Source organism: Sciurus vulgaris, assembly GCF_902686455.1.
Source record: "Sciurus vulgaris genome assembly, chromosome: 13".
In the NCBI taxonomy this organism is placed as follows: domain Eukaryota; kingdom Metazoa; phylum Chordata; class Mammalia; order Rodentia; family Sciuridae; genus Sciurus; species Sciurus vulgaris.
Genome location: NC_136474.1, coordinates 34135259 through 34422951, shown reverse-complemented (window position 1 = coordinate 34422951; position 287693 = coordinate 34135259). Strand labels below are relative to the sequence as shown.

Here is a 287693-nt window from a genome sequence, read left to right as displayed (position 1 = left end):
CTTCGTTGTCTGAGGTTCTGTCTTCCAAGTGGTCTAGTCTTTTGGTGATGCTTTCCATTGAGTTTTTTATTTGGTTTATTGTTTCCCTCATTTCAAGGATTTCCATTGGTTTTTCTTTTGAGAATCTCTATCTCTTTGTTGAAATGATCTTTTGCTTCCTGTAGGTGCTCTTTCAGCTTATTGGTATTATCATCCATTGCCTGCATTTGCTCTCTTATCTCATCCTTTGCTTTGTGAATCATCTTAATCATATATAATCTGAAGTCCTTTTCTGACATTTCTTCTAATATACTGTCATTGGATTCTATTAATATAGAATCTAGATTTGCTTGGATCATTTTCTTCCCTTGTTTTTTCATGTTGTTCATGTATCCTCCCCTCTGGCATTGCACATCTGGGGTATTGCAGATTTCCCCCTATAGGCTTATAGTGGCCCTACAGGTTTCCCGAACCTTTTCTGTAAGGGGACATCAATATTAGATTGCCCAATTCAGACACTATGCAATCCTAAACCAAATAGCCCCTATGAGGACAATAACAATATTGTCATAATCAACAGAAGGAGTTCAAATATTATCTTCAGTAAAACAAACAGATTTACAATAAGGTCTGCAGTTTCTAATGGAGGACAAAGAGGATGCAGAAGGATGTAGAATGTAGCTGTTAATGGGATAAGAAAAGAATATAGAGAAGTTCTAGAAAATCGAAAGGGTGAGAGTGTAATCAAAAGAAATTGAATGTTAGCATGCAAAAAAAGGGAGAAAGAGACTCTAAGGGAACAGGTAAACAAAAGGAAAAGAGAGCAAGAAAAGTAAAGAAATAAAAACTTAAAATTTTTCAATAAGGAGAAAAAGAAAATCTACAGTATAACAGTCATATAGTAATGAAACCTCCCAGAGTTCAGTAGCATGATGCATGAGAGTTACCTGACAATGAGCTTCAAGTCTCCAGCAGGCATCTCAGGATGGGATTTGTCCCACCTAAGGATTGGAGCTACAGATTCCAGGATTATCCAAGATGGCGGCTCTGGCTTCAAAACCTGTTGGCAAATGGGGAGCTGCAGCTCATGGTGTGGCCATGGTCAGCAGGAGGTCCTGGGCGGGATGCGGTTGCTCAGGCAGGGATCCTGGATGTCAGGTGTGTTTGGTGTGGTTGTGGGATCCTGGAGACCGGTTGCAATCAGTCAGTCTGGGGTCCCGGTGGTAGGGCGCAGTCAGTTGGTCTGGGCGTCCTGGCGGCAGGAAGCAGTCAGTTGATGTGAGGGCTCAGAGGCAGGGAGTGATCGGTCGGGCTGAGGGATCCTGGAGACGGGACTCAGTCAGTCCAGCCAGGGATCCTACGGGGCCTGGCTGTTGTCTCAAAATGGTGGGAGCCACGTGTCATCAAACCTGCAGGTACTGTAACAGTGAACTTCCAGCAACAGCAGGCAACTGGTGCTCCACTGGTGGTCGGCGATCAGTTTGCTGACTCTTTTTGGGTGATCGGGAGGTGAATGTCGTGTGTTGGGTGATGGACAGGTATAAGGCAGGCAATGGACAGGTGAGAGGCAGGAAAATGGTGGATGATAGGCACCTGACAGTGAGCAATCAAGAAACCGATATCCTCTGCTTGAAACTGGAATTACGGAGCAACAAGGAATGCAGCCTCCCTCTAGTCTGCCATCTAGGATCTGTCCTAATTTCTTTCTTTAGTGTTCTGTAATTCTCATTGTAGAGGTCTTTCGCCTCTTTTGTTAGATTGATTCCCAAGTTTTTTTGTTTTTGTTTTTGTGTTTTTTTTGAGACTATTGTGAACGGGGTAGTTTTCCTAACTCCTCTTTCTGAAGATTCATCACTTATGTATAAAAATGCATTAGATTTATGAGCATTGATCATGTAACCTACTACTTTACTGAATTCACTTATGAGTTCTAAAAGTTTTTTGGTGGAATTTCCAGGTTCCTCTAAATATATAATCATGTCATCAGCGAATAGGGATAGTTTGAATTATTCTTTTCCTATACATATCCATTTAATTTCTTTGGTTTGTCTAATTGCTCTGGCTAGAGTTTCAAGGACACTTTAGAATAGAAGTGGTGAAAGAGGGCATCCCTGCCTTGTTCCAGTTTTTAGGGGGAATGCTTTCAGTTTTTTTACCATATAGAATGATACTGGCCATGGGCTTAGCATAGATGGCCTTCACAATGTTAAGGAATGTTCCCACTATCCCTATTTTTTCTAGTGTCTTGAGCATGAAGTGATGCTGTATTTCATCAGATGCTTTTTCTGCATCTATCAAAATAAGCATGTGATTTTTTATTTTAAGTCTGTTGATATGGTGAATTACATTTCTTGATTTCTGGATGTTGAACCAACCTTACATCGCTGGGATAAAACCCACTTGATCGTGGTGCACTATCTTTTTAATATATTTTTGTATGCAATTTGCTAAAATTTTGTTGAGAATTTTTGCGTCAATGTTGATTAAGGATATTGGGATGAAATTTTCTTTCCTCGATGTGTCTCTGTCTGGTTTAGGTATCAGGGTGATATTGGCTTCATAGAATGAGTTTGGGAGGGTTCCCTCCTCTTGTATTTCATGGAATACTTTGAGGAGTATTGGAATGAGCTCTTTTTTAAAGGTTTTGTAGAACTCGGTTGACAACACATCTGGTCCTGGCCTTTTTTTTTTTTTTAATGTAAAAAAATGGGATACATGTTGTTTCTCTGTTTGTACATGGAGTAAAGTCATACTATTTGTGTAATCATAAATTTACATAGGGTAATGTTGTTTGATTCATTCTGTTATTTTTTCCCTTTCCCCCACCCCTCCCACCCCTCTTTTCCCTCTATACAGTCCTTCCTTCCTCCATTCTTGCCCCTCTCCCTTACCCTAACTCTAATCCTACCCCTAACCCTTCCCAACCCCCTTTATGTGTCATCATCTGCTTATCAGAGAGATCAATCGGCCTTTGGATTTTTGAGATTGGCTTATCTCACTTAGCATGATATTCTCCAATTTCATCCATTTGCCTGCAAATGCCATAATTTTATATTCTTTATGGCTGAGTAAAATTCCATTGTATATATATATACCACAGTTTCTTTATCCATTCATCAATTGAAGGACATCTAGGTTGCTTCCACAATCTGGCTATGGTGAATTGAGCAGCTATGAACATTGATGTCGCTGTATCTCTGTAGTATGCTGATTTTAAGTTCTTTGGGTATAGGCCAAGGAGTGGGATAGCTGGGTAAAATGGTGGTTCCATTCCAAGTTTTCTAAGGAATCTCCACACTGCATTCCAGAGTGGCTGCACTAATTTGCAGCCCCACCAGCAATGTATGAGTGTACCTTTTTCCCCACATCCTCGCCAACACCTGTTGTTGCTTGTGTTCTTGATAACCACCATTCTAATTGGGGTGAGATGGAATCTTAGGGTGGTTTTGGTTTGCATTTCTTTTATTACTAGAGATGTGGAACATTTTTTCATATGTTTGTTGATTGCTTGTACATCTTTTTCTGTGAAGTGTCTGTTCATTTCCTTAGCTCATTTGTCGATTGGGTTATTTGTATTCTTGGTGTAGAGTTTTTTGAGTCCTTTATAGATTCTGGAGATTAGTGCTCTATGTGGAGTATGATTGGCAAACATTTTCTCCCTCTCTGTAGGCTCTTTCTTCACATTTCTGAGAGTTCCCTTTGCTGGGAGAAAGCTTTTTAGTTTGAATCTATCCCAGTTATTGATTCTTGCTTTTATTTCTTGTGCTATAGGAGTCCTGATGAGGAAGTCTGGTCTAAGCCAACATGTTGTAGATCTGGACCTACTTTTTCTTCTATAATCTGCAGGGTCTCTAGTCTGATTCCAAGGTCCTTAATCCATTTTGAGTTTAGTTTCATGCACAGTGAGAGGTATGGGTATAGTTTCATTGTGTTGCATATGGATTTCCAATTTTCACAGCATCATTTGTTGAAGAAGCTATCTTTTCTCCATTGCATATTTGTGGCATTTTTGTCTAGTATGAGAAAATTGTATTTATTTCAGTTTTTGTCTGTGTCCTCTATTCTGTACCATTGATCTACCTGTCTATTTTGGTACCAATATCATGCCATATTTGTTCTATTGCTTTGTAGTATAGTCGAAGTTCTGGTATTGCGATACCCCCAGCTTCATTTTTCCTGCGAAGGATTGCTTTAGCTGTTCTGGGTTTCTTATTCTTCCAGATGAATTTCATAATCGCTTGCTCTATTTCTGTAAGGTACATCATTGGGATTTTATTTGGAATTGCATTAAATCTGTATAGCACTTTTGGTAGTATGGCCATTTTGACAATATTAATTCTACCTACCCAAGAACATGGGAGAACTTTCCATCTTCTAAGGTTTTCTTTAATTTCTTTCTTTAGTTCTTGAGTTCTGTAGTTCTCATTGTAGAGGTCTTTCACCTCTTTTGTTAGATTGATTACCAATTATTTTATTTCTTACGAAGCTATTGTGAATAGGGTAGTTTTCCTAACTTCTCTTTCTGAAGATTCATCACTTATGTATAAAAATGCATTAGATTTATGAGCATTGATCTTATATCCTGCTACTTGACCGAATTCACTTATGAGTTCTAAAAGTTTTCTTGTGGAATTTCCTGGTTCCTCTAAGTATATAATCATGTCATCAGCAAATAGGGATAGTTGGAGTTCTTCTTTTCCTATTCGTATCCCTTTAATTTCTTTGGTCTCTCTAATTTTCTGGCTAGAGTTTCAAGGACGCTTTTGAATAGAAGTGGTGAAAGAGGGCATCCCTGCTTTTTTCCAGTTTTTAGGGGGAATGCTTTTTGATTCTTGACTTTAAGTCTATTCATATGGTGAATTACATTTATTGATTTCCGGATGTTGATCCAACCTTACATCCCTGGGATGAAACACACTTGATCATGGTGCACTATCTTTTAATATGTTTTTGTATGTGATTTGCAAAAATTTTGTTGAGAATTTTTGCATCGATGTTCATTAAGGATATTGGTCTGAAATTTTCTTTCCTCAATGTGTCTCTGTCTGGTTTAGGTATCAGGGTGATATTGGCTTCATAGAATAAGTTTGGGAGGATTTCCTCCTCTTCTGTTTCATGAGATACTTTGAGGAGTATTGGAATGAGCTCTTCTTTAAAGGTTTTGTAGGACTCGGCTGAGAACCCATCTGGTACCGGACTTTTCTTTGTTGGTAGGCTTTTGATGACCTCTTCTATTTCATTGCTTGAAATTGCTTGAAATTATTTAAGTTGTGTATGTCCTCCTGGTTCAGTTTAGGTAATTCATATGTCTCTAGAAACTTGTTGATGTCTCGAGATTTTCTGTTTTGTTGGAGTATAGATTTTCAAAATAGCTTCTAATTATGTTTTGTATTTCACTCTTGTCTGCAGTGATAGTTCCTTGTTCATTCCGAATTTTAGTAATTGGAGTTCTCTCTCTTTCTCTTTGTTAGTGTGGCTAAGCATTTATCAATTTTGCTTATTTTTTCAAAGAACCAACTCTATTTTGTTAATTTTTCCGATTGTTTCTTTTGTTTCAATTTCGTTGATTTCGGCTCTGATTTTAACGATTTTCTGTCCTCTACTACTTTTGGTGTTGGTCTGTTCTTCTTTTTCTAGGGCTTTGAGATGTAGTGTTAAGTCATTTATTTGTTGATTTCTACTTCTTTTGTTGAATGCGCCCCATGAAATAAATCTTCCTCTAAGTACTGCTTTCATAGTGTCCCAGAGATTTTGATATAATGTTTCTTTGTTCTCGTTTATTTCTAAGAATTTTTTAATTCCCCTCCTGATGTCTTCTGTTATCCATTCATCATATAATAGTGTATTATTTAATCTCCAGGTATTGCAGAAGTTTCTGTTTTTTATTCTGTCATTTATTTCTAATTTCAATCCATTATGATCTGATAGAATACAAGGTAGTATCTCTGTCTTCTTGTATTTGATAACAGTATCTTTGTGGCAGAAAATATGGTCTATTTTAGAGAAGGAACCATGTGGTGCTGAGAAGAAAGTATATTTGTTCATTGTTGGATGGTATATTCTATATATGTCCATTAAGTCTAAATTGTTGATTGTGTTATTGAGATCTATGGTTTCTTTATTCAATTTTTTTTTCTGGAAGATCTATCCAATGGTGAGAGAGGTGTGTTAAAATCACCTAGTATTATTGTGTTGTGGTCTATTTGATTTCTGGAATTGAAAAGGATTTGTTTGATGTACATGGATGAGCCAATGTTCGGGGCATAGATATTTATGATTGTTATGTCTTGCTGATTTATGCTTCCCTTAAGCAGTACGAAATGTCCTTCTTTATTGCTTCTGACTAACTTTGGCTTGAAGTCCACACTATCTGAAATGAGGATGGATACTCCAGCTTTTTTGCTGTGTCTGTGTGCATGGTATGTTTTTTTTTTTTTTTCCATCCTTTCATCTTTAGTCTATGGGCATCTCTTTCTATGAGATGAGTCTCTTGCAGACAGCATATTGTTTGGATTTTTCTTTTTGATGCAATCTGCCAGTCTATGTCTTGTGATTGATGAGTTCAGGCCATTAATATTCAGGGTTATTATTGTGATATGATTTGTATTCCTAGTCATTTGACTCTTTTTTTTTTTTCTTCATGATTTGATTTCTCATTTTTTGGCTATTCCTTTAGGCTAGTTCCTCCCATTGCTGATTTGCATCACTGTTTTTCATCTCTTCCTCATGGAATATTTTGCTGAGAATGTTCTGTAATGCCGGCTTTCTTTTTGTAAATTCTTTTAGCTTTTGTTTATCATGGAAGGATTTTATTTCATTGTCAAATCTGAAAGTACATTTTGCTGGGTGTAAGATTCTTGGTTGGCATCTGTTTTCTTTCAGGGCTTGGAAAATGTTGTTCTAGGCTCTTCTAGCTTTTAGGGTCTGGATTAAAAAATCTGGTGATATTCTTATTGGTTTCCCCCAAATGTAATTTGATTCTTTTCTCTTGCAGCCTTTAAAATTCTGTCTTTATTTTGTATGTTAGGTATTTTCATAATAATGTGCCTTGGTGTGGGTCTGTTGTAATTTTGTATATTTGGAGTCCTATATGCCTCTTGTACCTGGTTTTCCCTTTCATTCTTCCGATTTGGGAAATTTTCTGATATTATTTCATTGAATAGATTGTTCATTCCTTTGGTTTGTTTCTCTAAGCCTTCCTCAATCCCAATAATTCTTAAATTTGGCCTTTTCACAATATCCTATAATTCTTGTAGATTCTGTTCATGATTTCTTACCATCTTTTCTGTTTGATCAACTTTGTTTTCAAGATTAAATATTTTGTCTTCAGTGTCTGAGGTTCTGTCTTCCAGATGTTCTATCCTATTGGTTATGCTTTCTATGGAATTTTTAACTTCGTGTATTGTTTCCTTCATTTTAAGGATTTCTGGTTTTTTTTTTTTTTCAGTATCTCTAACTCTTTATTGAAATGATCTTTTGCTTCCCGTATTTGCTCTTTTAACTGTCGATTGGTGCCTGCATTTGCTCTTTCATCTCTTCCTTCAATGCCTGCATTTGCTCTTTCATCTCCTCATTTGCTTCCCTGATTGTTTTGATTATGTACATTCTGAACTCCGTTTCTGACCTTTCTTCTGCTGTGCTATATTGGGTTTTATTGATATAGTATCTAGGTTTGTTTGGGATTTCTTCCCTTGTTTTCTCATATTGGTCATATATCAGTGGGACTCTGAGATATTGCAGATTTCCTCTATTGGCTTATAGTGTCCCTGTAGATTTCCAGTATATCACCTCCAAGCCTTAAGGCTTGGAGGAACTTGATAATGCAGTGCATGTGAAGAAATCTGCCCCTAGCCCGCTACTGGGTCCAGGGCTGTGGGCTGGTTTTGTGTGGAAATCCTCTCACTAGGTGGTCCTGCTCCTAGAAGCTGGCTATAGACAGGGCCGGCCCCCACCTGAGTGAGTTAGGCTGCTCAGGGAAAGCCTCTCCCAGTCCTGCCTTGGTCCCAGAAGCTACCTGTTGGCCAGGCTCACCACTGGGTCCAGCACTTGCGGTTGGCACTGTGCGGAAAGGCTCTCACTGGTCGGGCCTTCTCCAAAGAGCTGGCTGTGGATTGCGCCTGCTGCCAGAGGGAGCAGGGCTGCTTGGGGAAGTCTCTGGATGCCCTGCCTTGGTCCCAGAAGCCGCCTGTGGGCCGGGGCTCGCCACTGGATCCCGGGCTTGGGGTTTTCTGTGCAGGAAAAGCTCTCACTGGGTGGGCCTTGCTCCTAGAATCTGGCTATAGACAGGGCCTGCCCCCACCTGAGGGAGCAGGCTGCTCGGGGAAAGCTTCTCCCTGTCCTGCCTTGGTCCCAGAAGCCGCCTGCAGGCCGGGGCCTGCTGATGAGTTCAGGGCTTGGTGTTGGCTCTGTGTGGAAAAGCTCTCACTGGGCGGGCCTGCTCTTAGAATCTGACTGTGGATCTTGCCTGCCATGGGAGAAAGCAGGGCTGCTTGGGGAAGACTCTCGCTGCCCTGCCCTGGTCCGAGAAGCTGCCCCCTGTCCAGGCCTCCCACCTGGGCCGAGCTTCACCTGGTGGGAGAGACTCACCCTGTGGCTCTATGTTGGTCCAAGTCTCTCATAACCTCCCCTTCTTGAATCCTGAGTTCTGGAGCGACAGGAGATGCAGTCACCCTCTAGTCTGCCATCTTGGATCTTCCTGGAGATGTTTATTAGGCATCCAAATGGAAATCTCTGAGATTGGCAGATGTGGAGCTTGATGATCAGAGGAGAGGTTTGGGCTGGTGATTTAAATTTAGAGGTAACTTGTTTGATAGTGACCCTGAAAGCCACAGAAGTGAGTTCCCCAGAAAAGAGAGTACAGAGACACTGAGCCATAGGGAAGTCTCCAATGTAAGGCTGGCAAGAGCAGTCCAGAAAAGCAGGAAGAAAACCAAGAGTAACACTCTTCATCCCTTACCTGGTATAGATGATGCTGTCCTCAGCACCACACCTAAAATATAAAATCACTCAAAACATTTAGGTTTTTCTATGAGGGGCCAAACTAATGTGGCTCAGGTTGTGCAATTCTCTATACTCAAGTTATCCAATTTCTAAAGGCCAGTTCCTTAGCTCCCTGCAAATTAATCACTTTTTGAAGACCAGGTCTCCATGGCAGGGGATAAGAAGAAGACAACAGAGTGAATTCATCTAGAGGCAAAGTGATGGGACAGCTGCATGAACTCGCCTCCTCTCACCTTCACCACAGGCATTAGGATGTGGTCCAATCATCTGAGTGAAGATCAGGCTCTGGGGTTCTGCAATTTCACTGTGATGAACCCTTCTGAATATTCTCCTTTGGCACTGCACATGTGTATTTAGGCTGTTGATTGCCACAATGTGATATTTGACATTTAATCCTAGGAAAAGAGGGTGCACTTGTTTGGCTCCAATGCCAAATGCTTGTGTACAATATTTGACAGTGGCTCCAATGGAAAGTAAACAGGGAAGAGCAGGATTTGATGAGATTCCACAGACAGTAAAATAGTAGTCGGCCTGCAGGGCAGGCAGGCAGAATCAGAAAGCATGTACACATATGTGGAAGCATCCCAGGCCTTGCATGATCATCCACACAACAGCATAACTTCCACAGAGACTCTCCACACCTGGGAGAGCTGAAAAGATCTCAGGGCCAGGCAAGGCAGGAGGATTGCAAGTTTGAGGCCAACCTGGGCACTTTCGTGAGACCCTGTCCCAAAAAATGATGGGAGAGAGCTGGGGATGTCCCTGAGTTCAATCCCAAGTACTGCATCCACAACAAAAAAGAGACCTTAGGGACCTAAAAGGGCAGCTGAGGATGGGGAAGCCAGGAGAGCCATGGATTTTCCCAGGGATGTGGTGATAATAAACAAAACATGGGGAGGTTTTGGTCAACACAGCAGCAGCAGCCAGAACCCCAGTGTTAATGTATTCATTCAACACACATTCACTGAGCACTAACTGTGAGTCTTACATAAGGCTCATCACTAAAAAAAAAAAAAAAAGAGGAGCAAGACCAAGAAGAAAGAGTTGTGAGAATGTTGTGCTATGCCAACTAAGAGACTGCCTGGCTTCAACTCCATTTAAAAATCTAAATCAGAGTCAGTCTGGTACTTAGCGTTTTTTTTCCCCTTATGAAATGAGAATATCACATTGCAATCAGTGCTTTGGACTGAGGTGGATAATAGTTAATAGGAAGAATTCTTTCCACCAATGACCAGATTCAGGAGTTGCTGACTCCTCCAAGCTCTTCCAAAACATCAGCAGGCAGAAATATTCCAGAACTTGACCTTGATGGCAGTAGTAAGCACCTCCATCATCTCCACAAGCCAGATAGATGAATCCAATATGCATGCACAGATCACACTGTAAAGTGCAAACCTGGGTGCAAAATAATCTGACAAGGCATGTTCAGAAATCCTGAGATCTGTGCAACAGTTGACTACACCTCCACAAGCCTCCCTTTTTATCTATGGAAGCCCTGCTCTTTGCATCTCCAATGAACAGTATGTAAGCCTACCCTTGTGCACTGTCTCCCCTGTGCTAAAGCACAAGCCCCAATAAAGCTTTGTTGAGATATTGCTTGCTTTCTCCTCAATTTTATTTAAATTGAGCACAAGAGCCCTTGGGTAGCTGATACCACTAAGAGCTGGGAGTTGGTAACACTAAGAATTGGTAACATCAAAATGTGCTATACTTTGCCTTTTCATAATTTCTACCCTGCACTGAGAAAAGACTCTTAGCTGATTGATAACAATGTTGTAGCTCACACCAGAAATCTGACCATTCATGGATAATATAGCCTTGTGCCCGGCATAAAACAGGTGCTCAGATGTTTTAATAAGCTAATGTCTCTTAAAGAGACACAGGAATCTTGCCCAAGTTTGGAAAATAATTTAAGTCCATAAAAAAATCTTGGTGGCATAGCTGATATAAAGAAAATTATAGCATTTTACTTTGAGTTTAGGAAAAAGAAAATCTCTTCCAGGTAGCATCTAGCCCTATCTTTCCACAGAAAATTTTTACTAGTATGTCCCATATTCTAGTTATTATTACAGCATAACAAATTACCCCAAAATTCAGTGGTCCATAACTATAATAATCATTTCATTCTCTCATGTGTTTTATAGGTCTGAAATTCAGGAAGGACGAGGCAGGTGCTTTTCATCTTGAAGTCTCTCATTCAGGTTCTGGCAGGCAGTCTGCAGCTGGAAGAGAGAAATTGAGGGTCATTTATAACAGCTGGGATAAGCTGGGCCTTACTCTTGCTTCATCTAGTCAGATCAGTATGGTAGCTTTCTGGTGGTTGGACTTCTGGTTCAGGATTCCTGAGTATTCTGGAAGAACAAAATTGGAAGTGTATCACTTTTAACAACCTAACTTTGGAAGTCACATAGTGTCACTTTTGCTATTACCCAAGTCCACTCAGATAGAAGGAGCATGATTATTATAGCATTGTGGCCAACTCTGGAAAATAAAATCTACCATATACAAAACTCAGAAGATTGGATTCTTTTTTGTTTGTTTGTTTGTGTTGTCTTTAACTCTGCTAAGAAGTAACTTAGAATTTGACATTGGTGTTGTCTGCTCTGAATCTGCCAGATAGGATGACTAAATTAAATCAGTGTGTCCCAGAACTGATGTGGCTATTGCCTGAAAAAAAGTTAGGCAAAAGAGGACTTGATCAGGCCTCTTCCTCTGTGGTTTTAATTTTACTTCCCTGTGACTAGTAATGGTGAGCATCTTTTTATGTGCTTATTTGCCATGTGTAATAGCCTCTTTAGTCAAATATCTGTTTTATAAATTGGGTTTCTGTTTTATTGAGTTATAAGAATTTATGCATTCTGAAATCTAGTATTTTATCAGTATATACTTTACCAATATTTTTTCAGGGGGTGCCTTACATTTTCATTTTCTTAACTTTTGTCTTTGAAAAACAAAAGTTTAAATCTAAGACTTAATTTATCATTTTTTTCTTTTATGGCTAATGCTTTTCCTATCTTAATCAAGGAATCTCTGTTTTCTTCTGAAAATTTAATACATTCAACACAATTTGTGTTTTCACTTATTTTAAGATAGTCTGTATATCACGAAAATAAAGATTCATGGTTTTGCATATGGATGTTAACTTGTTTTAGCATCATTTATTGAGAAAACCATCCTTCTCCCCATTGAACTTCCTTAACACCTGTGTCAAAAAGCAAATACTTAGGGACTGGAGCCTGGCTCAGTGACAGAGCCCTTGCCTAGCATGTGTGAGGCATTGGGTTCAATCCTTAGTACCACATAACAAATAAAGGCATTCTGTTCATCTACAAATACAAAAAAAAAAAAAACCCTAAAAAATTTTTAGAAAGAAACAATTGCCTCTACGTATGCTGGTTCATTTCTGCAACATCTATTCAGTTCCACTCATACATGTCTATATTAATTTCTCTACCATACTCTCTGGATCAATACAGCTTTATAGTAAATCTTGAAATTAGTGTAAGGGCTCCACCTTTATTCTCTTTCTTCAAAAATTTCAGGCTCTTGTGATTATTTGCAATTCCAAAAATTTAGAATTATCTTTCAAATTCTACAAAAATGCCTATTTGGATAGCAATTGGAATTGGGTATAGACAACTTTCAATATTGATTGGAATTGTATAAGCAACTTGGAAAAAATTGACGTCTTAACAATATTGAGTCTTTCCTTCCATAAGTACATTGAATATTTTAATTTTAATTTTTGATTTCCAATAGCTCATTACTATTATATAGAAATAAAATTTATTTTTGTACTAAATTTAGTTATTAGTTCTGGTACTTTTTGTGAGAGGGAGAGGGTAGATTTCTTTAGATTTTCTATATAAAGCTCATGCTATTGTTGAATAGAGATTTTTTCTTCTAACTTTTACTCTTGTATACCTTGTTTTCCCTATATTGGTTTGAAACAATGATCAGGACCTCTTCTCCAGTGTTAAATAGAACTTGTGAAAGCAGACATTCTCCTCTTGCTTCTAATCTTAGGAAGAAAGCACTCAAGTGTTTCACCATTAGGTGTATTATCTATGGTTTATTCAAAGATACCTTTATCAAGTTGAGGAAATTCTTTTGTATTTATTTTGCTAAATAATTTTATGGTGATTGATGCTCAAATTCTTTTCAGTGCTTTCTTGCACCTTGTGAGATGTTTTGCTGTTTGGCTTTTTTAGTCTCTTAATATGGTGAATTACATTGATTTTCAGTTGTTAAACCAACCTTTCATTCTCAGGATAAAACTAAATTTGTTGTAATATATTTTCATTCTGATGTGTTGCTGGATTTGGTTTGGGTTTTATTATGGTTTGAATGTTAGGTGTCTTCCAAAAGCTCATGTATGACACAAAGCAAAAAGGTTTGGAGGAGAAATGATTGGGTTACAGCCTTAACCTAATCAGAGAATGGATCCCTGATGGGATTAACTGAGTGGTGACTGAAGTGGTAGAGTGTGACTGGAGGAGGTGGGAATTGGGATGTGGCTTGGGGGTATATATTTGTATCTAGCTAGTGGTGTCTCTCTCTCTCTCTCTGCTTTCTAATCACAAAGATGTGAGCTGCTTGCCTCTGCCACACTCTCCTGCCATGATGTTCAGCCTCACCTTGAGCCTCGAGAAATGGAACCGACCTTCTATGGACCAAGATCTCTGAAACCATGAACCCTCAAATAAAACTCTTTTCCTCTACCGTTGTGCTAGTCAGGTCCTTTAGCCACAGCATCAAAAAAAAACTGACTAAAACGGGTTCGTTAATTACTACTACTACTATTACAGGTGTGTGCCACCATGCCTGGAAGTTCTCCTAATTTTTTGTTAAGGACTTTTGTAACTATAATGAGGACTGTTAGTGCAGACTTTTTTGTAATTTCTTTTTCTCTGTGGTATAGGATTGCTGTCTTCACAACATGAGCTAGAAAGCATTCTATTTTCTTCTTTTTTTCTGAAATTTTTGTTTCCTGCTTTGTGCAGAATTGTTTTATTTCCTCCTTAAATATTTGATAGAATTCACCAGTGAAGCTATCTTGACCTAGAGGTTTCCTTTTGGGAAAGATTTTAAATGTAATCTTAATTTCTTTAATAGATGTAGGACTGTTCAAGCTATTTATATCTTCTTGATATTTGCTTGATCATGTCTTTCAGATAGTTTCTCCATTTTATTCAAACTATAGCATTTTTTAAATAAAATATTCATAATATTTCCTTATTAGGTTTTCATTATAGGATCTGAAGTGATATTCATTTTTATTTATGATATTGGTAATTTCTATCTTCTATTTTTTCATTCCTCATAACTGGCTAGAGATTTTTTAAATTTTATATATCTTATTGAGAGAAGCAGGTTCTGGCTCATTAATTTTTTTCTATTGTTCTTAAGTTTTCTAATTCAACGATTTAATATCTTTCCTTCCTTCCTTCTGCTTTCTTTGTGTTTAATTTGCTTGTTTTTCTAGATTCCTAATGTAAAATCTTAGATAATTGGTTTGAGTACTTACTAACCTAAGTATTACTGATGTAACTTCTTCTTAAAGAAATATCTGAAGTCTTTTAGAGGTTTCAGTCCATGGTCGCTAGACCCATTATTTTAGGCTTATGATGAGGCAGAAAATCGTGGCAGGGTGTCTGTGGTTGTTATGGTTTAGGGGTGAGACATCCCCCAAAAGCTCATATGTAAAACAATGCAAAAAGATTTAGAAGTGAAATGTTTGGGTTATGAGAGCCTTAACCTGATCAGTGCATGAATCCCCTGATAGGGCTTAACTGAGTGATGACTGTAGGTAGTTAGGGTATGACTGGAGAAAGTGGGTCATTGTTTATATTTTGTTGGGTAAGAAGAGCTCTCTCTCTCTCTCTTTCTCTCTCTCTCTCTCTCTCTCTCTACTTCCTGGTATGATTTCTTGAGTCACTTTCCTCTGCCACATTCTTCTGCTATGATGTTCTGCTTCACTTGAGCAAGAGAGTCAGTCATTTATGGACTGAGACCTCTGGAACCATGAGCCCCAAAATAAACTTTTCCTCTTCTGATTGTTCTTGTCAGGTCTTTTGGTCACAGCACTAAGAAAACTGACTAAAATAGTGGTGGAGCTGAGCTGCTTGCCTCATGGCAGTCAAGAAGCAAAGAGAGAAGGAACAATCAGGGGTCCCAATATCCTCTTCAAGTGTACATCCTCAATCATCTAATTTCCTTCCACTGAACCCCACCACCCAAAGGTTCCACCACCTATGAATAATGCCACAGACTAGTGACCAAGTACTTGACACATGGGACTTTGGGGGACATTTCAGATTTAAACTGCAGTAGCAGATCTTTCATTTATGTATTTACTTATTTATTTATTTATTTATTTTTATATTTATTTTTATTTCCAATTTTTAAAAAATTTTGATTCATGGTACACAAATAGGGTACGTCTATTATTTCTCTGGTTGTACACAAAGTAGAGTTGCACCATTTGTAATCATACATGTACATAGGGTAATGATGTTACCCTATGTAATGATGTCATTCTATTATTTTACCTTCCCCCCACCCTTTCCCCACCCCTCATTTTCCTCTCCACAATCCATCCTTTCTCCATTCTTGCCTCCTTGCCCCCATTATATATCATCATCCACTTATCAGAGAAAACATTCAGCCTTTGGTTTTTTGGGATTGGCTTATCTCACTTAGCATAATAGTCCAACTCCATCCATTTACCTGAAAATGCCATAATTTTATTCTTCTTTATGGTTGAATAATATTCCATTGGGTATATATACCACAGTTCATTCATCTATTGAAGGGTATCTAGGTTGGTTCCCCAACCTAGCTATTGTGAATTGAACTGCTATAAACATTGATGTAGCTGTGTCCCTGTAGTATGCTGATTTTAAGTCCTTTGGGTATAGGCCAAGGAATGGGATAGCTGGGTCAATGGTGGTTCCATTCCAAGTTTTCTAAGGAATCTCCATACTGCTTTCCAGAGTGGCTGCACTAATCTGCAACCTCACCAGCAATGTATGAGTGTGCCTTTTTCCCCACTTCCTCACCAACACCTATTGTTCCTTGTGTTCTCGATAATAGACATTCTAGTTGAGGTGAGATGAAATCTTAGGGTAGTTTTTATTTGCATTTCTTTTATTACTAGAGTTGTTGAACATTTTTTCATGAATCTTTTGATTGCTTATAGGTCTTCTGTGAACTGTCTGCACAGTTCCTTAGTCCATTTATTGACTGGATATTTTATATTCTTGGTGTAAAGTTTTTGGGTTCTTTATAGATTCTGAAGATTAGTGCTCTATCTGAAGTGTGTGTGGCAAAGATTTTCTCCCACTCTATAGGCTCTCTCTTCACATTGTTGATTGTTTCCTCAACATTTGTTGATTGTTGTTTAGTTTGAATCTATCCCAATTATTGATTCCCGCTTCTATTTCTTGTACTTCGGGAGTCATGTTAAGGAAGTCTGGTCCTAAGCTGACACGATGAAGATTTGAACCTACTTTTTCTTCTATGTGATGCAGGGTCTCTGGTCTAATTTCTAGGTCCTTGATCCATTTTGAGTTGAGTTTTGTGCAGGGTGAGAGATAGGGGTTTAGTTTCATTCTGCTGCACATGGATTTCCAGTTTTGCCAACACCATTTGTTGAAGAAGATATCTTTTCTCCATTGTATGTTTTTGGCTCCTTTGTCTAGTATGAGATAACCATATTTATTTGGGCTTGTCTCTGTTTCCTCTATTCTGTACCATTGGTCTACATGTCTATTTTGGTGCCAATACCATGCTGTTTTTGTTACCATTGCTGTGTAGTATAGTTGAAGGTGTGATATTATGATACCTCTTGCTTTGCTCTTCCTGCTAAGAATTGCTTTAGCTATTCTAGGTCTCTTATTCTTCCAAATGAATTTCATGATTTCTTGCTCTATCTCTATGAGGTATGTCACTGGAATTTTAATTGGAATTGCATTGAATTCGTATAGCACTTTTGGTAGTATGACCATTTTGGCAATGTTAATTCTACCTACCCAAGAACATGGGAGATCTTTCCATCTTCTAAGGTTTTCTTTAATTTCTTTCTTCAGTATTCTGTAGTTCTCATTGTAGAGTTCTCTCACCTCTTTTGTTAGATTAATTCCCAAGTATTTTATTTCATTTATTTATTTATTTTTTGAGGTTAGGATGAATGGAATAGTTTTCCAAATTTCTCTTTCCGAGGATTCGTCACTTATGAATAAAAATGTATTAGATTTATGAGCATTGATTTTATATCCTGCTACTTTACTAAATTCATTTATGAGCTCTAGAAGTTTTCTGGTGGCATTTTTCAGCTCCTCTAAATGTAGAATCATGTCATTGGCAAATAGAGATAGTTTGAGTTCTTCTTTTCCTATTGTATCCCTTTAATTTCTTTGGTCTATCTTGCTGATGTTTCAAGGACAATGTTGAAGAGAAGTGGTGAAAGAGGGCATCCCTGCCTTGTTTCGGTTTTCAGTTAGAATGCTTTCAGTTTTTCTCCCTTTAGAATGATGTTGTCCGGCCCTGAGGAAGAGGCGGAGGAGGAGGCGGCTCGGGGAGAACGAGCAGCAAGCCGGAGCGCAGAGCGCGAAGCGCCGGTGAGGAAGCCCAGCCGTTCACCGCCGCCTCCCCTCCGCGAGCAGGAGCCCCGACCGGCGGGCACGCCGCCCCGCCCCTCCCTCGTCGTCAGGCCCCAGGGGAGGGCGAGCGAGCGAGCGCCGGGAGGAGGCGGCCAGACCGAGCGGGCGCCCGCGCGTGGCGTGAGCGGAAGCCGCCTGCCCGCCCCCTTCGCCTTCCCTTCTCTCCCCCTCCCCGCTCCACCCCCCGACCGCGGAGCAGCACCATGTCCGCGCCGGCGGCCAAAGTCAGTAAAAAGGAGCTCAACTCCAACCACGACGGGGCCCACGAGACCTCAGAAAAAGAACAACAAGAAGCAATTGAACATATTGATGAAGTACAAAATGAAATAGACAGACTTAATGAACAAGCCAGTGAGGAGATATTGAAAGTAGAACAGAAATATAACAAACTCCGCCAACCATTTTTTCAGAAGAGGTCAGAATTGATCGCCAAAATCCCAAATTTTGGGGTAACAACATTTGTCAACCCATCCACAAGTGTCTGCACTGCTTGGGGAGGAAGACGAAGAGGCGCTGCATTATTTGACCAGAGTTGAAGTGACAGAATTTGAAGATATCAAATCAGGTTACAGAATAGATTTTTATTTTGATGAAAATCCTTACTTCGAAAATAAAGTTCTCTCCAAAGAATTTCATCTGAATGAGAGTGGTGATCCATCTTCAAAGTCCACTGAAATCAAATGGAAATCTGGAAAGGATTTGACGAAACGTTCAAGTCAAACGCAGAATAAAGCCAGCAGGAAGAGACAGCGTGAAGAACCAGAGAGCTTCTTTACCTGGTTTACTGACCATTCTGATGCAGGTGCAGATGAATTAGGAGAGGTCATCAAAGACGATATTTGGCCAAATCCATTGCAGTACTACTTGGTTCCTGATATGGATGATGAAGAAGGGGAAGGAGAAGAAGATGATGATGATGATGAAGAAGGATTGGAAGATATTGATGAAGAAGGGGTTGAGGATGAAGGTGAAGAGGATGAAGGTGATGATGAAGGGGAGGAAGGAGAGGAGGATGAAGGAGAAGATGACTAATTGAACACTGATGGATTCCAACCTTTTTTTTTCTTTGTTGTTGTTTTCTTTTTTTTTTTTTTCTTTGTTGTTGTTCTCTTTTTCTTTCCTTTTTTTTTTTTTTTTTTTTTTTTTTTTTTTTTCTTTTAATTCAGTCCCTGGGAGCAAGTTGCAGTCTTTTTTTTTTTTTTTTTTTTCCCCTTCCTTTCTTTCCCCCCTCCCCCCCTTGTGCTCAGTCACCCTGTTCTTGAGGTCTCTTTTCTCAAACCTTGGTTCTCAACTTATTTGGGGGAAGTACCTTGAGCAGAGTATAATGGGAAAAGAATCTACACCCTTCTGTTCTGAATTCATTTTTATCCCTTCCTGTCTCAAAACAAACTGTATGGAATCAACACCACCGTGCTCTGTGGGAAAAAAGAAAAACCTTCTGCTCCCTTCACTCTGCTGGAAGCTGGAGGGTGCTAGGCCCCTGTGTAGTAGTGCATAGAATTCTAGCTTTTTTCCTCCTTTCTCTGTATATTGGGCTCAGAGATTACACTGTGTCTCTATGTGAATATGGACAGTTAGCAATTACCAACATGTATCTGTCTACTTTTTCTTGTTTAAAAAAAGAAAAAAAAACTTTAAAAAATGGGGTTATAGAAGGTCAGCAAAGGGTGGGTTTGAGATGTTTGGGTGGGTTAAGTGGGCATTTTGACAACATGGCTTCTCCTTTGGCATGTTTAATTGTGATGTTTAACGGACATCCTTGCAGTTTAAGATGACACTTTTAAAATAAAATTCTCTCCTAATGATGACTTGAGCCCTGCCACTCGATGGGAGAATCAGCAGAACCTGTAGGATCTTATTTGGAATTGACTTTCTCTATTGTAATTTTGTTTGTTTATTTTTAAATTTTCTTTTTTGTTTTCACTGGAAAGGAAAGATGATGCTCAGTTTTAAACGTTAAAAGTGTACAAGTTGCTTTGTTACAATAAAACTAAATGTGTACACAAAGGAAAAAAAAAAAAGAATGATGTTGTCCATGGGCTTATCATAAATAGCCTTTACATGTTGAGGTGTATTCCTACTATTCCTCTTTGTTCTAGTGTTTTGAGCATGAAAGGGTGCTGTAATTTATCAAGTGCTTTTTCTGCATCTATTGAAATAATCATATGATTTTTAACTTTAAGTCTGTTGATGTGGTGAATTACATTTATTGATATCCAGATGTCGAACTAACCTTGCATCCCTGGGATGAAACCCACTTGATTATGGTGCCCTATCTTTTCAATACGTTTTTGTATGTGATTTACTAAAATTTTGTTAAGAATTTTTACATCTGTGTTCATTAGGAATGTTGGTCTGAAATTTTCTTTCCTCAGTGTGTCTTTGCCTGGTTTTGGTATCGGTGTGATATTAGCTTCATAGAATGAGTTTGGAAGGGTTCCCTTCTTTTTTCTATTTTATGGAATACTTTGAGCATTATTGGAATGAGTTCTTTGAAGTTCTTGTAGAACTCAGCTGAGAATCCATCTGGTCCTGAACTTTTCTTGGTTGATATACTTTTGATTACTTCTTTTTCATTGCTTGAAATTGATCTATTTAAGTTGTGTATGCCCTCCTGATTCAGTGGGTGGATCATATGTCTCTAGAAACCTGTAGATGTCTTCAAGATTTTCTATTTTGTTGGAGTGTAGATTTTCAAAATAGTTTATAATTATGTTTTGTATTTCAATAGTGTCTGTTGTGATAAGTCCTTTTTTCATCATGAATTTTAGAAATTTGAGTTTTCTCTCTCTTTCTCTTCATTAGTGTGACTAAGGGTTTATTAATATTGTTTACTTTTTTAAAGAACCAACTTTTGTTTTGACAATTTTTTGAATTATTTCCTTTGTTTAAATTTCATTGATTTCAGGTTTGATTTTAATTTTTTCCTGTCCTCTTCTATTTTTGGTGGTGATCTGTTCTTCTTTTTCTAGGGCTTTGAGCTGTAATGTTATGTTGTTTATTTGTTGACTTTTTCCTCTTTTATCGAATATGCTCCATGCAATGAACTTTCCTCTTAGTACTGCTTCCATAGTGTCCCAGAGATTTTGGTATGTTGTATTGTTGTTCTCATTTACCTCTAAGAATTTTTTTATTTCCCCCCATGTCTTCTGTTATCCATGGATCATTCAATAGCATATTATTTAGTCTCTAGGTGTTGGAGTAGTTTCTGTTTCTTATTTTATCATTGATTTCTAATTTCATTCCATTTTGATCTGATAGAATACAAGGTAGTCTCTCTATTTTTTGTATTTGCTAAGAGTAGCTTTGTGGCACAGCATATGGTCTATTTTAGAGAAGGATTCCTGTGCTGCTGAGAAGAAAGCATATTCACTCATTGATAGATGGAATATTCTATATATGTCTGCTAAGTCTAAATTATTGATTGTGTTATTGAGTTCTATGGTTTCTTTGTTCAATTTTTATTTGGAAGATCTGTCCAATGGTGAGAGAGGTATGTTAAAGTCACCTAGTATTGTTGTGTTGTGGTCTATTTGGTTCCATAATTGAGAAGGATTTGTTTGACATACATGGATGAGTCACTATTTGGGGCATAAATATTTAGGATTGTTATGTCTTGCTGATTTATGGTTCCCTTTAGCAGTATGAAATGTCCTTCTTTATCCCTTCTGACTAACTTTGGCTTGAAGTTCACTTTATCTGATATGAGGATGGAAACCCCTGTTTTTTTTACTGAATCCATGTGTGTGGTATGTTTTTTGCCATCCTTTCACCTTTAGTCTGTGGGTATATTTTTCTATGAGATGAGTCTCTTGAAGGCAGCAAATTGTTGGGTCTTTCTTTTTAATCCAATCTGCCAATCTATGTTTTTGATTGATGAGTTTAGTTCATTAACATTCAGGGTTATTATTGAGATATGACTTGTATTCCTGGTCATTTTGGCTTATTTTTGTTTTTTTAAGTTCACTTATTTTCTCCTTAATAGGCTATTCCTTTAGGGTATTTCCTCCCTCTGCTGACCTACATTGTTGTTTTTCATTTCTTCCTCATTAATATTTTATTGAGAATATTCTGTGGTGCAGGCTTTCTATTTGTAAATTCTTTTAACTTTTGTTTATCATGGAAGGATTTTATTTCATTGTCAAATACAAAGGTAAGTTTTGCTGGGTATAAGATTCTTGGTTGGCATCCATTTTCTTTCAGAACTTGAAATATGTTTTCCAGGCCCTTCTAGCTTTTAGAGTCAGCTGAAAAATCTGCTGATATTTTTATTGGTTTCCCCCTGTATATAATCTGATGCTTGTCTCTCACAGTCTTTAAAATTCTATCTTTATTTTGAATGTTAGGTGTTTTTATTATAATGTGCCTTGGTGTGGATCTGTTGTAATTTTGTACATTTGGTTCCTTTGGTTTGTATCTCTGTGCCTTCCTCAATCCCAGTAATTCTTAAGTTTGGTCTTTTCATGATATCCCATATTTCTTGTAGGTTTCATTCATGATTTGTTACCATCTTCTCTGTTTGTTCAACTTTATTTTCAAGATTAAATATTTTGGCGGGCCCTGTGGGCGGTAGAGGCCACTGTATTGGCGTCGTCCTCTCCCCCCTTCCCGGGGGTCGAGATGTCGGGGCTTAGCCACTTAGAGATGGAGGGCTGTCATCATCTGCTCGGCCTGCTGGACAACGACGAGATCATGGCCCTATGCGACACCGTCACCAACCGTCTAGTGCAACCTGAGGACTGCCAAGATGCCATTCGTGCAATATTAGTGTATAGTCAAAGTGTAGACGAGCTTCTTAAGCATAAAAAAGTCCAGCGAGAAGTTATATTTAAGTACTTGGCAACACAGGGGATGGTTATACCTCCAGCAACTGAAAAACACAATCTTATTCAACATGCAAAAGATTACTGGGAAAAGCAATCACAATGGAAACTGAAGGAAACAACAGAGCAGGTTTCAAACACAGAGGACATCCGACTCTTTCAGCAGCAGGCAAAAGAAGATAAAAAAGCTGAAAAAGTTGATTTTCGTCGCCTAGGAGAAGAATTCTGCCATTGGTTCTTTGAACTTCTTAATTCTCAGAATCATTTTCTGGGACCACCTCAAGATGAATGGGGGCCACAGCACTTTTGGCATGATGTCAAGCTTAGGTTTTATTACAATACATCAGAACAAAATGTGATAGACTACCATGGAGCGGAAATTGTAAGCCTTCATTTACTGTCACTAGTAAAAGAAGAATTTCTTTTTCTCAGCCCTAACCTAGACTCCCATGGCCTAAAATGTGCTTCTTCTCCACATGAGTTAGTTATGGTTGGTGTTGCAGGCACTGTTCATCGAGGGAACACTTGTTTGGGCATTTTTGAACAAATTTTTGGACTTATCCGCTGCCCTTTTGTCTCAAATACTTGGAAAATCAAATTTATCAATCTGAGAATTGTTGGAGAAAGTTCCCTTGCTCCTGGAGCATCACTGAAACCAGCTGTTAAATTTGAACAGAGTGACCTAGAGGCCTTTTATAATGTAATCACTTTGTGTGGTGACAACGAAGTAAAACTTAATGTAAGGCAGACATTGGATAGTGGGACTGGAGACCAAGCCTTATGTAGTGGAAATGAGGCATTGTTGGAAAAAAAGAGAATGGAGTTTACCTAGCCATCTAAAGCATTGATCTCTGTTATGTCAGCTTACAAAGTCTTCTACATGGAAACTGTTCCAAATACTACATCAGTAATTTCTAAGTGATTTCAGATGTAAGAATTGACATATTTTAGTTGAAATACTTTCTGGACTGCAGACTGACACATTATGTGAATACTCGCCTATTTCTACCTGAGTTTCATCAAATGTTCTGAGAGCTTACTGCAGTTTATCAAATAAACCCCACTTTAGATGTTGTATATAACTGTGTGCCTTAGAAACCAGGTAATATCGTCTTTTTTCACTTAGTTTTCTACTGATATCTGTACTTTCCATATGGCAAAGGATTAGTAGTGTTCAAACTTCCCTCTTTAAGTTTTTCATTTATTTTGATCTAGGTATGGATATTGGATATTTTCCAGATGCATCTCCAGTATAGTATTACTTTAAAAAATCTTAGATATTTTAAAACAGACCTTATTCTTACCAAGGCTTCAACCAATAGTGTTATAGAGTATTTATTATAACACCACATAAAGGAAATTAATGTTGAAAATTTTAAGGTGTGCCTAGTTCCTAACTTAAAAATGAATTACTGTGTTTCCTCTTGATCTTGGTAGAGGTGACTCCTCCCCACAAAAAAATAAATAAATAAAAAATAAAAAAACAAACTTAGAATATGGGGCACACGTATGTGTGTGTGTGTATATATATATATATATATAGATGCATACGTGTACTCCCACTATAATTTAAACTTAGTTTTTCACCTCTAATTTGTTACTAGGTTTGAATTACAAAATTGAGTTGCCAGATTTATTACGTAGTTGCTTTGAAGTTTAAATTCCTTATCACCCAACAACTATTTGCTGATACTGGGTTTAGTTAGGAATTTTGATTTATAAAAGTACCATTTAGGAAAATACTATGGGAAAATGTGATGATGTTTTGTATGTGTTAAGTTTTTAACATTTAACTCCACTCATGATTGTCTAGGAAGACGTATGAATATTGGAAGCAGGAGGAAAACACTTTTTTTAAAAAAAATGGTATGCTTCTTATGAGGAGTACAAATTGGTATGTCCTAAAATAAGAACTTAATAAAGGAGGGAAATCCCTTTTGTCTGTGTAAGAATAGTATATTGTTTAGATTTACTTTACAGTTGTCTTGCTCTTAGATAAAATTATAGACACTGAACCGAAATAAAACAAATTTTACTACCGCTAGTTATGCTATAGGTATAATATAATTAGTAATAATAAAAAACAGCCATTTGAAAAGTACTTATCTCATACTTTTATAAGATAGATAGTTAGGTCACAAGTCCATCTTTACCTGTCCTATAACTCTGCTTGGGTTTGAAAACTGAGTTTTTTGTCTTATTTCCTAGGTTTCAATACCATTATAAAATATAGATAAATATTCTAAGTAAAGGATTAAATTTAAAACAGAAAAAAAAAGATTAAATATTTTGTCTTCATTGTCTGAGGTTCTGTCTTCCAAGTGACCTTGCCTGTTGTTTAGGCTTTCTCTTGAGTTTTTATTTTGGCTTATTGTTTCCTTCATTTTAAGAATTTCTGTTTGTTTGATTTCAGAATCTCTATCTCTTTATTGAACTGATCTGTTGCTTCCTACATTTGCTCTTTTAACTGTTGATTGGTGCAATCATTTATTGCCTGCATTTGCTCTCTCATCTCATCATTTTCTTCTCAGATCTTTTTAATTATGTACATTCTGAACTCCCTTTCTGACATTTATTTTGCCATGTTGTCATTGGATTCTATTGTTGTAGCATCTAGGTTTGTTTCAGATGCTTTCTTCCCTTGCTTTCTCATGTTGTTCATGTATCTTCCCCTCTAGCAGTGCGAATCCAAGATATTGCTGTTTCCCCCCTACAGATTTATAGAGTCCCTGCAGGTTTCCAATACCTCACCTTGAAGTGAGAGATCAATACTAGCAGCAAATCATACAAACAATATGCATCCTTAACTCAAATAGTTCCTGTTAAGATATTAACCATATTGTCTCAATAAACAGGGATTATGAGTTCAATTATTATCTACAGCTTAACCAATAGGTTTATAATAAGGACCACAATTTCTAATATTGGACAAAGAAGATAGGGAGAGGGGTGTAGGATATGACTTTAATAAGTTTAAAAGTGAGTCTATAGAGGTACTATGTTATAGGAGTAGTGAAAGTGGAATTAAAAGAAATGGTTGTAAACATAAGAAAAGAAAGAAAGAGTCTCCAAGGAAACAGATAGATAAGAGGAAAATAGGGAGGGTGAGAAAAATATTAATAAAAGAAAAGAAAAGTAAGAATAATAGGTATACTAGGAATAATTGTAATAATACTACTAACAAAAAATTCTACAATAAAATTATATTGTTCAAACAATCTCCAAGTCATCAGTAGCCTGATATCTGGGAGGAACTTGATAATGTGGCAACCCAAGAAGGGTGTTGCCCCACAAGGGATGGTGGCCTCCAAGTCAGGAATAATCCATGCTAATGGGCAGAGGTGTCTCTACGTGTTATACATGGTCAGCCACAGTGTTGGCACTAGACTGCACACGGTTTAGGCACTAGAGACAGCAGGCGCTGGCTGGTCCAGACCTTCTAGGTGTGGGAGATGTGCATGGGTGGTGCTGGGCCTGGTGACTGGGCCAGGTCTCCCTATTTATTTATTTTGAGGTGGGGTCTTACTTAGTTGCTGAGGCTGAACTCAAACTCCTCACCAGCCTCACAAGAAGCTGGAACTACAAGCTTACAATACCACATCTTGCTAGATTCTGTCAATTTTTGCTTCATATATTTCAAACCTTTATTATTAGAGGTATAAATGTTTAGTATTGTTATATCCTCTTGATGGATTGACCCATTTGTCGATAGGGAGTTCTTCTAATATGCTTTGCATATTAGTTTCTGATATTAATAAAGTTACTCCATTTTTCATTTGATCAATATTGGATTATTATCTTTATCCATTCTTTTACTTTTGAAATTATAGAATTTTTTTTAAAAGCACTTTTGGACTTATGGCAAAATTGAGTGGAAAGTACTCAAAGTTCCTATATATTCCCCTACAGACAGCCAGAGCCTTCTCCACCATCAACATCCCTCATCAAAGTAGTACATTTGTTAGTCAATGAGACAACATGACACATGATTATCACCCAAACTCCATAGTTCATATTAGGGTTCATTCTTTTCCATAATGTTATGCAGTTAGAATTATAAAGAATGTAGCCTTTCAGATAACTTCTTTCACTTGGTAAGATGCATATAAGTTTCCTCCATGTTTTTCATGACTTGATTGCTTAAGTAGAGAAAGGGAAGCAAGAGGGAGGGAGGAGTACTAGGAAGTACTGGGGAATAAAATCTACCAAATTATGCTATGTTCATGAACAAATACAGCACAATGAATCCCACATGTATGTACATATGAATATATATAACTATAACGCACTAATAAAATAACAACAATGATAGAACAGAGATCAGTAATGCAATGATAGGAGATCAGAGAAAGCAAATCAGGGTAAGAATGAAGGGAGGGAAAGGAAAGATACTGGGGAATGAGATTGATCAAATTACCTTATGTGGATGTATGATTGTAGCATAATGAATGCATTAGGTATAATTTTAATGCACCAATAAAACATAGTTTTCTTTTAAGCATCAGATAGGGCTTGCTTTTTTATCCACCCTAACAATCTTTGACTTTAAATATAAATTGACGTTTAATGTGGTCATCTAGAGGGTTGATCTTAAATCAATAATATTGCTATTTCTTCTCTTCTTTTTTATTTTTTGTTGCCTGTGTGTGTGTATGTGTGTGTGTGTGTGTGTTTATTAATGCATTATATAATACATAACATTGTGGTTCATTTTGACATAATCATATATGAAGCATGGAATATAATTTGTTCAAATTTAGTCCCTAGTACTTCCTCTTACCCTCTTCTCCTCCCAGCCCTGTTTCCCTTTCTTCTATTCTACTGGTCGTCCTTCAATTTATTTATAGTCTTTTAAAGTTAGTTTTTTATAGATATGTAAAATAAAATTCACTGTGGCATAGTCATACCTGTACACAGGATAGTTTGGTCAATTTCATTCAACAGTTCCTCCCATTTCTTTTTCCTCCTCTTTCCCCTTAATCCCCTTCCTCTACTCTACCAAATCTCTCTTTTATTTTCATGGATTCCCCCTTTTCCTGCCTTATTTTGCTCTAGCTTCCACATATGAAAGAAAACATTTGACTTTCTAAGTCTGACTTATTTCATTTATCATGATGTTCTCCAGTTCCATCCATTTATAATTTCATTCTTCTTAATGGCTGAGTAAAACTCCACTGTGTATATATATATATATATATATATATATACCACATTTTCTTTATCCATTCATCTGTTGATGTGTATCTGGGCTGGTTCCACAACTTGGTTATTGTGAATTGCACTGCTATAAACATTGATGTGGCTGTATCACTATAGTATGCTGATTTTAGTTCTTTTGGATAAATACTGAGGAATGGGATAGCTGGGTCATATGGTTGTTCTATTTTGTGTATTTTGAGGAATCTCTTACTGCTTTCCACATGTAGAAGAATGAAACTAGCTCTATATCTCTCACCCTGCATGAAAGTCAACTCAAAATAAATTAATTAAAAATCTAGGAATTAGGCCAGTAAAACTGCAACTGCTAGAAAAAAAATGCAGTCTCATCACTCCAACATGTTGGCATAGGCACCGACTTCCTTAGCATGACTCATACAGCTCAAGAAATAAAACCACGTAACAATAAGTGGGACTGCATCAATTAAGAACTTATGCTCAGCAAAGAAAATGAAAAAGAGTGTGAAGACCTACAGAATGGGAGAAAAAATTTTGCCATCTACTCCTCTAACAGGGAATATTAATCCAGAATATATAAAGAACTCAAAATCTTAACATAAAAACCCTAACTAATAAGCAGACAAAAGAACTAAGCAGACACTTCTCAAAAGAGGAAATACAAATAAATGGCCAGCAAATATATAAAAAATAAATGTTCAACATCTCTAGCAATCAGGGAAGTGCAAATCAAAACTACTACAGTAAGACTAGTAATTATCAAGAACGTGAATTATAACAAATGCTGGCAAGAATGTGGAGTAAAAGGAACACTCATACATTATTGGTGGAACTACAAATCAGTACAATAACTTTGGAAAGCAGAATGGAGATTCCTTTTGATGAAGTGTTTGTTTATTTGTTTCTACTGGGGATTGAAACCAGGGGTACTCTATCACTGAGCTACATCCCAGCCTTTTTATTTTGAGGCAGTCTTGCTAAGTTGTCCAAGCTAGCCTCAAAATTGTGATCTTCCTGCCTCAGCCTGCTGAGTAGCTGGGATACAGGTGTGCACCCCATGCCCATCTTGAAAAAGTATTTTTATGGCTTTATTAATATTCATTGTTGTCTTCTTATCTATGTCTTTTCAGTGGCTGCTTTAGTGTTAACAGTATACACTTTATAACTTATCACAATCCACCTCAATTTATCATGCACTTCCTGCACTTCATAATGACTTACAACAGTGTACTTTCTTTCCCCTCTCCTAGACATTGTACCATGTTTGTTATACATTTTACTTACACATTATAATACCTACAAAATCTTTGCAATCATTTTGAAAGTTTCTTGTTCCTTTATATAGATCCAAATTACTGTCTTTCGGCTTTTGTAAAATATATTTATTTTGTTGTCTTTTCTGAAAGATATTCTAGGTTAATAGGTTTTTGTCCATTGGTCGTTTTTTCATCAAATGCTTCCTTCTTTTGTTCTTCCCTTTCCTCTTCTTCTGGGACTCCAGCTGTATTTATAAGGCTACCTGATGTTACTTAGAGATGATACTATTTTTTAGTCATTTTTCCTTTCTGTTTCCTTTTGGACAAATTTTTTTTTTCTTTCTTCCTCCCAACTCTTTTTTTCCCCATGCATGCAATTGAACCCTAGCTTGTGCTAAAGCATTCACTCTATGCAATGAGCTACAGCCCTGACTCTTGATAATTTCTTATTGCTATATTTTAAAATTCACTGCTTTTTTCTCTTCTGAAAATGTCTATTTTGTTCATCTCATCCATTGTTTGTTTCTTTTTTTTTTTTTTTTTTGATACTGGAGATTGAACTCAGGGGTGCTCAACCACTGAATCACATCCCCAGTTCTATTTTTGTATTTTATTTAGAGACAGGGTCTCACTGAGTTGCTTAGTTCTTTGCTGTTGCTGAAGCTGGCTTTAAACTCATGTTCCTCCTGCCTCATTCTCCAAAGCTGCTGGTATTACTGGCATGCTCCACTTCATCCAGCTTCATCCATTGCATTTTTTTAAAGATATTGCATTTTTTAAAATTTCTCTAGAAGTTTAATTTGGAATTTTAAAAATTTATCTCACATTCTTTCCTTATGTTTTCCCCTATTTTATGTACATACGCAAAATATTTACAATAACCCTATTAACAGACTTGTTTGCTAGTTCCATCCCATTTTTATTTCTAGTTCTAATTTTGTTAATTAATTTTCTTCTGGTCATGGGTCATAATTTTCTATTTCTTTCCATGCCTGTGCTAGGAATCAAACCCAGGGCCTAACATGCCAGGCAAATTCTCTATCACTGAACTGCACCTCCAAACCCCTGTTCATTTTTTACTGGATGCTGACTTCGTGAATTTTCCATTTTTAGTTGTTGGGTTTTGTTATTTCTTTAAGATCTGTGAATTTGCTTCTATTATATAATTAAATTAGTTGGAATAAGCTTGAAGTTACTTTTGAGACTTTTGGGGTAGATTCAGAGTTTATTTAGCCCAACCAATGAAACATCCTTCTAAGTACTCCATTTGGTGCCCTGTATATGAGGAATCCTTTGTTCTTGACTGATGAGAACATAAACTGGATTGTTATTTCTTCATCATGAGAAGGAGTGGAGGTTTGTGAGCACCACTAGTAGCATGTAAAAAGAATGTCCTAAGTCAAAAGTAGCTCTCCTAAAAGGGAATTATGGTATAAAGTGATGGTTCTTGAACAGAGCTAATAAGATAAGGGCTGTGGGCTACAATGCAAACATACTCTCAAAGTAAGAGTATAAAACCAGCAAAGATGAATAGAAAGAAACATTCCATTTTTTAAAGAACATTCTTAAATAGTTGGTCATCCTTTCACTGTCTACAGAAGAGTACAAAATATAAAATAAAAACACATCTGTATGTGTACCTTTATAAATATCTGCCTTTTTTTTCTGTACTGGTCCTCATGCATATTAGGTAAGTCAATATCAATGAATTATAACCCCAGTCCTCTGATAACTTTAAAAAAATCTTTTTAACTTTATTTGCATTTAATAGGAGAAAAAAGAATTTAACATTAGGCTAAAGGAATTGCCAAGACTTAAAAATAACAGATGTTTGTGTCTAAAATTATACTCTAAATTTAAAATGGAAATAAGAAAATCTTTAAGAAGATGAAATTACATATTTTAAAGTGAATTTTTTTTTTAATGTTTAAGGTTTCCAGTTGGTAAAGATTACTCAGCTGTCTCATAAAAAAGTCAGAAAATACCATTAACATGGCAATAAACTGCTCTTGTAAAGTGAAATAGGGTTATGGATGTAGTTCAGTGACACAGTGTGTGCTTAGCATGCTCAAGGCCCTGGCTTCTAGCCCCAGCACCTAAGGGGCAGGGGTGTGGGAGGAATGAACGGGGAGGTGGGACATGAAGAAAGAAAGGGAGGGAGGGAGGGAAGGAAGAAGGAAGGAAAAAATAATACTAGCCTAATTTTACAATATTTCTTACGAGAAAGGGAAATTGTCTTTAGGCAAAATATTTCTTAGAAATGTCAGCTCTCTTAGGGGAAAATAAAGCAAATAAGCAAATAAAATAAAATTATTTTTAAGTAGTACCGTTAGAACCTAAAAAATAAAATGTATGCATGAATTCAAAATTTCATGTTTATTCTCAACTAAATTACTTACATGACCATTAGAGGTTAGATTTTGTTTCAGAAATCGTTGCTTTTTATATCCCACCAACTGCTTGAATTGCACCAGTATTTTCTTGTTTACAACCTTCTTTTTGGTAGAACTTTAAATTTCCCAACTTTGTTCTAATTGCCTTTTAAAAACTCTTGTTGATCAGAAAAGCTGTGTCTATTCCAACCACTGGCTTTACCGGTTCCTATTTGTACAGAGTGTGTTACTTAGCTTTCTATCCCTGTAAAAAATACCTGGGAAAATCAACTTTAAAGAAAGAATGGTTTATTTTGATTGATGGTTTCAGAAGGTCCAATCCATAGTCACTTGGTCTGGTTGTTTTGGGCCTGTGGTGGCACAGTATATCATGCCAGGAGCCAGGAAGCAAAGAGAGCCAGGAAGGGACTGGGTCCTACTATTTCATTCAACACCACATCCTCAATGACTTAACATCCTTGCTCTAGGTCCCATTTTTCAAAGTTTCCACTCCTAACACTTCTGTCAGCTGAGGACCAAGCCTTTAACACGTGGGCCTTCAATGGAATTCAAGATTCATATACACATGCAGTATATATGAAGTGTATATGATAAATCCCTATTTTCCTTTGGATGATTCTAGTCATAGAATCCTTCCCCTTTCTCTGTCTCTCTTCCTTCTTTCTTCTTCTTCTGTACTGGGGATTAAGTCCAGGGCCTTGAGAATGATAGGCAATGCTCTATCACAGAACCTGATCCTCAACTTTTTCTATATTGATCCAGGATCTCAAGAGGTTGCCAAAGCTGGTCTCAAACTTCATGTCCTTCTGCCTCAGTCCCTGGGATTATAGGCATGTGCCTCAGTGCCAAAATACACCCCCTCACTCCTCAACTACATTGTTATTTTTCCTCAGGAAGAGTACTGTGGGTTTGCTTATTACCCACAGAGACAAAAAAAAAAAAAATTTTCTGGGAAAAGAATTTCTGTTTAAGATTGTGATAAGCAGAATTTGAAGCTGACCTCAATGACCCTCACCATTGTGTGATCTCATTCTCTGGAGGGTGACAGGACCTGTGAAGATATGTCATTTCTGTCATTATGGCAAAGTGGGAGGAGCTTCTTCTGTGATGGACAGGATAGGGTGGAATTAGGGAAGCCATTCTCTTAGGGGGAAAATTTCAGGAGAGAGAGAACTACTCCCAGGCAGTGCCACATACTTCCTGGCAATTCCTAGAAGCCACACCTCTGTGTCCCATGGCTCAACCTAGTTTGATTCTGCTAAATAAGGATGGCTTCCCGCATCTCCCCCTTTTTAATATTTTAAAATGCAAATGATCGGCAGTTAAGTTGAGGCTCCATATCTTGGTTCTGAGAGCAACTCCTAGGTCCTGGCTCTTGGTTCGCAGGGTATAGTAACCTATTATCACAATACAAGAAGAATTAGTAGCAAGCATATTATTCCAATATCATTTAATTTAGGAACTATTTGATCAACCAGAAATGCAGAGTCCATGAAATAAATTTTACCTTTTGAATGTCCTCGATGTGGTGATATGATTTTACAAAATCCAGGCTATTATTACTGCTATATTAAATGTCCATTAGATGATAATTGGTAAGTATGAAATTTAGTTGTAACAGCATACATTCTTACAGTCATTATGACATTTAAGCCTTTGTTTAAATTAGAGAGCAAAAGGATCATTACTGATATTTGCAATAGTAGCGGTTAAAGCATTTAAGGTAATCTCAATCATTCTATTAATACTTAATTTTCAGGAGCCATAGCATCTTAAAAGAAGGAATCATGCCCCTAGATATAATGAATGTGGGAATAAATAGAAACCTAAAACAATACATTGAAATATATAGGAACCAAACTATCATCAAAGAAATAACTGTTAGAATATAAGTGTAAATTATTCATCTTTCTAGTGTAATATCAATCAGCTTGTTGGATTCTACTTTGGTCTTTATTACATGGTTACCAGTAGTGCAAAGTAATATCCAAATAATAGGGAATAGTCCAAATTACATGGAGTTTCAAAAATCAGAATGATTGTATATCTAATCTTATTTTATATACTGAAAATAGTTTTAAACAACTCAATTATTTGCCTAGTTCCTTAGATCTTTCATAGCATTAAAGATTTAGGTTAAACATCGTTGCTTATAAATTCTTTTTTTTTTTTTTTTTTTTTTTTGCAGTGCTGAGGATTGAACCCAGGGGCACTCTCTAACTGAACTATATCCCCAGGTCTTGTAAATTCTTTTTGAGAAGTAAAAGTGAAACATTTAGTGGCAATGTTGCCACCTTAGGCCTTTCTGACTTTGAATCTTCTAGAGGAAAATATGTTGATATAACTGTCTTTCATCAATTTTTGAATGTCAATCCAAAAACATATCCACTTTTAGAGATAATGTGTTGCATTGGCAAGACATTTGCCTGTTTTATCCATTTAGGGAAAGTGTCAGGTTCTATCACCAAACAATTAAGGCAGTAAGATATCAGTGGACATTTCATAGAAATGACTGGCTTTATATGAGAAAGTCCCATTCTAATAACTGAATGTACAATCCTAAATTCCAAAGGCCAGTATAATTGGCTGGCTTAGGTATTCCTTTTGCTGTCTTTTCCTTAAAGGTTACTTCTAGACAGCCAGAGTCTACCATGGGAACAGCAGATAGGTAAGTTTCCACTGCAGGCAGTATAGTCAAAGCCAGCCACATGGATAGGTGTAATGTGAATATCTGTAAAACCTCTCTTCATATGAATATTATCAGTAAATATTGGGATTCTCTAGTCCATATCATTGGATATATTAAAGGTGGATCTGGGAAATGGGCCCAATGGGTTTCCCATATAGTTTACTTACCTGAGCGCTCAAAGAGCTAGCATATAAATTTTACAATTAGATCTTAACTCTAAGATCTCCTTATTGTAAGATCTGATGCATTCTATTGCTCCTTGTGTCACTCAGCAGTGGTGAGTGACACTTAACTCTAAGATCTTAACTCTAAGATCTCCTTATTGTAAGATCTGATGCATTCTATTGCTCCTTGTGTCACTCAGCAGTGGTGAAACTCCTACTATCATAATTTTTAGACAATATTTTTTGAAATTAAGTGGGTTTATATAGGGATCTGTTTCCCCCTTTTTATTTATTTATTTTTTTAATGTATAAAAAAGATGGCTCTAACCTGGAGCATTATTAACCTTAAGTTGTAGACAATGGCCTAGCATTGTGCAAATATTTAAAGCATAAGAAGTGACTTAATAAATATTTATATTTGAGCAGCAAGATTAATAAAAGTTACCTATTATTAAAGTCAATGTTGTTAAGTTGAAAAGGGCATTACAATAAAAGGCCAAGTTTCCACCAAATATAGGATTTGATTTTTCTCTAATAGTGGGCTGAGTTGCAAAAATGCAGTCAGTACAGACACAAAAATTAGCCTCAGGACCTGTTTGTTTTATAGGTAATAGCCTTAATATTCTAAATTAACTTAAGCTATTATATTAGAATTGGTAGGATCTGTCAGGATAGTGATTCCATAAATTATTTTAAAAGTCTTAGAACTTATGTCATTGATCTAGCAATTATATTTTAAGGGATCTATGGAAAGATAATCTTTTTGTATAAATATATAATTGTATGAATATCTTAAATAACCTTATTTTTAAAGTGTAAAAATAATCCAAATGTGCAACATAGGGTTTTGGATAAATAAACTATATGACAAAAATTTGGCATTAAAAATAATGTAAAGGAATACTAATTATGTTCAATCTAAAATGGTATAAGCTTTAAAATTAGCAATATAATTGTGTATGTACAAAATATGTATATCCCTGAGCTTATGTATAGAAAGCAGTTTAGAAGATTATTTAGTAAATGTTAACAATAGCTGTCAGAACCTCAAAAAAATTTTTATGTGTATTTACTTTTTCCTAAGTGAGTCTCTTGACAAAAGGGAAGTTACCTTAATCTTGAAACCATCTTTAGCCTCTTTATCTGAATATTATTTTATAAAATTTCCATATATAATTCTTTGGATTAATATAAATTAAGTAGCATAATCTAATATCATGTCTGAAACATGAAAGAGACAAGCCAACAGCTTCCATTCCCCCTTGGAGGAAGGTGTAAAAATACGTCTATCTCCCATATTGTTAGACTTTAAATAAGCCAGTATTTCCTGAAAGTCCTCTAAAAATATAGTTAAGTTTACTTCTTAGTGTAGAGAGTAACATAAAAAGTGTATAACATATTTAACTTAAAAATATTAAATAACATAATAATTTATTAATTAATTTGTTATTATTATATAAGTTTGAAGTTTGGGGTGCATCAGCTTAATAACATGTCCCTGTACATATAATATTTTAAAGACTTCTTTATCTGGAAAACAAGAATATAAGTAGCAGAGTAAGTCAGTACTAATTGCCATGGTTAATTAAAATGTAGTCATTGATTTTTTTCTTTTATTAAAATGTTTATTTTTACAGACTGCATTTTGATTCATTGTACACAAATGTACAACTTTTCATTTCTATAGTTGTTCACAATGTAGATTCACACCATTCATGTAATCATACATATACATAGGGTAATGCTGTCTCATTCTACCATTTTTCCTTCCCACACTCCCTCCCAACCCATTTTCCTCTACACCATCCAAAGTTCCTCCATTCTTCTCTTGACCCCTCTGCCACTCCCCACCCCATTATGTATCATCATCCACTTATCAGAGAAAATATTTGGCCTTTAGTTTTTTGGGCTTGGCCTGTTTCACTTAGCATGATATTCTCCAACTCCATCCATTTACCTGCAAATGCCATCATTTTATTCTTCTTTATGGCGGAGTAATATTCCATTGTGTATATATACCAGTTTCTTTATCCATTCATCAATCGAAGGACATCTAGGTTGGTTCCACAATCTAGCTATTGTGAATTAAGCAGCTATGGACATTAATGTGACTTCATCACTGTAGTATGCTGATTTTAAGTCCTTTGGGTATAAACTGAGGAGTGGGATAGCTGGGTCAAGTGATGGGTCCATTCCATGTTTTTTGAGGAATCTCTATACTGCTTTCCAGAGTGACTGCACCAATTGCAACTCCACTATCAATGTATGAGTGTGCCTTTTTCCTCACCTCCACGCCAACACTTATTATTGCTCATGTTCTTGAGAATAGTCATTCTAATTAGAGTTAGATGAAATCTTAGGGTGGTTTTAATTTGCATTTCTATGATTACTAGAGATGATGAGCACTTTTTCATATATCTGTTGATCACCATATATCATCTTCTGTGAAGTGTCTACCCAGTTCCTTAGCCCATTTATTGATTGGGTTCTTTGTATTTTTGGTGTAAAGTTTTAAGTCCTTTATAAATTTTGGAGACTAGTGCTCTGTCTGAAGTGTGTGGAAGATTTTCTCCCACTCTGTAGACTCTTTTTTCCATTATTGTTTCCTTTTCTGAGAAAAAGTTTTTTAGTTTGAATCTATCCCATTTATTGATTCTTGCTTTTATTTCTTGCGCTATGGGGGTCTTGTTGAGGAAGTCTTGTCCTAAACCAACGTGATGGAGATTCGGGTCTCAGGTCTAATTCCTAGATACTTGATTCACTTTGAGTTGAGTTTTGCGCAGGGTGAGAAGTAGGGGTTTAATTTTTTACTGCATATAGATTTCCAGTTTTGCCAGCACCATTTGTTGAAGAGGCTATCTTTTCATCATTGCATATTTTTGGCACCTTTGTCTAGTATGAGGTTACTGTACTTATGTAGATATGTCTCTGTGTCTTCTATCCTGTACCATTGGTCAACCTATTTTGGTGTTAATACCATGCCATTTTTGTTACTATTGCTCTATAATACAGTTTAAGCTCTGATATTGTGATACCTTCCACATCACTCTTCCTGCCCCAGATTGCTTTGGCTATTCTGGGTTTTTTGTTCTTTCAGATGAATTTCATGATTGCTTTCTCTATTTATATGAGAAATGTCATTGAGATTTTAATTGAAATTGTGTTAATTCTGTATAGTGTCTTTGGAAGTATGGTCATTCAATAATATTAATTCTGCCTACCCAAGAACACGGGAGATCTTTCCATTTTCTAAGTTCTTCTTCAATTTCTTTCTTTAATGTTCTGTAGTTTTCATTGTAGAGATCTTTCACCTCTTTGGTTATATTGATTTCCTTTTTTTTTTGAGGTTATTGTGATGGAGTTGTTTTCCTCATTTCCCTTTCAGATGTTTCATGGCTTATGAATAAAAATGCTTTAGATTTACGTGTGTTGATTTTATATCCTGCTATTTTGCTGAATTCATTTATTAGGTCTGGAAGTTTTCTGGTGGAGTTTTTTGGATCCTCTAAATATAGACTGATGTCATCAGCAAACAGTGACAGCTTGAGTTCTTCTTTTCCTATTCATATCCCTTTAATTTCTTTGGTCTAATTGCTCTGGCTAGTATTTCAAGGACGATGTTGAATAGAAGTGGTGAAAGAGGGCATCCTGTCTTTTTCCATTTTTTAAAGGGAATATTTTCAGTTTTTCTCCATTAAGAATGATGTTGGCTGTGGGCTTAGCATAAATAGCTTTTACAATGTTAAGGTATGTTCTTACTGTCCCTATTTCTTCTAGTGTTTTGAGCATTATTATTTTTTATCTCAAGTTTTGTAAAGTTATTCTACCAACATATACAATTCTTTCCTTACTGGTTTGAAATGCTACATGTTTGAATTGTTAAATCAAATTTGGCTTTTAAAGAGAGATTTGAAATTTGGAATGCAAGGTGGTATTTTAAAATAAGTTATTGTTAAACCAAATTGTATAAACCATAATGTCTTTGAAATTAGCCATTTTTTTTAAATAATGGAAATTCAACAGGCACAAGAAATTGTTTTATTATAATGGGAAATAATTAGTGTTTTAAGTATTTTCTTTTTCTTCTGTCCTTTAGTTAGAAGGTTCAATATTACTTGTAAATGGCTTTTATGATAGAAACTTAGAATTTAAAATAAAAAAAAAACTTTTAATAACCTTAACTGATTGTGTTAATTACACATAGCCAATTTAATTATTGTAAGAAAAATGTGGCTGAGCTTGGGTCCCAAGGCAGCTCAGACCCTTAAATCCAGGGGAACAGGTGCTCTGGATGCCCAGAGTTGTGGTCCAACAACAACACCCAGAAAGCCACTCCGGACACGGGAACTCACCCAAGAGATTTTATTATGTGGACGACTAGAGCATCCACTCAGGGCTGGAAGGAAGGAAAAGAAGAGAGATGGCATGGAAGCTTCTCCCAGATATTGGAATCTAATGGGCTGGCAGGAACCAATAGTGGAGGAGAATACTTGCAAGCTGACTGATGAACCAATGGCTAGCTAGGATGTTCACAGACTGACAAGCTAGGATATAACTTGGGAGGTGGGGAAATGTGGTGTAAAGGGTCAGGGAGCAGCTTTATATTAATTATATATATATATATAGTCAATTACATATATATATATATATATAGCCAATTATACAGAGCCAATTTAATTACATGTAAATCCTTTAAAATTATTTTGCACAAATTTTGTTTTAATTTATTTAACATGTTATAGTCTTCTATTTTATCAGGTGACAAAAAAAATTTTTTAGACACTTATATATTCCACCTGATAATTTAAGTGCTAGTATCTTGGTTCCCAATGAGACCATAAAGAATAAATGAATTGTAGACCATCTTTATATTAATCAAATTACAAATATGCTTAATGTTTAAATATATTTTAGTTAAAAGTATCTGATATTTTCATATTTAGTAGATGATGTTCCAATAGATGATCTTTTAGCATCCCATCCTTGTAAATCAATTATCTCCTGTAATAAAAACTTAGATAATTAATTTTATTCACCTCAAATTAAATTTATTCTTGATTGCAAAAGTCAAGATATAAAACAATGATATTAATAATTCCTTTTGTTTAAAAAAACATTAGAAACAAGGAACATAGATCTTAAATATTATAGAATTATCAATTTAATTATTTATTTGATCACCTGGAGAATGTGAATTAATTAAGAAGCCTGTTTACCTGGAAAAGTGTGAGTTAATAAGTATAAAGAAGTTTTTGATTTTTAGTTGTTTACCCAATATACATTAAATATCATTAATTCACATGAATTAAAATTATATGGATCCATTTTCATTTTAATTTTAAAGTGTGAGTATACTCATTAAACTTTAAGTAACTTTTGCAATCGTGTAAATATAGTCATTGTGTGCACATATTTATAGATCAGTCAAAAAAAGGAAATTTTTATAATTTATTGTAAGTGAAGCTCCACAGCAAGGAAAAAATGTACATTAAACATTGATTCAATTTGTCTAAGAATTCAAGACATAAAAAGAAAACCTTCAGAATAATTTGGGTTGCCAACTTTTGTCCTGGTGATTGTTATTCACCTTTAAAATCATCCCTAAAAAGCAAAAGATTAATCCACCAAAAAGCACAATTAGAACATTTTTTAGCAACTTCAAAAAATTTTTTTCTTTTCCTTTTTCTTATTTATTTTTTCTTGGGTCTGAATGGTTTCCTAGCGGGCCTGCAGGTTTCTCCACTTACATTTCAATGTAAACCTTCCTGGAGACCTGTAGGAAACTAAAAGAGAGATCAGTGGTTCCAGCAAAAAGATGCTGAGGGCATTTTAACCATTTCTTATTTTTAGGGCAGGTTTCTATGTCAAAATTATGAAACCTTACTTTCTATTACTTTTGAGAATAAAGCTACTATGCTAAGCTCCTTACAGTGATATGTCATTGGCTATTGACCTTTTTTTGTCCATGGCTGTCTATCTAGTAGTTCTGGGTGAATATTTTTAGGGTTATTTTTCTCTCAGTGACAAACATGTTAAATCTTGTTCCTTAGGTAAGCTGAAAACAGGGACTTGAAGTAAGTCCCCCCCACCCGTTTGTTGTTGTTGTTGTTGTTGTTGTTGTTTTGTGGCTTTGGTTGGTGTACAGTTTTTTAAGGAGGTTATAAAGAGGCTTAGCTAATTCCCTATACCCAGAAATCCAAAACCTGCAGTATCCAGTTATCCGTAGGAAGCCTCTGTAATGGCCTTGATATTCCTCCTGTGTGGTAGCACATAAAGGATGTCATCTACATGTTGGAGAACAATTACAAATGTTTTATCTCTGAATTTTGTTAAGTTCTTAGCTACAGTTTGTTCAAACAGGTGAGGGCTATCTCCAAATCCTTTAGGCAACACTGTCCAGGTTAGTTGTTACAAAGTCTGAAAAACTTTCCTCTGACCCCTGCCAAATTTGGCTGGGGTTTAGTTTTTTCTCTCCTTGGGCAGGTAATTCTCTCTATGCTCTTTGTGCACATGCACTTATTTGAGCATAAGTTTGTAAACTGTAAGTCAATTGCTGTCCCAAATCAGCAAATTGTCCTGAGTCGGTCAGCATATCCAAGATAGTCTGAACTCCATCCAATTTAATTTCCACCTGATCTGGACAATGCTCTATCCAATTGGATTTCCATGTTAAATATTCGCCTTCAGAAAGGCAGGAGCCACCTAGTAGGAGCCAATCCTTAGGTGGCAGAGCCTCATTACATATCGATTGTAAGAGACTCAGTATGAATGGCGTGTTTGCTCCAGGATAGGGTGGAATTAGGGAAGCCATTCTCTTAGGGGGAAAACTCCAAGAGATAGGGAACCACTCCCACACACGCCATATACTTCCCAGCAGTTCCTAGAAGCCAGGCCTCTGTGTCCCGTGGCTCAACCTAGTCTGATTCTGCTAAATAAGGATAACTTCCCACAATTTGATGCCTGAGCAGCAATAGAAAACTAATACAAAAAGGCCTTCTCTCAGAATTTGAAGACCTTATACTAGAGGCAGTACAGTCTGATTATGGTCACATGCTATGGACCCAGACTGCCTGGCTTTCAATTCAGTTCTGCCACTTAGCTGTGTGATGTCAACTCCTCAGCCAGTTATTTAACCCTCTGAGCTTCAGTTTCATCAAATGTGAAATGAGGGCAACAATTATAGTATTTAAGAAAGTGGGTGAGAAAATGCATATGGCTAAGCATGTCTCCTTGCCCTCGCAGATACCCATTCTGTGAGGACCTTGGAAGCACAAGGTTAGGGCAGGAACCCCTCCTGGTTGAGGTTAAGCCCCGCTTGCTCCACACAGACCTGGGTTACACTTCTCACAATGTGATTAACAGAACTAGGAAGTGTTGGCCCAGAGGCAGTAGCATCATCAGTGACTGGACTGGGCTTTTGGTACAAGTTTTCTAACAAAGAGGTCCAGAAATAACTTCAAAAAGCGTGTCCTCAATTTAAAGTATTAAAGCAGACTGTCAGATCTACACCTTAGGAAGTCATGTGTGTCTTTGTGTGTGTATGTGTGTGTACTTCCTTACAAGAGAAGTACCAGCCATTAAGACATTAGTGTAGGCTAAATTTAGGTTTTTGTTTTCATTTAACCCAAACCAACCATATATACTTAGTTCCTTTCCCTTCTATTATACAGTAATTCTTTGTGCAAGTTTGAAAACTATTTTTAGCTCACCTTTGTTTTATACAAGTGCTAATCTAGGTCAGTAGTTCTCAAAAGTGTGACCCACAGACTTTCTCAGGTCTAGGATCCTGAGGTAGTTTTTGAGGTCAGAACATGAAGGCAATATTTGCCTTTGTGGCTGTGTTGTCATTTACACTATGGTAAACTGCTGCTGCCTTAGCAGAAACGGAGGCAGTTGTACTCAACTGTATCATTGCCTTCTCCTTTCCCAAACTCTGTTAAAAAAACAAACAAAAAAGAAGGCCAACTTCATGAAAAAATATCTTTGAAAAAGCAATAAAAATCACTGATTTTATTAAATATCACACCTTGGGTTTCTTTTTAATATTCTGTGTAACAAATCAAAGAGAAAACATAAAATATTTTTGTTGCATAGTGATTGGAGAAGAGTCTTTGAGTGGCTGCTGAACTGGACTGCCTTTTCTATGGAATACCAATTTTACTTGCCACACTTGTGGACAAACTGGTTATTCATACTTGGCTTCTGTGGAAGACATTCTAAGATAAATGAAATGAGTCTATCACTTTAAGGAAATTCACTGACAGTGTTTATTATCATTAATAAGCTTGTACTTTCAAGTGAAAATTAGAATTTTGGAAAACTGATATATTATAGAAAACAAAGTTGACCAAACAGACAAGATGGTAAGAAATCATGAACAGAATCTACAAGAATTATGGGATATCATGAAAAGGCCAAATTTAAGAATTATTGGGATTGAGGAAGGCTTAGAGAAACAAACCAAAGGAATGAACAATCTATTCAATGAAATAATATCAGAAAATTTCCCAAATCTGAAGAATGAAATGGAAAACCAAGTACAAGAGGCATATAGGACACCAAATACACGAAATTACAATAGACCCACACCAAGGCACGTTATTATGAAAATACCTAACATACAAAATAAAGACAGAATTTTAAAGGCTGCAAGAGAAAAGAATCGAATTACATTTGGGGGGAAACCAATAAGAATATCAGCAGATTTTTCAATCCAGACCCTAAAAGCTAGAAGGGCCTGGAACAACATTTTCCAAGCCCTGAAAGAAAATGGATGCCAACCGAGAATCTTATACCCAACAAAACTTACTTTCAGATTTGACAACAAAATAAAATCCTTCCATGATAAACAAAAGCTAAAAGAATTTACAAATAGAAAGCCAGCATTACAGAACATTCTCAGCAAAATATTCCATGAGGAAGAGATGAAAAACAGTGATGCAAATCAGCAATGGGAGGAACTAGACTAAAGGAATAGCCAAAAAAGGAGAAACCAAATCATGTCAAAAAACTAAATGAGTCAAATGACTGGGAATACAAATCATATCACAATAATAACCCTGAATGTTAATGGCCTGAACACATCAATCAAAAGACATAGACTGGCAGATTGCATCAAAAGGAAAAATCCAAACAATATACTGCCTGCAAGAGACTCATCTCATAGAAAGAGATACCCATAGTCTAAAGGTGAAAGGATGGAAAAAAAAAACATACCATGCACACGGAAACAGCAAAAAAGCTGGAGTATCCATCCTCATTTCAGATAATGTGGACTTCAAGCCAAAACGAGTCAGAAGGGATAAAGAAGGACATTACATACTGCTTAAGGGAAGCATAAATCAGCAAGACATAATAATCATAAATATCTATGCCCTGAACATTGGCTCATCCTTTTACATCAAACAAATCCTTCTCAAGTCCAGAAATCAAATAGACTAGAACACAATAATACTAGGTGATTTTAACACACTTCTCTCACCATTGGATAGATCTTCCAGACAAAAATTGAATAAAGAAACCATAGATCTCAATAACACAATCAACAATTTAAAGACTTAACTGACTTATATAGAATATACCATCCAACAAAGAACGAATACACTTTCTTCTCAGCACATGGATCCTTCTCTAAAACAGACCATATTATATGCCACAAAGCTACGGTTAGCAAATACAAGAAGATAGAGATACTACCTTGTATTCTATCAGATCATAATGGATTGAAATTAGAAATAAATGACAGAATAAAAAACAAACTTCTGCAATACCTGGAGATTAAATAATACACTATTATATGATGAATGGATAATAGAAGACATCAGGAGGGAAATTAAAAAATTCTTAGAAATAAACAAGAACAAAGACACGTCATATCAAAATCTCTGGGACACTATGAAAGCAGTACTTAGAGGAAGATTTATTTCATGGAGCGCATTCAACAAAAGAAGTAAAAATCAACAAATAAACGACTTAACACTACAGCTCAAAGCCCTAGAAAAAGAAGAGCAGACCAACACAAAAGTAGTAGAAAACAGGAAATAGTTAAAATCAGAGCTGAAATCAACGAAATTGAAACAAAAGAAACAATCGGAAAAATTAACAAAATGAAAGAGTTGGTTCTTTGAAAAAATAAACAAAATTGATAAACACTTAGCCACACTGAGAGAGAGAACTCAAATTACTAAAATTTGGAGTGAACAAGGAAATATCACTACAGACACGATTGAAATACAAAACATAATTAGAAGCTATTTTGAAAATCTATACTCCAACAAAACAGAAAACCTCGAAGACATCAACAAGTTTCTAGAGACATATGAATTACCTAAACTGAACCAGGAGGTCATACACAACTTAAATAATTTCAAGCAATGAAATAGAAGAGGTCATCAAAAGCCTACCAACAAAGAAAAGTCCGGGACCAGATGGGTTCTCAGCCGAGTTCTACAAAACCTTTAAAGAAGAGCTCATTCCGATACTCTTCAAAGTATTTCATGAAATAGAAGAGGAGGGAACCCTCCCAAACTCATTCTATGAAGCCAATATCACCCTGATACCTAAACCAGACAGACACACATCGAGGAAAGAAAATTTCAGACCAATATCCTTAATGAACATCGATGCAAAAATTCTCAACAAAATTTTAGCAAATCACATACAAAAATATATTAAAAAGATAGTGCACCACGATCAAGTGGGTTTTATCCCAGGGATGCAAGGTTGGTTCAACATCCGGAAATCAATAAATGTTATTCACCATATCAACAGACTTAAAATAAAAAATCACATGATTATTTTGATAGATGCAGCAAAAGCATTTGATGAAATGCAGCATCACTTCATGCTCAAAACACTAGAAAAAATAGGGATAGTGGGACATTCCTTAACATTTTGAAGGCCATCAATGCTAATCCCATGGCCAATATCATTCTAAATGGTGAAAAACTGAAAGCATTCCCCCTAAAAACTGGAACAAGGCAGGGATGTACTCTTTCACCACTTCTATTCAACAGAATCCTTGAAACTCTAGCCAGAGCAATTAGACAAACCAAAGAAATTAAAGGGATATGAATAGGAAAAGAAGAACTCAAACTATCCCTGTTCGCTGATGACATTATATATTTAGAGGAACTGGGAAATTCCACCACAAAACTTTTAGAACACATAAGTGAATTCAGTAAAGTAGTAGGTTACAAGATCAATGCTCATAAATCCAATGCATTTTTATACATAATTGATGAATCTTCAGAAAGAGAAGTAAGGAAAACTACCCCATTCACAATAGCCTCAAAAAAAAAAAAAAAAAAAAAAAACTTGGGAATCAATCTCACAAAAGAGGTGAAAGACCTCTACAATGAGAACTACAGAACACTAAAGAAAGAAAGAAAATCTTAGAAGATGGAATGATCTCCAATGTTCTTGGATAGGCAGAATTAATATTATCAAAATGGCCACACTACCGAAAAGTGCTATATTCAATGCAATTCCAATTAAAATCCCAATGATGTACCTTACAGAAATAGAGCAAGCAATTATGAAATTCATCTGGAAGAATAAGAAACCCAGAATAGCTAAAGCAATCCTTAGCAGAAAGAGTGAAGCAGGGGGTATCACAATACCAGATCTTCAACTCTACTACAAAGCAATAGTAACAAAAACGGCATGGTATTGGTACCAAAATAGGTAGATCAATGGTACAGAATAGATGACATGGACGCGAACCCAAATAAATATAATTTTCTCATATTAGACAAAGGGCCGAAAATATGCAATGGAGAAAAGAGAGGCTCTTCAACAAATAGTGCTGGAAAAACTGGAAATCTATATGCAGCAGAATGAAATTAAACCCCTATGTCTCACCCTGCACAAAAATCAACTCAAAATGGATCAAGGACCTCGGAATCAGACCAGAGACCCTTCATGTTACAGACGAAAAAGTAGGTCCAAATGTTCAACATGTCAGCTGAGGATCAGACTTCCTTAACAGGACTCCCACAGCACAAGATATAAAAGCAAGAATCAATAACTGGGATAGATTCAAACTAAAAAGCTTTCTCTCAGCAAAGGAAACTATCAGTAATGTGAAGAGAGAACCTACAGAGTGGGAGAAAATCTTTGCCACTTATACTTCAGAAGGCACTAATTTCCAGAATATATGAAAACTCAAGAAACTCTACATCAAGAGTACAAATAATCCAATAACAGGCCAAGGAAATGAACAGACACTTCACAGAAGATCTACAAGCAATCAACAGATATATGGAAAAATGTTCAACATCTGTAGTAATAAGAGAAATGCAAATCAAAACTACACTAAGATTCCATCTCACCCCAATTAGAATGGCAATTATCAAGAACACAAGCAACAATAGGTGTTGGCGAGGATGTGGGGAAAGAGGTACACTCATACATTGCTGGTGGGGCTGCAAATTAGTGCAGCCACTCTGGAAAGCAGTGTGGAGATTCCTTAGAAAACTTGGAATGGACCCACCATTTGACCCAGCTATCCCACTCCTTGGCCTATACCCAAAGGACTTAAAATCAGCGTACTACAGAGATACCGCCACATCAGTGTTCATAGCTGCTCAATTCACAATAGCCAGATTGTGGAACCAACTTAGATGCCCTTCAATTGATGAATGGATAAAGAAACTGTGGTATATATATATATACAATGGAATATTACTCAGCCATAAAGAATAATAAAATTATGGCATTTGCAGGCAAATGGATGAAATTGGAGAATATCATGCTAAGTGAGGTAAGCCAATGTCAAAAAATCAAAGGACGAATGATCTCGCTGATAAGCGGATGATGACACATAATGGGGGGGGTGGGAGGAGTTAGTGTTAGGGTTAGGTTAGGGAGGGTGGGAAGAATGGAGGAAGGAAAGACCGTATAGAGGGAAAAGAGGGGTGGGAGGGGTGGGGGAGAGGGAAAAAAATAACAGAATGAATCAAACAACATTACCCTATGTAAATTTATGATTACACAAATGGTATGCCTTCAATCCATGCACAGAGAAACAACATGTATCCTATTTGTTTACAATAAAAAAATGTAAAATAATGCATTTATAATTTTTGTCATATATGTGTACATATATATCTTTCAGGACTGCAGAAGGAATCCAAGGCTTCGCAAGTACTAACATTCTATGACTGAGCTACACACTCTGCCCTTTTCATTTTCGAGACAGGGCCTCCCTAAATTGCACAAGCTGGACTCAAAACTTGTGATCCTCCTGCTTCAGCCTCCCAAATAGCTGGGATTACAGGTGTGCACCACTCCAACCCATGGAAATATATGAAATGGGTTTACTGATAATTTAAAACTTTAGTGGTTTTTAAAATGTCTTAATTTCTGCTATAAACAGATGTCTTGCATCAATACTCTCACTCTTAAGAGTTTGGTGGAGAGGGAAATCGTACAACCAGAGTTTGAAAACTGATGACCTTTGGTAAAATTTGGGTAAATCCTCGAGTGACATAGTCCCTGGCATGCTACATGCACTAGATGGTGCTGACCAAATTCATGAAAGGCTATGTGTGAAACAGTAGGAGGAACTGATGCCATGAGATAGTTCAATTTGCCTTCTAAAAGTTCACCTATGACACTAAGCTTTTTCATGACCATCCACACACACTTCCAAACAAACACTATTAGGAATCAATACATAAAGAATAGTTCTACAACCTAGAAAGTGTCAAGAAATAACATGTTAATTCAGGTGGTTTTTGTTGTTTTTTTTTTTTAAACTTCTCATAGACAAACACTAATGACTTTAAAATGAATGGAGATGGACTAAAGGTATATGGCATCATGGTATTAATTAAAGGGAAAACATTATTGGTAGAGCAGTTAAGATAGTCACTAAACATTCCAAAAAAACCGTATCAGTGTGTTATTTTAAAGTGAGGAAACCACTCAGTGGAAAGGCAAACCACAACACACTGGATAAATACATCTATGACTGCATGTGACAAAAGCTTTTAAGCAAAATAAAGAAGATTCCTATATCTCAATAAAAGGACAACCTAATATAAAATGAGGAAAATACTTGAGAACCTTTGACAAAATTAAGATGTATAAAACCTTTGATAAGCATATGAAAATATTTGCTTGATTACCATGAATCATCAGAGGATGGAAATTAAAACCATAAGGTATCACTACATGGCCATGTATAGCTAAGTTGATGACTGATGATTTTTTTTTTTTTTTCAATGCTGATCAAATCCAGGACCTTGTCATCCTAGGCAAGTGTCTACCACTGAGCTACATCCCCAGCCCAACTATACCAAATACTGATGAAGATTCAGAACAAGTGGACCTCTCATGGGTTGCTGGTAGGGGCAGAAATGATACAATACTTTTGAGAACTGTCATTTCTTAATAAGCACAAATCTACTCTAAGACCTAATAACTATGCCTGATACATATACAAAATTTAAAAATTGTCCACAACAAAGGTTTGCTTATAGGTTTATTCACAATAGTCCCAAACTGTAAACAATCCAAATACTATCAAACAGGAGAATAAGCAAATTTGTACAATATACTATTAATAAATTACTAATTACTGATATATACAACATGGATGAATTAAAAAAATCTTGTTGAGAAAGAAGGCAGACACAGAAGTATATGTCAGATTCCATTTCTGTAAGATTCAAACTAGGTCCAACTAACACATGGTGATGGGAATCATTCCAGTGGTTGCCTGTGGGCTAGGGAGTATTGATTGAGGCATGAGGAAACTTTTTGGAGTAATGGAAATGCTTTATATCATCTTGATTTGGGTCAGGGTGACATGAAGATTTGTCAAGCATTTAACAAACTGCTTACCTAAGATCTGGGTATTACTGAATATAAATTATAACTATTAAAGAGGAAGAAATTACAAATGTTCTGTTTAAGTGATCTATTACAGTGGTACTTTTCAACCTGTAAACATATGCTAGATATGTCTCATATATATTAACAGCAGCATTAAAAAGTGAGGAAAAAATAGCTACCTAAGACGTTTTTATCTAGTTCTAGTTGGATATTTGGATATAGCATCCAGACTTTAAAAAAAATACATTTGAAAACTCATTAACAAATAAATGTGCTTTACATATTTCTTAGATTGCTGAGTAATAAAACTGATTCCCCATGTGAGTAAAATCTGTTTATCATCAGGTGAAAGAAAATTCTCTAATAGCAATATGGCACATGTACAAAACAATTATATTATCTGTAGATACTATACTTAATCACCAGAATAAGGCAATCTTTCTAGTTACACTTGCTGTAGTAAAGGCTAATATATTATTTTTGTTCAGTCATTCAGATTAATGCAATTGTTTACATTTTATTTGCCTGTTTCTTTCATGAATCCTGGTTTTCCATGACTGGAAACATTCTGGGTGACATTTCATAGGGTTTTAAAACTCTATTTTAGGTACAAGGAAGATTTCTAAGAAGCCATTAAAAATCAATGAAATACAATTTTTAATCACTAAACTTGACACAGTTTTTCCAAAGGTAAGTATCTCTTTTCCTTAAATGTTTGAAAATTATTTTTTAAAGAGGTAAAAATGTTTTTAAACATAAAAAGATAATGACTATGTCAGAATTTTTAATCAATTTCCTCTATATAAAAATTAAGGTTTTTAAGTGTCAGAATACGAGAGAGAATAAAACATATAGCTTTCTGGAAAATAAAATACTAAGTTTCTCTGTACTCAGTTTCTAGAATATAATCCTTAAGTCCCGTTAAAATGAGCTTCCTGGGGTTCTTTGCTTGAGATTTTTGCAGTTATGAGATTTGCACCATATCTACTAAAAAAATCATTTGTTAGACTTCTCATTATTGAACAGATTTTAACTTGAAAGGCTAGTTCTTCAGAGGCTGTTTTCCCAAGATGATTTTTTTCTCCCCTTAGTGCTCAGGATTGAATCCAGGGCCCTGTGCATGCAGGGTAATCACTGCCACTGAGCTACCGGCCTCCCAGGATGAATATTTCTTTTTTTTTTTTGCGGTATTGGGGATCAAACTCAGGGCCTTGTGATTGCGAGGCAAGTACTCTACCAGCTGAGCTCTCTCCCCAGCCCCAGGATGAATATTTCTGCAATCTTACCAGCAGCACAAGTAAACATTGGTGACTGGCTTACAGTTATATGGGACTAAAAAATTAAGTAAAAACATTTAGCACACATTCCACTTTTTCTATAAAAATATAACTCTTTATTAAATAACATGCACAAATATCAACTAGTCATTTATTAAACAGATATGATTTAGAACAAGATTTAAAAGAAATACAAATCCTTAGGTACAATTTAGTATCTTGTTCATGATATTTGAATAGTTTAAAAAGAATCACTGATTAAATTAACCATTATTTATTTTTCTTTCAGAATCCAGAACCTTTTTAGGTATATACCCTATTCCAAGTATTTTTCTAGTACTTCAGAGCTTCAGAATATCTTTAATATCAAGAGCCCTTAACTACTTACTTGATTATAAATTTCCAATGAGAAGGCAGTAATGTTTTTTCTTTTATGCTATCCTGATGAGCTTTTAGTCACCTTACAGAGAAAATCTGTAGTAGAATCATGGCAGAGGCTCCAGCTTTTTGAGGTACCATTGAAAGGGGGAGTACTGTGGTTAAGATTAAAAAGCTGGGATGACTGAAACTTGCCAGATTCCTGATTGCTTGCTTTTTTCTTCTACAGCTTGTTCTGTTTGGCCAGTGAAATTTCCCCCCATCCTTTCTCTATCTGGGCCATCAGAACAAAATGCTCTATAAATTTATTCCTTTTATTTTCTGTAACTTCAATGCTTACTAATCTGGGTTCATATTTTGACTTGCCACATGATCCCATCAAATTTTCTTTTGAGGTGAAGATATAAACAAAGTTTGCAGTAAGTTTTTCCTATTAAAAAGTATTGCTTTTATAAATTAGGTTTTAATGTTCCCAGCCTTAATAAACTTAACTTCAACAAAACCAGTGCTTCAAAATCTACCCTGCCTTTCTGGCCTGATTTATTCAATAAAAAAGGCCAAAATCGCTCACCTAAATTTCTAAAGAAAACAAACTATATCCAACCTTTATAATAAAGTCCTTGCACTGTGTATTTTTTTTTACACGTGCTGCTTTATTGCGCATGCTAAGTACAGTAAGAATGAAAATATAAACTGATGTAAAAATTCAAAAATCCCTAAGCTTAATATGTACCTTTGCACTCAAAAACTTTACATTCTCTCCCAATAGCTATCATTTCCAACTTGCAAGTTGAATTTAAACCACCTTCATTCCTCTTATTTTCTTTTTACTTTATCAGAAAAGATCCAGCATTATTTTATAAATCAAGAAAATACTGTGGAAAGTTTCATAAATTTCATCTCAGATACTTATGAATTTTACATTAATTTTCCTTTCAAAAATGTTTTCGAAGTTCAGCAGTAGGTTTTAGATCTGAAATAGTCCTGAATATTTAATCTACACGTTATAGGAGAAACTGGATTTTTCTAAGTATATTGCTAATTATTTTATTATAAAACAGCATACCAAATCTAATTTCAATTATAAAATTTTGCAAATTATGTTTTGTATCTTGATACACAAGAAAAAAATACATATTCATCTTTCATAAACATTTCAGAGACCAATTGGAATATTCCTAAGAAGCTTTTACTTATTTTGACTAGCAATATCTCTTTTTTAAGTACTCAGTTTTTATTTTAAAAGTGCAAAGGTTATTAAGCTTAAAACATTAAATTTAAGCAATGTAAAAAAGTTTTACAATGATTTAACATGACCAATAAAATTTATTAAACATATTTACATATATTCACAGATTCTTTCATAGTTGAGTATTAAAATAGACATTTACAATTTCAGAATTTTCATTCAAAGGCATATTTGTTGTTGTCCAGCAGGAAATAGGCTCTACTGTGAGATGAAAAAAGAGCTGAGTTTCTTCATTTGACTAATTCTAAATAATGTGTCCAACACTGTAAGTCACAGGTTCTACCACAAGAGACGAGTATGAAACGCCTCACACTGTTCCAGGCATCAATTATGGACAGAGTTAAATTATAGGAAGCATGCAATACAATTAAGTCACAATTTTTACAGTTATGGTGATGAAAACAAGCTAACTCAAACACATGCATGCCTTATTTAAAGATTTACTACTTGAACACACTCCTAGTACACTCCATACAAACTACAACTTTGGTCCAATAAAGCATTAGACAAAACAGTTTTACAGTTATTTCTTTGTACATGTTTTGACTACCAATCCCTTTGTATACATTCTGACCATTAATTACAAGATGTACATCTGCACAATATGTATAAAATAAGTTATTAAAAAGGAAGACAATATTAAAACTTTCAAAAAGAAAACTATACAATTAATTTACAGATATAATAAACTGAAGAAATTTTGTGCCAAGTATTCTTCCACATTAGAAACTATTTGGTAGGAATGGAACCTTTTAGTTTACTGATAAATTTTTAATAAAACCTGAAAGAGATTTAAACACTAGTGGTTATCTTGTTACTTAAGAGTGCTAACAACTTCCAGCGCTGTTAGCAGATTCTCAACTTTTTAAATAACTACTACAGTCTGCCAACGTGCTCTATCCAATAGTTACCTTTCTTCAATATAAATAATAGTTTTCTGTTAGAAACTGTGTTTGGACCTAGGATCCAAAATATTTCTCATTTTTATAAAATGACAGTGTTTACTACATAACCAACTTTAATCCAATTTTACTAACAACTGTAAAGGCATAGTTCAGTATTTTGTCAAAAGGCAGTATTCCACAGTATAATGCTTGAGCATTATCAGTTTAGAAAAACACCATCAAGATGTTATAACTGCTATATAGGAGTCAATTCAAAGTCGTCATTAACATCAACAAGGGGAACATAAAACTCCTGAATTTCATAAATGCTGATAGATTTATAGGTGGCAGGATCAAGTTCCTGGAGTTTGAGCTGCCATTCTAATCTCTGGACAGCATTTAAAGCTGCAGCTTCATGTTGTTGCCTCATTAAAAGACAGGTCTATTTAAAAGAGAAGAGTTAATCAATTATTATGTTAAACATGCTCAATTCAAAAAAGTTAATCTCACCCACAGTTTCTGTAGATACTTAAATACACATATTAGGAGTCCTAAAAAAGAAAAACCACTGAAATTAGAAGTCTACTTTTGTTCTACCCTATTCAAATCAACTCACTATTTTGGGGTCTGCACCTCCATCCTCTTATATTTTGATTGAAAAACGTTGCTTCAAATTATGAGATTTCCAAAAAAATTACCAAAGGGATTATTAAATCTACAGAGAATTGACTGAAAATCTCAAATCAAATAATTTTCTTTACAGATCTATATTCCTTCTTTAATGCTTTCCTTTTCTTCACATGTTGGAGCTATAAACCAGACTGGTCCACTGGGTAATAAGCATAAAAACAAACATCAGAAGTTGCTTGTTTGATGGTAGTTTGGTCTTTTATATTAGTCCTTAAAATGGACTTGTGGTCTTTATTTCCCTTTAGCTTTCCAATTGTGGTCCATCATGAAAACTCATTAACTATTATTTCTGTTCCTAATTATCTCTCCCTAATAGAGCAGCAGCTTCTGACTCAGAAAGAACTTTTAAATTACTTCAAACCACACATACCTTTAATTTGTCAAATTTATCATCCACATCCTGTAACCAAGACATGAACTGTCTTGCATTAAAGCGATCTCTCACAGAAGTCTTACTGTCATCAGACTGAAAGAAAACATTAAACATAAATAATACTGTAATAAGCCACAAAATCTGTGTCATTAATAGACCTTTTTTAATGGCACATATTCCTTTTCCAGTAATGATAGAAATATATTTTGAAAAAGATAAAATATAAATTGAATACTGTTAAAAGTTTAATAAAGCTTTTATTTCCCTATCAAGTACAGACTAGTTATTAGAAGTCTCAGGTTGCTGTTTTTGGTTTTTTTGTGTGTATGTGTGTGTGTGTATTGGGGATTGAACTCAGGGGCACTTGGTCACTGAGCTATATCCCCTTGAATTGCTTAGCACCTCACTTTTGCTGAGGCTGGCTTTGAACTCGAGAGCCTCCTGCCTCAGCCTCCTAAGCCACCACACCCAGCTACAGTTTTTACTAAATAAAATCCTACTGCTATATGAGTCAAATGTTTCTTAAGAAGACATGTCATATGTAACCCTTCCCACCTGTAACATTGTTATTGAAGTGTAATTAATTTCAGATTTAATTTTAATGTTAAAGTTTACCATATATAGGGAGGAAAGTGTATTCAGGTGTGATACAATTGCCACTGAGACTACCTTTTCTTCCAGGACTACTATCTGTTTTATATTTTAAAATGTAATCCTTATGTTTTTTTCTCTTCTGACAAATGAACTTCTGTTTTATGAGACACAGAAGGAAAAACTGGTATGCTGGTTCTGAATTTATGCAATTTATATGTGGCAGTAACCTTATTGAAAATACAGCTCCAGTTTTTCACAATTAACGTATTCCACCAAAATCCAAGATCAAAACAGCCTACCCCAGGTCTTAGATCTGTCACAACCTACAGATTCACCTGCCTGTATTGTGTTTCACGTCCAACAGCTTTCCAAGATACCTGAGGTCAGAATTAAATATATAAACACTTTGAAAACATGACGATCAATAAGGGCACTATCCTAAGCACATATGTGTACACATAACAGAAAACAGATGAACAGCTGCTTTGGAAGTTCTTTGGTATTGGGAGTTTTATTTTTCCACTGACATTTAATGAATGTTTAATTCAACTGTCTTCTACAGAAATAGATTTTAAAAGTAACCAACTTGTAGTTTTTGAGAGCACACTAAATGTATCAAAGAGCACTTTACCTGAGAGTCCAATGGTACATTATATACTTCTGCATCCAGTAAGACAGTACAAGCACTAAATGGCAGTGTCTGATTTGCCAATGTTCTTGCAGCTCTATAATGAACACGTAAAACTTCCTGTTCATTGGATACAATAAGTTTCTCCTAGGTGAATTAAAAAAAAAAAAAAAAAGAAAAAACTTCAACAAGATGTTTCTGAAATGAGACAATATCACTTGAGATGCTAAATAACTGTAATCTCAGAATATCTTTTCCTTCACAGTAGGCTTAAGAAATTAAAAAATTCCTAAAAATATAAATACATTTTCTTTCCAAAACTGGCAGTTTCTCTTTTTAAAGTACAAGGTGGTTTTTAGTATATTTACCAATATGTCCAACCATTACAATTCAATTCCAGAACATTTTTATCATTCCAGAAAGAAATTCCAACTCATTAGCAGGTACTCCCCCTGCTTGCCCTATCTTCTGGCAACCTGCAATTTACCTTTTATGTTTGTGGACATACCAGTTCTGAACATTTAATATAAATGAAGTCATATAATATGTGGCCTTTTGTGATTGCCTCATTTCACTTAGCATAATTTTTTCAAGGTTCATTCACATTGTAGTATGTAGCAATATTTCATTTCTTTCTATGAAAATTGTTATTCCACTGTATGGATATACCAGTTTATTTACCCATCATCAGTTGATCATTTGGGGTTGAGGGTGCAAAATATGCCACACAAAGTCTGCCACTTTAACATGGGAATCACTCTGAGCTTAAGTCACTTGAAAAACAGCGGGTACAATAGCATTCTCTGACTGTCCCCTTCCTAAAAGCAGGACATAAAACTCCACATGAAAGATGTCCTCTCTATACTATGAGGGGAAAAAAAAAAAAAAAAACAGTTTTAACATCAGAGATGGAGAGTCAAGGCCAAGTGAATTCTACAAACACACCTTATTAAAGTAACTTATATATTCCTTTAGGTTTCTTGGGTTTCTTTTCCACAACTGCCTTTGTACACGTTAAAAGTTTTTTTTTTTTTTTTTTTTTTTTTTTAAAAAAACTCTTTCTCACTTGCTCCTCCACCAAGATAGAGTCAACATCTGCTGCCAAAGTTAGCACTTCCCTGCCCCTGAAGTTCACATAGGGAATCTGATAAAGGAATCTAGAAAAATTATGTAAGTAGTCCCTCCCATTCTGCTGGATAGAAAACAAGATTTGGTGAATACTAGTCAGACAGTATTTTCTAAAACTACTACTTTTTTAAAAAAAAATTAATTTATTTTTATTGTAAACAAATGGGATACATGTTGTTTCTGTTTGTACATAGAGTAATAGCATACTATTTAGGTAATCATACATTCACATAGGGTAATGAGGTTTGATTCATTGTTATTTTTTCCTTCCCCCCACCCCTCCAACCCCTCTTTTCCCTCTATAACGTTCCTCCTTCCTCCATTCTTGCCCCCCTTCCACCCCCCATTATGTGTCATCATCCGCTTATCATTGAGATCATTCGTCCTTTGGTTATTTGAGATTGGCTTATCTCACTTAGCATGATATTCTCCAATTTCATCCATTTGCCTGCAAATGCCATAATTTTATTATTCTTTATGGCTGAGTAATATTCCATTGTATATATATATATACCACAGTTTCTTTATCCATTCATCAATTGAAGGGCATCTAAGTTGGTTCCACAATCTGGCTATTGTGAATTGAGCAGCTATGAACACTGATGTGGCGGTATCTCTGTAGTACGCTGATTTTAAGTCCTTTGGGTATAGGCCAAGGAGTGGGATAGCTGGGTCAAATGGTGGGTCCATTCCAAGTTTTCTAAGGAATCTCCACACTGCTTTCCAGAGTGGCTGCACTAATTTGCAGCCCCACCAGCAATGTATGAGTGTACCTCTTTCCCCACATCCTCGCCAACACCTATTGTTGCTTGTGTTCTTGATAATTGCCATTCTAATTGGGGTGAGATGGAATCTTAGTGTAGTTTTGATTTGCATTTCTCTTATTACTACAGATGTTGAACATTTTTCCATATATCTGTTGATTGCTTGTAGATCTTCTGTGAAGTGTCTGTTCATTTCCTTGGCCTGTTATTGGATTATATGTACTCTTGATGTAGAGTTTCTTGAGTTTTCATATATTCTGGAAATTAGTGCTATATCTAAGTATGAGTGGCAAAGATATTCTCCCACTCTGTAGGCTCTCTCTTTGCATTGCTGAGAGTTTCCTTTGCTGAGAGAAAGCTATTTAGTTTGAACCTATCCCAGTTATTGATTCTTGCTTTTATTTCTTGTGCTATGGGAGTCCTGTTAAGGAAGTCTGATCCAAAGCCAACAAGTTGAAGATTTGTTTTAACTTAAGTTTTAATTTAAGTTTTAATATTTCAAGTCTTCACTTCCTTATCAGGGCTATGTTATATAAAACTTACATGAAAGTTTTTCTCCTGTTAATCTGCCTTATGTCAAATTTAATTCTCAGGCCCAGACAGAGGCTCTAAGAGGGCAGAGGTAATGTTTTGCCTCCTCTACAGGCTGTTATTCTTTGGAGCTATTCTAAAAAAATGTTATTAAAAATATTAAAGCTCAAATTTCTGTTTGGACATATTTTCATTCCTCTTGGGTAAATAACTTGGAGTGAAACTGTTGGGTCACAGGGTCTGTTTAACTGGTGACCAACTAACAAACTCTTTTCCACAGTAGCCTGTATCATTTTATACTCCTACCAGTAATGTATGAAGGTTCCAATTTCTTTACAATCTTCTCAATTCTTGTAATCTTTTTAATTATTGCCCTTCAAATAGATGTGAAGTGGTATCCCTTTGAGGTAACAGCTTCTCTTTTATAATAAACATTTTCATATAAAATACTGTTTGCTGGTGCAAACTGATTCTAAACCTCTGACCAGCACAGTAAAATCCTGCTTTAAGGAAATGAGGTCCAAAGTTTCCAATTATGTAACAGACGGACTCCTAAAGCTAACAAAATGAAATAAGCAATCTTTAGCATTTAGCAGACAGAATTCCAGGGGTCCAGCTGAAGATCTCATCCCATCCTGGAACTGTCTACAGACAAGTGCCACCTGGAGGTAACTATTTGGGGCTTAAATATGAATGGGAATATATCTGGAATCTGTGGCTGGTGAAAACATCAAGGACAGAAGTAGTGACTCCAGCTACTCTACAGGTATATGACATTCATCACTTGTGGGCCTTGTTTGGGAGGGTGGGCTATGAGAATACACTGGATATATCTTGTCTTCTCACTACATGTTCTCTACTCTGCCCTCAAATGACAAGGACTTTAGTTTTCCTTCATTTGAGAATGCAGGTGAAGACTAAAGAACATTGGTCCAATTAACTTGTTATGTGACAAACGATATGAAAAGAGGTTAAATCTAAAGTTTATGATTAAGATTAATTTAAGTACAATTTTAAAGTGGAACTTGAAATGATAAATACTCAAAAATTTGATCTAATAGTTAAACAGCTTAAAGTACCTTCCCTAAGAAATTGGTTAGCATCCTATAGAAGTTAAGAGCAATAATCAAAATTCCTCAAAAGCAAACACTGTGTGAGAAACATTTTTCCTTTCTTCACTTTTAAGTTTTTATTGGTTTTGGTACTGGGATCAAAGTGTATTTTGTAAAGTTAAATCCTTCTCCTCTTCAAATAATTAAGATATATGCTGCTTAGTTTCTAGTTCAAATATTCCATTTTAGATCAGTGTTTCTAATTTTGTGTCTTTGAACGCCTAGAGCAGGGTGTGCCGAAGTACTGCTTCTTATTTTTGGTGGTGCCTGGGGCAGTTCTGAGCAAATGGGCCAGGGGCTTGCTGGCGCAAGCCTTGTTCATTCACTTAGCATGGCATTCAAATTGTATTATTTTCTGCAGGAAAAACAAGCCTATAATAAGAGTTCTTAACTTGAGGTTCTCACACTCCAAGAAGTCTATTTTTAAGAGAGCAGGATGGAGGAGGTGATCTATAAAACTGGACAGGACTGTGCCATTCTGAGGAGCATGATGAAATTTTGCACCATTATATTCTGTCCCATCCAGGATGTAAAGTCATCCTTTGCCCAGAACATACATACTACCAATGCTCCCTTCTTATTAGTCATTTAGTAGCCCCCTCAGCTACTAAGTAGTTACTAGTAGTTATCAGATTGATTGATATCAGTGTTTTTGTTCAAAAGTATCCTTATTTTACTTAGTAATGCCCCCAAGGTCCAAAGAGTAGTGATGCTGGCAATCTGGATATGCCAGGGATGCCAGAAAGTGCTTCCTTCAAGTGAAAGGTAAAAAATTAGGACTTAATGAGAAACGGAAAACACACACACACACACACACACACACACACACACACAAATCAAACAAACAAAAATCCTGCATACTAAGGTTGCTGAGTTCTAAGGTAATAACAAATTTCCAACCTATGGAATTTTGAAGAAAGAAAAAGAAATTCTCTTTGTTAAGTTTTGCTATTGCTCAGTGTGTGTATAGTGCAGGATTTTGAGAGACCACAATCACATAATTTTCATTATAACCCATTGTTATAATTGTTTTTATTAATTAGTCAATCTCTACCTATTTATAAATTAAACTTTATCATGGATGACTATATAGAAAAAAACGATGTACACACACACACACACACACACACACACACACACACATGCTTGGTACTTTCTGCAGTCTCAGACCAAGGATCTTGGAATATATCCTTGACAGATAAGCGGGGACTACTGTATGTGTCTGCTCTTCTGGTAAAAACATTTGTGCAACACAGTTGGCCCAGTATCAAGTTATTCTATAGCTAGTAGTTATTCAGCCACCAAATGGTAAACCTGTTTGTTCTCATGCTGGTCAGATATTTAAGATGCTTTCTATTATTCTACAATTTTCAATTATTGGTCAATACATAGAAGATGACAATCTTGTTATTTGTTAAAGTTCTGCAAAGTGCACAATTCAAATGAGAATCCTAAACTGTTAGTAAGATGGCATAGTGTTCTGTAACCTGAAGAGGAGTTTAGATAAATGCTATCAGGTGGTTTCAAACATGCCTGATGGATGAAATAGCTATTGACACTCTGTACAACCTAACTGCTTATTGCTGTCAGTGGGTCATGCACAGTGCTTCTTTATTTCTTGCTTTTTCTCTGTGATTCTATGGATTTCACTTCATTCACTTAAAAACATTATTCCAAGGGGTTCCAAATTTTCCAGATAGTTTCAGGAGTCCACTGTACAAAACTTCTGTCCTGGGGAACCAATTATGTACAAAGTAGAGTATGTATTTCTATGAAGGAGGAGAACAGCTTATATATTTAGTCACTTGACTGTCCTACAAAATTAAGAAGGTGTAATATTTTTATAAATCCAAGTGAAATGACTTCCATGATTTCTACAAATCAGTATTTTTTTCCTATCATTTTATGTCAAGATTAACCACTGAAAACCAGATACTAAGGCAGAACTATAAGGCCAAATAAGCACAGCCTCTGTAGCTTAGTCCTAAAGTAGCCAGTATATTAAGCAAGGATTCAAAAACTTGGAAATTTGAATATCCTTCTAGGAATCTATTGCTATTGTTCTACAAATGCAACAATAAGTAATTACTAGAGACTTGTTTTTTTTTGGTACTGAGAGTTGAACTCAGGGGTACTTGGCCACTGAGCAACATCCCCAAACCCTATTCTGTATTTTATTTAGAGACATGATCTCACTGAGTTGCTTACTTAGTGCCTCATTTTTGCTGAGTCTGGCTTTGAACTCGTGATCCTTCTGCCTCAGCCTCCCAAGTCACTGAGTGTGTGCCACCACACCCAGCTAGAGACGTCTATGTATCGAAATATACTTAACAAAAAGAAAAGAAAAAAAAAAAAAAAAAGAAAAAGAAAATATACTTAACAAGAATTGTAGCATGGAGTAGCTATACTAAAAGAGGCATAAAATTCTTCTCTTTATTGGATAAGCACAAGATAACAAAGTCAAACTATTTCCCAAAATGGCTCCAAATAAGGAAAATCCACTAATGGAAAAACTATAGGCCATTTTGTCACTAAAATAAATTTTGCATAAATGTATTTAAATATATCTTACCCTTTCAATACTGTGTTGCAAACGTAGTTTCATTCTTACAACTTCCTGTTGCCGAAAAAGCTCTTTAAGTGGATCTGACAGAGAGGGTGGTGGTGTAATCTAATTAAAAAATTGAAAATTAGTTATTTACAACAAGGTTTCATTTCTTTTAAAATTAAACTTCTGGTATATAACTTTAAATTATGATGTTCTGTGAATTAAATAACAGTACCAATTATACAACTGGTTTTTACTTTTCAGGCAATTCCAACTGTTTGAAATACAACAGAGCATGCAATATGTACAGGTGTTTTGATTCTGAGGCCACAGAATATTTCCAAGAGTAAATCAGAGTGACAAAAAAAGTTATTTACTGTAGAGAACAGACATAATAAGCTTCTTTGTGGACATGATAAAAATCAAACACTAAAATACCTGAGCATTACATTTAGTGAACTATCTCATATAAAAGTAGATGAAATGGCCTAATGAATTTGCGGTTTTCAAATTTCATTACTATGTGTTGTATCACAAATTTGTCTATCCATACTCTAAAGTTTATTGGTTAATTTCTATTTTGATATTAAGAGTGTACTAATAGATGCTGGAGGTCAAGGAAACTGACTTAACATATGCATGCACTCTACTGATAATGTAAAGAGACATCCAAATATGGATGTGATCCCTAAGTATTCTCCTCTACCCCTTGGGGAGTATTTGTACTTTCCTTGTTTATACTTGCTGTCAGCATATTAGGGGAAAGTAAGAAATCTCAGGATGTTTGACAGCTTAACTGTCAACTCCACATGAAAGTGGAAGAATTCCTAAAGTGGTATAAGAATCATATAACAGTAAGTATGAAAATCTCTTAGCAAAGAATTGGACCTGGATTCACTAAGACTTTATAATTAGCAGATAAGAATTATGGGAAACCAATATGTATTAGATAAAATCACAATGATTGAATCATTTCAATCAGAATGGAAAATTCTATATGACAACTCACTGGAGCTGATAATTTTTCAGTTCTCTAATTGCAGTAATACATTTGATTTCTGTTCTGTGAACTGCTTTAAACAAGAACTATAGAGAGTCTGGTGTTCTTATTTTAGTTTTACAAAATCTAGCTATTTCGAGGAACACAGAGGAAGAATATCTAGTCATCTGAGATTGGGGTACCAGAGAAAACTTCTTTGAAGGGGTAATGTCGGAGATGCAAAACAGGAGAAATGAATTCCTGGGGAAAAAAGAGAAAGGGAGGGAGAGAGTCACTGGAAAAGAGGGGAGCATAATCCAAGGTATGAAACAAGAAACAATACAATATTTACAGGAAACTACCAGAAGTTTTGAATTTCTTTTGGAATATCTTTTTTCTTCCAGTACTGGAAACTAAACCGATGAGCACTCTACCATTGAGCTTCATCCCCGTGATCCTTTTTAAAAATTTGAGACAGGGTCCAGCTAAGTTGCTGAGATTGAACTCTATAAACTTGCCATTCTCCTGTCTCTGCCTTCTGAGCCACCTGCCTGGCATGGAACATCAAATTTGAGGAAAGGAATGGTGAGATATGTGGGTGAACAGATCGGCAGAGGCAAAGTAATGAGCTGTAAATCAGCTTTTCCATAGAACATGTGTCCATACAATCTCCAGGAAATGATTTCCAGAACAAGTAAGTTTGAGAAATGCAGCATATTTGTATACATGTATTTACCTGAGAGTTGCACAACTAACACACACAATTAAGGTTCTGGGAAGTCCTGCATCAAAGCAACCTATTTATGTGTAGATAAATGCTATTTACCAAACTTCTGGACCATAAAAATCCCTCCACCAAACACATACAAGGTATTTAATTAAAATGCTAGAGAATTATCCATAAAGTTTGGATGTAATAGGGAACCACTGAAAGGTCTTATGGTTTACTGCTGTCTCTGGAGAACAGACAGATATTTGGGGGACAAGACTAGGTAAGGAATTAAGTATATCAATGTTTTGTTGGTGTGAGATGCAAGATGGAGCAGAGAGGCAGAGTTCAAAAATACTAGTGACTAACATGGATAAAAGTCAAAATTACTAGTGACTAAGAGAGATAAAAGGAAGGAACTAGCTTAAGTCTCTAGTTCTCAAATTAAAACCTACACACTTTGAGAACTAGAGGGTGGCAATAATGAAAAAGACCACAGAGGGAGGGGAGAAAGAATTTTTTTGGTAAATTCAGGTCAATGCTGACATATTGAGTTTGTGAAGTACAAAGGACATATGCAGAAGCCAAGGACAGAGGGGTTTGGGCAGAATATGTAAATTTGGCAAATAACATATATCACATACAAAAAGAGAGAAAATCAAAGGAATATATGCCTTTCTGAGGAAACTTTTCCTTTGAGATCTTCCTCATCTTTAGGTAAATCATGCTTGGAGATTTTTTTTTTTTTCTTTTTTTTCTTTTTGCAGGGTGGGGGATGAGCACTGAACCTAGGAATGCTTTACTACTGAGTTACATCCCTGATCCTTTTTATTTTTATTTATTTATTTATTTTTTTTGTGGTGCTGGGGATGGAACCCAGGGAGGGCTTTGGGCTTGCAAGGCAAGCACTCTACCGACTGAGCTATCTACCCAGCCTTCCTTTTTATTTTTTGAGATACAGCCTAAGTTGTTGAATCTGGCCTCGAACTTGAGATCCTCTTGCCTCAGCCTCCCAAGTAGCTGGGATTATAGGCGTGTACCACCACAGCAGGCTCTTGGAAATTTTCTTTCAATATTTGAGTCCAAGAAGCCCTGAGAATACTCTCTTGATAGATTCTAAGGGCACACACTTTCCTGTATCACTGAAATTTGGGAACCCCCTGAGGTTGTCTGTGAAGTATGTTGTTAATAGTAACCACAATAGATACCAAATTGTGATATTTTCTCTCCCTGCTCATTTGATTTGGGAAACTTGACCTGCAGTTTTATGTTTTGCTCCTTGATTTCTTCTGGAAAAATGACAACACTGTTGTTAAAATGTGAGGATAAGAATTTAATGGAAGAATAAATATATAAACTGACTTTGGGACCTTTATAAACCATGGTTATAAAATCATACTAATAGGTTTTATTATCACAGCATATAAATGTGAATCAAAGTTATTTTGTTAAGACAATTCATTGGCTAGGAGAAAATAAGTGGGTAATACCATATTGGAAAGTACAAAATATAATGTAGCACCAAAGTGATTGCTATATTTCTGATGTTTATTAGTTTTCAATTTAAACTATGAACAAACAAGTTTCAGAGTTCAGTAAATTCGAAAGCACAACTTTCTATGAGCAAAAGATTGGCATCCACACATCAGTTCTAGTAAAGATAAGCTTATATTCATTTGAAGTGGGATATAGCAATGGTAGCTTCTTAAATCATTTTTTCAAAATTTTAACAGGTTTCAGGATTATAGTATTTCAAAACCTGCTTTAGGATGGGGCAGACATTTTTCTTGTTTTACAGATGTGATTGCTAAAGATCACAGAAGGGAAAGGAATCATCCAAGAATGCGTAGCTGGTGTGTAGCAAAATCTAGACTTTAACTCATTTATGCTAACTGGAAATTTCTTCTTTCTACTACATTGTGCTATGTTTCTCTAGTTAGTAATTCTTGCTATGGAAAAAAAAATCCACTATGATCATAAGTATTTCTCAGCTCTGCTTACAAACTCTTTTGAAGCAATACTTGATACAACTAAATTCTGATATAATCAGATACTTCTCAGAATTGCTTCACTGGAATCAAATTTTTATTATGTCACCTTTGCAGGAGTAAGATGATAGTACACACAATAACTTCTCTCTCTCTCTCTGGCAATTACACAGCCTGTGCAAAGAAGACAACCTAACATGGTTTATTTGAAACTGTTTTTTACTAAGATAAGATATTCAAAACTGTAATTTAAACATGCCTATAATATATAATATTACAGCCTATTATATTATGTAAATAATAAATAACCCATGATACTGTATATTAATTTCAGTTAAAATATCTTAGCCATTAAGGAAAAATCAAATTAGAAATCAAAGAAACAAAAAGGTTACTAGCTTAATATACTTTGAATCATTAACAAATGGTTTTACTGCAAGTCTATGAATGACAAATTTGCCATTCACTACTATTCGACCACTACTGCTACCTAATTTTCTTTTAGGATTTCAGAGGCACTACTGGCATTGGTATATTCTGTGGAAGTGGGGCTATAAAATCATCTTATAACTTCTTGATCTTTTCTGAACTGAGCTTTGAAGGATAGAACATCTGTAAAGGCATGATGCAAAATAGCATGTGATAGTAGACTTCAAGTACAGTCAGCATGTACAGCACAGGTAGTAACTAGAATGAAGTTTAGGAAGAACACTGTGTGTAAAAATAAGAAATTGGGACTTTAGCCTATAGAAAACTGGTAGGCCCTCAAGATGTTTAGTCTTGTAATTACATAATCAGATGTGTTTTACAATGAACCCAGACCATAACAAGGCTCAATTGAGAGATTATTAGTTGAGAACTAGGGAAATAAGCCAGCAATTTAGGATGCTTTGCTCTTCACAGTGAGCATGTAACTAGTATATAGTTACGAATTATTTGTGAATGTAATATGGATATTTGAATATGCAATATTTGAGTGAACAGTCCAAGAAGTAAATGAAATCTCTGAATGGCAGGGTTAATAAAGAAGGAAGCTGGGTGGAGTGGCACACACCTGTCATTTCAACTACTGGGGAGGCTGAGGCAGGAAGAGTCCAAGTTCAAAGCCAATCTGGGCAACTTAGTGAGATTCTGTCTCAAAATAAAAAGGGCTAGATTTGTAGCTCAGAGGAAGCTCTGGGGATGCAGCATTCCTGGGCTCAATTCCTCTGTACCATGCCCTCCAACACACATACCAAAAAAATATAAAAAAGGAGGTGAAGTGAATCAACTTAACATGATTTAGTGACTGATTTAATTGGGAGAGCAAAGAGGAAGACCAAACCTTCAATGTTTCCCCTGTCTGGGAAATTGGAGAGCAGATAACAATAACTAAGTCTTTAATTACTATCAACTATGAATGTTGTGTATTCAAATATTTATCATATTATATATGCAAATAATTTTGATATAAGATAAATGGGTTTGATGTTGGACATAACAATTCTAAGAATCTTGAGGGACAATTATATACTCAGAAGGATATTCAGGGCTAAATTTGGGAGTCATTCTATAAAAGATGAATAGTGTCCTATCCCTTAATCGGATTATAATACAGAGGCAGAGATGTAAATAGTAAATTATATTATTATAGGGAAGATATAAGGAAGACACAAACAATTCTGCTTTTACAGAAGCAGAAGTGACATCATGGCTAGAACCAAGGCATGGAAAAGTATCAAGACCTAGTGAGAAGAACATTTTAGGCAGAGGAATAGATAACAGTTCTATCTGCTAGGGCATCAAAAGTACTGAACCAGAGACTCTTGTGGAAGAATGAGTCTGCTTAAGGTACTGGAAGTAGTAATGAGAAAATGAAGCTAAATAGGCAGACTGGGGTCAGATTGTGAAATCCAGGGACTAGGCCATGACTAAGAATTGGATTTTAAGCTACAGGCCATGCAAAGCCATTAAACAAGAAAATGTTTTTTCATTTTTACTGATGAAATAAATAATTTCTTTTGGTACATGTTAGAGCTTGAGGTCTTAAAGCAAGAATGAAGTACTCATTACTTTGATCTTGGGAGTGCTGGTAGATAAGAACTCACGCTGGAGTCCCTTTCAAAGAATTACCCTTCAGTTTCCTGAGTACTGGCTGCCTAAGGGCATGCTCCTTCCCTGAAGGCAGGCCAACTTATAAGACAGGCCATTCCACTCCCAAGGGTTCCATTGAGATCACTATTGCAAATGAATTTCAGTTCAACTTTTTTGCTCAGTTCTGCTTCCCTCACACACTTATTGCTGATAGCATACACTAATAAACCTCTTGTAACATTTCAGAGTCTGCTTCCAAGGAACTCAACCTAAGACACTCTTTGAAAAACAGTTCTCTGAAAACACCTGTTTGATTCTGAAGGTCAAAAGAGAAGATATGTCTAGGTAAGAACTTTCTGAGGACTATCTCCTCGAAGAGTCCTGAAACCAGAGAAATAGATAATTTCCATATCTAAAGAGTACATAGAGCAAAACGTTGACTGAAGAATGGATAGACAGAGAACTCATGTCTAAAAGGTGGATAGAAAAAAGAAGTCATTAAGAGAGACAGAAAAGATGAGTCAGTGAGGCAGACAAACTGTAAGAGAGCATCATTATGAAGACCGAGAAGGGGAGAATTTTATGAAGAACTAAATGGTTACAATGTCAAATTTGACAGAGAAAGAAAAATGAAAAGAGACCAATAAATCTGACCATAATAAGTTCACTGTTCTTCTCTGCCAGTGCACAATAGCAAAGGAATTAACAGGAGACAGGAAAAACATCATACACAGATTATACTCCAAGAGTATGGCAATGAAGGAAAGAGACAGTGAGTGGTAAGCCCCATGAGCTATAATAATCAAAGAACTTTTTTTCACTTTCATCCTGGGGAGACCCAAATATATTCTGTGTGGGTAAATAAAAGACAACAGAAAGGCCTAGTTTTACATACCAGTGAAGACAGTGTTTTAATAGAACATGGTTCCACATAGGACTGGAAAGAATGAAATCAAAAGAACATGGAGAGGTATTAGACTTCAATAAAATAAAAACACCTCCTCCAAAACAAAAGCAAAGCAAGTAAGGAAAAGAAAATATGGTAGACTTGAGCTATCCAGGAAGAAAGCTACTAGTTGTAAGTGGCTATTGGACACTTTCTGAAATGTGGTTAGTCTGAATTAAAATACACTGTAAACACATCAGATTTCAAAGATTCAGTTTAAAAAAGTAAAATATCTCATTAATAATATCTACACTGATTATATGCTGAAATGGTTCTTTGGATGTACTGAGTTACATAAAATATTACAATTACTTTTAACTGTTTCTACTTTTTAAGATGTTGACTAGGAAATTAAAAATCACATGGCTTGCATTACGCTTACAATGGACAGTGTTGTAGATGTATATCAAGGTCCACTTTTACTTACTGTGGGAATACAAATCTTGCTTAAGGGGTTTCCATCCAGGAGGTATGATCCATTAAATGTTACATATTCATCATAATACTGAGGTGCTTGAGGAATAACACTACACAATAATTTGCGCTTTTCTTCAATTTTTTTCCTTATGTGCAAGTATTCAAAATATGGATTTGCTCTCTCTGAACTGTATGGCTGAATCTCATCTAGTTTCAGAGAATCTACAATGGCTGCCAGAGATTGCTGTGTTTTCTCTTTTGCTTGTAGTAAAGAAGGACTCACTTGTACAGGCTGAGGTACACGGGACACTTTCCTTTTCCGTGGATGGTGAATCTGAGGATCATCATCTTCAGTTAATCTTATTCTTCCCCTAGGAGATGAAGATTCACTGTCTTTTTCTGGTAATAGTGCACAGCTAGAAAGAAGCTGTTTGCTTTGATTTGCCACTGTATTTGTTTTGTTTCTAGTCATTCTTTGAGGGATTTGGTTTTCAGTTTTATCATCTTCAGCATTTTCTTCTAATTCTACTTTAACTAACTGACCATATTTATGCATTTCTGGCTGAGCTGACTGCTGCGAGTGGTTTTCCAGACTTGATAAAGTGCTGTGTTGAGATTCATCATCTTCAATGGAAAGCAAACACTTTTCACTTTCAGGACAATGTTTTGGATTATCTTGCTCATTTAGGTTTCCTTTTGGCATCCCTACATTCATTTCACATAAATCAGAATCACACTTATTCAAATGAGTTAAAACCAAACTCTCCAGTTTGTTTTCTTTTTCATGTGAAATAACCTGAATGTCAGTTGTGCTGTTCTCAACTTCATGGCCACTGGAAGATTTATAGGTTAGCTTACTAAATGCATAATGTGTATTTAGCTGGGAGGAGGCATCACTTCCATTAAAGTCTTTTTCTGATGGTAATACAGGCAAACTGTTAGCTTTCTCAAAATTTGGTGATGATTCTTGACTAGTGCTTTCAGAGTACACTGGGACATCTGTTAGGACGAAAGTATTTTCCATATCTTTTGCAGATTCGTTATCAGTATCTAAAACAGAACTGATCATTTGTATAGCATTTTTCTGTTGTAAAATACTGGGCTCTTGATTGGCAACATATGACAAAGACACGTGTTTGGAGACAGATTCAGCATCTGAAAGTGACTGACTGGGGAAAGAACAAGGTTGCTGTAAAGGTAGAAAGGATGGTGAATCCTGAGCACAAGAGTTTCCTTGCAGTTCAGTCTGGTGGAGAGATAAAAAATCAGTAGGATGTTCTTTTAATAATTTGTTTTCTGAATTGCAAAAACCCTGAATAGAGGACTCTTGATCAGGTATACTAGTATTTGTGCAGATAAAGTCACTAGTACTTAGTGACTCGAGTCTATCAACAGGTATCTCCCATGATTTACTCTGGATCACACCAACTTGATTAGATGGTTCTACATGCACAGGACTGTCCATGGCACCCACTGGAGCAGTATTCTTGATTACATTTACATCAGCTGGAATATATCTGCTGTTTACAGACCTAGTTGGAGAGGCCACAAAACTGGAATGTATGTTAGACACACTTGAGAGGTCTCTTTCAGGCACATTTGAGGATAACTCAGGTTTGGGAGAAGGGCAAATATCTCTTGGCACAGCTAATAAGCTACCTTGATTGCTTTCTTCTGATACTGTTTGGAATTGTTTTGTATGTTCACAAATGACAGACGGCATGCTGCATCTTCGAACTTCTACGATAGGTCTCCCCTCATTTATAACTAGTTTAACATCTTCTACAGATGATGACCTGAGATGGGATACTGGAAGTCTATTTGCATATGGTGGTTTAATCCGTTCTGGCAATTCAGCAAGGCTGTCCAACTCCCTTTCATGAAGGGCTGGAGATTTGGCAACTGGCAAAAATGGCGACTGGGAAAATGACATTTGTGACTCAGAACCCTCTAACATAAAGTCAGAGTCATATTCAACCAGCGGCCGTGGAGTTGTCACGGTAGTATGGCAGGAATCTTCTGAACTAGCAACAGAAATCATGGATACAGATCTGGAGCTGAGACCTGGCTTTTCGTTTTCTGATCTAGGAGACCTGTTTAAGCTACTGTCTGAAACAAAAGATGACTTCCCTAAAGAAATTACGTTTTTGGTGTCAACAGATTGTGATCTATTACTTACAGCATCTTTAGACTGTTTCTCCTTGGCATAAGCATCAGCCAGTTCTGAACTCTTTGACCTAGTAAGCTCTTTATTTTTGGACTCAGCTAGGGCATGTTTTGCTTTATCTTTTACTTTAAGTTCTAAGCAATTACGATTTCTTAACCGTTCCTTTTCTTTTTGCTTAATTTTTTCCTTATGTTTTTTATGCCACTGTTCTATTTCTAAGTCTTTAAGGCTTAGCATTCGCTCAAAACTTGTCTGCATTAAATCATCATTCACTAACCTCTTTTCTTTAGGTCGAATATCTTTTGATGCTGGTGAGGTCTTAGATTTAGGCTTATCTGTTTCGGATTTTAGTTTGAGTAAACTATTTAGTTGAATTTTATCTTTATGTTTGTCTCGTTCTTTGTATCTATCTATATCTCTATCTTTTTTATCTTTTTCTTTTCCATCGGGAGTTTTCAAAGGTTCATCTTTTGTTTTCTCTTTAAGGGATAAAGTTTTCTCATGTTGTGCTTTACTACTACTGTCTACTGTACTTGATTTTTTCTCTTCCTGTAAGTGTTTGGAGTTAGTAATATTTATACTTTCTTTATCTCTGGACTTTTCCTTTTTATCTACTTCCCTGTCTTTGTCTTTACTTCTGCCTTTTTCTGATTTAGCATACTCACTGTTATCTGATTGTTTATTTCGTCTTTCCAAGTGCTTTTCTTTGCTTTCTGCTAAATGTCTCTCTTTTTCAATTTTTTCTTTGTCATGTTTTCTATCCATCTTTTCTCTTTTTTCTCTATCATCAGTTTTTTTAGTAGTACTATTTTTGATCTTCTCACCTTCTTTATAGCATTTTTCTGTGTGATGTGAATATAGCTTGTCCTTTTCTTTTGTTCTCTCAACACATTCACTAAAATCTAATTTGTCTTTTTCTGACTTATGCTCATGCTTTATCTTCTTCTCTTTTTCAGAATTTTTTCTTTCCATCTTTTCAACATCTTTTTCTTTAGTTGGAAATCGTTTCTCAGATTTTTCCTTACTTTCTCTCATATGCTTTTCTTGTTTTTCTATGTCTATTTCCTTTTCTGTTGAATGCAGCCCTACAGATTCCTCATTTACACTTAAACATGAAGAACCAAATTCTGTTTCTTTATCTGTAGGTACATTTTCTCTTTCTTCTTTTATCTTGTCTTCCCTAAAAGATTTCTCACTTTCCTTTTTAATCTTTTCCCTTTCTTCTTTAAAGTTCCTCTCTTTTGAGGTATGCTTTTCCTTAGTTGGTTTATCATCTTTTATTTTTTCTAATTTTGATTTCTTTTCTAATGTTAAGGACTCATGCTCCATATTTAAAAAAAGATCTTCAGTTTCATCACTTTTAAAAAAATTCTCTTTCCAAAATTCTCTATCAAATTCCACACTCCTCTGCAATTCCTTAGCACCATCCTTATTTTTATATTTTTCCTTTTCACCTTCAATTTCTTTTTTGTGCTTTTCTTTTTCTCGCTCTTTATGTTTCAACTTATGTTTTTTCAGTGTTTTGCCCTCTTTATCCATTTTTTTCAGTGTGCAATCAGAATTTTCAAATGTTGGACTATGATCTTCATCCTTTATTTTGGTATTTGATTTTTCACCAAATTCTAAGTGAAAATCTTTCTGATGTTTGTTTTTTTCCTTATGCTTATAAGATTTTACACATGAACTTTCAGGCAAGAATTCAGTTTCTGTATTTTCATACCGAACAAGATCAGGCTGTAGTGACATTTCAGAGCTTCCTGGTGATAAACATGTTTTAGTATGTTCTTGTTTCAGTGGTGTTGACTGTTTTTCACTCAATCCACAAGAATGTTTGGGAGATTTACCAGTGGAAATATGAAATAAATGTAATGAAGTATCATCTTTTGGACTAAAAGATTTCCTAAAATTCCCCTCCTCTCTGGTCTTTTCTGAACAATCTAGTGCAGTTGTAACTGTCAAGTTTGAAACTCTGGTATTTTCTTTTCCCTCTTTTTCTTGCTTTAACTCTTGGTTTTCTTTATTTTTGTTCTGGTTTTTTAACTTTCTTTTAACTTTGCCTTTCTGTTTATATTCATATTCTTTTTTGGTTTGTATATCAGAATTCGATGTTTCAGGAATAGAACATGCAGTAGAAACCTTTTTGTTTTGAAGAACTTCTTCATCAGAACTTTCAGTACTTGAATAAAGAACCCTAGATGACTTTTGTTTTTTACTTTTAAATGATTTAGAATAGAAGGATTTCTCTTGTTTCGCAAATAAACTACTTTTTTCTGCTTCAGATTCATTCTCTTTTCGTTGTTCTTTCCTAAGAATATGCCTATCATCAATCATTTTATTTATTTCTTCATCATCATCATCTTTGAACTCATACTCATCTAGGGCAGATGGAAGAGGTGCTTTACTGGGAAGAATCTGTTTACTTTCACAGATGAGAGAGTCCTTCTCTGTTTCAGAGTCAATATTTTCATCAACACTAGAAGGATTGACAGACTGAGCCTCTTCAGAATCTAGAATAAGAAAAAAAAAAAAAGCCTTGTTGGTCAAAAAACAATTGAGAAAAATAGGTCAGAAAGAAAAACATAGTTTATATAGTAAATATTTTAAAATTCAGACAAAATCATTTCAGATTTTAATGCAATAAAAATATGCAAGAACTCTGGTATAGTATTATAGAACAGGTTTATAGAGAATCTATTTTATGATGAGATCAGTTTGACATTTCAACCACTATATGTTAAATTCAAAATATATAAAAATACATAAATAACAGAGGGCTTTGTATTTGGGGGAATCATTAACTACTAAAATGATAGATAAAATTCTGCATACATCTCTTCTGGAGAGAGAATAGTTAACTTACATAAGATCCTCTGAACAAAAAAAAAAGGTTAAGAACTATTAAAGGGTTTAAGTAAACATGATAAATTGTTTTATGTGTTCTGAAACACTTATCAGTAAAACTGTAAATAATCACATGATTCCCAGGAAGAACAATACTTTATAAATAAAGATAATCGCCCCTCTCTGCCCCGTGCTGATGACTGAACCCAGGGCCTTGTACATGGCAAGGCAAGCCCTACCACTGAGCTATACATACAGCCATAAGTAAATGGTTTACTTATACCAGAAACATGATTCTTGGGGAAAACAAACTATGACCCCCCCCCCAATAATCAAGACTGTAACAGATAAATTGGATAAATTGTAATTTGAAAAGAGCTGCTCTGTTCCTTAATTTGTTATCTACAATTTCAACTTCTTACTAATACATGGTTTAGTTCAACAGGGCTACCTTCTTATGTATTTTTAAGTACATGAAAGCTTAATTTTATGAAATTACAACCAGGCTATTGTATAAACACAGCCAAAGCCTTGCTAGATTCTATTTCATTATAGTTTCTTTAACAAAAAGAATGATTGTATCTCCAGGCTGGCATCTTTTCCTAGCTGAAATATATACATGGAACTATAACTGAAAGGAAAACTTAGGACTCTTAAGGGAAAAGAAAACTGAGACCTCTGGCCAGGTGGAACCTCCCCAAACTAATCATAATAATAATTAAAACACTTCATTTACTAACTGTGTGTACATGTGTTTTGGGGATGGAGCCGAGGGCCTTGCACATGCTAGATAAGTGCTCTGATACTGTGCTGTATCTCTAGCTCCTGCTTAATATTTAATAATACAAAATGACACCTTGAATATACTGTTTCCTCTAAAGTAATCTAGCTCCTAAACATTCTCTTCTAATGAAAATTCAAATTCTAGAAACATTTTTGAATACCCATAAGGTACCAGGCACTGAATTAGGTAGGATCTCTGAGAGATCACAAACTTTTTTTGAAGACATGGTAATATTCCCACATATATCACAATAAGTGCCATTCAATGATGAATTTACTCTCTTAAGTACTCATACTCAATGTACTCTACGTACTGTCTATGTACTATCTATATGGTATAAAAAAAGAACAATTTTGGAATTGGAACTCTACATTTAAAATGCTATTTGCAGTCATTAATTGATGCAACCACTTTGGAGAGCAGTATGGAGATTCCTTAGAAAACCTGGAATGGAACCAATGTTTGACCCAGTTATCCCACATCTAGGTATATACCCAAAGGGCTTTAAATGGATGGAACTGGAGACTATCATGCTAAGTGAAATAAAGACAAAATCCCAAGAAGTCAAAGGTTGATTTTTCTCTCTGATCTGCAGATGCTAACACACAATTAGGGGAGAAGGTTAGGTACGAATAGAAGTACTCTGGATTAGACAAAGGGGAATAAAGGAAAGGGAGTGGGGATGAGAGGAAAGACAGAATGAACTGGACATTACTTTCCTGTATTCATATATGCATATACAACCAGTGCAACTCTACATTATGTACAACCACAAGAATGGGAAGTTATACTTCATGTATGTATAATATATCAAAATACATTTTACTGTCACGTATAACTAAAAAGAATTTAAAATGCTTTTTATAGTCATTAAAATTGCAATATGCAGTATCAAACCACAAAACTTTATCCAACTAATCTGAACATCTATTTTGGGACTGGTATTCCTATTGATCCTTGAGAAAATGAATCAAAGAATACATACATGAACATCTTATTTGGTTTTGAGGACATGTCTCCCTTGCAGTTTTTAATATTTCATATTTTATGGTTTCTATTCACCATGTGACTCATTAGATTATTAGTTTTCCTGGAAAGAGGGTTTCCTTTTTATGTCCCATAAAACCCCAGTACAATGCTCTATGCTTAGACTCAGTCTTGGGAATGTATTTACCTAGCTCCACTAGGCACATAATGCTAGGTGCTAAAGGAAGACAAAGTGAAAAGAACACAGTCCTTGCCTCAAGAAACAACTGTATAATTGATAAAATGGCAGTAGGTACTATGCCTTGAAAACAAGCTGCTTGGGAGGAATAGAGAATTAAGAAAGGTTTCTCAGAAGTAGCACTGAAATGAGGTATGACGTATGTACAAGAATTTCAGATGGGATTTAAAGGCATGAAAATATGTAAACAAGCAGCTGAAATCACAGTATCATTTCATATATGGTCTTTTTCTCCATTCAAAAGATTCTAGAAACTCTGACACAGTATTTTCATTACTATTTTTAAAGCCTGGATATTACATTTAATATATAATATGTAATCACTTAAACTAATTGCTCTACTGAGGAGACATTTAGGTGGCTACCACTTACTTGATATTACAGATATTTAACAATGGAGAAAAATTTTAGTGTATACTGTTACTCGGAAATAGCAGTATATCAATATGTGCATGTGTTTAAGAAAAAAGGAACAAGGGAAACATTAAAATAGTATCTATAGGAAACTAGTTGGAGGAATTATGACTTTTATTTTCTTCTTTGGGATTTTCTATATTTTCCAAATTCCTAGCACAATATATCTATTACTTTCATCATTAGGAAAAATATTTTTTAAAAGTTCACTGCTATATAATGGTCCCACCAACTTTTTTGGTTACTGGTGTGGTTTATTTTTCCATGTATGTACTCTTCTTTTTATGTAATGTCACTTTGTAATTTCCTCAGCTATTTTCTTCTGATCTTTTTATGCCTATGAATATTAAAATAGCTCAATTATAGTGTACAGATGTACATTCATTTAACACATCACAGTTTTTGAATTTTTGAATATGTGCTTTAAAGGCTAAACACAAATTCTCTCGAGGGAGTTGCACATACATGTATACACTGAGAGATGCATGGTTTGTCTTTTATGTTCCTGATTCATCAACTGAATGTATGTTCTCCAATGTAAATGATCCCCTCCCTACAACGGTTCTTAAAAGATCTGTACTGTTTTAAAAGGAAAAACTATAAACTCTAAAATTAACAAGTTAACCTGACAGGACTAATGAACACAATGACAGTTTAGAAATTTCCCTGGGCGAGTGAAATCTATCTGACTTGAAGTGCGAAGTCAGATGCTCACCAGACACACTCTGCCAGTTTCTCTGTACATCTGTGATGATCTCACACTGCTTGCAGAGGCAGAAGCTGGTCACCAGTCTCTGGACTTCAGCAAAGATCATTACACTCCATGATGCCAATTTCACTTGCAGAACAGGCTGAAATTCTTTTCCTTCCTTAAGTAGTCCTCAATTTTAAAAATCTACTTTAACCACTGAGAAACAAAGATCAACCTGGTCCTGGATCCGTGGGGCAGTAGTTTTTCAAAAAAATGTCCTGCCCTTCTTAGATGACTACTGAAGTAAGAAAAACCATCAGTCACCAAATCCTCAAATTCCTATAGTCAAAAATGGCCATGGTTATTGTTATACTAAGTTATCATTTTGTTACCCTTTTAAAAGTCTCTATTGTCTATTTAATTACTAAATTTGAACTTGTACTTAACTTATAACTTGTCAAATGTTCAATTTTATTAAATTTTAACTAAAATTTTTTTTATCTTTACAGACTGCATTTTGATTCATTGTACACAAGTGGAGTACAACTTTTCATTTCTATGGTTCACACCATTCATGTAATCATACACGTATATAGGGTATTGATGTCTGTCTCGTTCTACCATCTTTCATATCCCTGCTCCCTTCCCCCTCTCATTTCCCTCTTACTTCTAACAAGAGGCTGGAGAGGTAGCTGGGTGGTAGAGTGCTTGCCTAGCAGGGGTGAGGCCCTAAGTTTGACTCCCAGCACTGTAAAAATAAATAAATAGATAAATGCTAACAAAAAAATGCACCTTTAAAAAATTTTAACATTTATCATATCAATTTATTCTCAACAATTCTATAATCATATTTGGGAAACTAGGAAGGAAAATGAGAAATAATCAATGTTATAATGTTTTACTAAAATTTTATTAAATAATCTTTCCCATGAAAAATAATAAACTCCATTTTATTACTTAACAAATATATTTAAATACATTTGGAAGTTGTTCTTTTACACTTCAAGACAATTTTAAATACCTGCAACTAAGACTAGCATCATTTAAAAAATTGTTAAATGTTAAACGAGTTCTCTATTATTCTTAGGCTTGATCGAATCTATCAGAAAATTCCATAATTTCTTGTATATCCAAATCCAGCAGATGTGACCAATTCGGAGATCACAGTATACACAGTAAAGCTACCCCCTTGAAAGTTCTCTAATAACAAGCAGATAGTTCTCTAATAACAAGCACAACATTTGTTTCATGTTGACATTTGATAAAGCAATTACAAACCACATTTAATAGGAAAGTAAACAGATGATGGGCTTTTAAACAATCTGCATTGTACATTACACATTTTTAGGAAATATATTATTCTATTAACATCACATAATTTCAGGACAGTGAGATGTTGAATCAAAACTAAATATGCCATGACTCTAAACTTAAAGTCAAGGCCAAGTCTCTATCTCCCACCTTTCCTCTGATATTCAGCTTACCAACTCTCTGTACTCCTTTCAATCACCTCAAAATTCAAGATTAAAAATATTAACTCATTGTTTTCTTCCCACAACTACTTCCTCTGCTGCTTAAGCCAGTCTTCCCTACCTGAGTAATAACAAATGATATAGTTACTCAAATTAAAAATCCCAAAGTCATTTTCAACTATCTCAATTTCTCAACTTTCAAATGCAACCATTCAGTTTCAGTCTGTGGAATATCTCTGAAGTCCATGTTTTTCTCTATTCTCCCTGCCACTGTTGCAGCTCAGGCTTTTGCCAGTTCTTGCCCAGATAAGGAATTGCCTTAAACCACAATGTGGCCAGCATTATAGACCATATTACATCTTGTCTTATTTGACGGCTCTCCATGCTAGTATAAAGCTCCCAAAATCTAGACTTCTATTTTCACTACTACCAAGACTTAACTACGAGCCCTTAGAGAAGAAATCAGCAATGCATCAGCCAGACAGTAAATGCTGGCTGAAAACTACCTAAAATTACACAGTGAATAAATTTATATTTGATATTTTTATGTTGTTCTATATTTTAGACAAATATCTAATCTTTACAGTAGCTATTATTATTCCCTTTTAAGAGACAAGCCAGAGAACCATGAAGGAGCTGTTCCAGGTCACCTATTAAAGGATGTAACCCAGGGTGTCTACTTCCTACAATGTTCTATATTGCCTCCCATATTTCATTACTTCTTGCTATACTAGGATAGCATTTCATCTCCCTCAAATTTCAATGCATACATGGATTCTCAGTTGCTCCTCATTATTTTCCATCTGCTTAATTAGGAGATATTTCAGATAAGTGATCAGGGAGAGAGCAAGTTTAAAGATTTTATTTATAAGAAGGGATCAATTCCCAGTAAAATAAAACAAAATGACAGACAAGAAGTGGGGGATAAATTAAGTGCTGATGGTGGGATAAAAAAAAGGTAGGATGGGATAAAAACATCAAATACAAAATTTATTCACCATATAATTTTGTGTAGTTTTCAGGTGGCAACTACAAAATTCATTGCTAAACTCAATACTGTAACCTCAGAAATTAGAAGGGGTAACTAACATTTCTTGTGTGTCATTACTTCCTGTGGAAGCACAGATATACTTGATTAGCTTTACCAGCTACTTTCAGCTTCCACAAAACCTGCCCTTTCATAAATTACACACTGTTATGCCTATCTTCCTATAATGAGTTTTTGCTTTTATACATCAATTGCTGAACCTTTTGTAGTCAGCCAAAAGTTTATTTTATAGAATAGCACCATTTTTATATAGCAGTGTTTGCATATTTATTTGAATATATATGTATTTTATGAAAATGAAAAACTTGTAGATACTAGTAATAATTAAGATAAACATGAAAACTGTTAGATAAAAGTGTTTAACTGTGAAAGAAAGGAACATCAGAGAATCTACATGAAGTACTATAAATATGTATATGCATATGTGTATAGATACACATACATACACATATACACATACATATAAGTATATATAGAAGAGTGCATGAGCAAGCATGCTGTATAGAAAATATCAACATTTTGAAAAGTGATAAAAAATGAGGTTTGAATTTATGGGCAAAATTAACATGTAAATGATTCTAATAATTTATATAAGGTATTCTGTCAACAGTATGTGCTAGAAATCTGTTCAAAAGAAATCCAGTGTTTACCTTAGGTCTTGACAAAAATTAAAATTGATCAGAACCATGAAAATTAAGACTAAAAAGATTTTATAAGAAGGGTTCAATTCCCTTCTTATATATCCTGTTCAATTGCCACTGAAATCTTGCAAAATCACCACAAGCAACTTTTTCCTTCTCAACACTAAAGTCACCACAGACAAACAGAAAATCTGAATCTGAAATAAGAAATACTTAAAAAAAAAAAAACCTCTTTAAATCACACTATGAGGATGCAATGAGTAAAATCTAGAAACTGGCAAAATTTGCAAGATAAATGACCATTTTATTTCAACTCAAAATTGCACAAATATAAGGAAGGAGGATGTAAGGATACTCAATTATATGCATGCATAAATACACCACAGTGAACTTCATTCACATTTATGTACATCTATGAAGTACCAATTAAAAGTAAACGGAAGGAAGACGAGTACAGGAGAGAAAGGAGATTGAGGGAGGAAGGAAGAGAGGGAAAGGTGGGCCTGAAAAGGAATAAATTAAATTCCATGCATGTGTGATTATGTCAAAATGAACCCAACTATTATGTATAACTGTAAACAACTTAAAAAAAAGCATAATTGATTCTCCATCTTTTGGGTAAGATCAAGTATAAAAGCATTTTAAAAAGATACTTAAGACATATCAGTCAATTTCAACGTATACTTCATTAGGATTCTGATTTTGAAAAACTAATTTTAAAAATATATAATTGCCTTTACTAACTTGCCAAGTAGTGGTATAAAAGGATTTTTATCACTAAGTAGGTAATTAGGGAGATTTCGGCATAAACATTGTCCTGGATTCAGTAAGTTCAGTTCAACTTGGATCATTCATCCTAATTTTTACTTCTAGCAACCACTGCCACTAATTTCCATTAATACTGTACTGTAAACTGGTTCAAAACAGAATCAGAGCTTTTCCATCTTGAGATCAAAATTCCGTGGTGATGTAACTCATGAGTGTTCTGACTTCATCCATTTCTGTATCATTTTCCTTCTACCATGGCATTCACATGATCAAATAAATGATAATCCAGAATGAAAATTATCCATAATATTCAGATATAACCATGCAGAATGTATGAATAAATAAATAAATAATGTAGCACAAAAATTCCAAAAACATTCAATGAGAAATGACTTGACATACAGGCTTTCAAGAATTGGCATCTTTTAGTTGTTATTTGCAAATACTGTGGGACTTTAGCAACTGAAAGAACAGCAAAGTTGACCAAATTCTCTTTCTTGTCCTCACAGGATAATTTCTGGACTGACAGGGTGATACTTTTGTTTCTCCTATATTTATCAATAAAACACTATTTTTAGGATTTCTAAACATAAAATCTTCTGGGTTTGAAATCAAGTGGTTGGATTGATTGAATCAAGCATGCTATAGATTGAATATTTTCATTGAAGGTTTTGATTAATGTGATCTGTGTCAATCTGTAATGGGAACAGCACTTAATGTTTTTACTTGCTCTGTTGTGAGGACCTATGCTCAAGGTGGATTTATTTTTTAAAGAGCTTTATTAATTTACTTTGGTACTGGGGATTGAACCCAAAGGCTCATTAAGTATAAAAATGTATTTTTTAATTAAGGATTTTAAATTAGGTGATAGTAGGCTCTATAGCAAAAAACAAACCAAGAAACACCACTCATTTATTTCATTTTCAGCAGCCCTTTGGTACTCGATAGGAAGTGTTACATTTGAAAACATGATGAATAAGAGTTTAGTCATGCACATTTCTTACTGTGGGGTTAAATCAACTAAATGTATAATTACTAAATTCATGCTTCAGTTATATGCTGCCATCAGAATCATCTGACTCTGAACTTCCCATACTAAGTAACAAATAGCCTGTGGTAGTGGAAAAACACTCAGGTTCTAGCATTAGCCTTAGGTTCAAATGTTTTCTCTGCTACTTAACAGATAAGTAATCTGTTACTAGGGATTAATGCCTGCAGGGCTATTTTGAGGATTAAAAGAACTAATTTATGAAAAGTGCTTGGACTATACCTAGCACATACCATGCATGTGATATTAACTCCCTGCCTAGAAAAAAAAAAAATCATGTCTATTAAAAAAAATGTAAGTAACATACATTACTACCAAATGCAATGAAGTACATGACAATTTTAAAAGCCCCAAACCTAATCCCATAACTTTTCATATTTGTTTAATTTTGCACTGAGACTGAAGACAAAGATTCAAGCTGACTACAGGTACTTACTTCATTTATCACAAAGACACAATGAGAGCAATGGAAAACACCAGACATGATGAACATAAGTAGATACAAACACTCTTCCTCCACGGGATGAAGTAGTGAGGGGAGAGAAGAAATACAGTGAACCCCAAACATTATATTCTGACATCCAATTTTCTCTGTATGTATGTTTGGTGGAATTTACACACATTTTTCCCTCCAGTGGTGGGCCTCCTTTGTAATATGCTAGGTAAGTGCTAAGCTACACTCCTAACTCCAATTTATACTGTCACTATAAAAGTATTAAGTCACACAACCACATGTGTAAAGTATGTTTTAGTACTCCTCAAAGAAGAGGGAACAGAAATAGTAGTTGGAGAGAGAGAAAACTACAATTTAATGTTAGTATGTAATGATTTTAAAAAGTGTTTTTATAACTCAATGAAAACTTACATTGAAAATTAGCCTTGGTAAAATGAATGCTGCATTTAAACAAGTTCTATTGTCTCACTTATCTATTTTACATGCTAAGAATACTCCTATATAACAATGTTAACACATTTGTCCATGACCATAAAGCTGTTAAGCAGCAGAGCAAGGTCTTCAAAGCCAAGTTTCTCTAACATTGGTATTCACAACCATCATGCTGCAAGATGAACTGCACAAACGTTCACTAAAATGAACTTTACAGAAGAATTCAAATACCTTCTACTTCTATCTTTATTTCATGATATGCTCTAGCATATCGAGAAAACTCTGCCACAAAAATCTAGGCTCTACAAAAATTATTATTTTTTAATTGTCAATAGATCTTTATTTTATTTATTTATTTATATGTGGTGCTAAAGATTGAACCCAGGGCCTCACACATGCCAGGCAAGCGCTCAACCACTGAACCACAACCCCAGCAACAGAAATTATTTACAATGAGACTTATGGTAATCAATTCACATGTAAAGTGCTTTGGGGGAAAAAAAAAAACCCATAAATTAAACATACCCACCTGAGATTAAAGTTGAATTTCAAATGTGAACTTGACATTTGTTTATCATTCTCTTGATTTTGAGATATTCACATCTTTGATATAAATATGTTGGTTTACATGTATTTTTACATAAAAATAAAAAACTCATTCATCACTATTAATGATTTTCAAAAGAAAAAAGTCATGCCTAAATTACTACAAGTGGCTTAAAGTAGTGAATCTGAATGAAATTTTTCATCTCTATAATGGTAAACACAAATGACATTTTAAGCTTGAGGATTATAAAGCTGAAAACCCATGTATAGTTATGAATATTTTACTTTAAATAAATGTCTTATGTGATAGCTTTTCACTATATTTAAAGCTACCTATGTATCAGCTGCTAATGTGGAGTCAGGTTTTTATATACATTCATGTATTAACTCATTCAACTTTTACCACACCTCCACAAGGTATCTACTGTGATCCCTATTTTATAGATGTGGAACCTGAGCACACACAGGTTAACTAATTTGCTCAAGATCAGAGAGCTAGGGATCAAACCTAGACAGACCAGGAGTGCTAAAAAACAAGCTCTTATGATTAATAAAGCTATTTAAAAAGGCAGAGTGGGAAAATATTGTTTGAATTATTTCCATTGTCAAAATCCCTACAATATAAAGTTTTTTTATGCTTATACACATAAGGCACTCAACCAAGATTTAAGTATTCTTTCAACACTATGAATACTAAAAACAAACTATCTTTTACCTGGAAGGTATTTGTTCATAAGCCATTTTTACTCAAAATGGGCTAGTTATTAAAAAAAAAAAAAGTCCTAATCTTTACTTCAAGTGATCTTTTTGCTTCGTTTATTTAAAAACAGTATATATTGATTTTTTTTGTTAAAAAAATAAGACAGTTCATGTTAGAAAACCATAAAAACAAAGAGATGGGTTAAGAATGGAATAAAAAATCACCCTAAATAATTTCACTACCTAAAACAATCGTTTTTATAGCTTATTTAAAAGTATTACATTTAATTGTTTGAAATGAATTAACTTAGAATGAACACTTTCTAAGCAAGCCTCTATCCTCCTGGTCCTAAATCACCTGATCTGCTATTGTCATTTCAGAAAGCACGTTCATATACTTCTTAAGCAACTAAAATCATGCCACATTTAGCTTGCTTCATATTTACTCCACGATATGGTCACATATCCCTATAGTTTTTGCCATTTTCCTTTTTCATCAAGAGACAGAATGAATTTGTACCATCAGTAGCACGACACAGTGAACTCTGAGAATCTAATTCACACAATGTGTTAAGAATCTAATCTTTTCTTGAAAATAATTTTCCACAAAACTGATATTCTGTATTAAGGTACACCAAATGCTTATTGCTGTCATTCAATAATTTTTCACCAAAATTCTGCATTTGTCTTCCCATCTTTCTTGCTTTTATTATTAACATGTTTCCCTGATTCTGTTTCAATAAATTTAAAATAAATCCTTATTCCTTATCGTTAAAGTTACGATGTGTCTAGTTGTGCATTCTTTTTTTTTTTTTTTTATTACTATTATTTTTTTGTCTCCCTCTCCTCTTCCATTGCAGGGGAGAGAAAAGGAAAGAAAAAAAAATTCCTTTTGATCTGAAAACAAGTCTTTCTTTAGTTAAAAGGCACTTTTCCTAAATTAAAATTTTCTTCCCAGCATTTGCTCTTTTTTGGAATATGAATAACAATGTTCTGGGTGGTTTTTATTTTTTTTAAATGCCATTTTTCTTGTATTTCCAATGTTTTTGTTTCTAAATGTTTCATATGTTTACCCTTCTTCCAGATCTCCAATTAGATCTTCAGCAATGTCTGATCTAGTCCTTAGTACTGTATATTTACTTTAGTGATTAAAAAGTCTGCTACTCTTTTACTCTTTTTCTTGATATGGTTGGTGGATCCACTGCTCAGTGTTTACTCTGAGCACACTGAGAACTTACCCTTTTTCCCTGCATTATTTACAATGTACGGAATCAATTTTTGGCTTTCATTCAGTTCATTTTTCTCAAATCTTGGAATTTCTTTTCAATGGATAAAGAAAAAAATCCATTTGGCGAAGCAGTTAGTTTATGGAAGAGTTTCCTGTGAGTTAGAGGCCTGTTTGTAGGAAATAATCTCTAATTCTAGTCTTCCAGCTGAGACTGCTCTCTAAATAAGCCTCGTCTACTAAGAAAAAACAATTTAATTTAAAAAAAATGAGAATCTCAGTTTAAGAGATTCTCTAGGAACTCAATTAGGAAAAATGTTTTACAACTCTAGCAGTTGATTTTGAGTAGTTTCTTTGTTCACTAATCAAAACTACTCTATTTATAATTAAGAATTATATAAACATTACTATTAGTTATGTTACATAGCCAAGAAAGTGACATTTAAAAAATGCACCTGCATGTCAGGAAACAGATCTTTACAAGCTTTCACATCCCCAAACTGACTCATGTAGCTTAAAGAAAGGAAAATAAGTAAAGGGAAATTAGATAATTTCCTACTTCTAAATTTACATTTGTAAACCTCAATTCTCAATTCTCCAGTGTTTAGTGTTTTATTGGTAAAAAGTAATTAATTATACTTCTACGTGGAAATAAGTATACCACATGAGCACTTATTTTCATTTTAGTTTTATAGTAATAGATATTGGTAAGAGAATTATAGCTGAGAGCTTAGGAGTGAGGTGGAAAGGGAAGAGAATATAATTAATAGCTGAAAATATTATGTCTAAAAGCAAAATCTACAAATGAAATAAAAATCAAGTACCACCACTCTATTTACACCCTGTTAGTTATCAAACAGTGTTTTTCTACTAAAATTGTTGTTAACACAAGAAATTGGTTCTAAATAAAGTTTTCCTCCTCTGAAAATAGGATAGGTACCACAACAGAAATTTTGATGTCACTAAAGGAAACTGACAAAATCACCCAGTCTCAGATATTCCATCATGAATATATAACATTACATGGAGGTCCTTTAAATCATGACGAGAGAAAACATTTTTCTGCAGACAGGATGATGGAGCTCAAGCTGAACTCATTTAAATGTACACACATATAATCAATATTTAATAGTAAAGGGTCTGTTTTCTTAGGGTTCTGCCCAAATATATCCTCTGTAGAGAGTTTTTGTCTTTAATACTCAGTAGTATCTCACTACAATAATTATGTGACAGACTCACTTTAAGTTGCTCACTGGTAGAAATTCAGTTTTTAAGGAAAACCATCAAAACATTAAAAAAATTAATCTGGGTATTTGTGATAATTTTACATTTTGAAGGCAAATACACTTGAAATTTCTACTATATTTACATGAATTTCAAAATTTAAACACTTATAATGTGTTTAACCATCTAGAGCACACTGCAGCTGCAACCACAATTTTCCATTTTACATATATATGTATTTATATGCATATATTTACATATGTATGTATATATATGCATGTATGTGCAAGTCAAAGATATAGAATGTAATTTTTTATAGACACTGCTAAAGAGTGAATTTTTACAATGTATATTAATTTAGGTACTCATAATTTCTATCTTTACCTCTACTTAAAATCTGATTTTATTTTTCTGTAATGATCACTCCACCTAAAATTAAAAATTCTTAGGTCTGGGACTAGGTTAATATAATTAATCCACATTAAACACATGATAAAAATCTGTATTGATTTAAACTACCAATTTAATTTAAAACTATGGATTTTATTTAAGATATTGGTAAAAGCAAATTGATGGTAATTACAGAGGAAACATTTTAAAAATTAAAATTCAGAACTCTGTGTGTAAAGCATACATGTTACAAAGAAGAGAAGAAAACAGAGCATGCAAAACACTATAATGAAATTTCTTTTAAGTAGTAATTAAAGAATACCTTATTGCCTATTATGGTGTATGCTCAGCCCTCTGCAATAAGATTCCTAAGTAGCTATTTTGAAGTACTGATAATAATGAGATATATAAAAGATAAGCACCAAATATGGTGCTTGCTACTACTCAACAATTTCCGAAACAGGTTTTATCAAGGACATCACTAACAATTTTGGTAAACTAGGCTCTTGAATTATAAATGGATAGTGATTTTACACAAAAGAGCAAACCTGTATTTCCTAACAAATACACTGGAAGTTATTAAGATATGTCCCTTGGAAAGGAAAATGCTATTTACATTTTAACTTTACATATTAAGTAGAGAAATCCTTAGTATACCAATATGCAAACTACTCTATAAAATGCTCTATCGAGTCTAGAGCCCAGTGATCAACATGTTGATACATATAACACCCTAAGTAACCTCTTCCTACAGTTCTATAATTCTAATTAAAGGTTTGCTTTAAGCAGGGTATGGTGGTGCATGCCTGTAATTCCAGCAGCTTGAGAGGCTGAGGCAGGAAGATTGAATAAATTTTATCTCTACAAATTAGCAAATAGATTCTACAGAAAGCCACATCATGTTCACCAGGAGAAGCCCCATTTTGTTAGTTTTCTTTAAATATGGTAGACTTCTCATTTATTCATTTCCTGAAAAACATGGAAGCTGCCCTGTGGCTAAGTGCAACCTTGAAGAAAGAAACAGAAAAATAAATGCAAATGCCGGGAAAAAAAAATATGTTCTTCATTTGGGAAAAAAAAATGACAGGCGTTGTTAAGTTGTCCCTTCACTCGTTCAACATTTATTACTGTGCTCTTACTATGCGGACCAATGGTCTAAAACCTGAAGTAATAGCATTAAATAAAACAAGATCTAAGCTGGGTAAGGTGGCACACACCTGTGATCCCAGTGGCTCAGAAGGCTGAGGTAGGAGGATCTTGAGTTTAAAGCCAGTCCCAGCAAAAGCGAGGCACTAAGCAACTCAGTGAGACCCTCTCTCTAAATAAAATACAAAATAGGGCTGGGGATGTGGCTCAGTGGTTGGTTGACTGTAAATTCAACCCCTGGTAACCACCCCTCCCCCCAAAAAAAGGTTTATTTTAAAACTTCCTAAGGTGATCTTCCTTTTTAAAAACTGTTAACATCACATAAGTCATTCAGTTAAAAATTCTGGTATAATGTGACTTAAATATTTGTTGTTTTTGGACATCTTGATATATTAGCTGTTATAATTTCCATATAAGCATGTACTAATATTTGTATTTTCATAGTTTCTGAAATATGAAACTGAGAAAGTGAGTTTTACAAATTATGACAATGTATTTGTGGTATAATAATACAATTTACTATTTTAACATTGACAAAATGAAGATTCAAAAATACTGGTCATTTTGTATATTTTATGACACAGAAATGGACCAGTGGGTAATAATATACCACTGTCTTTTTACAAGTCTCCTGTCTCAAAAAATAACTTTATTTATTATGATGAAACATTTCATTTAGTTAAAGTATACACATGAGGAAAGTTTATAGCAGCTGGTATAGAAACAAGGCCAGATTATTGGCAAAAATCAGAAAAAGGTGAATAGCTCTTATGACAATGACTGACATTTTAAAGTTTGTACAGTGGACATTGGTTTAAAATAAGAAAATCAGAATCTGGCAAAGTTGTTAACAAAACCTCTACTTTGGCAATCAGTAAGTGTCAGAAATTATGGGAGGGCATTATATGACACAGTCATCCACTTCTCCATTATCATAATCATGGTTTATGAGCAAGATCTGGTTCTCTAAATATGAATTTTCAGCATGAAAGCAAGAAGCAATTATTGGTAGCAAACATTATTAGACAGAATTGCTATAGGAAGGTAATATGGAATAAGACTATGGGAAAAGGGAAGAAATTAAAGGGAAAAAGACTAAAGAAGTATGCAAATTTAAAAGAATTCATATACAAATAAGTTATATTAACCAGGACATGTATTCCTGCAACATTTTCATGTCTGATATGCATGACATAAAACTGCTACTCCAAGTGTGGTCCATGAAGTGACATCATCTGTAATTTGTTTATTCCTCATGCCTCATTAAAAAAAGGGGGTTTGTACCACAAATGGAAATTAAGAATGTCATTAAGCTGTTAATTTTAGCTGACATTTATCCATAGCAGTTTTTTCCCTTTTTGATGATTATGGTACTATGTGGGTTTACATTTTGGCATGAGCTCCTTATCTTTGAAGCCTAGTAACAAATGGTTACTCTTAATAGAACTGACATAAAGCACAATGCCTAATGGAACAAAACATATGTAGAGTGCTACTTAGATGACACCCTTTCATTTACTCCAATTTTTTTTTAAGTTCTGAAATTCAGGCTTGGTTATTCTCTAACTTTGCAGCACTTAAAGTGTATCTGTCACATGGATGACATGACATAGCAGATAGATAACAATGCTATCTTTCTACATATAAACATCTATGGGCAGTTAAAGTAATTCTTGATTAAATACTAGTAAGTTCTGAATTTAGACTGACATTTGATAAAGTTAAGTCTAATAAGGACCTCATGTAAATTAAGTTTTGGGTATTTTCATCAGTCTTTTTTAGCAACTCCAAAATCTTTGTATGATACTTACTGATAATTTTTGCATCATTCCTTGAGGGACTTTGCTTAAGCAATAATTCAGGCACATTCACCAGGTGGAAATAAATATTCTGAAAGATCAATACATAGCTGATGAACACAGGCAATCATTAAGATCAGTGAAAACCAAAAAGGTTCTAAAATATGTGTTCTGCTCTAATTAAACATGTAAGTTCAAATAAAATACTTTTCTTATGGGAAAATTTTGTTGTAGCACTTCTTTCTATGGAATGTTTCTAACAAAAGCTGCTTTTTGCGGTGACAGTTTTCAAAAGAGACCAAATTAAGAGCTCGTAGCCATAATAAATAGAGTTAATATGCCACATAAAAAAATGCTCTACCTTTCAATTTTACTTTCTTACTTTCTCACGGAAGACAATACAATTTCAGATAATATAACCTTGATTCCATATAGCACAAAAAATTTTCAGAGAACTTTCAGCTAAGAGACAGAGTTAGAAAATATGTGAAGGAAATGAAAATGAGATTCTACAGAGAGACAGAAGGATTAGTCTGGGAAGTTGGATGAAGGTCAAAGAGAATTACATCCCAGAAACCAAGGCAAGAGAACTTTAGGAAGAACATGATCAACACTAAATTCTACAGAGTCTAAAAGACAAGGACTAAAATACAGCTAAGGGATCTGGCAGTAATAAAAACGTGTGCTCTGAGTAAAAATAGTTCACAGAAAGTAGTCTATCCTGTACATTAAGAAACTTAGTTATGAATGGAAGGAGTGAGAAAATTAAACAAATTCAAACCAAGAGAAGATCCTATTCACAGTTTTATATATTTATGTGCACACAAATATTATCACATGATTGTGGCCAACTCAACATCTACAACACCTTTTCCTTTCCAACAAAATCATCACTTCCTCTGCCAGTAGTCCCCAACACATGCCTCATTAACAGCCATGCTTATACAATTTTATACAAAAATATTTTATGTACCTATACAAATATATATAGGTTTTCAAAATATTCTTCAGGGCCTGGGGTGTTGTTCAGTGGTAAGGCACTTGCCTAGCATGTGAGGCCCTGGTTCCATTCCCAGCGCCACAAAAACAAAACCAAACAAAAAAACCTAAAACCAAGGAACACTGCTTACTTAATAAAAATGAGCTATGACTATTCATCTTGATGGTTTCAACTCAATATCTAATGAAAATTTCTCCAAGAAAACAGTAACTCAAAGTATATTACTGACATTCTTTTTTATGATTGTGGGTAATTCATGTCATGGCTGTATCTTTATTTAATAAAACAATCCTCTAGTGATCATTATACACTTATTTTTACCACCAAAAACATCACTGTAATAACTGCAAGGTATTCCCAGAAGTAGATCAATAAGTGTAGGTATTTTTACAAATACTTTTGTAAAGTTTGAACTTTCACAAATAGAGACAGAATCTTACTGCCTCAGCTCCAGTAATCATTAATCTTTGGGCAATTCACATCTCCATTCACCCCATTCTTATATCATTTTGAAGTAGAACTCATTCATTCTATTGTTTCATCCATAAATGCTTCAATATGTATCTCTAAAATAAAAGTTCTTGTACTTTGTTTACTGCTGCCAGACTTGATACTAACAATTCACATATCCTTTTAATCCCTTCCCCTATTAGGGACGACATTTATAAGATGATTTATTTTTCCATCATTTCCTTCTAAAAACATAAGAAAATATCTATTTTTTACATGCTACTTAAATCTTTAAATGTCTGCAATTTTTAAAAAATCTGATGAGTAAATAATATCTTGGTCAGGTACAGGATTCTTAAGTTATAGTTCTTTTCTCTTAGTGGTCTTTTCTTCCACTACTGTAAATTAGAAGTTAAACACTGATCTGAGTATGTCTTTGTAGGTAACTTGTTACATTCAGAGCTAAGGAATTTTACCAGTGTATATTTGGGGATTTTTTCTTCAATTCACCTGGGGAATTCACAGCCAACTCAGGCTTTTCTCAATTCAGAAAAAAATTTCTTTTATCAATTATGTTATCATTGCCTAGTCTTCATATTTATTTTTCTTCTAAATTCCTGTAAATATTGCATTAGGCTTGTTAAACTCAATGCCTCACACATAGTAGGCAAATGCTCGAACACTGAGTCACAACCTCAGTTCCTAAATCTTTCTTCTTTCATGATTCTTTCACTTAGTATTTTTGCTGTATTGTACAAAAACAATTTTGATTTTTTAATTTAATAATTTAAGTCTTAACAGTGACCATACCATTCTTCCTCTACTGAGTTGTTTGTAAAATTACGTTTTGTTATAGTCTTTTTGTGCTGTATCTGAATTTTCTTAAATGCCCATTTTTATTGTTGAAGTTGTTTCCTCTAGTCGTTTTTATTTAGTTGTTTTATTTAGCTGGGTTAACACTGTTTGCTTGTTCACACTGATAGTTGTCTCATTTCTAGAAAGCTATGGAGGGTCTTAACATTTTCTCCTATTGTTGTTGTTGACTAAATGTAACCTAATGTGGGAGTAGTCCAAGTCTCCTGCAAGTCGTGAAAAGCAAAGTGGCCACTACACCTTTAGTTCCCAGGCAGCAACAGAAGCACCAGGAAGTCTCTTTTCTTCTTTAATTCTAGGTCCCCTCAAAGTCATAATGATGGACTCAGCCTATACACAGGTTCAGATATTCCTTGGATTTATGGGGGATAAGGGCCTTGGCATAATCTCCAAGGGCCAGTGTCTTATCCCAATTTAATAAATATTTATTGAGCAGTACTTATGTACCCTATACTTAAAGATCCATATTTTTTACTGAAGGGTGGCGAGAAGAAAAAAATAGAGACCAAGAGCATAATTTTGCCTACAGCTTTAGCTCTATTCATTAACATTACCTACAAGTAATGATTGATGTCAATTCTTTACCAATATTATATTTTTCCCTTTATTCACCTCACATACCAACTCCTCTTCCTATAATTATTCTCACTTTTGGATAGATAATACCATAGTGGATCATTTCCTAATGAAACCAAAGAACTATCACTATTGCTAGCCCTTTCTCAAAAAGCACAGAATACATTATGAGGCTTTTCTTTTAACATACCATCTCAAGAATCTATCAGTATTTAAAAAAAATGAGTTTTCAATATCCTGAAACTTACATGTGCCATTTAGTGACTTTTGTAAAATCTTTTCGAGAAGAATAAATTGTCTATTAATTTTTAAGTCGTGATCATTATTGGAAAAATATGCCTTTCAAATCATTTTTTTTTCTACATGATCTCCTCCCCCTATATAATTTATCTGTTCAAGAATCACATGTTTGGTTTTCTCACAATCTGGATTTTGCACTCTTGGTGCAATTCAACATGCTCTCACTTTGGCATTCCCTATAAATTGGCAACTTGATTCTGAGGGCTGAAAACCTAAGGCTTGCACCCTTTGACAAAGCTGTAGTAGGAGAATAGAGTGTTCTTTCATCTGTGGCACATAATGTTTTCTTATTTGCTTTCTCACTTTTTATTTAATGTTAGCAACTGCTGACACCTGACACTCAAAGCTTAGATAATATTAACTGGGAGTTGCAAAATGTTCTATTTTAAGTTTTTTTTTTTTCCACTTATTTTAACTGGATTCATTTTATAAAGATGATTTTCCTTACCCTCAATGAGGTTATCCAGTGTCAGGAGTTTACAGAAGAAAGACAAATTATAAACTGATACTCCATTGGCTTTTGATGACAAATTCAGTTTTTATATTATCATAATAAACTCATGGACTTATCTGATGGGTTCCAAACCCCCTTTCAGAACTTAAAATTCCATCTTTGACCAGTACAAAACTGCTCCAAGGGGCTGGGGATTTAGCTCAGTTGGTAGAGTGCTTGCCTTGAAAACACGAGGCCCTGGGTTCAATCCCCAGCACAGGGGAAAAAAAAAAAAAAAAAAAAAAAACTGCTCCAAGTTGTCTCCTATTTTTTTGTTTTGTTGTTTGAACCCAGGGCCTCATGCATGCTAGGCAAGCATTCCAACACTGAGATATAAGATACAAGCCCAGGGCTTGTCTCTCAGGCCTTCTGACAAGACCTCATGTTAGTCTTTGATACCTTTCTTGAAATCTGAAATGAAAAGATGCTTCATGCTGACCTTACATATTTTCTACTTCTGGCTTGGAATCACCTTTTTCTAAGAAAGTCTTGATTTTCTTTTAGTAGGAAACCTTTTAAGATCATAATCTGAGAACTAGAAATGATTATTGCTACTGTGTTACTGCTCTTAGGTCTTTTTAATGAACAGAGCAAAGAAATTTTTTTTATGTGTATATGTCTTAAATTTTATTTGGAAACAATTACAAACTTACAAAAAGTTAGAAAAATTAAAAATACCTAACATTATATATCCATTATCTGGACTTGCATATAACTAATGTTTTATTCCTTTGCTTTATAATTCATTTTCTTTTGTTATCTACATGTGCACATGTAAATATATTTTCCTGAAGCTTATGATGGTAATTACATACATCACAGCACTATACCCATGTGCACTAATGAAAGAAGTATTTCCTAAGATATAAAAATATCCTATGTCACCACAAAACAGTTGTCCACTTTATACAAAACTAATATCCTGTCCATATTCCTTGTTAAACTATTTGAAAATATTCCTCATAATCTTTTTCTCCCCCCTCTAGTACAGAATCTAGCCTGTGGCATGTATTGCCTTTACTATCATCTCTTCAATATTCTGAAACATTTTATTGTCTTTACTGGTCTCTTATTATCACAGCCATTTCCTCATGGTTATACATAATCAGCAGAAAACTAAAAAGTGATATTATATATTTCAGGGTGTTACATCTGGAGGTACATATGAACATCTTTCCCTTCTGTGATGAAGTTAATTTTGATCACACAGTCTAGGTGGTTTCTGTATTTCTCTACTATATCCTTACTGGTTTGTTTTCTTCTTCCCTCTCTTTTGATGAGAAAAGTCTTTGTATTGCTTATTGATTCCCCCTATGTTTATCAAGTCATTTGTGGTTCTTTCCTAATCATCTTACCATGTTGGGTGTAAAATGATCAATGGTAGGAGTGGGAACTGACCTGGAAGGGGCATGAGGGAACTTTCCGGAGTGTGGAGATATCCTGTACCTTGAAGGGTTTGGATTATAAGTCTACGCATTTCTGAAAACCCACAGAATAATATAGTCAAGAATTGCAAGTCTCACAATGCAAATATTACCCAAAATTATAAACAAACACTGAACTCGAATGAAATGCATGCTTAAGTATTTAGGGATGTCTGCAACTAATTTATTAGCTAATGCACAAAAAATAAGATGGACTGGTGGATATTTAATAATATAATAATGGACACAGCAAAAGTTAAAGATTATAAAATGCAGTTAATGGGTACAAGTATTCACTGTATAATTCTTAGAATTTTTACTATGTGTTTAAATATTTTCATAACATAATACTAGGTTTTTTAAAAAAATGGTACTCTAAGAAGTTAGGTTATAAAGAGCACATACACTAAACAGGTAATTATAACTTGGGATAATTTTCCTATGTTAACATAATGTTTAGATTTTGAAAATACAATATATATATATAAAAGATTATGGGTGGAAATTAAGATAGAAAACCATTAGATATCCAAAAGGTGGTTCTGATGAAGACAAAACTCTAATGTCAAAGTATATGTAAACAATTATTTCAAAAATTGTGGTTGTAGTTCAGTGGTAGAGTGCTTGCCTAGCACATGTGAGGCACTGGGTTTGATCCTCAGTACCATCTAAAAATAAATGAATACAATAAAGGTATCATGTCCATCTACAACTAAAACAATTTTTTAAAAAATCACGAGAGTAGAGTGGGAACAAAAATAGTACTTCCAAATAATATATGTATGTGATTTCAGATGTGTACATTTAAATTAATAAATATTTTGAATAGAGGTCTATTTTCTACATATCACTAAGCAGTTTACTTAAGTAAGCACTTTCTTTTAAAAAATTCTTACTGAAGGAAATGTAGTTTATATTTTGAAATATACAAAATAAAGAAATCAGTTTATAATGTTATTAAAATAATTTACAAGCACTATTTTAAATGACTGTACAAGTTATATGTGCTTTAGAATTATTTCTCTGCCCATTTTGGGGCAGTTAGGTCATTTAAAATTTTTATTGTAAGCACTACTGTAATAACAGCTTTATACACATACTGCCAGCATTTCTGGTTACATCTTTCTGAATTTTTCATTCATATCAAAAAATTGTTTTCCAGAAAGTCCCCTCAGTAAGAGTATATGATACCAGTTTCACTATAAGTTCACAATGTCAGAAAACTATCTTTAAAAAAAAAAGTCTTTACCAATTTTATAGGGCAGTTTTATTAAACACTTCTGTATGCTAAGTATTATGTTATAGTGGAGACTGCTCTGCAGTTTTTTATCGGGCTTCCTGTCTCATGGATGAGGATGAGCATTTTACTGGCTTAGAAAAAGTAGCAAGCAGCTGTTAATGCTTTTATATGTTCAAATGAGTCAGAGTAGCAAGGCAGCTTGACTTTGCCCATACCTGCCTCCTAATCTTTCTCCTTTCATCTCTCTCTCCCTAAAGTTGTATCATATAAAATAAAAAGTAGAACTTTCCTGCTTCCAACTATAGATGCTTTACTATTGCTTTCTCAAAATGTCTGAGATGCAATTAACTGACATCCAATTGCTTTTAGGAATTCTTTAAGATTTTATGAGGATATGGCCATAGACTAATAGAATTCTTTTTCATTGACTTTATCTAAAATATGATTGTATCTTTTCTATCTATACAAAGACCTTCTTCAACATAATAAAGATTTTTTTTATATTTTTATTTTTCAAAACTCCACGTTTTCTAAAATATTATTTTGGCTCTTTAAAAAAAAAAAAAAAAAAACATTTATAGGGAAATTACCCCACCGTACAAAATGTCCAGAGTGAAGATGACACTTTAATGCCAGAAAAAGACAGGATTTGGTTTGCAGTGCCATAATATAGAATAGACTGAAAAGAAGTCAGGGTAGTAGCTATGTATGGGGAGAGTTTCTACAATAGGCCTGAACACAATAAAGGAACAGTTCAGCAATTTTGGGGGGAAATATAGAAAAGGTAAAAGCACTATGACATCATTCATACAAGATGTTGTGTAGCAAAAACCTACATTACTAACTTCATCATTCTCAGGTAGCTAAGATTCTAATAATAGCTACTAAGCATTATTCTACAGTATTTAAACTTTATGTATTAAAAATCAATCCAGAATGATCTACCAAATGTTGAACAGTTCAATATAAATTATCTAAAACAAACCTGTATAACTTTCATCATCATCAGACAAAGGCACCTCTCTTTTTAGCAATAACTCCAATTCCTCTGTTTCTGCTACATCCACTGGGCGCTCCCCATGTTTATTAGCTTGAAATGGGTTTCCACCATGACGAAGCAACAGTTTCACTATCTGCAACATTAAGTGGTAAGAAGATTTAGTCTCTTAATAGATAATATCTCTCGAAAACATGATATTCTTTTCAGTATTAATTCTACTCTTCACCCATTAACTTGCAGTCTACTCTAAATCATTATTCTATTCCAGTTCCATTTTCACCTGCTTCCACCTGATGACTGACATCTACTAAAAAATCTTCCTCATGAACTTTAAACAGTGTTACTTTAGTGCTTAAATATCTTTGTTTTCTTCCTGTTTCATCACAAAATCAACAAGAATTCAAGTATCTATTACTAAGTACTATTCCAGGTACTGATAAATTAATGAGTAATAACAGCAAGCTCCATAGCCGCTTGAAATGTGTATTCTAGCAGAAATCACAAAGGAAGTAGTTCCCTTCTGTTTAAAGCTAATATTACCATCAATGTATTGATGCCCTGATCTTCTTCTCTTCCTCATCTCCCAGGAATTTTATCTAGCGTAGTCAACACTTAGAATTAATGAAGCTTAAACTTCAAGGCCTTTCACTTTTATGGAACCCTTAACAATTTCCTACATCTAATTTTGTACTCATTACTTCAAAATTTTTCGCAAAAAGGACCTCTTTTTTCCACCAAAGTATATAAACTTCAGGAACCAGAATCTGCCCAATTAGTTATCATTTCTTTTCTCTTTGTATCCTCTTCCTTTCAATATTTTTGAACCCCTTTTAGTTACTGGCTTCTACCTAGATGACAATCTTTTCAGTTCAAGCCTCTTCCACCTTAAAAAATAATAATGGCAATGAAGAAATGAAACACAGAAAAAGACAAAACTGTTCAAACCTATATTCCCAATCCTGGATTCCTGGGAGTCTGAGGTAATAGGATGCCAACCTAGAGGACAACCTGGGCAATATAGCAAGATTCTGTCTCAAACTAAAATAAAAGCCAGGCACAGTGGTGCACGCTTGTAATCCCAGCAGTTCAGGAGGCTGAGACAGGATGTTAGTTCAAGGCCAAACTCAGCAATGGTGAGGCACTAAGCAACTCAGTAAGACCCTGTCTCTAGATAAAATTAAAAAATAGGGCTGGTGATGTGGCTCAGTTGTTGGGTACCCCTGAGTTCAATCCCTAGTACCAAAAAATAAATAAATAAATAAAAATTAAATAATAATAAATAATTGAGAGTTTAGCTCAGTGGTAGAGTTTGCCTACCATGCACAAGGACCTGGGTTAGATCCCTAGTACTACCAAAAAAGAAACAACAACAAAAATCAAAGAACTCACTCTCATGCCATATTCTCCTCCTCTAGCTGAATCTTTCTTTAGTCAAGTTCCTGAAAATATATATCACCTCTTGAGGGTTCTCACCTACTCTGACTGAAAGTGATCATTATATAATTCATTCATTCATTTTCATTCTCTTGCTGTCTCTCAGCTCCAAACCCAAATATTCAAATGCTCACTGGATATATCCAATTGAATATATTGTATTTCAATAGAAAAGTCCCAAATCAACAAGTTTCAAATGAAGTTCACTAAAATATGTACCCTTACCTTTTTCCATTCTCAGTGACTGGCACTGAAATCTACCCATTCACCACAGAATTGGCCAACTGTCATTAATTGTGACTCCTTACCATCTCTTCTTGTTTTGATCTTTTACTTCCACTGACATTGATGTGTTCTACGTGACACAAATCTACATTACAATTTCTCCCCCTTATTCTAGATTATAAGCTTCATATGGGATCAAGTCTCAAAATATATCTCTCTGTACTCCCAAAACGATCATTTTTGGGGGTATTTAGAAAAACATATCTTCTAAAAGAATATTTAAACAAATAACATGAAACAGGTGAGTATTAACTGAATTTATCACTAAAAGAACAATTCAAAGACACTGTAAATCAAGAATTTCAAATAAATTATTTAATGAAGATTCACAATGAAATAAATGAAAAAATTCTCAACTATTATAGAAAATCTGATATGTAAGACTGTATAAATTACTTATAAATCCAACTGTAATTTTATTCATGATCCTTATTAAATTACAAGTGTTTATGATTTTAAAACATCAACTAGCTTTCCAAAGCTGCTACTGAAGAACAACTGTTCCTGATTCTTAGCCCCAGATGGGCAACAACTACCAAGGTAGAAGAGGTGAAATCATCTGGCTATACAGAGTTGGAGAGGGGCTAAAAGGAAAAACCAAACAAAACCCTGATGCAATCATCTTGTTTGCAGTCCTAACAAGCAATTTCAAGGGCAATTGGTGCAATCAATCCCTAAGTTTGTTTCTTTGCAATTCTGGACATGATGGCTTTGGTTTCGATGTTCTTTTCTCTCCTAAATCAGAGGCGGGCAAATTATGGCCTGTGGGTCCAACAGTTTTTATATTTTTAAAAATTTTTTAAAAGAGAAAAGAATAAAAGAGTGCAAAAAAAGGTGCAAAGTTTAAAATATTTACTATTTGACCTTTATTAAAAAGTCTGCCAAACCCTGTACTAGGTTAGTAACTGTCTATATATCTAATTTCCATCTTCTAAAAATCTTGATTTCCCATTTCTTCTGCTCTTTATCCTTGTGGGTCCATGTCATTTTTAAAATCTCACTTAGGAAAGATATCTGAGAAGGTTTAATGAAGTTAAAAAAAAAAAAAACACCTTAATCATAAATAACACTGTAGTGAACATTTTTATGAGCTGAAATATTTTCCATTTTAAGGCTTAATTTTCTTAGAAAAGAGCTCTAGGATGAGAAAATAGAAAAGAGAATGTTGACATTGTTTCCTATTCATCAGGAAGCGATCAATAAATATTGAGCACATGCCCATGACAATGAGTCAGGTACAGATTTAAGCATGATGCAAAAATTCTAATCAATATTCCAATCAATGTTTTACAGATCATTCTCATAAGCAAATACTCTAAAAAGGATTTAAGGCAAATTAAAGTTACTTATAACAGGCAACAAACCAGAAGTAGGTAAAAATGATGAGAAAAAAAAATAAGACATCTAAAACTACTTGAATGAAGGCTAGTATAAAAATATGTATTGTGAGGTACATATACAGCAGGTCAAGGATTAGGTTGTCCAGAAGTTATGTTAAACTTTTCTTATTCAAAATAATTTAGACCTGGTTACAAAACGCTATCTTTCTGCTTCTTCCACATTAGGAATGTTTTATGGATAGTTGAAGTTGTCATGGCTATCACTGAGTAAAAGAAAACCAATTCCTTAGGGAGAGGCTCATAAGACCAAATACAGATATGCAGAAATCAGAGTTTTGGTAGCTTTCATTTCTTTTCTCCTTAGGCTTAAGTAAAAGAAAAAGGAGAAAATAGATCTCAAATTGTGACTCCTACTATCCTAGGCATGTTGGTGGGAGGAAAAGCAAAGGTCTTTTGAAAATAGAATACCAGTTTTGCTCAGAAAGAGACTGGAAATAATGTTTGAGTCTGTTTTAGTACATGAGCTGAAAGGTCAGCTTCTGGAAATATTTTGGAGCTATGTGCATATTTAGAAACTTATACTCATGTAAACAAACATATCTTAGTCACAAGGCATAATTCTTTAAAATTACACAGAGAAATCAAGAAACTGTTACATACCATGTTTAAAGGAAATTATTCATTTTTGATAACTATCAATAATGCATTTTTAAAAAATGGTACAAAGTATGATATTAGTTAGAAAATACATCTGTTCTGGTAAATTCAGAGGAAAGGGCATGCCTCCTATATTTTCTCAGGCCTTATGAACTAATAAGTCTTTGGCCTTCTGCCTATCCTCAGTCAGTTATCTATGCACCAATCCATCTGTCCATCCATGCCAAATTTATTATTTATTTTCCAACGAACATTTCCAGAATCATAACAGAAAATGCAAAATGCCTGTATGAATGGTATTCACAGACTAGTATAGGAAACAAGACATTAGATAAGTAAACAGGGAAAAAAAGTGCTATCACATAGGTATGTACAAATTGTTGGTGTAGCAAGGAGGAAAGAATGGTCCAATGGTAAGCAAGTTCAGTTTAGAGAAAATAATGATTACATTTTTCTTTTATTAGAACTTCTTTAAAGAGAAACATGGAAAGGTATCTTATAAAATTGTAAATGAGGAAAATAGCTTTGTTAATTTCTAAAATATTTGGGTACATTTGAAATAATAATACAGGTAACTTTTTAATTTTCCCCTGACATTTCTACAACATTTCAGAGTTTAAGGTGTGCTTACATGCAGTGTCTTCTTTTCCTTCACCAAATCCCCTTTAGATTGATATTATTTATTATATAATTTTAAGATGAAATGGAAGTTCAGAGGAGAGAAGTAACTTGTTCAACATCACAGCTAGTAAACTGGAAAGGTCATAATTCAATTCATAATTATCTTCACTATGAATTCCATTTAAGTCTAAGTTAAAATGCTCTCTAAAAGGTACATAGTAAAATCTGCTTTAATCACATCTGGTTATCTGACACTAGAATGCCTTGAAATAAAATTTCTTCCAAACTGTTTAACAATCAATTATCAAATCAGAGATTATTTTATTAAAAGATAATGCTAAATCTGACTGAATTAGTAGTTAGGAAAAAAAAGGGAAAACAAAATATACATGAGTTGATTAAGCAATGAATAAAACATGACACAATATCATACAACTAAAAAGTAAGCTAAATTACTCTGGGTTAAAATTCATGATGGAAATGTACATTATTGATTGCCTCAATCATACTTACATCTCTGTGCCCACTACTAGCAGAATCATGGAGTGGAGTGTCATCATCTAATCCTTGTGTGTTAACATCTGCTCCAGCAGCTATAAGTATCTTAGCAACATCATAATATCCAACATTGCAAGCTTCATGAAGTGGTGTCCAACCTAAAGTTAGAATATTGACTTAACACACGATTTTAAGATATATGCACCAGTTCCAGATATATGCTTCACATATACATAGCCTATATGGACATATTAATTCTGAATTGATTTTAAATTGGAGTAATTTAAGATACAGACTTTTCATATTTAGCCTAGATGTGACATATCAATTCTAAGTCAATCAGCAGCTCCTGAAAAGAAATACCTAAGAACAAAACCAATTTTTTAATCAAACAGGTTTACTCAGGCAGGTATTATTTTTGTTGGAGCTAAATAATTTCCCAAAAGTACTAAATATTGAGCTTATCCCACAATTTTATTTTCTATCAATTCATATTATACCAAGTTTATACTCAGTATAATTTATAACAAACATCTGATCTATGGAAAAACAAAAAGGAGGTAAAATATGAGTAAGTTTTCTTAGAGTCTTTCAGTAAACAAAAGATCCTTGTTTTAAGGGTTTTATTCTGTTAATACAATCATTTCTTAACTTACCATTTAACTAAAATAAACATTTTAGTTACATGATAAAAGTTATATTTACAAAAGAAATACTAGAAGATATTAATAAAAAACATACAAAAAATTATCGATAATCTCATCACCCATATACAATAATTTAAAGAATCCAGCATAACAGAGATCAAGATGGCAAACTAAAGGGAGGCTGCATTCCTTGTCACTTCCTGACTTGGGATTCAAGCAGAGGAAATACCGTTTCTCTGCAAGGCGGCCATCACTGCCCACTGATTCCCTGTTCTTTACCCCCGATTCGTCCACCACAATCGCCAGTCATCTGCCAGTATATCACCCACCTTTTGAGTCCTGATCACTTGCTGACCACTGCCAATCATCTGCCATCTGCCTGCCTATCACCCACCTTTCACCTACCCATTGCCCGCCACCCAACATCAACCTGCCAATTGCCTGCAGACCACCAGTGGATCACCTGCTGCCCACTGCTGCCTGAATGTCCATTGTCAACAGTACCCACAGGTTTGGTTACAGGTGGCGGCTGCCATCTTGGGACACTGGCAAGGGCCTGCAGGTTTGCTGCCACCACTGCCACCATCTCAGGGCATGGCCACCTCAATCTGGGGACACCAGTCAGGCCCTGGAGATATACTGGGATACCTGCAGGTCTGGTTGCACCTGAGTTCTTCCTGCTGGGTGTGCTAGTGGCAGCGATCTGGCTGCCTCTTTGCAGGATTGCTCCTTTGTGTGAGCACATCCCTAGTGGAATCTCTGCAAGTTGAAAGGGCACTGATATCTTGGGACCACAGCAAGGCAGAGCCTGGGGAAGCTGAAGCCCAGGTCCATCAGATTGCAGCTGGGTTTGCCTGCGCCAGTCTTAGTCTGGCAAGCCTATGGAAAGCTGAAGACTAGGGGCAGTTCCTTAGGGGGAGCACAGGTTGGAGAAACTGGAGAAAACTGGGCTCTCTCCAGCTCAGTGAGTCCTGAAGTGCACAGGAATGGAAGGGGCCAGCTACTATGGGTGGGAAGACTAGAAGATCGTGTGAGGGCATCTTGTTATTGGCTCGCCCACCCAACTGGTCCAGCATACCACAGCTAACATCAAACTTCAGATAACCCCACCTACTGGGGGAGAAGGGAAGCTGAGAAATTTTCTAAAATCCAACAGAAGCAATCATTCAATTTTCCATTGAGGCTTTCCTTTTATTTTTCCCCCTCTCTCACATTTCTCCCATCTATAAATCCAAATATGTTTAATGCATCAATTTATTGAGGAATGGGGTGTCTGAATAGTTTTATTGTGTATTCTTATATTTTACTTTCTTTCTTTCTTTTTTTTTTTAAATCTGTGTATATTTGCTCTCTCACCTACCTGTTTCCCTGGATTCTCTTTCTCATGTCTCTCATACTAACAGCAAATCTCTATTAACTACTCCCTCACTCTTACTATAAATTTTTGCTTCTAACTTCTCTCCTTCTCCCTCATAAACATCACATCTTACACTACTTCTGTTCCCTCATTGTCCATCATTTGAAATGGTAAACCCTTTTAGCAAACTAACCGTTTATATTGTAGACAATAATTGAACGCATCATTTACTGCAATGGAACTGTAGATTCCTTAAAAGAAGCTATTTGGTTTAAGGTTGTATATTGTTTAGACTGGGTGCTGTTAATATTGGTCTCCCTCTTAAGGGTGAAGTACTGGAAGCCTTCAGTGACATTGTAAGACTACAGGGTAGAAACTGTACTGCTTCAAATTCATACTGCTAGATGGGAAGATACACAAATAACATGAAAAAACAAGGGAACAAAATGCCTCAAACAAACCAAGATGTCCCAACAAGAGAATTCATAGACAACACAGTAGAAGAAATGACAGAAGGAGTTTAGAAAACACACAGATTGATCTTTGAAATAAAGAATGGTATTGGAGAGAAAATACAGGAGTGAAAGATCACTTCAATAAAGAGGCAGAGTAAAAAAAGGAATCAAGCAGAAACCCTCAAAATGAAGGAAACAATAAACCAAATTAAAATTCAATGGAAAGTATCACTAACAGACTAGACCACTTAGAAGACAGAACTTCAGACAACGAAGAAAAAATATATACTCTTGAAAATAAAGTCAACCACACAAAAAAGATGGAAAGAAACCATGAACAGAACTACCAAGAAACATGGGATATGAAAAGAACAAATTTAAAATTTATCAGAATAGACGAGGGTGTGGAGATACAAACCAAAGGAATGCATAATCTTTTCAAGGACATAGTATCAGAAAACTTCCCAAATCTAAAGAATGAAATGGAAAATCAACTACAAGAGGCTTACTGGATCCCAAATGTACCAAAAACTACAGCAGACCCACACATCAAGGCACACTATAATGAGAAATGAGAATGACCAATATAAAGAATAAGGATAGGATTTTAAAGGGTGCAAGAGAAAAAAAAAATCAAATTACATACAGGGAAAACCAATTAGGATTGTAGCTGATTTCTCAACCTAGACCCTCAATGCCAGGAGGTCCTAGAATAATATATATCAAGCTCTGAAAGAAAATGGATGCAAACTGAGAATTTTATATCCAGAAAAATTAAGCTTCAGATTTGAAGATGAAATAAAAACCTTTCATGATAAACAAAAGTTAACAGAATTTAAAACTAGAAAGCCTACACTACAGAACATTCTCAGCAAAATATTCCAGGAGGAGAAAATTAAAAAATAATTAAAAAAAAAAAATGAAAACCAGCAAAGGGAGAGACTACACTAAAGAAAAAGTCAATCAAAGGAGAAAATAAGTCAAGTTAAAAACAAAAACAAACCAAAATGATCAGGAATACAAATCATATCTCAATAATAACCCTGAATGTTAATGCCCTAAACTCATTAATCAAAAGACACAGACTGGCAGATTGGATTTTAAAAAATGACCCAACAATATGCTGTCCTCAAGAGACTCATCTCCTAGGAAAAGCCAACAACAGACTGAAGGTGAAAGGATGGGAAGAAACATATCACTCACATAGACTGCATAAACAAGCAGGGGTTTACATTCTCATATCAGACAAAGAGGCTATCAAACCAAAGTTAGTAAAGGAGAGATAAAGAAGGACATTTCATATTGCTTAAGGGAATCATACATCATTAAGACGTAACAACTGTAAATAACAATTATGATATTAATGGAGTATCTATGAACTTCAAACAAACCCTGCTCTATTTCAAGAATCAAACAGACCACAACACAATAATATTGGGTGACTTTGACATATCAGCACTGGGTAGATCTTCCAAACAAAGACTGAACAAATTAGAGAACTAAATAATGCAATCAATGATTTAAATGTTAAGGACATATATAGAATATTTCATCCATCAAACAAATACACTTTTCTTCTCAGCAGCACATGAATTCTTCTCTAAAATAGACCATACATTATGCCACAAAGTAACTCTCAGCAAATACAAAAAAATAAAAATACTACCCTATGTTCTATCAGATCATAACAGAATGAAACTAGAAATCAACAATAAAAAATGGAAGCTATTCCAACACCTGGAGAATAAATAGAATGCTATTAAATGATGAACAGATAGCAAAAGGAATCAGGGAGGAAATTTAAAAATACCTAGAGGTAAATGAGAATGCTGATACAACATATTAAAATCTCTGAAACACTGTGAAGGCAGGGCTAAGAGGAAAGTTCACTGCATTGAGCCCATACATTAAAAGAATTAAAAAAAAAAAAAATGACCTAATGTTACATTTGAAAGCCCTAGAAAAAGATCAAATAACACCAAAAGTGGTAGAAGACAGGAAATAATTAAAATCAGAGCTGAAATCAATGAAATTGAAACAAATGAAACAACTGAAAAACAGACAAAACAAAAAGCTGGTTCTCTGAAAAAAAATAAATAAAATTGAAAAACCCTTGGCCACACTAATGAAGAGAAGGAGAGAGAAAACTGGAATTACCAAAATTCATGATGAAAAAGAAAATATCATGACAGACACTACTGAAATAAAATTAGAAGCTACTGTGAAAATCTATACTCCAACAAAACAGAAACTTTCCAAGACATCGACAAATTTCCAGAGACACATGCTCCACCCAAACTGAATCAGGAGGACATACACAAATGAAACAGATCTATCTTAAGCAATGAAACAAAAGAAGCCATCAAAAGTCTACAAACCAAGAAAAGCCTGAAACCAGGCAGATTCTCAGCCAAGTTCTACAAAACCTTCCAAGAAGAACTAATACAAATAGTCCTCAAAGTATTGCATGAAACAGAAAAGGAGGGAACACTTCCAAACTCATTCTATGAAGCTAGTATCACCCTGATACCAAAACCAAACAAAGACATATCAACGAAAGAAAACTTCAGACCAACATCCCTGATGAACATAGATGCAAAAATTCTTAACAAAATTCTGGCAAATCACATTCAAAAACATTTAAAAGAGAGTGCACCATGAACAAATGGGGTTCATCTCAGGGATGCAAGGTTGGTTCAACATCTGGAAATCAATAAATGTAATTTATTACATCAATGGACTTAAAAAATCATATGATTATTTCAATAGATGCAGAAAATGCATCTGATAAAATACAGCATGCTTCGTGCTCAAAACACTAGGAAAAAAACAGGGATAGTAGGAACATACCTCAGCATTGTAAAGGCTATCTATGCTAAGCCCAAAGACAACATCATTCTAAATGGAGAAAAACTAAAAGCATTCCTCTAAAAACTGTAACAAGACAAAGATGTCTGCTTTCACCACTTCCATTCAACATCATCCTTGAAACTCTAGTCAGAGCAATCAGGAAGATGAAAGGAATTAAAAAGATATGAATAGGAAAGGAAGAACTCAAACTATCACTATCTGCCAGTGACATGATTCTATATTTAGAGGATTCAAAAAACTACACCATAAAACTTCTAGAACTAATAAATTAATTCAGCAAAGTAGCGGGATATAAAATCAACACTCATAAATCTAATGCATTTATTCATAAGTGCTGAATATCTTGAAAGAGAAATTAGGAAAACTAACCCATTCACAATAGCCTTAAAAAATAATAATAAAATACTTGGGACTCAATCTAACAAAAGAGGTGAAAGAATTCTACAATGAGAACTACAGAACACTGAAGAAAGAAATTGAAGAAAACCTCAGAAGATGGAATGATTTCCCATGTTCTTGGATAGGCAGAATTAATATTGTCAAAATGGCCATACTACCAAAAGCACTATATAGATTCAGTACAATTCCAATTAAAATCCCAGTGAGGTACCTCATAGAAATAGAGAAAGCAATTATGAAATTCATTTGGAAAAATAAAAGACCCAGAACAGCCAAAGCAATCCTTAGCAGGAAGAGTGAAGCAGAAGGTATCACAATACCAGACCTTAAACTATACTCTGGCGCCTTAATAACAAAAATGGCATGGTACTGGCACCAACATAGACAGGTAAACCAATGGTATAGAATAGAAGACACAGAGACAAACACACGTAAATACAGTTATCTTATACTAGACAAAGGTGACAAAAACATACAATGGAGAAAAGATAGCCTCTTCAACAAATGGTGCTGGCAAAACTGGAAATCCATATGCAGCAACATGAAATTAAAACCCTATCTCTCACCCTACACAAAACTCAACTCAAAATGGATCAAGGATCTAGGAATTAGACCAGAGACCCTGCACCACATAGAAGAAAAAGTAGGCTTAAATCTTCATCCTGTTAACTTAGAAACAGACTTCCTTAACAAGGCTCCCAAAACACAAGAAATAAAGACAAGAATCAATAAATGGGATAGATTCAAACTAAAAAGCTTTTTCTCAGCAAAGGAAACAATAAGTGAAGAGAGAGCCTATAGAGTGGGAGAAAATCTCTATTACACGCACTAGGGCAGGTCACTAATCTCCAGAAAAAATAAAGAACTCAAAAAACATGACAACAAAAGTACAAATAACCCAATCAATGAATGAGTCAAGGAAATGAGTAGACACTTTACAGAAAATATACAATTGATCAACAAATATATCAAAAAAATGTTCAATATCTCTAGTAATTAGAGAAATGTAAATCAATACTACCCTAAGATTTCATCTCACTCCAATCAGAATAGCTATTATCAAGAATACAAGCACAAGAGGTGTTGGAGAGGATGTGGGGAAAAAGGTACACTCATACATTGCTGGTGGGATTGCAAATTGGTACAGCCACTCTAGAAAGCAGTGTGGAGATTCCTCAGAAAACCTGGAATGGACCTACCATTTGACCCAGCTATCCCACTCCTTGGTTTATATCCAAAGGACTTAAAATCAGTATACTACAGTGACACAGCTACATCAATGTTTATAGCAGTTCAATTCACAATGACTAGATTGTGGAACCAACCTAGATGTCCTTCAATAGACGAATGGCTAAAAAAACTGTGGTATGTAACACAATGGAATACTACTCAGGCATAAAGAAGAATAAATTTATGGCATTTGCAGGTAAATGGATGAAGAGAGATAAGCCAATCCCAAAAAACTAAAGGCCAAATGTTTTCTCTGATAAGTGGATGCTGATACATAACAGTGGGGAGGAACACTGTGTAGAGAAAATGAGGAGGGGGGGAATGAAAGATGATGGAATGAGAGAAACATCATTACCCCATGTACATGTATGAAACCAGTAAGGAAAGCAGTATGAAGATTCCTCAGAACACTTGGAATGGACCCACCATTTGACCCAGCTATCCCACTCCTTGGTTTATACTCAAAAGACTTAAAATCAGCATATCACAGTGACACTGCCACATCAATGTTTATAGCAGCTCAATTCACAATAGCTAAACTATGGAACCCACCTAGATGCCCTTTAACAGATGAATGAATAAAGAAAATGTGGTGTACATATATACAATGGAATATTATTCAGCCTTAAAGAAGAACAAAATTATGGCATTTGCAGGTAAATGGATGGAGCTAGAGAATATCATGCTAAGTGAAATAAGCCAAACCCAAAAAACCGAGGCTGAATGTTTTCTCTGATAAACAGATGCTGATCCATAATGGGGGTGGTGGGGGTGGACGAAGGGACTTTGGATTGTGCAGAGGGGAGTGCAGGGAGCGGTGGGAGTGTGGGGATATGAAGGACAGTGGAATGAGATGGACATTATTACTCTACATACATGTATAATTACACAGTGTGACTCTGCACCATGTTCAGCCAGAGAAAGAAGTTGTACTCCATTAATGTCAAAATGCATTCTACTGTCACACATAACCAATCAGAACAAATTTTAAAAATTAGTAAAAAATTTGCAAAAAAGAATCCAGCATAATACCTAACTAGTTTTCTCCCACATTCATGAAAGTGAGATGGATAGTGTTTTCTCTGTTCCCTCTACTCACTAAAGTGAAAATGATTCTCCATGTCATTTCACTTTTCTACAAAACAGTACTGACTGAATATACCATAATTTATCTCAACAAGCTCCTTCTACTGGGGATTTGGATTATCGCCAGTCTTTGAATATTGGAGACAATGCTGCAGCACGTATACTTTCTTACAACTAACTGTTGACAGTAAATCCTTAGAGTTGTCAGGTTAAAGGGAAAGTACATTTTCTTAAAAGCAAATCCTTTGTCATTCCTTTCTCCACCAACACCAAAATAGAGAAATAAATTCCAGATATATTATGACAGGACTCCATATAATAAAGTTTGGAAAATGGAATATATAGAAATGTAGTTTTATTATTTAGAATCAAAGAAGGACTTCTTAAACATGAAAGCAAGAATTCAAATAAAAAGATCAATTAATGTAATTACATAAAATATTAAAATTTCAGTACAAAAATAACACTAATGAAAGTTTAACATAAATTATAACAGTGAAAATCTTCATATATGTGATAGAGAAATAAAATCTTTACTTAATGAAGGGCTCTACTAAAACCAATACCAAACCAAAAGAAAATGAACAAAGAACTGAATCACAGAATATAAATTTATAATAAACATATGAAACATTTACTACTATTACTAATTACTGATGTCAAAATTAAAAATTTTTTATGTATTAGATTATTAATAATTAAGTTAATATTATCAAGTTTTAGTGATACACTCTTGATGGTAGTACAAACTGACAGGAATTTTTTTGGTGGGCAGTCTGTCATTATTTCAAAAGTTTAACATGCATTTCCTTTTATACAGTAACAATTTCAATAATCATAAGCTACACACAAAGATGGTTTTACAACACTGTTCACTATGGTAATATTATAAAGCTGTTAAAAATGAAGTAAACTTACTTATACATACTGAAAGAAATACCTATAATACATTACAGACATGTTAAAGAACCACAGATGGAATAATTATACTTTTTTCAAAAAAAGCCTATGAGTAAGTAAATGCTCATATTTATATATAATCATGAAAATGCAGTGAAATAACTTACAAATTATTAATACCATTTCTGTGGAAGACAAAAAAAGTAAAAGGGAAAGAGAGTAGTGTAAGCTGTGAAATTAAGGAGAATTTCTTTATTATTCTCTGTAAACATTATTTGAATTCTTCATAGAAATAATATTGTGGCCTATTATTTGAATAATTAAAGTGAAAATAATGCTACTCTTATGATCTTCATGTTCAAGTTAATGTTTCTCGAAGAATTATGAATGAATTAACTGTTCTGAAAACAGCATATTCTCAAATTTACTTAGAATAGAACCCAAATTTAATAAAGAATTATACAGTAATATGTCAACTAAAATATGTTTACATGCAAAAATGTAATTACTGACAAGGAAATATAGCAGAGATCAGGGTTTTATGCATATACTTCTGAAGTTTTGTAACAAAATATACTTTTAATACTCTTTCATTTCAGCAAAATGAATAAAGAATATGGATAAAACTGTACCCAGAATCTGTTTCAATATTAGTTCCTGAATATTAGCCTTGAGTTTAATCTTACCTGCAAAATCTTTCACATTCACATTTGCCCCTAAACTTATTAATTCTTTGACTTGTTTCACATCTCCTCGAATAGCTGCCATGTGTAAAGGAGTTTCACCACGTTCATTCCTTTTATTAACTTTATCTTTTTGTCGAGATGAAGAACTGGGAGTTTTCTTTTGGGCTGGTGTTGTTTGTGATGGATGATTTGGTGTGGAATCTGTAAGAAAATAAAGTTCACAAAAGTCCTAGGCTAAATATTGTACGTACTTACTAAAAGGTTCTTAATGATAATGTATTTATTTCAGAATTTTCTTACTCTAAAACCACAAAAATTGACTTGGATGATACATTAATAACTTTATACAAATATATAGAGTGAAATGTTCTTTAGGATTATCAAAGATAACAATTAGAAACATTTTATTCTGTCAACTCATAAAATTGGTTTAAAATAATAAAGTATCAAGTATATACCTTAAAAGTATTTGCTTAATGAAAAATGCAATATTATTTGAATAATTAAAGTAAAAATAATGAACTGCAACAACACTACTTTTCCTGTGCACATTATACTATTAGTCTAACACCTAGATAAAATTAAATTGAAGACCAGAGTTCATACCTCTGGCTCAAAAGCCCTGGAGTTTTGTTCTGATGTTAAGTGCAAATTAAGTCAGAGATGATCTTAGTACGAAAATAAAGCCAAAGATCTGAAGTAAGGGTGACTGGAAAAAGTCCCATAGATAATATGCTTTGCTTTGATTTCCCAACATTTTAGTTCTTTGTAGTTTTTATATCAAAATCAGGAAAGTTAAACTAGATGATGCCTAAAGCTCCCCTCTCTTTTTAGAACTATGGAGTAGGGGTTATGGGGTGCTCTTTTCTTAAAGATATAACAAAATTAATTCTGAAATTTTGTAACTATTTAAAAGAAGTAATGCGCTACGAAAAAACAATCTTGGAAAATAATTTTCCATCATCAGTCTTGCAAACTGACATGATTACAGAGTTCTAAACCGATATCAATTACCCTTTGGATTTAAAGTATATTATCTCAGTAACAGTTTCCTACTTACTTCTAGAATGTATACTCCATAAGAGTAATAACTTCATCTCTCTTACTCATCACTGTTACCTCTCAACTATTTAGAAGACTTCTTGCTATATAGTATAACTCAAGAAAAATTTGCTAAATGAATAAATTTTATTACTCTTTATGGTCAAATTATTAAGACAGTTATCTTGATTTTCTTAAAAACTAAAGGACCTACTTAATGGATAATCAACCTTAAACTCCAAGTACACCTGTTTGGTAAACAGAGGTTAATGTCAGGCTTTCTACTCAGTTATACACATTTCAATAATGAAAACTGACAAGGAATTATCCTTAAGTGAAAAGAGCCAACAGCACAATGTTACAGTTTCATTGTATACATACTGGAAAAAATTTTTAAAAAACAAAAGATACAGGTCTGTATGTTTATGCCTAAAAAATTCCCTGGAAATATAGATAAGAAACTCTTTAAGAATGGTGCCTCTCAAAGGGAGGTCACTGGAGATGAAAGAGGACTTCTACTTTTTGCCTTAATGTATTAATTCTTTAATATTCTAAGAATAAAATTCATGGTGTAAAAAAGTCATTTTTATAAAATTCTTTGTAATTCATAACTCCTACTCTTATTTTTACAGAAAAATTTAAAATTGTAGCACTATCAAATAATTTGGTCACAGTTCTACCCAAGTTAGGGGCAGAAAAGGTGAGAAAAACCAAAGATACACTATTTTAAAAAGCACAAGGACCAAAGACGTTTTTAGGACTGAAAGATACTATATAATCTCATATTTTGATGGAATTAGGATACTTTGAAACATTAAGAATTTAACCACAGTTTCTGCAGTTTTTTTTTCCCCCAAGAGTCAGTACAGGAAAGGTTCACTGGAAAAACTTCTTCAATGCATTTCAACACTCATATAAAGATGCCTTAAATTCAGAGCCATAAGATATTTTTTTTTCTCCAGACACACAAAAGTCATTTACTTTCCTATATCAGTCTGAGAGAAGCAATGTACTAATAAAATCACCCATTTATCATCAGGGTAGCAATGAACTGGAAGAATGGAAAACATTTTTATAGAAACTGGGATAAATCTTCAGTAAGGTAAAAGCACAGTCTTGCCATGAACTACTCAAGTTGTTAACCTATTTCTAAATACTCATTTTATTTAACAATTACTTACTTAATGCACAGTAAGGGCAAAAATCCCTGCTCTTAAATAGTTTCTAATCTAGGGGAGGATTCAGATCATAACTTTTCACACAAACAATCAGAAAATTACGAATTATTATTACTAATTCTGATTAAATTCAAGACAGGATAAAAATTAAAAGTAGTTAAAAGTAACTTAACACAAAGCTAGATTGCAATATACATTAACTCAATGATGTTAGGTATCACCTGGACTGTTGTCTCTTGCTGTCATCTGCATAAGAAGTGCCATCTGCTTTCGTTCAGAGAGTGGATAACCAAAAAGAATGCTAACTGGTGTGGATTTCTTATTTCCAGCTTCTTTTTTTGTTTTCTTCTTTTCTGGACCTTCTTTCTCTGAAATTATTAAATACGTGAAAATTTGAACAAAAAAAGTACTCCGAAGTAAAACATAAGACAACTTTTTTGATAGGTGCTATAAATGTATATGAGAAACATGTATAATATATGAACTGGTAGCAGCCAGAGAAAGGAGCACTAGCCTTTAATTATATAAGCAATTTCCTACCTAAAAGCTTTGGAAAAAATTTATATTCTTATTTTATTGCTTTCAGGTACTTGAAGATTTATTATAAGATTTGTATTTTAGTGCTTAGTTCTATTAAAATTTAACAACTTCAAAAACACTTCAAACATTCCTTAGTACAGTCATCCCTTAGTATCTGCAAATGATTGATTCCAGGATCTCCATGTGGATACTAAAATCTAATGCTCAGGTCCTTGACATAAATGGTGTAGTATTTACATATGATCTGTGCAAATCCTCCCATATGCTTTAAATTACCTCCAGATAACTTATAACACCTAAAATAATGTTAAGTACTATGTAATTATACTGTATTGTTTAGGGAATAATGATGAGGAAAAAGCCCATAAACATACTTTAGTATGTTTAGTTGACTCTGCAGATAGAGGGCTAACTTGCATAACATCTTTGAAATTTTTCACTATCATTTTATTCTTACTACTGCTAAACCTACATACCAATGCTTCTTCAAACTACTTTCCTAATTCTAGCAATGACTTGTACAATCTGCCAAGAATTAAGTATTTAAGACAAGTCTTATTACTCAGCAGTTATTGGAAAAAAGCACTAAATCAATTTATTCCAGTCACAAGGCAGTGGAGCACGGGATGATATTAATCAAAGCTAAAAATGTGCAAATTAAGGACTCTGTGTGTCTGTGGGTTAGTTAAAAAAAACTCCTACAAAGATTCAAAAATAGAAATTCTAAGGCCTCATTCAAAGAGATTCCGTCTATCACAAGGTCTGCACTCAGATTTAGATTTTGGAAATCCTTTGGCAATGCAACTAGCATTTTCCACTGAGTGCCAAGGGAATTCAGACTGAACTAGATTCCATAGTAAGAGAAGAAATGTCTTTTCTTTAGGAATCCTCTGGAAGTTAATGCAGATGACTTATGCAAGTAAATACAGAGACAATAGTCAGAACTACTGTCTTGGCATCTATTCTTGGAAAGCCATATGCAAATACTTGGTATTTTGGGGGTTTGGAGGTACTTGTAAAGTGAAGCTAAAAAGTAAGTAAAATACATTTTAAAATAGGTAAAAATGAGTGGGAAAAGGGAAGACTACTTTAGTAGTTAATATACTGGCTTTTTTTCCCCCACCTCACCTCCCCAGCAGAAAAATGCAGCCAGCAGGTAGAATATTTTGAGGTAAGAATTTATTACTCTAATAAGTTCAAGAAACTAAAATCTGGCATTAGCAGCCATGAGAAATTAAAGGAGCATGACTGTTCAAGCATGTCACTTCAGTTAATTAGGACAAATTGGCATCATAATGGCCTAGAAAAATTAGGTTATAATATTTAACCTCTGCTGCCCAAAAGTCATGGGAAATTCTATAACTTCTAATATTACCATTTTATTAAATATTTGATTTTACATAAAACCAAAAATTTCAAGACTTATTAAAATTGATGTTTATTAATATTTCTAATATAATCTTTCATTTCATATTTATATCATTATCAGTAATAATCCAATTTATTATAATTCAATCTCAACGCAATATTTAACCCATTACTAAAATTATTATAAAACCCAGAATAGGTCTTTGAAACAGGCTACTGTTTTTCCTGCAATGTATACTCTTTCTCATCTTTTTTGTCATAATTTTCTGTACATTTTGGTTCCCTAGTATTTAGGAAACAACTACAATTGTTATTTTAATGATTTTCCATCTAAATAAGGATTTTTAAATATAATAGATATATTTCTCTACTAAAATTAAAGGATTTAATATTGTGATATTTCTACAGAAAGCAGAAAAGATATTTCAAAGAAAAGAAGTAAAATCTAATCATAGGTAGAAACAAAAATTCTTAGTATTGGTCCCTAAAATATTTTCTAAAATTTGGGGGGGGGGGGGGGGGGAATTTGCCTTTTTTTTCTTTAACTTATAAAACAACTAACCTTTTTGTTCTTTCTGCATTTTAAAATTTTAAAAAAGACACTAAAGTGATATATAGCTGGTGTACAAAAAAAAAATACTTATAAGCTCATTACTGGAATTTCATTCTGCCGAATAATCAAATATAAAATCATTATACTGTGGAAAAGAATAAACAAGTTGGAATACTCCAAACATTTATGCAAAAATTCAAATTAGATATACATGAACTTTAAATGAGAGCCCAGGGTCTGACTTCAAGTTTTCCATAAAACAGGAAAAGGTGTGTAAGTAAATAGTAGCTGGCATAAGATAGATGAGTGTGACATCATTATAATATTCTTCAAAAATTTTAAGTGTTAAGACTACTTATGGTGGTGATTTTTTTTTCAAATTTAAAGCAGTCAGTAAGACTTTGTAACAATTCGATATCTATTCTATGACCTATTCATTTCCTCTGACGTGTCATAAGTCAAAAATGATTCCACAGTCTCCAATTTTCAGTTATCTAAAAAATTTATTTTTCTTTATAACAGACTAGAACTTCAAAATTTAAACTCAGGTATTCATATAAACATGCTCATTTAGCATAGTCTACAGAGCCCTAAATTCTACTCAGTTAACCTGCAGATTTTAAGGAAAATTTTGACAGACTTATTTAGACTACTCAAAACAAAAACTAAATGAACTTTACATCAGTACAACTTCTTTCTTTCAAGACCCAGAGGAGCTTCAGAAAAAGAGAGATATCCCAGTTCTATAATTTGGAAAATTAATGCTTTCTTTTCAGGTCTTGTCAAAATAAACAGAAGTAACATTGTTACTTCCCAATTAAGAGTAAAGTACATTATGAAGATATAAAACTGTTTTTCTTGGGGAACTAGGGTCATAAGCCTGTATCAGTCTAAAAAATAAAAGAACATTGCCCTACAAAACAGTCGCTGTATAAAAAAATCAAACCGTGAAGCTACAATTCAAATACAGATGAACATACTTCTATCAATCATGTTTGCAGTGTTCATATTTCAATTCTGATAAACAAAATGTGCCATTATAAGAACATAATCCTAAAGTACTAATCCTAAAGTACTGTGAATTTGTAACAGCTAAATGTCTACACTATGACTTATTTCCAGCAATGATACTCAGATCATGAATGGCTTCATCATATTTAGCTCTTTGTATACCTTGGTGGTTAGTTACCTTTCTTAAAGGCAGACCTGATTCCACAGTTACTGATTATAAATATAACCCCCACACAAGTTTGGTAATCAAAAACGACCCACTTAATACTAGCTCAATTAACAACTATCAGAATAATTTAAGGATAATTGTTTAGTTTTGCCATTATCTCCACCCAACTCCCACAAATTCATAAAATAAAAAAAGCACATAATAAATGTAAGTTTCATCTCAGTTTTATAGACAAATTTTATACGCTAAAAACTGGACACATAAATACCCAGGGGCTTAACAATATTTACATTTTAAAAAGTTAATAAGTACATCAGTCCATTTAAAAACAAAAAACACTTAACTCGTTTTCACATACTAAAGAATACATTTAACTCTTTATTTTAAAGGGGGTATTTATATATTCTTTGGCCTTCTTTTATATACAGCAATTATGAATCAGTAACATATAATGACTGATGACACAGCCAAATAGAGAGGTTCCAACACAATTAATGGTAACAGCATTTTTCCAGGTAACCTTGTATTTTAATGTACTTAAATTCAACCTGGGCAGCAAAGTCAATGATGATTTTAAATAGTTCAATGGAAAAAAATTTTAAATGTGCTTTTAAATAAATACCATCTGACTAAAGGCTAAGATGACACTATGTATTAAAATCAGGGCACTTGGTGTACCTTGTGATGGGAATACAACAAACAGACTAAAGACCTTGGGTATCTTCACATAGGGGTCTTTGTACTGCCCAGCACCATGAGAAGGGGGTTGACTTTCATATTGTTTTCCAAATGAATGGTATCCTCACACTGTGCTGTACAAAACTTAAGTGGAGGTATACTGTTGTTTTTACAATGTTCATACACAGCATGTGTTAGATATAATATACTAGTCATCTCACAGGAACGAGATATCTGTAAGTTCATTTGAAAATAAGTTATTTATAGTACAATACTTAATTGTGAATGTGACAGAAATCACTGGCTGAACAGGAGCACCTGATAATCTAATTACCTGAATATGTCCTGTAAGAAGATATAAGTCTCTCCCCCCAATTTTCACTTGTATGTCCTGGGTCTGAATCTACAGAATGAGAAGAGACAGGAGAAAAGAAAAAGGCACACGAAGGGAAATACAGAATTCAACAAACCAACATTATTTAAAAGACCACCAGTTAGTTAGGCAATGATCTATCATTGTTTTCCCAAACTATTATTTTTAAGGTAAAGCCAAAAGTACATTCAAAACACAGGTGTGGCCACCACCTAAGATTTCAGTTTCTTCAAATGGAACTTTTAAAATTAAGAAATTCAACCATGTAATTTTAATAATAGACACTGATGAAGTTGCTTATTAAAACATAAATCTTTTGATGTTGTTATCTTTTTTTTTTTTTTTGCACTCTCTGAATAATGGTAAGAGGCAGTACTCCTACATCACTGATTTTCTGTTCAGAATTTGTCTTTGATGACCATGAATCATGCTTTTTTACTCTGAGTGCCAAAACTACTCTGAAGACAAAAGAACTCTTTGGACTCAGTATCATCCAAGACCAAAGACCTTTCTACATATTACATATATTTCAATGGAATGAAGTACTATAGAGATCACTACTGAAGAATCTTAGGGAAAAAAGCAGATGAAATCAAAATAAAATTTGTTAGTTAAGAATATGGAATTCTGCTTAACAATTCATGACAGAGAAACAAGAATATGAAGAACTGACTTTGGTGATTTGGACAGAGCAGATATTTTAACTTTCAAAGAAATATGGCATCTCAACTCAAAATATTATCATTCTGAGCAATTATATCCTCAATTTATGGACATACATTTTTCTTTCCAGGGTCATTCTTATAGACAGCATTCATGATTTCATTTAGGTGTAAGTAACTAAGTGTGGAAAAACACAAACTTAGAGAACAAGTAACCTCTAAATACAGTATTTGAAAACTTTAAAGATAATCCTAAAAGCTTAGTGATGAGAAGATGCACTCATTCAAAAGGAGAATCATTTAGTAACATTCAGATCAATTCTAAAGAAAGCAGGTAAATGGGCCAAATTATAAGACCTTCAAGGAACCTTGTATTTCAAAATTGAATGCACTAATTTAGCAAGTTCAAGTAATAGTATTTTACATTTCATATTAGGGCAAGCAAGAGACTGAATATTGCTTCCATATATTGCAAAGCAAAGGTGGCAATCAATTAAGTTATATAAATCAGATTAAATGGCTTTGAAAGTAGATTATATTAAACACATTAAAGCACAGAAGATAAAATGAACTTTCAATTATATTCATTAATATAAGGAAGCAGTTTAACAGTTCATCCAACTCTTCCTTTGGAAGTAACCAATTCACCCTGATCCATATACCCTCCTTTAGCTTTAATATGAATAAGTATGTTTATATTTGGAGCACTCAAATATGTATTCTACAAAGATTTACTTCAGGAGCTGGAAAATAAAAGCTTCCATGTCCTGTCCCTTTACTGTAACTTCAGTCCATGCTAAACTGAGATGAGGCTGTATGAGACTATTGCTATTTATTAAACTAATGTAAAATACTGTTAAGCAGAGCTAGTCTCTCACCCTAATAAGTTCTTTATAGGAGGTCAATACTTGTATTTGAAAAACAGTCTTCTTTAAAGTTAATATACTCTGCTTTAGGAGTATAGGAGCATAGGAGAAACATACCAAGTATGATTTTGAAAATCTGTACTGTATGTTTGAACTTTTTATAATAAAACATTAGGAAGGGGGCAAGAGTCAATCTGTAGTGGAACACTGACTTTATCTAATTAAGTGTTCCTGTCTGCCAATTTGTTTGACTCACATTCATTAAGGTAAATCCTTTAATGGCATCTAAAGCCTCAGGAGAACAGAACTTCTAAAACTGGCTGTTTGGGAGAGGAACTTAAGCTTATGAAATATCAACATGCTCTACAACTGCCATCACAAGACTTTGGAAAAAGATGATTCTGAGTCTGAATTTCCTCCTATCATATTATCTAAAAATGCCAAAAGAAAACACTATAGTAAACAAATAATGCTTAGTAAAAGGAGACTATTATTAAAGAAAAAAGTGAAGGATATTGTATCTTTCTAGTTAAACATACAAATTAAAATGATGAAATATTGCTGCTTTACTTTTAGAGGACATTAAACCTATCAAACCTAAAGAAAAACATGTCTCCCAATACTCAAAGAACACAGAGTCAAAGAATATTCATATACTGCTAGAGGCTTTTAAAACTAGAACTTTTAAAACTAGGTATGATTACTTTGGAGAAACATGAAGAATCACAGAAATGCTCCACCCTTTTAATAAAGAAATAGTTCAGAGGATGATAAAAACACAATCTACAAAGATTATCTTGATGGCATCATTCGTAACAAAATTATTGCAAATTTAGTTTGAAGCCCAAGAGGAGACCTTTATGTAACCCCCAGAAAGCAGCTGAATACTTTCACACTAAGGGATTATTAATACATAATGTGAAGGAATTATGGTTTTCCCCTGGATGCAGAGTACAGGGAAAGAAGTATGATTTTATGACAAGAATAAGTATGTACAAAGATATGTACAAGAATAAAGTTCATTAGATGGAAACTTTATTGTTAAAGTTAGCAATTATTGATTAGAGTTTATATACAGTGGCAGATATTGTAATCTGCCTACTCAATATTCATTCTCCTCTTCTTCCCAGAATACCCCAATTATGATCAGCATGACAATATGCCTAGTTAAAAGTATTTGACTTTTCAGATTCCCTTGTAACTAGAGAGGTCTAACCAATGAAATGGACAGATGTTTCTACAGAGGTTGTTTCAACAATAAAAAGGCCAAGTATCACCGGGAAAAAGACATCTTTGTTCTGGGTATTTCACCTTCTACTTTCTGTCAGGAAAAAGCAGCAATCCTGTGACTACAAGTCAAAATGCTTAAGGGCAGGAGAGCAGAGAGATGAATCCAGTCTCAGTTGGCATTACTGAGCTGCTATAATGACTCTGGACTGCCTGTTTAATTAACATATCACAGAGTGAATTTATGCTTTGTCACTTAAAGGTCACAATTTTTTCAGGTTGACATTATAAGCAGGTGAGGAAACTGGGACTTATAAAGAAGTAAAATTATCTGGCCAGGGTTCATAGGAGGTTGAACAGGCAATGAACACTGGTCAGATTCTAAAATCTTCAAAATTAAACATTACAGCTATAAAAACTTATTCTACGTCAAGAATTTGGAGTAGGCAGTTTGAAAGTAAATTTCAGACGAGATTGGGAGCGTTCAGGGTGGTATGGTCATAGACTGAAAGTAAATTTCAAAAGCTAAAAATAAGCAATAAAGCAAGTTGATATGGGAAGTATATCTTCTATATCAGTAGTAGTTGCTTTTAGGTTTTCATATGTTCAAAGGGTCTTCAGTGTATATACTGGTTTCTTAGTATTCCATACAACAAAATTTGTGCGAATTTTCTAAAAGAATAAGACAATGTGTATAGAGAGTGGAACGATATAAACAGATATGTTGGTGATTTTTCAAAATAAAGTAATTCCGTATAAAGAGTACTATCATGGAGCTACAAGGACCCATTGGCAAGACTTCAAATTGTGCTATAATTCTTTCCAACATTTTATCTGTCTAGCCAACCACATACTTTTCTAGGAAGACTTATCTTTTCAAAAAGTTAATACTAAATAATTAAAATTTCCAAGTTTAAAACACACTAGGTTATTGTAAAATAAGACCAAGAAACCTGTTCAGTTGACAGCATTACTGCTGATTTGGGGACCACTGGCCTTCACTGGGATAATGAGGCAAATGTCTTTTCAAAAGATAACTTTATTTTTTAAAAGTAAGATGTGTTTATTATTATAAAGATTCAACCTCTACAAGAGTACAAAGAAGAGCCGAGCGCAGTGGCACACGCCTGTAAACCCAGCAACTCAGGAGGCTAAGACGATCCCAAGTTCAAAGACAGCCTCAGCAATGGTGAGGCACTAAGCAACTCAAAAAGAACCTGTCTCTAATAAAATACAAAAAAGGGCTGAGGATGTAGCTCAATGGTTGAGTTCCCTTGAGTTCAATCCCCAGTTGTGGAAGGGAGGGGGGGTGGAGGGAAGGTGCAAAAGAGTACAAAGAAGAAATTAACAAACATCCCAAGCCCTGAAAATAAAGTATAAACATCTGGTGAACATCATTCCAAGCATCCTTCTAAGTATATACAAAGACACAGGGACTAACAGAGAAGACACAGGAAGAAATAAAATTTATGTAAGAAAAGGCAAATAACACACACGCACATATACATACGTACATATTTTTAAGATTAATTTTATGTTACTCCAACATAAAAGAAACAGTAAATTGCTTTTTTTCTGTTAGAGACAGTGCATACTAAAATACAGATAAATACACATATAACCTTGCTATAAGACAAAATGAGCTGAGTACTATTAATACTTCCCATTATTCCTGATTTCCTGGTCTTTTATGCTTTCAAGTCAGGGTTTAAAACCTGTATATTTTGTTCTGGGCCCAAAATACACCCACCAACTTTAGGCTTAGTTCCTACAGTGAAAATTATTTTTATATTTCAATTCTTTATCTTTTCTTATGTGTGTTCATATGCTGTACACATACATACATGCATATAAAACATACCAATGGTTCTACTGCTATTTCATAATCTAGTTTTTCACTTCCAATAACACAAAAGGCTTCCCTATCATGCATTTACAATGTTATTTTTAAGTGTGAAAAACTATTTCCTCACTGGATTTACCATAATTTAACTAATCCTTTATTATATGATATGATTTTCCTAGTTTTGTGGGAGGATTTTCTATTATTACAGAAAAGCTAAGATAATAAACATTCTTGAAGATACATTTTGCTCTCATCAATAATTACTTAAGAAATCAGTGGGTAGTAATTTTGTCAATTATTATAAATTATTTCTCTGATTACCACTGATAATTTTTTTCAGTCTTTGCAAACTTTAATTCTGTTGTTCAGAATTACCTGATGCAAATTTATTTGTCCTTTTTTCCATTTCCATTTTGTTTACATTTAAGAGATCATTAAACATTACATATATTAAAAGTTGTCATATATGGCATATATCTTTGTCATTATTGTTTCAGATGACAATTCAAAATATAGACCACTCTAATTAAGAAAAAAAAAAAAAAAACAAAAAGATCAAGCCAAGTGGGGTGGCACATGCCTGTAATTCCAGCTGCATGGGGAGTTATGGCAGGAGGATTTCAAGTCCAAAGTAAGTCTCACCAACTTAATAAGACCCCCATATCGAAACAAAAAAAGGCCGGGGATTGTAGATCAGTGGTAGAGACACTCTGGGTCCAATAGTTTAATTGCCAGTACCACCAAATAAATAAAAATCAATGTTAAGTATAAGTCTGATATATTATTTTTCATATGGAAGATGTCACTTAGTAGTATTCTGGATTATTTCTCACATTTTTAATTAAAAAAAAAGCTGGATTGCAAATAATACATTTTCATTTGCACCTAGGGAGATTCTTCATGTTTTGGTTGTGTGTGCCAAGATTTATAAATTCAGCCTAACCGACACACATTTTTAAATCCATCAAAACTTGGATGAGTTCATGTAACTTTTCTAAAAGAAAAGTAGGAGTTATAAAATGTCCTTCTTTTCTTTTTGTGGTACCAGGAATTAAACCCAGGAGCACTAAACCACTGAGCCACATCCTCAGCCCATTTTTCCTTTTATTTTAAGACAGGGTCTCTCTAAGTTCCTCAGGATGACTTTTGAACTTCTGATTCTCCTGTCTCAGCCTCCCAAGCCACTGGGATTACAAGCATGCCCTACACACCCAGCTGTTATGAAATGTTCTTAAAGAGAGTTGTAACATGCCACTAAATGGAAATGGCGGGGAAAAATTATCAGGGAAACCAGTATGTAATTTGATTAAAATCTGAATCAGATTATGTTTATTCAGTAAAGTTACTTTACTTCCTAAGTAACATTTTCTCATGTTTTTCCAAGTAACATTTTCTCCTTAATTTTACTCTAAATAAAAGAGAAATAATCTACCTGCTTTAATAACAAAGATTCTCATGGGAAATTTATTTTTTATTTTTCTTAAAAAAGATAACAGTATTTTAATTTATCAAAATCCCTTCTTCAAACTAATATTAGAAAATATCACTGTCCAAAAAAGGGACTTTCAAAAAGAAAATATGAGAAGGTTAAATCTTAAATAGGCATCTGAAGACACACACAGTTATACATCAGTTAAAGAGGGGGAGATGCTCTGAGGAATGAGCCATTAAGAGAGTTCATATTGTTGTGCAAACTGCATACAGTTCCATATACAAAGCAAAATGGCCACATCAATAGGTGATACAATCTTATGGTATCATCATTACACATGCAGACTGCTGGCGACTAAAATATTATCACATTTCACTGCATAATCATCACCACTGCATTGAGGTTTATTCACAAGTATTCCCAGCTTCTATTCTCGAACAAAAGATAAAAGATAGTTTAGTAATACATGATTTGTAAGTAATACCGGCACAAATTTTCTTTAAAAAAAAAAAAAAAAAAAAGTCTTCACACAATGCTCATACCCCATCTCTCTCTCTCTCTCTCTCTCTCTTTTTTTTTAAAGGCATAAAATCCACAGCTATTAATGCTGTGAAATACAGTATCTGGTAAAAGACTTCTTGGCTACCTGACTAGTGACAGCTTCAGAATATCACTTAAGTAGAGTTGTGGTTCAATAAAAAAGTTTCTGAATCTCTAGAAGAAACCAGTGTAACTTAAAATGAAGAAAACACGTCATTTCTTAATTGCCACAAGAAAGAATAGAATTTGAGATTTAAAAATTTCATGATTGAGAACAAATTCTAATTCAAAATAAAAAAAGGTGAAATACACAAAAGATCTATTTACTAAGTGTATACACTAAAAATTGAGTATTTACTAAAGCTATTATCACAGAATGTATCAAAATCTTTATTTTCATCGTTTAGTCTAGATTCAAGATCATTCTGGTATTGAAGAGTACTAGAAAGATATTAATAGGATATAATCTCTGTACATAAGCTCAAAAATGGAACAATAACTTTCTAAAGGTGAAGCAAAAACATTTTTAAGAATTTTATTAATATTTCACACAAGGAATAGAACACCTGTGACAAATATATTGAAGTTTAAATTAGTTTCAAAGAATGAATCTTTTTTTGTTTAGTTCAGAGCTAACAAACAACCTAGTAATTTATTAGATAGTAGTAAGAAGGTTCTCACCTATTTTTTTTTTTTTTTTTTTTTTTGCATTACTGGGGATCAAACTCAGGGCCTTGTGCTTGTGAGGCAAAGCACGCTACCAGCTGAGCTATCTCCCCAGCCCAGGTTCTCACCTATTATGAATAATTTGTATTGACTAATCTCGAACACCAACTTCTGAAACATATGAATTTTGAGAAATTAAAGTTCTATGAATAGCAATTAAGCAGTGAGCCTCTTTTCTGTGTAAGGGGTACATATTTCCAATTCATTTCTGAATTTAAAAATGCCTGAAGTCTTTGGTGTGTTCAGTCCATCCAAAAAAAACAACTTTTTTTCAAATCTAGTATATCCTAGTGGATGTTTATTAACTGAGCAAAATTTCATCACTGTTAAGAGAGTAAAGAATAAACTGTTTCTTCTCTCTAGTGGGAAATCACATTTGTGTGACAGATGAATTTCTGCCCCCAAAATGATAAATCTAAAATACAAAATTTCTCTATAAATATATTTCTCTATAAATCTAAAACACAAATATTTCTCTATAAATCAAGAGGAGTGATACATGTGAAAAGAAAAATCACAGTAAGAAAATAAGTAAGAGTTTACCAGAAAATAACCAATTATTTTACCTGTGTCTGAATCTCGTTCTTCATTTCGTGATGGGCTAATAGTAAAAGGAAGTTTACGTTTCATGGATGATTTCTCTTTCATCTCTTTGCCAACATCACTTCGGTCAATTTTGGGAGTTTTGCTGTAGGATGCAATCTTGTCTTTACTCTATTAAAAAAGCAAGTATGAATAAAGTTGTATCAACATTATGTAAAGAAACACTATATTTAAAAACTAAAGAAATTTTCAAACAGACATAAATAGAGGGTCTTACAAATCATTATTGTACTCATGACCCAGATTCAACGTTTTTTCTAAGTTCTTTCATATCCCCCTGCTTTTTATTTAATAAAAGGATTTTAAATAACAATAAAATATCTTGACTATAACCTTAGCCATAAGTCAAACTGTAATCTAGATGTTGCACAATTAACAAATATACAACTATGAAAACACAATTCTGGAATGAATTAAACAGACTTGTTTTAAAATATATATATATACATATTTTTCTTGGCCTATTATATCCTTGAGTTCATTGTCTGTAGATTAAACCAACCACAGAATAAAAAACATTTGAAGAGAAAATAGTATCTTTATTAAACCTGCAATTCTGTCATTATTCTCTAAGCAAGAGAGTGTAACTATTTATAGAGCACTTAATGTTGTATTAAATGTGATAAATAATCATGAGGCAGTTTAAAGCAAATGGAAAGAATATGTATAGGATATCTTAACAAATCCCCTACAAGTATATTACTGCCTAATCATCTATACCAGTTCTTAAGGGATACTGGAATACAGTATCACAGTATTATCTAGGAACTTATTAGAAATATAAATTCTCTAGCTCTATCCCAGACCTAGTGAATCACAACAGCTGGAAGCCTAGTGATCTATTTTAATATTCCTCCCAGGTGATTCAGTTTGAGAATCACAGTTTTTAATCAATAAAGAAGTAAATATGGAGATCAAAGGACTAGAGAAAGGGTTCATACTTTCCAGCTGTCCCATGGCTTGGGATTCAGCAAGATGAGTGATAAAATTCACTGAAATTCATATCAGGCAGTAAGAGACTTTTACAATTCAGGTGTTTTGGAGAGAAGACAAAAAAGAATACACTGGAGCCAAGCAGGCAGTAATGGTGTTGCCACTTCACCACAGAGTACAGGCGTTAACACAAAATAGAAAGAGAAAAATACAGCAGAAAAATTTGGTATGTGAAAACGCCATAGAACAAAAAAAAGTCTGAATTTAGCTGAACCAGAGGATTAACACCAGATGGTGTTTGAAAAGTGCACTGTGTTTCTCAACTGGCAAGCGAAGAGCTGAGGTGGGAAGAACTTCTTCTTGAAGAAGTTATGATGTAGCTTGTTGCCATAGGAGCCCAGGAAATTGTAGCAAATATTGTCATACTCTCAGCAAGTACCTACTGTGCGCCTAGTGTGTACCTAGCAGAATGCAATTGAAACAATCACAGAGAAGACTGTACCCAAGGTTGTTCAGGTTAGAGATACAGAGAATACAACATGCTTCCCTTCTTGCAAGTCTAGAAACTTAACAGGCAAACATAAATGCACTCAGATCTTAAACCTGGAAAGGCCATATTTGTGGGCAGTATAGTGTGTGAGACCTGTGAAGGGTTGGTTACTGTCCCCTAGAAGTAGTAATTCCCCAGAGACCCCTGAGGTCTAGAAGCCCAGAAGGGATCAGCATCTACCTGGTCCCAGGGATATGCTGATTCACTCTCTCAGGAGCAGATACCATCCAACAAAGTTCCCAAAGGTATGATCAGAGCTAAAACTCAGCTGCTGGAACTTCCTATTTAGAACTCCACATCAGCCCCACACTGGGAGCATATCAATCTAGTCTTTTCAGATGAAACTGCAATGAACATTATTTCCCATTCCATCCTACCTAACACTGGTAATCAGGGAAGCTGAAGGCTATCAGCCCATTTGTGTTCCATGCAACTCCAGCTGGCAGCTTGATAAGCAACAACAAGAAAAAAAGAAGTAAAGGTTTAAGATTCCTCAGTTCTTGTTCTAAGAGGTACAGATTCAAAGAACTGGAAAAAAAGGCAGTCTGGCATAGGCAGTGAACATCCATCCCTGTTGTTAACTGTTTTGACCATTCAGTGGAGACAATCCTTTTTGGCTTTTTCTTTGTTTGGTTTTCTTGCTGTGCTGATTAGTTCATAATAAACATACATGCATATTCCTTTTTAAAGTTTTATTTTGTTTTACTCTTTTCTTCCTTTCTTCTTCCTTTAATAGCCAACTTCTCTTGTTCTCTATTTGCCCCCACCTTCTTTATAATCATCACTTGCTTTCTCTTTTTCCATTTTGAGTATTTCTTTTGTTCTCCTACCCCATTTTCTTTTATCCTAATGAATTATAATTTTACTGTATTTTAGACCTCTTTAGTTTATATAATTTGTCCCCACCGTTCACTTTGTCACAGTTATTAGTACTGTAAATGGTATAGTTGATGCCTGTTTATTTTAATGCTAGGCCTAGTTCATCACTGTTTACTGCTGTTGCTGTTAATAGCTGACCCTGCCATTCTTGATTCTGCAGTAGTGTCATAGAGGCCACAACAGGCAATGGGTATTTATTTTAATGCTGCATATTATTTACTGTTTTTGTGTGTATGCCCCTTTTCTGTGAATGGTTAGGAATCTACTGGGACACTATAAGTTCATGGGGTAGAGACTCTGCTAGTGAACTATACACACAAACCAAACAAGAGACAGTATACCTTGCTCCACACACAAACTATCTCTGCTCAAGCTTCAACAACATTTTAACACACAGAATAGATACAAAACTCCTAAACCAGTGACCAGGCCACAAGTAAAAAAGGCTATAGAGAGGTGAGTTCAGGTCCCACTCATGGACATCTGCTTCTACAACAAAAACAGAGAGAAGCTACAACACAGCATCTCACAGGAACACACTGTTGCACAGCTGAATTACATCAGCAGTTGTGCAAGTGGTAAACTGGCAGCCATTGAAGGTTGAGATTTACACTTTAAGATAAGCCTATGTGTTGAAGCTAAAATACACCAAAAGCACATGGCTTATTACAACTCAACAAAGGACCTCTTGTGAGAGGAAGAGAAATTCACTTCAACAGATGTACAAGTACACACACCAAATTTATCATCACCCAACTAAGAAATGCAAAGATAATGAAGGGAATGAAATTCCAGAGAAAGTCTGCAGCAAAATAAAAAAAGGATTATTGAAATTAAATGATTAATGAGCTAAAAAACATCTAAGGAGCAAATTAAGAGAGAAAACAAACAAGGCAAAAAGGCCATTTCAATAAAGAGAGATTCTGAAAAGAAACCAAAATTTTTGGAAATTAAAGACATAATAAATCAAATAAATTCACCTGAAAATATCACCAATAGGATAGACTTCACAGAAAATAGAACTTCAGGTCTCAATGACAGGGTATACAAACTCGAACACTCAGACACAGTAAAGAAAAAAAGGCCATGGCAAGAATACAGAAGAATGCTGGGACAACATGAAGAGATCAAACTTGAGAGTCACTGGAACTGAAAAAGGCTTGGAGATATCGGTTCAAGGTATTAAGAACCTTTTTACTGAAAAAAATAAATAAACTGTACAAACCTTAGAAATGATATAAACATTCATACACAACATGCATACAGTACCCCAAACAGACAAGATCAAAAAAGAACCTTTCCAAGAGGAATCATAATCAAAATGTCTATGATGGAGAATAACACAATATTAAAAGATACAAAAGAAAAAAACATCAAGTCACATTTGGATGTAAGTCAATAATGCTTAAATCTGACTTCTCAGCTAACACTCTAAAATCCAAGGCTTAAATGAGAGAACCCAAGCTTAGAAAAAAAGAAAAAACAAACACAAAAACAACTGCTAAACTAGATTGCTATATGCAGCAAAACTATTATTCAAAACTGAAGAGAATACAAAAACTATCCACAGTAAGGATAAACTAAAAGAATTCATGATTACTGAGCCAGCACCACACAAAATGTTTAAAGATAAACTATACATGGAATAACTCAAAACAAACCTTAGAGCTCCCGAGTGGATGGCACTCACAAGAAGAGCAATTAAGGATTGCTTAATTAGATTAAGACTAAATTCAATATATGAAACAAAGCAAAATGTCAGGAAACAGTAACCACCTTTCATAATAACTCTAAATGTAAATGGGTCTCCATTCTCCAATTAAGACACAGACTTGGTAAAGTGGATTTAAAAACAACATCCAACTAAATGCTGTTTGCAAGAAGCTCATGAAAGGAAAAGACATCAACAGGTCAAAGTAAGAGAATGAAAAAAGATATTCAATGCAAACTGACTCTGAAAACAAGTAGTAGTAGCTATTTTCACATCCAACAAAGCACATTTCAGGCAGAATTTAATCAAGAAAGACAAGGAAGGTTGCAACATAAAGGTAAAGGGGAAACTGCCAATAAGAAGATATAAAAATAGTATATGTTTATGCCTCAATCTTGGTGCACCTAATTACATGGAAAAAAAAAAAACAATTATTGATATTAACATCCCAATAGATCCCAATATAGTAATACTGGGCAATTTCAACACACCCTCCTCACCAATAGACAGGCTGTCCAGACATAAAATCAAGATACTTATGGACCTAACAGACATCCATGTAACATTTTATCCAACAGTTCCTTCTTGGCAGCTCATGGAACCATCTCCAAAATGGACATTATTTTAATCACAAAGCGGGTCTCAGAAAACAAAAAATTTAAAAAGACAATCCCTTGTAAGTTACCACATCAAAATGAAATGAAATTAGAAATCAACAGCAAGAAAAACTATAAAAACCACATAATCACATGTAAACTGAAGAAGTTAGAAGAGATATTTAAAAAATTCTTAGAAGATATAAGAATTGTGATACAACATATCAAATTTTCTGTAACACTATGAAGGATCTAAGGGAAGGTTAAACTATTAAGTACTACATTAAAAAGAACAAAGATCCCAAATGAACAATCTAATGCTACAACTCAAGGTCCTAGAAAAGCAGGAACAAGCTAATTCCATTACCAGGAGAAGACAGGAAATAATTAAGATCGGAGGGAAGTAATGAAATTAAAAATAAATAAATAAAAAACAACAATGTAAGAAAGTGTTGGTTCTTTAAAAAGGCAAGATTGATAAACCACTAGTTGAACTACCCATGAAAGAGAAGACCTAAATCAACCTGAATGGACATGAAAAAGGCAGTATCACCACACACATTCATGAAACTCAAGAGTAACTACAGTCTGCTTTGAAAACTTATATTCCAATAAACTAGAAAATCCAGAAGAAATTGACAAATTTCTAGACATATATTACCTACCCAAGTTGAACTAAGAGGATAATAAATACCTAAACAGATGTATGGAAGATAGCAGAAGTGAGTTAGGCATCAGGTGGTGATCTACTCACAACACCAAAAGGAGGCAATGAAGGAAAAGCAGAATTGAGAAATCACCCATGGAAAATCCACAACCAGATTTTTCCTGCACTCATAGACAGCCCCAAGGATCTTCCACTACCACAAAGAGAACCCATTAGAGGGGAACAGATACACAGTGAACTACAACAAACACAGGGGCACTTCAGAGCCTGCATCCTGAACTACTGCACACAATAGAAACAGACAACTCACAACACTGCACCCTCTGAGCAGTAAGCTATAGTCCCTGAGCTGACAAACCAGAAACTGCTGCAGAAGGTTCACAGCAATGAGGGAATTGGCTCCTGGGCCCTGCAAATCATGAGAGTTCCACAGTCCAAGACTGATGATGGACAACTGCTAAAGGTTCAAACCCCAATGAAATCCAAATCAAGATTCAACAAAAACTTTCTTTACCTTGACATAGTATACTATAAACAACTCTAATGTCAACACTGATCTTATAAATAACTCCTTAACTTAAACAATATTTGTTAACCAAATAGTCAATACTACACCTTCAACCCATCTGACTATATTTCATGTAACAATTTAAAGCATTAATTGGAATCAATCTTATTTTTCCAACTCTAGTTTATTCCTGGCTTCTCTTGCCCCCTGCTCATCCTCTTGAGCTTTCATCTATTTCTCCTTTCCACCTTGATGTAAATTACCCTTTAATAGCTTCCCCCAACCTACTTCCCTCTCCTACTTGCCCAATCTTTCTTTCCTCCCTCCTCTTAGCCCTCACTTAAGGTTATAGTAAGTTTATTTAACAACTAATTTTTGATCTGTTCCAAAAATTTATTATAGGTTTATGGCCTGAATTTCAGGAACTGCAAAGAACAATTGCAACAAGTTGAATAACAATTTTTTGTTATCAAACAGAATGAGGCTTAGCTCAGAAGTGATTATAGTAAATAGGACTCAGTGGTACCTCTTAGAGTAGTGCTGATATTGAGATGAGCAGAGGTCACACACTGACTTAAAATAACATCTGAATATTCTCTCAACCCAGGGCTCTTAAAAAGAGGCTCACAAAGTAGTCCTTCACTTAAAAAAAAAAAAAAAAGTCAGAATTATACCAATAAGTGGGTAGACATACTAAAATATGAAAAAATCAAACTAAAAAAATCATCCTGAACAACCCCTAATGTTTCAACAAAAGCTTTTACTGACACCACAGCGAAGGAAATGTGAGAAAAGGAATTTAGAAAGTTCACAGTTAAACTGAGAAAAAACACAGGAACTGAAAGATCACTTCAATAAAGAGAAATTCCAAAAAAAGAACCAAATGGAAATCCTTGAAATGAAGGAATCAATAAATCATATTAAAAATTCAATGGAAAGCATCACCAATAGATTAGACCACTTTGAAGATGTAGTTTCAGCCCTCTAAGACAAAGTATATAATATTCAAAATAAAGTTGAACATAAAAAGAACATGTTAAGAGAAATCTGAGATAACATTAAAAGGCCAAATTTAAAATTCACTGGGATAGATGAAGGCTCTGAAAAACAAACTAAGGCAATGCACAAGCTTTTGAATAAAACAAGAAAAATTTTCCAAACCGTAAGAATGAAATAGAAATGCACACACAGGAGGCACATAGGACTCCAAATATACAAAACCACAACAGATCCACTCCAAGACACATCACTATGAAAATGTCTAACATCTGAAAATCTTCCATGATGAACAAAGTTAAAAAATTCATAAATGAAGCCTGCACTTCAAAACATACTTAATGTTTCATTAAATAAAAAATAAAAATGAGACAGACACCATCGCTGAGGGACCCCACCTGACCCTGCTCGGGGGGAGGGGGCCGGGGGGTGGTGCCATCACCAGCGGGTCGCAGTTGCAGAGTGAGCTGGCGGGTAAGTCAGGTCACCTGCACCGTGGAGGTAGCAGGCAGGTACCCAACCCGCCTGCCTAGCAGAGCTACACGATAGGCAGCCTACCCGCCCAACCACCAGGCCAAGCACAGACCCTATCACTGAGCGACCCCACCTGACCACCACGCCAAGGTCTGTTGCTATGGTGGAGCAAGCGGGCAGACCAGCCAGCCCACCTGCATCGCAGAGCTAGCCAGAGACTTCTTTATAGGCTGGTGCAAGCATTTCCAATTATTCCTGAGGACATGGCCATCATCATTGGAAGGGCAGCTCCCTTCCTAAGACACCTACAGGAGGTTAGAGGACCTTTGACAAGACCCAAGAGTCAAGAAGAGGAGGTACCAGAGACTCGAGACCAACTCAGAGCCACTGGGTGAGTCTCTCCCACTGGTCAGGCTCCCCGGATGGGGCAGCAGTCCAGAAACACAGGGAACTTCATGAAATAGAGTGGCCCAGTAAAACTCCCCTGCTGGAGCCAAGAACCCAGTCAACCGGGAGTACTGCAGAGGAGGGCCACACAGTGAGAGGCTTCGATGCAGAGTAAGGGTTCGAGGCCCAGGAGGTAGTTCCAGTCCTCAGGGAACATAGCAGAGGGCTGTTCAGAGAGTGAATCCCTCACAGGGACAGGCTCCCCAGCTGAGGCGGTAGATCAAGACCCCTGGGAATATCACAGAGGAGGATTTCTCAGTCCAGGTGGTAGTTCTGGACGGAAAGGAACTGCTCAGAGGAGAGCTACCAAGCGAAACTTCCCCACCAGGTGAGTCTTCCCGGCTGGGAGATGCTTTCCCACCAGGGCAGGAGAACCAGAGACACAGGCCCAGACGAGACATGCCCCAGTCTGCTGTCTATGGCCCTTTGGCTAACCATCAGTCAACAAGTGGAGGAGCCTCTGCCCACTGACAGGGAATATACCCCACCTGAAGACCACCAACCCTAGAAGGGCAATTTCCTAGTGGGCCACGACATTATCAAGTTCCTCCAAGAATTCAGGCTCCTGAAGGCTAAGAGTTGAGTTACTAGAAATCTACACAGACAATATTAGTCAATAGAGGAAATCTGCAATATCCCAGAGTTTCACTACTGTAGGGGTAGATACCTAAGCAATATGAGAAACAAGGGGAAAAAAATGTCCCAAACAAACCTAGATGGTATAGCAATAAAATCCAATGACAGCATGGCAGAAGAAACGTCAGAAAGGGAGTTCAGAATGCACATAATTAAAATGATCAGGGAAGCAAATGAGGAGATGAATGAGCAAATGCAGGCATTGAATGATGAGATGAGAGAGCAAATGCAGGCATTGAATGACCGCACCAATCCACAGTTAAAAGAGCAAATATGGGAAGCAAAACATCATTTCAATAAAGAATTAGAGATACTAAAAAAAAATCCTTGAAATGAAAGAAACAATAAACCAAATTAAAAACTCCATAGAAAGCATAACCAATAGGATAGAACACCTGAAAGACAGAACCTCAGATACTGAAGACAAAATATTTAATCTTGAAAACAAAGTTGACCAAACAGAAGGTGGTAAGAAATCATGAATAGAATCTACAAGAACTATGGGATATCAAGAAAAGGCCAAATTTAAGAATTATTTGGATTGAGGAAGGCTTAAAGAAACAAATCAAAGGAATGAACAATACATTCAACAAAATAATATCAGAAAATTTCCCAAATCTGAAAAATGAAATGGAAAATCAAGTACAAGAGGCTTACAGGACCCCAAATACACAAAATTACAACAGACCCACACCAAGGCACATAATAATGAAAATGCCTAACATACAAAATAAAGACAGAATTTTAAAGGCCGTGAGAGAAAAGAATCAAATTACGATCTTGGGAAAACCAATATGGATATGAGCTGATTTTTCAATCCAGACCCTAAAAGCTAGAAGGGCCTGCAACTACATTTTTCAAGCCCTGAAAGAAAATGTAATGACAACCAAGGATCTTATACCCAGCAAAACTCACCTTCGGATTTGATGATGAAATAAAATCCTTCCATGAAGCAAAAAGAATTTACAAATAGAAAGCCAGCATTACACAACATTTTCAGCAAAATATTCCACAAGGAAGAGATAAAAAACAATGATGTAAATCAGCAAACGGATGAAGTACCCTAAAGGAACAGCCAAATAAAGAATAAATCAAGACATGTCAAAAAAAAAAAAAAAAAAATGAGCCAAATGATTGGGAATACAAATCATACCTCAATAATAACCCTGGATGTTAATGGCCTGAATTCATCAATCAGAAGATACAGTCTGGCAGATTGGATTAAAAAGAAAGATCCAACAATTTGCTGCCTGCAAGAGACTCATCTCATACAAAAATATACCCACAGACTAAAGGTGAAAGGATGAGAAAAAACATACCATGCACATTAACACAGCAAAAAAAAAAAACCGAGTATCCATCCTCGTATCAGATAATGTGGACTTCAAGCCAAAGTTAGTCAGAAGGGATAAAGAAGGACATTTCATACTGCTTAAGGGAAGCATAAATCAGCAAGACATAACAATCATAAATATCTATGCCCCAAACAATGGCTCATCCATGTACGTCAAACAAATCCTTCTCAATTCCAGAAATCAAATAGACCACAACACAATAATACTAGGCATTTTTAACACACCTCTCTCACCACTGGACAGAGTCTCCAAACAAAAATTGAAGAAAAAAAACATAGATCTCAATAACACAATCAACAATTTAGACATAACCGACATATATAGAATATACCATCCAACAAAGAACGAATACACTTTCTTCTCAGCAGCACATGGTTCCTTCTCTAAAATAGATCACGTCTTATGCCACAAAGCTAATGTTAGCAAGTACAAGAAGACAGAGATACTACCTTGTATTCTATCAGATCATAATGGATTGAAATTAGAAATAAATGACAAAGTAAAAAAAAATACTCCAACACCTGGAGATTAAATAATACGCTATTATATGATGAATGGATAACAGAAGACATTAGAAAGGAAATTTAAAAATTCTTAGAGGTAAATAAGAACAAAGAAATATCGTATCAAAATCTCTGGGACACTATGAAAGCAGTACTTAGAGGAAAATTTATTTCATGGACTGCATTCAATAAAAGAAGAAAAAAAATCAACAAATTAATGACCTAACACTACAGCTCAAAGTCCTAGAAAAAGAACAGACCAACACCAAAAGTAGTAGAAGATAGGAAATAGTTAAAATCAGAGCTGAAATCAATGAAATTGAAACAAAAAGAAACAACAGAAAAAAAATTGACAAAATAAATAGCTGGTTCTTTAAACAAGTAAACAAAATTGATAAACCCTTAGCCACACTGACAAAGAGAAGGAGAGAGAAAACTCAAATTACTAAAATTCAGAATGAACAAGGAACTATCACGACAGAGACAAGTGAAATACAAAACATAATTAGAAGCTATTTTGAAAATGTATACTCCAACAAAACAGAAAATCTCAAAGACATCAACAGGTTTCTAGAGACATGAATTAACCTAAACTGAACCGGGAGGACATACACTATTTAAATAGATCAATTTCAAGTAATGAAATAGAAGAAGTCATCAAAAGCCTACCAACAAAGTAAAGTCCAGGACCAGATGGGTTCTCAGCAGAGTTCTACAAAACCTTTAAAGCAGAGTTCATTCCAATACTTCTCAAAGTACTTCATGAAATAGAAGAAAAGGGAGCCCTCCCAAACTCATTCTATGAGGCCAATATCACCCTGATACCTAAACCAGACAGAGATACATCAAAGAAAGAAAATTTCAGACCAATATCCTTAATGAATATTGATGCAAAAATTCTCAACAAAATCTTAGCAGTTCGCATACAAAAATATATTAAAAAGATAGTGCACCACGATCAAGTGGGTTTTATCCCAGGAATGCAAGGTTGGTTCAACATCCGGAAATCAATAAATGTCATTCACGATATCAACAGACTTAAAGGCAAAAATCACATGATTATTTCGATAGCTGCAGAAAAAGCATTTGATGAAATACAGCATCCCTTCATGCTCAAAACATTAGAAAAAATAGGGATAGTGGGACATTCCTTAAAATTGTAAAGGTCATCTATGCTCAGCCCATGGCCAATATCACTGTAAATGGTGGAGAACTGAAAGCATTTTCCCTAAAAACTGGGGAATCAATCTAACAAAAGAGGTGAAAGACCTCTACAGCAAGAACTACAGAACACGAAAGAAAGAAATTAAAGAAAACCTTAGAAGATGGAAAGATCGATCTCCCATGTTCTTGGATAGGCAGAACTAACATTGTCAAATGGTCATACTACCAAAATACTATACAGATTCAATGCAATTCCAATTAAAATCCCAATGATGTACCTTACAGAAATAGAGCAAGCAGCCATGAAATTCATCTGGAAGAGTAAGAAACCCAGAATAGGTAAAGCAATCCTTAGCAGGAAGAGTGAAGCAGGGGGTATCGCAATACCGAACTATACTACAAAGCTACAGTAACAAAAACAGCATGGTATTGGCACCAAAATAGACAGGTAGATCAATGGTACAGAATAGAGGACATGGACACAAACCCAAACAAATACAATCTTCTCATACTAGCCAAAGTGCCAAAAATATGCAATGGAGAAAGGATAGCCTCTTCAACAAATGGTGCTGGGAAAACTGGAAATCCATGCAACAAAATGAAACTAAACCCCTATCTCTCACCCTGCACAAATCAACTCAAAATGGATCAAGGACCTTGGAATGAGACCAGAGACCCTGCATCTTATACAAGAAAAAGTAGGTCCAAATCTTCAACATGTTGGCTTAGGATCAGGCTTCCTTAACAGGACTCTCATAGCACAAGAAATAAAAGCAAGAATCAATAATTGGGATATATTCAAACTAAATAGCTTTCTCTCAGCAATAGAAACAATCAGCAATGTGAAGAGAGAACCTAAAGAGTGGGAGAAAATATCTGTCATTCATACTTCAGACAGAGCACTAATTTCCAGAATCTATAAAGAACTCAAAAAACTCTACACTAAGAATACAAATAACCCAATCAACAAATAGGCTAAGGAAATGAACAGACACTTCACCGAAGAAGATCTACAAGCAATCAACACATATATGAAAGAATGTTCAATATATTTAGTAATAAGAGAAATGCAAATCAAAACTACCCTAACATTCCATCTCATCCCAATTAGAGTGGCGATTATCAAGAATACTAGCAACAATAAGTGTTGGCGAGGATGTGGAAGAAAAGGTACATTCGTACATTGCTGGTGGGGCTGCAAATTAGTGCAGCCACTCTGGAAAGGAGTATGGAGATTTCTTAGAAAACTTGGTAATGGAACCACCATTTGACACAGCTGTCCCACTCCTTGACCTATACCCAAAGGACTTAAAATCAGCATGCTAAAGAGATACAGCCACATCAATGTTCATAGCTGCTCAATTCACCATAGCCAGATTGTGGAACCAACCTAGATGCCCTTCAATTGATGAATGGATAAAGAAACTGTCGTGTGTGTATATGTGTGTATATATATATATATATACACACACATATATACACACAATGGAATATTACTCAGCCATGAAGAATAATAAAATTATGGCATTTGCAGGCAAGTGGATGAAATTGGAGAATATCATGCTAAGTAGATAAGCCAATCTCAAAAAACCAAAGGACGAATGATCTCGCTGATAAGCTGATGACACATAGTGCGGGGTGGGAGGGAGGCAAGAATGGAGGAAGGAGGGACTGCATAGAATGATAAGAGGTGTGGGAGAGGTGGGGGGGAAGAAAAAAATAATACAATGAATCAAAAACTATTATCCTATGGAAATGTATGATTACACAAATGGTATGCCTCTACTTCATGTACAGAGAAACAAGATGTATCCCATTTGTTTACAATAAAAATGAATTTTAAAAAAATTCAAGAGAATAAAAAATAAAAGTGAAAAACAGTGTGGGAAAGAATTACCTTAGAAAGGAGAATCAAATTCGATTTTAATTCTAGAAAAAATCAGAATATCAGGAAATAGAAATCATGTCATAATAACACTGAATGTCAATGATATAAACTGTTCAATCAAAAGACACAGACTAGCGAATTGGATTAAAAAACAAGACCTAACAATATGTTGTCAACAAAAGACTCACCTCATAGGCAATGACATTTAGAGACTGAAGGTGAAAGGATGGAAAAAAACATACCATTCACATGGATCTCATAAACATGGTTTCTATTCTCATATCAGACAGAGTAGATTTCAAGCCAAAATTAATCACAAGTGACAAAGAAAGTCATTTCATACTGTTTAATGGAATCATACCTCAACATGACCTAACAGTTTTAACTATTTATGGCCCAAACAATAGAGCATCTAGGTACATATAACAAAACATTCTCAAAATTAAGAATACATTAGAGCACATTACAATAATACTGGGTAACTTTAACACACTTCTCTTATCACTGAATGGATCATTCAAACAAAAACTAAGTGAAAACTCAACAGAAGTAAAAAATACAATTAATAATTTGGACCTAACAGACAGCTACAGAATATTTCATCCATCAATAGTCATTCACTTTCTTCTTAGCAGTACATAGAAAATATTCTGAAATAGTTCATATTTTAGGTCACAAAGCAAATCTCAGCAAACACAAAAAATTGAGCTAATACTATCAGATCAAAAGGGAATGAAATTAGAAATCGATGATAAGATAAAAAATGAAAACCACTCTAACACCTGGAGATTACATAATACATTTGTGAAGAATGAAGGGCTAGCAGAAGAAATTAAGGGAGAAATAAAAAAGTACCTAGAGGTAAGTGAGAAGTGATATAATGAATCAAAATCTCTGAGACAGTATGAAGGTAAAGGGGGAAGTTCCATAGCATTGAGCTCAGGCAGTAAAAGAACAGAAAGATATCAAATAAATAATCTAATCTTACAGCTCAATGCCTAAGCAAAAGAACAAACCAATGCCAAAATCAGTAGAAGACAGGAAACAAAACCAGAGCCAAAATCAATGAAATTAAGATTAAAAAACAATACAAAAAGTTGTTTTTTTTCTCCAAAGGATAAACAAAATTGATAAACCCTTATCCAAACTAACCAAAGGGGGAAAAACTCAAATTATCAAAATCTGAGCTGAAAAAAGAAATACCACCACAGACACAACTGAAATCAAGAAGATCTTCAGAAACTATTTTGAAAATTCTCATTCCAATAAGATAGGATATACAAAGAACTCAAAAAGAACTTAACCTAATCAATAAATGGACAGAGGAATGAACAGACACTTCTCAAAAGAAGAAATACAAATGATCAACAAATGTATGAAAAAATATTCAACATCTCTAGCAATTAGAGAAATGCAGACTAAGCTACACAGAGACTTCATCTTCCTCCAGTCAGAATGGCAATTATTAAGAATGCAAGTCACAATAAATTTGGCGAGGATGTGGCGGGGTAGGAGGGAAGTGTATACTCATACGTCTCTGGTGGAACTACATACTGGTGCAACCACTCTGGAAAGCAGTATGCAGATTCCTGTAAAAACTAGGATCGAAATCACCATTTGCTCCAGCTATCCTACTCCAAAGGATTAAAAATCAGCATAGCACAGTGACACAGCTATTTTATAGCAGCAAAATTCACAATAGCTAAACTATACACACACACACACACACACACACACACACACACACACACAATGGAGTATTATTCAGCCATCAAGAAGAATGAATGAAAGTGGAGACTATTATACTAAGTGAAATAAGCCAGTTCCAAAAAGCCAAAGGTTGAAAAGGCAGAGAATCATTTTCTCACATGTCTGGTTCATTTCTTCTCTAATTCTCAGTCTCCCCTGTGACAGCTCTCACATCTTTCCTCTCTTCTTACTCATTACCACTCTCATTATCTCACCCTTCACTGTAGCAGTCTCCAAACTCTCCAATATGATTTAATCAATTTAGCATAGATTAATTAAACAGTTATTTGGGTAGCAGACACTGATCTAGGTACTTGGGAAGAAAAAAGACAAAACTTGTGTCCTCGAGCAGTTTCCATTCTACTGTGGGAAGATGTGCAAAGAAGAAACAGAACAAGAAAATAAATTAGATAGCACATTAGGTAGTAAATGTTATGAGAAAAAAAAAAAAAACAAAAAAAAACAGAAAAACCAAGTAAGGTAAGAAACATCAATACAGTAGTGTATGTGAGTACATTAGTTATAGCATTAGATAATCTGGCCAGGGACTCCTCGTGGAGAAAGTGAAATCCGAGCAAAGATGTGAGAGCTGTCACAGGGGAATGTGGCTCAGTGGTTGAGTACCCCCAAGTTCAATCCCTGGTACCAGCCCCCTAAAAAAGAGTGATGACAGAGGCATCACAATACCTGATCTCAAATGGTACTACAGAGTGATAGTAACAATAGTAACAAAACCAGCATATTACTGGCATAAAAACAGACATGAAGATTGATAAAACAGAATACATGAGACAAATACATATGAATTCAATCATTGGATCCTGAAAAAAATGCTCAAAAAAAACTGGAGAAAAGATAACCTTTGTAACAAATGGTACCAGGAAAATTGGATATCCACGTGCAGAATAAAATGATGTATGTCCCACTCATGCTGAGTAAAAATCAACTCAGTGTATCAAAGACCTGGGAATTAAACCAGAACACTGTAAGTGCTAGAAGAAAACAGTGTAAACACTCCCTTATACAGGAACAGGCATTGCCTGCCTTAGTAATACTCCTGACTCTCAAGAACAAAACAGAGATCCAATGAGTGGGATGGCATCAAATTTAAAAACTTGTGCACAGCAAAGGAAACAAAGGTATGAAGGGAGAGACTACAGAATGAGAGAAAATCTTTTCCAGTTACTTGTCATAGGGGATTAATATCCATAACATATAAAAAACAAACAAAAATATTAACACGAACACATACAAAATAACCCAATCAATATACTGGCCAACAAGCTAAACTGACATATCTCAAAAGAAATACAAATAGCCAACAAATGTATAAAAAAATTGTGCAGCATCTTGCAATCAGGGAAATGCAAATCAAAACCATACTGAGATTTCACCTCATCCCAGTAAGAATGGCAAAGCAGGAGTAGAAATAACAACTACCAGTAAGGATGAAGTGGGGGAGGTACAGTTATACATTGTTGGTACAACTGTAAATTGGTACAATTACTTTGGAAAGCAGTATAGAGAATTCTCAAAAGCTACAAATGGGATCCACCCATATGACCTAGCTATAAAACTAACTGGGTCTTTAACCAAAAGAACTAAAATCAGCATAATATAGTGACACACACATAACAAGATTTATAGCAGCACATTCACAATTGTCAAGTTTCGAACCAGTCCATGTGCCTACGAACACATGAACAGATAAAATGTGGTATATATACACGATGGAGTTTTACTGAGCCATAAAGAATGAAATTATGTCATTTGCTACTAAATGGATGAAAGCAGAGAACATCATGCTAAGTGAAATAATCCATATTCATTAAACCAAGGATAGGATTTTTTCTTTCATGTGGAAGCTAGAGAAAGAGAACCAATCTCACAGAAATAGAAGGGAATCCAACAGAGGAGAGAATGGGGATCTTGAAGATGGGAGGAGGGAAGAGGGAAAGGGAGGAGGAAAGCCCTTTGCTTCCCAGTCACCTTGTGAAACATACTAAGGAATGAGACTAATCAAATTATGTTTGTGCATGTACAAATATGGCATAATGAATTTCACTATTATAATGCATCATAAAAAGATTAAATATAAAAAATGAATAAAAATCCTTGTTAACTTCAGATGTCAAACTAAGTTCATAGTCACAAGCAACATATGATTGTCAGCATTTAAAAACATTCAACCAAAAGTTAAAAAATAAATAAATATACTTGGATGGAAGGAACCAAAAGTTAATCTATCCAGTTTAGTAGGAGACTATCACACTTCCTTACATCAGAGAAACAAAAGTAAATTTCTAATTCAATTTGGAAAAAGAAAATATATCATCTATTTCCTGCCACTCCGGCACTTGACACAGTCTGTTGGAGTAGAGGAGCTGACACTTGACAAGGTCTGTTGGAATAAAGGACTCAACACTTGACACAATTCTGCTGATCGTCCTCCCTCTTGGGGGCCATAGGCGTGGCATGTCTCCATGTGTAGTTGCTTTTTAATATTAATAATCAATATATCATTTAGAAACTTACTGGAAAAACACTGGGAGGGTTTTACTATATTGGGACACAAAATAGTGCACAATAAAAATTTGGTGGTAGTACAGAGATAAAATATATGAAAATAAACAATTGTAGCTGTGTTCAAGTTAAAAGGAGCCTGTGATTGCTTTAGTATAATAATAGATGGATAAAGAGGCATTCCTCTGAGCTTGGATGCGGTGTTTAGCCTTTGTTGCTTTCTTAGTTTCAATAATTGATTCTAGAGATACTTTACATAATAAAAACATTTAGGTTAGTCATAAATATAATTTGTGCTTTTCCTATGTTTAGTCTAATTCTTTAAGAATCAGAATAAGGTTGTAGTCTGCTATTATATGAAATTAGAATAGACTAAATATTAACTATAAGTTGATTTCTTTTCCCTTTAATAATAGTAAAAGTTTCTCACTGTTAAACACTGGAGTTCATGGTGGGGGTGGTTTCTCAGAAAATCTAGTACTGTGTTTGTTCTGAAGGTTAAAGGCTGGCAGATCATGGTGCCCTCAGTTTAGCTGAAAGAAAAGGTTGTTTTAGTTTAGCTGGGAGACAAGGTTGTTTTACAGTAGCTGGGAAATAAGATTGTTTTGGTCTGGACTGTCATACAGAGAGATTGTGTACTTTGAGAAGAAGCATAGATTGTACTTTTGAAGGTTTTTCTTCTTTTAAACTAACTAAAAATGACATAATCATTACTAAAGAAAAATATCTATAAAAAGACTGGCAGAAAAATAGAGACATTCAGCCTCCCATCCACCTAGACCCCTCTGACACCTGCTAGGACTGGACCCTGGCATTTTATGTACCTACTCAGTCAAGTCAAGGTATCCTACTCTCCTGTTCTATACTAAAACCCACCACCCAAACATATGTCTACACTAGGTTACGAAGCAAAAGACTATCGACAAAAGCAAAGGTTATCCTAAAAGAACAAGAAAATAAACAAACTTGGGGCAAGTTTAATTGTGAAAACGAAAGAGAAAAAAGATATGTATTACACTTAAGCACAATTCCAGAGTGGTTATTAAAGTTATAAAACCACATTTTTCTTCTTTATAGTACTAGAAAACTTGCCTGGAAAAATTGATAATTTTCTTAGAAAGCCTGCATAATTAAAAATTGGCTTATGAACAGAAGAGAAAACCTGTACCCTAAAGGTTCACATGTTGAAGGCTTGGTCCCCAAAGTAGCCATGTGCAGAGGTAGGACTTTTGGGAAGTGACTGGCTCTAACCTCGTCAATGGAATTGTCCATTGATGAATCCATGGCTGAATGGATCACTGGAAGGTGATGAAATCTGATTGAAGGGAGTGGTACCTTGAGAGTATGCCCTTGGGGACTCTATCTTGCCCATGGCCCCTTCCTCTCTAGCTCTCTGCTTCCTAGTCACCTTGAGGTAAGCAGTTTTGCTTCACCATGCCCTTTAGTCAAGATATTCTACAACTCACCGTAGGCACAGAAATAATGAAGCCAGTCAATCACAGACCAAAACCTCTGAAAACATGAGCCAAAATTTTCTCCTTTGTTTTCTTTCCTCCTTTGTTTTCTCAGGCATTTTGTCACAGTGACAGAGAACTAACAGAGAGGCTCAGGAAACAGGCACAAATGCTGATCTTCTGGCTACTGCTATTTCTATGAGTAATAAACATTCCTCTATCTCTCCCCAGGAATTCTGTGTCATCTGCCAGCATCCATAAAACTGATCAGCTCCCAAGTAGGGTAAAATCTCAGGTCTCTTGTAGTTTTTGAAAGCGTAATTTCGTAAAAAGGTAATTTCTTATATGTATTTTTAAATTCTTCTACAATAAACATGTATATTACATTACCTGAATAAGGGGCTGAGTTGTGGCTCAGTGGTAGAGCACTTGTCTCTCATGTGTGAGGCACTGGGTTTGTCCCTCAGCATCACATAAAAAAAACAAATAAATAAATAAATGTACCATGGCCATATAGAACTAAAAAAAAAATTACAAAATACGAATTGCAAAAATACAGGTAATTGATATGGTCATTCTTTCTCTCTCCCCACCTTTCTAATTGCTTCATTTTGTCTTAAGAAGCAGAAGCAACATAGCCTATGAGGAGGAAATTACTGCCCTTCTTCTCTTAAGACACACATAATCAGAACGTTAATCCATAAAATGCTGAGGGAAAAACATCTAACAGCAGCTCTGGATGTCATGTTGCTATGAAATCCCAAAGCATACTAATATGCACCAGGCATATTGCTTCAGAAGAGCTTTTCATTTTTGATTCTCGCCCATATAAATGTGATATGGTAAATACACAGTGTGAATAGAGATTGAATAGAGTAGTTAAAAATACTTTTATAAAGCTAAAAGTTAATAAAGAGAATTTTAATGGTTTATATTCATTCTTTCCACTTTAAAAATCTAGTGATTAATAAATATTCTTAACTTACCTAAAGCATGCTAATAGAAATGGGGAATATGTTTGCTTTTTGCTTGTCTGTACACTTTCAAGAAATCACACGTTTAAGAGGACAATTCTCAGGCACTGCTTATTTAATGGCAGCTTTCAAAAGACACAAAGTACAGAGGAAAAATAAAAGCTCCAATGAGTTTAGCTTTACAAATGTAAACTCTGAAAAGTGACATCAAGAAGCCCAGATGAACTGTCAAATGTAATCTTCAAACATATTTAAAAATTGTTTTTTTCCCCACTCCATCATTTTATTCTGTACCAACTCACTGAAACTACATTTACCAAGGTCATATAAAGTGAAGGTACATCACTGGCCTCATCTTTCAGATTAACTGCCTGTAGCATTTAGCAATAGAGATTCATCCTTTAGCTACTCATCTCTGTGGAACCTCAGATTTCTCTATCCTCCTCACGATTTTACTATATTGACTTTCCTAAAATATTTGAATCTCTCAGAGTATGTCCTCCTCCATTCATACCTGACTTTGTACACTGAGTGATAGCTCTGTACCCATAGCTTACTTTTTCACAAATTCTCACATACTTGATTCCAATTTAGACTTCTGTTTTCAGCTCTTAAAAGACTACTTGTGGGAAGCTGTCCTTATTTATCAGAATCAGACTAGGTTGAGCCATGGGATGGAGAGGCCTGGTTTCTAGGTACTGCCAGGAAGCATGTGGCACTGTGGTTCCCTGTCTCCTTTTAGAATAGTTCCCCTTAAGAGAATGGTTCCCCTAACTCCACCCTATCCTGTCCATGACAGAAGAAACTCCTCCCAGTCCTGGCCCTCTTACCTGTATGTTATAAATAAAAGAGAGTAAGGCGAGTTGTTGTTGTAAGAGGCCAGAGCTGGTATGGCCAGACCCGTCATGCGCCCTCTCGTCTAAAATGAGTATTGGTTTTTGTGTGTTTACTGAGTAGATAAGTTTTTTGGGTAACTGATATACAGCCAATATCCTCCTCCAGCAGTTAACCCTGTTCTTGAGATGCCCCCCACAACTACTATTGCCTATTTAAAAAAAAAAAAAAATCTACTTGGACACTCTGATAGCCCACTGCATTCGAAAAATACAAACCAAACTTACTATTCTCAAAAGAACCTGTTCTTTTCCTTGAATTCCCTCACAAGGAATAGTCCAATATAACCTAGTCATTCTAAACAGAAACCTCAGAATACACCCAGACTACTTTTTATACAAAAACAAATAAATTTAATTCATTTAGTGTTGTTTAGTTAGGCTACTTCTCTCCATCCTCTCAAAGTCACTGCCTACACTACCTCTTCTTTGAATTTTTAAAAATAGCACTCTGACTGATCTCCTCTATGGCTCTTCCCTTCAGGCTCAATGACTAAAGAATAAATTCCAGGATCCTTACCTCAGATCTTGATAAACTCATTTCTGTCTAACACCACAGTGAATCACTCCTATCTAATGCTACAGACTCATCACCTATCCTTCATTCTTTTTTATATATGTATATTTTTCAGTTGTCAGTGGATCTTTTATTTTATTTATTTACTTATATGTGGTGCTGAGGATCTAACCCAGGGTCTCACATGTCAGGCAAGTGTTCTACCACTGAGCCACATCACCAGCCCCTATTTTTGATGAGTTACATCTCTACTTAGTACTTACTACTACAACAGATTACTGTCTGATTTTATTTGCTGTTTCGTTTGGTTAGGCTATCCTTTACTTCTACTTTCATGTGAGTAAAATTCATATCCTTGATAATACTAAGTATCTTCACTACCCTGAGGTTACCCTTAAACTGATCAGCTCCTTCCTTCCCCATCTGTGTTCTCTTCAATACTTTAGTGTGCTTATTACATTGGTACAATTCTCAATTATGGTTCTGAGACCATTTAGAAGATTATATCTTATTTTCTCAAGAGGGTATGTTGGGGTAAAAATCTTCTAAAATCAAGTATGGTTATGACTACACAACTTTGTAAACATACTAAAAACTACTTAGTTGTATAATGAAATTTATGGCAAGTGAATTACATCTCAATAAAACCAATAAAAAGTGACTTTAAATTTTAAAGGTTCTATCAAGATCAAAGAACTTAGAAAATTCGTGTAAGTATGGTAAATCTCAATGAAAATTCTTATAAGCCATAAGGAAGTAACTTGAATTCATAAGAAAAAAATTAAGAGTGCCAAAACTTATAAATTTTATAACATTCTGTTGCTGGATTAATAACATGAAGAGGTAATCTATATTACAAAAATAACACAAAGAAAGGGAAGGAAAGGGAAGTGAATTAAAGTGAAGTTGCTATTTTTTAATGAAATTATCACTACTAACCTGTGGTAGACTGGAAAATAAGGATGTGTATTACAACCTCTAGGTCAAAATCTAAGATAATTTGAAAACTTTCTAAAATCAGAAAAATCGACCAGGCACTATGGAACACACCATAATCTGTTACCTGGGAGGCTGAAGCAGGGATTACAAATTTGAGGCTGATATTACCAAAGTGGTGTACAATTTCAAGCAACCCCTATAAAATTACCAGTAACATTCTTTAGAGAACTAGGGGGAAAAAATCATAAAATTCATTTGAAATAACAAGAATAGACAAGGCAATTCTAAGCAAAAAAAGCAAGGCTTAAGGCATCACAATACCTGACTTCAAATTACACTACACAGCTAGAGTAACAAAAACAGAACAGTACTGGCATAAAAAAAGATACAAAACGAAGAAGGAAGGAAGGAATGGAAGAGAGACAAAATCACCTGATATAGTTACCTGATCCTTAACAAAGGTGCAAAATGATACAATGGAGGAAAGATAGCATCTTTAAAAAATGGTGGTGAGAAAACTGGATATTCATATGTAGAAGAATGAAACTATATCCCCAGCTTATCTCTCACCTGCAAAAAAGAAAGTCAACTCAAAATGAATCAAAGACACAGGAATAAGAACAGAAACTCTTCAACTGCTAGAAGAAAACATGTCAACACTCCAACATACAAGGACAGACAGGAACTTCCTCAACAGAATGATTAAAGGTCAGGATATAATTCCAATAATTAATGGGATGACATCAAATTAAAAACTGCACAGAGATTTAAGGTGGCTGATCAGAGGAAGACCTCATTTTCAATTGCTCTGTGATTCAAGATTCAAGCAGTAGGAGTTACTGCTTTTCACTGATGTAATGAAAGAAGGATGTCACTAAAATTCAGCATTAGACAGTGTCTTAAAAACTCAGAAATCTGGGTGCACTGAGTCAAGAACACGAACATTGGAGTCAACCCAGATATAGTAGCTGCACTGGTGCAACACAGAGGGGAGGGACAAAAGAGAAACTCAACATATTTGACATGAAAAAACCCTGTAGATCAGAAAAGGAGCCTAATTTAGCTAATGCAGAGACTGCACAGGGAACTGGTGGTGGAAAAGTGCTCTGTATTTCTCAACCAGCAAGTTGAAAGTTGAGACAGTAGCCACCCTGAGGAGTCCACACCACAACTTGCTGCTGGAGCCCAGATCATAGCAAACATTCCAATACTGCTCCTGTAAGTACCTGAAGTGCGGCCTAGGGTATACCTAGAACATGAGTGAAAAAGGCACAAAGACAATTGTACCCAGGGGGATTCAGGTCAGAAAAATGAAGGGGAGTCCAACTCGCTTTCTCTTTGAATCTGGAAGCTAAAGAGGGCCAGGATTCTGAATAGGTGGGTGTGAATACACTCAGGAACTAAACATGGGAAGACCGTTCATGGGCAGCAGTGTGTGTAGAGAACCGGCACCCCTGATCCATGAGTACAATTGTTAGGAAGCTCCCAAGACTGAAATCTGCTGGGGCCCCATGGTGTGCTATCTAATCTCTCCAGAGCAGGCACCACCCAACAAAGCCCCTAAAAGCCTGATTAGACCAAGTCTCAGTGACAACTCCCCTCACAGAACTCTGCAGCGGCCCCACCCTGAAAGTACATCAATCTGGACTGTGCAGACAGGATTCCAACTGACAATACTTCCATTCTGTTCTACATTATACTGGAGAGAAGAGGAGCTGAATGCTATTTCAACCAATCTCAGTTTTAGGTCACTCCAAATGGCCACGTACAAAAGCAGGAAGAGTTAACTCCAGCCCTTGCTCTTGCTTGCTCTCAATACACAGTGCTACAAATGGAAAAGAAGGACATTGGGTATAGGTGGTGACCAACCAGTCTTAAATACTTCGGTGAGATGAGTCTTTCACTATTTAAAATAGTTTTTCCTTTTGCGTGTTTGTGTATGTGTATTGATTGCTTTGTGGACATAAACATATACATACATATATTTTTTCTTAATCATTTTTAGCATTCTTAATGTGGTTACATTTCCTTGTCATTTGAGGTTTAAACTTTTTGTTTGGTTTGATTTTATTTCTTTCTCTTTCTCCCCTTTCATCTCCCACTAACAGAGCCAAATTCTCTTATTCTTTGTCCTATTTATTTTCCTCCTTCTTTATAATCATAAGTATTTGCATCTCTTCTGCATTCTATGTTCACATTTAGAACACTGTAGACTCTCTTCCACCTTCCTATTACATTTTCTTTTTATTAATGAACTGTTATTTTTATAACTTTTTAGAACTATTTGGTTTATGTAACTCCTGCCCCCACCAGTTCTGATATCTTAATTATTATTGCTGTGGGTGACATAGTTGGCACCTGCTGTCTACTTTAATGCCAAACCTAGTTCACAGTTATTGTTTTTGCTATTAGCAACTGCTGATCCCACCATTCCGGTTTTTGTGGCAATAAGTGGTAACTGTGGTAGTTTAGTGGTATTATAGTTGCCAACAGGATTTATTTAAATGCTGTACATTGTGTGCATCACTTGTTGCTACTGTTTGTTTCTCATTTTTCTGAAAGGTTCTGAGAATCTACTGGGAGACTACAAGTTCACAGGGTAGAGATTACTGCTAACAAACTTAACTCAGTCAAAAGACAGCACATCTTGCATCACTTGCAAATTAAAAATAATCAAACCACTTATACTTTAACGTAAAGAATAAAAAACATACACAAAAGTTAAACTAACAACGAGGCATCTCAAGGATCTTGAAAAAGGGTAAACCAATTCCAAAACCAGTAAAAGGAAGGAAATAACTAAGGTTAGAGCTGAAATCAATAAAAATTGCAAAGGATCAATGAAAGAACAGTTGGTTTTTTGTAATTATAAGACTGATAAGTCCTTAGCTCCAACTAACAAAAAGAAAAGACCCAAAGACGAAATCCAGAGGATTATCAGAAACTATTTTGAACTCTTTTATATTCCAATAAGTTGGAAAACTAGAAGAAATGGATACATTTCTAAATACCTGCAACCTGTCAAACTGAATAATGAGGACACAAAAAACTTGAACAGACTAAACTAGCAATGAGATAGAAGCAGTACTAAAAAACTTAAAACAAAGAAAGTTCCAGAACCAGATGGATTCTCAGCTAAATTCTACCAGACCTTTAAGAAGAACTTATGCCAATGCTCTTCAAATCATTCCATGAAATAGAAAGGGATGGAATACTTCCAAATTCATTCTATGAAGTCAGTGTCAATCATACAACAGATTAAGGACACATCAAGGAGGAAAACTGCATACCAACATCTTTGATGAACTTAGATGTAAAAACCTTAATAAAATATTAGCAAATCATATTTAACAAATATTAATAACATTGTATATATGACCAAGTTGGTTTTGCCCCAGGGATGCAAGGATGGTTTACCATGCATGAATCAGTAAATGTTAATTCACCACATAAACAGATTAAGGACAAAAATCAGTAATCTCAATAGATGAAGAGAAAGTTTTCAACAAAATTCAAAATTCAGCACCCATTCATGATAAAAACACTGAAGAAACCAACCTCAGAAAGAGAAGGAACCCACCTCAACATCATAGAGGCTATACATAAAAAGCCCAAAGCCAACATCATAATAGTGAATGGGGAAAAACCAAAAGCATTTTCTTTGAATCTGGAACAAAGCAAGGATATCCCCTCACATCACTCCTATTTAATATAGTACTAAAAATTCTAGCCAGAAAAATTACAGAAATGTTTTAAGAAAAAAAACTAGGGGCGATCCAAGATGGCAGACTAGAGGGTGAATGCATTCCATGACGCTCCAGGACTCAGGATTCAAGAAGAAATACTGAGATAACTGGGACAAGCACAGAGCTGCTGGGCAAGACTTCTCTGCTGGGAAGATAGAATAAAAGACCCAGGCCCAGACCAGCCAGGCCCCAGCCCACAGTACAGAAACCCTTCGGTTGATCATAGGTCAACACATGGAAGCGCCTCTGCCCACTAGCAGGGAATTTACCCCACCTGGAGGCCACCATCCCTAGAGGGGCAACATCCTTTTTGGGTCACTGCATTATCGACCTCCTCCAAGACTTCAGACTACTAAAGACAAGGAGGTGAGTTATTAGAAACCTGCAGGGAAACTATAAGTCAATAGGAGGGAAACTGTAATACCTCAGATTTTCACTACTAGAGGGGAAGACACCTGAGCAATATGAGAAAACAAGGGAAAAAAATGCCCCAAATACACAAAGATGGTACATCAATAAAATCCAATGACAGCATGGCAGAAGAAATGTCAGAAAGGGAGTTCAGAATGTACATAATTAAAATGATCAGAGAAGCAAACGATGAGCGAGAGCAAATGCACACATTGAATGACTGTACCAATCAACAGTTAAAAGAGCAAATGCGGGAGGCAAAGGACCATGTCAATAAAGAGATAGAGATTCTAAAAAAAAACCAAATTCTTGAAATGAAGGAAACAATAAACCAAATTAAAAACTCCATAGAAAGCATAACCGATAGAACACTTAGAAGACAGAACCTCAGAAGACAAAATATTTAAGACAAAATATTTAATCTTCAAAACAAAGTTGACTGAAGAGAGAAGATGGTAAGAAATCAAACAGAATCTCCAAGAATTATGGGATACAACGAAAAGGCAAAATTTAAGAATTATTGGAATTGAGGAAGGCACAGAAAAACAAACCAAAGAAATGAACACTATTCAATGAAATAATATCAGATAATTTCCCAAATCTAAAGAATGAAATGGAAAATCAAGTACAAGAGGCATATAGGACACCAAATACACAAAATTACAACAGACCCACACCAAGGCACATTATTATGAAAATACCTAACATACAAAATAAAGATAGAATTTTAAAGGGTACAAAAGAAAAAAATCAAATTACATTCAGGGGGAAACCAATATGAATATCAACAGATTTTTCAACCTAGACCCTAAAAGCTAGAAGGGCCTGGAACAAGATTTACCAAGCCCTGAAAGAAAACAGATGCCAACCAAGAATCTTATACCCAGCAAAACTTACCTTCAGTTTGATGACAAAATTAAATCCTTCCATGATAAACAAAAGCTAAAAGAATTTACAAATAGAAAGCCTGCACTACAGAACATTCTCAGTAAAATGTTCCATGAGGAAGAGATGAAAAACAACGATGTAAATCAGCAAATGGAGGAACTACCCTAAGGGAAGAGCCAAATAAAGGAGATACCAAATCATGTTAAAAAACAAAAATAAATCAAAATGACCAGGAATACAAATCATATCTCAATAATAACCCTGAATGTTAATGACCTGAACTCATCAATCAAAAGACACAGACTGGTGGATTGGATTAAAAAGAAAGACCCAACAATATGCTGCCTGCAAGAAATCATCTCATAGAAAAATATACCCACAGACTAAAGGTGAAAGGATGGGAAAAAACATACCATGCACATAAACACAGCAAAAAAGCGGGGGTGTATCCATCCTCATATCAGATAATGTGGACTTCAAGCCAAAGTAAGTCAGAAGAAATAAAGAAGGACATTTCATTTATGCTTAAAGAAGCATAAATCAGCAAGACAGAACAATCATAAATATTTAGGCCCCAAACAGTGGCTCATCCATGTACGTCGAACAAATCCTTCTCAATTCCAGAAATCAAATAGACCACAACACAATAATACTAGATGACTTTAACACACCTCTCTCACTACTGGACAGATCTTTCAAACAAAAATTGAACAAAGAAACCATAGATCTCAATAACACAATCAATAATTTAGACTTAATGGACATTTATAAAATATACCATCCAACAAAGAGCAAATACACTTTCTTCTCAGCAGCACATGGATTCTTCTCTAAAATAGACCATATATTATGCCACAAAGCTACTGTTAGCAAATACAAAAAGAGAGAGATACTACCTGGTATTCAATCAGATCATAATAGAATGAAATTAGAAATAAATGACAAAGTAAAAAACACAAATTCCTCCAACATGTGGAGATTGAATAATACCCTACTGATGATGAATGGATAACAAAAGACATCAGAGGGGAAATAAAAAAATTCTTAGAGGTAAACAAGAAAAGATACAACATATCAAAATCTCTGGGACACAATGAAAACAGTACTAAGAAGAAAAATCACTTCATGGAGCACATTCAATAAAAAGAAGAAAAAGTCAACAAACAAGTGACCGAACACTACAGCTCAAAGCCCTAGAAAAAGAAGAACAGCTCAACATCCAAAGTAGTACAAGACAGGAAATAGTTAAAATCAGAGCTGAAATCAATGAAATTGAAACAAAAGAAATAAATGAAAAATTAGACAAAATAAAAAGTTGGTTCTTTGAAAAAATAAATTGATAAACCCTTAACCACGCTAACAAAGAGAAGAGAGAAAATCTGGGATGAAAAAGGATATATCATGACACACATGACTGAAATACAAAACATAATTAGAAGCTATTTTGAAAATCTATACTAAACAAAACAGAAAATCTCAAAGACATCAACAGATTTCTAGAGACAGATGATCCACCCAAATTGAATCAGGAGGACATACACAATTTAAATAGATCAATTCCAAGCAATGAAATAGAAATTCTCAAGAAAATTTTAGCAAATAGCATACAAATACATATTAAAAAGATAGTGCACCATGATCAAGTGGGTTCTATCCCAGGGATGCAAGGTTGGTTCAACATTCAGAAATCAATAAATGTAATTCACCATATCAACAGACTTAAAGTTAAGAATCACATGATTAGATGCAGAAAAAGCATTTGATAAAATACAGCACCCCTTCATGCTCAAAACACTAAAAAAAAAATAGGATAGAAGGAACATTCCTCAACATTGTGAAGGCTATCTATGCTAAGCCCACAGCAAGTATCATTCTAAATGGAGAAAAACTGAAAACATTCCCCGTTCAAAACTGGAACAAGGCAGGGATGCCCTCTTTCACCACTTCTATTCAACATCGTCCTTGAAACTCTAGCCAGAGCAATTAGACAAACCAAAGAAATTAGCCTCAAAAATAAATACTTGGGAATTAATCTAACAGAAGAGGTGAAAGACCTCTACAATGAGAACTACAGAACACTAAAGAAAGAAATTAAAGAAATTCTTAAAAGATGGAATGCTTTCCCAGGTTCTTGGATAGGTAGAATTAATATTGTCAAAATGGCCATACTACCAAAAGTGCTATAAAGATTCAATGCAATTCCAATTAAAATACCAATGATGTACCTCACAGATATAGAGCAAGCAATCACGAAACTCATTTGGAAAAATGACCCAGAATAGCTAAAGCAATCCTTAGCAGGAAAAGTGAAGCAGGGGGTATCACAATACCAGAACTTCCACTACACTACAGAGCAACGGTAATAAAAACTGCATGGTATTAGAACCAAAATAGGTAGATCAATGGTACAGAATAGAGGACATGGACACAAACCCCAACAAATACAATTTTCTCATACTAGACAAAAGTGCCAAAAATATGCAATGGACAAAAGATAGCCTCTTCAACAAATGGTGCTGGGTAAACTGGAAATTCATATGCGGCAGAATGAAACTAAACCCCTATCTCTGACCCTGCACAAAACTCAATTTAAGACGAATCAAGGACCTTGGAATCAGACCAGAGACCCTGCACCTTATAGAAAAAAGTAGGTCCAAATCTTCATCATGTCAGCTTAGGATCAGACTTCCTTAACATGACTCCCAAAGCACAAGAAATAAAAGCAGGAATCCATAATTGGGATAGACTCAGACTAAATAGCTTTCTCTCAGCAAACAAAACTATCAGCAATGTGAAGAGAGAGCCTACAGAGTGGGAGAAAATATTTGCAACACATACTTCAAATAGAGCAGTAATCTCGAGAATCTATGAAGAACTCAAAAAACTTTACACCAAGAATACAAATAACCCAATTAACAAATGGGCTAAGGAAATGAGCAGCCACTTCACAGAATAAGATCTACAAGCAATCAACAGATACATGAAAAAATGTTCAACATCTCTAGTAATAAGAGAAATGCAAATCAAAACTACCCTAAGATTCCATCTCACCCCAATTAGAATGGCGATTATCAAGAACACAAGCAACAACAGGTGTTGGCAAGGATGCGGAGGGCTTGCAAATTAGTGCAGCCACTCTGGAAAGCAGTGTGGAGATTCCTTAGAAAACTTGGAATGGACCCATCATTTGACTCAGCTATCCCACTCCTTGGCCTACATTCAAAGGATTTAAAATCAGCATACTACAGTGATGCAGCCACATCAATGTTCATAGCTGCTCAATTCACAATAGCCAGATTTTGAAACCAACCTAAATGCCCTTCAATAGATGAACAGATAAAGAAACTGTGATATGAATATCACTCAGTCATGAAGAAGAATAAAATTATAGCATTTGCAGCCAAATGGATGAAGTTGGAGAATATCATGCTAAGTGAGATAAGCCAATCCCAAAAAAAACCAAAGGACAAATGATATCTCTGATAAGCAGATGATGATACATAATGGGGGGTGGGAGGGAGGCAAGTATGGATTACAATGAGGAAAAAAACAGGTGGGAGGGGTGGGGGGAATAAAAAATAACAGATTGAGACAAACATCATTACCCTATGTACATGTATGATTACACAAATGGTATGACTCTATTTCATGTACAACCAGAGAAACAAATTGTATTCCATTTGTTTACAATGAATCAAGATAAATAAATTTTTAAAAAATTGTATTAATACACACAAACTGCCATGGAGAATCATACAACTTAAACCAACAATTTAAAGCAAATAAACTATGAAACTAGCCTAGGTGTCCATTAACAGATGAATGGATAAAGAAAATGTGGTATACATACACAGTGGAGATTTATTCAGCCATAAAGAAAAATGAAATTTTCAAGAACATGAATGGAACTTGAGGCAGACCATTACATTAAGTGAAATAAGCCAAATGCAGGAGATTAAGAGTTATTCTTTTCTTTCATTATATGGACACTAGAGAGAAAAAACAAAAAGTGGGGGATGGGCAGAAATCTCATGAAAACCAAAGGGAGATCAGTAAAGGGAGGGAGGGAGGAGAAGAAAAGGGAAAAGTGCTGGGGAATGATACTGGCTGAATTATATGTTATATTGTGTGCATGTACAAATATGTAACAAATCTCATCATATGTACAACTACAATGCATCAGTAAAAATCTGGAAAGGGAAAAGAATTTAAAAAAGGATTGATAAAATACTTAAAAAAAAGAAAAAAACTAAAATGTGGGAGAAAATCTTTACTACTCTTCTGACAAAGAATCAATATCTAGAATACAGGAAACAAAAGGGAAAAAAATAGGAAAAGTAGATGTCAAATTATCACCATTTGCAGATAACATGATCCTATACTGAGAAGATCCAAAAACTCCATCAAAGACTACTACAGTTAATAAATTCTGCAGAGTAGCCAGTTAGAAAATCAACACATGAAAATCAAGACCTTTTCTATGTACTAATAATGAATCTGAGAAAGAAATCAGGAAAACAATCCCATTCATAACAGCAGCAAAAAAAAAAAAACAAAAAACAAAACTTAGAAATAAATCTAACCAAGGTAGTGAACAATATCTACCACGAAAAGAATAGAACACTGAAGAAAGAAACTGAAGACTTCAGGAGATGGAAAGACCTCCCATGTTCATGGAGAGGTAGAATTAGCATGTTAAAATGGCCATACTTGCAAAAGCAATATACAGATTCAATGCAATTCCCATCAAAACACCAATTACTTTCTTCACAGAACTATGAAGAACTATGAAAAACAGTCCTTCCTAAAATTCATCTGAAAGAATAAAGACCCAGAACAGCCAAAGCAATTCTCAGTTAAAAAAAAAAAAAAAATGCTGGAGGCATCACAATACCTGATTACAAATTACATTACAAATCTACAGTAACAAAACTGTACTGGCATAAAAACAGATACAAAGACCAATTGTTTTAAAAAAAAAAAAAAAAAAAGACAAAAAAATACAGATACAGTCATCTGATCTTCAACAAAGGTGCCAAGAACATACACTGGAGAAAAGACAACCTCTTTCACAAATGGTATTAAACTAGTTATCCATATGTAGAAGAATGAGACTAGTTCCTTATCTCTCTCACCCTACATAAAAATCAACTCATAATGGATCAAAGAAACATTTGGAATTGGACCAGAAACTATGCAACTCCTAAAATAAAACAAAGGGTCAATCACAATCAGTCACAAAAGGGGAATGGGGAGAAGCAAGTTTTTGCACAGCAAAACATTAAAAGCATCAACAAAAAAAAACTAAAATGTGGGAGAAAATCTTTACTACTCTTCTAGAATACATAAAGAACTCAAAAAACCACTGAAGAAAGAACCTAATCAACGAATTAAAAAATGAACCAAAGATATTTCTCAAAAAAAGAAACAGAATTGCCAACAAATGTATGGGAAAAATATACAACATCTTTAGCAATTGGGAAAATGCATATCAAAACTACAGAGATTTCATCTCATTCTGGTTAGAATGGCAGCCATCAAGAATACAAATAATAGTAAAAACTAGAGAAGATATGGGGAAAAAGGAACACTTTGATGGGCAAAAATCATTATGGAGGTTCCCCAAAAGACTACAAATGAAATCACCATGTAACCCAGCTATATCACTCCTCGGCATCTATCCTTACACACTGAAGTTAGCATACTATAGCAATAGATGCCCATGTTTAGAGCAGCAAATTCCCAACAGCCAAATTATGGAACCAGCCTAAGTATCCGTAAACAGATGATTCCATAAAGAAAAATGTGGTTTATATACACAATTAAATGAGGAGTGAAGTAATATCATTTGTAGGTAAAGAGAGAGAATGAGAGCACATGTAAAGCAAACTAAGACAAACTCAAAATTGACTGGTTCATATATCTTCTCTTTTATGTGAAAGCTAAAGAAAAAAAGAGGAAAAGAAGGTGTGTGTGTGTGTGTGTGTGTGTGTGTGTGTAGCAGGGGTCTCATGAAAATAGAAGGGAGACAAGTAGAGTAGAGGAAGGGAACCAGGGGGATTAAAGAGGAGATAATTGGAAACAAAACTGACCAAATTATATTGTTACACTGCATGCATTTACAAATATGTAACAACAAATCCCTTTCTTGTGTATAATTACAATGCACCCAATAAATAAATAAATAAAAGTTTGAGGCCAACCTGGATAACTCAGCAAGACCCTGTCTCAAAAAAGGTTGGAGACTGTAGCTCAGTGATGGAGTACCCCTAGATTCAATCCCCAGTACTGAAAAAAAAAATAATAGTAAATAAGATAAAAATCAGAAAAATAAGAGTATACTGAAAAATATGTAAAACCAAAAAAACATAGGAGAAATAAGAAACATATATGAACAAAGAGAAAAATAGCAGATATTAACTCTTACTAGATAAAAACCACATCAATAATTATATTAAATGTGAGTGGATTAAATACACAAATGCCAGAGACTCCCATTGTAATCAGGCAAGAAAACATAAAATCCAGACCAGAAAATAAGTAAAATTATCTTAAGTCACAGATGACATGATCTTGTATGTAGAAAATCCTAAACAATCATAAACTTTTAGAGCCAATAAACAAGAAAGATCACAGGATACAAGACCATTTAAAAATAAGTTGTATTTCTATTCTATCAACCAAGAAATCTAAAATGAAATGATCTGCAATAGCACTGACATGAAAATACTTATGAATAAGTTAACAATAAAAGTACAAAACTGGTACATTGAAAACTACCACACACTTCTAAGGAAAACTGAAAGGACCTAAATAAGTGGACCAAGCTTGCTTGTGTACTGGAAGACAATATTGTTAAGATGGCACTATCACCCCAAATGACCTAAATATTCGATGTACAGCTTCAATAAAACTCCCATTAAAATCCCAGTAGGCTATTCTTTTCAAAAACTGATGAGCTGAACCTAAAATATATATATATATATATATATATATATATATATATATATGTGTGTGTGTGTGTGTGTGTGGAAATGCTAAGGATCCTGAATAGCCGAAACTGTTTTGAAAAGAAGACAGTATGAAAACATACTTCTTGAATTTTCAAAGAAGATTTAAGGTTGCTCAGGTATGGGGCAGGAGTGACAACCAATTGCAAATAGGCAACAAGGATCTTTTTGCAGTGATGGAAACAGTGTAAAACTAGATTGTGATGATAGCTACATGAATCTAATGGCAAAAAACTAGGGAAAATCTCGGATTCCTTCAACAAGAAAAAGGATTTAAAAGAAAACACTCAAAACAAAAAAACAAAGAAAAGCTTAAAAATAATGCATAAAAACAACTAGAAAAGGAGACTACAGATAATGAGATCAGTTAGAAGACATTAGTTTATAGGCTAAGTATCTAAATTAAATAGGAATGGAGGACAGATATAAAAAGAATCACCTGTAATTGGCAGTAATTATTAAGAAACTGTTAACATTTACTAAGCATTTACTATGTTGCAACCCTTGAGAAAAGCATAATATGCTATTTCTCCAACAAAACAACTGTTTAAAGCATGATTTCCCTCTAATACAGACAGAGATACTGAGGATGGAGAAGTTATATAAATTTACCCAAGGTTATAGACCTGGAAAATGCAAGCAGCTAGTGTGTCTGTGAGTTTTTGCCAACAAAGATTAGGAGGTGGGGGAAGAATGCCAAATAACTGTGAGGTCTTGGCTTTTTCCCCCACTTCTCATGATTAATTATTTTTTAGTTGTGCAATCTTAGTAACCATGTTCATATAAGGGAATGATATAATTGTATCTTCAGGAATCCAACTGATTTCTGGAGCTTAGATAAACAGTTTGGACTTACCTGGTACTATAATTTAGATACAGAATGCTCCCCAGAAGCCCATGTATTTTTTTAAGGGCTGAGTCCCAGCATGGTGCCATTAAGAGGAAATGGAACCTTTAAGAGGTGTAGTCCAGTTGTAAATCTTATGTCACTGGGTGCATGCCCTCAAAGATGATAATAGAACCCAGCCTTAATTCTTCTCTTCTTTTACTGGCCATGAGGTAAATGACTCAGCTCCTCCAAAAATCTCACTGCTATGATGTACTCCCTTATCAAAGATCTAAGAGCAATGGGATCAATTGCCCATGTGCAGAAACCTGCAAAACTATAAGCCAAAATAAATCTTTAAACCTTTCTTCATTGTCAGTCACCACAGGTATTTGTGTTATAGTAATGGAAAGCTGACAAACACATCCATGCTGCTTTTTATTTAATGAGTAATTACTAAAACTACCAAATTGGGTGTCATGTCCCTCAGTTCCAAGAGAGTAAAAACAACTTGAGTTACAATCATGTACCTTTCTTCCATATGGTTTCTCTACCATATTGCTGTCACTGTCAGAATTTTCACTCTGAACCGGTTTTGCGAACCCAGATTTGGGCATTTTATAGCTATTCAGCTAGCTTCTTCTTTTATCAGTCTTCTCATCCTGGATCTGTAAAGAATGGATATATAACAGTTATTGGTATATACACACAATAGAACCTCTAAAAGTTAAGCACCACAATTAGTGCAATCTTGTTTTTCTTATGTCTCTATAAGATCATTTATTTTCTCAAGTCTATTCCAAACTAAAAATAAGTTTTTACTTAACAATTTGAGGTTATAATTAAGGTTCCATTGTTTAAGTCCACTCAACTAGTCACTGACAAAAAAGAGAATTATGTTATTTCCCATCTTCTCTACACTACTTGTATCTTTTACTTTCTTGATAATCAGAAGCACTGAAATCCCCAAAAAAGATTCCCTGCTAGTTCTGTGAATCTTCATTTGTGAAGATTCGACCAAGAACCTTATAGGTCTGATTGGTTATTTTACATCATCTAATTTCCTATATTAAACCATTCCCACTTAAAATCCCTGGTGCAGTTTCCAATTCTTCACTAAGTATTCCCAGGCATTTTAACCTGTTCGCCAATACAATATTTATACTGTATTGAAATTATTGCTATGTGCACCATTTTCTTTCAATTTGTTCAGCCTTTTCGCTCCTACTCTGTAAACTGACTGAAGAGGTTAGGTGTTCTGCCAGAAGCTTATACTTAGGACAAGATTATGCTTGAGAAAGCTAGAAAAAAATTTTGAGGTTTTATATAAAAAAGAGGAAGTTGAAAGCTAGACTCGTTTTGATGTCTGATGAGCTATTAGCCACATGTGGCAATTTAAAGTTTAATTAAAATTAGATGACATTAAAGTAGCTACTACAATTTACACTATAGAGATACATTTCTTTCACCACAGAAAGCTTTATTGCACTGTAGTGGGTTAGACAGAAGCTCTTGGTCAAGAGTCGCACAACAAACAGAATGACTGATGAGTTTCTTTTTAACTCTTTCATGCTATCAATCTCCTATACATATCACTGGTCTAAGAAAACTGTCATTTTGATAGTCACGTGAATAATTAAAATCCAGACACTGTCAACAAAGTATTAATAAAATCTGCTAAGTTCTTCAATTGTTCTACTGGTGCTTAAAATTTTGGTTTTGGTCTTTTATGACATTACAAAGAAGAGGCACAGCTTATACCTTAGGGCCACTCAACTGTTTCAGCTATTACCAAATAAACAATCACTTAAATAGCACTGTCTTCAAAGCTGGCTATGTGTAAAGCTTAGGGAAAGGTAAAGTTACATTAGCCATATAAAACCACAAACTCAAACTCAAAATCAAACTAAGTCTATGTGAAATTATGAAAACAATAGTAATATCTCCTTCATAGATGAAGCAAAGCAAGTTATTAGTGAAATAAAGGAGTGTGATATTAAATAGATTATATATTATAAACTTTATTAAATCTCTACTTGGAAAAATGTTAGCACTTACATGATGAAAATCACAATTCTATTCCAAAAATGTCATTTCAATCAATAGATATTTATCATGTGATATATAACTAGGTTCTGGTCCTGAGATGTAAACTGCAAAACTATAAAAAGTCAAACCAAAAATCACATTACATAATTAAAATAGAGTATTTAAAAATGTACAAATAACCCAACAGGATAGAACACCTGGAAGACAGAACCTCAGACATTGAAGAAAAATACTTAATCTTGAAAAAAAAGTTGACCAAACAGAGAAGATGGTAAGAAATCATGAACAGAATCTACAAGAATTATGGGATGTCAAGAAAAGACCAAATTTAAGAATTACTGGATTGAGGAAGGCTTAGAGAAACAAACCAAAGGAATGAACAATCTATTCAATGATATAATATCAGAAAATTTCCCAAATCTGAAGAATAAAATGGAAAACCAGGGACAAGAGGCTTATAGAACTCCAAATATACAAAAACACAACAGACCCACACCAAGGCACATTATTATGAAAATACCTAACATACAAAATGAAGACAGAATTTTAAAGGCTGCAAGAGAAAAGAATCAAATTACATTTGGGGGAAACCAATAAGAATATCAGATTTCTCAATCCAGACCCTAAAAGCTAGAAGGCCTGGAACAAGATTTACCAAACCCTGAAAGAAAACAGATGCCAACCAAGAATCTTATACCAGCAAAATTTACATTCAGATTTGACGACAAAATAAGATCCTTCCATGATAAACAAAAGCTAAAGGAATTTACAAAAAGAAAGCCGGCATTACAGAAAATGCTCAGCAAAATATTCCATAAGGAAGAGATGAAAAACAACGATGTAAATCAGCAACAGGAGGAACTAGCCTAAAGGAATAGCCAAATAAAGGAGAAACCAAATCATGTCAAAAAACAAAAAATGAGTCAAATGACTGGGAATACAAATCATATCACAATAATAACCCTGAATGTTAATGGCCTCAACTCATCAATCAAAAGACATAGACTGGCAGATTGGATTACAAAGAAAAATCCAACAATATGCTGCCTGCAAGAGACTCATCTCAAAGAAAGAGATACCCACAGACTAAAGGTGAAAGGATGGGAAAAAACATACCATGTACATAAACACAGCAAAAAACCTGGAGTATCCATCCTCATTTCAGGTAATGTGGACTTCAAGCCAAAGTTAGTCAGAAGGGATAAAGAAGGACATAACATACTGCTTAGGGGAAGCATAAATCAGCAAGACATAACAATCATAAATATCTATGCCCCGAACATTGGTTCATCCATGTACGTCAAACAAATCCTTCTCAATTCCAGAAATCAAATAGACCACAACACAACAATACTAGGCGATTTTAACACACCTCTCTCACCACTGGATAGATCTTCCAAACAAAAATTGAACAAAGAAACCATAGATCTCAATAACACAATCAACAATTTAGACTTAACAGACATATATACAATATACCATCCAAAAAAGAACGAATACACTTTCTTCTCAGCAGCACATGGATCCTTCTCTAAAAGAGACCATATTGTATGCCACAAAGCTAATGTTAGCTAGTACAAGAAGATAGAGATACTACCTTGTATTCTATCAGATCATAATGGATTGAAACTAGAAATAAATGACAGAATAAGAAACAGAAACTTGTGCAATACCTGGAGATTAAATAATACACTATTATATGATGAATGGATAACAGAACATCATATCAAAATCTCTGGGACACTGTGAAAGCAGTACTTAGAGGAAGATTTATTTCATGGGGCACATTCAACAAAAGAAGTAGAAATCAACAAATAAACGACTTAACACTACAGCTCAAAGTCCTAGAAAAAGAAGAGCAGACCAACACCAAAAGTAGTAGACGATAGGAAATAGTTAAAATCAGAGCCGAAATCAACAAAATTGAAACGAAAGAAACAATTCAAAAAATTGACAAAATAAATAGTTGGTCCTTTGAAAAAATAAATAAAATTGATAGCCACACTAACAAAGAGGGGGAAAACTCAAATTACTAAAATTTGGAATGAACAAGGAAATATCACAACAGACACGAGTGAAATACAAAACATAGTTAGAAGCTATTTTGAAAATCTATACTCCAACGAAACAGAAAACCTCGAAGACATCAACAAGTTTCTAGAGACATATGAATTTCCTAAACTGAACGATGAGGATATACACAACTTAAATAAATCAATTTCAAGCAATCAAACAGAAGAGGTCATCAAAAGCCTACCAAAAAAGAAAAGTCTGGGACCAGATGGGTTCTCAACTGAGTTCTACAAAACCTTTAAAGAAGAGCTCATTCCAATACTCCTCAAAGTATTCCATGAAATAGAAGAGGAGGAAACCCTCCCAAACTCATTCTATGAAGCCAATATCACACTGATACCTAAACCAGATAGAGACACATCAAGGAAAGAAAATTTCAGACCAATATCTGTCATGGACATTGACGCAAAAATTCTCAACAAAATTTTAGCAAATCACATACAAAAATATATTAAAAAGATAGTGCACCACGATCAAGTGGGTTTTATCCCAGGGATGCAAGGTTGGTTCAACATCCGGAAATCAATAAATGTCATTCACCATATCAACAAACTTAAAGTTAAGAATCACATGATTATTTTGATAGATGCAGAAAAAGCATTCGATAAAATACAGCATCCCTTCATGCTCAAAACACTAGAAAAAATAGGGATAGTGGGAATATTCCTTAACATTGAAAAGGCCATCTACGCTAAGCCCATGGCCAATATCATTCTAAATGGTGAAAAACTGAAAGCATTCCCCTAAAAACTGGAACAAGGCAGGGATGCCCTCTTTCACCACTTCTATTCAACATCGCCCTTGAAACTCTAGCCAGAGCAATTAGACAAACCAAAGAAATTTAAAAGATACGAATTGGAAAAGAGGAACTCAAACTATCCCTGTTCGCTGATGACATGATTATATATTTAGAGGAACCTGGAAATTCCACCAGAAAACTTTTAGAACTCATAAGTGAATTCAGTAAAGTAGCAGGTTACAAGATCAATGCTCATAAATCCAATGCATTTTTATACATCAGTGATGAATCTCCAGAAAGAGAAGTTAGGAAAACTATCCCATTCACAAAATATTCTCAACAAAATACTCCATAAGGAGGAAATGGAAAACAACAATGTAGGTCAGCAAAGGGAGGAACTACCTTAAAGGAAAAACCATTCAGAAGAGAAAACAAGCCAAGTTTAAAACCAAAAATAAGCCCAAATGACTGGGAATACAAATCATATCTCAATAATAACCGTGAACGTTAAAGGCCTAAACTCATCAATCAAAAGACATAGACTGGCAGAATGGATTAAAAAGGAAGACCCAACAATATGTTGCCTTCAAGAGACTCATCTCATAGAAAGACATCCACAGACTAATGGTGAAAGGATGGGAAAAAACCTTCCACACACACTGACTCAGTATAAAAGTGGAGGTTTCCATCCGTATTTCAGATAAAGTAGACTTCAAGCCAAAGTTAGTCAGAAGGGATAAAGAAGGACATTTCATACTGCTTAAGGGAACCACAAATCACTAAGACATAATGATTGTAAATATTTATGCCCCAAACAAAGGTGCATCCATGTACATCAAACAAATCCTCAATTCCAGGACTCGAATAGACCAACACACAATAATTCTGGGTGACTTTAACATATCGCTGTCACCATTGGATAGATCTTCCAAACAAAAACTAAACAAAGAAACCATAGAACTCAATAACACAATCAATAATCTAAACTTAATAGACATATATAGAATATTTCATCCATCAATGAGAGAATTCACTTTCTTCTCAGCAGCACATGGAACCTTCTTGAAAACAGACCATATGTTATGCCATGAAGCAGCCCTTAGGAAATGCAAAAAAATAGAGACACTGCCTTGTGTTTTATCAGATTATAATGGAATGAAATTAGAAATCAATGACAAAAAACAGAAATTATTCCAGCACCTGGAGACTAAATAATATGCTATTGAATGAAACATGGATAATAGAAAACCTCAGGGAGGAAATAAAAACATTTTAGAGGTCAATGAGAATGATGATACAACATATCAAAATCTCTGGGACATTATGAAAGCAGTACTAAAAGGAAAATTCATTGCATGGAGTGCATTCAACAAAAGAATAAAAAGTCAACAACTAAATGACCTAACATTACAGCTCAAAGTCCTAGAAAAAGAATAGAACAACACCAAAAGTAGTAGAAAACAGGAAATAATTAAAATCAGAGCTGAAATCAATGAAATTGAAACAAAAGAAACAATTCAAAAAATTGACAAAATGTTGGTTCTTTCAGAAAGTTAAACAAAATAGACAAATCCTTAGCCACACTAACAAAGGAGAGAAAATTCAAATTACTAAAACTCATGATGAAAACAGAAATATCATGACAGACCCAACTGAAATACATAACATAATGAGAAGCTACTTTGAAAATTTATAGTCCAACAAAATAGAAAATACCTAAGACATTGACAGATTTCTAGAGACATATGCTCCTCCCAAACTGAACCAGGAGGACATACACAATTTAAACAGGTCAATTTCAAGCAATTAAATAGAAGAAGCCATCAAAAGCCTACCATCCAAGAAAAGCCCAGGACCAGATGGATTCTCAGCCAAGTTCTACAAGATCTTCAAAGAACTCATTCCAATACTTCTCAAAGTATTCCAGGAAACATTAGAGAACCCTACCAAACTCATTCTATGAAGCTAATATCACCCTCATACCAAACCAGGCAAAGACCCATCAAGGACAGAAAATTTTAGACCAATATACTTGATGAATATAGATGCAAAGATTCTTAACAAAATACTGGCAAACCGTATCCAAAAACATATTAAGAAAATTGTGTACCACCATCAAGCGGGGTTCATCCCTAGAATGCAAGGACGGTTTAATATTCATAAATCAGTAAATGTAATCCATCATGTTAATAGACTTAAGGATAAGAATCATATGGTAATTTCAATTGACGCAGAAAAAGCGTTTGAGAAAATACAACACTCCTTCATGCTCAAAATGCTAGAAAAAATAGGGATAGTAGGAACATACCTGAACATTTTAAAGGCTATTTATGATAAGCCCACAGCCAACATCATTCTTAATGGAGAAAAACAAAGTATTCCCTTTAAAAATGGGAACAAGACAGGGAAGGCCTCTTTCACCACTTCTATTCAACATCCAACTGGATATATTAGCCAGAGCAATTAGACAGACTATAAGAAATTAAAGAGATACAAATAGGAAAAGAGGAACTTAAGCTGTCACTATTTGCGGATAACATGATTCTCTATTTAGAGAATCCAAAAAACTCCTCCAGAAAACTTCTGGACCTTATCAATGAATTCAGCAAAATAGCAGGTTGTAAAATCAACACACATAAATCTAAAGCATTTTTATACATAAGTGATGAAACATCTAAAAGGGAAATGAGGAAAACAACTCCATTCTCAATAGCCTCAAAAAGAATAAAATACTTGGGAAGCAATCTAACCAAAGAGGTAAAAGATCTTTACAATGAAAACTACACAACATTCAAGAAAGAAACTGAGGAAGACCTTAGAAGATGGAAAGATCTCTCATATTCTTGGATAGGCAGAATTAATATTATCAAAATGGCCATACTTCCAAAGGCGCTATACAGATTTAACAATTCCAATTAAAATCCCTATGAAATTTCTCATAGAAACAGAAAAAGCAATCATGAAATTCATCTGGAAGAACAAAAGACCCAGAATAGCCAAAACAATCCTGAGCAGGAAGAGTGATGTAGGAGGTATCACACTACCAGACCTTAAACTCTACTATAGAGTAAAAGTAACAAAATGGCATGGTATTGGCATCAAAATAGACAGATCAACCAATGGTGCAGGATAGAAGACACAGGGACATCTCCACATAAGTACTGTTATCTCATACTAGACAAAAGTGCCAAAAACTTACAATGGAGAAAAGATAGCCTCTTCAACAAATAGTTCTGGCAAAACTGGAAATCCATATGCAGTAAAATGAAACTAAACCCATATCTCTCACCCTGTACAAAACTCAACTCAAAATGGATCAAGGATCTAGGAATTAGACCTGAGACCCTTCACCAAACAGAAGAAAAAGTAGGCCCAAATCTCCATCATGTTGGCTTAGGACCAGACTTCCTCAACAAGACCCCCAGAGCGTAAGAAATAAAATCAAGAATCAATAAATGGCATAGAGTCAAACTAAAAAATTTTTTCTCAGCACAGGAAACAATCAACAATGTGAAAAGAGACCCTACAGAGTGGGAGAAAATCTTTACCACACACACTTCAGACAGAGCACTCAACTCCAAAGTTTATAAAGAACTTAAAAAACCACCCTAAGATTTCATCTAACTCCCATTAGAATGGCTATTATCAAGAACACAAGCAATAATAAGTGTTGGTGTGGATGTGGGGGAAAAAGCACACTCATATATTGCTGGTGGAGTTGCAAATTGGTGCAGCCACTCTGGAAAGCAGTATGGAGATTCCTCAGAAAGCTTCGAATGGACCCACCATTTGACCCAGCTATCCCTCTCCTCGGTTTATATCCAAAGGCCTTAAAATCTGCATACTACAGTGATGCAGCCACATCAATGTTCATAGCAGCTCAATTCACAATAGCTTGATTGTGAAACCAACCTAGATGCCCTTCAACTGTCAAATGGATAAAGAAACTGGTATATATACACAATGGACTATTATTCAGCCATAAAGAATGGTAAAATGATGGCATTTGCTGGTAAATGGATGAAGTTGGAAAATATCATGCTAAGTGAAATAGGCCAAGCCCAAAAAACCAAAGGCCAAATGTTTTCTCTGATAAGTGCATGACAATATATAATGATGGGAGTGGTGGGGGGAAGAGAAGAATGAAGGAACTTTGGATAGTGTAGAGGAAAATGTGGCAGGAGGGGGGTGGGAATGGAAAAACAGAATGAAACAGAGAGTATTACCCTATTTATATGCAGGATTACATGAATGGCGTGAATATACATTGTGTACAATAAAATAAAAAGATGTACCCCATCTTGTGTACAATGTACCAAAATGTGTCTGTAAAAATAAAAAAGATTTTAATAAAACAAAAATTTTTTTTTCTTTTAAAAAGTAAGTGGTGGAAACTTTAAGAGGAGCTCTTCAGGTCACTGGGGGTGTGTCCTTCAAAGCGACTGTAGAACCCCAGTCTCTCCCTTTTTTCCCCCCTCTTTTGCTGCCTGGCCATGAGGTGAGCCATTTTGTACCACTATGATATGTGGCTTTGCCACAGTCCTAAAACAATAGGTTCAACTGATCATGTCCAAAACCTCTAATAAAAATTTGAGACAAAATAAACCTTTTCTCTTTATAGGTTGATTACCTCAGGTATTTGTTACAGAAAGGGAAAAACTGACCATCACAAATATAAGAAACACTAAATTCTTAAGGCTAAATATAACAAAAGGATCTAAACCTAAATCAAAACATTACCCAATTTCCTTCCACATTTACTATAAAGACAGAGTAATCAAGTCAGTATTTACTAACCTAATGTAAATATAGACATGAAGATTAGAACAGAATGGGATATCCAGAAATAGATATACAGGTATGTCCAACTGATTGTCAAAGAGCTGACAATCCAACGCACTGGGAAAAGGATACATTCTTTTCAACACATGGTATTTGACAACTGCATATCCATATGCCAAAAAAGTGGTATTTGACCCTCACCTCATATATCCAAATGCATCACACATCTAAAAGTATGAGCTAAAACTATACCACACCAAGCAGAAATAGTCCTGGATTATGAAAAACAAACTTTATAAAAGGAAAAAAATGAATAAATTGGATTTCCAAATAAAACCTTTTGCTCTTTAAATGACCTTGCTAGGAAATGAAAAGTGCCAGATGTGATGGCACACACCTGTAATCCTAATGACTTAAGAGGTTGAGATAGAAAGATCCCAAGTTTGAGGCCATCTCAGGAACTAGGCAAGACAGTGCCTCAAAACAAAAAAATAAAAAGCTGGGATGTAGCTCAGTGGTAAAGCACTCCTGAATTAAATCCCCAATACCTCCCCAAAATGAAAAGCATTTCATATAGGGAAAAAAATACCTGCAAATAACATCTCTGCAAATCACATCTTTATAAAAGATTCATGTCCAAAATAAATCAATAACTCCTATGCCTCAATAAGACAAACAACCCAAATTTAAAAGGAATAGAAGATTTTAACAGTACATCAATATATAATGAGTTGGGTGTAGTGACACATGGCCAGCAGCTAAGGGGGGCTGAGACAGGAGGACCCCCAAGTTCAAAGCCAGCTTTAGCAACTTAGCCAGACCCTGTCTTAAAACAAAAAACAGGACAGGGGATGTGGCTCAGTGGTTAAGTACCCCTCAGTTCAATCCCTGGTGCAAAAAAACAAACACACAAACACACACACACACAGTGAATGGCAAACAAGCACAGGAAATGATGCTCTACATCATTCGTCATCAGTAAAATTAGTAATGAACCACAATACACACTCAACAAAATGGATAAAATTAAAGTCTAAGATCAAGGGTTGGTGAGGGCATGGAGAAATTGGTACTTTCATATAGTCCTGGGGGTTCGGGGGGAAATGTACAGTGACACAGTCACGTAATAAATGAAAATAGCTGGTAGTATCTTCATGTGGCTAAGAAGACTCGAGGTATCTATTACACTACTTGTACTTTAACCTCTTTGCCCTAAGGGCTGCAGAGATGTACTTGTTAAAGCGATACTTTATTGTTTAAAGCCAGAGCAGATACAAGATCTAGTTTAGACTTTCAGCTAAAGAATACAGTTTAAATTGTTGATTGTACCTTTTCAAAAATGTTTCTTTACTTAAAATTAACACATTCTTGTCCTTACAGACGAAAGACATGACTAAAAGGAGAGAATTAGGGAAAAACTCTCAAGTGGGGTAAAGAGTCCAAGAACAAAGAAAGAATTCAGACTATTTGCAAGACAGGGCTGAGGAGGAGGAAAAAGAAAGAAAACACCTCCAGCTGGCAGTATGGTTGGAGAACTTTGGGAAACAGAAATAGACTTTGTGAAGCTATAAGTTATGGATGGGTAGATGTCACATGTAAAATAGTCCACAGAAGTATTCCTCTATCAACTATAGAAAAAAATTCTATTTGAATATTGCTTTTATAGTCCTCAGCATTTACTGAGTGCCAGACCCTCAAAGTCAATCCTTTAAACACTTATTTTGTTTATTGTAATCACTATCTTCTAGCTTTAAGTTGAAGACTTTTCATGGGTTTCACAAAGCAATAGGATTACCTGTTAGCTTCTATTTAAAAGAAAGAAGGGATCAAAATAAATGTATGTCTGCAAATCTTTATTTGTTCTTTCTAGATATATATGACAGTAGAGTATATTTTGACATATTAGTCATACATAGAATAAGTATAACTTGTTCCAGTTAGGATTCCATTATTGTGGTTGTACATGATGTGGAGTTACATTGGTCATGTATTCATATGTAAGGATAGGAAAGATATGTCCAATTCATTCTACAGTCTTTCTTATTCCCATCCCCCACCCTTCCCTTCATTCCCCTTTGTCTAGTTCAATGAACTTCTAATCCCTTCTCTTATTGTGGAATATCATTTGCATACTACAGTGACACAGCCACTTCAATGTTTACAGCAGCTCAATTTACAATAGTCAAGCTACGGAACCAACCTAGGTGCCCTTCAACAGATGAATGGACAAAGAAAATGTGTTATCTGTACACAATGGAATATTACTGAGCCATAAAGAATGAAATTATGGCATTTGCTGGTAAATGAAACTGGAGAATACCATGCTAAATGAAATAAGCCAGTCCCAAAAAAACAAAGGCAGAATGTTCTGTCAGCAAATCTTTCCCAACAAAATTATCAGATACACTTAGCTTTACCACAACTCCAGAGCTAGCTAGGACTGATCCTGTAAGAGTGCATTCAGACCAAGGTATTGGGGCCTGGAATACTGGAGCCTGAGACGGCTATAAAAAATTTATTTTTAAAAATTAAGGGGGTGGAAGAACAACAAGGAGAACTGGGTGTGTGGTATAAATCAGTGGCAGAGTGTTGCCTAGCATACACAAGGACCTGGGTTCAATCCTTGGAACCACAAAATAATATAAAAATTTTTAAAAGAACAAAAGCAGAACAAAACACACCAAAACTGAAAAATACTACATATTAAAACTTACCCTGAAATATAAGCACAGATGCAACAAGCTGACCTGTTGCATATATAGGTTTCTTTTCCTCATTTCACTTTATCTAAGCTAATCTTTAAAGATCTTCAAATTTGCCAGATGTGGTGGCACATGCTTGTAATCCCAGTGGCTTGGGAGGCTGAGGCAGCAGGATCAAGAGTTCAAAGTCAGCCTCAGCAATTTAGTGAGGCCCTAAGCAACGCAGCAAGACCCTGTCTCCAAATAAAATATTTAAAAAAAAAAAAAAAAAAAAAAAGGGGCTGGGGGATGTGGCTCAGTGGTTCAATCCCTGGAACAAAAAAAAAAAAAAAAAAAAAAAAAGAGCTTCAGACTTACTAGCCTTGTTTTTAGCTTTGATGACATGCTCCTTGAATTTGCATTACTGCATTTCTCAAATTTTAAAAAGCTCTGCTTTTAGGCTCTTGTTCCTTAATAATTCAAGCTTGCCTGGTTACCAGAAGCAAAAACACTTTTTCAAAGATACAGATTCCTAGCTTCATTTCAGAATACAGAACCAAAATATCTAGAGCTGGTGGTGTGTGTGTGTGTGATGAAAATCATTTTCAAAAAACCCAACTTAGTAGTTGCTGGTGGATAGAGGAAAGGGGAACTGCCTGATGGGTATAAGAGTTTTTTTTTTGGGGGGGGGGGGGGGGGGCGGGGTGAAAAAATGTTCTGGAATTAGTGGTGACAGTTACACATCATTGGGGAAAAAAAACACTGAAATGTACTTCAAAACAGTGAATTATGTGTTATGTGAATTTTATTTCAATTTTATAAAAAAGCTTTCCAGAAAGTACAGGTTTAATAATTCTGAAACCATTATACATGTACATACTGGAAATGAACAACTGAGTAAATGGATGTTGAATGGTGTGAGCCAGATTTGTCACTTTTGGAATGGGAAGTTAAGTAGGTAAGTCAAGATAATGCTAGAATGTAGTATCAGGTTACAGCTGGAGTTATCAATATGAACTCATGTTTGGTTTAATATATAGGTGCAGATGGTTACATACAATATTTATAGATATGTATATAGAATTGGTATATACACATATTCCTTTCCAATATCAGCTGTGAGTTACAAGCAGAAATAACTCAGCACCAAGATGCATATCCAAGATGCAGATCTTTGTTATTATATGTCCATTTATTTTATTACTATAATGAGATCTAAGGCTGGTACTTATAAAATACAGAGGTTGGAGATTCAAAGGTATGGTACAGGCATCTACTGAGGGCCTAAAGGTGGATGGCATCAAAACAGCGGGAGCACATGTGAGAGACAGAAAGAGATCACAATGTCAGGAAGAAAAAGAGATTTCAAGGGTCAGCCTTGCTCTTGTAACAACTCTCTTTAGAACTAACTCTGGTCCCACTTTAATCCCTTCCAGGGACACCAAGAACAGTCACCTAATTCCCATTAGGTTCTATCTTTTAAAGGTCTTATCACCTCTTAATATCAACACAATGCAGACAAATCTTTCACACATGAACCCTTGGAAGATAAATCACACATCCAAATCATAGCCATTATCAACACCTTTCTCTAATAAAAGTGTTCCTCAGAGAAATAGTACTAAGGCAGGATATATACAAGAGAATCTTATACTGATAGAAATTAAGGAGATAATCAAAAATATGCATAAATATATAAAACACAACAATGGTGGACATTATCAAAGGCATACAGGTGTCAACTGAGAGAGACCCCACTGGGGAAAGAAAAAAAAATTGGGCAAGAGAATGAGTAAAATACTATTATAGACCAAGATATAAATATCCATGCATCCATAGTGATATAAGTGATTGAATAAATAAATGGAGAGAACAGATAAATCTTCCATGAAGTACACATAGTTTATGCAGATATTCTGCTTCTAAAGAAGTGGAGCATAAGTCCCCACTCTGTTAAGTCTGGGCTGGGTATAGTGACTTCCTTTCAAAGAGTAAAGAAAGGTGAGGGAGGGAGTAACAGTACTCTAGAAAGACCTAACAAATATACTACTGTGTCAGCCAGGTGATCAAAGTTAAAATCAATGGTGGTAAGTCATATTGATAGTATATACCCTTGATTGATGAAAATGACAATTTACCTGTGTAATCCTCCTCCCCAAACCAGTCTAATCATGGAAAAAAAACCTACAACAAATTCCAATAGGGGATCATCCTACAAATATCTAATCAATACTCCTTAAAACTGTCAAGGTAAGACTGAGAAACCTAAGTCATGATTACTAAATTTTATATAATGTGGCATCCTGGAGGGGATGCAGAACAGAAAAAGAACCTCAAGAAATCTGAAGGAAATACAGACTTTGGCTAATCATAATGTATAAATACTGGCTTATCATTTGTGAAAAATTTACCCCATTAACACAAGTTATTAAGAACAGAGAAAACTGGTGTAATGTATAAAGAACTTTGAAATTTTTCTGCAAATCTAAAACTATTCTGAAGCAAAAATTCACCTAAAAGAAAAATGCTCCCCAGGTAATTTTGATGGCTTGGGAATCAGTAAGAAACAACTCTCTCCACCCTTTTCAGAGTATCTACATGCCTTCTAGTCACTTTATGTTGATTTTTTTGTCACAGCAGTTATTTCTACCTACAGTCCTATTCCCCAGTCTGGTTTACTTCGAAACTCACATCCCACATTCTGGGGGTTGCTTAAGTTAACATCTATCAAAACTTTTCCCACCCTACTTCATCCACTTATTCTCTATTTTGCTTCTTCAGAATTTTGTTAATATACTTTTCAATTTGCCTACTGTGGTAATCACCATTTTTCTATTTATTTCTGAAAAGAAGAAAACCTATGCTATCATTTTGGTTGCATTGTTTTTAAATTTGTGATTAAATATATATAGCAAATTTGCCACTTTAATTATATTTTAAGTATTTTTAAGTACATTTTTAAAAATATTTTTTAGTTATAGATGGACACAATATCTTTATTTATTTTTATGTGGTGCTGAGGATTGAACCCAGTGCCTCACATGTGTAAGGCAAGTGCTCCACCACTGAGCTATAGCCCCAGTCATTTTTAAGTATATTTTAAGTTATTTTAAGTATACAGTTTTGTGGCATTAGGTATATCCACACTGTTTCACAACCATCACTACCACCTATCTCTAAACTTTTTCATCTTCCTTCCTCCCAGCTTCTGATAGTCATCATCACTCTACTTTCTCCAGAAGGTGACTACTCAAGCCCTTTTGTAACCGGCTTAATTCACTCAGCATAAAGACTTCAAAGTTCTGACACATACTACAACATTCCATTTCCATGCTCTTTCCTGTAAGGTTATGTAATATTCCATTATATGTATGTAACACATTTTACAATCCATTCCATTCATTAACGGGTATTTAGGTTGTTTCCATTTAAGATTTGGATACAAAATGTTTCCCAAAAGTTCCTGTGATAATGTGCAAACTGTATGCAGGTAAAATGATTGGATGGTGAGAACTGTAACCTAATCAGCCCATCCTAGTTTGAACAAACTAACAGGGTGGTAACTGCAGGCAGGCAGTTGGGCATGGCTGAAGAAGGTGTATCACTGGGGGCATGCCCTGGAAGGATTCATCTTCCATGTTGCCCCTTTCCCCTTCTCTCCCTCTCTCTGCTTCCTGGCTTCCATAGAAGCTTCCCTCCACCACACCCTTTCACCTTGACCTGCTCTCATCTTGGGCCCAGAGCAATGGACTCAGCAGACCATGGTCTAAACTTCTGAAACCTTGAACCAAAATAAAAACTTTCCCTCTTCTAGTTGTTCTTGTTGAGTATTTTGATAACAGTGACAAGATGCTGAGTAACACACATTTATCTTTCAGCTGCTATCAACGATGCTGCTAAACATGAATGAACAACATATTTTTGATGTCTGTAATTTTCTTAAGTCCTTTGCTTTTACATTTTTTCTCTACCCCAAGACCAGAAAATATACTTATTCCTTTAATTTCTTTTAATGTTTAATTCTTCCAACTTATTTCCCTGTAATGCCAACCTAAAAAAAAATCACAATCTTATTCTTTTATGTAATTTTCTGAACTTTTTAATCTATTCTATTCCTCTCTCCATTTTGTGTCAATACTACAATATTGTTTTCTCATACTGATTTTAGTCCTTCCCCATTTTTCTTTTTCAAAATTATCTTGACAATCTCACCAAATATATTTTAGAATTAATTTGACAAGTTAAAAAGATTGGTACCTAAGTAAAAGAAATAACCATAAAAATTAAACCATCTAAGTACTAGGAAAAAAAAATCCTTTGGTGGGGAAACTTTTCCAAAATGTGATTATGAAAGCTAAAAAAGCATTTTTTTAAAGTCCTAAGTAAAAATTTAAAACTACAATACCATAAATGTAAGTCAAAAGACAAATGAAAACATTTGCAAAACTTGGGAAACAAATAATCAGAAAGTTATAGTCAATCAAAAACAAGGACTAAAATTTAACTCAAGAGAAGGCAATTCAAAGAATAAAAATATTGAGTAAACATAGAGAATTCATATTCATAATTTTAAAACTACAAAATAATGACAATATCTCACTTAAAACTCTGACAAAAGATTAAGGCTGTGTTGGCAAGCATACAGGAAAACCAGCATTCTCATACATTAATTGCTAGTGGGGAAGAGATTTTGGATATCCTCTTCAGAATTTGGCAGAAACCATCAAAATAAAAATACATGGTCCAGGAATGGGTGGTGCATGTCTGTAATCCCAGCAGCTAGGGAGACTGAGGCAAGAGGATCTCAAGTTCAATGCCAGTCTCAGCAAAAGAGAGGTGCTAAGCAACTCAGTGAGACACTGTCTGTAAATAAAATACAAAATAGGGCTGGGGATGTGGCTCAATGATGGAGTGCCTCTGATTTCAATCCCCAGCACTCCCCTCCCCCCAAATTTAAGTTCAGTAAAAATCAATAAAATTCAAGCAGAACAATGATATATCAGATATTTTGTTTTTAAAAATCATTCTGGCTGCTGCCTATAAAGACGGGGTTGTGTAAGTGGGGAGTACAGGCAAGAACAAAAGTAGGGAAATAATTTGGAAAGATTTTGAAATAGTTTATTCAAGAAGTGATTGTGATTAGGGTGGTAGCATTTGAGATGGGAAAGTATGGATTTTATTTCATTTATTTTATTTTTTATTTTTTGGTACCTGGGGACTGAACCCAGGAGCACTTAACCACTGAGCCACATCCCCAACCCTTTCTATATTTTATTTTGAGACAGGATCTTGCTGAGTTGCTTAGGACTTCACTAAGTTGCTGACACTGGCTTTGAAGTCGAGATCCTCCTCCCTCAGCCTCCTGAGCTACTGGGATTACAGGTGTGTACCATCACACTTGGCTGAACCTAAAATTTAAACTCAAACTAAACCATCTATACTGTATGAAGCTGAATTAAAAGTAACAAAAACAGAAAGAATTTTAAAAAGACATTTAAAATCCTCAAAGAGACAGAAGATTGATAAAAAGAACCAGGGATATACAATTATAAAGAACTGAAAAGAAATATAGGATATGAACATGTAATAACTAAAACAAAGAACTCTACTGACTAGATAAATAATGGAATGGATAAGCCAAAGAATATATTAGTAAGCTAGAAAGGTTATAGTCCTAGAAGCAATTTAAAAAAAAAGACATTTTGGTCAACAAAAGATAGCAGATACAACAGTGGTACCATAAGGTTATAACACAGTCTAGGTGTGCAGAAGGCAATACCACCTAGGACTGTGTAAGAACACTCTATGACACTCGCGTAATGATTAAATCATTTAATGACATATTTCTCAAAGTGAATCTTCATCATTAAGTAATGACAGTGCTATAATTACCAGGGAGAAAAATGGACAGAAGAAAATATTTGAAAAAAATGACCATGATTTCTCAGAAAAGATGTGAAAACTTCAGATTAAAATGTCTGAAATATGTCCTGGCACACAGCAGGATACCATACGTTAAATACTGGTTGAATTACTGTATAAACATGAATCCCAAGGCAAAAGAATACAGAAAATTCTACTTACACATTGTGCTGAAACTGAAAAAGATGAAAAAATTCAAAATCAGATAAAGAGCAAATGCCCATGAACACATAGGGAAAGAAATCATCTTGACCCCAGAAATTCCTAAAAAGCAACATCAGAGGCAAGATAATAATAGCCACATTTTCAAAATTTTAAAAGGAAAAGAATTTCAAAATGAAATCATCAACTGAACTGAGTTATTTGAAAATAAGGGTTAATTTAAAGATATTTTCAGGTATAAAAAGGCCTTAGAGGGTTTACACACAAATACCTTGTTTGAAAATTGTTTTTGCATAGACACTAAAATATTTTAAATCTCTGAGAATGTAATGTAGTATCTGGAAGATTGCACAAATAACCTAAAAAAAGTATATTTCATAGAAAAAGAAAGAAAAAAGATGGATGGACAAAAGAATATCCCTAACAACCCAGAACAAAACTCCACATAGTATCAACATGGCTACCAGGAAAGGTCAGGGGATCAGAGGAAAGTAAGAAAGCACTTGGCTTAGAAGGACAACACATATTAAGACAGCAACTGTGGAAAATCAGTAGAAATATAAGTTGCAATAAAATAAATCAAATGTATGCTTTTGAAATAAAACAATAATCTACATAACAGAAGTCATAAAAATATTTAAAAATCAGTAAATAGAAATGTATATAATTTCCAACACGTGCGAAGACAAGAAATAAAACTAATCAAAAGGTTAAAAGTTGGGCTGGGGTTGTGGCTTAGTGGTAGAGAGCTTGCCTAGCACATGTAAGGCACTGGGTTTGATCCTCAGACATAAATAAATAAAATAAAGACACTGTGTCCATGTACAACTAAAAAAATAAAAAATAAATAAATTAAAAAAGAGACTACCAAAGGACTCTAAAAATGACTGAAAATAAAAGAACAGGAAAGAAGATATACCAAGAAATATGAACTCAGACTGGTAGATGGCCTTTTTTTTTTGGTCAAGCCAAAGGGAAAATTTACTGGGAAGAAGATGTGGGGGAAAGCCTGGCCAGCCCACACCTAGGGGACACACCTGGGAAATAAATTAGTTATATCTATTACACATCTACCCACACACAGGCTTGCACCTCTCCCCTCAGCAGCTCAGCAGCAGCAGGCTCCCCAGCACCATCTCCTAGGTCAGGCTCCTCTCCTGGTCCTCCAGCTCCTGGTGCACCTCCTCCATGAAGCCACCATCTTCATACTCATCAGGGGCCTCCCTGAGCAGCAGGCTCTCCGGTCTTGGTTGCAGCTACCAACGAAGGCTGGCTGGCACACATACACCAGTCTGTGGCTGTGGGGCTGGCAGAGGAGGCCCCTGGCACGTGGGCATCGGTCCAAACTCCCTCAGGCTCCAGCTCTCAGGTGATGAGATCCAGGAGCGGGCTGGCAGGGTCATGGCAGAGCTCATCCTCCACCGGCAGGGGTGTGTACACGAGGAACAGCAGACCTCTCTGGAAGGCACAGCACAGCCCAGGCTGGCAGTCCCTCTGGTTGTCACAGTTCCGTTGCCGCCTTCGGTGGCCTTTTTGTTGCAGTGACCCCAGACGCAAAGCTGGTCTCCACAGCACTCACTGTCCCGGGTGCAGAGCATTTGTTGCTCCCGGCACGGCTGGCAGGTGTACTGGAAGCTAGCGAACTGGCAGTACCTGGAGGATCCGCAGTCCTCGTCAATGACGCACTCGTGGCTCCTTTTGCCTTCTACGCCTCCCACAGATGTAATCGCTATCTCCGAAAAGACCGTCTGTCCAGTTTGGTTGTTGGTTATCTTGTGAATTTCTCGGTGCACGTGGATGGTGCTATTTCCCATCGAGGTGTCTGTGTGGTATCATTGTGATAGCTGGCAGGTAGGCTTGCCAGGTTCACTTCTGATAATGTCTTAGCAGCAGCTTCTTCTGCCTCCATCTTCTCCACCGCGCTGAGCAGTTTGTGCTGCGTGTCCTCCATCAGTTCCTCAACCTCTTGGAACATCTCGTTGAGGGTGGCCTCCTCCTACCGGAAACTGAGAGCTGGGCCTCGCTCAGTTGGAGCTGAAGTCGCTGTCGGTTCGGAGTCGGTGCGGGAGCCGTGGGGTCCACCACTGGCAGCAGCAGGCATAGCAGGGTGCCTCCGAGCCGCTGCATCTTTGCTTTGCACCGGCTGCCGCCGCCCGGATTGGACGGAGCTGCTAAGCAGGCAGAATCTGCTTGCGCCGGGCGGGAGGCTGTCACTGAGCTGCATGAGCCGGAGTGGTGCGGCTGACTGGAGGCTGGTGCAGGGATGCAGCAGCCATCGATGGACCTTTTTAAAAACCAATTTATGAATAATTCACTCTTTCTGGTCTGGGATTTTACTCAAGGAGTCTAGTTTCAGCTCTCTGCCATTGCTACGCCTGTGAATTCTACCACTGCATTAAAGCTCATACACTAAACATTATCTGTTTATTTTCTCCATGGGACCTGGCTTCAATTTTTGTTTACTGCTATCATTTTGAGTTCCTTTTCATTTTAGACACCTGTAGATTACCCTCCTTTCTCGCTTTCAAGTTCAGCTGTGTATTTTTACATGTTTTCTTTCCAGCATTTTCATACAATTGAAAAAGGGGGCTTTCACAGTTCTGCCATTTTGTCCAGAAATCCCCAGCACATGCACTTTAAACACAACTGAATGCAAAACCCAGATTAATTTCATCCTTTGGATTATAAAATGATAAAGTTCAACTCACACGGCTAGAAAAAGTAAATAAAATTATAATCTGAGTATAGTCCTTGGTGCATAATCCAAAATATTCCAATCCTCCCTCTAACTTACTACCAATTTTACATTCTACCTAAAGAAACCAAAACAAAACTTTGAGCATGGAATGGGAATTCCTAACTTTATCCTAGTTCCAGTTTCCACTGTCCCAGCTGTTCTGGGGGATTCCAGCTGTTCTGGGGGTAAAAAAATTGATCTGAAAAAAAAAAAAAAAAAAAAAAAGCAACTATAAAAGGACCAAATTATAGTAACAGATTTCACTGGCCCTTAAAGGATATACACTTAGGAAAGTGACTATTACTTTCTCTGTGATTTGATCTGGGAGCCTGAAGTCCAAAATTCTATTCTGAGATCTACCACTGACTTTTTGGTTGACCTTCATCATTTTTCAATACTGTTTCTTCTTGAAAGTAAAAGTAGATGGCATTTAAAATACTCTTTTCTTCCAAAATTCTGATTCCCGAATAAGAGGTTTGAAATAAATTTCATTCAAATACTAATGATACTTCTTTATGAACACAAAACTAATAGCTTAAATTACTAAGTAATCACAGGCATTCTTATTGCTGTTTTTCCCACATGCAAAGAAAGAATAAGCTACTAGTCAGAAACACTAGTATTTCCTTACTTAAAGACCAAACAACTTAACTGTCTCACATCTGAAAATGGGTTTTGAAAAACAATAATGCAAAGGTTCTCAAAATAAAGGACCAAGCTTCTGAGATATTAATGGGACTGCCTCTTCCCCTGAACCATTTAAGTCATTCAAATAAGAATTCGGTCTATCAAAGAGGAACAGGCTTTCTCTATCAAAACTTCTCAAAGTAGTGATTATCTTTCACCACTATCTTTTCTGGCTACTATTCCATAACATTTCTCAACAAAAATCTAATGGTTTAGTTCTATGAGCACATCATTTTCAAAATTCCACAAAAGTAAGCCTAGAGTACAGTTATATTTAGTCAGTCCAATATAAACAACCAAAATCTACTAATCCAAGCCAAGTCTAAGGCAAAATATATTGGGAATAATGAGCAAAGCAGAAAAAAGCATTAGAGGACAGGTTCTAATTGTAATGGGAAATTTTGACAAACTGGGTTTCAGTTTTCTCATTTTTAAATGAGGTCCATTCCAGCTCTAAAATCCTTTGTCTCCCCACTTCCTTTCCTCAAATGTATCTGAATAAATAAATGAATTTTAATTCTGCTCCAAACTTCAGCAAAAATGAACTGTGACATTAAATTATTTAACTATGGGTATTTCTTTTAGCTATTGTACCACAATTTGATCATGTAGTTATTCTTTCATTTAACATTTACTAAGTATCTGCATCCCATATAATGGAACTGAGATAAATAGAGATAAATAAGACACAATCCTAGCATGAAGTTTTTTTTTAAAAGAACAAAAGACAAGCTAATTACCACATGAAAAAATAAGTGCTAGGGAAGTGTTATAACACAAAGGATGACCCTTGGTGTGTTGAGTATAGAAGTAGGGATGAGGGAGAGGGGATAACACTAAAATAGTCTTAAGGGTGACTACAAGGCAGGTAGATATGGATGAGGTTAAGATGGGGAAGGATAAGCATGTGCACAGCTGTGATGCATGCCCACACAAGAAAATAGGCCACACTGAAAGGAAATCAAAAAAATGAAAGCACACTGAGATAGAAAATGAAGCTAAAGAAAAGTAGGAAAAGTCTTCATGAAACACCGTTTCACTCTGCAATTTGAACTTACAGCGACGAAAACTAATATAAGGCTTTGTAAAAGATAGTAACATAATTCAGGTAGTGTTTAGAAAGGTGCCCTTGATGAAACTCTGGAAGCTGAATTTGAGAGCAATTAGATGACGGACAAGGAGACCATTTAAAGTATAACCAAATTATGAGATAGGGTGGAAAAGCAAACAAGGAGGAGGCTACAATGACTTAAATGTCTAGCTCCAGCAAGAGGTAAAAATGCTTTGGAAACAATCTAAAGAAACAATCAGTGTTTATCTATTGCATTTATCTTCTAATAGTAATAAACAATACCTCAAATGTTTAAAGCACATAATTGTAAAAGATTAGTTTTTCAAAAAAATTGACAATAAACATCTTACTATAAGGAATCCCATTCTAACACCACATTTAGAATTCATAAATAATATAATTAGTTGAACTTACAATTATCTTGTGTTTGTGTGTGTACGAGAGAGAAATTTTTCCCTCCAGAAGTTAAGTGGGTATGTAAAATATTCATCTGTAGTCCAAAGGTTTGGCACAGCCAACTTTTAAGGATTTAAGATTCTGAAAGTGAGTTGCTTAGTTTACTGACGTTCTGGTCTTGGTTCTAAATTGTTGCAACCTCCATAAACCAGTAGAGGGCTGCAACAGCTCAGAGAAAATGGTTAGGCAGCTTTACTTGTATTTTTGCCACTGGGAACTGAAAAAATTACCAATGCTTAAGAAAAATCTAATAGCCAGGACATTCACTTCACTGTCAACAATGAAAAAAACCTTACGGATTCAAGGGGTCAGGTGTAAACTCTCAAATCCTAAAAAGCAGAAACACCCATAATTACAGATTCTGCCACCACCTCCTCTCTCTTCTTGCAAACAGGTAAACTATGTGAAAGCCAACTAAAATCTAACTTAAGAGTAACTGGGGGGAAAAATAAAATAAGTTAGCAATTCACCACTCACTTAGAGATCCCTAGCCCACAAGGCTGCTACTAAACTAATCTTCCTAAAACGATTATTTTGTTAGTTTACTCTTGCATCTACTTTATCAAATCTGTTTGGCAGGCAGTGTAGTGTATAAGTCTAATTTTCCTTTCAACGAATTTCAAGGTAGATTTCTACCTCATGTACACAATCTTTTCACCTCCTACTTAGATGCTCCTAATTACCGTACACAATGCACAACAGGGTTAAGATGGAAAAGGTCAGACTTCTGTTGATTACGTCACACTTGAGTTGAACTCTGAAGAAAGATTTACACAGGACTACAGGAGGGGAAAAGTTACTGTTGAGAAAGCTAATGCAAAGAAAGAAATCCACATGGGGGAAATTAATTAAGTATATAGGAGCTTCCTTTACATTTGTAATGTTTAATTTTTAAATTCATTATGCTATTTTTGTATCTCTTAAATTACCTTCTGGTAATATTACAAAATAAAAACAAAGTTTAGGTACTTCAATTTTGCCTCCTCTTCCACCTCTCTCAAAAGACAAGCTATTACAGCCAATCTTTTCAACATGTCGTAACAATTATGAATAAGCCTGGTGACATTCTAAGCACTATTTACAGCTTAAGCTCAAATAGCACCCTATCTCACTCTTACTGCTTACTTTTCAAATCACAGACACATACTTTAGCCTTAAGTAAATGGAAATAACTCTTTAATTGCAGGGATGACAAGTAATATCAGTGGTGGCACATAAAGTAAAACTAGATTAGTATCATTAAAAAAAAAAAAAAAAAAAAAAAAAGAGCTTACAATAATCACTGCTTCTGCAATGTAAGTCTGTGATTTCCAAAACTTCTTTACCTCTGCCCAAACTCTTTATGCAGTTATGGAGAACTGTAATTAATACCCTACAGGAAAGAAATGCTAAAGGAAGCAATTTCTAATTCACATACTTCTATCCTGACCTAACTATATTGTGATTTTAACATCACTTCAATTAAAGTTTAAAATTGTCACTTCCATGATCTCATATCAGGATTGAACTGTTTAGATCTTACTTTAGTCCTAATCTGCTACCTCACTTTTTCTCTTTCCCATGCCCTTTCTAACATAAACCTAGCTCCTCCTATACCAAGCATAAGAATCCAGGACTACTGTATATTTTGGGGCATTCGAAGGAAAACACACTCCACAATGGTTTACGATAGTAATATGTGTTGAGGTAGCTCTTCTGATCCGAATACTTAAGAATTACAAGCTGTTTTCCTGCCAAAGTATGTTGATAAGAATGATAAGGAGAAATGCAGTAATGAGGGACTGGAGCAGAGTAAGTCCACTACAACTGTAACAAAATAATATGAAAAGGTTGGTACTTTGAAAACTCCAACTCCAAATGAGAAAATATAAGTACATATTTAGTTTCATTTTTTAAATAAAACATTTCCTGATATATAACCATACAAATGTTTTTGAACCAAAAAAAAAAAAAAAGGAAAATCTCACTGGTGGTACAAATATTAAAAAAACTTTGTTAAAGGAAATACACTATAAAAATACCTAAAAATGAAATTTAGAACTATTTAAGAATGTGAGAATGATATATCAAAAACTAAATTTTCAAGTCAGTGGTTCTTAGTCTTTTTTGGAGACCTATTTTTTTAATTTGTTCTTTTTAGATATACATGATAGTAGAGTGTATTTTGATACATTACACATATATGGAGCATAACTTATTCTAATTAGAATCCCATTCTTGTGGCTGTGCATGATGTGGAGTTTCACTGTGGTTATTTAGAGACCTATTTTAAAATCTAAATTCCAAAGATCCTATTCTCTAAACACATGTTCATTAAAAAAATTTACAACTTCGAAATATTGACAGAACCTCTTCCTAATTATAGATCCTTGTTTTAAGTAATTTATCTCCTCCTGCTAGACTTTAAGTTTCCCATACTCAGAGATACATGTCTTCTTCAGATACATCCTTAGCACTGGGGCCCAAAATCTTACAACTTAAGAATCTTTCCAATGATCTTCTTTTCATCTGAATTCCACATAATTTCTAGATTATCAAATATAGAATATTGTAATTATACCTGTATCAGTCCATTAGCACTTCATAATGAGTAGACTCAAGTTTGAGACTCCTTGCTCTTTTCTGTGCTCAAAGGACTCTCACTGTTTTCAGCTAACAGAGGTGTGTACAAAAGCTATAGGCAAATTCTTGGACCAGGGATGTGAATGGAATAATAAAAGAGTTTAAAGAGGTATCACCCCTCTTAGAACTCAGGAGAAACCCAGATACTCTCAGGATTTGTGAAGGAGTAGTGCTGCTGTAAGAGTTACAATGCAAAAGATAAATGGTAAATCAGGAAAAATACTTGTAACAAACAAAAAGACACTCTCTACTATATGAAGGTTGTGCATTAAGAGGTTGGAGAATTGTTAACCTTTTTATTATACAGTTTTTACTATAACGAAAGGATATACTAATTTTATAATATAAAAAAAGTTAGAATATTATTTGTCTAAATCTTTTGACTGCTACTCCTAGATGTCTTGTGTAAGAAGGAGAGAAAGAAAAATGGCCAACAAATATGAAGTGTCAATTCACAGAAGAGAAAATGCAAATGATTATTTCCCTACATATTAGCTAGTGATCCAAATTACTACAGCTAAAGTCAATACCTTTCACAACTAAAGACAAAAACCTTCAAATATAAAAGTGGTAATAGGATTTATACTTAATAATACAAATATAAGTATATATAAGTACAGATTTTTCACTGAGTGTTTGCAAAGCAAGAGAACACTAACACCTGAAAGAGGAGGAGCCATGAAGGGGGGAAAAGGACAAAGGAAAGAATGAGTAAGCCAATTTGCTGCCAATCATTCTTGTTTACTTTCAGTAACATGAGGACAAAAAATTGGGGAAAGAGGTATTTTTTGTCTTGTTCAACTGTAGCTCAAACAGAACATTCTTCTTCATTCTTGAGATGCTTTTACAAATTCTGGAAGATAGGAATACCTTCTGAAGACTGAGTGACAACCACTGGATAATCACCTCAACAAAAAATACGTGAATGAATTGAGTTGATTATAATCAAGAAAATGTTTCTCAAATAGACTGACATTTATATAACACTTCTAGATTTCAAGTTAAATAGTATCTAGAGTTGGAGATATCCCAATGACAGCTTACTGCAATGTTTTCCTAACCAGACGTGTAAGATACCTACTCTGGTCATGTATTAAAATGATGTACATGCTAACATATATACCTAATATGCAGCTCATAAGAGTTCTTGTCCGTACAAAATTTCTAAATAGTGAGAATTAAAATCTGCTCATGCTTCTCTTACCTGAGTGAATTTCAAAGAAGTTGATCACTCCAGATAATTTTAACCTAGGTTCAATCCATAGCTTGGTATCATCAGATTAGCTGACAAACTTTGTTTCACCTAGCTCACAGAGTGTGAAATTAAAAAGAGATCAGATGTAAAAAGTACTTTGTAAACTACAAAGTACTATAACTTTAAAGGCACTCTTTTATCTTGAGTTGATATAGCTATTTCTAGGCAGAAGAGTACAACACATGATTCTTGCTCTGTTTAAGAAAGCAGAATGCTGACAAAACTATACAGGAGGAAAACCAATCTGATATCTGAGGAACTATGCAGTGCACTTGTAACACTTTCACTAAGTAATGAAGGAAATAACATATTCCCTCCATTATAACCCACATAAAAACTGATAACCAGCAATGCAAACTGCTACATATTTTCAATCAATTAGTGCAATAAACAGATATTATGGAATTGGCCAAAAACAATTCTATTTTAAAATTTTTAGAATTTTTAAAAGCCAAAGAAAACTTACTTCCACCCTACAATTTGCAGCTTCATAAATTACTTCATGTACTTATATTGACTGGCTGTGTTTCTGCATTTAAACTGATTTTCTAAGGATTTGAGTTAAAATTTAAATTTGCACAAATTTTGTTTGGAACATCTCACTAACCAGAAAACCCAGTCTTGGATGCTAACTTTCTAACTTGAACAAACTCAAATTTTCTATTGCTGGATCTATTCCTTTATAAAAGTGCTGAATTAATTTGGTAAGTTATCTTTTTTCCTTCAGTGATTATGATTAATAGCTTATTAGAATGACATCAATATTAAGGTGGAGTTTTTTAGGAGAGCTTCTTGTAACATTAACAATTGTAGCCCTTCTGGAGCTGATGGAACAACCTGCTTTTTACAATTGATGTAAAAATGAGAATTACACAGCAACAACTACATCACCATCTCATTGTTGGCTTATTTTCTGTGATTTTTCTTTTCTTTTTTGACTACCCTGTAGAAGATAGAATAGCTAGCCGCCAAAGCATTTTTCATGAAGACTGAAATTCAAAAAGCACTGCCTTAAAATTCTTCAAATCCAGCTAACTGCTCTTAATTAGAGAGAGGCAAAGCACCAAGCTATGGTTAAGAAAGGGGACAATGGAATCTTTTACTTACTTAGCTAGTAAACATTTAACATTACCATAACTATGTACAGTTCAGTTTCTTCTTCTATATATTAGAATAACAACAGTATATGTTTTTATGAAGTTAAAAATTACATAAAACACTGTACTTATGCAGTGAATATGCACTCACACATTCTAAGTACTCAACAAAGTTATCTACATTTATCAACATTTTTATTTTCAGGGTTACACACACTCTGGTAATCTATGTAATACTGATATAATTGATTTCCAGTATTATCAATTTAAAGCCCCAAGGGTGAAGAAAGTTTTTAAACTTAATACCAAAGGCATAAATATTTTAATATTTATGTATATTTCAGAATAACCTTAATATGAACTATTTAAGACTGAGTTTATAAAGGAAATTATCTGCCTATCTGCCATATCTGCAGACTGATACTTTCATTATTATTTTGAAGAAGTCACTGTAAAAGAAACAGATTATGCATGCATTAAAGTATACAGGAATGTTTTCAACTGTTACACAAAGAAATGTTATATTCTCTATGGGAAGACAGGCTTTAACAACTGCAATATTTAAAATGTTCATAAGCAGCTTTACTAAGATTAGAACTAAGTGGGGATCAGAAAAATGTTCCTACAGGGAGTTACAATCTGAAACACAGCAGGTGCAGAAAACAAAAAAGTGAGGACAAAGCAAAAACATAAGGATCTAAACATCTGTTACCCTTTAAGAATTCCATTTTCCTTTAAAAAAAAAAAAAAAGGTAGTATCCCCTTTTATCTGTTTAAAATTTACAGTGTAAAATGTGTTTTCTATTCACTGCTTTCATTTGTTCAATGAAATGGTGCTATAACAATCTATTTTTAATAGACTAAGAAGCCAAGACTCTGAAACTTAATGTGATTTATCAAAAAACCCTGTTAGAAAGCAACAAATTTACCCTATGTAAATTTATGATTACACAAATGATATGCCTTTACTCCATGTACAGAGAAACAACATGTATCCCATTTGTTTACAATAAAAAAAAGAATAAAAATGAAGAATGTCTTTCAAAAAAAAGTGACAAATCATGGGGTGGGGAGGAAAGATGACAGAATGAGACAAACATCACTACCCTATGTACATGTATGATTAACTAATGGTGTGACTCTACTTCGTGTACAACCAGAGAAATAATAGTCATACCCAATTTATGTACAATGAATCAAAATAAATATGTAAATAAAAAAGAAAGTGACAAGAGTTTAAACACAGGTCCTCTCATCTCAGATTTCAATATTCTTTCCACTACTCCATAAAACTTTTTATTTTTTTGGTACCAGGAATTGAATCCAGGGGAGCTTTACCACTGAGCCACATCCCCAGCGTTTTTTGAGACAGGGTCCCTAAATTGCTGAAACTGGCTATGAACTTGGAATCCTCCCTCCTCAGCTCACAAGCCACTGGAATTATAGGACTGTGCATAGTTACTTCTAAAAGAGAAATAAGCATCTCACGTGATGGAGGGGCCAGGAACCTCCAGGCAAAACCACACAGTTCTAACCAGCTACAGACTATTTCACAGGATTAAAAATTATCTGATTTACAGACTAGCTGTAAGTGATTTTACCTTGCCAGCCTATATTTCTCATCTGTAAAATGAGGAACATGCATTAGAAAATTTTAGGTCTATTCCAGATTTAAGGACAAATCTCCAGGACTCTACCATTTACAAAGCAAAGGCATTTTACAAACACATGCTGTTAGCAACAAATTACAAGTCAAATGACTAACTGTTCATAGTCGCTTCTAAAGCAGCATATTACTGGAGAAGTTTGTCAAGGCTATGCGACAGATTTTAGTACAATTTCATTAAATTTATAAACAGAAAGCATGAGGGCATGGTGGTACAAATCTGTAATCCCAGTGGATCGGGAGTTGAAAGTCAGGCTCAGCAAAAGCAAGGTGCTAAGCAACTCATTGAGACCCTGTTTGTAAATAAAATACAAAATAGGGCTGGGGATGTGGCTCAATGGTCCAGTGCCCTGGAGTTCAATCCCTGGTACCAAAAATAAATAAAAATAAATCATAAATAATAAATTTATATACAGAAAGCAAACTAAACCTTTTGCAGACTATGACAGAAATGACTGATCTCACTAACAATTCTCCTTTTGTACTGAAATGTTCTTGCAACATAAAAAATAGTATAATTTTTTTAAACTACAGGTCAAATAATACCAAGAAATTGAAAAAAAATACAATTATCCTTTATACTTTTGAGAATAAAAATCTCTTTCCCTAGGAAGTGTTTCCATATATGCCAACTGACTACCATTTCTCCACTCTACCTCAGATGCATACATTTTCCAAAAACTTCTATAGGGAAAAAAGTTAATACTGGAATTTGGATAAACATCTTCCTTTTATATTCACTCCACTGACTGGAGACTTGTCTCCAAATAAAATCAATTATTTTCCTGGTTATTAAAGAACTTATACCAGAGACAGTAAAACATTTTCAGCTACTGAGTTCTTTCCTTGTCTGCATATTTTTGTTCTCAGTACTCTTCCTCCAGTATTCTTCATGGAATATACATCCAAGGATTTCCACTTTTCCAACTCTGCTTAGTTCATAAAACTATTCTAACTACAAATTCTAAATGACTACAAAAACTCTAAAAGATGAACACTAAAGACAGCATACTTTCAACGCAAATTTTCCTTCCACGAATCCACTTAATACACTATTTTTCCTTCATTTTAACAACTTGCCCGTCTCTAAAATAGGACACATACCCTGAATAGTTAAGCTTGACATAAGTCAACCTGTCTGAAGAGCTTTAGAAATTTAATTAGTGCTTATATTCTAAAAAATTATTAAGTAGTGAAACCTTTCTCTCCATATCTATAATCTCCAGGAGAAGCATTTTAAATCTTCACAGATTTTTGTTTTTAGCCCAAATTAAAGACTATTCTCCACAAGATTAGTTAATATAACGTCTTCATCTTACATAGTCGACACTATCTCATTTTGCTTTTAAGCCACTTGGCACCAATAAAGCCTATGTCCTGCCAATTCTGAGCTAATCTCCAGGAAAGCCTTTGTATAAGGATTGAAGAAATTGAAGCAGATCAGTGCTCAAGATTTTTAACTGCCTACTTGGGCATAAGAACAGTTACATTAGTCAAAAAATAGCATTTTACTATGTCTCCTCCCTTTATAATTCACAGACCATTTTAAAATAAAAAAGATTTCATAACCCAGAATACAAATTCACTTCAATTTCAGTATTAAAGATAATCTCAAAGCGTTACAGATCACTAGATTCCCACATTTCACTGGAGTTCGAGGTTTACCCAACGGGTGTCCTGTGGAAAACACAATGCCGACGAATACACTGCTTGAAACGTTTCCTAGTTACAACTAGTGCAATGTCGTTCATTTCCCATCCCAAACAGTTTCTTACTGTGATTATTAAAACAGCTGTCAGCTGAGCCTCAGAAACCTCTTTGTACAACCGTTTGTTCAGCGCTTTGGGATCGCGAGGATGCGTCATCTCACATTACTCTTCAAAATGAGATCCAAGAACCCGACGTGCTCCAAGGATCTTTGAACATCATTCCAACCAGCGCTTGAACAACGATGAAAAGACCTGAATGCCCAATGCGGCAAGGATAGATTAGGCGCAGACAGAACTGCAGCGGTTCTCCTTTCTCTTGGACTTCTAGGGAGAAATTTCCCTTCTCGCTTTCACCTACCTCGGCTAGGTCCGCGGTACCTCCGACGGCCCTGGCCAGAAGGTCTGGGGCCACTATTAGGCGTCCGCGCACACCCCGCGGGTGGCTGCGAGAGCGCGCAGCAGCCGGCGCGTCTCCGCCCCGCCCCACCCCGCCGGGTCCGGCCGCGGCACGCCGGCAGCGCCCTCTCGGGCCGCGCACACTTGCACGCACAAGCTTCGCCGGCCCCGCCATGTTCCGGGAGCGGCGGCAAGGGGCGCCAGTGCCAAGCCCCACACCCCGCCCGCTGCCCGAAGCCCTCCACCGGGCTCCGCCCCGATACAGGCGGCGCCCCCGCCCAGCGGGTAGCTCCCACCAGAGCCGCGGATCCTCAGGAGGCCGGGAGGGGCGGCAGGCGGGCCCGGCGAACCCGCGCCGGGGCTACTAACGGCCTGTCACTGTCAGGACGCGTCGCCTCGGGCCAGGCCCGGCGGTGCGCGGCTCAATCGGTGTAGCGGAAAGGGCAAGGCGCGATCCTACCTTGCTCGGGGGAGGGGAGACGGGAGCAGCGCGGAACCGAAGGGTCTCCTCCCAGGCGCCGGGGACAGGCTCGAAACCGCGCCCCTCCTTCCTCCTCTCCTGTCGCCACGCCCCCCTCGCCCGCACGAACCCGAGGCACGGCGGGCGCAGGAGGGTTTACCCCCTGAACGAGTGACTTCGCGTGACTGTCGCTGTCGTTGTCTTCGTCGCCGCTGCAACCGCCACTAACGCCGTCGGGACCGGGCTTGAAAACATCTCCGGTCTCGGTCCGTCTCTCACCACAGCCTCCTCGCTCCCAGTACAGCGTCGAACAGCGATTGGCTGCGGTGTAGGCACGTGACTCCCGCTGCCACGTGACTCCTGCGGGCACGGGACGGGCGGTGCGATGACCCCGCCCCCTGTCGCCCGCCCCTCTCGCAGCTCTTTGGGGAAGCATCTTGAGCCGCAGAACGGGGGAGGCGGAACGTACCAACTGGAGGAGGCGGGGAGTGCGGTCCGGAACTCCTCCTCCGGGCTCGTCGGCCTCTCCTCCGCCGTCACCCGCCCAGGGAGGGAGTGAAAATCAAAGGTTGGAAAAGAAGTCAGCGGTTCCTCTGACCCAGCGGAGCGAACGGACTTAGCAGTCGCCTTTTGCGGCGACCACAGTAGTGGCTGTGACTGGAAACTTTTGGAAATGGTGGCGGCGATAAGAAAGCTTCATCTAGGGTATTTACATGTTATTTCTGCAGCGATGGTGGACGCGCTTGTGAATTTGGACCGGGCAGAACGACGCCTCGACCAACGCTTGGGTTCAAGGCGGGAACTTCCTGATGTTAAGTCGTGGCTGCAGGCAGCTCGCCTCGCAGTGCGGAAAGTGGGGCAGACGGGGGCGCGCTTGCCTTGGGCCCAGTGCGCCTGCGCGGCTACAGTAGGTCGCACCTCCGCTGGAGCTTGCTGTAACCTGCTCCAGGTGGCCGCAAATGCCTACCCAAAAACCGCAGTGGCATGGGTTCGGTGGCTTTAGAATATGCTTTCTCCCAGCCACACCTTCCAGTGATCTTTTTAACATAAATTTCAGCATTTTCCATATATGGCACTAAGGATTTCAGAAGTAACTGCTCCAGTACAGAAGGGCGCATGAGAATTTAGTCTCAGCATAGCTGCAGTGTGTGCTTTTAATCTGCAGGTTTGTACATGCCGTAACTATCCAAAGCAAGGAGAAATGATTTTTTTCTTATCGTTAAGTGCTGTCTTAAAACTTAAGCATCCTATTTGTGACTTAGTGTAAAGGTTTACGTTGACTTCTTTTATGACAGTTTCGTAGCGTTCGGATATGACATTCAAACTTGAGAGGGAAAGCTAAATTCCAGCAAAGTACTAAATAAAACCCACCCGCATTATAGAGGTATCCTCCCCCCACTCCTTTCCTATACTCCTCATTTCTCCTATAAACAGGTTCAGTATGGAAAAAAATAAAGAAGCCGAGCGTGGTGGCACATGCTTGTAATCCCAGCAAGTCCCGAGGCTGGGGCAGGAGAATGACAGATTCGAAGCCAACCTTGGCCAGACCCTATCTCAAAATTTAAAAACAAGAAAGGCTGGGGATGTAGCTCAGAGCTGAAGTGTTCCTGGGTACCTCAAATTATAATGATTAGTAAGAGCACCTAATGTCTAGAGATGGAATCGTGTTACATTTAACATATTTATGGTATGAAATACAGACAAAAGGTTGCTTATAATTTGTTACCTCTTGTGGTGCTTAGAAAATTAGTTATTAACATTCTCTTAACTTTAAAAAAAAACTAATTTGTAAAGACAACAATTAATTAGGGGTTGGAAGTGTAATTCAGTTGTAGAGTGCTTACCTAGCATGTGGGAGGTCCTGGAGTTGTAAAAGAAATGAAGTTTTAGGCATCATAATTACTAGTGAAAGGTCATTCTGTCAAGTACAAGACCAAACAGTGACTTTGACAAATCCTGAAACAATCTAATTAAATTTGTCCATGTAAAACTCTTTTTCTCAGTTTGTAAAACTAATGTTACCACATATAGCTAACTTCTTGAATTGGATATAATATACAAACGGTTGTATTCTTACTTCTATATTATAATATCCATAGACCAAGCAGTGTATTTTGAAGGTGCACCAATTTTTCCAACTCATGATTACACATCCAGTTTTCCCCCCAATTATTTTTTTGGGTGAAGGACATTCCAATACTTGAAAGTATCAATGTCAAAGTGTTTTGTAACTTTCTTTGTAAAAGTGATAATGCTTGTAGACAAAACTACCTCTTATTCCTACACTGTGCTTGAAGTCTTCTGTACCAGTTGGAAACACACTAATATTTGTGCATGTGCTAAAAATATTAAAATAATTGAAGTACTGTCATAAATAAAAGTTTACAGAAAGATAATATGAACTAAAACTTAATTGTGGTTAAAGATGGGAAGGCAAAACATTTGAAATTTGACAAAAATTTTACTTTATAATAACAGCATTACTGAAAAAACATGATTTGGCAGTTGAAAATTTGGGTGACACTGGAGTAACTGTTAACTTGATTATGTAATATGACTTCTTAGCGATTGATAGCAGACAATTTTAAAATCTTGTTCTGTCATTTTGACATAATATTTACAGCTGGGAGTTACTGTTACTGCCAAGATAATACAGAGTAGAATAAGAAAATATAAGGAGTTTTTGTAGATAATATTTTATTTCTGCAATAACATATTTACAGTTGAATATAAATTAAAGGCCTGCTTGCACACCAAAGCCAGGTCCTTTGGGTGGTTCAGTCAAAGAGGTAAGACCTCCAGCTGGCTCACAACAGAAACGTCCACTCCTGAAAAAAGTAACGTTAATTAATGTTAATTAATGATGAACATTTGTAAATTCTTAAAAAGTTATAGTTGTTACTTCACAACAGCCCAGTTAATTAGCACCCCCAAGAATAACATTAACTCAAACATTTCAAAATGTATAAGATTTCTTTCTTCCTAAAATATGAAGACATGTCAAAACTCATTATACCACAAATACATAAGTAGCACTTAGTCCCCATCTACTAAGCAATGTATATACAGTAGCTCATCTAATCTTTACAACAATACTATGAGACAAGTGATACTGGCTTTATTTTACAGATACAGAAAGCAAGATTGGTAGTATTCATCATCTGTCCAAGGATCACAGCTGAGAACTATGGCAAAAATAGCTCAAACCCAGAAGACATTTTTAAATTATACTTTAATAAACTAGGCTACTGCAGTTCTTTAATACTTTAGTATTAAAGATTGAAATTCATTGTCACAGTAAATGGAAAGAAAGCACACACACTTGCACACTGCATTTGGAAATAAGTGAATTCATGGAGAAATCTGAACAACTAGGAGGCAATGAATTGTAAATCTATTTGTGTTTCATTTTTAAGGATATAATTAAAAAGGGTTTTTAAGTTTCCAGACTTGGGACAGCCACTAATCACTACAAAATGAAGAAAACAACAACAGGTCCCAATGGAGAGGCAGTGCAGGGCTAGGGGATGTAGCCTAGTGGTAGAGCACTTGCCTAGCAAGCAAGTCCCTGGGTTTGATTCCCAGCACTAAAAAAAAGAAAAGGCAGTAAAAAGGGCAGAAGAATCTTTTTTATCCCCACACATACTTTCCCAGGTAATTACTTATGCATACCTTATTTGACCTCTGTTGCTACAACCCATCACAGTATCTTTATATCACCCCAACCACTACACACTGTTTTCCCTTCCTCCATTTCCTGGCTTTGCTGATTTATATTGTTCCTGCCAGACTTTAGCTGAAGAATTTACTTAATCTTTTCAATCTCTTCTGGCTTTGCCCCTCGTGTTCTGTCATCAATCCTATAAGTCCGTTCTTTAGAGTCCCAGGATATCACTTTTTGTTGAAAGGAAAAGAAAGTGACACCACATAATAATTTATAAGATCTTTCAAGGTATCACAGTACATAATACAAGGAATTAAGTAACATACTATAGTGACTTTGCCTACAAAGTCAGAAACCAATATATGTTTGCATTATAAATCTTTTTTGTTTACTATGAAAAACAGATCAAAAAGCAGTCACTGGTTTATACTACCATTAGAGCGTAAAGTAGGTTAAGCAGCAAATGATTTTTAACTTAAAAACAAAAAGGAGTAAAAGACTTATTTGGCTTTTTATTTATTTTTCTGGTACTGGGGATTGACCCCAGTGGTGCTTTACCACTGAACTAAATCTCAGTCCATTCTATTTTGAGACTAGGTCTTCTGAATTGCCTCAGGCTGGCCTCAAAATTTCAATCCTCCTGTTTCGGCCTTCTGTATAATTGGGATTACAGGCCTATACCCACCTCTCACAGGTGGCTTTGTAATTTTAAAATATTTAGTAACACATATACCTACTGCTCTTAAACTGCCAATGAAATAATGAAATTTATTTTGAAGGTTCTTTGATATCCCCTATCATCAGATTTCTTTCTCTACCTACAACTTTTTTCTTGTAAAATGTCAGAATGGAATGTGATTTAAATGTTTCATTTTAAAAGTCTACAGATAGCTGAGCATTTAGTATCTTAAACCCCTTACCAGTTTAGATATGGGTCTTTATACATGAATAAACTCCTTAATATTGATACATTATTTATCAATACAAAGGATCAATTTAAGGAAAGTAAAAAAACTGAAGTTTCCAGAAAAATAAATGGGAGAATGAATTTTGTATACTTACTAAGATCTTCACAGAATTAAAGAATTTTACATATGGAAGTAATTTTTAAGGAATCTAGTCCAAAGTTTCCTCAAGTTTCTTCCATGAAATTACAATGCTAGGATATATTTAGAGGGGAGAAAAAAGGGTTGCCAGTGGTCCAGTATGTCTAGCTGCAAATCTTTTCCTTTCTACATCATTCACACAATGCATATTAAAATATAAGGCTATATATATTACAGAAAACCCTGTAACCTTATTAATCATCTAACCATTTAATGAACAAAAAAGTGATTTCCTGATACCACATTCTTAAAATGCTACCTAGTACCCCATCTTCATTAAAATCTCAAAAATAAATGATTTTTCAGTCATTCCAGTATTACAGGTATAAGCACCAAACTAGCTCATTTGTATTCTAGAAATCTTAACCTTTCTGTGAATCTCTATGGCTTAAAAAAAGTGCTATATATTAAATAGAAAAACTTCTTTAGTGCTTATTTTCCTACTGAGATACACTTACTTTTAATATTAAAAACCCAAAGTTACTTTACTGTCTTGAATTGTCTAGCAACAACTGCATGGAACTAGATATCTACTTTTACATCTTGGATAGTATCTGCATGCCACAGAATTCTGCAGAATTTAAGATCTCTTTATAAAACCAAATATGAAGAATAAAATTAGACTTGAAATTTATAAATGGATTATAAATTAATCCATACCAAAAAAATCTTATACTGAAAGCATGCTTATAAGTTTTTCAGTGCCTTAAACTGAAAGAGCAATCTTGGTTCAAAAATATTAAGTCAAAGAGTATTATCTTAGCATTTTTTTAGTATTTTCTTAACAGTCATTTACCAAAAATAATTTACAAAACAATTTTGAACTATACAGACACATCAATCTTGAATCATTTTGGCCAGGGTAGACTTGGTGATGGTACTTAAAAATCAATTACTAGTCAAGCAGTTTAATTTCTCTCAGTTCTTCATTACTTTAAGACAATTAAAAGAGTACTTTAAGTACTCTTTGAAATACAACAGCAGACAGCTTTATTATAAAAATACTAATAAAAAATAATTAGCTAGTTTTGGCTAAGGAATAACATTTTTAAAAAAATTTTTAGTTGTAGATGGACACAATACCTTTATTTTATTTATTTATTTTTATGTGGTGCTGAGGAGCAAACCTAGTGCCTCACACATGCTAGGCAGTGCTCTACCACTGAGCTAATGAGTAACTTTTAACACATTGTGGTTATTGCTATCCCAGTCTCTTTCAATTTCCATCAAATTAATGAAGGGAAGAAAAAGTGAAAAGTTCTCATTCTCATGTCCTGATAAGCCCATATCCAAATTTAGGCTTCAGACATCATTGGCAGGAATCTCTACACAAGTATTGAAAAACAAGTATGTTTATGTTTGCTCTTTTAAACAACAGGTGATAAGGAGAAAATAAAAGTTCAGACCCAGTAATTGTTATCAACAAAATCTCCAAACTATTCAGACTTACTGATAAACATCCTTATTATTAGATTTTAACTGTGGTACTTTTTTCCTGCTTACTAATGTTAAGAAATGTTATAGTATCTCCCAAATTAAAAACTACAAATTCTGTTTTAATCCTAATAATCTTATCTAGACTTATGACTTTAAAAACTATAATAAGTGATGAATCCTCCATATTTCTAGCTCTAATATTACCTAAATACCACGCACATATCTACCTGTCAACATTCTACCATGATGTCTAATAGGCATCTCAAACTTACCACATTCAAAATTTCTGACTTTTCTTCCTATAATTTAGCCTACCTGTTATGGTTTAGATATTAGGTATTCCCGAAAAGCTCATGTGAGACAATGCAAAAAACATTCAGAGGTAAAATGATTGGGTTATGAGCCTTAACTCAATATCCCCTGATGGAAATTAACTAAGTGGTAACTGAAGATAAGTATGGTGTGGCTGGAAGAGGTGGGCATTGGGTGCATGCCTGTGGGGGTATATATTTTGTATCAGCTAGTGGAGTCTCTCATTGCTCCCTAATGTGATGTGCTCTGAGCCACTTTCCTCAACCACACTCTTCCACCATGGATTTTCAGGCCTTGGGGATTGAAGTCAGCCATCTATGGACTGAGACCTCTGAAACTGAGAGCCCTAAAATAAACTTTTCCTTCTTAAAACTGTTGCCAGGTCTTTTAGTTGCAGTAGAGAAAAAGCTGACTAAAACAAACTGGTACTGCGGTGGGGCTGTTGCTGTGACTAACCAGACCATGTGGATCAGAAGCTTTTGGAGCTTTTTGGAATTTGGACATGTTTAGCAGTAAACATGTAAAGCTAGAAAAGCTAGAAAAGCTTTAGATTGTTGCAAATGGAGCTTAATGGGTGTTTCTAGTGGAGCCAGAAGACCAGAATGCCAATAGAACTGTGGACAGTGAAGACAGGGCTCAAGAGGGTTTAGAGGAAAAGGAGGACACTATTGGTAATTGGACTAGAGGCCATTCATGTTACATTCTGGCTGATAAGTTGTGTACATTTTTCCCACGTCCTGAAACTTTCTGGTGAGGCTGATTTTAAAAGTGATGGAATGCTTGATCTGGCAGAATAAGTTTCCAAGCAGTATAGAATTCAGGCAGTGGTGTAGGCATTGCTGGTGCTTTTAATCAAGTTTATTATGATACTCAGGAGCAAAAAGCAGAGCAGAAAGATTTGAAAACCTTGAACTTTGATCATCATTCAAGTCACAGCTCAAATGTTACCATGTCAGGCACCTCTTGGCTGAATACTTCTTCATGGTATTATCACTCAGATATTACATTAGTTGTCTGTCTCCATCCAACAGAACTTAGATATATAAGAACTTTAAGTTCTTTATAACTGCATGCACTACCTAAAATAGTGCCTAACACACAGCAGGCACTCAAAGTGTTTGTAAAATAAATGAATGTCTGGTCTTTAATGCAGTTTATCATAATCAAGTAAATAAAGGAACTTTTGTGACAGGAGAATAATATTGGATTAATGTTGTAAACCATTGATCATAGTTCACACGAAGAGATGTAGGAGGTTCTAAACAACAATTTTGATCATAGAATTATAAGCATCAAATCCAAAGAAAGGAGACCATCTAAAGAACGTAAGTAGAGGGGCTGGGCTGTAGCCCAGTGGCAGAGCACTTGCCTAATACATGTGAGACACTGGGTTCAATCCTTAGCACCACATTAAAAATAAATAAATAAATAAATAAATAAAATAAAGGCATGCTGTCATCTACAACTTTTTTTTTGTCTGTTTTTTTAATTAAAAAAAGAAAGAACCTAAGTGGATTTCACAAGGAAATTTGTTCTTAGGTTTTTGAGGGCATTGTTTTGTTTGCAGTACTGGTAAGGGAAACCAGAGGCACTCATCTAAGCTACATCATCAGCCCATTTTATTTCTGAGACAGAGTTTCACTAAGTTGCCAGGCCTTGCCTCAAACTTGAGATCCTCCTGCTTTAGCCTCCTAAAGAGGTGGGATTACAAACATGCCACTGCACCCAACTCTTGGATTTACATTATTTTTAAAAACATCCAAAATCTGAAAGAAGTTAGAGGTTACTTATGAACATAAAACCATAAACTCATTTAAAAATATCTAAATCCTGAAGGATCTGAGGCTTATGAAAAATACTATGAAATACAGATGTTTGAGGCAATTGAGGGAGAAATCAACATCTGAAGCAATAAGTTTAGACAGGAGCTCTGGTTCAGTAAGATACTATAATGTTAAATGGCAAGAAGTTTCACTTTATTTTCATCCAAGAATGAATGATTTTTCACAATGGAAATGTTTTACCTCCTAAAAAAGCAAGAATAATCCAATAAAGTGAGGAACCTGGAAGAGAATGCCAAACCTCTTTAAGCAGATTCAAGTATACAGGCTCAGTGTGTTGAAAATAGTACATGATTGTTAGAAAAGAATAGTCAATAGGGTCAACTAGTATTTACTAACCTCAAGTTACCTTGTACTGACCTCATTTTCTCATTAAGTAGAATTTTTAGTCCACTAGAATAATGGATGCATTCTTCTAAAACACAAATTACAGAACCACTCTATATTCTGACTTTATAATTCAACTTCAAGGAATTGTTATTTATAATAAAAATTAGGATCAGGGAAATAAAGATCATAACTATTTTAAAACATCAGTTACTATATGGATATTAAGATCTAAAAATGTATTGAAAGAAGGAAATGTCTATGTGATACAAACCAAATTCAGAGGGATTACAAGTATATAAAAACATTTGGTGTTGCTAGTATTAATAAAGAGTTTTTCAGTAAATGAACACTTACATGTGGAATGGGTTTATTGAACAGAAGTTCAAGTTTATAATGGAAAGAAAACTAGGATAATACAACTACAGAATGAGAACCTGGATAAATAGTTGATAAGTTGAAAAACATCTGAGCATTCTATATAAGTGTGATTAATTGTGTAATTAAACTGAAATAAGAGTTGATGTAATTAGGTTACATTATTATATCTGGAACAAAGGAGGTAGTTGACAGTGCTCTATATTGATCAGTACACAAATCAAATATACTTATGTGTTGTTTAAGGACAGTTCCTGAGAAATGCATCATCAACCAATTTTGTTACTCAGGCACATCATAGAGTGTACTTACAGAAATCTAGATAGCCTAATGTATACCTACTACATATCTTTATTGTTTGGTATAGCCAACTGCTCCTAAGCTACAAACCTGTACAGTACGTTACTGTACTAAACAATATATGCAACTATAAAACATATTATGTCTAAACATATACAAGCATAGAAAAAATGTAGTAAAAATACTAGTTAATAGAAAAATTTCAGCTTCATTTTAATCTTATGGAGCCACACCATTGCTTTTGTGATCACATGTTGAGTAAAATGTCATTATGAGGCATATGACTGTACTGTGATCAGTTTAAATATCACTTTGAAGACATGAACCAACTACAGAAATGAGAAACCAAAACTGTGTCATATAAGGAAGAATAATGAAAGAACTGTGGACATTCATCTGACAAAAAGATATGAGGAAAACAGCTATTTAATAAGTATTAAAATTATCTTGTGTTGATTGGAAGGACAGAATTGTCCTTCAAATTACACGGAGCCAGATTTTAGGTCAAACTTTTAACAGTATGAACTCATTTCAACAGAACAGATGTCTATTTGTTGTAAATTTTCCCTTTTTATAAATTTATTCAGATTATCTGATAGGATTTTAGAAAATCAAAATTCTTGCTCTACATGACAGATTTAGATAGCCAAAATCCCTGCCAATTCCTATGAACATAGGGTATAAAATTTTTAAAATTAAGTTTACATGAAATATAAATTTATGTAGTCATTAAAACTTATGATATATAAATAAAAGCACATATATAAATATATATATATAAAAATAAAAGGCATACCTTGGCCCAGGTTTTGGAATTTTGCCAGCTTTGAGCTCATCAATAATTTCTTCAATATCCTTTGGTGTCAGATCCTCCTAGAAAAAATTTCAGCAGTCACTGAAATTACTTCTACTGCTTCAACCTGTGTAAATCTCCAATACCAGTTAGTTTAATGACTATCTCTTTCAGATCAGAAGATAGTTATACCTAAATAGCAATAACTGAATAACTCTAATGTAGAGTACATACTACTAAATGTAACATGCAGCAAGAGATAAGGCTGAAGAGGCAAAACAGAGTATGCTTGAAGTGAAACACTTGCATTGGAATCTTGACTCCACCACTGACAAGTTACTCAGCTTTGTCAAGCTTGTTTCTTACTTGTAAACCAACCTGAACCTGCTTTTGAGGATTAAATGAAAAAATACATGAAGAACAGTGCACCAAGGCACAAGACCAATAAATACTATATTCTTGAAAAAACAGTGAGATACAAATAGTTACTGTACCAGTTATTATTGTAACTTACAAGTAGGTGTCTAAAATCTATCACTAAAGATATAACTTACTAACTGAAAGAATCTCTTGTCTCTTAGACAAAGTTTCTTGTAATCTACTATGTTTAGGCTTATACTGTTTCATACAGAGCCTTGACTGTCTAGCTCCTATTTAAATTAAGAAATAAATACCCAGAGGCCAAAACTTCAATGAAAACCCAAGAAGACAAGTAGAGTACCAAGAAAACTTGGCTTCAAATCCTAGAAGAAACGAGCAAAACTCCAGGCCAGCCCAAAAGAATCTGAGACCACCCAAACTACACAGTTAAGATCCCAACAACTGTACCCTCAACATAAGGATAAACTAGAAATTAAACTGTTCCACAAAAACTGAGTCTGAAGTGTTTTATGTTGGGGGATGGGGAAGGCTTAGGGTGTAAAGAGATGGGGGTTTGGGGAGGAGGGTTCTTTTAATAAGCAAGAGAGAAGCAAAGTAAATCGCTTCTTGAAGACCTATTTTCAAAATACACCTCAAAGAATTTCCATAACAGATTTCTAAAAAATACAAGCTAACAAGACATCACAAATGATAAGCAATATAATTAATAGAGCAAGCAATTTAAAAACGGTAACTAGAAAATTACACACATTTGAATATTAAGAACCCTTCTAGGGGCTGGGGTTGTGGCTCAGCAGTAGAGTGCTCACCTAGCACATGTGAGACACTGGATTTGATCCTCAGCACCACATATAAATAAATAAAATAAAGGTATTGTGTCTACCTACAACCAAAAAAATAAGAACCCTTCTAAAAAAACTTTTAGGTCAAAGGTAAATCGAAATAAAAAACATCAGTATTTGTGAGATCCAGCTTAAAGGTACTTAGAAAGGTATGCTACCATTTTCTCTAAAATTTTTTAAAACAAACATTATATTAGTATGGATGCATACAAATACAGAAAAAGAATATGATAATGGAAATCTCTGCAGATGAAGAGAATAGGATTTGGAGAAAGAGTTTTTCACTTGTATGTAATTCATTTTTATGACAATGATGATTAATAATAAATCTGCAGTGAATTTGGCAAAATCTTATTATGAAGTCTTACTTGCTACGCCAAGGTTATCATCTGTATTTGTATGTAAAAAATTAAATTTTTCATAATTTAAAGTCTTTAAAATTTGTCATTATCTTCTGGAGAAAATGCAAAAATGTTTTAAGGTAATTTTTTAAAGCCTTCTAGGTATTAATGCTGTTTCTTTTAAATGAATAATTCAGAAATCAACATTTGAAAGGTATGAAACAAATATTTGAAATATTTTAAATATGACATCACAGAACTTTAGCTGACATAAAATGGAATACTTACATAGTAGTTATCATTTATTTGAACCATTGGTGCATTTACACAGGCCCCTAAACATTCCACCTCTATAAGGGTGAAAAGTTTGTCAGGTGTAGTTTCACCAACTTTTATTCCTAAAAAATATAAATGATCACTATGAGGTTACAGCATAATATAGTTTATACACTGTGAGCACTGTGTGATTATAACATAGTAACAATCTGGTTTAAGCAGGGTGAGAAGGAGGGTGAAGAAACCCCACAATATTATAGAGGTATACAAAAAGTATTTAAGAGCATTGAATTTCTTTAAGGAAAAACTTCTAATTTTAGCAAATAGACTTGTTTCTTTAAAAATAATCAAATTTTGGAACTCATTTCCAGTGTTTATTATTATGTAGCAATGTGTAAGAATGTATTATTTTCATTCTGATTGTGATAACTAAACTACTAATATTACAGTCACACTAAGAGATTAGCAAAGACTCAGAAAAGTCCCACTGTCAAAGACTATTAAGGAGGTGAGGAAAATTTAGGAGAAGCAATGTAGGAAAATATGGCAAAATCTGACCTAGCAATTCTACTTATAAACAACTTCAGTAAACAACAGGACAAGTTATGCAAACAGTTTATGTATATTTAGGTACCGAATAATAAAAAGTTATAAAATCTGTAACTAATATACCAGTTATCAGAATTTATACCTGGGATGTGGGGCCAACTTAAGTTTTTCTGCTTTCTGTACTTCAATACTGCCCAACTATTTTTACAACATGTAAATACTATATTTAATAACAAAATTAAAAGATACTTCAACTTCATTTCACATATACAAAAGCAGCAAAGGCAATTTTGTATGGAAAACACCCATTTATTTTGTAAATGTTGCTGTAATAATATCTGCTTTAAATTTCCCATCCTGGGAAGCATTATTACTATGTTTGTATCTTATTTACTCCATGGCATCTTTGGTAGAATACACAGACAATACATTCACTTTTTTATGTACCATCTGCTATCATAAAATAAAGGAAATAATTTTCTAGGCAATGAAGAAATTCAGGGCTTCTAGAAAGCTTTACAAAAATACTTGATGTTTAAAATAGAAAAGGTAAAAACTCCCAGGCATGCTGGCACAAGCCTATAATCCCAACAACTCCTGAGGCCAAGGCAGGAGGATCTCAAGTTCAAGGCCATTCTCAGGAACTTAGTGAGGCCTTAAGAAATTTAGTTAGATGTTGTCTAAACATTTAAAAAAAAAAAAAAAAAAAAAGGAAGGAAGGAAGGGTAAAAACTCAGCTTTGAAGCTGAAAATTAAGGGCACAAAATAAAAGGAATGAAGGTAGGCAAACAACAGTAAGACAAAAATTTATTAGGGATATAAAGGCCCCATAAGATGGGAGAAATTAGAAAATTTAGGTAGAGATATATCAAATCTAGAAAAACAATTCTGTTTTTTAAAATAATAGTTAGACATAATACATTCCATACCAAGCTTATTCTGAATGGCCTCCAGTATGCTGTCAGAGTTGCGAAGCATGCAAGGTGTGGTAGTGCAAACCTGAATGTGATACTTTCCAACTGGCTTTCGATTATACATTGTATAAAAAGTTGCTACTTCATATACTCTCATTGGAGGTACTTGTAAAACTTCTGCAACCTAAAATATTAGGAAAATTTTAAGAAGATAATTAATGTGTTTATTAACTGAGCTTTTGGTATATTGTAAAACATGTAATTTCAATATTGCCTCAATTTAGTAAAAACAAAAATTCTTTGGGAGCAGAAACATACTTGTATCTAGTAATTGTGATATAAACCCTGGAATTCTTAGAAACAACTTATACTTAAACCACACAGAGCCCAGAGTACCTAAGAGTTTTTATAGTACTTCTTCCTGCCCCTCAGAAGGATACTGCACTATTATGAATTTCTACTTTGATCATTTCAAACTCTTACATTTTGTAATTTAAACCATTTCATTAATTTTTTAAGGCACTGATGTCACTGTTGATATGTATGTATGCAAAAGGTAGGGCAAAAGAAAAAAGGTCGCTATGGGTCCACAATGGTTTATATATCTCTACATTTATAAATAGAACTTAAAATTTTATATATCTACAATGTTATGTTTAGATACACACCTCTTTTCAGAATAATACAAAACACTACTTTTATTTCATATCACAATACTTTTTAATGAAGCCAGGCCTTATAGACTAGTACTTCCCAACCTTCACATCAAGGAACTGACAGAAAATACCTGTGATTTTAGGTTTTAAGACTAAGGGGATCATTCTCTCAGCACAGCACACCTCTTAGGGCAAGTCTGTATGGAAAACAAGGCTTTGGAGCTGTTAGTTAGGGCTGGTCTATCATGACTATAATTCTGGCTTTAACTTTCTAGGTGACATAACATCCTTAATCTTTCAAGTTTTCTTTTCTTTCAATAAATCTGAAGGAAGACCCCGATTGTCTAATTTGAAAAGCTACTCCTGGAAATCTGCTGCACACTTCCCTACACTTTAGTTACTATTAACAAACTAATGACTGAGCTTCTGGATTCTTTTATTTTGTAGGCTGAATGTTTCTTGGATTGGAGGAAAGTAGCACAGTACATTAAAAGTCTCAAATGTAAAATAGAAAGAATCTTAGTTTTAGTCTCTGTATTTCCTGTCTCTCCCTCACACATATTTAACTTTAAATAGGACAATATGTTTTAAATGCTCTCATATTAGTTTCTTACATATTTTATTTTGCTCTGCTAAGCTTGCCATTCAGCAAGACTTCTAATAGGCTTGCCGTTATTGGTAACAGAAATTTCTGCACATAAACAAAAACTATGATTAGAAATATATACTTAAATCATTACTTAGAAAGTAGGTTATATTAATTTTAAAAACAATGTAACTCCCAAAAAACATTAAGGAAAAAAAAAGTGTTTACTAAGGATAGTACTTAATTAAACTAACTTTATAACTACTTTCATAAAGTAAAAAAAATACATAAAGGTCTACACAGTATTAGCTATCACTCAATCAAAACAAAAATTTTCATTGAGAATTCATTTCTAAATTCTATTAGATAAGTGGAGGACATTTCTATTCTCCAAATAAATATGACAGTCTACCCTAACTGTTGTGATCAAATAAAAAGTTTGGAAAGTGATAAAAAGAATGAAGTACAACAGAATTTCTGTGATAGCTGATCAAGTAGAAAATAATCTGAATTGGAAATGAATTCAGTCCCAGCTCTGTCATTTAGAAACGACTTAATGACTGGAAGAGATCAACCTACTTTAAAAACTTTATTGCTGATGAGAAAGTAAACTCAAATAAAAAGGTCTCTTAGTTCTAAGTCAAATATATTTTCCACACTTAATAGTTTTGTGATTCTCATAATAATCAAATTATATGATATACCATATTACCACACAAATGTAGTTATTTTATAAACAGTATATGAGTAAATCTGAAATTTGGATTATTACTGAAAACAATTAGAAAAAAATGAATCTTAAAATATGTATGAGTAGACCAACTTCATATTATGTGGGTCACCCATTTCATTTCTATAAGATTGATCCTAACATGGTATGATCAGATGACATAAATATCACATATTATATACTTTTTTGTTATAGCCTATAGCCAAAGATGCAAAATACTAAGGGTCACATTGTGAGACTTTTTCCTGTAATTCTAGTGTTGAAATACATTAATTTTCAGAATATTAATACCAAAGTATGTACACTTGAGATCTTTTATCTTTATTATGACCCTGAAAGAGGAAAAGAAAAAAAAAAGACTCCTTCACCATGATGCCTTCACTAGTTCCTGCAAGAATAGAAGACTATACTTCTCTATATTAAGGGAACCAGTAAAAACATAACTATGTTCAAGGAAACCTATAAATGACTAAAGAGCTCCAAACTTCTAGATTCCAACACTAATGATTATCAGTAATTTCTATATAAGAAAGTCACCACACACAATCTCCCCCCTTTTCTAACAAAAGCAAAAATGAATTCAGTACCTTATTCATAGCAGAGATGGGCAACCACCCATTCTGCCTTTGGGCCAAATCCAGGACTGGAAGCACAGCTGCTGCTTTATGCCCTTCTGGATAGTTTTTTATAATTGCCTCTATCCTCTGTATAAAAGAAAAAGAACCCATTTTATACTCTGGAAGATATTTTATAAATTAATTATAATATTAATTTAGTCATACCTTATAGTTTTCTGGTGTGAAATCAAATGGAATATCTGGGTTATTCTCAGGAGTATCCCTGTGCTACACAAAGAAGAAGAAAAGGTTTTCCGAAATTATCAAAATTCTCTCTAAAGCGTGAATAGCACTGTATATTATTATACTATCATTGTTCATTTAATCCCTCCACGTTAGTTCGAACCTATGTCAAACTAGCCACCCATCAAAAAGAATGACTAAAATATACATTTGATGAGTATGATTACCAAAATAAAGACAGTAAAGTTCAAAATTTTCAAAGTTTCAGAAAGCACACATTAAAGGCTAAAAGAAGTAGTTTTCGTTTAAAAACCAAAAGGTCAAAAAGTTTTATCCAACTTCGTTGGGAATCAGATCTTCTAATTAGGTTACCAAAATATTACCAATCCTTGCAAACCTTACAAAATTAAGACATTTTTGAGTGTTAACATATGCATGTTTTTCCTAAATAGAGGGTTATTAATCAGCATCAAAGGGATCTGGAATCAAAAAAGTTAACTGCTTTAGGGAGGTATGAAAACACCATCTCTTCCCCACAAGTTTTCCACAACAGAAACTAGCCCACATCAAAAAGCTTTATTTCTTCTCCTTAAAAGAGCAGAGCAAGTTCAACTGAAAAACTAACATGAAATGGCATGTCAACAGGAAATTAAGTGAGTCACACTGAAATTAACACATCAATTAATGCTTTGTACATGTGCTGAATACAGAATTTAATCTCTTGACGTTAACTCCAAGAGTTTTGCTTTTTAAAAGGACATAAAGAGGAAAGAAAACAAACTCTGACAATTTTAAGTATCTGGTCAATTTGATATGTTTTAGACAACACTGATAAAGCAGGAAGCTTCTTATTATACCACTAACATTAAATAATCATACAAATCTACTACATTGCCTTTAAACACTAAACCCTGAAAACTGCATCATGTCAGAAAAAGTAGACACATAATCTACTTTCTGAACTATCCAACTAAGCTAGGGAGTTCATACACTGGAAACAAAAACATGAAGACCAAATGCTAATGTATTTACTACATTACTAAAATCCATGAGTTTCAAACTTGTGCCATTTTGGGATTTCCCAAAGTAAAGCCTCAGAACCTTTAGTTAGCCAACATAACTTGCTTTAAAGAATCTAAAATGTGATAAGAATCAAATGAGGTTTCATAGTAGTTTTATCAAAGAACAATCAAAATTCCTATTTCAAGTTTCCCTAGTGCCAATTTATATTTATATTTGAGGTTTATTTAGAACCATAATTTATTGAAATGTACTTTATTAAAATCAGTTATATTTAAATTCCAACAATGGTCAACATATACCATTACATTTTGGGCTTTTTTTTTTTTTTTTTTTTTCAATCCTGGGAATTAAACCCAAAGTTTTGCACATACTAAAGTTTTGCACTGTACTACTGAGCTATACGCCAAGTTCAGATGTAATGAAATCAAATTTCCAACTCTTGCCACTACAAAGAAAGAAATCTAATTACTTACCACAAACAAGGCTCCTCCAGCACCATTCTGCACAGCTGTCTTATGCAAATTCCTTATATGTCTTCCCTAAAATTTAAAATGTTAAGAAAATGTAGTAAAAAATCACAAACCTTAGAAATTTTTCACAAGTAAATACTTTCAAGTTCTACGTAAAAGATCTTAAGAGATATGGTCTACTACCCCACCCTTGCTGATCTCTATTTTATGAGAGGCAGAAGGATGGGAGATCCAAAGGCAAGGTTATTAACTTGCCTGAAGTCATATATAAATAGTGGAAGAACCATGACCACAACCCATGTCCACTGATTAATATACTCTTTCTACTACACTGCTGACATGCACTTGGAGAATTAATGTATCATTTAACTTACTGCCTTTCACTTTTACTGTCTGAATCAAGTTGGATACCAGTTTTCATTTAATGTGGATATTCATAAACATGTTTTCATACTGTACAAAATGAGTCATATATACTATACAAATGAGTCAACAGTATCTTCCCTTTCAATTTTTAACTAAATTAGTTCAGAAACTCCAACCATATGAGTAATTTCTGATATTACGATGCCAAGCAGATCAATAAGGTACAACCACTTTGAATGGTACATGATTATTCTGTTACATTTCATTTCTCTTTATTTTCTTGCTCCTCCCCCCCCACTCCTGCCCTCCCCACCCCAAGTAATTCAACTATTATTCTAAAATTCTATAATTTCTAAGTTTTATATACCACATATGGCAAAAGATTGGATTAAATCAAACATGAAACTTAATAGAAAAGTAACAGGAGTAATATAATGTAATAATATATTTAACCTTTGTCTAGGTCCAAGTATTATTTCAGTTGAAGAAATAAGTTTCCATGGAACATAAGCTTTCATTAACAAGAAAAAAACCTAGGCAGATATGAGACATGAGAATGATAAATATCAGTTCCAGGATAACTGAAAGGGTAAAAAGAGAGATACAAATTCTCTGGCATTAAGCAAAAGCTGGCATCCCAGGGGATTTCAACTATGTTGGTTTCACCCAATGTTGGGCAGATGGTAGATACACAACTGTTAACATTCTTTATGTTTTCTGTTGTAAATATATAACTTTCTTTAAAAAAAAGATAAACTGTGACACATATTCAAGGAGACATTCATTGTAGTTTCTTAAACTTTCATTCTGTTTCTCTCAAATTGCTTCTAGGATCAATGTATGAATTAAACACACGGTTATGCCTAGATCCCTAATTTGCCTGTCCAGAACCTGAACAGATAATGATAAAACTAAGGCAGTAATTCCCAAATAATACCATAAGAATATGTGTATAAAACTTTAAAAATTAACCAAAACACTGCCATTACTTCAGCTGAGAATGTTTAAAAAAAAAAAAATCAAAACAATTTTTGAGCAACGTAAGCGAGATACTTAACTAAATTCTGAGAGAAAGGATCTCATAATAAGGAAGGAATAAAGCAAGAGTAATATTAAGGAAAACAGTCAATTCTCTCTTAACTTCTGAATCCTAACATATTCTGCTTATTGGTTTCTAACCCACAAATAGGTTGTTCTCTCATTCATCTCCTACGTTCTCCATAAATCCTTTGCATCTGAGAGTTTACCCATTAACATCTATTAACTATGCTGATGACTATGAAATACACATCTTATACACATGGTGACAGAGGCTGACAGCCTGCAGAGATCATACATGTACTTAAAAAAATCAGAAAAAAGAATAAAGATCATAAACAAAATTTGATAAAATTCAAAGTTTTAAAATTTACTAGTACTTAAAAACATTCAATTTAAAACATTTTCAGTTATCAAGTTGACAAATTTGTTTTAAAGATAAAATTCCATGTTAAACACAAGGAGATATGGGCATACTGATATATTAGGGAAACTGTTACAATCTTTTAGAGAAACAAATTAGTATAACTTATGGAGAGACTAAAAGTTTCTATCTTTTAACCTAATAATTCTAATTTTAGGAATTTATCCTAAAGAATATTTTAAAAATGAGGATAAGATTTACATAAAAACATGTTGCTTCTATCATGTTTCTTAAAAATATACAAGAAACATAGGGAGGATTTTACTAAACATTAAAAATGGTAACATTGGAATATTATGTAGCTGACAGACATGAAGACCAATGGAATAGAAGACAGAGAGCCAAACCTATAATGATGCAGTCAATCTGATCCTTGACAAAGGTGCAAAAACCATAGCATTTTTAACAAATGCTGTTGAGAAAACTGGATATCCACAGAATGAAACTATATCTGAATCTCTCACCAAACATAAAATTCAATTCACAATGGATCAAAGACCTACGAATTAAACCAGAAACTGTAAATAGTAGAAGAAAACAAAGAGTCAGTACCCCAACATATTGGCACAGACATCAACTTTCTTAATAAGACTACTAAAGCTCAAGAAATACAACATAAAAAAAAGAAATAAAACCAAGAATAAGTGGGATGACATCAAATTAAAAAGCTTCTGCACAACAAAGGAAACAGGAATATGAAGAAAGAGCCTATGGAATTGGAAAAACTTTTCCAGCTACTCTTCCAACAAGGCATCAATATCCAGAATACATAGAGAAATCAAAAACCACCAAACACAAAAACAAAAAACACAACCAGTAGGTGGTCAAATGAACTAGACATTTCTCAAAAGAAATACTAATGGCCAACAAATAATTTGAAAATTATTCAACAGCTTTAGTATTTAAACAAATGCAAATCAAAACTACACTGAGATTTCATCTTATCCCAGTTAGAATGGCAATCAAGAATATAAATAATAATAAATGCTGGTGAGAAAGTGGGGAGAAAGAAACACTTATACATTGTTGGGGACTGCATATTAGTACAGCCACTACAGAACTCAGTATGGCAAGTTCTCAAAAGAATAGGGATGGAACCACCATATGACCCAGCAATCCCACCCCGTGGCCTTTATCCAAAAGAACTGAAATCAGCATACTATAGGGCTACCTGCATTCCAATGTTTGCAGTAGTACAATTCACAATAACAAAGTTGTGGAACCAGCCTAGGTATCCATCAATAGACAAATGGCTTAAGAAAATGTAGTGCGTATACACACATATATACATACACACACATACAAACAAACATAATGGAGTTTTAGTCATAAATAAGAATGGAAGTATGTCAATAAAAGAAAATGAAGAACATAAGCAAAATGAAATAAGCCAGACTCAAAGTCAAGAGTTCAATGTTTTCTCTCACATGCAAAAGAGAGAAAAGAGAAAAGGAACTACAAAGAGATCTCAAGAAAACAGAAAAAAGGGCTGGGGCTGTAGCTCAGTGGTAGAGCACTGGGTTTGATCCTCAGCACCACATAAAATTAAAGATATTGTGTCCACATACAACTAAAAAATAAAAAAAAATAAAAAAAAAAAACAGAAAAGAGACCAACAGAGCAGAGGAAGGGAATCTAGAAGGAAAGGGAGGTGGAGAGGGCAAAGGAAGGTACCAAAGAACAAAACCCACAGAATTAGGCTGTGTGCATTTATGAATATACCACAATAAATGCTACTTTTATGTATAATTATAATAAACAAATAAAAAGACCAACAGGGGAAGCAAATCGGGAGGGGAAAAGAAGAGTACTGGGGAATAATATTGCTCAAATTTTGTTATGTGCATGTATGAATATGTCATAATGAATCCCACAATTACGTATGTACCAATAAAGGCCACTAAAACAACTTCCTAAAAATAATGACATTGAAAACAAAGTATTGGTGCCACAATTTCATTTGGAAACTATTATACTACTTCCTAAAAATAATGACATTGAAAACAAAGTATTAGTGCCACAATTTCATTTGGAAACTATCACCATTAAACAAAACAAACAAACAAAAAAAAAAAAGCGTAAATTATATTAAATATTGTTTAGTCATATATTATTTAATTATATTGAATATAAATACTAATGAAAAGATTGGAAGGCCATAAATAATTTTTTATCCCTCACTGTTACATTAACAAAATCATAAAGACTCATGTTTTCCAAATTTCCAATTCAGCATGGATATACAAACTGAAAAATAAAATCTCATTTAAAATAAAACATTCATCCATTATGAAATGAAACATCACCTCCCTCTATCAAATTAAACACAACTAATCTCTAAGACTAAATGTAGCTTTAGTTTGGGATCTATATTTGATCCCTTTCTCATTAATCCAGAATGTATCATGTATTTTCATTTAAAATAAAAATTACAGAAGTAATCTTAACTGTTCTTTAGCTGCACAGGTAGCAACACATTGGAAAATCTATTTTTGAGGCACTGACTTGTAACTATGGATAAGCACATGAGTTTAGACACATATTTCTACTCAAAATAAAATGTTTTAAATTCTGATTCATGGAATACAGATCTGATTGAGGAAGGTGAGAAAAAAACAGTTAAGTTCCTGGGGAAAAAAGGGGAGAGGTTGGGTGGTTGGCTGCTTGTATGGGGAGATTAGATTGCTGCTTACTGATATGTGACTTTGCACAAGTCACTTAATACTTTTAAGCCTCAATTTCTGTACCTATAAAATAGGAATGGATATCTTCTTACTAGACTGTCCTCATATTTAAATAATGATGTTTTTCTGAAAGTACTATATAGCCAGTTAAAGCATTATTATCTACTTAGCTGACACAGGATAAACCATTTAATAACTGAAAACAGAATCAAACTGCATTTTTAAAACTGGACAGACTTTTAAAAACTGTGCTTCTTAGCTAACTTTAACAAAGAATCTGTCAGAACAATTACTGAGAATTTCTTGCACTTACACATAATTATTTTTGTTATCCACATAAGGCTATGAATTTTTTCTAGTGAAATTATAGTATTTTAGGTGACTAAAATACATCATCTACTTCCTTGCCACTAAAATTAACATATATTTTTCTTTTTTTTAAATATTTTTTTAAATGTTGATAGACCTTTATTTTATTCGTTTATTTATTATACGTGGTGCTGAGAATCGAACCCAGTGCTTTACACATGCTAGGCAAGCGCTCTACCACTGTGCCACAACCCCAGTCCCATTTCTTTCTTTCTTAAAGAAACCAGGGAAGGACAAAGTAGTAATGCTTGTTGAATATATTCCATCAGTTTCAGGCTTCTGCACATCTTGAGCAAAAACACTGACAGTTTTTGTTCCAGACCTGGGCAAAGGTGGAGCAAGTTTTCTTGCAGTTGGGGTTTTCAAAGACCAGAGTTCCTCAGCTATGATGCAAAGTATTCATCCAAGCTGCAGTTCCATCTCACTCCCATGGGACTTGAGAATCTACAGGAACATGAGGCTTATTCTGCCTGGTGTGTCATGAATAGTAGTAATAGCCCTCCATCCCTGATTCTGGAGCCTCCTGTCAGCATCCATGAAACTGAGACAGGGTAAAATCTCAGTCCTTTCACAGTTCTTAACAAGAAAGTCAACCAAATCTATAAATATGCCAGTTTCCATGTCCTACTCGTTTTCTATCAGAATGTCTCTGGGAATACTGATACTAAAAAAAAAAAAAAAAAAAAAAAAAAAAAAAAAAAAAAAAAACAGGGACTCTTCTCTAGGGAGAAGAACCAAGGACCTGGAGTGGGAAGGAAATCTTTTCTGTAATATGTAATACATCTAGCACATACTATATTTTTGTCATAGTATGTATCCTTATATTGCCTACTCTGTAATGTCACATTTACTACTATATCTTACTGTTGTGAATTTTTGCTGCATATGTGTGCGTACATATATATACCTATATACATATATATATAATAAGTGCTTAGAAACAAATGTAGTCCTTTTCATGTCCTGCTATCACCACTACTTCAGACATTATTTCATGTCTGTGCATTACGTCAACAGTCTTCTAGCTGATCCCTTTCTCAATCTAAAATATCCCATCTAATATTGCCAACTTTTTCTTTTTTTGGCAGTACTAGACATTGAACCCAGGGCCTCTGACATGCTAGACAAACCCTCTACGAATGAGTTATAACCACTGTACTTTTTACTTTGAGGCAGGGCTTGCTAACTTACCCAGGCTGGCCTCAAACTTATGATCCTTCTGCTTGACCTCCCAAGTAGCTGGAATTACAAGTATGTGCCACCATACCAGGATCCAAATTAATCTTACATATTCTCTTCCTGATGGCAGCTGTGGTGAAAGAGGACCAACACCAACATGTTCGAGCATAAGAAATGTCCATTTCACTGTTTCTTAACAAACACTATTCGTTATTGTCTACACCACCTCTGAAACTGGGACATGTTACTGGAATCTAATATACCATATATACCCTATATAGAGAGACAACTTAACAAAGTAGTTAAAAACCTCAACTCTAGAGCAAGTTTCTTCATCTGTAATATCAGAGTTACTATGTATTTCACAATGTTGTTGAAAAAAATGAAAAAAGGTATTTCACATAAACTGCTTAATACACTGCATGGTACATCTAAGTACTTTTTCATTGTTACCTATCATTAGCTACTACCATTAGAAGTACTGTGTCTCAGGAACTAAGCTTTTCATGTATTATTTAATTCTCACAATATCCTATAAGGTATTATTTCTAGAAAATGAAGTTTAAGCAAATTATGAAAACTTCAAGGTTACTTCATTAATTAGTGGCAGAATTCATAATAAGTCCCAGAGTCATATGATACTATTACTTGCTATCTGAAGTAATTATATGATGACATTAGAGATCTGAAAGAACAGAGTTCTAACTAAGAAGTTTAAGGCAGAAAGCTGGGCATCCACGTCCAGGAAGACACATTAGAAATGAAAGGGCCTACCCTACCTCCTTGGCTTTAGAGCTGATTTAGAAAGATGTAGATTAATGGTTTTTACATAATGTTTTTTACAATTATGTTTTTTACATAATTGCCCACCCTTCTCCTAGTCCTCTAGAAAACCTGAAACACACACACACACACACACACACACACACACACACACAGAGTACATAAATATATATAAACTGAATATATATACACATACAAACCCACCCACATACATACACATATATATGTATGTATGAATGTATGTATGTATAAGGATACTATTTGAGCAAATTAACCTCAATATCAAAACCCGAAGCTGACCTATTTAAAACTGGAGAAAAGGGGTTCAGATAATATATTTAAAATGAAAGAAGCAAAAGAGTAAAGATAAACTGGTAAACATAAGCCCTCATTTTTTTCAACTGGCACAAACTGTTACTCACCCATAGCAGGTTTTGTGTATCTTTTCGAAGCTGCCCTGTTTTTCAGTATGTTTAAGAATGTCACCTATTTTATATTCATTATGATATTGTCAGACCTCTTTTAAATAAAGAATTAAGGAAAATATTTTAAAAGGTTGAATTAACATGTATACTACCTTTATTGGTCATTTGAACTCAGTTTTACTCAGTAATAAAGAGGCATTAAAGGACCAACCAGTCTTAGAACTGGCAAAGGGTGGAGGAACTTAAGATAGACTAGACTGATTCAGTGAATAAGCTGAGTTCTATTCCAGGATCCCCTTGAACCAGAGTTAAGTTTTCTTTCTGTAGTTTCTCACTAGACTCAGAAATATCTATGCCTTTACACCTAAAAATTTTAAAAAAAGAAACGAAACTCAGGCTCAGTGACAATAACTTGTCCCACACCACAGTGACAGAGAAGGATTTTCAGCCCAGGCTTAAGTACTATGTTCTTTCTACTAGCCTTTTCCTCTTACTGTCATGAACAATATCAACACCAAAGCTCAAAATGACAAAAAATATATAACATTTTATATTCTCCCTAAGAATAGATCCCTTAATGATGTTTTCATGGTCCCTATTCTATTTCTGAGTTTCTTCTGCTGCTAAAGCAGTAGTATCTAACTCAACTCACATTTCTGGTCTATAATACATTTGAATTATAAAAGGACACATCTAGCCAGGAGAGCTTAGTAAGTGACAAGGAAGCTCAAAGACAAAACTGAAAGACTCATTATCTTCATTAGATAAGACTAAGGTCAAATAAATGAAAAAACAATCTTTCCCTTTATTGTCAATCAACTCAGGCAAGGACTATATACCATATTTTAAACAATCCCTCAAATTTACAGATTAAATCACCAAGATATGTTCACCTGAATAGGGTCAAAGTACACAGGTGAAAAATCTCCCAGTGATGTGGGATCCCTCCATACTTTCTTCACTGTTCACAACTCTGGCTAATTTGTTACCTACAGCCACCCCATTACCAGCTCAAGCAACAAAATGAAAAGCTCCCCCAAAAGTCAATGTTCATGATACATTCACAGTAGTAATTTTCACATTTAAAAAAATAAAAATATTTGAAAAACAAGTTTTTCAATTCATTTCATTTTAACAAAGTAACTGCTGAGTTTATAGTAACTGTGAAATCTATTTCAAGGACAATCGTAATATAAATGCTAACCCTGCACCAAATATTTATAATTTTATCTGCTATAAATTATATATAACTTATTTACTCCTCACAGCACGTCCACCAGATAGGTATTATTATTATTATCCCATTTTAACCAGCAAAGAAAAATTAAAATTTAAGTTACTCTATACTTTCAAATATACATAGGAACACATTTACAAATACCCTTTAAATAAAGTTTCATTGATAATTTAACTAAAAACATTAAATCGGTTTAAATAAATGTGAGTTTCCCCACACTATGAAAATCGTCAAATAAAATTTGGCTCATTTTGTATTATAAAATCTATTTGAACAGCCCAGGCATTACAGGTATGGTACTGCACAAATTAAGATAACCATATTAAAGATTACTTCCAGTTATCTTGACCATAAATTAAAGAAAGCATTCTTTACACATGTAAAGTACAGCATGTAAACAAGTAACACCAAATTGTTCTAAGGACAAGAATAATTTAATGATGCTAAGACATCATTTTAATCAATGGACCTAGATGCTGTCTCATCTTTACCAACAACTATTAACCTTAGACAAGTTGCTCACTATGCACCTAGATTTCTGTTCCTAGAGCAAATGTTCATTTTGAAAATTTCAAATGATTTCAAAGATTTTGGGCCTCAAAAATTAACTGGTAAAGCCTACAACACAAAGAAATGCTGTATAAATTCAAATTGCTTTCTTTTCTAGTACTTAAGGATTAATATCTTATAAACATGCACAGGTTGCGTATCCTGTATTGGAAATCCTTAGAATAAGAAGTGCTTCATATTTTGGAGTTTTAAAGATTTTGAAATTCTTGTATAGATCTTTCAGCTAAACATCCCTAATCTGAAAATCTAAAACTTCATGCATGTCAAAAAGGTTTTGGATTTTAGAGCATTTCAAATTTCAGATTTTCAGAAAAACGATACTTAACCTGTATTTGTTTAAATCTAAGAAACCTATGACCCAGGAGGAGTCTGAGTATTCTTAAAACATCTAAGTAAATCTTTTCATCTGGTTTGGGACTTGCTATCTTAGGGTACACTGTACTTAATATATATCCTAGCTCACAGTTCATGAATTTTACTAATAATCTTCAAAGTGATAATGAATCCAAGAACAAGAAATGCCAGATGGTCTTTTCCAACCTGGAATCTTTAAGTATTAAGGCATAGTCCGTTATTTTAAGGAATTTCCTTCTTTACACCACAAAAGATTAAAAGACACACAAAATCACTATCAGTGTAACCACCTAATCAGTTTTCCAAACTAATTTTTTTTTCCCTTGGTACTAACATGAGATCCCCTGGAAACAGAACTGCATTCTTTTATTAGAAGCAAGAATATTTTCTTTGAGTGTGCACTGCATGAATAAAATCCACTTGTTGGAACCAAAAAAAAAAAAAAAAAGAATATTTTCTTCTAGTGACTGGAGATATAACTCAGTATCAGAGTACTGCCTAGCATGCTGAGGCCCTGGATTCAATCCTGGCACCAATTAAATAAATAAATCCTTTAAACATCAACTACTACTAAAATAGAGAATCCCTTTAAAAATTAAAAGCAATTGCTTTTCTACATCCCAAACTTCCTCATGCTAAGAATAAAACCCAAAAAATGACCCCCTGGCATAAAAGAGTACCAGGGAAACTGGAGACTGTGACATGTTTCTTATTAGGACAGACTAGCTAAATCTGTTTATTTCTTGTCTTTTGTCCCATTATGTTTCCCTCCTCTTAAAAGCTCCCAGTGGTGCATAGTGGCTCTGGTAATCCCAGTAGTTTGAGAGGCTAAGGCAGGATCGCAAATTCAAAGCCAGCTTCAGCAACTTACCAAGGCCCTAAGTAATTTAGGAAGACCCTATCTTAAAATAAAATAGAAAAAGGGCTGAGGCTATGGCTCAGCAGTTAAGTGCCCTTGGGTTCAGTCCCCAGTACAAAAAAAAAAAAAGCTCTTAGCTGCCCCTGAAAATGGAGATTTGAAACAGAAAAAGGTCTCCTCTATCTTCCTACCCTTGTTTTGAATAAATCTGTTTTCCCTTCACCAAACGTCTCCTGAGCTTGAGTGGAACTTTCTTCCCAGTAACTCCACTATTTTGTAGTTGAGTTAACAAGTCTTTGCACATTCTCTCATCTTCATAATTCTGTCTTTGCCCTTCTCAGGGAGTCAAAAGATTTTCAAGTCAATCCTCGTACAGGAGTCAACACACTGGATTTTAGTTATCTTCTTCTAGACATTTTCTACCTTCATTATGCTATTATTGAGCTAAAGAAAGACTAAAAGCTGTGCAGTAGTCTATGTGTATTATATTACACATTAATTAACATTTTAACAATTATAATGTTGATCTACTTCCAACAGTCTATTGATCATGCATATTTTACTATTACAGCATATTAAACTGATAATGACAACAAGATCACCTTTCTGGGTTGTAAATCATGGCTTAGAACCTTAACTTATAAACAGCATTTCCAAATTCCTCCACCCATGATATTTACTTTTACTGTGCTGGTAAAATTAAACTTCTGCCACTCACCATCATAGCCACATAATTCTTCAGCTTAATCCCAAACAGCTGCTTCTCTACCAGAAATAATTTGTAGATGGGTACCCTCTTACCTGTGAAATTATCAAGAGGGTGTCTATTATACTGATTCCCAAGATAACCAATTAAAACATCTTTATTATGAGAAATGTAATTTAATGTTTACATTTTCCTATCTTTATGTCAATTTGCTAGTGACTTTTAAAAATTATTCCTCATCTCAATCAGAAAAGGACGTAACAAAGTATTTTTCAGGCCCACAGTACTTCTACATGAGATGGGCATTAAAGACAATACCCTACCACTGTGATCATGAAAAACATTCCAGGATCCTCTTTTCTTTCTCACTTCTCAATCATCAAAATCTACCCATTTTACCTGTACAAATTTTTAAATTGGTATTCCTACCCCTCCATTTTCCCTGCTTATATCCCCACTCATATGTTTCTTATTCCTCCCGTAGATTACTGCAGTAACCTTCTAACTGGTCCCCTACCTTACAGTCTCACCCTTCTCTACATCTCTAGAGTTTCTTACCAAAATTATAATGGGGAAGCGGGTCGGGGGTCATCGTGGTCTACTTAAAATTGTCCACTGCCGGTGCTGGGGATATAGCTCAGTTGGTAGAGTGCTTGCCTCGCACGCACAAGGCCCTGGGTTTAATCCCTAGCACCACGAAAAAAAAGAAAAAGAAAAAAAATTGTCCACTGCATACAGAATAAAATTTAATCCCTGTGGTACCATATATACCAAGCCCTTTATAACCCTTTCCCGTGTCAACTTCCAATCTGCTTATTCTTTCTCCATCCCACTATGCACTTCAGTGTCCTTTGCCTAGACCTATGATACTCTCTCATTTTATACCTCCCATTCATCCATCATGACAAGGTTAACCTTGTCTTACACTCTATAGCTCCTGAACTCCATCTCTTTTTCCCTAAGCATAATGAAATCACTTCCACAGATTCTGTGCACACTGGCACAGCCTCCTATTATTATGGCACCTATTAAACTTAGATCTTCATCATATGTAACAATTTCCCTTGATACACCTAAGCAATTTCAGAAAGAAAGATTAAAAAAATAAATAAAAACAGACATGCAATCATGAGGGTGAACAACCAATACTTCACAGCGTACTATGTTGCTAAGCTATGTTGTTCCACAGGTTAGGTGAACTGAATGCATTTTCAACTTAAAGATATTTTCAGCTTTACAATAGGTTCATCTGGACTTGACAGCATCATAAGAACATCTGTATACAATATCTGGCGGGATTTGCTCACATTAAAAAGAGAACTCTTTAGAATCCTTAAGCCAAAATGGAAATCCCTTGGTATATTACAAAATAATGTTTAAGAATCTCTAATATAGGAATTGGGAGAACATTTCATTCCACACAACTTAAAAATTGGAAAAGAAAGGGGCTGCAGTTGTGGCTCAGTGGTGGAGAGCTTGACTAGCATGTGTGAGACACTGGGTTTGATCCTCAGCACCACATAAAAAATAAGTAAGTAAAATAAAGGTATTGAGTTCAACAAAAAAAATTTTTTTTTTAATTTGAAAGAAAAACATCACGGAAGGTAGCATACTTCTAGAATGATCACATAGATATATCAACTCAAACCAATGGGTAGCAACTATAAACTTAAAAAACTCTCAATAAAATGTTAAAAAAAAAAAAAAAAAAAAAAAAGAATTCTGAAGGCATTGGAGAACAACCCAAGCAGGCACACAAAGCAAGGAGTCTATATTCAGAAGAAGCAAAAGTCAGGAAGATTTGATTTTGTTTTTTCTTTACATCTTTTATCCTGAAGACACTACCCCAGTTTGCCAACCCCTGCTGCTGGACAGTTCAGACCAAAAGAAAACATGCAGCCTTAATGGTTTGAAGGACCAAAGGAGGGTCTGAGCAACCACAGCTACAGGAAAGTGGAAAATTTCAGAAAACGAAGTACCAAAATGAGGAAGCAACATGTTCTGAATATAAACTCTACCTGTCTCTGGCTGAGCCCTGTGCATGCAACAAACTGTAAGCAGCCCAACTAAAAGAACGGAGTCAATATTTGATGTTAGTCACCACAGGTAAATACATAGCAACAACAAAACAAACTCTTTGAAGGAACAAAATAGCATTTAGAGACTCTATATTTTTCACAATGATCAGGACATAATCCAAAATTATTCAATATGGTTGGGGGAGGGGAACACAACCTATTTTCAAGGGAAAGAGAACAGTTGAGACAGTTTCAAAAGTAGCTACAGGGGCTGGGGCCGGCTCAGTGGTAGAGTGCTCGCCTAGTCTGTGTGAGGCACTGGGTTCGATCCTCAGCACCACATAAAAAGAAAAAATAAAGTTACTGTGTCCATCTACAACTAGAAATATTAAAAAAAAAAAAAAAAAAAAAAAAAGTAGCTACAGTCACAATTTCAGACATAAAGGAAAATATCCTCAATGAATTAAAAAACATACAATACTTGAAAATGCCACCATAACTTCTCTCATCTATGAAACCAAAAGTTATAGTTTGGCAATGAGGCAGTTCTGAGTTTGAAGTGGTGTCAACATTGCACAAACTGACATGTAATTATTAAAAGAGAGGAATAAGTATTATTATTATTTTTATTAAAGAAAGGAATATCACTATAATTTTTAGTCAATTCTTACAATTCCCCCAATGTGGTGTTAATCCACTTTACAGGAGAAAAAATATGAAGCTCAGATTGGTATTAAATTCTGGGTTAGGGTGGGTAGGGGTGTGTGTGCCACAGTTTGCAGTGATAGGACTCTAACCTAAGGCCTCCAGCTTGTAGGCAAGAGCTCTAATACTGAATCACATTCCCAGCTCTACGCATTTTTTAAGCAACTATGAACTGAAAAAAAGTTTTAGCTGAAGAATATAATGGCTAACTAGCAAGCAGAAATTAGAATAGTAAATTGTTTTGAAAATGTAAATGGTCAAGATTTCTCTTAGGAAAAGAACTTACTCATACTTGACCTGATTTTTGCTAAGTTCATTTTGATATCCCACTATATATAAAAGGTTAGAATGGCCTGGCTCTGTAAGTTATAGAACATCCTCAAGATAAAATAATATACAGCATTAAAATGACAGTAATGTCAGGGAGGGGATATGGCTCAGGTGGTAGAGTGCACAAGGCCCTGTGTTCAATTTCCAACACCACAAGAAGGAAAAAAAAAAAAGTAATGTCAACTGATAAGCTGAATAAACTATATTATGAGAAAAACCATAAAACCATGTGACTGGTACCTTCTGATTTTTGTATATAAAAAAATCATAAAGTCTATTATTGGAGACATCAAAATGTTAACAGTGGTAATTTTCAGGCTGATGAGACTAGGGATGGTTTATATTTCTTGAGCTTATTCCACATGCTATTCTCAATATTCTGTTTTTCCGACAATGTATTACTTGCATATTAAAAAATTAAACTCGTCAACAAATATTATTGGATATGTACTACATACTATGTACTCCTTATGAAAATAAAAAAGCTGCAGACACTAACATAAAACTTTAAAATTTTCCAAAGTTCCTTTATTCATTGTTAAAATCTCTAACCCTATTTACACCTCTAATCCCATTTGCCCCAAAATAAATTGATGGGTATTCTTATTTCTGTTCTTCCTACTAACAGACAAGGTCTGAGCCTCATCATCTTACATCTAAGGTTCTGCAAGCCTCTATGGATATAGCTCCCTGGTTCTAGCTCCAGTCAAACCCATTCCACTCTCAGTCCCATTCAGTGACCTATCCAAACCAGAAACCTCACTGAATCCCTGTACTCTAAAACCTTTCACTGACTCCTCACTACATCCAACATAAAATCAGATTTAGTATGGCTGCATGCAAGGTGCTCCAAGATCTGGCCAATGCCACTCTCATTTAATTAGGAAACTTGCCTTAACTCCAACAGTAGAGTTGGCTGCCTACACACCAACCTTTCTCTTGCCAACATCAGTAAGTCTTTTTTCATGTTGCCCTGTCCACCTAGGTCATCTTCGGACCTTTCCCCACTCTGTTAATATTACCTCCAGGAAAAAGCTTATCCCACCTTTAAAATAAATTGGATAGCCCTATTCAGATCTCTAACACTGTTTTTTAAAACTGTATCATATTTACGTTAACAATTTCACAAGAACAGAGATTAAGTCCATTTATAATCTGTAATAAGGAAAAAAACTACAATCTCAAAGATGAGATGTAAAAATGTATATACTTAACAGTGTTCAGCACACACAAAATAGTTACCAAATGTTACCATTACTATTATCCACAGTAACCTGCATCCAGCAGAACATGACCCACTCAAATATAAACTGAAAGATATAAATGGAAATATTACCATTTTACAGCTAAAGAAACATTAACAGCCCAAGGCGACATAGCTACAAAAAGCAATGAAGATACTATCCAAACCCGTATCTAACTCTATAGTCATGAATTCATTAATAGACACTATCTTCCCTTCTTTTGCTGAAAGTTGATTCAATCTTTCTTTCTTACTTACAGGGAAAAAAAAAAAAAAATTGACCAAAGACAAATTGGGCCTTTTTGGTAGTAAATGATCTGCTATTATAATCGTATTTCTGAAGTCTGCATTAACTAACTTGAGTGCTTCAACCTCTCTACAGTTCAACTTCCTTGCCTATAATGATACGTACTTGAGCCTCAAAAGACCACCGAAACTAGGATTCTTTAGTTAGGTGCAGTTATTTGTGACAGAGTTCTTTCGCATTAGGCACGATACGATTATTTATTGCGCATTTCCGATACGAAAAGCACAACTGCAATTAATCAAATACTGATCACCCTTATCTAGACCTAAAGAAACTCGGTCTTCAGCAAGCAAGCCAGAGTTTTCTCAGGTATGCTGCAACCCCACAACAACGCAGTTGCTAAGCTTTAGGTGTGCAGTGCCTCTTTTCCTGGGGTCCGGGGATCTTAGACACAAACCGATCAACCGGGGGCAGGCCTAGGATCCGCGCTAGAGCAAACCACCAATATTCATCGGTAGTCCTGCCTTCTTGTCCTGTGACCAAATTAGGCGTACACTTCCCAGTTTGGAGAGGGAAGCCATGTACCCGCCGCAGCTACAGTTGCCGACCCTCCCTCCGGCATCCTCACTCTGCGTGAAGCTGCAACCGCCTCCTTGAGGAGAGAGCGAAGGCCGCAGTGTCCTTGCCACCGCCTGCTGACCCTCCAGAGCCCAAGGTCTTCCTGTGCTCAAAACTAGGGGAGACACGATGAGTGGGAGAAGGGTAGCGGCAGTGCCCGGGCTTATCCCGAGCCTCCTTACCCACGGGGCGGCGAGACCTGCCGCCCGGGCCCGGAACACCAAGGAGAAGAACATGGCTGACTAAACCGTTCGCCTTTCCCTGGCCGCGCCGAGCGAGAATCCCGAGCGAGCCAGGGACGTACGGCGTGCGCGCCCCCGAGCTCAGGCCTGGCGTGCCGAGCGGCTCGCCGCTGCCTACGCCGAGGGGCGGTGGCCGGCAGGGATGCGCGGAGGCTGCTGGGCCTAGTGGGCGGGGCGGGGCGGGTACCAGCCAAGGCCCTAAATGGCTGGGTGTTTTGGGTCAGGTTGGCGTCCGGCCTTGAAAGGAAGCGTCCCTGAGCTGCTCCCTGGGCTCCTGAGGGAATAAAACGCCGCCAAGCGGGATTTATAGGGTGAGCTTCCCTCCGGGAAATTCTTATGAGGATTGACTGCCTCCTCTTTTGTTGCATTTACTTTAAAAAAAAAGTTGTAAATTTTATTTTTACAAATTACGGCATTCCAGACACAGAAGTAGGTTCGATAGAAATGCCTTGGTCCCCATTTCTTTGCTTTAGAGTTGTGTAACGAAGTATTTAAGGGTGAAATGATATACTGTCTGTAATTTGCTTCCTAGTGATAGGGAGTGGTAGGTAAAAATTAAGGCTAGTCGTTAGGGATGGCCGTAGTACCTCACGCGACTTCTCATTACTGTTCCCCGTAATTTTACGTATCAGAAATGTTCCAAGTAAAGCTTTTAAAAAACCATTTCCTTCTTCATGTTTGTTTGGTCATCTCTGGAAATTCCAACAAGTATTTATTCAGTGACAGCTACAATACTCACAGCACTGTTTCCTACTATGGAGAGTTTACCTGGCACTTACTGCCTCTTGATTTTTCCTTCAGTGCCTTCCCTTCTTGTGTGTCACATCCTTACCTGCCCCCTTCCTTTTGCCCATTTTTTTTTTTGCTCTAATAAACTTGTAAGTAGTTTCTGGAACTTTCACAGCAGCACAGAATTTTTAAAAATTTAACCTTCATGAGTTTAAAAACTCAGTCTAAGATATTCCACTGCATTCCCCATGAATTATATTTTACAAATTATAGAATTCCATCAAAGCTTGTCCAACACGACTTTGGCTTATCCTTAGTCCAAATAATTCTCAAGTGAAAATGTCAGGATTAACATCTCTCACACCCAGAAATGTAAGTTGCTTTCCAGAGCCACTGCACTTATAAAGTAACCTAATGTGTAATCAGCTATTCTTCCTGGAGTCCTTAGGATAAAATTGTGAGGGCTGTTTGAAAAATCTCTATTCTTCCTCCCACTCTCTAAGTTACTATTTCGGGGCCCAGACCCAGATGGCAGTGACTTCAAATGAAAGTAACCTGGGCTGGAGATATAGCTACAGTGGTAGGATATGTGCCTAGCAAGCTCTGGATTCAATCCACTGAGGGAGTAAAAAAATTAGTAACTTAATTCCATGGGTTTGATTGATTACATACATTTAATGAACAGGTTGTCTGCCAAGTTAGATATATTCTACTATTCTAAGTGTTACTACTGTAAGTTCAGGAAAATTGGCCCTAACTATAGTGATCAACCCTTTAAATAAAGTGTTTATATTAGAGGGTGGGAATGCAGGCCTCGGAATTGGGCAAGCTAGAAAAATGTCTATGGGATAATCAAATATGGGAACTTTGGCTTTCTTCTCATGATTTCTTCTTCATTTAAACCATCACACATGGGCCCTACAGACAGAGGACATGGTATAATTAAAATGATAAGCTTTGTAATGAGATAAACTTGGATTTGAATTCTGACCTCAACATTTACTGGATTCTGTGAAGCTTTGGTTCTCATTTTCTGAAAATATAATCAGAATATTAAATCATTCTGTTTATAAAAAATGATTAACATGTAACCTGGCACACAGTAACAGTTCAAAAATGCTTCATTTCTTTCCAGTGTGAGTTGCTCCATCTATGGAACACTTGAGTCAAGTATTTTAAATCATAATTCTCTCCTAAGTCACATCCTGCTTGTTAAAGCAGCCACAGGCAGATCATGTACTCTGCCTCTTAGCATGCCTGCACATGACAGTACTGGCCTGTGTATCTCACTGGGCTTTCTATGAATAAGAGACAGGTTCAGTCCTGCTTTTCAGAAAGATGTACTAAGAGCTAGTAGTTATAAAGTCAAAAAGTCTATAGAAAGAGTTGGATGAGTAAGAGAGAGCATAAGAGAATTTTTTTTAAAAAAGGATTTCCAACAGGAAATGTGAGTTGCAAAATAGAGCAATCTGGTCACAATGATAAACTGAATTGTTAGATCTGTTTCACACTGGGATGTGGGGGTAGAAGTGAAGTTAGTGAATAAATTCTTCATGACCTTTCCAAATTCTTCTCAAGTGAATCATGGATAATGTGGGACCAAAGGGGAAGTGGAAGTCATAATAGCCAGTAACATAACTATATAGACTTCAAGAACAGACTATTTAAAAAAATAAGCAGATTATCACTGAAGCCATTATTATATTCATGTCACTTGTTACTTCCCCAACATGGCACTGAATTCTATTAGTTTCCATGGTTAATGTGAGATTCTTCTGTCATATTTGATCAGTCCTTTCCTAGCAAAGTAATTGTCTTAGCTTCCTGTTACTATAACAAAATACCTGAAATATTAAGTTTATGGCAAGAAAAGGTTTATTCTGGCTTACAGTTCCAATTTGTGGTCCATTGGCCCCCATTGTTTTTTAGCCTGTGGTGAGGTAGGACATCATGGCAGGGAGCACATGGTGGAGCAAAACTGCACAACTCGCAGTGGCAGAGAAACAGAGGAAGGGACTGGAGCCCTATTTTTCCCCTCAAGAACATGCTCCCAGTGACCTAGAAACCTCCCACTAGACCCTGTCTCTTAAGGTCCACCACCTCTCAATAGTGCCAAGCTAGGGACTAAGACTTTAACACGTGGTCTTTAGGGAACGCTCAAGATATAACTATTGCCGTAAGTAAACAACAGGGAACACAATTTTTGCCTAATAGGTTGGAAAATTTTTGAGATTTCTAATAATTGGTATTATTAATGTGTGGTGTACCATTCTCATCCAGTGATGGTGATAACATAAGATCAGCCTCTGAAGAGTATAATCTCTCAATGTGTATTCAGTTCTTAACAAGAATTTATGCCAAGGAAATATCTGGAAAAGTGTACAGAAATGTTTATTACAATATTATTCAAAACCTTGGAAGCCTGGAAGCCATGGAAACTATTATCAATAGAGAATCAAATAAATTTATAGTATATCTCTTCAAGGAGAAATGTTTACCTGCAGATTTTAGAAATAACAGTGAAGCTCAATATTTAATGTGCTGTCTTTCAATCAGTGTTGTTTTTATTGCAAGAAAAAAATAAAACTGTGTACATTTTGAGAAATAATAAAGGAAAAGGAAAAATTAACCTCTTACACACATTTCTTTTTAATAAATGGAAACTTTTTTTGTTTACTGCTATTAACTTTCAGGTTTTAGTATAGAGTATCTATGAGTGTGGTTAGTATGAGAGAAATGGGTCAGTTCTTGGGCTTTTTGGGAAGCTTGCATTCTAGGCAGAAGAAACAGCTCTGGACTCCCCGTCCCGCTCCCAAACCTGCTTCTTAAAATCCCTGTATTTGAATTCATGTCTTCCTTGCCCAGTTACAAAAAGATTCATATAAAATTTCTTTAAATACCAATTCTCATTGCATGTATAAAATTTTTTGGCTAGGAAAATTATATTGAATCTCAGTAGTTCATTTGCTGCATATACTTGTGAGGTATAATATAAACAGCCCAAGTAGTATAATAAAAGAGTGATCAGAACAAGGTGAAATTGTCCATGAAAAAAACTTTTACTTATTCATTTACTACACACATATATTTTCAGCCCCTCTTGTGTGCTGGGCATTACAGCATTGGAGATACAAAAGCAGAAGACCATAGCCCTTCTTAGGAAAACCTTACAGGAAAATAATTCAGAGTGTACATGCAAAGTGAATTGAGAACTTACAGAAAGTAATGTCAAAGTCTTACTGAGAGAGTCAGAGTAACTTTCCCAGGGTGTGAAACACTTGATTTTGGCATAAATATGTCAAGGGGGCAAAACTAACCTTCCTCATCCTTTATAAAAGCAAAATGCTTTTGACGGAGACTGGCACACTACTGTGTGTTGGTGTCGAGATGATGTGGGATAGAATCTCCAAACCAGATAAGAAGGGGCTGTGGTATCAGGGCAGTGGAAGAATGGGCACTATTGCATGGATTCTGAGATAGCCTGTTGGATGGGTACAGGTATCACCATTGTATCAGAATAGAATGGAACACATCTGATCCAATCTCCTCAATCTTCAAATAGAGGGAGGAAAGGAGGGAGGAAGGAAGGAAAGAAGGAAGAAGAGGAAGAGGAAGGGGAAGGCAAGGAGTTTGGGAGGAAGGAAGGGAGGGAGGACTAAAGAAAAAAGAAAAAGTTTACCGAGATTGCCAAGAACTTAATAACTTCCTTCTTCATGAATAAATGATTGAATGTAATGTTCTATGTAATGGCACTCTTGTATATCTCTGTAAAACACAATGGGAAGATTTCTTTCGTTGATCTGGATAGCAGAAATATCAGGCTGTGTTTCCTAGCTCTAGCTTGTGTGGTTCTTGTATTTATATAGTCAAAGGTCAAAAGCTGACTAAGAACAGATGAGCTCTTTCCTTTTGCATCATCTTTCAACTTTTCAAAGGGCTTAAAATAAACTATCATTTTCCACTATTTACTGAAGGGATTTGTTTTTCAGAATTTGTAGTTCTTGGAACCTCCTTGTCATACTCATAAAGTACACAATCTGACTCTTACTCATCTATCAATACTTAAGGAATGCTAGTGTTAAGATGCAATGCTTTAAATTACCCAAAACAGTAAGAAGGCCAAATTGACCAGCAAATGTTTGTGATTTTCCATAATGTTTGTGATATCTCTCATGTATAGAATCAGGAAATCACTCCTTGAGACAGAGGACGTTATAAACAAAATCATCAAAGAAAAGAAAGTTTGTCCTTATCATGGACCTTGCCTGCAGAAGGATACTAATAGCAGGCCAGTCTGACTTTTTTACAGCCATGTAGGAATATACCATGAGATGCAGGAGAATGAAAGAAGTGAAGGTTAGCATTGTCTGATAAATACATTTATGGAAGTTAAAGGTCTCAATCTTCAGCTACAAATGTCATGATATATCTAAATGAGAAGAATCATAGAAAAAATGTGAAAATATATATTAAAAATATCTACTCAGATTGAAGCTCAATCTGATTTTGCAAGTAGGATACATTTTAAAATGTTGATTTGGCCTAAAAATAAGAAAACAGCTCAAAAGAATTTTGACATTTTTATGGCATTTCCCAGTGACTCAGGACATACATATGTGTATTGAAAGAAAGATGAAAAAGGGGGCTAGGAATATAGCTTAGTGGTAGAATACTTGCAAAGCCCTAGGCTAGGTTCAGTCCTATCACTGCTGAAAAGAAGCAGGAAGAGGAGAAGAAAAATGGGATGGAATGGAAAGGAAAGAAAGAAGGAAGAAAAAAGAGAGGGAGAGAGAAAGGGAAGAGGAAGGAAACAACAGATGAATGAACTTACTTTTCTAAGCAGCATTTCTTCTGAAGTAAATAATAAAACAACGGACGTAGTCTTTTTTGTTGTTCTGCTGGGATTCCAACCCAGGGCCTTGTGCTCTACCACTGAACACATTCTTAAAAGCCACTGGAGTTCCAGACATCGAAGGGCTTACAAAAATTTATAGTTGTCCTTGTGTAGAGAAGGATTTACACAGATTTTCACATGAATTCACTCTTCTGCCGAACTGCAACTTTAAATCTCTTTGGGACACAATTTCCCAGAGTACATCTAGTACCTAAATCCTTTATAACAACCTCTCGAAAAATTGGATTCTGAATTCTACTTGCCTGAGGTCTCAGTTGTGAAGACTCCCTCTGACTGTCATGGCAAGTGCAGTTTTTACTAGATTCAGATTTTCACAAAACAGATTTTTCTCTGATTAACATTTTGAAAAGCATTATTGAAAAGTGAAGATATCTAGAGCCATCATGGGTAAAGCCTTGTTGACATTTGTTTCATCAAATATTTATTTGGTATTCCTGCAGTAGAGAATTTCCCCTTTCCATGACTACTTTCTAAATTCCATATTTTATTAAATGTGTACCTTGGGAATTATCCTAGGAGGGACAGATTTTATCATCCTCTACAATTTCTCAACCAATTTAATATTTTCAAAATTCTTTTCATGTTTCAGGGTTGGGCACACTAAGTGTTGAAGATGTTGTGATAAAGGATACAGTCTTGCCTTCAGGGAACATGTCAAAGTTCTTACGTGGATCTGTCCGCTAGAGAGAATGGGATTTGCAAATCCAAATTCGCCTACCATATTGTTCTGCCCTGTCTGAAATCTGGTGCAATTTTCAACTCTTGTGTTGTCATAGGAAGATAAAAAATAAAAAATATCATTAAGAATTAAAAAATTTTTGTAAAAAGGAATCTGTTATAATCAGGTGATAAAGGGTAGGCAGACTTCTAAGATGGCTTCCAGTGATCCCCACTTCTTTGTGTTCATGAAAGTAACCTTATGTAAGTAACCTCCTCATCTAGTGTGTAGACTGGACCTAAGCAATTAAATATAGCAAAGAAGTTGGAATGTCATTTCCACAATTAGGTTTGAAAATATTGTGAATTCAGTCTCTCTTGCCTTCCTGGCTTACATACTTTGGTAAAGCAAACTGCCATGATGGAGAAGCAGGAAATTGAAGGTGACTGCTATCCAACCACAATCCAGTAACTGAGGTCCTCAGTTCACCAATCGGTGAGGAACTGAATCCTGCCAACACCCACATGAGTTTGAAAGAAGATTCTTCCCCAACTGGGCTTCCAATAAGAAGAGCTTTGTCTGCATCTCAATTTCAGCTTTGTGAAAGATTCTGAGAAACAGGACCCAGTTAAGCTGAGCCTAGGCCCCTGACTCACAGAAACTAAGATAACACATACATGTATCTTGTTTTAAGCTGTTGTGTTTTGAGTAATTTGTTATGCAACAATAGATAACTCATACAGAAATCATCGGTGTTTTTAAGGAATTGATGGTAGAATTGGAATCAGACATCTCTATAGCACAATGTTAAAAGTAGTACCATCTGTGGTAGACCTGCAGAGGTGACTAATTCTGTGATTCTGGTATTTTAATTCTAGTCTCAAATCACCTTAATTTCTGTTTTTTACAGATTTTCTAACTGTAAAAGTTCTTGAGAAAGTCCATTCCTTTAGTTCTTATCCTGTATTCCACCTGAAAAGAATAATGATACGTAATGTAATTGCCCAACTAGACTACATGTTTCTCAAGGACAAGGAGAGTATTTTATACTTAGTGCTGTTTCATAATATGTAGTTCATGCCCTTTTTCAGATAGGGAGAGGCTAACTAAATAGTGTATGATAACCTATATTTTCAGAGTTAGTAAAAGCAAAAAATATGGGAAAGATCTCTGAGAATTCTGAATGTACCTGGCGACAGGTTGAGGTGAGAGACTGCTAAAGCAGCCTTCTGTAGGGCTCTGATAATGCAATTCGTGAGCCAAATGTAAGAAACCGAACAAGAGTCCATTGTTGATACTAAGTACTTCCTCCTGAAACTTTCCAGAGTCACTAAGACAAAGGCTTTGATGCAGATCATAGCAGATACTACCTGTGCTCTGCCTATAAATAGGTCCTCACCATCACAGTTTGTGCCAGAGCAACCTACCACAAGCACCCATGACTCTGCACTTTAGGGCTCTGTCTTGAAGTGCAGGTACAGCCCTCCATCAGACCATGGGAAAGTCTCTAAGTTTTCTTGCCTGCCTTGCAAGGAAAGACTAGGGTGTGTTTCATGTTGTCATTCAATAGGACTGAATCCTGTGTGCATACAGGGGGAACCACTCAATAACATTTCACCTCCAAAATAAACTACTTGGCCTCAGATTTTTGTCTCAAAGTTGGCTTTTGGGGAAACCCAATTTAAGACACTAGTGAAGAAAGAGAAGGCTTGAGTCAGTCTTGTTGATTTAGTCCTGCTGAGGTTGTCTTGCTCAAGAGCCTCAAGAAAGAGCCAAACTTAACATGGTTAAATGGTATTCAGTGAAGAAGTTTAGGAGGGGCAGGACTTGTAAGCTGACTAACTCACTGGGCTGGGGTTAATAGTAGGGGCTCAGACCAATGGCTACTGCTGAAAGAAAATTGGACTCCAAGGCAGTAGCCAAAGAGTATGGTAGTAAAAACTCATAGTTTATATAAGCAGTTGGCTTCAGGAATCTGGTACTGTATCAGAAAGAAATGTATAGTGATGATGATTGAGATTATGTTTGAATATCCAGTGAACCAGGTAGTGATAGAGCACATTGTCAGAAGAAAGCTGGACTCAGGCATGCCGTCATGGTCAGAGGAGCGTTCCATTCTCTGAGGATGAGCTGCTAAAACATGGCAGAGTCCTATCCTTAGGAAGACCTTGGATCTAAACATGAAAGAATATGTGAACTCAGGCACAATGAACAAGAGAAAGCCAAGTCCAAGTGACCAAGGTCATAAGACAGTGATTAAGAGCACAGGTTTTGTAATCTGAAAATTCTTATTTTGAATCTTAGCTTCTCCATTTCCAGAAGGGTGACTTTGGGCATGCTGTTTTAGCCTTTCAGAATCCAGTTTCCTCATAAGTAGAATGGGGAATAATAGTTCCTCCCTCAGAAGATTGTGGTAAGATTTTAATGATGTAAATATAAAGTGGGAAGAAGAGGTCAGTGTCTCACTTCTACAACTGAGTAAGCAGAGACAGCACAGACAGGTCACACTTTCCACTAGGACCAGAACTTGCATAGAACACAGAAAGAAGGCAATGATGTTCTAAGAAACATGAGTGATCAAAGAACCCTATCACATCCTTTCTTACTCATGTCATTTCCCTGTAACAACCAACCACTTTTACTGAAAATGATGCATTCCAGGCAGACAGCAGAAGAGATGTGGCTAAAAGGTACATTACTATTGATAATAAGCAGGATGGCATAGCCCAAGAACAGTGGAGTACATTTAAATGTCTGTGTACCAGAGAGTTGATACACTACTATGAACTCAGCACCAAATCCAGGGTGATGAATTAAGAAATTCAAATACTTCCTGCCTGACATTCGATGAGCCTTGGAGACTACATGAGGTGAAAATGAGGATCAGATGTCTCAATGGGAAGAGAAAGGCTGGAGAAGCAATAGGGCTAGATGCTGGTATATCTCAGGCAATAAGGGGCTCCTGGGCCATGACTATATCCACAATGTTGAACTCCTGGTAAGACTCAGGCATTAACCTAATTGAACACTGGTCAGTATGCTGGTACATACCAGTGTCTGTTGAATATAACCTTGTCTCCAAGCATCTGCCAGATTCTGCCTGGAGGACATTTGAATGGTGCTTCAGATTGTAATTAAAACATAGAACTTACTGAATGTTTTATTTCCAAGACTCACACTTACCAGGCTAAATTTGCCTTAGGCCTATTACAAAGGAGGGGAGATTACAAAACACATAAGAGCTTTTTGGGGAAATGTAACTAATCACAACACTTACAGTGCTTGTATCAAACAGGGAATCCTTAAACTGATCAAGAAATCTAAAAAAGAAAAAATCAAGTTGTGCTTTTCTTTCTTTCTTCTTTTTTTTTTTTTTTTTTTTTTTCTTTTTTCTTGGTAGTACTGTGGACAGAACCCAGGACCTCACACATGCTAGGCAAGTGCACTACCACCGAGTTATAACCCCAGTCCTCAAGTCTTACTTTTCTCAAAATTATTTGCCTTATATTTGGGTTGATAGATAGTTTTATTAAATGATAGAGACTTCCCAGTGATTTTTAGAATATTGACAAATAGTGGATAACAGCTACAAATCAACGTAGAGCCACTTCTTTAGCAAAGCTGGAGGAATATCTGTTGCCCCACAAGTCCATCTCTGCCCAGGCAAGGTCCAGTAAATTCCCAATGAGGTGGCTACACCCTCACTTTGACCTATGGCCTCCTAAGCCATCCCAATTCTTGAATGGCAAAAAGCCAACAGTGTGGGTCACTTTTGTGGCACCTAACTCTGGCTATAACTACCCAAACCAAGCCTAAAGAGCCCCTGTAACACTGGAAAAGTACAAGTGTTTATTTATGTTACTTTTTTTCTGATTTAATCAAAAAGCTTTTGATAAAGTTTGGGTTTAAACCATATGTAATTCATCTCTGATGGATTTGGCCAAGTTTTTCCCCCATCTCTAGTCTTTTAATGTGGACATGACATTATTTAAAGTAAAGCTATTTCTAAGCCCACAAATCAACACCATATAAAGTTAAATAAGATAAACATAGCTGATAGAGAGTTTGGAACATACTGACCAGGTGCTTTTGAAGGAAACTAGATGTTGAATTCAACACAGTGTAAAAGCAAACACATTTTAGTGTATAAATTTGCAGATTTTGTGTTTGTACTTTGGTTTCCTGTCTTCAGCTTAACGAAGAGTTACGTACAGTCTTTAGTAGACAGATGTACCATAGTATGTGTTTTTAATTAGTATTCTATAATTACAGTGAAACAGCATGTTTTGTGATTTTTCTTGGTAAGTCTGTCTTCCTTTTCTATTTCCTGCTTATATTTTTGCCCATTAAATTTATTTTTGCTTATTAATTTTTCCCCTCACTTATCTTGGATACTAATACTTTGTTATACATGTTAAGTATACTTTCTGGTCGTGGTCTATTATTTAACCTCATTTTAAAAGTTTTTAATTTTGATATCATTTATAATTTTTAAGCAAATGTATACATCTTTTTCTTTATGACTCATGTTCTTTCTGTCTTAAATTCTTCTTAAATCAAGCTCATGAAAATAATCTATATATTTTCTTCTAATAGTATAATTTTTTTTTCTGTGGTGCTAGGGATTGAAACCAGGGCGTCGTGTATGCAAGGCAAACACTCTACCAATTGAGCTATATCCCCACCCCTAAGTTTTTTGCTTTATATTTTTTCTTTAGTTCTTTGCCTGTAAATAGAGATAAAGATCTAATTTTATTTATTTACATATAGGAAACCAATTTTTCCAATACTGTTATTTTTACAATGGAAACAGCTTTACTTTACCTTTCTAATTTATAAATAATTCATGATCATTGTTAAAATAATCACAACAATCATTATTTCTAATGGTGCTAGGAAATCAAACCCCTCATGCATGCTAGGCAAGTGCTTCACCACTGAGCTATAACCCTTGCCCCAAATAATTTTTTTTATATTTGAAGAAATATATTAGAATTTATCAGAAATCCTTCTTCCCTAGGATGATCACCATTGATATTTCCAGCACTATTTGTCAAATAATCCATCCTGTCCCCACTTGTTTATAATACTACCTCTGTAATACAAAGAGCATACTTTTCTATTATTTGGGAAAACTAAAGAATTGATACTAGATTTGGATATAGTTTATAAAATTTTAAGTATTGTCTTAAAGGATTTTCAAGCTCGAGGAGATCATATGGTAACCTGATTTCATTAAGCAGGATAAATAAATAAAAAGAATAAAAAGGAATTTCATGTGAGAAGTAGATTTCCTAAGAATGGACAGTAATTTTATGGTTTGAGGAAGTATGAAAACTAAGAACTGCAAATTTATGAAACAGAGGCACAGATTGTCTTAGTTTCACAACCAGCATAGCCATATGCATCTTGCTAAATGTTCTTAAATTAAGACAACTAGCATTTCCTCTTACAATTAATTTATCTTTAATGTGTCATGAAAGTGTGCGAGTGAAAACAGATAATTTCTAGAAAAGCACTGCATAACCAGTCTTGCTAGAATGTGAAGCCAGGAATACCTGCATTACTCTGTTTTGGAGGCTTTATGGAAAGAAGTAATTTGTTATATTTCACCACCACCATGAAACAGATGACCATAACTTTGCCCTACCCATGATTACCATCTTTCAGGATATTAATAACTTGCCATTATTTGTAAACTTGATAGTTACATTCCTCATGAGCACACTAAAATATCTTTGATTTGTAAATTTAAAAAATCATTAATACCAGTTACAGACCATGTTGATCAGCATTTAGGATAAGAGTCTTTTTGTTTTCTGCCCTTCGGCCCACTTTTCTTACCAAATGAACACGGATGAGGTTACTCAGCTTTTAAGAAGACATCCTATGATATACATGACATGAAGTTTTGAAAATGTAGTCAGTTATTACTCATTTCTCTTCCAAAGTGGTTTAAAATGTTTTAAATGATTAAAGTACAAACTGTCCCCAACCTAAAAATGGTTTGACTTACAATTTTTTATGATGATATAAAGTGAGACATGCCATTAGAAACTAAACTTTGAATTTTGTGATGTATTTGTGATTTGTGGTACCATCCTTTCTTGTGATGCTGGGAGGTGGCAGAAGCTTCCAGTCAGCTAGCCATCAAGAGGAAATAACCAATACTCTGTAATAAAATGCCAGCATTTTTGAAATACAGATATTCAGTAACATTAGATATTATCCAACTGTAGACCAATTTTAGTATTCTAGATATGCTTAAAGTAGAGTAGGCTAACTTGCAATATTCAGCACATTAGGTGTATTAAATGCAATTTTAACTTACGATATTTTTCACCTTACAGTTGGTTCACTGGAATGTAACCCCATTTTAAATCATGGAGCATCTGTATTCAGTATAGTATTCAGTTATAAATTGCAGTACTATATGAAGAGATTTGGAAGAATATTCAAAAATTCAGTCCCTCACCCCAAATATAGCAATGCAGAATTTTTTAAAAAAGTAAAAAGTAAAAAAAAACTCATACATCTCTTCTTTTTTTGCCTTGTCTCAATTATATATGTTTCCCATTTAACACAACCCAAAAACAAATTAGAAAAAAGGAAAAGCACCAAAAAGTATAGCCAGTATGTTACTGAGACTGAATTCACAGCATCTGTGACTTGTGAGTTTGTGTAACCCCAGGTGAATCTGAATGAGTACTTTATGAAGAACCTGCAATTTAGCCAGACACCAGTGAACTCCAAATTGTCCTTGATACTCAAAACCCACTTGCTGCTTGTTATAGTTTGGATGTGAGGTGTCCCCAAAGGCTCACATGTGAGACAGTGCAAGAAGGTTCAGAGGAGAAATGATTGGGTTGTAAGATTCTTAACCCAGTGATTTAATCCCCTGATAAGGATTAACTGAGTGGTAACTGAAGTGGTAGAGTGTGGCTGGAGGAGGTGGGAATTGAGAGTTGGCTTTGGGTATATATTTGTATCTGGCAAGTGCACTCTCTGCTTCCTGATCATGACGTGAGCCGCTTCCCTCTGCCATGATGTTCAGCCTCACCTGGAGCCCCAATGAATGATGACTTATAAGGACTGAAACCTCTGAAATGGTGAGCCCGCAAATAAACTTTTTCTTCTCTATGCTGGTTGGGTCCTTTTAGTCACAGCAACAAAAAAGCTAAGATACTGCTCGACCCAAAATTAACACAAGCTTCTAAACTATTCTCAGCTCTCACAGGTTAGATTTGAAACACTGCTTTCCTTGAAAACACACCAAAGAATAAAAAGGATATTGCTCACACGTGTGTTTCTGAAACAACTTAAGGGATTTTCAGTGGACAGAAATTTTCCATTGTGTGTGTGTGTGTGTGTGTGTGTGTGTGTGTGTGTGTGTTCGTCTCATCTGAAAGACACTATGGTTTTCAACTAGCGTGGTGCTATTACTATAGTCATTTTACCTGACCTCTTTCTTTAAACAGGCATAAAACAAGACTGAGCTCAAGCTTTCATGAAAGCCACTCTGCCACCTAAGCAAAACTAGCACTGTCAGAAGAGCAGGCAAATTGTAATTTTAAAAAACTCCATAAGCCAGCAGTTTCTTTTAACCACAGTGATTTTTCTCCCTCCTGCTCATTCTGCTGATACAGCAGCATTGTTGTGAACAGCAAAGCTTAAGCTTTCTGCTCTAATTTGCTGTGCTTCTGATGAGAATTGTGCATTTGAGGACATTGTTTCATGTGTAAATGTCACACATCCAGCTGGATTTTGTTTCTAAAGCTATGAACCCCACTCCCTTTACCTCTCTCTTCTATAGGACCCACTTTGGTGTTCCATTGTAGGTGTTCAATTATTCTCTTGAAAGAATGCATCTATTGACTAAATAAGTGACTTAACAAATATTTCTAATCTCTCATTTTTTAAATGAAACAGTGCAAGCTGGATGGGATCCACTTCAGTCATACAGGAGGATCTGTAGTCATGCAGAAATGAAAACATGAGAATAGGAAATAAAAAGGAGACAAATATAAGAAATTTATTTATATCATATTACAATATAATAACGACAGGAGTGTGGCTCAGTGGTAGAGAACTTCCCAAGCATGCATGAGGCCCTGGGCTTGCTTAATCCTCAGCACTGCAAAAATTAATAAATAAATCAATACAATAAGAAATAAAGATGAGAATAACAACCAAATTGAGGCAGGAGATAAATTCAATAGTGAAGATGGTTTAGCTGTAAATAGATGAATATATGTAGAGGAATATATATATACACACACCCATACATATATACATACACACATATATACACACATGTATACACACACACGTATAGCGTATACACACTTGGGAAGATGCTTAAGAAATTTTATTTAATATCTTAAAAAGTGAATCTCTGAATTCCTTAAAACCAGGCTTAAGGAAGGTAATTCTTTCTGCACTTTAACCAGTCTCTTGTATGATCTAATTAAAGCACAAATTTACTAAACAAAATCAAGAAAATAAACTCACCCCAGAGCCTCTTTGAAGGGTTGTTAGTGATAGATATTCCACCAGGGAGATCTTGTGAGCAACTACAATTCTGATTCTAGTGCCAAATCTAAGCAGGTGCAATGCTCCACACAGATGTTCCTGACTCAAGCTGATAGCCGCATGCCTCGCCTTAGTGAGGTGCCCAGATGAAGGCACCAAAGAAGCAGTCTATGAAAATATGGCAGATTCCTGGAAATATTTGTATATTTCCACCTTTTCATCAGGACTTATTTAGTTAAAACATTAAAAAATATAAGGGTAATTTTTGCATCCTTATTATATGAATAGTTACTGTTCCTGTTTTACAAGTCAGAGGATTGTGCCATAAGCTTGCTCAGCACTAGCAGGGCAGAATTCTGAGTGAGGAATGATGATTTCCCAGGCTGGCCTTGGTTCACTGAACACCATTGTCCTCTACAAAGCATTTATTGTGAAATGTTTACAAAAGCACTTTTAGGAAGAGATCAATGTCTTTTTCTATGTTGGTTAAAATGTGGGTGAATCTGTATGAGTCCCCTAGCAGAAGGAATTAACACTTGCTGTGTTCTTACCATGAGCCCTTCATCAGTGCCAAGTTTGGAAATAGTATGAATGTTCATGTGTTGGAAGCTGGGTTCTTTGTGTAGTAATATTGGGAAATGGTTTAAACTGGTAGGAATCATCATTAGAGGCACTGCTCTTAGAGTAGATTAAGTTAGTTGTTCTTGCACAAGAGCGTTGTTATAAAAGAGCAAGTCTGACCCCTGTCCTCTTTCTTATTTCCTCTCTCACCATGAAATTTCTCCCTCTTGCATGCACTTCCACTATATGATGTTACCCACTGTAAGATCTTTACCAGAACCAAGCAGATGCTTAGCTAAAGCATTATGCTCTTAGAATTCCCGAACTGAGCTAAGTAAAATGTCTTTTCTTTTATACAATACACAGCCTCAGGTATTTTGCGATATCAACAGAAATTGGATTGAGATAATCCATGTTCTTTACTAATATTCTTTGCCCTTTCTGAAAGATAAAGCAGAAGGGACAAACTTTCTGGGTAGATGTTATATTCTATCACATAGTAGAACAGTTATAAGATATACATTTGTCAATAAACATCAAATAGTACACTTAAGGTTTGTACATTTCACTATTTTTTAAATTTTACCTTGAAAGATAAAGAACCATATATTGAAGATATATAACTAGAGGTAAAATGGACTGATAGAGGGATTGTTAAATGGATAGAAATGTGATAAAGCAGATTAAGCTAAATGTTACTTGCAGAACTTAGGTGATAGATACATGAGTGATCATTAATGCTTTTGACTTTTCCATATGTTTGAAATTTTTCATTATTAAATATGGGGTGGGGAATGGTACTGATATCTCCTACTAGTCTGGCTATTACAGAGAGCCTAGTAATCTGACCATTTTGAGAACTATTTCAATCAGATTGGTTTCATGGCTATATGTGTAAAAATCCTCCTTGAAAATAAAGGATACCAGCTACTCATAATTGAAATTTCTAGAAAGGCAACTTTTTATCTCTAACATGAAGTTCTCTCCTCTGAACTAGCAGCTCATGTGCTTTTGTGTACTTCACAAACAGACTGTGGTCTTACTTCATTGACCACTAAGCAGTTGGCCACTTCCTCCTTATGGAACATTCTCTCTTCTTGCCTTGTTGAACACCACACTCTTTTGTTTTTTCTCCTACTTTTCTGGTAGGCACTTCCCAAGCTCCTTTACTGTTTCCTTCTCCTTTACCATTTTTAAATGTAGACATTCCTTTGGGCTAGCTTCTGGTTCTTCCTTTCTTTTCCTTGTACTCTTTCTACCTTTTGAATGCCATTTTTAGGATGACATCTCCCAATGCAATTAGCTCTAACCTGACCCTCTCTTTTCAACCATACACTTAAATCCAGACACCTCCTTGACATCTCTACTTGCGATGTCTCTGCATGGTCTCATCCCTAATAAGCCCATATGTTAACTTCAGAGGACAACCCCCCTGATCTTCAAATCTCTCTCTCTCTCATTCTTTATCTTTCTCAATGAGTGACAGACCTAGGAACCCTTTCCCAAGCCAGACCCAGGAGGCCAGTAATAATGGCTATCCAACTCCCAAGTCTATGTGTTTCTCTGTCCTGTCACCTCCTTAGTGCTGTTACCATTATCTGACACCAGACTACCTCAGGTACATCTTATTTGATCCCCTGCCATGAATGACCCCTCCTTTCCATTCTAATTCAATGGAAGCTGCCAGTGTCATTTTTCTTACACATTGATATTTATTTTCTAGATTTCATATTAGTTAATAAGATCTAATTTTCCCCAACCAATTAAGCAATTATATATATTTAATATTGTAACAGAGATCACATTGTATCCAAGCATTTTATTATCATATTAAAATTATTTTCATTTCTAAGTGGTATGTGCTTGGTTTTCTAAATTAGTAAAGCTGGGTGTGGTGGTGCTTGCCTGTAATCCTAGTGACTCCAGAGGCTGAAGCAGGAGAGTCTGGCAACTTAGAGAGACCAATCTGGGCAACTTAGAGAGAACCTGTTTCTTTTCTTTCTTTCTTTCTTTCTTTCTTTCTTTTTTTTTTTTTTTTTTTTTTTTTAAGTAAAACGAACTGGGGAAGTAACTCAGAGGTAAAATACCCTGGCTTTGTTCCCTAAAACAGAAAAAAAAAAAAAAAGTAAATGCTTTGTTAAAAGTTTACTCTTAACTTTGTGAATTTATAGGTATGAAACCATAGATATGATATGATTATTCCTTTCTTCCTTTTTTTTTTTTTAAGATTGGGGGATTGAACCCAGGGTCCTGCACATGCTAACCAGGCATTCTTCTGAGTAAAACCCTTAGTTCCTTGTGTTCCTTTTTAAAATATATGTTTTCTTTAATTGACACATCATAATTATACAATGTTTATGGGGTATAGTGTGACATATGTTTATTTATTTGTGGCACTGTGGATTAAACATACTGGGCACTTTACCACTGAACTACATTTCCAGTCATTTTTATTTTTTGTTTTGAGACAGGGTCTTGCTAAGTTGCCAGGGCTGGCCTTGAACTTCTGATCTTCCTATCTCAGCTTCCCAAGTTGCTGGAATTACAGGTTGTGCCACCATGCCCAGTTACAGTGTGACATTTCAGTAGATGGGCAATGATCAGATCAGAATAATTAATATATTCATTACCCCAAATGTTTATCATTTCTTTGTTTTGGAAACATTCAAAATTCTACTAGCTGTTTTGAAATGTACACTTTTCAAAACTCTTTTGTTGTCAAGCATAGTTGCCTTACTGTGATATAGAACATTAGAAATTACACTTCCTATTCAACTGTACCCCTGTACCCATTAACCATCCTTTGTCCATCCCACTTTATAGGTTTGTAATGTCATCTTTTAAAAATGCAAATCTAATTATAGCTTTTTTTTCTACTTACAACTCATCAATGGCTTATCACTGATCTTAGGACGAAATACAAAATGGTTACTGTGGACAGCAAAGTCTGCAGTGCTGGGGCCCTTGGCTACCCTATCCCTGTCTTCAATCTCTTTCCCCTTAGCTCACAAGAATCTCTAACAAACTAAGCATTCCTACCTCAGGCCATCACATAGAGCAGACCCTCTTGGAACTTTTCTTACAATTGTTCTTGGTAAATACCTACTTGTTGTTTAGATCTCATCCTAATTAACATTTCATGAGAAAAACTTCCTTCATGAGAAAAACACACATAGCCAACCGCTGTCCAAAAATGTTATATGGAAAATTCCAGAAATAAGCACTTCATAAGTTTTAAATTGCATGCCATTCTGAGGAGGACGTAATCTCATGCTGTCCCACTCTGCTCAGGATATGAATCATCCCTTGATCCAGTGTGTCCATGCTTTATATACTACCCACACTTTAGTGTCTTAGCAGCTGTTTTAGTTCAGATCTACTATCATGGTATTGCTGTGCTTGTGTTCAAATAACCCTTACACAGAGGTCTAATTCTATGTTTGTTACAATGCCTACATCATTCACTTTAGGCCTTTTACCATGAAGGCATTTTATCATCTCATAGCATCATAAGAATGGTAAGTATGATACAGAAAGATATCTTGAGAGAAAGAGAAAAAAAAGAACATTCATTTAACTTTTATTGCAGTGTATTGTTATAATTGTCCTATTTTATTGTTGTTCTACTGATGTCACAGATTAATATGACCGTAAGATTCAGCATTAATAAGATCTGTATTGTGTACCTCAGAGAGCTGCCGTAAAGAACTCATTCAATATTTGCCATGAGAACATGATGGGCACACAGCCTGTTCTGGATGATTCCTGTCCTTCTGTGTTCCTCTTCCCTCTCCCAGCCCTCTCCCTGCCTGAAGAGGAAGAAAAAGCAACAAAGAACATCCAGAACTTTAAATGCCCAGTAAGAAGTCTTTCTCTTCCTCATCTATACCTCTGAAACATTTGTGGGCACAATCTCTAGGCCCACAAAATGGAAGGCACTAGCCTGAACTCAGAATCAAATGGTTGGTCCTTCCACATGTAGAGAACCCCACCTTTTACAGATATTCTAAATATCTTAGAATTTTATATCTATATGCCCCATCTGTCTTGTATAGTCATTAGGAGTACAGAGTGAGCTAATGTACATGAGAATGCTTCTTAGACTATAAAACTATAAACAAACACTTGGATAGCTTCAAGAATTGTAAAATGTCGCTGGGTGTGGTGGCGCACTCCTGTAATCCCAGCAATTCTGGAGGCTGAGGCAGGAGGATTGAGAGTTCAAAGCCAGCATCAACAAAAGCGAGGCATTAAGCAATTCAGTGAGCCTGTCTTTAAATAAAACACAAAATGGGGCTGGGGATGTGACTCAGTAGTCAAGTATCCCTGAGTTCAATTCCTGGTACAAAAAAAAAAATTATAAAATGTTAAATATACTGATTTCGTTGTTTTGTTGTTTTTTTACAACTATAGGTACTACTACTGGTTTTCTGTTTTCACTATAAGAATAATGAACAACTTGCTATTCTTTCTACTTTAAGAAGGATATTTAATTATATAGAGGGATATGGTAAAAATGACCTACATCCAGAAATATTATTTCCAAAATCAGCAAGTCATATTAAAGATCAACCTACATAGCACTTAATTGGTGTGAGGATTCTATAACGTATTGGAAATAACTTACTAGAATGTCTCCTAATAAAATTCAGAATTCATGTTTTCACTCACAGTTATGTATCATTCTATAATAAAATGTCTTTATTATTCTGTTGGTAAAATAATACACAGTCACAAATTTCAAATGATATGTAAATATCAATAGCAAAATAAAATGATTCATTAATATCTTCTCTTTTATCTACTTCAAAAGTATTCTAAAAATAAGCAAACAAATTATTTTTGCAAACTGCATCATCTATGAATAGTTTAAAAATCTCTCATACGTGTATTTATTTCAAAAGACTATTACCATTGCAAAAAACAGTATACATTTTTGTTTATGACACATTTTCAGCTATCATCTATTAGCTCCTTCAGGGAAAATGGCTTGCCAGTGTGTATTTGAGAAGACCAATCTTTCCAGTTGAGCAATAACAACCAAATTGTCCATCAGTGGCTTTATAGGACAACGAAGAAATATAGGAATTGTTAGCAAGAAATATAGGAATTGAAATGACATAAGGAACCACAGTATATTTTTAAATGTTGGATGGAAAGGGTTAGAAATAAAAGCTTAATGCATATTGTTACCTTATAGATTATTAATAGATGCAGACAGTATACTGATTTTGACTTTACACAGCTTCAACTCATCTGCATGGCAATAAGGAAATAGACAATGAAGTTACTAATTTTAAATACCAGACTGTTGGCAAAAATGAAGTGGAAATCCAGGAATGTTCAAAAACAAACAAAAAAAAAAAAGGTGTAAACATGCCAGGAGCACTGAGCAAACTTGCAGGCAGAATTCATGTGAATTATTGGATAACCCTGGATTTCTAAATTCCTTTGCAGCACACACCAGTGCTAGCAAAGCCTATTCCTGTTCGATATTGCCATCTAGTGGACTATGATTCACCTATTTCTTGGTGCATTTGCTTCAGAGAGAGATGTGCCCTAGTTAATAAATGAGCTGATGAATATTATTGAAGACACCAAAGCTGAACTAAACTTTGAGTTTTAGTTTCCTTTGGACATTGTTTAGTGAAGTAAATCTAGTATCTCATCATCTTTGATCAGTCTATAGGGGAAAAAAAAGCAGCATATAAGCAGCAGCATCTTTTCAAGAATTAAAAATGCATAAGGGTGTTAAGATTTCCACTGAGTTGCCATCAATAGCTACTTTTAAAAATTTATCTTCTTTCCTCCCTTTCTGTCTGTTTTTGCTAGCCACCCCACTTTAACTACTTTCTTTTGTAACCTAATGCAAAAGAGTAGTACTGGAACTTGGCTTCAGGCTTCTTTGCTGCAAAAGCAGTGTAGTGGATCCTGATATCAGTAAATTGAGCTGTGATTAGCAATACAAAAAAAAATGAAAATATATATTTTCATTTTTTTGAGGTACTTCCATTCTGTTTTCCACTGCATGATTCCACTTATATATAATAACTGAAATAGTCAGACCCATAGAAACAGAGAGAAAATGGTGGTTATCAGAGTCTGCAGGGAGGGGGAAATGGAGATAGAGATGTTCAATGAATATAAAGTTTCAGTTATGCAAAATGAGTATGTTCTAGACATCTGCTGCAAGATCATAGCTGTAGTTGACAACACTGTGTACATCAAAAGTTCTAAAAGGGTAGATCTTGTATTGTGGTTTTGCTATGTTTTGTTTTTAAAAAGGAAGTTAAGGAAGATTATGAACCATTTAAAAAAAAAAAAAAAGGAAAGAAACTAGACCAGAATCTAAAATGTCACAGTGCTTCTTATGAGTAAGCATTGTTCTGTAAAACTTCTGTAACATACATGTGTATTTGTGTGTGCTAGGGCATGATGTAAAGGGATTTTCATTCTGTTGGTCAAGGTCAAAAAAGTTCAAAAACTTCTGTTCTATTCTAAAAAAAGTCAGACTAAAGCAAACTAAATACACTCTCGTTTTTCTAGCGAATTAGGTTTTCTTCTACATAAACATATTTTTATAATTCTTTCTAAAAAGTTGTTTAAGATATGACAAGGTAGTAAACAGGATAGAATTAAAGGTACATAAATGGTTAATTTTATACTTGCTTGCCCAATCTGTTCTTTCTGTTTGATTTAAAGATTTTGTATGACTTATCTGAAATCTTCAGAATCTTCATAATGATGAGGCATAGACTTTGAAGCAGGAAAAACCTAGTTTTTAGTTCTGATCCTGAAACTTGTTAGCAGAGACTCCAGTGTCTGCTATGGTTTGTACATCCCTCCACAATTCATGTTGAAATTAATTACCATGGTAGCCATATTGAGAAGTGAGACCTTTAAGAGATGATTAAGTTATGAGAGCTCTTCTTCCTGAATGGACTAAGGCTGTCATTATGGGAATGGATTAGTGATTGGGACAGTGGATTTGTTCTATGCTCAGCTCCCTCTTGCACCTCCCTCTGAATCTCATGTGCTCCCTTACCTTCTGCTTTGTTTTGACACAATATGACCTCACCAAAAAGTAGCCCTTTGATTTTAGACTTCTAGCCTTCTAGTTCCAGAACTATGAGCCAAAAGATTTCTTCTTTTTTAATTTTTAAAATTTGTTGTAATTATACATGAAAGTAGAATGCAATATAGATTTCTTTTCTTTATAATTCAGACAGTCTTTGATATCCTGCTGTAGCAGCAGCGAATGGACTAAGATAACATCCTAATCTCAGAATGAAGCTAAAAATTCTTTTACATGAAGTTGTTGTAAATGTGCCCATCACAAGGTAGGTGCCCAGTATAAGTAGCTATGAGAAACAGCTAGAGTCACCAATTTGCTGACACTTTGAAAAATAGTTCTTATCTTCCTTTATTGCCCTAGATGTCTATGTTTTAGAATTATAAATGTCTTTCAACAATTTAAAGCTGACAACTGAGCCTGACCCCCAATCAGGCCTTGTTTCTTTTTCTTTAGGGCAGTCTGGGAAAAGCCTTAACTCTCAATCTATTCACAACTATGTTTAATTTATCATAAATCTCAGTGGAATTGTTTTCCTTATTTTTGTACTGCCTTATATATTTTACAGAGCACGTGGATTTCTGATGGGTTTCCTTCTGAAGTGGGGCACCAACCTGGGTGATTGATATCCAAACATGATGACAGTGTTTCCTTGTAGGAGTGAAAGCCCTGTCTCCCTAGTGTGCCTTTCCCTTAGCCTGATCTCTCGGCTCTCTTTCTGCTTCTTCCTTCCATCCCAGACCTGCTACTCTTATCCAAGAGGAAAAGAAGCTGACAAACTGTTGCTAAAATTAGCACCTGTCAGGGCTGGGGCTGTAGCCCAGTGGCAGAGGCTTGCCTCATATGTGTGAGGCACTGGGTTTAATCTTCAGCACCACATAAAAATAAATAAAATTAAGGCATGCTGTCCATCTACAACTACAAAATCAATTTTTTTTGAAGTAACACCTGTCTTGCCTCCTCAAGGGAATGTTCTGATGAGGAAAGGAACAAATGAATGTACTCTCTATAAGAACAATGAGGGTTACTCAGACATTGAAGGTTGTTTACACATTATGGATCCGCTGATGGTAATGTCAGGGAAACAGTAACTTGGTAAGACTGTCTTGGCTTGCCCTTTACTAGCTGTGTGACCTTTGGCAAGTCACCCAGTCTTTGGCAACCTCCACGAACTCATGTGGAAACTAATACCTGCCATTCATGGGGTTCTTTAAGAATCAAACACTCAATGCACATGGAGACCTTGAAACAGATTTCAGGCAGTCATAGAAGTGACCAATAAAATACCCATGGTTGTTATGACAATATCTCCTTAGATTTTTGTGCCTTCAAAGAACCAGAAAGGTGGTTCTTAAGTTCTAGTTAAAAAGTTGGAAGTTTTATTTAAGTTAAAATTAAAATTCTATGCCTTGTACACCTGTGAGTTGTAGGAAAATGGGGGAAAGCAAGAAACTTGGGGCAGAGGAGTCTTCTTGATACTCTCCAATCATATCATGTGTATAATTAAATATACTGCATTGGAGGGTGAATTTCCCGTTGACTTGAAATTTGACTTTAGAGTGACCAGTGGAGTGACTGACTCCATGAATGGTGCATTATTCTGTTTTAAGTTAACAGTTTTCAAACCACAGAGGTTGGTTATTGCTTTGTAAGTCTCACTTTAGACCTCTGCTCAGAAACTGAAGCTACTGAAGCATCCACCAACTGATGGATAAAGAAAATGTGGCACATACATACACACAATGGAATACTATTCAGTCATAAAAAGATGAAATTCTGTACTTTTGATAATATGGAGGGAACTTGAGGTCTTTATGTTAAGTGAAATAAGCCAGGCACAGAAAGACAAGTACCTTGTGACCTCACTCATACATGGAATCTAAAACTGCTAATCACATAGAAGTTAAGAGCTGAATGATGGTTTCAGGAGTCTGGGGAGAATACTAGGAAGGGAGGGAGGGAGGAGGAGAGGTTGATCATCGCATATTAAGTTACAATTATATAGAAGCAAGAAGTTCTGGTATGCTCTTGACAGTAGATAACAATAATGCACTGTATACTTCAAAAAGCTAGAAGAAAATATATTGGAAGTCTTTACCACATAGAAATGATAAATGTTGAAGAAGACAGATATATGTTTAACCTAATTTAAACATTATACCGTGCATTGAAACATTATATGTTATTCCATTAATATGTATAATTTCATCCCTTTATACATTAGTTAAAAATAAATTTAACAAGAAAAAATGCATTTGCTCATCTGCTGCTAATTGCCTTTCACTCTTAGTTTGTGTCCCGTTTTCAGAGTCATAGAAGATAAGGACCTATTAGATGCAAAAGTGGAATCACTGGTGAAGACATGAGGAGGAGAAGAGAAATGAAGGAGGTGAGAGAAAGGAAATATTGTTGTACCATTCATAGTATATGAAGTGATTTTAGGTGGTAAATGGAACATTTAAAATTTCATAATCCCTGGTAACTCCCCCAAACAAAAAACAAAAACAAAGCAAGAAAGATATTCATAAGGTTTTAGGATTCAAGTGGCTTAAGGAGGACTTTTCAAGGTTGAGAATAGATTGGGGTCAGGCATAGTTTAAGATAAAGTAGTTTAGGATTGCAGAACATAGCAAGGTGAGGGTCTTTTTTTTTTTTTTTTTTTTTTTTTTTTTTTGCGGGGGGCGGGGAGGTACCAGGGATTGAATTCACTCAAACACTGAGCCATATCCCCAGCCCTATTCTGTACTTTATTTAGAGACAGGGTCTCTCTGAGTTGCTTAGCGCTTCGCTTTTGCTGGAGGCTGGCTTTGAACTCTCAATCTTCCTACCTCCTTCTCCAGAGCCACTGAGATTACAGGCATGCACCACCGTACCTGGCAAGGTGAGGGTCTTGAGTAATCTTATCTAATAAGAGAGCTCTCTGCTCAGGTAAGCAAACGTTTCCTCAGATAAACTGGTTTGCTGGAGTTTTCTGAAGTGAACAATAAAGTTATGCATTAATTTACAGTCTTACGTTCCTAGCAAGAATAACAAATGTTTGTATCACATTAACACAGATGGACTCAGTTCTCATAATCATTTGTTTAGTTAAAATACATAAGCGGTGCACACCACCACTGATTTTAAAGATGATATTATTTACAGTAACATGAAAGTAAATTCAACTGAAAGTTAAAAACTGAATTGATGTAAAGAAGAAATCCATAATACAGATGGAACTTACCCATGACAAAAATTGTGACTACTATATATGAAAGTCTGACATATGAGAAGTACTGTTGGGTACTGTATGAATGTCCCACATTCTAGGCTGAAGGATGATCCTCTTATGTGGAAGACTGTGAGCTCACAGATGACTCATGAGAAAGAATGGGAAGAAGAGAGTGAGGCTGGCCCAACTGATCACCAGGCAGGCAGGGACATGGATACCCCTGGAGTTAGTGCTATTTCTGTTGTGCAAATGAGCTGAGAATTAGAAAATTACCCCCAGCTGGAAACTAACTTAGTGGTGGACCTACTTGTGGCTTAAAATTTCAAACAAGAAGTAACAGCTGGTGTTGAACGATTCTATGCAAGGTAGATGCATTCCCCAAGAGTGGCATCTACTATTGTGGTCACTAGGCCCAGCTGCAAATGGGCCAGCTGAATAGTGTAGTATAAAGGAATTAAGATTTGTTTAAGAAAAAAAAAACAACTTGAATAGGTTGGTGGTGAATATTTTAAACTGAAAAGGAAGACATGCAAAGGTAAAGGCAGCTTCTGGTTTTCCAGGACCCTGGGCCATAGAAACTTCTGAATTAGAGTCCTTGTGCAGGGGAAGGAAAAAAATATCCAAGACAATTCAAGACAAAGTTAATTTGAATCCAAGGATAGGAATCTTTGGGACTAGGTAGGGAAGGACCAGCAACAAGGGCAGAGTCTTGCAGAATTTGCTATCCTCAAGTAGCTGCTGAGAAACAAATGAAGCTTTGTCTTGGGTCCAAGGGCTGATGGGGTAGAATAGAAATAGGCACAGGGATGCAGCTTCTGAAAGTTTCTGGAATTCTTAGAACTGTGCTCATCAATAATGTCAACTTGAACCATCCTGAGGCCTAATCTGGTTTTACCAGAATTCTATTCAAATCACATTGAATGAAGACCACCCTAGAGTAAAACCTAGAGAACTAGGAAAGAAGACTCTAAAACCCTGACACTACTACTCTTATTGTTTGACAATGGTTTGCCCCCATGAAATCTCAAGTGCAGGCTTGGGCTCCAATGTAACAGTGTGGAGAGGTCATGGGTCCTCAAGAGGGATTGCTCTCCCCCTCCCTTTGGAGTAAGTTCTCTCTCGACTGGATTTGTCATCATGAAAGCAGGTTGTTATAAACCAAGCCTGTTTCACCTTGGTCTGTCTTGCATATGTGTTCTTCTGCATGCTCTGTTTTCCATTTTTCTTCATGAGTTGAATCTTTGTGAGGCCTCCACTAGAAACCAAGCAGGTGCTGGTACATGCTCTTAGAGCTCCAGAACTGTGAGTTTGTTGTACCCAGATCGCGAATCCCCAAAGACCACCAGGGAGATGTCTTCGATGCAAAATCAAAAGGGTCTTTATTGCAAGCTCGAGCTCAGACTCACAGCGTTCACTGACACAGCAGGTACTGGCTGAGAGTCCCGAGTCTCGATTCAGTGGGAGTTTTATGAGCTCCACAGTAGAGCGGGAAATTTGAACAAAGCAGAGTACACAATTGGCTGATCTTTCAGCATGTGTGGTTTGGCGTGTTTTCATTGGCTTAGGGTACCCAGGTCTTAATATTTTGACGTACATGGTTTGGATGCTAGGCATTGGCTTGTTAGCTCCTGATTGGTTGTTTGCCAAAGGCCAGTCCTAATCTAGTAATCTTCCTGGAATCGGCTATCTAGGCCTGAAATCTTTCATGCCCTAAATGCAGCCTGTCATGGCCATGGTTTAGCTCCCTTTTCGAGTTAAATAAACCTCTGTTCTTTGTAAGGCACTTAGTCTCATGTACTTTGTTATAGCAACACAAAATGGACAAAGAACATTACCTTTCCTCATAGACAAAGACTAAATATTGATAATATTCTACACCTCAACAATTTCTATGATTTCTTAAAACAGCTGCAGTTTTTCTCAGGGAATAACAGCTGCTTTGTTACTCCTTGTCAGTTTCCCTGACCCAGTGTCTCAGTGGCTGGAGCTAGGCATCAGTCTTACTGTTTAGGAACAAATAATTATTCTATCATTTAAAACTCAGGTCACCTCAGTTGAGTTGCCTACTATCTCTGAGCCTGAAGATTTTGCATGTGTACCTACCTCATGGTAGTGTTTTGAAGTTCAAGTGACAGAATATGTAGAATGCTTGTCACATTGTCAATTTTTAATAAACACTAGGGATTAGCTATTATTTTTATAAGCCTTTTTTATAAGGGGATTTTGGTTTGGGAGTTTTACTTTCCATGGGCTTAGGGGGAAAGAAAGGTCGGCTAAAAAGTGAGAGGTAGCAGTGAAGAGGATCAGACAAAGAGACATGGTCTTTGGAAAAAGAAACTACATGCAGTTATCTCTTGGTTTCCATGGGGGATCAATTCCCAGGACCTTTTCAGATACCAAGATTCGAGAATGCTCCTTCATATAAAATGGCATAGCATTTGCATAAAACCTATATATCTATCTTCCCATATACTTTAAGTCACTTCTAGATTACTTATAATGCCTAATGCAATGTAAATGCTATATAAATGATTGTTACAATATATTTTTAGGGAATAGTGACCAGAAAAATGTCTGTGCATGTTCAGGAAAGATGAAATTTTTTCCCAGGTATTTTCTATTCCTGATTGGTTGAATCCTGGATGTGAAAGTCATTGATATGGAGGGCCAACTGTATTTGGCACAGAGGATTAAGTTACCTATATGACCTGAATTTCACTGTCAAAACACCACCACCACCCTCCAAAACTAACCAACCAACCAATCAACCAGCCAACCAAACCTACAGACTTCTAGGAGTGGAAGAAGAAATGAAGAAGAAAGTGAAGAAGAAAGAGGAAGAAGATACTCAGGAGAAAACTGTAAGAACAAACTGATTTTGTAGCCTTGGCATATAAGGAAAAGACTCTATTTAAAAGCAATTTTTTTTTTAGTTATAGATGGACACAATATCTTTATTACAGTGGGGAAAAAAGGAATGAATGTTCATACAATTATAATTTTGTGATACATGCTTCTACATTAATAATAATTAGAAGAAATTTTGGCATAATAAAAATAAAAAATTTCAGTAACTTTCAAAAAAATTCATATAAAAAGTAAAAAGAGCAGTATGAAATAATTTTAAATTATTCTTAAAAAACTACATGGGAGGATTGTTTTTATTGATTCCCATGTTATTACTCTGTGTGTGTGTGTGTGTGTGTGTGTGTGTGTGTGTGTGTGTGTGTGTTTTACTAGGGATGGAACTCAAGGACTTTTCTTTGTAGAAAAGTACTTGATCACTGATCTACCACTGAATTACAAATCCAGCCCTTTTCATTTTATTTCAAGTAGGGTCTTGCTAAGTTGCGTAAGCTGGCAATCCTCTGGCCTAACCTCCTGAGTAGCTAGGATTATAGACATGTACTAACACCCCTTGAAATACTATTACTTTTGATAAGAAAATGTTCCCTCAATTTGCTATTAACTATAAAGGCAATAATATACATTTATAATGATAATTAAAAGAAAATTACCAAACAACATGTATCCCATTTGTTTCAATAATAAAAAAAAAAAAGAAAAAAGAAAATTACCAGAACTCCCAGGGTGGGATAAGATGCTATGTTCAGCAAATTGAAGCATGCAGGATATCAGAAGCTACTATAGTTTCTGGAATGTTCCCCAAAAGCCCATGTGTTAAAGCCTTGGTCCCTAGTCCATGGAATTATTGGGAGGGAGTGGAAACGTTAGGAAGTAGGGCCTAGTGGAAGGAAGTTAGGTCACTGGAAGGAAGTTAGGTCATATTCCCTTTGAAGGGAATATTGTGGCTCTGGCCCCTTCCTGTCCCTCTCTCCTTGCTTCCTGGCTGTCATGAAGTGAAGGACTTTCCTCCACGGTGTACTTCTACCATGATGTTCTGCCTCATCTATGATGTACTCAAAAGCAACAGGATCAAACAACCATGAAGTGAATTTTTGTTGTTGTTGTTGTTGTTATTTTTACTGGGGATTTAACCCAGTGGTGCTTAACCACTAAGCCACATCCCCAGTACTTTTTATTCTTTATTTTGAAACAAGGTCTTGCTAAGTTGCATAGGGCTTCTCTAAGTTGCTGAGACTGGCCTTGAATTTGTGATCCTCCTACCTTAGCCTCCAGAGTTGCTGGGATTACAAGCATGTGCCTCCATTCGCAGCTGACTGATACATTTGGAACTGAGCCTATATAGACATTTCTTCAAGCTTTTAGATTATTTATCATATGTATTTTGTCAAAGTGATAGAAAGCTGACTTACACAAAAGGACTTCCTTGAAGGTCCTTATTTTTAAAAGAATTCTCATCTGGCTTTCCCCATTGTAGCCTTTTTTTATAACCCTGTAATATCCTATACCCCAAATGTAGCACTTACAAACTGTATTATAAGTACCTGTTGATTTGTCCTTCTCTCTCAGACTATGAAAAGGAAAGGTAATAGATAAATATTTGTTGAATTAGTTAATTCAGCAATTATTTATTGGATATTATATTAGTCTGTTTTCACATTGTTATAAAGAAAATCCCTGAAGGTAGATACTTCATAAAGAAAAGAAATTTATTTAGCTCACACTTTTGGAGATTTAAGAGCATGGTACCAATATCTGCTCGGCTGTTGTGAGGGCCCCCTTGGCTGTGTCACATGGCAGATGGCCTCATGGCAGGAGGGTGTGTGAGAAGGTGAGGTCACATGGTAAGACAGGAGGTCAGAAAGTATGGAGGGACCCATTTTGTTCTTTATAACAACCTACCCTAGCAGGAACTAACATACTCCAAGACACCAGCACTAATTCCTTCCTCGGGCAGTGTGCCCAGGGACCTAATTTCCTTGCACTACAGCCCATCACTTAAAGGTTCTATCACCTCCTAATATCACCACACTGAGGACCAAACATCCACAAACAAACTTTGGGGGACTTACTACATCCAAATGATAGATACCTATTGTATGGCAGGTACTTTCTAGGCACTGAGAATATAGCAATGCACATAATCAAAAAAAGAATCCCTTACATCATGGAGTGTTCATTCTAGTAGAGGAAACAGATAATAAAGAACTAAATATCTGTAGTAGTCAAATAGGGATAAATGTAGGGATAAAGGCAATGCCAAAAAAAGAGGGGTGGAGAATGTTGCGGCAGGGGTTGAACAGAGACCTGAAGTAGGAGCTGAAGTGGGTCCTGAGGACATCTAGAAGAGCAGTACCCAGCAGAAGGAGTCACAGTGTAAATGCCTTCCGCCAGGGGTGATTCTAGTATACATAGAACCAGAGAGACTGGAGGGGAGGCAGTGAGAAGAGATCAGAGATCAGAGAGGGAAGTGAGCTTGCAGCTCACTATGAGCATTTGGCCTTTTATAATGAATGAGGTAAAAAAACAAGGGGAGATTGTGAGCAGAGAAGTGATATGATCTGGTTTTCTATTTAAAAGGATCTCTCTGATTGCTGCATTGAGAACGTGCATGAGAAGGTAAAGATGGGCAGTAGAACAACAGTTCAGTGCTCTTGTAATAATCCAGGCAAGAAATAATAATGTCTTCTGAATACACTTGAAGGGTTGAGGGGGCTGTGAACTTGGAGAGGAAAAGAGGAATCAAGAGCAATTCCGGGGGCGATCCAAGATGGCGGACTACAGGGTGACTGCATCTCCAGTCACTTCAGAACCCAGGATTCAAGAAGGGGAGGCATTGAGAGACTCGGACTAAATAGAGCCTGGGGTGAGTCTCCCCCACCCGGTGAAGCGCTGCCCAGGCGGCAGGCCCGGATTCGGGTGGCTTATTAGAGTAAGGCAGAGCAGCTAGAGTCCTCCCCAGGCAGCCCTGTGCACTCCGGGGGTGGGCTCCTCCCATAGGGCCAGATTATCCAGCATCTCGGAGCAGGCCCCCCAGTGAGAGCCTTTCTGCACAGAACCAAGCTTCAAGTCCCTGAACCAGGGCAGCGAGTTCCTGCCCGCAAGTTGCTTCAGGGACAAGGACAGGGCAGCCAGGGACTTCCTCAAGCAGCCTGCAGCCCGGCCCCCTCCGGCGGAAAGCGCCTTTCCAGGCTTGCTTCTCGGAGCAGACCGCCCAGTGAGAGCCTTTCCACACAGAGCCAGCCACAAGTCCCTAAGCCAGCGGTGACCTCCGGCCCGCAAGCAGCCTCTGGGACCAGGGCAAGGCAGCCAGAGACCTCTCCAGGCGGACCTACCCCCCGGCCCCACCGGCCACAGGCTTTTTCCACGGGGCGATCAAAGATGGCGGACTAGAGGGTGACTGCATCTCCAGTCACTCCAGAACCCAGGATTCAAGAAGGGGAGGCATTGAGAGACTCAGACTAAAATAGAGCCTCGGGTTGAGTCTCCCCCACCCGGTGAATTGCTGCTCGGGTGGCAGGCCTGGATTCGGGTGGCTTATTAGAGTAGGGCAGAGCAGCTAGAGTCTTCCCCAGGCAGCCCTGCGCACTCCGGCGGTGGGCTTCTCCCACAGGGCCAGATTTTCCAGCATCTCAGAGCAGGCCCCCCAGTGAGAGCCTTCCTGCACAGAACCAAGCTTCAAGTCCCTGAACCAGGGCGGCGAGTTCCTGCCCGCAAGTTGCTTCAGGGACAAGGACAGGGCAGCCAGGGACTCCCCCAAGCAGCCCGCAGCTTAGATCCCTCCAGGGGGATGCACTTTTACAGGCTAGCTTCTCGGAGCAGACCCCCCAGTGAGAGCCTTTCCATACAGAGCCAGCTCCAAGTCCTGGAACCAGTAGAGGGCTAGGGGAAGCTTTCCTTGGAAGCACTGCATTATCAAGTTACTCCAAGACTTCAGGCTACTGAAGGCAGGAAGGTGATACACTGGAAATCTACAGGGACAATATAAGCCAATAGAAGAATTCTGCAATATCACAAAGTCCCACTGACATCTGACCAATATGAGAATACAAGGGAAGAAAATGTACCAAACAAACCTAGATACTATATCAATAAAACCCAATGACAGCACAGCAGAAGAAATGTCAGAAGGGAGTACAGAATGTACATAATTAAAACTATCAGGGAAGCAAACGAGGAGATGAAAAAGCAAATGCAGGCATTGAAGAAGGAGATGAAAGAGCAAATGCAGGCATTAAATGATCGCAGCAATCAACAGTTAAAGGAGCAAACACAGGAAGGAAGAGATCATTTCAATAAAGTGTTAGAGATATTGAAAAACAAACAAACAGAAATCCTTGAAATGAAGGAAACAATAAACCAAGTTAAAAACTCCATAGAAAGCATAACCAATAGGATAGAACACCTGGAAGACAGAACCTCAGATATTGAAGACAAAATATTTAATCTTGAAAACAAAGTTGACCAAACAGAAAAGATGGTAAGAAATCATGAACAGAATCTACAAGAATTATGGGATATCATGAAGAGGCCAAATTTAAGAATTATTGGGATTGAGGAAGGCTTAGAGAAACAAACCGAAGGAATGAACAATGTATTCAATGAAATAATATCAGAAAATTTCTCTAATCTGAAGAATGAAATGGAAAACCAAGTGCACGAGGCTTATAGTACTCCAAATATACAAAATTACAACAGACCCACTCCAAGGCACATTTTTATGAAAATACCTAACATACAAAATAAAGACAGAATTTTAAAGGCCGTGAGAGAAAATAATCAAATTACATTCAGGGGGAAACCAATACGGATATCAGCAGATTTTTCAATCCAGACCCTAAAAGCTAGAAGGGCCTGGAACAACATTTACCAAGCCCTGAAAGAAAATGCATGCCAACCAAGAATCTTATACCCAGCAAAACTTACTTTCAGATTTGATGATGAAATAACATCCTTCCATGATAAACAAAAGCTAAAAGAATTTACAAAAAGAAAGCAAGCATTGCAGAACATTCTCAGCAAAATATTCCATGAGGAAGAGATGAAAAACAACGATGCAAATCAGCAACGGGAGGAACTAGCCTAAAGGAATAGCCAAATAATCGGGAAACCAAATCATGTCAAAAAACAAAAAATAAGTCAAATGACTGGGAATACAAATCATATCACAATAATAACCCTGAATGTTAATGGCCTGAACTCATCAGTCAAAAGACATAGACTGGCAGAATGGATTAAAAAGAAAAATCCAACAATTTGCTGCCTGCAAGAGACTCATCTCATAGAAAGAGATACCCATAGACTAAAGGTGAAAGGATGGGAAAAACCATACCATGCACATGGACACAGCAAAAAAGCTGGAGTATCCATCCTCATCAGATAATGTGGACTTCAAGCCAAAACTATTCAGAAGGGATAAAGAAGGACATTTCATACTGCTTAAGGGAAGCATAAACCAGCAAGACATAACAATCATAAATATCTATGCCCTGAACATTGGCTCATCCATGTACATAAAACAAATCCTTCTCAATTCCAGAAATCAAATAGACCACAACACAATAATACTAGGTGATTTTAACACACCTCTCTCACCGCTGGATAGATCGTCCAAATAAAAATTGAATAAAGAAACCATAGATCTCAATAACACAATCAACAATTTAGACTTAAACGACTTATATAGAATATACCATCCAACAAAGAATGAATACACTTTCTTCTCAGCAGCACATGGATCCTTCTCTAAAATAGACCATGTCATAAGCAACAAAGCTACTGTTAGCAAATAAAAGAAGATAGAGATACTACCTTGTACTCTATCAGATCATAATGGGTTGAAATTAGATTTAAATGACAGAATAAAAAACAGAAAATTCTCCAATACCTGGAGATTAAATAATACACTATTATATGATGAATGGATAACAGAAGACATCAGGAAGGAAATAAAAAAAATTTTAGAAGTAAACGAGAACAAAGACACATCATAACAAAATCTCTGGGACACTATGAAAGCAGTACTTAGAGGAAGATTTATTTCATGGGGCGCATTCAACGAAAGAAGTACAAATCAACAAATAAATGACTTAGCACTACAGCTCAAAGCCCTAGAAAAAGAAGAGCAGACCAACACCAAAAGTAGTAGAAGACAGGAAGTAGTTAAAATCAGAGCCGAAATCAACGAAATTGAAACAAAAGAAACAATCGGAAAAATTAACAAAATAAATAGTTGGTTCTTTGAAAAAATAAACAAAATTGATAAACCCTTAGCCACACTTACAAAGAGAAAGAGGGACAAAACTCAAATTACTAAAATTCGGAATGAACAAGGAAATATCACAACAGACACGAGTGAAATACAAAACATAATTAGAAGCTATTTTGAAAATCTATACTCCAACAAAACAGAAAACCTCAAAGACATCAACAAGTTTCTAGAGACATATGAATTACCTAAACTGAACCAGGAGGACATACACAACTTAAATAAATCAATTTCAAGCAATGAAATAGAAGAGGTCATCAAAAGCCTACCAACAAAGAAAAGTCCGGGACCAGATGGGTTCTCAGCCGAGTTCTACAAAACCTTTAAAGAAGAGCTCATTCCAATACTTCTCAAAGTATTCCATAAAATAGAAGAGAAGGGAACACTCCCAAACTCATTCTATGAAGCCAATATCACCCTGATACCTAAACCAGACAGAGACACATCAAGGAAAGAAAATTTCAGACCAATGTCCTTAATGAACATTGATGCAAAAATTCTCAACAAAATTTTAGCAAATCGCATCTAAAAATATATTAAAAAGTTAGTGCACCACGATCAAGTGGGTTTTATCCCAGGGATGCAAGGTTGGTTCAACATCCGGAAATCAATAAATGTCATTCACCATATCAGTAGACTAAAAGTTAAGAATCACATGATTATTTCAATACATGCATAAAAAGCATTTGATAAAATACAGCATCCCTTCATGCTCAAAACACTAGAGAAAATTGGGGTAGTGGGAATATTCCTTAACATTGTAAAGGCCATGTTCGCTAAGCCCATGGCCAATATCATGCTAAATGGTGAAAAACTGAAAGCATTCCCCCTAAAAACTGGAACAAGACAGGGATGCCTTCTTTCACCACTTCTATTCAATATCGTTCTTGAAACTCCAGCCAGAGCAATTAGACAAACCGAAGAAAATAATGGGATACGAATTGGAAATGAGGAACTCAAACTGTCCCTGTTCACTGATGACATGATTATATATTTAGAGGAACCTGGAAATTCCACCAGAAAACTCTTAGAACTCATAAGTGAATTCAGTAAAGTAGCAGGTTACAAGATCAATGCTCATAAATCCAATGCATTTTTATACATAAGTGATGAATCTTCAGAAAGAGAAATTAGGAAAACTACCCCATTCACAACAGCATCGAAAAAAATAAAATACTTGGGAATCAATCTCACAAAAGAGGTGAAAGACCTCTAAAATGAGAACTACAGAACACTAAAGAAAGAAATTAAAGAACACCTTAGAAGATGGAAAGATCTCCCATGTTCTTGGATAGGCAGAATTAATATTGTCAAAATGGCCATACTACCAAAAGTGCTATAGAGATTCAATGCAATTCCAATTAAAATCCCAATGGTGTACCTTACAGAAATAGAGCAAGCAATTATGAAATTCATCTGGAAGAATAAGAAACCCAGAATAGCTAAAGCAATCCTCAGTAGAAAGAGCGAAGCAGGGGGTATCGCAATACCAGATCTTCAACTCTATTACAAAGCAATAGTAACAAAAATGGCATTGTATTGGTACCAAAATAGAAATGGTACAGAATAGAGGACACGGACACAAACCCAAACAAATACAATTTTCTCATACTAAACAAAGATGCCAAAAATATGCAATGGAGAAAAGATAGCCTCTTCAACAAATGGTGCTGGGAAAACTGGAAAACCATATGCAACAGAATGAAACTAAACCCATATCTCTCACCATGCAGGAAACTAAACTCAAAATGGATCAAGGACCTCGGAATCAGACCAGAGACCCTGCATCTTATAGAAGAAAAGGTAGATCCAAACCTTCAACTTGTTGGCTTAGGATCAGACTTCCTTAACAGGACTCCCATAGCACAAGAAATAAAAGCTAGAATCAACCACTGGGATAGATTCAAACTAAAAAGCTTTCTCTCAGCAAAGGAAACTATCAGCAATGTGAAGAGAGAACCTACAGAGTGGGAGAATATCTTTGCCACTCATACTTCAGATAGAGCGCTAATTTCCAGAATCTATAAAGAACTCAAAACACTCTACACCAAGAATACAAATAATCCAATCAACAAATGGGCTAAGGAAATGAGCAGACACTTCACAGAAGAAGATGTACAAGCAATCAACAGATATATGAAAAAATGTTCAACATCTCTAGTAATAAGAGAAATGCAAATCAAAACTACCCTAAGATTTCATCTCACCCCAATTAGAATGGCGATTATCAAGAACACAAGCAACAATAGGTGTTGGCGAGGATGTGGGGAAAAAGTACACTCATACATTGCTGGTGGGGTTGCAAATTAGTGCAACCACTCTGGAAAGCAGTATGGAGATTCCTCAGAAAGCTTGGAATGGAACCACCATTTGACCCAGCTATTGCACTCCTTGGCCTATACCCAAAGGACTTAAAATCAGCATACTACAGAGATACAGCCACATCAATGTTCATAGCTGCTCAATTCATTATAGCCAGATTATGGAACCAACCTAGATACCCTTCAGTTGATGAATGGATAAAGAAACTGTGGCATATATATACACAATGGAATATTATTCCGCCATGAAGAATGATAAAATTATGGCATTTGCAGGCAAATGGATGAAATTGGAGGATATCATGTTATGTGAGATAAGCCAATCTTAAAAAACTAAAGGACGAATGATCTCTCTGATAAGTGGATGAGGACATATAAGGGAGGGTAGAAGGGTTAGCGTTAGGGTGAGGATTAGGTTTAGGGTTAGGGGTAATGAGGGTGGTAAGAATGGAGGAAGGAAGGACTATATAGAAGGAAAAGGGGGTGGGAGGGGTGGGGGGGAAGGGAAAAAATAACAGAATGAATCAAACAACATTGCCTTATGTAAATTTATGATTTTTAATTAAAATAAATTTTAAAAGAAAGAGCAATTCCAAGACAGTTATTCTGAGTAATTGGAAGGAAGGCACGGTGTCTCTGTGATGGAGAAGCTACAGGAGGAAAAGTTGGTGAAGAAGTTTTCTTTTGGACTTATTAAATTTGCTTTGCTTATTAGACATATTTTTCTTATTTGTCTTGAATATGGAGAATATGTAGCATTTCTTTTTCAATATTACAATCTAACAGGAACTGAGCACTTATGTAACAGATCAGTAGGAACTGAAATAATGGAAGGGTTTGGGAAGAGGTTTTGTTTAAACATAGGACAGCACAGTTATATCCCATAGTCTACTTTCCTTTAGCAGCTAATAATGTATTTTAGGCTATATTCAACAGCCAGCACAGGGCTGTTAGTAATCAGTGTTGTAGATCCTTGGTTTAAGGTAATTTCTGAAAGGAAAAGTTTGGGATTATAAAAAGATTTGGGCCCTGTTGGAAGATAATTGGACCTCAACATCACTGCACATTCTTGTGGAGTGTGCAAATTATAACACTGATCTGTCTCCTGAATCTGGACAGTTCTTCCAGTTAGTCTCTTAGGCAATTAAATAAGTCACAGTGGAGAGAGATTAGCTTGTTTGTGTTGCTTGTGTGCTTGGTTCTAAGCCCTGATTTCCTCTTTTGAAAAGCAATCCATTGTGTGCACTGGTGTTGGCTGGAATCATCATTGTGTTATATAGAGGCAAGGAAACTCATACAAATATGCTGATGTTATTCGCTGTGCCATTAGTAATAAAATCTGGTTTCTAACCTGAGAGACTTGTATCTTCTGTCAGCATCAATGAAATAGTAACAGTGTAAGTTGGATAAAGTTTCAGATCTTTTTGTAGTCCTTGATGGGCCTCAGCTCTCTCAAAGGAGTTGTCTAAAGCCATTTTCTGGGACTGAGCTTGAAGCAAAACACAAAGGGATCAGGTGGATGCTGAGGGATCCAGCTAGAGAGGAATCTACTTCCACCTGAATGAAGTACTTGATGGGGCAAGACAAAGGAAAACATCAGATGGAGTTGTAGGAATTAGGCTAATTTCCAATTCATGGAAACTCCTTTACTCAACAAACGGTAAAATGTGAGTCTTTTCTACTATCCTTTAGGATTGAGTAGAGCATAGGGAGAGGTGGAAAGAACATTTTTAGAGTAAGGGTTACAGATAATAGCAACTAAAACAAAAGAAGTCCTAGACCACATTTGCTTGAGGATGGACAGAGAGTCGGTTCACACACACACACACACACACACACACACACACACACACACACAAAAAGCAGGACCTTTATTTTAACAAAGAGAATCCATTTGCCATTTACCTTTATGAATTTTAGATTAACTAGACCACTGTATTGCTGAACACTCGTTTACACTCATGACTATTGAGTCCACTTCCCTCCTCTGTGGAGCTGGTGCTGAATGAGGAACCAGCCAGCAGCACCCATTAAGGTGTTGAGGAGAAATTTGGAAACATAGAAGAGTTGTTGATTATCTAAGAGAATACCAAAATGGAACATTACTAAAGTAAGCATTAACCTTTTAAAAATCTATGTTACTATTATGATTTGAATATAAGGTATCCCCCCAAAACTGCTGTGTTAATAACGCAGGAATGTTCACGGGTAAAATGCTTAGGTTATGAGTGAAGGATATGGTTATCCTACTCCACCCTAAATGATCCTGCCACCAAAACGCCTCCCATGACCTGGCCCTGCTAAGGCTGTATATAAAGAACTGCATGGCCAGCAACCATTTTACCCCTGAAAATGAGACACATCAGGTGTTTGTCCGATTGACCCCGCTGCGGAAGAAAAAAAAGCTTGCCGATATGAGGTCTGCTCCCTGCCTCCCTCATTTGTGCGCCATGTGCTTACTATGAGAGTTATAAACGAATCAATAGATTTCATCTACTTTATGGATTAATAATTTGAAAGTACTACTGTACTGGGTGGTAACTGTAGGCAGTTGGGATGTGGGTGGAGAAAGTAGGTCACTAGGAGTGTGCCCTTAGGAACTGCATCTTCTCTCCCTGAATCCTCCTCTGTTTCTTTGCTTCCTAGATGCCATGAGTTGAGCAGCTTTTCTCTGCGATGCTCTCCAACCATGATGTTCTTCCTCACCTTGGGCCCACAGCAATGAAATCAGTCATGAACCAGAAAGAACATTTTCTCCTCTAAGTTGTTCTTGTCAGGTATCTTGTCAGTGACAAAAATCTAACTGGTAGAATTACTAATTTAGTAAGTCATTAAATTCATAAAGTATTACAAATCTATTACTTCCATTGTAAGTAATCTTCCTCTTGGAATTCATATTTCTGAGGGGCTCTTAATGATCAAAAAGGGAGGAGGTGTAATGGTAATTAATCATCTAGAACCATCAACAGAAAAAGCACAGATTAATCAATATTGCAGAAGTAGGTTCAAGTGAGATATGGTGAAATCTCATTTCCCTACCAGTGAATTCTTTGGTAGTTAACCCAATGTCCCCTATGGTTTCTTCAGTCAAAATCTTTTCTTAGATGATGAAAGAAAGGGTTGGAATGGCACACTATGACAAATGATACTTAAATAAATGAATATTGATATATTTGCTCACTTTTCTCCTCTAAAAATGTAGAAAATACTTTAATACTTCTCTATATCCATCTGAACTGTGTTGCCATCCCAAGTAGGAAGAAATGAAAATGGAAGTATGGTGAAATTCAAAGATGCCTCAGAAGTCACTTGGAAATTCTGTACTTCTATACACATATGGCACTTTTATTTTATGGAATAGGTTGATGGAATAAAATAAATCTTATCTCTCCCCCCATACAAAATATTCTGCCTCATCTTAATTTGCAGAATTTTTTTTTACTCATTCTTTTAAACTTCTTTTACTCATTGTTCTCAGTGTTTCTATAAAAGGATAAGCATAATATCTCAAAAAAACTGAAATCTACATCACTATCTTCTAAATTAGATTCTAATTATTTCCATCCTCTTGCTCTCATGTCATACAACAAGAAATACATTAATTCAAACAGTCTCTGGATCAGGGCTCCAGCAGTAGGGTTGGTAACTTAATGGAAGTTTCCACCTCATTTAAAAACTGAAAATCACTAGTACAAATGTGTATTATATCTACAACAGCGATTTTGTGGATAATCACTATTTGCTTGAATCCAAAGACAGGGAGATAATTACATTCTTCTCTGGGGAATGGTCTGTTGAGAAAAACACTTTTGGTTTTGTTACTGAGACACTGCATTAGGCTTAGAAAGAAATGACGCTTCTTATACATTCTGGGAGGGGATGAACTGATGATTTAAGGAAGCATTTGCACTGTAGAGTTTTGAGTATGGCAGTGTTTCCTTTAGGTTCTGAGTCTTCTGTGGATTTTAGGCCTTTTCCAGGTTCCAGCTGGGGTAACCCAAGAAGCCTATTTTTCAGAGTATCCAAATCCCAGAGCATCAGTCATCCATCAGTAAAGGGCCCTGTTAGTACTGTGTCCACTGCTGGACATAGAATCTTCCAAATCCAGTCACATGTGGCTATTGAGCTCTTACAAGATGACTAGTTTGAACTGAGATGTGTTGTAAATGTAGAATACAATAGTATTCTCTTCCTCATGGTTTCACTTTCTGCTATTTTAGTGACCCATGGCCAATTGCTATCTGAAAATATTCATAAGTTTATTATGACTAAGTTTGCATATGTTGTGTACTGTTCCCAACCATGTGATGAAATCTCAGGCCATCAGGCCCCTTCCTACCCAGGACTTGAATCATATTTTTGTCCTGTGTATTCATGCTGTATATGTTACTCATTCATCAATGCCTATATCATTCGCCTCACTTTATCTCATTATGTAAGCACTGTATATCATCATAAGAAGTAGGAGGATAAATATAGTTCATTAGGATATTGAGGAAGAGAGGGACAGAGAGAGAGAGAGAGAGAGAGAGAGAGAGAGAGAGAGAGAGAGAGAGAGATTACATTCATGTAACTTTTATTACAGTGTATTGTAGAGAGTCATCCATATCTAGCAGAATCAGACTTGGTTAAGCCGTGGGATCCAGAGGCCTAACTCCCAGGAACTGACAACCATGATAGACTATTCCAGATAGCCTATGAGTAGTAAGTGATCCTGTGTGGAAATGGTTTACTGTCTGATGATATGCTAGTTTCCTAAACAAATGGCTTCCCTAACTCCACCCCACCCTGTTCCTCACAGAAGAAGCCCCTCCTTGTCAGGCCCCTTTACCTGTGTGACTATAAATAAAGGAGAGGTGGGCTACTCTACCTTGTTAGAGGCCAGATCTGGTATGACCGGTTCTGTCACACCCAATCCCATTTGGAAAGAGTATTGGCTCTTGTGTGTTTACCGATTAGGTAAGTTTATTGGTAATTAATTGATTTATTGCCAGCTCCACCATCCTCTGGCAATTAACCCTTCCCTCATCCAGGAGGGACATGGCGAAATGCTTACAGTATATTATAATTATTCTATTTTATGATCTTGTTAATCTCTATGCCTAATTTTATAAATGAAATTTTGTCATAGTTATGTATGTATGTATAGGAAAAAACCTAGTAAATGCTGGGTTTGCTATTATCTCAGGTTTCAGGTGTCCAGTAAGGTTCTTGTGTATACATATATAAGGGGGACTACTGTACACATTAGATTTTGAAGACTTAGTAAAACAAATAAATAAATACACAGACACACACACATATAATTTTTACATTAAGTACAGATTGAAATGGTAATATTTTGAATATATTAGGTTAAGTAAAATTACAATTATTAAAGTGAACTTTGAACTTTACCTGATTCTTTTTACTTTTAATATGTGACTACTGGAAATCATATACATTTAAATTAAATGTATTTCTATTTGAAAGCATTGTCACAACAATAGAATAATTACATATGTGGGAGAAAAGTAACAGATGAAAAAATAAGTGTGTTGAATTTTCTGTCTCCTCTAGATCCTGAGGTATTTGGGGAAGAAGAAATATATCTTGAAACTTCAGAGCTGGCAAGGTCATTTTAAGTGATAAAGTCTGGTAATTCTCAAACCACAGAACCTATGGGCTTCTGAAAACAATTCATAGATGGGGAGGAATCCCAAGTTGAGAAGCAGTGATAGCTTTCAACAAACTAATTTTGTAGATTAGGAAACCAAGACTCAGATACACTAACTTATGTGACTCAAGGGCCCCCAGCTAGTTATTGGATACATACAACTAGAAGCCAGTCCCTTCACTAGTCCATTCTCTAGTACTCTGTGGAATTGTTCAATATAACAGAAAGAGGCAAATTCTATTCTTTAATCTCTAAAAACATATCCAGTATATGTGGAAAAGTGGTATTAGCCAAATAAATGTCAATTTTAGTTCACTTCTTTTTGCACAACTGCTGTGATATACATATTTCCCTTTTTATTCTAAATATCTCTAGAATTTTCCTGTGAGTTTTATATTCCATTCTCTGCCACTTTGATGAGACTTTTTAAAAAATCTTACTTTGATATCTGCCTCTGGATATCCAGATCAAATAGATATCCAGATTCCACTCTTTTTCAAAATGATGTTCCCTGTTTAAAAACACACCCTCTGCTTAACCAAAGTCATTTATTCTTTTCCTAGCCACAGAGTTTATAGCCTCCAAGCAGTTGAATCAGCTAACTGGGAGGTCATTCCAAACAGTACATTCTGGTAAACTTCTTTAGAATTTCCTTCTATAGCAAAACTATGTTTCCTTAAAAAGATGGAATGTTCTGGAATGTACCTATTCTCTGCCCAGACTTCCTGAAGGTCTTTTCCTTCACTCTGCTTTTTCTCTTGCTTAGCATAAATAAAACCCTGCAGTAAATCTGGCAGGCTTAGTCATTGTGTTTCCTAAGCCTAAGAAAATTCAGCCTTCTCAAGTTCCTGGATCTTGCAGCAACTGGGAAATTGACTTCAATAGTTAAATATAAAGATTCCCCACTTTTCCTCTGTGTTTGTCTGTGCTGAATAATTTAGGATCATGAAATACAGATATTAGAACTCTCAGAAACCTTTCAAGTAACCTGTATGACTCATCAGCACACTCTCCATGTGCTGTTGAATGAAAAATGAAATTTCAGAATCTGTAATTACAGAAGAAAGATATTATGAGGAAATAGTCCAAAGAATTGACTAATGCTAGTAAGTCAGTGTTTATTTTCATTTGGTGATGTTTATCAGTATTCTCATGGATGTTGAGTCTAATAATTTAAAATTATTGTGTAATCAAAGATGGTAGTATGTCTTCCTGTTTCCTGTTTTGGGGCAAAATGGAAAGATCATCTTGTTCTTATTGCATTTCTCCTTTACTCACTACAAAAAAAAATAATAATAATAATAATGAGTGAAGGTTATAAAAGCAGATAAATAAAATATATCCAAAACTTCTTTAGTACAACACTAATAATTTAATAGACATATCTGTGGCAAAAGTATACAAGACAATTTCTTTTCTTACTTGAGTTACCTTTGTATGGATGATTGCTTCTACTTCCGAATATTTAAAAGAGTGATACCAAAACCTTCATGATTTTTCTTAAATGAGGAATAAATGTAGGTTTCACTGAGTGGTAGTTCATGTCTACATATGCCAAAATAATATTACACAAGAATAAGATTCAGCAATTGTTACAATTTATTTATTGGTCATTACATTTCCCCAAAATTATTACTCTAGTCGTCTCATTCCATTTTTTGGAGATATCTATATAAATTTGTCCTTTAATTTCCAGTTTTTTCCTTATTATAACTTTCCTTTCTCTTAAGGTAGACTACTTACTGATTAAAGTACAGATTCAGTTACTAGAGTATTAAACCTGGACCAGTGCTGCCCTGGACTGATTAAAGTATAGATTCAGTTACTAGAGTATTAAACCTGCACCAGTGCCCTGTTTAAATAGAAAACTATAATTATTCCTACTAATTTTTCCATTAACTATGTATGGAATATACAGTAAATAAGCTGGCTCCTACTTGTAAGCACAAATGATGGAGCTGGAAACAAACCTCACAGATAAGCACTGTCTTTTATTCAGCAACGGAGTCAGGCATCAGATGGGCTCACTTTCTGGATAGAAAATGGTCACTGGTTACAAAAGGGGTTTGGGGTTATATAGGTTACACTGAGAGGTGACTGGTCAGTCTGGGCATTTAGGAAAGAGGTTGTAAAAATTTGAGACTTGTTTTTACTGGGCAAGTATAGGAGGTTCAGAGCTCAGCACCCAGTGCTTATCTTGTCCTCCAGGGACCATCATATAGTCACTGGGACAGGATTAATTTGTAGCTTTACTGTCATTGGGAAAGAACTTACTGGGAAAGGTTCCATGTTTATCCTCTTCCCAGGGACTGCCATTTTAGGATTGATGTGTGTCTCCTTCCCAGGGATTGTCTTGTCACTGAAAAGATTTACCGGGGAAGGATCAATGTTTTGCCTTCTTTCTCCCACCCTCCTCCTGGGTCACACTGTCTCAGGGGTTGTCATTTTCCATATCCTTCACTACTAGCACTGAACTCCTTCAAAAATGATGATTTTAATCTACCTCTTTCAGGTAACTATCTGAAATTGGTGATTGCATAAACAGCAAACTTGGAGACCTCTATTTTGATACATTGTATGCTGTGATCAGATGGGTATGAATTTACATCCAGACTTTTGGGTAGGTACTATGATTTGGAGTAAGTTACTCAACTTTAGCCTAGTTTTATCCTAATGTATAATGGAGATAAAATACCCAATTTGCATTCTGACCATGAAAATAGGTGAAACAATAGCTACCCTGTGCCTAACAAACTGCAGATGGTTCATCAAGCTAAACCCTCTCCTTCCTATTCAGAAGACATACATGTAGGGATCAGAAGATGGTGGAATAGAGAAAAGTTGCATTCCAAGTTATGTCATGGCTCGGGACCAAAGCAGCAGGTGCAGCTTCTCAGCAAAGTGTGTGAAAGAGGAATGTCACTAAAATCCTATAGTGGACATTCAGAGTGACTTAGGTACTCATAAATTTGGGAACAATAAACAAAGAAGAAAGAATACATTGGTGCTGACCTAGCTGCTATATTGGTGCCAAAAGCAGTGATGATTACGGTGCTGATTCACATAGAGGGAGGTAGAACACAGAGATTTGGTATGGAAAAACCTGAGATCGAAGAGCTGCCTGAACTTGGCAGATCCAGAGGCTTCACTGTGTACTGTTGTTTGAGAAGTGTACTCTGTATCTCAGTTGGCTGTGGAGAGCTGAGTCAAGAGTCATCTTGGGGTGGTATTATTGCAGTGGGGGCTATGGAAGATGGAAAATCAGAGCAAACACTGACACAAAATTCTGGCAGGTGCCTACCAGGGGGGCTAGGGTGTACCTGATGGAATGTGATTGAAACAGGAGCAGAAAAGATGGTATCCAGGAGGATTCAAATTGAAAGGGTGAAGGGGAGGCCAACTTGTTTTTCCTTTGAAGTCTGGTGGCTCATGTGACCAGCAGGCTGCGGATGAATATACTAAGCCTGGGAAGGCTGTGCTCAGGGGCAGCAATGAATAGAGTATTGGCACCCTGCCCCATGATTAGAATTCTTAGGAGGCTCCTGAGATCCAGATCCGCATCAGAGATCAGCTAGTCAAGCCCTAGGGATAGTTTGATATACTCTCTCCAAAACAGATACCACCCAACAAAGTCCCTGAGGCCTTATGAGACCTAAGCCCCACCTACTGGAACTCCCTCACAAAACTCTGCATAAGCTTTACCCTGGAAGTGCACTGTACTGGTCTGAATGTACAAAACTCCACCTGACGATACTTCCTAACAAATCCCACCTCATACTGGTGAAAAGGGAAGCTGAGTCTTATATCAAATAGCTTCAATCTTAGGCTGCTCCAACTGGCAGCTCAGAGAGCAATACATAATAAGCAGGAAGGGATTAATGACCTCTCTCCCAACTTCTTTCTCTATTTCAAGAAGAAATGGAAAGACTGTTGGGCATAGACAGTGACCACTCATTCTGGTCAATATTTTGATCATCTCAGTGGAGACATTTCCTTCATTCTTCATAAAACATCTTTCTTATCTGTGTGTGTGTGTGTGTGTGTGTGTGTGTGTGTGTGTGTGAGAATGTAATTCTTGTTGTGTTGATTGGTTCAGGAACCTATGTACCTCTATTTATTTGTTTCTTTTTCTCTCATTTAAAAAAAATGTAGTTATTTATTCCTTGCCTTTTCTTTTGAGGGTTTGGGTTTTCTGGGTTTGTATATTTTGATTGTTTTGCATTGTTTTAATTTGTTTATTTCTACTGTTTCTCTCTTCTTTTCTGCTAACAGCCAAATTCTGTTGTTCTCTCTCCCTCTCTCCCATTATTTTGCTTTTCCTATTTTTCCTTCCTTCCATATAAACATCACCTGCTGCATCTCTTCTGCATTCTCTGTTCACTTTTCTACCTTCCTGACACATTTTCCTTACTCCTAATTTATTTTTACCATTTTCCAGAACCAAATAGCTTATAATACTCCTGACCTCACCATTAGTACTGATGCAATCATAACTGCTGTGGATAATATAGTAGATACCTACTGTTTGCTTTAAAGTCAGATCTAGTTCATGGTTATTGTTTTTACTGTTGACAAATGCTGATTTCACAATTTCTGTTTTTTGGTGGTAATTAATGTTAAGATGACATAGTAGGAACTGGGCATTTACTTTAATGCTGTGTATTGTTTTCAATGGTTGTTACTATTTTTTATCTTACACTATTTGACGCCGTCCAGTTTGGCGCGGGAGACAAAAGAGTAGCAAGGCTCTTGAATTGGGAACGGTTTATTATAGATTCAGGAAACCCGGGAACTGGAACCTCGAACCTGGAACCCCGGTGCTCGAGGAGAGCCGGCTTATATCCCCTCCAGGAGGTGAAGGGTAGGGCTGACGCCAATTATGCGAAGATCAGGCAAGGAGCCAGCTGCCCAATGGTGGTAAAGGTCAAAATGAGCAGACACAATCAGGAGCACTCGAGAACACATGTGCATGCATTGTATGCGTGGACTTAATTGAATATGGCAATAACAAATCACCTGAGTGTGCTTATGTTAATTAACCTCCTCACTGCCGATGTGACCAAAACAACTTCTAGCTGGCTGCCAGGTGCCATCTTGGCGTAGTCCGCATGGCATAGCCCCCAAAATTTCCCCCTTCCTTATATGAAATGAAAAGGAAGCTGGCAGGGATCGTGTCTGTCTTAGGTCCCGGGAATCAACATCCTGTCCTTAGCCGTCATCAAAGGATACCAAGGCAGGGTTGGCCCTTCTGTCTTAGGTTGGTACAGTGTTTTCCCATGGTTACCCATCTTTGACTACCGATCCAGCATACTAAGCCATATACTGGGAGATTGTCCTGCTCCAAGGGCGGCCATGGCCTATTTTATGATCACATTATAAGTTTGTTGACTGGCTTTGAGGTGTTTGTAAATGTAGAATAGAATTAACACAAGCATACCCAAGCTTATTAGTGTGGCACTTAAGAGTCCCCCAAATTTGGTGCCAAATTGTGCTAGCCCATCTAATGCTCCTGTGATAAGTCCTCCTGGTTTGACTTCCACCTTAGTAGCGTTCATGGTAAGGATTTGTGGTCGAAGCCGAATCTAGCTCGTCGAATCTATCTGTCCATTGTTGTGTGATCTGTGAAGATAACTGTCTAGAGAAGTTCTCATTAAAAGTCACAAAAAGGAAAGCTAGGCACACAGGAGTATATGAAAAAACAATCATTTCACTCTCTCTCTACATATTTCAGTATCAACTCCATTAACCTTTTGATCAGTGCACTTTCCTTTACTTATAGACCCTCCTTTTACAAAAGCCAGGGGGCTTATATCTGTACATGCCTTAGGTCCACATAAGGACCAGATGGATAAGGGGTTGAAATTGCCTTTATATTCCAAATTTTCTATAAAATCTTTTGTACTTTAAGATATGATATATATCTGATTAGGTAAATACCAAGGTCCAAAAGTCAGATTACTGAAGACCCTTTTATCAGGTCCTAGGTGCTGACAAGCCTCCCATAACAGAGGCCAAGTAATAGGCTTTTTGAAGAAATGGCAATGGCCATACCAATGGATATGAAAATCAGTCTTATTATTAATAGCTTAGGGCATGTAACAGTAGGTAACCCTAATGTGGAATTAGTGGTAAGAACAGGAGGATATAAATTGAAAGAGTTAGTAAGGGGCAAAAGGCAAGGCCACACCTTTACTATCCCCCATAGGTAACACACAGCTCCTCCATTAACATGGTGAGGGATCATCAACAACAGCAGTTGGAGGAACTTCCACATCTTCTTGTTGTTCTTGTTTTCTATTGAGGAAGTCTTGACTAATTTTTCAGGTACCCAAACTGGCGATTGTGTGTCCTGCAGGAAAACACAAACAGACCCTCGGGTCCAGATTAATACTGGATCTGGGCCTTTCCATTGTTCTGATAGAATGTCCTTCCAGAGCATTTGAGGTAGATGTTTTTTGTTAGACTCTGAATGACAGTCAGCAGCCGATCGGCCCTCAGAATTGAGATTTAAAAAATTTAAAATGAACAAGACAACAGATAATTTGTCTTTTGGGGATCTGTATGATGCCCCTATTCCCCCTTTTTGTTTATAAAGCATGTTTTTAAGTGTTAAATGGGCACACTCAACAATGCTTTGTCCAGTAGGATTATAGGGAATTCCTGTGACATGTTGAATACCAAAGGTGGAACAAAATTGTTTAAAGGCCTGGGACATATATCCAGGACCATTATCTGTTTTAATTTGTTTGGGGACCCCTAGGATGGAGAAAGAATGTAAACAGTGTGTTATTGCATCTTTGGTTTTTTCTCCAGAGTGAGCAGAGGCCATAATGAATCCTGAAAAGGTACTATAGACACATGGATTGTTGGGGGCTGTGCCATGTTGGCGGCCCCAGGATGGCACCTGATCACATCGGCAGCGAGGAGGATAATTGACGTAAGCACACTCAGGTGATTTATTGTCCACGCACACAATGTATGTGCATGTGTTCTCAAGCACTCCTAATTGTGCCTGCTCGGACATCTAGCGTCTTGCTAATCTTTGCATAAGAGGCGTGGCCCTGCTCTCTGCCTCCTGGAGGTGATATAAGCGTAAGCAGAACGAGACAGCACGGAAGCAGCCAGAAGAAAGGACACACTCGCAGCAGCAGCAAGTAGGGGCAGCGGCGGAAGGCAGATCGCAGAGTGGAGAACTGAGACGCATCACTAAAGCTCCTTAGGCGGATGCACTCTTAGTTCACAGGATGCAGGACACACCAGTAAGAAGCAGTAGACCTGAAGCAAGGTGTAGCAAGTCTCTCTTCCTCTAAGCTCTAAGCAAAGCCTGTCCTTCTCTCAAAGTCTCTCTTAAGCAAAGTCTCTCTTTCTCTCTGATAAGCAAAGTCTCTCTCTCTCTCCTCTCAAAGCAAGTAAACCTCATTTCCTCTATCCTCTATAAACAAATAAGCAAGAAAGCAGTGCACTAAAGAGAAAGATAGAAGTAGCTCAGTTTCCAATCCACCACCCATAAGACCTGTGCAAGTTGTTGCTGCAAGCGGTGACAAATATCCACGGATTTTGTACCGCAAAGAGCCAGTGACAATGGATGAATTGTAGTTTTCCAAATTCTGAATAATGAATTACATCCATTTGCCAAATATGATTGGGCTGAAGCCCTTTAGGATTTACTCCTAAAGAGGGGTTAGGAATGAGTGTAACACTATGTCCCGAGCTGTTGCCTTAGTAATTTTATAGCGTGTACGTAGAGTAGAAGCATTTATGTGAAATTTGGAATGAAAAGTTTTTGCATTTTCGAGTGCATCAAAGATATGTGGTGCTCTGGTGGCCATGTCTGTTAAATCATTGTGTAAACTTAGAGGACCTGGAAGGCCAGTATGAGCCCGAACATGCCCAATAAAAAAAAGGATTTTTTCTGTCCCAAATAAGTTTTTGTACGGATTGTAAATATTTAGTAATAGTGGAGGTGAGGGAGATCAGACCAGTTAATTCTAAATTTTGAATAGCATTAACAACATATTTGCTATCAGAGAACAAGTTAAAAGGCTCATGGTGGGTTTTGAATACTTCTATTACTACTAATAGTTCTGTTTGTTGTGCAGATAGAGTATTAAACAGCAATGTTTCTGTAACATTATCCCCGTACCATTTTTTGATCCATCAGTAAATATAAGGGTAGCTCCTATAATAGATTCTTTTCGGGTGACTTTAGGGAAAATTATGGGATGTCGACTCCAAAATTGGAGAAGAGGATCAGATGGCAAATGATTGTCAAACACAGCAGAAGTACTAGTAAAGACCATAGCCCATGAATTTGAATTATTAATAAGATATTGTATCTGGTCAGTAGTGTAAGGAGTAGTTATTGTCGAGGGACTGTTGAAGTGGCCAGGCTTTGGGTCATTCTGTAATTTTGATAATACTTTTGTCAGCCCCAGTATCTAATAAGCCCTCAAACCTTTTGCCTTCTATACTATCACTAACTTTGTCATAGGTCTATCTTTAAAATCCAATGTTAATATGACCATATTTTGGCCAGTAGAACCTAAACCTTTATTTCCCCTAATAATATTCTTTGATGGATATTGATCATGGCAGCTGGGTAAGACCAACAATTGTGCTGTGCGATCACCCTGAGCTATTATTGCTACACCTCTTGGTGAAGAAGCAAGGGTTTTTATTTCTCCTATAAAATCAGGGTCTATAACTCCAGGGACAATATTTAATCCTTTTAAAGCAGAAGAACTCCTCCCCAGAATTAGTCCCACTGTTCCTTTAGGTAATGGGCCAACAACCAAAGTTGGTATTGGTTGTACTCCCATCTCTGGAGTTAATACTGCTCTGGCAGAGGCACAGAGGTCCAATCCTGCACTTCCTCTTGTTTGTCTAATTGGGGAGTCAAGGGGTAATGGGTCTGAGGCACAGACTGGATAGCCCTGTATATTTGTGGGCCCTGAGGCTGTGGGCCCTGATTCTCATTTTTTGGAAGTAAAGGGTTACCATCTTTGTCTTTAATTGATTTACAGTCACTTGCCCAATGTTTCCCTTTTTTACATTGAGGACATAATTTTGGCACAGGACCCTGGGGGCAGTCTTTTTTTATGTGTCCTTATTATTTACACCAATAACACTGTTGGCCTGGACGGGAGTTGGCATTGCCTCTAAGACCCTGTGCAAGTGCTGCAGCCATCACCTGACCTTGAATAAAATATTAATATCCCTACAAGCCTTTAAGTAGGCTCCAAGGTCTTTGTTTTTCCAGCGTCTTATTGCTTCTTTACACCACTTATTTGCTTGCTCATATGCAAGCTGTTTGATTAAAGACATAGCCTGGTTTACATCTCCAAATATGCGTCCTGCTGTTTGAATCAATCTGTCTACAAAATACAAAATTGAATAACCTTAGATAACTGTCCTTGAAGATCGCCAGCACCTGACAGCATTTTCCAAGCTCTGGTGGCAGCAGCACTAATTTGTTGATATACACCGGGGTGGAAATTAATCTGATTACCTTGCCCTTCATCTGGTCCTTGGCCTGTCAACATGTCTAGATCCCATTGAGGATTGCCCACAACTGCATTACATCGGGCAATGTCAGAACATAACTCTTGGTTAGCCACCTTCCACATAAGATATTGTCCTTCAGATAAACATGCTTTTGCTAAATTACCCCAATCAGTTGGAGTAAGATTTTGGTTTGCAAGATTCTCTAATAAAGAAATGGTAAATGCAGCTTGTACTCCATAGGACATAACTGCCTCTTTTAATTGTTTTACTAATTTTATATCTAATATTTGATGATATCTCTGATTGTTTTGATCTTCAAATACTGGGAATATTGGGAACACTGATTGAGATTCTACATCAGCCCACTGTCTGGGCGCCACCCCTGTGCAGCAAGTACATGTGCCCCTACAACTTGAAAAAGAGTGGTGGTCTGGATTATACGCTGGAGGGTGTGGCACGGTAGGGGCTAAATGCCACTGAGAGAACTTCTTTTCTAGCTCCGAGATAGTTCCTGTTCTTCAGAGTCACTTCCTTGTTCTGAGTCTGAACATCTACTTCCTCTTTTAGAAGCTTGACTCGATCATTCCTCTTTTACAGATTCTAGTATCTCTTCCTCTTCTCTTAGCTATTCTTGAATTTTAGGTTTTTGAGATGTCAAACAGGATCGTACTAATGCCCAAAGAGGCAAAATCCCAAGAGGGAGAGGTGTTTTTTCATTTTTTTTTCTATGCAGGTCCTCTCCTAAATGCTCCCACTGGTCAACCCTAAGGAGACCCTCATCTAGGAACCAGGGACAGTGTTTTTACATAGTTTTAAGGAACACCCACACAGTGTTTTAGTTTTTAACGGAGTTCCATTTTCTTTTAATAATGCCTTAAGCAGACCCTCCATGTGGAGCCGAGAAATTTCCGATCCCATGATTAAAAATCTGAATAGCTTCTCTAACTGCTACTAAAATAACAAACAGTAACCAAGCAAATAAAAGCAATAGAACTAACACTTTAAACACATTCATTTACTATAGGACGTTCTTTGCTGTCTCTTGGGACAATCTTCTGTTAAGTTCCCTCACTAAGGGAGCCTTCCATTAAACCTTTTTTGCTGTCTCTCGGGACAGCTTTCTGTTAAGTTCCCTCACTAGGGGAGACTTCTGTTAAACCTTAAGGCCACTGTTTCCTCATATAGGGAAACCTTCTCATTAATTACACTAGGGAAACTGTCTTTTACTTACCTTATCCTTGTGGTGCTGATAGCTATATAAAATGTTATGGGTCCCCATATGAATGCAGAGTTCCCCGTATGGGCCACCATTTGACATCATCCAGTGGAGTCAATTTGGCGCGGGAGACAAAAGAGTAGTGAGGCTCTTGAATTGGGAACGGTTCATTGTAGATTCAGGAAACCCAGGAACCAGAACTTCGAACCTGGAACCCCAGCACTTGAGGAGAGCCGGCTTATATCTCCTCCAGAAGGTGAAGGGTAGGGCTGACGCCAATTATGCGAAGATCAGGCAAGGAGCCAGCTGCCCAATGGTGGTAAAGGTCAAAATGAGCAGGCACGATCAGGAGCACTCGAGAACACAAGTGCATGCATTGTATGCGTGGACTTAATTGAATACGGCCAGTGACAAATCACCTGAGTGTGCTTATGTTAATTAACCTCCTCACTGCCAATGTGACCAAAACAACTTCTGGCTGGCTGCCAGGTGCCATCTTGGCGTAGTCCGCATGGCATAGACCCCAACACTATTCTGTGAGGTGCTGGTATTTCTTGGCTGAAATACTCACATCTCAACCAAGCAACAGTAAATCTCCACTTGAGCCCTGACGTTACTCCAAGTCGTAGAATTGAGAAGACAAAAGTCCCAAACCCACAACAAGGACCCAGGGAAGAACAATCAGAGAGGGACCTCAGGTCCCACCCCTGGGCATCTACTCATATATTGGATACAGAGAGAAGTCCTAGAACAAATAAGATAATTACACACAAAAGGACATGTTTGGAAAAGAGGTAGGGAAATCCACTGCAATTGATGCATAAGTCCAAGACCATTGAAAAAATGAGGAAACAGGCAAACAAATTTCCCCACCAAAATCCACAATCCACCAACAAAGGATTCCACTGATAGTGATGTGGATGAAATTCTAGAAAAAGAGTGTTAAAAAATCTGATTAATTTCTTCATTGAAATAAAAGAAGATCTAAGGAAGGAAATAAGAGAGGAATTAAAAGACCATTTTAATAGAGATAGAAACTGGGAAAAGAAACCAAACAGAACTCCTCAAAATGAAAGAAACAATCAAATTAAAAATTCACTTAAAAGCATCACTAATAGATTAGATATGTAGAAAATAGAACTTCAGGCCTTGAAGACAGGGTATGTGATTTGAGTACATACAATGCAATAAAGGAAAAAAATTATAGAACATGACCAGAATATACAAGAACTCTGGGACAACATTAAAAGACAAAAACTGATAATCATTGGGATAGAAGAGAACATGGAGATACAAACTAAAGGAAAAAAGAATATTTTCAATGAGATAGTTTTAGGAGACCTTTCCCTTATCAGAAATGAGACAGACACCCATATACAAGAGGCTTACAGGACCCCTATAGAGCTATTCAAATGAGAAGCTTGCCAAGACATCACAATCAAAATGACTGACACAGAAAAAAAGAAAAGAATATTAAAAGCTGTGAAAGAAAAACATGGTCACATTGAGAGGAAAACTAATAAGACTCACTCCTGATTTCTCAGTTCAGACTCCCAAACCAAGGAAGGCTGGAATGAAATATTCCAAGCCCTAAAAGTAAACAACTGCCAGAGAAGATTACTAGACTCAGCAAAGTTCATTTTAAAATTCGAGGGGGAAACTTTCCATTACAAATTAAACTAAAAGAATTTATGAGCACCAAGCCAGCAGAAAAAAGGATACTCAAAGATGAACTACACACCGAAAAACCAAAAAACAATTCCCAAAGCTCCAAACAGAGGAAGTTCAATAGAAGAATAACCCACTAAATGAGAATCAAGACAGGATTAAATATAGCAAAAATAAAAATGGTTGAAAACTACAAACATATCCATACTAACAGTGAATGTTAATGGTCTCCAACTCCCTGAGTAAAAGACGCAGATTAGCAGCATGGATCAAAAAAATAAGATCCAACAATATGCTCTTTGCAAGAGATTATCTAACAGGCAAAGACAACCACTGGCTGAAGGTAATAAGATGAAAAAAGTATTTCACACATACAGACTCTGAAAAAAAGCAAAAGTAGCTATTCTAATATCTAACAAAGCAGATTTCAAACAAAAATTAATCAGAAGAGACAAAGGAATCCACTACATCCTGGTAAAAAGAACAATACAACAAGAAGATATACTGATAGTAAACATTAATGCCCCAAATGTCAACATACTCAATTACATTTAAAAAAAATTACTCCATGACATTAAATCCCAGATAGACCCCAACACAATAATGCTGGTTGATTTCAACACAGCCTATTACCACATAAAATCAATAAAATGATATCTCCTGGGTGTTTCCCCCAAAGATCTAAGATTGGCATACTACAGCAATACAATCACATCAACGTTTATAGCAATACAATTCACAATGGCTAAATTATGGAATCAGCCCAGGTGTCCATTAATAGATGAATGGATTAAGAAATTGTGGTATGATTTAATGCAATTCCTATAAAAATTCCAATGACGTTCTTCATAGAAATAGAAAAAGCAGTCATGAAATTCATTTGAAAAAATAAGAGGCACAGCATAGCCAAAGCAAGACTTAATGAGCATTGTGAAACAATACCAGACCTTAAATTATATTATAAAGCTAGTAACCAAAACAGCATGGTATTGGCACTAAGACAGTCATGAAGACCAATGGTATGCAAGAGAAGACACAGAGACAAACCTACATAAATATAGTTATCTCATACTAGACAAAGGCAACATAAACATATATTGGAGAAAAGATAACTTCTTCAACAAATTTCCAAAATTGGAAATCCATATGTAGCAAAATGAATTTAAACCCCTATCTCTCACCCTGTACAAAACTCAAAGTGGATCAAGGACCTAGGCACTAGACCAGAGACCCTGACCTACTAGAAGAAAAAGTAGGCCCACCTCTCCATCATGTTGGCTTAGGAATTGAATTCCTCCACAAGATTTCTAAAGTACAAGAAGTAAAATCAAGAATCAATAAAGAGGATGGAATCAAACAACAAAGCTTCTTCACAGCAAAGGAAATAATCAAGAATGTGGGGAGTAGGGAAAATAGAAGTTCATTGGATTAGACAAAGGGGAATGAAGGGAAGGGAGTGAGGGACGGGAATAGAAAAGACAGTAGAATGAATCAGACATAACTTTCCTATGTTCATATATGAATATATGACTAGTGTAACTCCACATCACATTCAACAACAGGAATGGGAAGTTATAGTCCGTGTATATATAATATGACAAAATGCACTCTACTGTCATTTATATCTAAAAAGAAGAAATAAAAAAAAGAAATTGTGGCATACACACACACGCACAACTGAGTTCTGAAACTCAATCATTAAAAAAAAAGAAAAAATTATGGCATTTTCTGGTAAATGAATGGAAATGGAGAATATCATACTAAGTGAAATAAGCCAAACTCAGAAACTCAATGGAATGTTTACAGAAGTAAAAGTAAAATAAAGGAAAAGGGAGAAAAGGATAGAATAACATAAAGATAAAGGGAAGATCAGTAATGTAGAAGAAGGAGATTGAGAGTCAGACTAGAAGAATGGCTAACAGGATGGCAATGCAGAATGAATTCTTTAAAAATCATGTTACGGGTTTATACAAATATACTACAGGGAACCTTTAGTTCTACCTTTATGCATAAGTAGAAAGGTCACTACCTTTATGCATAGGTAAAAAGAACCAATTAAATACAAATAAATGCATGAGCAAAAGGAAGTCTATCAGAGTAAAGGAAGGAGAATGGGAAAGGGAAAAGAGGTGGGAAGCGGGGTGGGGAGTGATGAAGTGAAAGCATAAATGAGTTTGTCAGGATGAACCCACTACTATGTATAATTATAAATCTGTAATGAAAAAGAAAGAAGACATACATGTATATTCACCATTATTGGTTTTGGATCAATAGAAGAAAATAAATAATAGGACCCTACTTCTACAAATATTCTGTTCCTTTAAGAACAACTGTTTAGTGGGTTTATATGTTCTCTATAGGATGTTGTTTAAATAATTAATTCGAACAACACATAGCAGCAAATAACATTCCTTTCTAAGTGGATTACATGGATTAACTACTTTAATCCTCAAAGTATCACCATGAAAAGATACAACCATCTCTGTCTTACAGTTGAGGAAATGGAGCCACAGTCATCCACAGCTAACAAGATGGAAAATCTAGAATTCAAAACGAAGTAGTCTTCCTCTGGAGTCTGGGCTCACAAACGTTATGCTATTCTACATCTCCATTTCTCTGATTTAAAAAAAAGAAGAAAAGTGCTTTAGAGGGGAATTTACCCTGCTGTTTTTTGGAGAATATAAGAGTGGGTAAGGGCTTAAAAAGAAGATGCACCACTTGACTCCCCTTTAAGAAAGAAGTTGCTGCCAGCTGTGTTACGGAAAGTTCGGTCCTAGTTCCAATTGCCAATGCTGTCTCAGAGACGGTGATTCTCCCATCGGCAGGAACAGGGGGCTTTTAAAGAGGTGATTCAAAGGCTACATTCCATGTGTTCTCTATTGGAGTTGTAATTCACTTGTTAATTTGGGACATAGTCATTTCTGAGATCTTCTGGTACCGTCCCCAAAGTTTGGATTACTTTGTTCCTATGGTGGGTGTGTACACAAGGACAGATAAATCTGCCTAACATGAGGCAGAAAGATAATCCTGTTTCCCCTGAGATTAGGGAGGGGTAGAGATTAGGGAGGAACAGAAAGAGAGAGGAAGAGAAAGAAACATGTCCATTTTAAAAATAAGTGTCAGTGGCAGAGCAGCGAGGGCTATATTCAAGGTATAAAGTGGACCACTGTGACATGAAGAACAAGGTCAGTGGAGGGTCTTCAGCCATCATCTCCTGGATGATCTGTCACCGTTTTTCCCCTGCAGTCTGCTCTTCCTGGGGAAACCCATCACTAATGACAGAGTAAGATGTTGGCAGAGGGCCTAGCCACTTCCACCCACAGTGGGACTTATCCTATAGGCTATCTTTGCTCCTTGATTTAGGTGTTTGCCACCATCAAATGATTTTCTCTGATTTCTTTGTAAAATTTCCAATAATTTTGAAAAGCTTTCTTAAGACTTATAAATCCAATACTTTGTTGATTAAGTAAATTCTTTAAAATAAATGTGTAATTTGTATAAAACTATTCAAGATAAGCTGCCCTCCAAAAAAATCACTTATCATTCTGTATATGAAATAATGTTGGGTATTTGCATGCCAAAAAAAAAAAAAAAAAAGAAGGAGAAGAAAGCATAGAAATCTCTAGCCTCAGAGAATGATTACAAAGGTTTCTGAAGGATATTGTTTAGGAAGAACCAGGGGTGATCTTTATTGTTGACACATTAACTTGTTCAAGGAAAAAGTGTATTAGATATATAAAACTGTATCTAAAAATTGTGAGGGTAGCAGGGAATTGCATTGGACCTGTTGGGAACCCAATGTTGGGAGACCTTTGTTATGGTTTAAATATGAGGTGTCCCTCAATAAGCTCAAATGATTGAAGATGCAAGAGTGGTCAAAGGTAAAATGATAGGTTATGGAAACTGTAACCTAATAAATGGATCAATTCATTTGATCGATAATCAATTAAATAGAATATTGAGTGTCAAGTGTAGGCATGAATAGTGTGGCTAGAGGAAGTAGATCACTGGGGACAGACCTTGAGGATTTTATCCCCCTGGCATTTCTCTTTTTCTTTTCCTTTCTCTCTTATTCTCTCTACCCACCTGCTTCCTAACCTCCATGAGCCAATAATCTTGCTCCATATTTTATTTTTCAACCCTGAATAAAGTTTATTAAAGGCAAATTTCCAAGATTGTTTAGACCTAAAACGTTTTTTAGTTGGAGCCTTAGTTCACATCATCATAGATTGTAGCTCTTATCAGTTTATTAATAATCTTGAAGAAAGGAAGCCAAAAATGTTTCACATATATGATCACCTAGTCCAATGCCAGTTCTTCTCTTCCACTCCTTTCTTTATCCCAGTCCCTTATTGCTGGTCTTTAGCCCAAGAGCCTCCTGTTATTAGTCTCCTTCCTACACTTTCCACTGAATCCCTATTCCATTGTAAACTTCTCTCACCTATAATTTGACTTTTAACACTTAAAAAAAAGAAACTGGAAAAAAATGTTGTTTAGTCAAATGTATTGAGTTCTTAGCTGTACCCCACTATTTTTAAACTTAGACCATTTTGAAAAATCTCCTTACCCTTCTTCTAGAATAGTTTCCCCATTATGGGGTGGTTTCAAGAGCCAATGGGATCCAGAGTTGTAAAATTCATAACAGCTACTTGAAGTTGACATACAAGCACCTTCAGTATCTGCTAATTTTTT

At 35.6% G+C, this 287693-nt stretch overlaps 3 protein-coding genes, 1 long non-coding RNA gene and 2 pseudogenes across 16 annotated transcripts; 3 read left to right on the top strand and 3 right to left on the bottom strand.

The window, feature by feature from the left end:
* The first annotated feature begins 17704 nt into the window (after positions 1–17704).
* On the top strand, positions 17705–19447 carry LOC306642498 (protein SET-like; annotated as a pseudogene). Its single transcript has one exon. The product of its transcript is annotated as a protein SET-like (transcript).
* Positions 19448–22201: 2754 nt separating this feature from the next.
* On the top strand, positions 22202–23730 carry LOC306642832 (uncharacterized protein C3orf38-like). The gene has a single exon (XM_079108625.1). The coding sequence runs from the start codon at positions 22263–22265 to the stop codon at positions 23295–23297; it is 1035 nt and encodes a 344-aa protein (XP_078964751.1). The 5' UTR covers positions 22202–22262; the 3' UTR covers positions 23298–23730.
* A 26462-nt stretch (positions 23731–50192) lies between these two features.
* Positions 50193–194002, bottom strand: ANKRD12 (ankyrin repeat domain 12). Of its 8 annotated transcripts, none has more exons than XM_079108432.1 (14): positions 193703–194002; positions 161668–161805; positions 125864–126011; positions 117960–118028; positions 113528–113674; positions 111088–111288; positions 101472–101614; positions 96607–96754; positions 94356–94436; positions 68262–72925; positions 61164–61262; positions 55060–55203; positions 53832–53927; positions 50193–53213 (listed from the first exon to the last, which is right to left on the bottom strand). In XM_079108432.1, the coding sequence occupies exons 2-14, from the start codon at positions 161752–161754 to the stop codon at positions 53028–53030; spliced, it is 6213 nt and encodes a 2070-aa protein (XP_078964558.1). In that variant the 5' UTR covers positions 161755–161805; positions 193703–194002; the 3' UTR covers positions 50193–53027. The 8 variants fall into 8 exon arrangements, with proteins under 8 accessions (XP_078964558.1, XP_078964559.1, XP_078964560.1 ...); XM_079108433.1 differs by having other exon boundaries at positions 193833–193973; XM_079108434.1 differs by lacking the exon at positions 193703–194002 and adding an exon at positions 193205–193337.
* Positions 173904–193195, bottom strand: LOC306642695 (dickkopf-related protein 3-like; annotated as a pseudogene). Its single transcript has one exon. The product of its transcript is annotated as a dickkopf-related protein 3-like (transcript).
* A 2380-nt stretch (positions 194003–196382) lies between the features above and the next one.
* On the bottom strand, positions 196383–227960 carry NDUFV2 (NADH:ubiquinone oxidoreductase core subunit V2). Of its 3 annotated transcripts, none has more exons than XM_079108456.1 (9): positions 227766–227960; positions 222435–222517; positions 211432–211497; positions 209918–209980; positions 209723–209839; positions 207179–207347; positions 205713–205822; positions 203864–203940; positions 196383–196530 (listed from the first exon to the last, which is right to left on the bottom strand). In XM_079108456.1, the coding sequence occupies exons 2-9, from the start codon at positions 222438–222440 to the stop codon at positions 196437–196439; spliced, it is 702 nt and encodes a 233-aa protein (XP_078964582.1). In that variant the 5' UTR covers positions 222441–222517; positions 227766–227960; the 3' UTR covers positions 196383–196436. The 3 variants fall into 3 exon arrangements, with proteins under 3 accessions (XP_078964582.1, XP_078964580.1, XP_078964581.1); XM_079108454.1 differs by lacking the exon at positions 227766–227960 and adding an exon at positions 222981–223029; XM_079108455.1 differs by lacking the exon at positions 222435–222517 and having other exon boundaries at positions 227766–227915.
* A 46-nt stretch (positions 227961–228006) lies between these two features.
* Positions 228007–269468, top strand: LOC306642731. Of its 2 annotated transcripts, XR_013758632.1 has the most exons (5): positions 228007–228136; positions 256114–256364; positions 256773–256835; positions 266878–267067; positions 267604–269468. It is a non-coding gene; the product is annotated as an uncharacterized lncRNA (long non-coding RNA). The 2 variants fall into 2 exon arrangements; XR_013758631.1 differs by lacking the exon at positions 266878–267067.
* Positions 269469–287693: the final 18225 nt, after the last annotated feature.

Coding starts and splice junctions, on each gene's coding strand:
- LOC306642832 (XM_079108625.1), top strand. CDS start 22,263: ATGTCGGGGCTTAGCCACTTAGAGATGGAGGGCTGTCATCATCTGCTC.
- ANKRD12 (XM_079108432.1), bottom strand. CDS start 161,754: ATGCCCAAATCTGGGTTCGCAAAACCGGTTCAGAGTGAAAATTCTGAC. Junction 94,437..96,606: donor TGATGATGAAAGTTATACAG/GTTTGTTTTAGA, acceptor GTGGGTTTTCAG/AAATGCGTAGACTTATAATC. Junction 53,928..55,059: donor ATGTACCATTGGACTCTCAG/GTAAAGTGCTCT, acceptor GTTTTCTTTCAG/TCTGATGACAGTAAGACTTC.
- NDUFV2 (XM_079108454.1), bottom strand. CDS start 223,014: ATGACCCCCGACCCGCTTCCCCATTATAATTTTG. Junction 211,498..222,434: donor AGAATTATGTGGCTATGATG/GTGAGTGGCAGA, acceptor TTTAAATTTTAG/GGAAGACATATAAGGAATTT. Junction 196,531..203,863: donor ATTCCAAAACCTGGGCCAAG/GTATGCCTTTTA, acceptor TACTTTTTTCAG/GAGTGGACGTTTCTGTTGTG.